The sequence below is a fragment of the Ambystoma mexicanum genome, chromosome 10, assembly GCF_040938575.1.
Source record: "Ambystoma mexicanum isolate Mex_15411 chromosome 10, UKY_AmexF1_1, whole genome shotgun sequence".
NCBI lineage: Eukaryota > Metazoa > Chordata > Amphibia > Caudata > Ambystomatidae > Ambystoma > Ambystoma mexicanum.
Window position 1 is genome coordinate 1,147,420,847 of NC_090932.1, and position 243,793 is coordinate 1,147,664,639.

The 243,793-nt window shown below is 46.9% G+C and overlaps 1 protein-coding gene across 1 annotated transcript; it reads left to right on the forward strand.

Moving 5' to 3' along the window:
* The first annotated feature begins 16,291 nt into the window (after nt 1–16,291).
* Nucleotides 16,292–229,098, forward strand: ANKRD23 (ankyrin repeat domain 23). The gene is made up of 9 exons (XM_069620262.1): nt 16,292–16,423; nt 159,407–159,562; nt 160,987–161,118; nt 162,166–162,273; nt 175,304–175,402; nt 201,967–202,065; nt 228,227–228,325; nt 228,412–228,510; nt 229,057–229,098. Exons 1-9 carry the CDS (start codon nt 16,397–16,399, stop codon nt 229,096–229,098), a joined length of 861 nt encoding a protein of 286 aa, XP_069476363.1. The 5' UTR covers nt 16,292–16,396.
* The last annotated feature ends 14,695 nt before the right edge of the window (nt 229,099–243,793 follow it).

A 243,793-nucleotide genomic window follows, 5' to 3' on the forward strand; every position in this document is an offset into this window, starting at 1 on the left:
GTAGGGCTCTGCCCAGTACCTATCAGAAGAACAACACCTATTGAAGTCCCAGTACCCAGAAAATCATGGACAGTGAGGTATCCATTAAGAAAGCCCTACCAGCATATGAGACGAAATGAAGATTGCTTAGGTACCGTCCCGGAAGAAGCCAAAAAAGCCTTAATGGAAGACGAATGGTGACGTCACGAGGGCTCGGACAGACTCACAGATGAAAGAAATGACAACCAAAAAAAATGACACACAGAGCCGAAACACCATGAATAAAGATATCGTGAACCTAAAAGGAAAGAACGATGTTGAAATATGAAGAAGCTTAAGCTGTGAGCAGGATGGAGACATTCAACCAGCTAACTCCTGTAAACATGCTTGGAACCGCAGGAAAGCTAGTTAAACAGTGTGGCTTGCTATGGTAAGTAGAAGAATAGCCCGGCAAGCGCCATTATACATAATGTACCTCAAAATGAAGCACAGTGTTATAAGCGCGGTTCAACTTTGCACGAAAAGCATAATCCACTCAGGTTACTAAAGGTCAAACAGGACAAGATTCATATTCTAAGCAAAACGAGACGAGACGGCTGAATCGAAACTCAGCAGATGCAACTCTTGCCAGGAGAGCCAAGGTCATACCAATAGAAGGAATGAACAGTAGCTACATTTAATTGAAACTTAAGAACAGACTATCCTGTCTTCGAAGGGTCAAGATAAGGAGGCGTAGGCAGGTGGCAAGTTGAATAAGAATTAAATGCACAAATTGAGAGAAACTAGACAAATTCACAGTGTGGGTAGCACGTGACCAGCCGAGCGAGAAGGAGCACGGGTTCACACCTACGCTTGGCATCCACCCAGGCAGAGATATCAGAACTTTTTCAGACAAAAGATGCAGTTTCGAGGCCAGCCGCAGTAAAATAATTGACACATAGTTGCTGAAGCAATGATTGATTGTAACCTTAATTGGAGGAAGGCCAGGTAACTAGGGGGCACCCTGCACCTGGCTGACCGTTCTGCGTTCTGCTAAGCAAAGTGGAAATGTATGCATGGGGTTGGTGCCAACCCAATCATAATGGACCAAATAATCTAGGGTCCTATAGTTAGTAGAGCCAATGGGATGTCGTAATTTTAGTGATGTCTACAGTATTATTATATGAAGGAAGGGCTTAAACGCCCACCTGACAGTGTTTACCCAATCCCCTCGCTCCGTTACCATATACAGATATAGTACCTATATTAAAGTTACCTTTTCCTAACCAATAGAATTTCATGTTAACCTTTGAGTGTTACACGTCAATTATGACAAGTTTTGAGTATAAATGTCACTGCTTGTATGAAGTTCATTGGAGTTGAAGCAAGACAGACTATTGCATCACTGCTGATTTCCATGACTCCCGGTTTTTGTACTTGTCATTAAACGGACTCCCTTTGCCAAACCATTGAGTTGTCCTTATTGATTGGTGTTGGAGTAATAAATCTGCACCCCCCATACATCACAAAGGTGCAGCTATATCATCTTAAAGTACTTTGGAGCAGACCTCGGCTCTATGGGCCGGCCGGGAGTCTCCGGAGTACACTTGGTAGCAGAGGATGGTTATCGATTATTGATTAGAATAAGACACCTATTGACCATCGACATAAAGTAACTCTAGGTCTTCATCAATATCCCGAGTCCTTTGCCATTCGGCTGAGTAGACCGTGAAGCTCCCCGTAGACAATGGTAGTATAAGAAAGACTGCAGACAGGGCCTGAAGGCACCCGTGTTCCCCACGTTATCCCTTCCCGTTGATATGGGCAGCTGAGCGGGTGAAAAGCCGAAGAAGGCGGTAACGAAGACGGTGATCCCGAGGGTCCAGAGAGGAACCATGCGAATGGTGAGTGAAAAAGACTAAATGTTCTGGCAAAAGTGCATGCTGTAGAACAAGTAAAGGGAAAAGGTAACGGAGGGAGGTGGGAAAAAATAAAATATAGTTAGAAGTAGAGAAGACTATATATATATATATATGGGATAGTGACTCGAGAACAATTAAGTAAATAACGGTTACCAGGGAGGACACCCGAGAAGTGAGATGTTACTGGGGAAGACACCCGAGAAGTGAGAGGATTCACCTTATTCCTATTCTTTTAATACAATAGATAGTGACCAGCTGGTGTTCGTCTAGTCTGTCAAGCATCCGTCTTACATATTCTTTGTTGTGACGTGATATATCGAACATTTTCTTTGAGAAAACGTATTTAAATTTTACGTGATTTAACAGCTGAGATAAAATCGCAAACAAATTGATGTTTTTTGAGTAAATTAGAAGGTATAACATTTAGTGAAAAATTTGGATTGGTGCTTGCAGTGTTTGGTGCTCGCTCATAGTGTTGGAACTGTTTAAGTCACACAAAAGTATTGACCAGTGTTATATCAGAGGAAAGGGAACAGATTTAAGTATGGAGGACATAACTCCATTAACACACTTATCCAAACAGTTGCCTAAACACGCACCCAAACTGAAGAAATACAGTACAGAATGGGTTAAGGGAACCGTCCACAAAATGTTTATGCCATGGCCACAAGGTGGGTCCTTATCTAAAGCCGTCTTGCAACACATGACGACATATTTGCATGCCACATACACAGGCAAGAAGCTAGACAAACGGCTCGCTGTTCTGGAGCTTTGGAAAATGTATGAACAGGGAAAGGAAGAGGAGCCGCCAACAGATTGGATACTTAATGTATGCACAGGGGGTAGAGACGCCTACCATGCCAACTGCCCCATCTGAAACGAAAGTTGAAGAAAGTAGGGACGAGGGATTATACCCGCTGAGAGAGCTTAAAGCAGCCACGGGGTACAGCAACCCTGCATATGAGTCACATACACATAGTAGTGACGAAAATCAAGGGAAAGATAATGATAAGAATATTACCTCCACAGTCCCACGAGATAAGGGGAGACGCGCTGACGAAAGAAGAGATCAGGCACAGACAAGTGCATCTCTCGACAAAGAGTGAGAAGGGAAGAGATGGAAGGGAAACGAAGACAGAACTGATGAGATAGCATTTGCAAAAATCGAATGGATGGGTGGACACATTTTATTAAAACTTGATGACAAAGGCATTGATGACTCGAACAAAAAGAAAGGATAGAGGATGTACAGGGAAAGGGAACCGAGAAGGAATTAAGAGACGAAAGAATAAGAAAGAAAGAAAGACAGACAAAAGCAAGAACAGCTATATCGCAAAGAACAAGAGAGACAGCTCGATCGCAAACCAAGAGCAGCCAAGGCAGGAACAGCAAAGGTTAGAGGAAGAGCAAAGGATACGTAAGAAAAGAATAAAGAGACGACGAGATGAGGAAATTCGAAGGCCAGATGAATGTAGAAATGAAAAGAAAAAGGAAGAAGAAAGAATAAGAGAAGAGGCGTGGAAGCGCAGAGAATTTGATGACGACATAGAAAGTAAGCGAAGACAGAGAGCACGCGATCTTGAATATCTGGGGAGAGAGGTTAGAAAACCTGCTCCAGTAGTAGATTGGGAAGATATAGAAGAATTCTTTCCTGCGTACGATTCAGTACCACGCACGTCTAGGGCAAATATGGAAGATGACTTTGACACCAAAAGCATCGGAGAAACCATCGATATAATATATGATGAAATGGGGTTTGAACAAACACCCCAAGTGGAGGGGAAAGACGAGCGCCTGGAGAACACTCAGCTGTATGACACTGAGGATGTCTCCCGAAGTAGTGGGAATAGAGACCTATCCCTGGATAGACTAGAAATAAGTAGGAGTAAGAAAGACACAAGAAGTGGCACTAGTTGGGGACAGACAATGTCCGACTCGGAAAGGGAGGAGCGTGAGGAAAATGAGGAAGAGAGACGGAGCAAAAGACGACTCCCCAGGGAAAAAGGAATAAGATGGTCAGACACTTGCGAGTCTGCACCGAGGGCATCAGAGTCAGCCACACAGTCTGACCGACATGAAGAAGTATCTCATGGTCAGAGGGGGGTGTCTTCACAACCCTATGTAGACAGACTCAGGACATTGCCAGGAAGATGGTGATGCAGGAATATTACCCCTGCAATAGACAGAACAATGAGAGAAAAGAGAGAGGGCTATGCATCCCAATTTCCGTTGCTCGAGAAAGGGGTTGTGAGACCGCAATATATTTCATGGTAACACATGGATTGAGAACATTTGAAAAACAAGCTTCCAATGCTGACATCGGGAGCCGGAAAGTGGATACATGAGTTAGAAAAAGTGACAGGAGGAAACATGTTAGCTATAGGGGACGTTAAGGGTGTCCTAATCGCCATACTTGGTGAGAGAGCAAATGATGTGTGGGCACGAGCAGGCTACCCTGGTGTAACCACAATTAATACCTTGCATGATGGAGCTCCATTTAACAATTGTATAGCTGCAGTATGGAAAGTGCTACGAGTGCTATACCCAGATACTTCTGAAATGGGAGCTATAATGACACGGAAAATGAAGGAGTCTGAGGATATGTTAATTTATATACAGAATTTCCAAGGCGCTTGGGTGCTCGAGACTCATGAATCTTGGACAAAATCTATACCTGTGTTTTACCATATATTGTGCCAAGGGCTGCCAGAGCCGGTGCAGAAACAACTCAGGAAATTGGTGGGAATTGAGGCCAAGCCTTGGGCTGAAATGTAGTTCACTGTTGCACATGATTGCAGACTGCTGCAAGAAAAGAATCGAAAAAAAAGAAGCTGCACGTAAAGGTGAGGAAGCGAAATTAGTGCAAAAGAAATGTCAAAATATGCTCTTGAGGGAGCCATGATAACGAGCGCAGCTGAATCAAGCAGAATAATCAGAACAATACTGGGTTTTATCCCAGGGGAAGAGGATTTAGGGGAAGAGGATGGCAGAGTAATCAGGGAGGTTTCTAGAGTAATCAAGGAGGTTTTCAAAATATGCAAAATGGTCATCAAGATATGTCAAACGGGCAAATGATCCGACTACCGCCAGTATGTTGGCTGTGTGGAATGACAGGGTACTTAGCTCGCACATGCAGAAACCAAGGCATGATGCAGAACGGCCAAGGGACAGGAGTAGGCATGGCGAATCCACCAGGAGTGCAACAAGGCGTGCAACCACAGAACATGGGGAATTTTCCACAAGGAGAATCCCAACAGGCACTGTTGCAACTATCGCAGACGATGAACACAGGGCAGACCCCGAATCTTGGAATGGGAGGTAACAATGGGAATGGGGGAAATCCATCAGCGCACAGTGGGCCAAGATTGTATATGGACTAGTACAGCTCACTGGGAACCCTGATGTGTTCTATCCTATCATTGACACCAGACCCTCATAGGGAACCTAGGGTGGATGTTGTTATAGGGGATAAAGAATATTCCTACCTAGTTGACACGGGTGCAACACGCTCATGCATACGCGAAGGCAAGTTTTCCTTGTCCGGCGAGGCCATAGATACTCAGAGTTTTACAGGAGCTACGAGTCGTGTTCCCTTCACAAATGCACTTCCAGTCTCCATAGGAGAATGTAAAATGAATGTGTCTTTACTATATTCACGTCAGATCCCAGTAAACAGTTTGGGTCGAGATTCAATGACAAAGTTAAACATGACAATCTCGTTTACAGAGGAGGGCATAATATGTTCAACTCCAGGAATGCACTATTCAAATGTATGCAAAATGATTAGAGCATACGCAGGACACACAACCATGAGGGCTATACCATTAGAGCCAGAGATATTCGCATATGGTATGCGTGTGCTTATGGCAGGATTGCCAGGCCTTGCAGACAGAATCATGAGAAGCTTATTTAGAACAAGAATATCGATGCACGAGGAGGAGTGATAAGTATTTCCCTTGATGATACACACAGCTGCAGTGCGAGGGAGAGTGGCCTTGATTGATGGTTATGACGACGAGGGCCGACAATGGTGCACGGTAATTGCCATTAAAGAAGGATATCGATTGACTGACGTCACTGATGACAATCTGTTTGAAGAACAAACAGATATGGGAGTGACAATCGTGGAAGTGAGTCTCACCTTTTGGGTAAAAAATATTAAAAGAGAAGTACCCCAGAGAATGATGTTGGCACGAAACCGTCCTGAATATTTTGATGACGACATGGCCCAAGTGCCTGTCTCAATATGGTCTACAGGACCCTATGACGTAGGCCTCTTGAAGGGGATTGGAGAAGTGAAGATTAAACTGAAACCAGGAGCAATCCTCCCAAGAGCACAGCAATATCCCATGTCCAGAGATGCAGATGAGGAGAATTTTAAGACAATTTCGGCTATGATAGAGCAAGGTATCTTAGTGATGTCAGAGTCGTCATGCAATACGTCAGTTTACCCTGTGAAAAAAAGTAAAGGGGCTCTTGGAGGCTAATCCAGGATTTACACCCAATAAATGATATTGTTGAGGCCGAGTTCCCTCTAGTCCCTAACCCGTCTACAATTCTATATAACATCCCCGTTGAGGCAAAATATTTCACGGTATTTGACTTGAAAAATGAATTTTTCTCAATCCCGTTGCACCGTGACTCAAAGGATCTGACATCATTCACGTTCAGACAAATGCGTCTGAAAAGCACGAGGCTGCCACAGGGGCACTGTGTGTCTCCTTCTATTTTCAACCGAGTCCTGCAGATGTACTTGAGCAATATTGCGTGGATGACATCTTAATTTGCAGCACCACAGAAGAGCAATGCCGGCACGATTCTGTCCAGCTATTGACTATACTGGCTGAGAAAGGATATAAAGTTGACAAGGAAAAGTTACAATATTGTCAACAAGAAATGCTGTACATAGACCAGCTGATCTCACATGAGGGAAAGAGAGTGACCCCAGAAAGGGCTGAAGCCATACTTAAAACGGCTAAGCCACACACGATAAAGCAGATGCAGAGCTTTTTAGGCCTATGCAACTATGTCAGGGCATGGGTCTTCGACTATAGCTCTTACACTAAGCCTTTACTTCAGGCCCTAAAGAAGGGCCAAGTGATGAAAGAAAAGATTGAATGGTCTGAGACCATGGAGAAAAGGATTTGCTGAACTCAAAAAAGCCATTTGCACAGCACCATTTCTAGGAATCCCTAATTATGCTGAGGAATTGTACCTGTTTTTACACACAAATGACAGGTTTATGACAGCAGTACTCACACAGAGAACCACGTTGGGGTACAATCCCCTGGCATACTACAGTGGGAATTTGGACCCAGTAATGAGAGGTCATTTTCCTTGCGAACAAAGTTTAGCTGCTGCAGTGTTCGCCATAGAGAAGCCTACAACCATTGTGATGGGATGCTCAATGAGGTTGTACGTCCTGAACTCACTATTTGCCATTCTAGAGAAACCAAAAGGCACAATGACATCTCAGAGGGCTTTTGCTTATGAAGTGATCATATCAAATCCATTGATTGAAATAGTCTGATGTAAAATAGTGAACCCAGCTATGTTTATAGCAGAGCCGGTCACTGAAGGAGAGCCAGCACATGACTGTGCAAATTATGAAGAATTATATGATGAAATTCCCAGGGTGAAAGAAAATGCCTTGGCAGAAAAAGAGATCGTCTTCATTGACGGGTCTTCAAGAACCGATCAAGGTGACGGAGAAAGATATACTGGCGTTGCTGTGATGAAACACACAGCAAATGGAGAATTTCGAGTGCTTCTTAGTGCACGAATACCATCTCATTATTCAGCACAGGCTGCAGAATTATTGGCGTTGATACTCGCTATCGAGAATCACGCAGACCAGGAAGTAACGGTGTACAGTGACTCCGCCTATGTGATGTCAACAGTGCACGTGGGCTTAGCGTGCTGGAAAAGGAGGGGCTACCTCTGAGCAGACGGCACGCCAGTGCAGCACGCAGCCTTATTGGACAGGCTCATTAAGGCACTACAGCTCCCAGTGGGCATAGCGGTTTTGAAATGCGCCACCCACACGTAAGGGACAGATTGTATCTCACGCGGAAATCAAGCTGCAGACACGGAAGCCAAGGGTATGGCATCCATAAGTGAGACGATCATGGCAGTGGAAGTTATCCATGCCAATGAGAGATTGATGGTTAAACGAACTGCACCTGAAAGTTACAGTAATTTGGGGAAAACACAGCTAATGGAACTCCAAGTTGAGGCACCACAGGAAGAAAAGAATATTTGGAAACATTGAGGGTGTTCTTTAAACCCCTCTGACAGCTTGTGGTGACAAGACAGCACTGGTAAACCAGTGATGCCTGTAGCCCTATTAAAGATAGAGCTGGAGCAGTTACATTACCCGGCGCACATGACAAAAGAGAATCTAGTAAACTGTATAATTTGCCAGCAATTCACAGCTGGCCACACATTAAAAGTAATGAGAGGAGTCATCCTAAAACCAAATGGGCCTTTTCAGCACTTGCATGTCGATTACGTCGACATGATTCAAGTATACAACGGGTACAGATACTTAATTGTTGTGGTGTGTCCATTCTCTAGATGGATTGAGGCAGGTCCATGTACACACCCAGACTCTACCTGTGCGGCCACATTTTTTGTGAGGGAAGTGTTCCGCAGGTGGGGGGTGTGCAAGTTCATGAGAGCAGATCATGGCCCTCACTTTGTTAATTCGATGTTTGAACAGATTAGCTTGCTGCTTGATATAAAACACAAGTTCTTGTCGGCGTATCATCCACAAGGTAATGGGACCTGTGAGAAGCTCAACGGCTTGTTAAAGGAAAGGATAGCCAAGTTGAAGCTTACGCTAAAGAAGGGATGGTTGCACTGCCTTCCTTTGGCACTGTATGCACTTCGGAACCAACCCGGTTCCGACCATCATCTTACGCCACACGAGATAGCCACAGGAAGAAGAATGAGAACTCCTCTGACACCCCGAGATAGAGCTAGATGTGATGCCCAGTCAACAGGAGAAATTTTAGTGTCTGAAATGCAAAACTATTTGAATTGCATGACATCTTGCCTTACTGTAACTTCAGACCAGCTGCAGCGGCGACAAAAAGGGTGCAGTGCAGCACAGAACACAGAAGGAGATACTACAACAGACCAAGTTCAAGGTTTACGTGTTCCATCCGTCTTCCCTGGAGACGTCGTCCTTGTGAGGAATCCCACAAGGAAAAAGTGGGACGAGCCAAGATTCAACAGTCCTTTTACAGTGGAGGACTGCACTTCATCTGCAGTGAAACTAAAAGGCAGGAGAGCGTGGATTTTTCTCGGCGATATCAAATCCTACATCGGAGAAGGCCCCCTGCCTGCACCCCAATGAGAGCAATCGACGAACGACAGCGAAGAACCACAGCACGTGCAGACGAGATCCATGACGAGGAAGGATGCATGACCAGCCAGACAAAGACAAATAACTTTTTTTTTTTTTTTTTTTTTTTATTTATTTGATATGGATAATATCATCATCCTTTCAAATTTCCTCTTTATCTCCTTTTTCGTTTCCTTCCCTCCCCTCTCTTTTTTTTTTTTTTTTTTTTTCCCTTTTCTTTCCTTTCTTTCATTGTATACAAGTGAAATACTACAAATTGTTTACAATTTACACAGAAATGAAGTTTACACATTTGACAAAACTGAACCAAATTAATAAATAAAAATTAATGAAAGGTTGATAGTAGCTCAGAGCAATTAAACAATGTCGCAATTAGAAAGGCACAGAGAACAACCAACTTAGGATACTCAAGTTTGACCGTCAGAATAAGTGCTCGGAAAGATGGTTTCTAAGTAGTGTACAATGGCCACTCTCATTCCCAAATCTGGGTAATTGGTTATGTGGGACCAGATGGCATCCAGAGACATAAATTCATATTTGCTTAGGCTACATTTTGTAAAATGAACTGTCCTGTGACTTGCGAGCATTGGACAGAATAAAATGCAGTGTTTTAACTTTTTGCAAGTTCTGGCTTAAATTGGACACGTCCTCTTAGCAAAAACGGAGATAAGGACATAAAAAACGGACACTCTGTGCATCCTAGTTGCAGGGTGAAGAAGAAAAATTGCACATATGAGCCACAACACAGTCTGCTGACTGCTGAACTTTGGACTGAGGCCCAATTACGCCTTGATGAGAAAAGAATATGCCAAATTTTGACCGAGGACACTTACATTGGAAGCAAATACAGTATCCCAACTCATTCCATACCGAGACCCTATTCGGAATCACTTATGGTGTCCCACAGTAGCGACATCGTCAAGGATGTGGTCACCTATTTTGATCTAGTGCTAAGATCATACCCGTCTTTGGGAGGGAGGCTCACCAATGTCACTGACTTTCTTCAAGATCCTGAAAACAAAAAGACAATAAAACAACTGCTCACTGTCATTGCCGAACAATTTCTCCTACTTCCTAAGTACAGTGAGAAAGAACCAAATGTCTCAAACACAGACGGAAATAAATGAGCTTATCAACACCTTGTTCTTTCGTATAATCGAAGATTGTCCAACTCTTATCGGAAGAACAACAGATACACTCATGTTTCTTCGAGACCCAGCAAATACAGAACATCTAAGCCAACTTTTAAATAAAATAGTGATCCTAGTCGCACTCCACGCGACCGGACAGTGCAGACATTGTTTACATTAAAGAGAAAGCATACAATCCTGAATCTCAGCAAGACAGGACGGATGCCCCTGTCACTAGAAGACAGCAGATTGGCTCACAATGTCCTTTTTCGTCTAGTTACTGACTTTCCAGAGCTAGTGGGGAGACCGATCAATGTTGACGTCCTCACATTCATCAGAGATCCAGCTAATGTTGCTCAGATCTGCATTTTTTTGCATGGAATCGTGTTGCAGATAGATCTCTCGAACCATCAACAGAACTATCTAGGAGATTCTAAAAACCTTCTGCCGAGGGAGAGATCGAGGAAGCAGTGTCAATAATTTCACTTATTACATTTGTTATTATTTTGTCATTATTTCTTCATACTGATCACCAGACAATATGTCCTCGGGACTGAAGAAAATCCAAGGAGTGGACTGGGAGCTTACTTACTTTGAACATGCACAGTAAAAGGACTTACTGAAGAATTATTTAATTTGATTTTTTGCATAGTCTAGCAAAGGAACTGTATCCTGGAATAAGAGACAATCCATCACCCGCAAGAGGGGGGGACACTTGTGGAGCACCTGACACTCTTAAACACAGAACTCGAAAGACGATATTGGTTAAGGGAATATAATAACATTGATGTTTGGCGAATGATTGAGATGGGGGTCCAGAGCAGCAATCTGGTCCTCCCGCAGGAGGAGAGACGACCACGTTTCTCTGGAAGTAAATGCTGCCGCTTGACATACAGGGGAATAATGTATCTATGCATCATAGTCATTATTGTTTTACTGTCATTAACAATCAGAACTGCATTTTTCATTGGTGCACAAAGTGTTCCAATTCCAGTGCACCCACCTAATGATGCACGCATGAAACCCACAAAAGCACCCAGACCTTATGTAGTCATTCCAGTCCCTAGAAGATCTGATGGAGGAATGAATTAACTTGAAATGGATGTGATTAGCAATGACACACACACTTGTGGTCACAAACAAACAAAAAAGCCGGAGACAGGGTTGGCACAGAATGAATGAAGTAAAATCACTGACAAACACATGCATGCAAACACTGAATGCACATGAAACAGGCCTAGTGTCAATGACTGCAGAACCACAAACCAAAACCGTAGAAAAGAAGAGACTGTCTGCCATAAGAAACTCCACAGCAGATGTTGTGAGAAAACAAGAAGAGTTCAAATGAAAGTCAACAGAAGCAGGTGTATCTGAAACCCTCAAGAAATTAAGAAACAACTCAGAGAAACCCTCTGCACGGACACAACTGATAATAGACTCATTATTTCTGTTCATCGCCAAAGCAAAGAAAATACAAGAGGAAATGAAGAATAAAACTGCACAGACTGCATTGCCCAGCATATATATTCCAACACAAGGAACAAGTACCAGTTCCACAGGACAACCATATACTAGACCAATGTCAGTATGGATATGAACATACCTAGCCAGAAAAAAGGAACTAAATGAGGAACAAGAGAGAGCTGCCAGAATTCGGTCAGCTAAATGGCACAGATGTGGAGGCCTGCACCATGGACCGGGTTACCTGAGAACCCTCCAGCAAGAAAGAGCCATACAGATGCATTCAGACATGTAGTAATAGCAAACTACATGAAAACCTTAAGGAGCAAGAGAAGCATGCATGGAGATGACAATGAACTGAACGACTACCTGGACAGCACAGCACATCTGGGAAACAACATTTGGTACCAGCACATGAAAGAAGTTGGAAGATGGAATTCAGAATGGGAATGCTTTGTTTGTGCACTCCTACCATGCAGCATGGGGAAATCTAAGATCTTTGTAGCTGTAGAAATGGATGTCCAGACAGCACACTGTCTTTCAAACGTAGCCATGTGCAAAGCTCGAGGCCAGTTCATGGCAAGTGACGCATCCCTAATATGGGCAACCGAAACAGCTTATTCCGATGAAGATGATTATGTTCAAGACATTAAGACCAGAAACATAGCTCATACAAGGAATCATGTGATCAGGTACGAGAAGCCTGGAGTTAAAGGAGCAGGAATAAGATGGGAAGTGAACCCAAGACTAAATATCCAAGGAAAAACTCCAAAAACAGAGGCCAAATGCAGATTTGGGGAACCGTGCTTTCACCAGATGATTGGGAGAAAGGAGTAGTGATCTGCAGAGCATGGATAGTCTCTGGAGCCTGCAAGGAGGCAATTGAAAATTCACAAAGGATATGCAAGCAGGCCAAAACATGCAAAGCTGATGACATGGATCGAAGACAGAGGAGGACCCTTGCAGATAGTGCTGCTAGAAAGCCCTAAATTGTGCTTCAGGAATAATGGCACAAGAAAAATGGTAGAGAATCAGAACTGTGGACGAATTTTTGATGCTCCGGGAATGGTACATGGAACTGCAGTAATTATGGATCATTATTGGGCATGCGTATCCAAAGCATACATCAGACTGCCAAAGAACTGGGGAGGCATATGCACAATAGTGAGCATCCACGTTCCAGCATTGGTGATCCTGAGGAAGAAAAGATCTGTGGAACTACTGACCCGAATGAAGAGAGAAAATTATTTCTCTGCTAAATCAGAAGAAGCATTTCATGCAATCCCATATGAATACGGGCTGTTCAGCCTCACCTCATCAGTGTTCACAACGATTTTTGTGCCATGAATCCAAGTTGGAGTAAACACTAAATGGTTGCAGATAACCAGATGGGAGTTACTGCAGACGATCAACATGACCATAAAAGGATTCAATGTGATTAAGGAAGAGTTAAGAGCCATCCGACTGATGACTCTCCATAACAGATATGTCCTTGACATGATCACAGCTATGGATGGAGGAGTTTGTGCAAAAATTGGAGAATCATGTTGCACATTTACACCTTCTCACGACGAGGAAAATTGAACTTTAACAGAAGCTATAGGTATGCTGACAAACCTGCAGAACCAGATGATCAATGAGCCCGACAAAGTTGATGATGACAGCTGGTTTGGATCACTGTTTTCATGGTTTCCACAATGGATGGCAGATGCATTCAAGTTCTTGGGAGCCCTGCTAGTGATGATGTTACTAGGATTTAGTGTTATCAAGATAATAATCTCGCAATGCCAGAAAACTGCAAAAAAAAAACATAGGGATGAAGATCATGATTGATGTCAAGCCAGGATGGAATCCCATAGACCTGACTGATGAAGAAATAAGAGACTTTGTGAAGGCCATCATTCACGCACCAGAAGGAACAAAGTTTCTCTATCCCAGGAAGCACAGAAATGATGTGGGAAGATAGGTTTACTGTAGCCCAAATGGACAATGTCAATTAATGACATGGAATAAAGACGAACATGTAAGAACGGCAGGAAGCCTGAAAGGAGTAATAAAGATATGGACTCATAAGAGACACTTGTTCAAACCATCATGTATAGATCCAGAGGATGAAGAAGGAACGAACCCAGGCAATGGAGTAAAAATAAACACAGAAGAATTGAATACGAAGATGGAGGTGAAAGTGGTTGATGAATCATCCAGAGGGGGGAGTGTAGAGGTGGTCCCGAATAAAGCCTGCACTCCAGTCTCCCATTTTGAAGTACCAGGAACATTCACACCAAGATATGTGACGTATGATGAGCAAATAAACTAGCAGGGAGCCGCAGTAGGGCTCTGCCCAGTACCTATCAGAAGAACAACGCCTATTGAAGTCCCAGTACCCGGAAAACCATGGAGAGTAAGGTATCCATTAAGAAAACTCTACCAGCATATGAGACGAAACGAAGATTGCTTAAGTACCGTCCCGGAAGAAACCAAAAAAGCCTTAATGGAAGACGAATGGTGACGTCACGAGGGTCCGGACAGACTCACAGATGAAAGAAATGACAACCAAAAAAAATGACACAGAGAGACGAAATGCCATGAATAAAGATATTGTGAACCTAAACGGAAAGAACGATGTTGCAATACAAAGAAGCTTAAGCTGTGAGCAGGATGGAGATATTCAACCAGCTAACTCCTGTAAATATGCTTGGAACTGCAAGAAAGCTAGGAAAACAGTGTGGCTTGCTATGCTAAGTAGAAGAATAGCGCGGCAAACATCATTATACTTGATCTACCTCAAAACGAAGCACAGTGTTATAAGTGCGATTCTACTTTGCACAAAAAGCAGAATCAACTCAGGTTACTAGAGGCCAAACAAGACAAGATTCATATTCTAAGCAAAACGAGAAGAGACGGCTGAATCGAAACTCAGCAGATGCAACTCGTGCCAGGAGAGCCAAGGTCATACCAGTAGAAGGACCGAACAGTAGCTACACATAATTGAAACTTAAGAACAGAATATCCTGTCTTCGAAGGGTCGAGATAAGGAGGCGTAGGCATGTGGCAAGTTGAATGAGAATTAAATGCACAAATTGATAGAAACTAGACAAATTCACGGTGTGGGTAGCACGTGACCAGCCGAGCGAGAAGGAGCACGGGTTCACACCTATGCTTGGCATCCACCCAGGCAGAGATATCAGAACTTTTCCAGACAGAAGATGCAGTTTCGGGGCCAACCGCAGTAAAATAATTGATGCATAGTTGCTGAAGCAATGATTAATTGTAACCTTAATTGGAGGAAGGCCAGGTAACTAGGGGGCACCGTGCACCTGGCTGACCGTTCTGCGTGCTGCTAAGCAAAGTGGAAATGTATGCATGGAGTTGGTGCCAACCCATTCATAATGGACCAAATAATCTAGGGTCCTATAGTTAATAGAACCAATGGGATGTTGTACTTTTAGTGACGTCTACAGTATAAATGTTTGAAGGAAGGGCTTAGACGCCCACCTGACAGTGTTTACCCAATCCCGTCACTCCGTTACCATATACAGATATAGTACCTATATTAAAGTTACCTTTTCCTAACCAATAGAATTGCATGTTAGCTTTTGAGTGTTACACTTCAATTATGACGAGTTTTGATTATAAATGTCACTGCTTGTATGAAGATCGTTGGAGTTGAAGCGAGACGGACTATCACATCACTGCTGATTTCTATGACTCCCCGTTTTTTGTACTTGTCATTAAACTGACTCCCTTTGCCAAACCATTGAGTTGTCCTTATTGATTGGTGTTGGAGTAATAAATCTGCACCCTCATCCATCTCAAAGGTGCAGCTATCTCATCTTAAAGTACTTGGGAGCAGACCTCGGCTCTATGGGCCGGCCGGGGGTCTCCAGAGTACACACATGTTTCGGCCTAGTCGGCCCTCATCAGTGAGGTGGAGCTGTGCCTCTCTAAGAACAGTGAGCAAGGGGCCCACGTCTGGATTCCCTTAGTAACTTAGGGTGAGACACAAAGCTACTTAATATGCAAAACAAAGACTTGGTTGAGACTCTGCCAGGGGCCATCCACCCAAGAACAGGTCAATGGCCTGTGTTCGTGCTGGTAGAGAGACTCCCAGGCCCCCCCTTTGTTTTGCATGCTAAGGAATACATTTGTACTTATGAGCGCAAGGTTAGGATATGTGTCTGATAAAGGTACAAGGAATGGGTGCCTGTGCAAGACTTCAGGTTGCAAATGTTAGCGCCTAATTCAGGGCGTCTGTTTTCTGTGGTGAGCGATGAAACGTCCGTCTCAGGGAACGCTTTGGGATTTTCGCTGGGGAGGAGAACGGGGGGCGTCATTGAGTGTGCCTGTAATGGTTGGGGAGTCAGTGAATCTCTATGCTGGGAAGGCATAGAAGGCGTGCCTCGGCTTGGCTGTTGTTGTGCCAGGCGCAAGAGTGTCCTGGAAGAGGGCCATGGCTCGATTATAAAAGTAGGCTCGGCGAAGCGCGGGCCGCAGTGTCCACTCGGCGGTGCCCACCGTCCACACTTACCTGCGGGTGGTAGAAGGACCCGGGGGCAATGGAGTTACTGAGCATCCAGCAGCTGGTGAGTTCACCTCCCCGCGCCGGACATGTATTTTTTAATGTAGTGTGTGATGAGGGATTTATAGAGCGCGTGTTTCACCGCGGTCCATGGTCGGGGTTTGGGATTGGGGTTGGAGGGGGTGGGAAGAGGGGGGGCGGCGGCGGGCGCTGTGCCCAGGTTATCGAGGATGACTCAGGAATGGTTTATTCATTTGTTCTGCAGCGTGTAGTGTTACCTCACTGTGTTAACTCCCCCTTAGTCTACTTCTGTCACAGTGCATCTGTGTAGCTCTCGTTCATTTACCCCACCTCCCTTCTACCGCCATCCTCCCCGCGCCCCACACACACACTTTTTAATCAAGCGAGCTGCGGATAAGCCAACACAGGGCCTGCTGCAGAGTCGCCACGTTGCAAGAAAAATACGATGGTGTGTGTTTGTCCAATTCTGGAGCCCCATCTGGAGTATTAGGTCCAGATCTCAACACCGCATCTGATGTCAATGTGGCCTGTTCTGGAGGCCGCGTTAGAGTACACATAGCAGCACAGTGTTTACTTCTGAAGGACGCACGTGGACAATTACGCCTTCTTCTGGAGGCCTCCTCTGGAGTATTGTGCCCAGTCTGGATCCCACTTTCGGAGTAGTGTGCCAGGGCAGGGGGACTCGCCTGGAACATTTACTTCCGGGTGGCCCCGTCGAGTTTTGAGCCCAGTTCTGGATGCCGCATCTCAAGAAGCATGAAGGCAGGCTAGTGACCGGCGACTTAAGTGAACTGGGGGTTCAACAATCGAAGCCGCTGTGTGCACACTGGATGGGATGGCAGCAGTTTGGGTGGTCGGGGGAGGGAGGGGGGCAGCAACACCAGGGCCTGAAAGGCGCAGGAGGGGTCATATTTCTTCACCCAAAAGTCAAATAAAATATGGAACAGCCTCTCGCAGAAGGGATGGAATCGTACACTGTCGATAAATGATAAAAGCCTGTGTCGCAGCGCGCTGGCGAGTATTAGCAAGGGTAAAGCTGGAAACCGCATAGGGTCTGTGCGCAAAGAGCAGGTAGTGTATGGCCTTGCCACACTCTTTATGTTGGGTAGAGACAGAATGGGACACCCGACATACACACACCTTCAAAGACACAGACACAGACACAGACACGCATCCCGCACACTCGCCCATACACCGGCACCCCTAACCAAGACAGACACACTCTAATCAGACGCCCTCATAAAGAGACATCCCTTGATAATCACTGATACATTACTACAAAACGAGATGCATACACTTCTGGTAAGGCAGGCACTCCCATAAGCACAGAAACACCCCTAACCAAAACACACATACTTCATTCCCAGAAATACCTTTGCGCACAGGCTCCCACTCCATACAGCCACCCCTACACGCACACGCATACACACCCCTATACACACCCTGTACCCTCCCATATACACGCGCCTTTGTACACACACTCCTTCCACCTGTACTGGTAGCTACACCTTTTATACGTATCTATATACAGACACACACTCTGCAGTTGGCGCACGACACACTCTTCCGCTCAGACACTCACAGACACGGGTATGCTCGGACACAAGTCCCCCACCTCGAGTGTGCATGTTGTCGTGGAGCTGTGTTTGCTGTTGGCCACACGGACCTTTACTCGTTCGGAGGTCCGGCAGACCGCTACCCGCCCCACCCCCCACCGCTTCCCCCCGGTGGGGGGAAATCCAGATTATAAATAGGGTGAGTTTTATATTGGGAGGTGGCAGGCGCCATCGACAGGTGCCGGCGCACAGAGGCACGCTGGGCACGCAGACACACACCAGTGCATCCTCTGAGCGCACGCCAGGTCCCCAGGGGAGCCGTGGATAGTGGGGGCGGGGAGAATCACCCACTGCCGAGATCTCTGCACCGCCTGCTGGCCGCAGGTCTTAATTACAGAACGATAGCTCAATAGACAAGGCGTCTGCTGCAGATGTCTGTTTGAAATATACACTGCCTAGTGAGGTCAGGGGGCAGTGCTCAGCCCTTGCTCCTGCTTTCTCTCCTCCTCTCCCCGGCTGAACTCCTGTCTGAAACGGACACTGCACTGGTCACCTGGCCACCACCCTCTGATCTGGGCCCAGGTCCCCTCCGCCGCCAGTTGCACACCTGCACTGCCTCCCTGGCAATCCCCGCACTTGGGGACTGTTTCTGTAGTCCTACAGTTCCCTACCAACACCTGATATCTGCACCTACCCTTGCACTTTCCACCAGCAGGCCACACTTTTTACTTATTGCTTTTATTTATTCTATTTATTTTACTGTCCATCGCATGTACTGCACTGTCCCCTCCCCCTAAACCCCCGCACTTTTCCCCATCCCCTGCACTTGCGCGATCTCAAATGACACCTGGCCTAGTAAGATCACTGTCTCTGTCTTCCCTTGTGTATAGGCGCGTTATAAATGCCATGAGTGGTTCACGCGTGCCACACGTTGTTATCTCGGTAATTTAGCTCAGTGGGTTAATGTGCCAGACCTGTATGGGGATCATTGAGTAACTTGCAGGCCATAGGTTCCAATTCTAGTATGATAGCTCATTAGCATTCAATCTACATTTTGCAGGTAGGTGCCTGTGTATGTGTGTGGAAGGGGGAGGAGCGAGAGGTGTCGATCTGGGCAAAGAGGCTTGTTCCAGTGAAATGTTATAGAGGACACTGTTTACATACAAAGAAGCTGATTTTCTTTGGGGTATAACGTTACATCCCATTTTCATTCATTTGTATGGTGGAGAGGAGGGGCGGTAAGTAACTTGCGTTTCCGCTGCCTTCCTTCCTCTCCGCCATACGAATGCCCCAGCAAGCGACTCCATAGGGATCCATTGTAAACGCGCGAGCATGGTAGGCAGCGTTTACTCATTTGCACTGCAGAGTGAAAATGAGCAGGGAAAAACAGCGCAAAGTGAGCCCCAAACCCCTCTTTGTTGTATCAATGGATTTAAATATTTAAATAAAGTCACCAGTCAATAGTGCTAATTTATGACAGACGTTTAGCTTGCTAATATACATGTGGTTAAGAAAATGGTTAAGAAAATGCGATTTTCTACAAAAAAGGCACCCCTTTTTTTGGTGTGTGTCCAACACAGCTCCAATCACCTAATCATGCACAAGCCACGGACGTCATTCGTTTTTTAATTGTATTTTTGAATGTAAGTTCCTGGCCTGTGGCCAGCACCATGTGGCTCTTTGTTTCTGGAGTGACTGGCTTTCTTGTCCAGGCCACTTAAAGAAAACATGGGGTTCCACAAGTGTAACACTTCGAGCAGTGACCCTACACAAATAATTTGTCTTTCTGGAATTCTATACAATAATTGCTAGACTCATTCAAGTTTTATTTTAAGCACCTTTCAGGGGGTGAGTCACTGATTTAGTCTGTTCTAAAACACCTCAACTCAGCCTTTCATCCTTCTGAGGTCAATAAATGAGCTCCAACACAAGTTCGGTGATAGTGTATGTATATCTGTTCTATATAAGGCGCTTAGGCGCAAGTGCTATATAATAACACATCATCATCATTTGGCCTTGGACGTCTGCTTGCATTCACAGTAATTTGGTAATATGGGCCTATACACATTGATATTAAGGTTACATATGGTCATCCATTCTTGTATGAAATGTATATCACGTTATAGTGATGTCGTAACCATATGTTGCGTAGTGTACTTGGGAACAATGCTATGTGATGCCACTTCATGTTTTGTGGAAGTGGTGAAACATTGTGTCCCATCGCTTCCCGTGATGTCACTTCAGGGTGGGGTCAAATGACATCACATCCTGTGACGTCATCAGCGGTCACGGGTCGTGTGACACAAATAAACATATTTTGGCAATCATGCCTTCCCTGGTGGGCCGTACCGGGTTGTTACAGCCCATTTTACCGGTGTCCTTTCCTAGGATTCCTTCTCTTGTAATGTGTCATTTCCTTTGATGCCTTTGAGTGTCCGAGAGTAAGGTCACTTTCAGTGATGTCAATTACGGCATCCCTTTTATTGTTTGCTTCAGGGTGAGACTCCCAAATCCTAGGACCAGCCCTAATAAAATAGCCAGTGCACTTTCTCCTGTATTATGCCGCCTAACTTTTCGGATTCGCCTGCCTGCCTGATTGAGGCACTGCGAATTCATGGAGTGCCTGCATTTGGAATTGCACACGCGTCAGGGAGAAACTCTAATCTTTTCTCTCTCTCTGATTCGTTGGGCATATTGACCAATCGCATTTAAGAGGACAGGGTTTTTATTTGTAAATAAAACATCTTTCCAGGACCAGCCCTTTCTTTCTTCTCAGGTGGTGCCGGATCTACCCTGGCGATCGCTTTCTGCTTGCTACTACCGCCGGCGGCCTGCCTGCGTCTTTCCATTCACTGAGCAGTGCCGCCGATCCAGCGCATTCTCTCTTCTCTTCTCTATCTGTTTCGCTCTGCTGTTCAAAAACGTGAAGGGAGGGACTCTGGGGCTTCAGCATTTTGGAGGAAGAGCAAGCACTGCTGGCTCCTAAGGCTTCCCAGCGAGGGGCCCTAGCTGAAACATTTCTGGGGATGCTTGTGGTATTGTGCAGAAGGGATGTGACCCAGCAGTTCGAGCTGGACTGCCCCTTTGGGTGTGGACCCAAGCCTTATTTGCATATTGTCTTTCCCCTTTCTGCAGTGGCTTGGCTGGTGAAGAACGATGGCCTGGAGGGTTGCCCAGAGCAATTGCCAGAGGTTTAAGATTAATTCTAAACCTTCCAACCATCACCTCTTTGTTTTTGCTGGGTTCCCATGGCCAAGCGTGCGTTGCCTGGCTGATAGGCAGGCTACACCAGGTTGGAACTCCAAGCCGCCACACTTACATGGCTTGATATGATCTACATGTGTGTTCTGGCTCGGCTGCACAACAAGCAGCAGCATTCTCAGCTCTGTAAGCTGTTGGGGCATAGCTACCAATCAGACCACATGCAGAAGGCAGGCCCCTGTTGGCAGAATGCTGCCTGCCAACCCTGCTAGTACAGCAACTCTGGAAAACCCCAATGCCTGCATCACTAGCTAGCAGAGAAGGTAGCCACGCCCGTTCTTGCACAATGATGCACTATTTTCTGCATCTCCCCACCATGTCGCTGTTCTGTCTCCTCATCATTCCTTTGCATGCTTGTCTGTCTTGTCCAGACCACTTTAGATCACCTACCTGGACTACGGTCCCCGAGGGCTTTCCTACCACAAAGCGCTTCGAGGCCATAAAAATGGGACAAGGGGCTATATGAATGATTACTACAATAGAATACAATACAAAACAATACATTACCATGGATTCAGGTCTGCTTACCTTATATAGTATGTTCCCATGTCCGTTAGGCGATCAGTTCTATGTCTAAATTCCACCCGTTGAAGGCCACATACCAACATGGTAAGGTTTATTATGCTTGTTTGTTGCAGCCTTCAACGGGTGAGAAAATTGCCATTTTGAGGGGAGACAACCCCCCCATCCCGAGACCCCAACCTTTCCCCAACTTCTCCTGCATTGGCAGGATTTAACTTTAATCGTGGGGTTTCACCACTCGAGCCCTCATTTTGCTCGCCCTGCATCCTTCCTTCCCTGCCACACACATAGCACCCCCGCCCTCACATACACACAGTGGTGGAAATGGAAAAAATGTGGTGGGGATCCCACAAGGTCCAGGGTGGGGGAGGAGTTTGGGGGGCACTGTGCCTGAGGAGCGTGGTCTAGAGGGGGCGGAGCTGGTAGTGGACATCCGATCAAATTAATCTTTGGGCCTAATTCACAGAGCGTTTCCCACGGGGGTTTTGTCATTATAAAACGCTTCTGTGAATTGGGGCATATATTTGGTTCATAAATGTTTTTGCATCCAGCAATGCTGGAATACAAAAAAATAAATAAATATAAAAATAAGAAAGAAGTGCCCGCGACGGCTGCATTGCCTTTTACCGCCGGCTTTGGTACTGGTGTGTACTGCACAATGCTTGCTACATGTACAGCTGATTCCTTTCAGTTGTACATGTAGCGAGCATTGTGCATTACACACTGGTGCCAAAGCCGGCGGTAAAAGGCAATGCTGCCGTCGCAGACGCTTTTCTTTTTTTTTTTTTTTTAGTATTCCAGAATGGTTCATGGGCTTGGGCAGCTGACTCTGGCCAGATCCCGAGATCCGGCTACACATCTGGTGCTGGATCTTGGATCCGCCGAGAGCCGGCCCAATGACCAGCACTGCATACACACACATAGAGGTGGGCGAGCCTGGTGTGGCCCGGCTCAAACGGGGACTCCAGCCCGACCCTCGTTTCGGGCCGGTGTTAGCATGCCCACATCATTATGTGGGTTGGCCGCCGTTGCGGCCAGGGCACGAGACGCGCCGGACATGACGCAGGGGATGGGGAGGGGCAGGTCCGGGGTTGCGGCAGTTGCCGCTTGTTAACGATTAAAGAAGATTGCAAAAATACATCACGGCTCCGGCGTGTCATTGGGAGTGGGCTTCGACCGTACCCCGCATCTGGGCACCCTTATAGTAATGGCGACGAGGGCTCACGGACCCCGTCCGTGTTGGTGCGAGGTCTGCCGGCGGGCAGTTTAACACATCGGCGCACCTCGATTGCACGGCCCACCAGCCCCACACCCTCCCAGGCACAGGTGCACACAGGAGGTCCTGCAGCGACAGCGACTCAACATAGTCCCATACTCACTCTACACGTGAATAACACCCCGCTCAAATTTTTTATAGATACAGGAGTGACGGTCAATATCATCAGCGAGCAAGCCTACGAATCGCTCACACCCCCACCTAAAGTCAAAAAAGCGGTTGTGGACATATATCCCTATGGCGCCACAACACCCCTACCGTGCAAAGGCACGATCACGGCATGGTGCACCCACAAGGAACACGCAGCGAAAATACCCTTGCACATTCTGACAACAGAGGCTAACAGCGGGTGCATTCTAAGTTTTCGAACCGCCGTGGACAGGGGCATCGTACACATTTTATACCAGCTGATGGCCCATAAATACTTTGCCAAACCAGAGGCAATTGAATTAACCTTCCCAAAACTATTTGCCGGACTCGGCAAACTGAAAAATCGTAAAGTACACCTCCACATTAACCCGGCTGTCCAGCCCGTGGCTCAACACTATCGCGGCATTCCCATCAATATCCAAAGACAGGTGGAGGAGGAACTCGACAAACTTATCAAAATGAACGTCATTGAACCAGTATCAGTCCCCAGACCCTGGGTATCACCCATCATCCCCGTGCCCAAGAAGTCACCAGATGAGTCCATACGCCTGTGTGTCGACATGCGCAGAGCCAACATGGCCATCGAGAGAGAGCGGCATCAAGCACCCAGAATCACTGACATGATTCACCTGCTGCACTGGGCAAAGATCTTCTCGAAGCTTGATTTGACAAAGGGATATCATCAGATCGAAATAGCACCAGAATCCTGATACATCACCACGTTTGTGACCCACCTCGGCCTGTTTCAATATAAACGCCTACGTTTCGGCATCTCATCAGCCGCGGCAATCTTTCAAGAGGAAATTCGGAGAGTGATTAGACATGTCCCAAACTATTTAAATTATTCCGACGATGTTCTAGTGTATGGCAAAACGCAACAGGAGCACCGCATGGCACTTCACAGGGTGTGTCAGGCACTAGAGGAAGCGGGATTGACGCTAAACAAATCAAAGTGCAAATTCTCAAAACGATCCCTGAGGTTCTTTGGCCACATTTTCTCGGACAAAGGGATGAGACCGGATCCGGACAAAGTAACAGCACTCAATGTGGCCACCCTACCCGAGAACACGACAGACCTGCGCTCGTTCTATGGTTTGGCTAGTTACTGCTCTAGATACCTGAAGGACTACGCCTCGCTGAGCAATCCCCTACGACTACTCACATGCAAAGACACACCATTCGTATGGCCCAAAGACTGCCAAAAGGCATATGAGGCGATCCGCAACGCCATATCCCAGGCGGAAGACATGGCATACTTTGATGCCCGACGGGACACCGAGATAATTGTGGATGCCAGTCCCGTAGGTCTCGGCGCAATACTGACACAAATAGACCCGACGGAGCCACGTAACATGTACATCGTGGCCTATGCCAACAGGAGTTTGACCACCACGGAACAGGCGTACTCGCAGGCGGAAAAAGAAAGCCTAGCGGTGGTGTGGGCTTGCGAGTACTTTCATCTATTTCTATTCGGGAAGGAATTCACCGTAATCACCGACCACCAGGCCCTGCTCACCATCTACGGTGACCCCAAAGCGAGGATGCCACCGAGAATCGCCAGATGGGGTCTACAGCTACAGGACTATAAATTCACAATAAAACACTGCCCCGGTAAGGGAGGGAACCCGGCGGACTACCTGTCCCGTCACCCCACAGCCTCAACCGCATCCCAACCATCCATCGCAGATGCATACATAAACTATGTGATCTACCACCTCCAACCACTGCCGGTGGAATGGGCGGAACTGTCTGCCCAGTCGGAAGCGGACCCAGCCCTCCGAATAGTAAGACACTGCCTACAGATAGACTGCCTACAGACAGACAGAAAACCTCTCATGAGGCAGCAGGCTAAATCAGAAACAGAAGTGACACGTGAAGACGTCAGGTGGCTGGACCAAGTCCGAGATGAACTAACAGTGGTGGAAGACCACTTACTGCTAAAGGGATGCAAGGTTGTCATCCCACGAACTCTCAGTGAATGAATAGTACACCTGGCTCATGAAGCTCATCGCGGGGTGGTGGCAACAAAGCGTCTGCTGCGACAGAAGGTGTGGTTCCCACAACTGGACCGCATAGTAGAAACCATCGTGGGAGGCTGCCACATATGTGCACAGGTGGCTCCACCACCACACCCAAACCCACTACAGACATCACCTCTCCCAAAACAGGTGTGGGAAGAACTCGCAGTGGATTTATTTGGACTGCTGAGCGATGGCTCTAACGTAGTAGTGCTCATGGACGAACACTCAAGATTCCCAGATGCACAAATTGTTGAAAGCAGTGCAACCTCAAGCGTCATCCCAGCACTCGACAGGATGCTGTCAGCATATGGCATTCCCAAAGTTATAAAATCGGACAACAGTCCCACGTTCGTCAGCCATGACTTTCAAAGGTTTGCCAAATACATGGGTTTCCAACATCGCAAGATAACACCTCGATGGCCACAGGCAAACGGCATGGTCGAGAGGTTCATGGCCAGTATCAAGAGGACTCTACAAATCGCCCACATTCAAAACAAGCCGTTCGAGCAGGCCCTCAACCAACTGCTCAGGGAATACAGGCATACGCCCCACAGCACGACAGGGATATGCCCTGCGGACTAAGTGTTCAGAAGAGCAATTACCACATGACTACCGGAAGATCCCCGGCCAAAGGAACCCACAGCCCTAGAGCATGAGGCCAGAGTCAACGACGAAGCGAGCAAGGCAAAGTCAAAAGAAAGCACTGATAGGAAGAGGCGTGCCCGTGAAAACATCATGCAACCGGGTGACGAAGTCTGGCTCAAACAACCCGAGAGGAAAGAGGAAGCCACCTTCACACCCACACCCCTCATCGTAACGCACACCAAAGGCACAATGGTCACAGCTCAGAGAAATGACTGTTCGTCTGTGACAAGAAACAGCTCGCATTTCAAACGAGTGATACCCCACCAGGGAGACCGCTGGGAAGGAGACTGAGACAGCGAAGAGGACAGAGTTCACGAAGAGTCATACCACAGAGACGGGGAAGAGTCCGAAAGAGAGGAAGACGCTGCTACAACAGTGTCTGAGAGGGCTACCCCGTGCAGGTCAAGGTGCCCCCAGAGGAGCCGTATAAAGCCACTTCGCCTCATAGAAGAAATGGGGTAAGGACTTGTGATGATGAACTTGCATGTTAAAAAGGGGGGAGATGTTAGCACGCCCACATCGTTATGTGGGTTGGCTGCCGTTGCGGCCAGGGTGCGAGACGTGCCGGACATGACGCAGGGGATGGAGAGGGACGGGTCCGGGGTTGTGGCAGTTGCCGCTTGTTAACGATTAAAGAAGGTTGCAAAAATACATCACGGCTCCGGCGTGTCATTGGGAGTGGGCTCCGACGGTACCCCGCATCTGGGCACCCTTATAACAGCCGGTAAACCCAGACGCCACAGGCCTACCATCCACACGACTGGCGCTGATAAAAAAAAAGCAGCTCATCTCACGCTGCATGCTGCAGGCCCGCCCACACACCGCCCTCCAATCCATGACTTCCTGTCCCGACCCCAGACAACATGATTGGCTGGGGGCAGAACAGGAAGTCACTTGATACAGGAGACAGGCGTGCAGCAGGCAAGCAGCAAGAAAGTAATGTAGGCCCCACCCTATCTGACTTTTTTCAGCATTAATTTCCATTTAGACCGCGCTGCACAGGCAAAATGGAAAGAAATGCCCAAATATGAAAAACAAAACTTTCTGGCCCTGATGCCGGCTCGGGGTGCCGAGAGGCCACCAGGGCCCCGTTTATTTGTTTCATGTATGGATATTTATATCGATTTAATGGAAAGAAATGCCCAGCTACGAAGAAAACAAATCTGGCCCTGATGGCAGTTCGGGTGCCCGAGAAGGCACCAGGGCCGCGTTTATATTTTAACATTTTTCAGGAGGAGAGAGGGATTTCATGGGTCAGCCTGTGGTGGGCTCCTAGAGCCAGGCCTGACCCCCAGGCTCGGCCCTACCCATGAAATCCCCGGCTCCCACAGCTCTACACACACAAACATCCACACACACTTACCTGCTGTCCGCGCCCTCTTCTTCCCTCTTCAGCCCCTGCATGCACTCCTGTGTGGCGTGGGGTGGTGCTTGGCCGGCCTCAGCCAGTGCTGGGCTGGCCTACAGGGAACTCTATTGGTTTTCCCGGTGAGCCTCTGCACCCTGGGCCTTTTTAGTGTTGATGACCCGGTTTTGTGCTCTTTTGGCACTCCTTCCCAGTTACCACAGGCACTGCCTCTGTATCTCTATTCATCTTCCATAGGCCTGTAGTAGATTATTTGTTATACAAATGTATTATGTCCGTTTATTGTTATGTCGAACTACTTTTTAATCTCTATTATTGAGAAATGTTCATATAAATGCACTGTTTGGCCCCATCTTTCCAAAATCCATGGGGCGGAAAACCACCCAAATCCCTACATAGAGGAGTTTGGTTTGCTTGCTAGATTCACTTGAGTTTTTTTTTACTGGGGGCCACTTTGAAAACATTTCCAGGGCCACTTTTGGTTCCTAGTCGTAGGCAAAAGGCGGTATACCTGTTGATCACCCTCTGTATTCTGCATCTACAATCCTCATCCATAAAGAACTTTGTCCCAGCTTGGCTGGTCAGAAGGAATGTATGTCCAACACTGCGGCAGAAGGAGAATCGAATGTTGCCTGTAATCTCGGTGGCCAAAAGGAATGTCCAACACTGCGACAGAAGGTAGACCGAATGCTGCCTGTAATCTCGGTGGTCAGAAGTAATGTCCAACACTGCGGCAGAGATGGACCGAATGCTGCCTGTAATGTCGGTGGTCAGAAGTAATGTCCAACACTGCGGCAGAAGGTGGACTGAATGTTGCGTGTAATCTCGGTGGTCAGAAACAATGCCAAACTCTGTGGCAGAAGGTGAATCGAATGTTGCCTGTAATCTCGGTGGTCAGAAAGAATGTCCAACACTGTGGCAGAAGGTGAACCGAATGTTGCCTGTAATCTCTGTGGCCAGAAGGAATGTCCAACACTGCGGCAGAAGGTGGACCGAATGTTGCCTGTAATCTCATGGTCAGAAGCAATGACCAACACTGCAGTAGAAGGTGGATCGAATGTTGCCTATAATCGCGGTGGTCAGAAGGAATGTCCAACACTACGGCAGAAGGTGGACCGAATGTTGCCTGTAATCTCAGTGGCCAGTAAGAATGTCTAACACTGCGGCAGAAGGTGGACTGACTGTTACCTGTAATCTCAGTGGCCAGTAAGAATGTCCAACACTGCGGCAGAAGGTGGACTGACTGTTGCCTGTAATCTCGGTGGTCAGAAGCAATGGCCAACACTGCAGCAGAAAGTGGAACAAATGTTGGCTGTAATCTCGGTGGTCAGAAGCAATGCCCAACACTGTGGCAGAAGGTGGACCGAATGGTGCCTGTAATCTCGGTGGACAGAAGGAATGTCCAACACTGCGGCAGAAGGTGGACCGAATGTTGCCTGTAATCTCGGTGGTCAGAAGCAATGCCCAACACTGCGGCAGAAGGTGGACGGAATGTTGCCTGTAATCTCAGTGACCAGAAGCAATGGACAACGCTGCGGCAGAAAGTGGACCGAATGTTGCCTGTAATTTTGGTGGCCAGAACGAATGTGCAACACTGTGGCAGAAGGTGGACCGAATGTGTCCTGTAATCTCGGTGGCCAGAAGGAATGTCCAACACTGCGGCAGAAGGTGGACTGAATGTTGCCTGTAATCTCAATGGTCAGAAGGAATGTCCAACACTGCGTCAGAATGTGGACCAAATGTTGCCTGTAATCTCGGTGGCCAGAAGGAATGCCCATCACTGCAGCAGAAGGTGGACCGAATGTTGCCTGTAATCTCGGTGGTCAGAAAAAATACCGAACTCTGTGGCAGAAGGTGAATCAAATGTTGTCTGTAATCTCTGTGGTCAGAAAAAATGTCCAACACTGTGGCAGAAGGTGGATCGAATGTTGCCTGTAATGTCTGTGGCCAGAAGGAATGTCCAACACTGCGGCAGAAGGTGCACCGAATGTGGCCTGTAATCTTGGTGGTCAGAAGCAATAACCAACACTGCGGCAGGTGCATCGAATGTTGCCTTTAATCTCTGTGGTCAGAAGGAATGTCCAACACTGCGGCAGACGGTGGACGGAATGTTGCCTGTAATCTCGGTGGTCAGAAGGAATGGCCAACACTGCGGCAGAAAGTGGACTGAATGTTGCCTGTAATCTTGGTGGCCAGAAGGAATGTCCAACACTGCGGCAGAAGGTGGACTGAATGTTGCCTGTAATCTCAATGGTCAGAAGGAATGTCCAACACTGAGTCAGAAGGTGGACCAAATGTTGCCTGTAATCTCGGTGGCAAGAAGGAATGCCCAACACTGCCGCAGAAGGTGGACCGAATGTTGCCTGTAATATCCGTGGTCAGAAACCATACCGAACTCTGTGGCAGAAGGTGACTCGAATGTTGTCTGTAATCTCTGTGGTCAGAAGGAATGTCCGACACTGTGGCAGAAGGTGGAGCGAATGTTGCCTGTAATCTCAGTGGCCAGAAGGAATGTCCTACACTGCGGCGGAAGGTGGACTGAATGTTGCCTGTAATCTCTGTGGTCAGAAGTAATGTCCAACACTGCGGCAGAAGGTGGACCAAATGTTGCATGTAATCTCAGTGGCCAGAAGGAATGTCCAACACTGCGGCAGAAGGTGGACCGAATGTTGCCTGTAATCTCGGTGGTCAAAAGGAATGTCCGACACTGCTTCAGAAGGTGGACCGAATGTTGCCTGTAATCTCGGTGGTCAGAAGCAATGACCGACACTGCAGCAGAAGGTGGACCGAATGTTGCCTGTAATCTCGGTGGTCAGAAGCAATGCCCAACACTGCGGCAGAAGGTGAATAGAATGTTGCCTGTAATCTTGGTGGTCAGAAGGAATGCCCAACACTGTGGCCGAAGGTGGACCCAATGTTGCCTGTAATCTCGGTGGTCAGAAGGAATGCCCAACATTGCGGCACAAGGTGGACCGAATGTTGGCTTTAATTTTGGTGGTCAGAAGAAACGCCCAACACTGAGGCAGAAGGTGGGCTGAATGTAATCTCAGTGGTCAGAAGGAATGTCCAACACAGCGGCAGAGGGTGTACCAAATGTTGCCTGTAATCTCGGTGGTCGCTAGGAATGTCCAACACTGCGGCAGAAGGTTGACGGAATGTTGCCTGTAATCTCGTTCCACTCAGTTGCACAGAAGGGCTATGTCCTGTTTTCTCATTTTGATGCATCATAATGGGTTGACGGGAATATAGCTGCTTATTCAGCTGTTTGCAGGACACTTGATCGGACCTAGTGAAAGGATTAACAGTGCCCCAAGCACCCATTTTGATGGTTATGGGGCCTAAATGAAGTCTTACCGTTTCTCCTGTTGTTTGCCCCGTAGACGGTGAACACTCGTGGCACCGGCCCAGCCTCCATCTCAGATCACTTTATTTGACAGGAGGATATGTGTTCTGCCCAGCCAGTTTGGCCACCAGAGATTGAAGTGTAAAGTACTGACGAGAGCCAAAAGAATATGAATTTCCAAGATGGCTGCCGCCGATCACCAGAGAGCCTTGTGTACCGCAGATTTCTGCTCAACAAGAAAAGGAGCACATCTCTTTCCTTTGCCCTGTGATGCTATACTGAGTGATGTTAGGCCAAGTCATGCTATTGCAGGGTACTCCCTGCCAAGGTGCAAACTGAGGGCCTTAGATGTGTAGTTCACTCCCCAGGGGCTCCCGTCAGACTCCCACCGACCCCTCACAGTCCCCCCAACCATAGCAACTTTCAGGTTTAGTTAGGACTGATTAGCTGCTCACCTCCCGCAGGGGCTCAGACAGGCTGAAAACAAGGATGTGGAAGGTTTCCTCAGCATTGCCGGTGGTTCATACTAATTCAAAACCTTTCACCCATCATCTTTTTGTTAATCCAAGGGATCATGACACAACGCAGCTGGACACAGACCACACACTAGCAAGTGGCAATGCCAGCTTCACACCACATTGCAGATGTGAGACCAGGCTGACCAGTACCAATAAACATGCGCACGTTGTCTTTAAATTCCGTAATATTGTGGGCAAGGCAAGTAGCCCAAGCTGCTTTAAAATGCACGATTTACTGCTCATTTGACATTCGTTGCCACAAACACAGGGGAAACACTGGCACCGCAAGGCCACTGGAGGTAGCCCCTCGCCACTATTTGAATGGTTAGCCCACCCCCCCAAAGTGTGTGGCTAGTTGCACCCCTGGTACGAGTAACAAAGTTGAAACATGTGCGCTTTAAAAAAAAAAATAACATGGACTGGTGCCCGCACTTGGGTGGCTCTGTTCATGATCTTTCCTTTTTAAAAGCAGAAGCCCTTTCTCTTAGAGTTATGAATGGGCACCAAGTGTTGCTGATTTTGTGCAATTCAGATGTATGCCTAAAAGTGGCTGATTGTCCAAAGCAACGCGAGGAATTGGACCTTTTCTATTGTCCATTTGATGATTCGCAGTTTTTTAAAATACATTTTACATATGTTTGTTATTTATTCATTTTAATGAGGAATATCCTAAAAAAACGTCAGGATCCGGGCCCTCGAGGCCTGGAGTGGGACACACTGATCCTTTCTTTCATCTCTCCCCTCTTCTGTTCCCTGCCTCCATGTGTCATGTCAGCTTCTTCCTTAGTGTCTGTTTCTTCCTTCCCCCTGTTATTTTCTTTATGCTTGCATCCTTTTCCATGTCTACCGTGCCCTCCTTTCCTCTCCTTTTTTGTCATTCTCTTTCATCTCAACTCTGCTTGCCTCACTTCTGCATACTTGCCAACATTCTGTGACCAAAAAGATGTAGGATTTTTCAAGTTTCAAAAATAATAATTTGCATAACAATGACATAACAAGAAAATACAAAACATACATTGTTGGCACCATTGAAGTATTCTAAAATACACAACCCATCAAACATCACAACATGGAAAGATGTTCAAATGTTAAAAATGTATAATTCTAAATGGTAAGTTAACACCAAATGCAATTACACAGAAGGTAATCACACAGAACTGGTAGGCAACGTTTGCCACTGCTCTCTAGCAGCAGCAGCTTGGGGAATAGATATGTATTCCTGCAGTGCAAGTTGAACACTGAATGCCATGGAGACAGATACCCCTTTTAGTCTGATAGGCAGATGCTATATGATGGTGTTATGCTCTGCCACTTGCCTTCACTGGTGGTTCACGTAAGGGTTGTACTGGCAAGAGTACAGGACAGAATCACGTAGCTGTCAGGTCAGTGTATTTGTCCTGCAGCCTGCTTTAAAGTCACATAAATTACCTCCCACTGTGAAAAGCAGTAGGATCTGTCACACAAATCTGTAGGTGGTAGGACTGCTTAAAAAGCTGTAGCCTACTGCCTAAATCTGTAGGGTTGGCACGTATGCTTCTGTTTCCTTCTTACTCTGGTCCCTACTTCCATATGTTTCCATCTTCCATCTCGCCTCTTCTTTCCTTCCGGCCCTGGTCGTTCTTCTCAGTTCATTTTTTCGGTCCTTACTTCTCTCCATTTCTATGTTCCCTTCTTCCCCCTCCTGGGACCACCTACCCTCTCAGCGATCCCCCTTGCCTCTCGCCAATCTATTTCTCTGATCCTTCTTCTTCGCTCCTCCTCTCTTTCCTTCCTTCTTTTTCCTTTCCCCCTTCCGGTCTGTCCCTTCCTCCGCCTCTGGTCTGTCCTCCCCTGTGACCCATTTCTTTCTGTTCAACCCCTTCTCGTTCTCCTATCTGCTCCTTCCATCTATCTTGTACCTTCGGTCTTCTGTTCCTCCCGTTTGCTGTGTTCCCTCCTTCCTTCTCTGTTGTTCCCTTCTTCCCTTTCCTGCCCTCACACCCCGCTACTTCCTTCCGCTTTCCCTCTTTATTGTTCCTTTTCTTTCTCATCAATCTATTCCTCTGTATTTCTCCTCTCTTGTTGATCCTCTTGCTTGCTCCCTCCCCTCCCTCCCTCCCCCGTTGGCCCCCCTCTCCTCTTTCGCCCATCTCCCCCCTTCTTTTTCTTTGCCTACCCCTCGTTCTTTCATTCCCTTTCTCATGCTCTTCTCTCCGGTTAGTATATTCCCTCTGTCAGGTTCCTAGTTTCTCGCTCTCTCCTCTTTACCCTTTCCTCTCTTGTTCCCCCTTCCTTCTCTTCTACTGTCCCCCCCCTATCTCCTGCCAAGCTGAAACATTGGCTTCTTCCAAACATTTTCCAGAACTAAGTGCAACTCTCTAACTATATGCCCTCTATCTACTCACCCAGGACGATATAAACATCTGGCGACCGTGATATCCAAAATAGCACAATTGTCTCAACCACAACTACTACCCTCACCTCTCAGAACTTAGCCAAGGCGTCGCCACACCCACGCACCCGGCAGGACACTCCCTTCTCCAAATCCAGCCAACATCTTTCTAGACCGTAAACTGCAAGGACCGCACCCTGTCTAAGGCCAGTTACCAATTACCCGGCCTTCCCCCCTACACATCACTTGGTACATTCACGCATGCCCTCCTCCGGGGCCCTGCTCGTTAAACCTCGCCTTCCTACTAACCAAGTGCCTGGAAGAGCAGGCTGTAGCCTTTAGCCCCGGCCTGCTCTTCCACCGAGCCAGCTACTGGCTGCTCTTCCACTGTGAAACAGGGATCGAAGTGAGCAGGAACGGTCGGGAGAGGTGTTCCACTACTTTCATTTTCTTCAGTTTACCATTCCTCCACTTTACGATCATATTCACCATTCTATTTAGAGGATTTGTCAATCATGTCCCTGTGCAAGTGTAAAGTTGTAATAGGAGCCTTAGTTACCAGTCACTTATATTGCAATGCCCCGGCTGCAACACCTTATCACATGTTGCACTGTGCTTCCGCCTACCCTCTCCCCTGCCGAGACCACAGTTCCACTACTTTTTTCGGTACACTTCTACCGCTGTTGTGAAAGCCAAAAATGTCAGCAAAGTGATGATGGCCAGGATGTGGGTACTCGTGAATACATTTGTTTTCGGTGTGATTCAAGAGTAAGTGGTATATTTAGCATGTTCTTGATTGGTTAAAGAATAAGTGAGCAAACACTTTTTTTTATATCGTGTACTAACAAAACATCTGAATGTAATGTATATTATCTTGTATATTGTAATTCGGATAGCCTTCTTGCACGTGTATCTGCAAGAAAAAGTGGGATTTGGTGAGGGTGAGGAGGGTAGAGGAAAACGCAGGGTGTAACATATACCTTTGATGAGTGCAGTTTGCAAGTACCCGAGTCCGGAGTTTGGCGTGGTTCTAAATGCTGGTGACACTTAGGTATACGTTTTGTCTAAAGGGGAAACCCCAATATGTATTACATGACAGCACTGGGGCACTGGAAGAGCGACTGGGGGTGAGCAGGTTGTAGGCCTAAAGATGAGGCAGGCTGTGCAATAATGAGCTCTGAGTGCACCTGCCAGGTTAATATGGTGGGGGTGGTGCTGCTACTCTGTGTACCCATTTGTGTGATGTAAGTGTGCTTGTTGCTTGCTCTGGCTTAGCCCTCTTATTGGAGGTTAGGGCTCCTTGAACCAGTTGAGTTCCAGTATGCCACTGAGCCAAGAGGGGAGGTTCGGTCATATTGTTATACATTGAAATTAGGTGTTCTTACTATTCTGCTTTACATTTCATGATGATTGTTGGTGAGTTTGGGTGTTTTATATCTGCTTGGGGGAAAGCATTGGGAGACTGCCCTGACTGTATGATTCCCGCGTGCGTCAGCGAGGCTGGCCCAAATGGGTCCCATCTCTATTAAGTCCTGATTTGTGAGATTGATGCTCTGATCGGTCGTTGAGTCCACTGTAGATGGGAGGCCAAACATGACCCTCATGCCCCCACACGACTCGCAACCCAAAGGCAGAGGAATGACATGTGCCTCACTCTTAGGCCCATCAACGCATGCCTCGATGTACAGCAGATGTGAGAAACTTTACTCGATTAGACAGCCGTTCAGACCATACCCAATTGATGATTTGGACGATATGGAAATTGTATCGATCGAGCAAGTCGACTGACTGCAAATCCAGAAATCAATGACATCATCACTGACATCACGAGGTAGCCGCACTTATACAAGAAGTACATATTCATACATTCATGAAGTTACACAAACATGTACACATTTTTTGCATATAGGCACAAAGCACATGCTTATGACCCACGTGGGTGGAGGACAGATACACGTAAATATCTTTATACTCATATCCTTCCTCAAAGCTGAAACCGCAAGATCAAAATAGTCATATGTTCAGCTTGCACATGCTTGACTGCTGCTAACATTGAGAGGCCATAAGGAACAATATGGAAGTTATAGGCCTCTGAAATGAATGACAGATGAGAGACAGGCCTCAGGAAAGGCTATCATGATCGCGGCAGCCAGATGCAAGGCACCCAGCCAAGGACAAGTAGAGACGGAAAGTTCCAGTTACCAAGACAATGAGCCACCTGCATAAAATCAGGCTAAAATCCTCGTAACTATAAACAAGACAGCTTCATTCTGTGGTCTCAACACACGTAACCCAGCTGAACAGGACAAAAACCATTTGATCGAGGTAGACAAAGAGGACTGTTCTCATCGAACAAGAGGGGAAAAGTTACAAGTGTTGACCACAAGCTCCTAACTGAATGCACTCTCCCAGACTTAGGTGATCAAAGTTGGCAGCATTAGGTAACACTTTGCACCTCCATGTTCATTCCCATTGCCTTGAGAAGGTACACTCAGGGCCTCATCACGAGTTGGCGGTAGCCCTTAAATGCGGCGTTAATGCTATTACTGCCACATTTAAGGGCTGGCCCTATTATGGGTTGGCCGGAAAATGTGGAGAAATCCTGCTTTCCGCCCATTTTGGGAGCTATTAGCACCATGAAAACCCCCATTGGTTCCAATCGCTACTCGTGATGCAGCTCTAATGGCACCAGACCGAGTGGTGATAGTATTGTTTGCGCTGGGGTTTGCCGGCGGTATTACCGCTGGGAAACCGACAGACTCCTGATGAGGCCATCAGTCTGGTAAAGGTCCAGGGCCCCACGGATGGGAGGACACATTCTGCCCAATGCAGATTCACCTTTCACATGGGGATATAATTTGTTGCAAGGGTCAGTGGTCTCTCTGCGACCCTGCACCATTGTAGACTGATACTAGTAGAGGTGGTCCCTGGAGGAGCCACTAGATATGGCTGTCCAATTGCAGAACTAACCTGTATATTTTCTATATGTAGCTCATCCAAACTTACTAATGTAAATGTGTGATAGGTTTCTGGGATGGAACCTAAACTTGTGATGTCACACCAGGATAAAAGTGGGTCACACATGCTTAGAAGACAAGAGCTCTGAAGGATACTTGTTTTTCTGGTGTGATACCTGTCATTTTGTTTGCTAATAAAAGACGCAATTTTGCCCCATGGCTGAGTCTTCTGTTCTTGTGGCGGGGAGTCTTTGATGGGCCGAAGTGTTCTCTGCTGATAATTGGGGTGACTGCTAGATTGCCCTGGCCACACCTATACAAAGTGGTAGCAGAGGACCGTTAATAGGATTTTTCAACAAGAAACCGTCTCGTCCTGCCGCATGCCCAAGGGGCTGTGTGGCCACCAGTGGAAATCGATATCTAAAAGGATGCGTATATGAAGAAGAGGTTGACAGGAGCTGCCTTTGGAGGAAAATTCTCGCCCGCTTTCTGTGGGACGCCTATCAGACTGGACGGCATAGTGGCAGGTTGTGGGACAGTCAGTGTCCGAAAGACCTCAACGGATCACAGATTGTAAGTATAGATTCAGCTATATGGCAAATTGGGGGGGTCACTTGGCATCTTTTGTTGATGTTTTTGTTTGATCGAAGGATATCTGTTTGTTATGCGGACAATTTGGGCGGTCAGCTTAGACAGCTTAGACAGTCGGTTTAGCTTGCGGATAAAAAAAAATTGAAAAAAATATATATAATAGTTTCCCTGCGAGTTAGGCAACTTAGCTTGGTTCATGGATGAATATATAATGGTTTACCTGGGTATACTGGTTAGCGGAAGAAGCTACCTTATATCGTGGAAGGTGGTTTCCTGATTTATCTCTCTGAGGTGCATTTCTATGGTTTATAGTCATAATGTCGAAAAAAAAATGTCGACAGACAAAAATGTCAAAAAAAAAATGTCGAAAATAATAATGTCGACATCCTATACTTATAATGTAAAAAGTCATTTTTTCGAAAAAAAAATGTCGACATTTTTTTTTTTGACATTATGACTATAAACCCTTAAAACTATCAACACCTCACCCAACACCCCCCTGCCACCCCCCCCCCCACACCCCACAACCACCCTTTCACCCCTCATACTCAACACATACCAATTATTTATTTATTTATTTATTTATTTATTTATTTATTCAATAATTAAATAAATAAAAATTGTATTTACTATGGGGGGGTCCCCCCCCAACCCCCCCTCACCCAACACCCCCCTGCCGCCCCCCCACACCCCCCCAACCACCCTTTCACCCCTCATACTCAACACATACCAATTATTTATTTATTTATTTATTTATTTATTTATTTATTCAATAATTAAATAAATAAAAATTGTATTTACTATGGGGGGGTCCCCCCCCAACCCCCCCTCACCCAACACCCCCCTGCCACCCCCCCATACCCCCCCAACCACCCCTCATACTCAACACATCATATATATATTTATTTATTTATTTATGCATACACTAAATTAATGTCGAAAAAATATCGAATAATGTCGACATTTTTGTTTGTCGACATTATTGTTTTTCGACATTAATTTGTCGACATTTTGACTGTCGACATTATTGATGTCGACATTATGACTGCACACCCATTTCTATAAGGCGACGCTATGGAAAAGGGACCACAAGATTCATTGGTTTACCCAGTTAGGAGACAGGAAGGCGGTCGTGTATATGTTATGTTGTGTTTGTCATTGGGTTTGGACAGTTCATAAGCAGACATGGTTTATAGTGATAATTTCGACAACAAAAATGTCGAAAGTCAAAATTTCGAAAAAAAAATGTCGAAAAAAAAAATGTCGAGTTTTTTTTCAATGCATTTTTTTTTTGAAATGGGGGGGTTCCCACCCAACCCCCCTTTTTTAATTTTTTTTTTAATTTTTCCCTTTTTTTTTAACTCCCGAACCCCTAAAATAAATATATAATTAAAAAAAACGAAAGTCGACATTTTTTTTTCGACATTTTTTTGTCGACATTTTTGTCTGTCGACATTTTTTTTTTGAAATTATGACTGCCCACCAGCAGACATATCTATGGAAAGATAGAGCATTGAACATTCTTCCTCTATAGTAGTAGTGACGTCACAGTGAGGTTGTTCAATAGGACTTGAGATGTACAAGAACGCTGTAGAACTTATTGGGTAGTTTGCTGATAGTGATTGAAAATCAGTGTTGTGCCATTTGGGTGAAGCTTGAGAAGCTTGTGAGTGGAGTTGTGATTTGAGCCCTCAGAGTGGAGAGCCGCAGAGGGCGGTATGCAGAGCACGCCTGGTTGTATGGTGGTGATCCGGAGAGGCTAAGAAAAGATTTTTCATGTTGTGTTGATTCAAATTGGATGTGTCAAAATCCTGATTTGAGGTCAAGTAAGTATTTATAAAGTGGTTTATAAAAGTAACGAAATGAGGAATACACCTCTTCAACCTATGTAGATGTCCCTCCCGCGGTATCAAGACAAAATATGCAAGTATAGCGCAGAAATGGACTTGTGACACGGAGGGCAAGTTAGCAAAGCCATGGTCCAAAGACGGAGGCTGTTCCAAATGTGTGCAGGAACAAATGACCACTTATTTGGAGGCAACTTACAAGGGGAGAAAACTAAGAAAACAATTGGCCATATTAGAGTTATTGAAAATGTTTCAGGACGAGGAAGGGGACTCAGTTTGCTGGCATTGGATGCTGAGCCGATGGGACATGGGGTACAAACAGTCCTCAGCTCCCCCTCCCCTCCTCCTCAAACAGCGGATGTAGACACAAATGTAGGGAGCTCAGTGAGAGGCAAGCAAAGCTAAAAGAGAATGACTTGGGGGGAAAAGAGTAGGCCAAGAATCGGTAGTGTCAAACGACTGGCAAGGCGGACAGATATTGCTCAAACTGGACGGGAAAACAGAAAGCAAGACAGGGCACGTGGGGAAGGAATTACAGAGCAGCAAAGACGCAGAGGAGGAAGCTAAAGAATAGGCAGAGATAATGGACGAAGTACATAGCAGGGAAAGGGAAGAAAAGGAGGAAAGTGAAAGACTGCAAAAAGAAAGGGAGCGTGTAGAAGAATGAGAAAAAGAGAAAAGGGAGAAAGAAAACGGAGAGAGCTAGAAGACACAACGAGGAGGAAAGGAGGTTAAAGATGAGTGGCTTGTATAAGAAAGCTGACTCAGAGAAAGAGAGGAGCACAGAAGCGAGCAAGACAGAGACGAGAGCCGAAAAAGGTGCTCTTTGAAAGTGATAGAGATTAAGTTGGAATTGCCACATTTAAATGGTGAGAATGGGGATGGTATATGAAGAAGCATAGGGGAACTCCATAGGAGCAGGAGAAACAGCACGACTGCCCCCGGGCAGACAGTAGTGCTGAACCCTCAGTGAGGGGGGAGCCATGGAGTTACAGATAGAACAAAGGGCAAACAATGGGAAGACACAACATTATGGAGACTTAGCTTCAGGGACGACAGAGAAGGGGACAGTGACAGTAGTATTGGGACCATGGTGTCAGACAAGGATTCACAGGGGAGTGAGGATGATGAGGAGAGAAGATACTCTCGCCGCTCCAGGGAAGCAAGCCCATATAGCGACACAATATGGGGAGGTGAAGAAAATATGGGTAGAGGAGAGGAGGACATTGAAGGGCGACTACTGCATCCCGGGGCTGGCTCACGGAGCGCAGACAATATCATTCCATATGCACAGAGGCTCAGGGCCCTGCCAGGACAGAAAGGCAGAGATGACACCAAAGACATGGGTAGACAGGACAGAGGGACGATACTGACACAGTTCCAATTATTGGAGAAGGGTGGTGGGTGACCTCAATATATGGCAGCAAATTGACAAAGACAATTTAAGATGCAAGCTACTTTCGTTAACTGCTGGGGCAGGCAAGTGGATTTATGAGATCAAAAGACTAACAGCAGAGACGGCATTAGCAGTAGGGAACATGACGAGTCTACTCTCAGCCATTCTTCTGGAGGTATCTGATGATGTATGGAAAAGAGCAGGGTATCTAGGAGTGACAGCACACAACATGACACATGATAGTGTGCCATTCAATAACTGCCAAGCAGCAAATGGCAAGCTCTAAGGGTACAATATCCAGACACTTCGGATATAAGCGCAATTATGGCATGCAAAATGCGTGAGGACGAAGACCCAATTCAATATGTTCAACAAATTCAAGAGAGATGGCATTTTGAGATGAGAGAACCGTGGGACAAAACAGTGGGGTTATTTTTTCACATTTTATGTGAAGGATTACCTGAGCAAGTACAAAAGCAGCTTAAGAAGCTAGTGGGGTTGGAGGCGAAACTATGGTCAGAAATTCATCTAACCACAGTGCACTATTGCAGGCTAATGAAAGAGAACGTGAGATAGAAGCATGAGCAGAGGAAACAAGAAGAAGTGAAGTTAGTGCATAAGAAATAATCTAAGTATACAATGCAAGGGACAATGTTAATGAGCGGAGGAGTAGTTGCTCAGCATGTGCAGAACTGACCACATATGATAGGGGAGGTTCTGCAGGATGAGGGGATATGAATCAGTGGCTGAGGGGACAAGGATGGATTCCTCTGGGAAGAGGGTTTGGACACCCAATGCAGCAGAACGTGTGGGGGTTTCATGGGGGACAGCAAAAACCAATGGGGGTCCCGCACAATGCTGGGTGTGCGGACAAATTGTCCACATATCACGAGTGTGCAGATACAGGGGTGGAATTCAACAGAATGGGGGAATACAGCAACAGCCCACATACCAGACAAAGCAGACTGATTATTATGCTCAAGAATACACAGAAGCGCAGATGTACGCACCACAACAGACACATACCCAGGATTTGCAAACGCAGCAGTACCAGCCCATGACACATGCATTATAAATACAGGAACACATACAACCAGCACAGCAGACACCGGCCCAACAGAGCATCATGAACACAACGCATGCAGGCTCCACAATGCTGACTCCCGGCCAAAAGCTGGAAGGGGTGACTGTTGTAAGGGGCAATCCATTCACTGGGATAGGAATCTCATTATATCCTCAATTGGACATCCCACAGACAGACATGATGTGTTCAATCCTATCTGTTACACCAAATCCAGCTGAGGCCCCACGTATAGGGTTGACTATAGGTGACAAGACCTTTTCCTTTCTACTGGATACAAGGGTGACTAGGTCCTGTATTAAGGAGAGGAGATACCCACTGTCAGGCATTGCCATGAATGCACAGGGATTCTCTGGGGCCACACATTTGGTTCCTTTTATTGATGAATTACCACTTTCTGTGGGAGAACACGACTTGACCATGCCACTGTTATTTTCCCGACAGACACCAGTGAATTTAATTGGTAGATGAGCCGACTTAACCTGACCATTTCATTCACAGACCAAGGGATAGTGTGCTCAATGCCAGGGATTCATTACATGAATGTATGGGAACTCATCCAAGCTTATTGTGTCCAGATAGCACAGAGGGGGGTGCCAGTACACATTGAACTGTTTTCATATGGGGTGGAAGTATTAATCATATGGCTCCCTGGGATACAGAGTAGGCTGTTACATATACCCAATGAGTTCCTATTTAGACCAGAGATACCATTAGATGAGAAAAAAAGAAAAGTGATCCCAATAGAACTCAAGGCAGTTATAGTGAGAGACCAGAGAATAGGATTGCACAGGACTGACAATAAAGGACAATAATGGAGGACTGTAATTGCAGTGGGCGAAGGATACAGGTTGACTGATGTGACAGATGAGGAGTTATTCCAAGATGATCGATCAGACAGCGAGGTGGTATTTGACATAAGCATTACACACTGGGTGGAAATACATTACAGGGACGTGCCGCAGAGAATGGCTGTGTTGTGGTAAAAGGAGATTGCTTATTGATATTGAAACTACTCACAATTGTGCTGAATAATAACTTCTTCATGTTTGAGGATTGATACTTCGTGCAGATATCTGATACTTCAATGGGGGTAGCAATGGCCCCCAGCTACGCGAATATTTACATGTAATACTTAGAAGAAACCCAGGTAGTGCAGAACCCAAGATGGAAGAAACATTTGAAATGTTTTGTGAGATACATAGATGATCTATTTGGCGTATGGAGTGGCACCATAGAGGAGCTAGAGGAATTCTTTCAATTTATGGACACACTGGCCCCAAAGATCAAATTCACCCACAACTGGAGTAAACCATCCATCCATCACATTTTTGGATGTATTAGTCTATTTTAAAACAAACAAACTTGAAACAACAGTTTTCACAAAAGCAACTGATAAAAACAGCCTTTTACTGGCAACGAGCTTCCACCCGAAAATAACTATAGAGAGTATCCCCTTAAGTGAATTCCTGAGGTACAGACACATTATATCAGTGGATCAAGAAGACACAACCATAGCTGCACAACTCACAGAGACATTTTTGGAATGGGGTTACAAGGAGTCAGTACAAGGCCAAGCAACCAAAGTAATGAACATATCCAGATCTGAAGCACTGAAACCAAGAGTTAATACCATAAAGAGTTACCTGGTATATGTTACCACTCCTTCGCAACAGAGCAATTAGCTAAAGAAAAATCATAAAAAAGAATTGGAACATGCTATCATTGGATCCCACACTAGCGAACCTATTTCCCAATCTGCCACTTTTTACATACAGTAAACTTTGAACACAAAAGAACAAAGAAAAAAAACGTCAGTGGAACCATGCCATGTAACATCTGCAATTATTGTCTTAATGTAATTCGATGTAACACCATCAATCATCCATACAAAGGGCACCACATTCCTTTACTACACACATCAACATGTGACACGAAAAACATAATCTATGGAATTAAATGCCCATGTGGATTGTATTACGTGGGCCTCACAAACAGGAAAGCCAAAACACGGTGGTGTGAACACAAGTCCAATATCAGATTATCATCACAGAAGTCGCCTGTAGGACAACATTTCAACCAACAAAGACATACAGTCGCACAGATTATGTTTATAATTTTAGAACATGTCAATTTGCCTAGAAAAGGGGGTAACCTCAACAGACTCATGCAACAAAGAGAAATTTACTGGATTGAACAACTAGACTTCATGCATCCACGAGGGATGAACGTAGACTGGGACCTGGACTGCTATCTATAATCACATACTTAATTTTAACCATGTGATCTCCATGAACCAATGCAGCAACAGACACATGAGAGGATGAAAATCTACCACATCATCCACTGGGTGCAACATCTCCCTGTCCAGCATATCACTCAATCAAGTTAAACCTCTGATATATAGAGAGAAACGAATGTACATCACTCAAGTAAAAAGTTCACTGCAGGACATACTTTACATGGGGTGAGAGGAGCCATACCCCACCCAATCAGCCTTTCCACATCAACTATGTCGATATGATCGAGGTGTGCCACAGCTACCGCACCATGATGGTGGTCGTATTGCCGTTTTTCCCGAGGGATCAAAGCTGGTTCTGCAAAATTCCTCGTTAGAGAGGTATTCCCATGATGGGGGTGTGTGAGGTCCTGTGGTTTAGACAATGGGCCTCTTTTGTGAATGAGACTTTTGAGCACATCACAACCCTATTGGGGATACAGCACAAATTCTCCTGTGACAAGCGAAGAGGATGTCTGAGATCCGATTTCTCAAATCAGATCATACAGCCAAGATGCAAAACATCAAAGGCGGAAAAGGGATCATCCAAGGTGAAGGCCCCCTCTCTGTGGAACAATCTTCCTACAAGTTTGAGGAGCCACTCCTCCCTCTTACCTTTTAAGAAGGAACTGAAGACCTTTCTGTTTATCTGACCCACCGGAAAATATGGATTTCTCCAATAGTGCTGTATCATACTATCGGGGATAGCGGAATAACCTCTGTGGAGCCTTATGATCTTTTATTTCTAAGGACGTCGCTTTTGGTGCTGTATGTTTTTCTGTTGTCTGCGCCTTTATGCCCAAGGGTCAATAGCGCGCATAACAAATGCAATGTAATGTAATGTAATGTCTCAGCACCTAAACGGCCTGCTCCAAGAAAAGATTGCAAAAATAAAGCCACGTTGAAAAAGGATGGCTACATTGCTTACCATTATTACTGTTGCGCAATCAGCTTGGATCCCACCAACACATAACGCCCCATGAGGTGGTAACAGGACGATGCATGCAATTACCCCTGGCTCCTCCCACTAGGGCATTGACAGATACAGATACAACCTCTGATGTTCTTGGAAACTAAATGTACGAATATGTGGCTTCTTTGATGGCTAGTGCGTCTTTAACTTTTTGCCAACTGCAGACACAGGGTGAGAGCTCGAAGAACATTGAGGAAGATAATCAGCCCAGCCACAAGTGAAAGACTCCTCAAGCAACCACTACTCTAACCGGGGGGCACAGTCCTACTGCAGAGTTTTGTAAGACCCTGCTTCAAACCCAGATTTGAGGGGCCCTTTGAAGTAGAGGAAGCCACAGAACATGCAGTTAAGTTGAATGGGAAAAAAGCATGGAATTACATTGGAGATGTTAAGCCCAGTTGAGGTGTGACCTCTTCCCATCTAAAAGAAGACGATTTGATGCAAGAAGCAGATAAAGACAAAGAAGAAGAGCAACACCCACAGATAACATCGTCCAGAGTCAGAGAGGTAGGGAAGGACAATACGCACACCTAGACTAGGCACACATTCTTTTTTCTTACAATAGGTATTCATCAAGAAAGTAAGAACTGTCCAGGCCATATGGTTTTCAATAGATGTAACTCATTTCAGGAATGCTTTATCCGCTTTGTGATACAGACAAAGACTGAACGAACGATTCCGCCAAGGATATTTTTTCATTCTTTTCTGTTATATGTTGCCCACATCTACCCACAATTTACCCATGGAAATCCATCCATCATTACTCTGATTAGTGACTCGAGAATCTGTATACTGCATGAGCGATTGCTGTTCGCTGCACTCAACCAATACTATAGGCTTAGAGCTTAACCTAACATACACTAAGACGACAACAATGCATTTCTCAGGCTTTTCAGGTGAGTTGCACTAACCCTTGGACCAACCCAAAGAAACAGTCAAGAATAACAACATGGGAAATGTAATTCATAATATTGTGATGATGTGTTGTGCCTTTTACCTCTTTACACTCCTTGTTCTATGAAGATTGTTGTTTTCCCAAGCACAAGCTCTGATCCTTACTAACGTAAACCCGATCCATGCTGTTATGGGAGCCATTTCTGGGCAAGTAGTAAGCTCTGCTAAGGAATTAAAAAGAGTTAGGCGCAGTCCAGAAGTAGATTTTAACCAGGTAAATTCCTATATAGCTGATTCGGCCCATATATCAAACAACATATAGCAATGGTCAAAGTTGGGGCACAAATGACAAAAGAGAGTTATTATGTCTGCTCTCTCATCCCCTATGCCATGAGTGCATCCAGAACATTTGTGACAGCTGAAATGACAGTGGCAAGAGCACAATACCTCATGCATTTATCGCTGTGCACTACAAGAGGACGATTTCAAGGGATGCGTACCACACTAAGGTGAATGTCCAAGAAGACATTCCCGTATGAAGATAACAACATAAAGACTCAGGAAATGTTGGACGATTACTGGAATACAGATACAAGTATAGAATATATCACAGAGGGGCCGCGTAAGGGGAAAGTACAGACAGTGACATAGAAGGAGTTACAGTTTTCCAATACAGGACCCAGGGAAATAGGAGGAATGCTGGGATGACAGCAGATGATGGCTTATGGACAATTATACACAACAGACGGATGAAAAGAAGGAGTGGTTGGGAGAAAAGCACATGCTTTCCTAACGGTTCCAGTGGAAATAGTACAGCAAGAAAATTACAAGTGCCTCAAGGAATGGGAAGAAGTGCCAAACTGCTCACATTGGTAGAAAACGAAGCAGGGCCCATGCCCATTGTACCGCTCAAAGGAGCCACTTTATGTTTCCAGAATGGTGGCGAAGTAGAGGTTGGGGAAAATAAAGGATGTAAGCAGATTTCAAAGATACCAGGCATGAAGGTCGGAACAGCAGTGCTCATGGACCACTATTGAACTGCGGGTCAAAGGCATACTTGTAGCTGCCATCCAAGTGGGGAGGAATATGTTCACTTGCACATCTGAACATCCGGGCATTGGTAATGCCTAAGAAAGTCATACAAATAGAAGGGTTCCCAAAGCTGGATGCGAGCAAAAGAAAGAGGAGATCTGTAGGGCTGACCAGAGTGAAAACAAGGAACTTTGTGTCATCAGATATGGAGAAGGCATTGGATGCAATACCACTGGAGCACAGGCTGTTCAGCAGAACTGAGATGGTCTTTGCATTTATCGTTCCAGCAGTACAAGCAAGCACAAATGCCAAATGGCTCCAGATTAAGCGTTGGGAGCTGATGCAGACAATAAACCCAACTGCCAAGGGGTTCAACACCACCTAGGAAGAGCTGCAAGCATTTAGACTAATGATCCTCCAGAATAGATATGTTCTAGATCTCCTCACAGCCATGGTGGAAGGCATTTGCACCAAGATCGGGTCCTCTTGCTGTACATTCCTTTCTGCCAATGACAAAGACAATGGGATGCTAACATAGACCATCAGCCGGCTCTCTGAACTCCACACGAAGATTGAAGCAGACATGAAAATGCAGGAAAGGACAAAGGTTTGGCTGTCGTATGTATTCTCATGGGTACCAACATGGATGGCCAATGGACTGAAAGTACTAACACCAGCTTGATATTAGTGCTGCTGACATTTTGCATCATCAAGAAAATCATCACACAGTGTAGAAAGACAACCAAAAAGACTTTAAGGATGAAAGTTCTGATAGACGTAGAGACTGAAGAAGATGAGGAAACAAAAACACAGAATGCACTGAATTCACAAATGACACAGTGTCCTCTGTTCCTGATAGGAACAGTGTTCCAGTACCCATACAACACCCGTGATTATTGGGGGAAGCGGGTTTGGTGCAACCCTGATGGGGTCTGCAGTTATGTAACATGGAGCTAGGATGATCATTCAAAATATTATGGACATCTTGGAGGGATAACGAAGGTTTGGCTCCCGAAATTGCAGATGAAGCAAGAGAGTTGTGCAGGTAGTGTGGTCGACAGGTCGATCAGAGGGGAGATTGTGGAGGGAGGCTAACATGACCCTCATGCTCCCCACAGGACTCTCAACTGAAGGCAGAGAAACAACAGATGTGTCTCACTCTTAGGCTCATCACCATGATCCTCGATGTATCACAGGTGTAAGAAACGTCACTCGCTCAGACAGTCGTTCAGACCATACCCAATCGATGATTTGGATGGTATGGAAATGACATCGATCGAGCAAGTCGATTGACTGAAAAGTCAGAAATCAATTACATCATCACTGACATCACGATGTAGCCACACTTATACATGAAATACATATTCATTAATTCATGAAGTTCCATGAACTTGCGCTAGTTTATTGCATATAGGCGTGAAGCACATTCTTATGACCCATGTAGGTAGAGGACAGATACACGTACATATCTTTATACTCATATCCTTTGCCAAAGCTGAAACCGTAAGATGCAAAGTATTCATATATTAAGCTTGCACATGATTGACTGCTACTAACATGGTGAATCAAACAATATGGAAGTTATAGGCCTCTGAAATGAATGACAGAGGAGAGACAGGCTACGGGTACATGGAAAGGCTGACATGATAGCCGTAGTCAGGGGCGTGCAGAGGCAAAGCACCCAGTCAAGGACAAGTAGAGATGGAAAGTTCCAGTTTCCAAGACAATGAGCCACCTGCAGAAATTCAGGTTAAAATCCTCATAACTACAAGCAGGACAGCTTCATTTCATGGTCTCAACACACATGGCCCAACCGAACAGGACAATGTCCATTCGATCGAGGTAGACAAAGAGGACAGTTCCCATCGAACAAGAGGGGAAAAGTTACAAGTGCTGCCCACAAGCTCCTAACTGAATGTACTCGCCCAGGCTTAGGTGGTCCGAGATGGCAACATTAGGGAACACTTTGCACCTCCATGTCCATTCCCATTGCCTTGAGAAGGTACACTCAGGTCCTCATCACGAGTTGGCGGTAGCCCTTAAATGCAGCGTTAACGCAACTACCGCTGCATTTAAAGGCTTGCCTTATTAGGGGTTGGACAGAAAGTGTTGAGCAAAAAGCTGGAGGTAAAAATCCTGCTTTCTGCCCGTTTTGGATGCTACTAGCACAATGAAAACCCCACTGGGTCCAATGGACCCAATGCGAAATGTGCAATAACCGCCCAACCGCTACTCGTGATCCGGCGCTAATAGCGCCGGACCGAGTAGCGGTAGCGCTATTTGCGTTGGCCGTATCCCGGCAGTATTACTGCTGGGATACCGCCAGACTCCTGATGAGGCCCTCAGTCTGGTAACGGTCCAGGGCCCCAGGGATAGAAAGACCCATTCTGCCTAATCCAGATTCACCTTTCAACCTTTCAAGTGGGGGTATAATTTGTTGCAAGGGCCAATGGTCTCTCTGCGACCCTGCAACATTGTAGACTGAGACTAGTATAGGTTGCCCCAGGAGGAGGCCCTAGATATGGCCATCCAATTGTAGAACTAACCTATATATCTTCTATATGTAGCTCACCCAAACTGACCAATATAAATGTGTGATAGGTTTCTGGGATGGAACCTGAACTTGTGACGTCCCACCACGATAACACCGGGTGACACATGTTTAGAAGACGAGCCCTCCGGAGGATACTTGTTTTCCTGGTATGATCCCTTTAATTTTGTTTGCTAATAAAAGACATTGGGCCTCATTACGAGGTAGGAGGTAGCCATGGTGCTGCTAGCACCATGGCTACCCCCTTACCGCATACCGGGTCCCGGTTCTCGGACTAGGTACTTACCGGGTCATTCCAACCTTGGAGGACCTGGTAAGTCCCCATTCTGAGAACCATTCCCCATTCCCATTTGAGACCCCATATGGCTCAATGGGAATGGGGAAGTAGCTAATAACGGTACCGCAATTTGCAGTACCGTTATTAGGCCTGAAGTCCCTTAGCGGGTCCGGTCCTTAACACCTGGTCAGACCAGGCGTTAAGGAAGGGACCCGCTAAGGGACCTCGGAATATGGAGGTAAGGGATTACCGGCACTTGCACTCTTACCGGTGCCGGTAATCCCTTACCTCCTACCTTGTAATGAGGCCCATTAACGTTGCCCCATGGCTGAGTCTTCTGTTCTTGTGGCGGCGAGTCTTTGATGGGCCCAAGTGTTCTCTGCTGATAATTGTGGTGACTACTAGATAGACCGAGCCACACCTATTCACATGTTTGTGATGGCTACAATGTTGTTAAAGTCACCTTTTGGGAGTTGCAGACCTGCACTGGATTGTCTAAGTGGTTTTGGTGGGACTCTGGTTATTAGGTTGAAAAATTCCAGTTAGTCCTGTTTTTGGAGTGTGCTGTATTGGTTTTATTTTTGCCGTCTTGTGAACAGCCAGGTCTTCAGAGATTGTCCAAATACCTGGTGATCTTCCTCTGTGCGGCGATACCTGGGTATAACATGCAATAGATTGGCTCACAGGAATGAGAAGGATGACCATCGTTGGCATTACCGGTTGGTAAAATCCTTGCACTGCTTGTAAGGCCATGTTGCTGGAGGGAAGTAGTTTTAATGGCTTGTAAGGGATGAGCCTCTTCAGATTCAATGTGATGCAGAGGGCATTGAATAATGTCCTTTGTTTGACCGAGAGCCAATGACGTGTCCAAAGAGCCTGGATGATGTGCTCCGATCTCTGGAGTCTCAGAAGCAGACTAGCTTCAGCTTTTTGAGCTCTTTGTAGCTTGTTTAGAAAATATTCTGGGAGGCTGAGGTAGGGGCTGTTGGCCTACTCGAGCATAGAGAGTACTAGGATGATAGCTCCTTTGTTTGTGTTAGGGGGAAGTCTGGTATATCATAATGCCCGGGATTGTTCAAACTTGGAAGAAGCAGCTTTTTATAAGGGGCTTTACCTTGGTGTTAGAGTGTGGGGCACGGTCTATGAAAAGTCAGAGGTTTTTGATTGTCACTGCAATTAAATGAAGCAGAGTTTGCACGTCTAGTCCATGTGTGCTTAGCTGATGTTTTTGGCTAGACACCTCTTTGCCCTCGCACAAGCCGATGTTCTACCTTTGGCTTACACTGTCAAAAAAAATGGAACGGTACCCTGAGCTCAATATGCAAAATGTGTGAAGCAGGGGTGGAAGACATGCCACATTATATGCTCACACGCCGAGTTTACGATCCCTGAAAGCCATCTTTTAAAAAAAAATGTATTTGATTTAGTTGCAAGACAACTTTCCAAATATTCATTTATATTACATGAGTTAAAAATAACAATACAAAACATACTAAAATAGAACAACGTTTTTGTAACTACTTACGTGTTTTTGACAAAATGTTGTCAGCTCGCATACAATTTTGATTCATAGTCCTGTATAAACCCATTTTTAAAATATTAGATACATAATAGAAAGAAGCTAGTTATATATAAGGCCATATTGCATGACTCTTCTCTCACCCCGCCCCCCACCCCCGTTAAGGAGAGAAGGGCTTTTGGAAAATTAAAATGCAGCTCTCGCATTTCTCTTGGGGGACTTTGATCAAGATATTACTAAATCAATTGCAGGTTTTATCTGTGGTGCCTGGCGATAGAGAATGAACAGCATTTTTTAGACCTTGAGGGTATGGGTCCTATGGTCTCTAGGGAAGTAGAGCAGAGACGTTTCTTTCACCTCACCTCCCTGCTCTCCCCAGACAGTACTCGGAGACCCTTTATAGAAGGATAAGTCTGGGGCTATTTTGTTTAGTTTTAAGAGTTTTAGGGGGTAATTCATAGAATTTAGCTCACAAGTGGCGCACGCGGCTGGCGCACAGTGTATTCATGGTTTTTAGCTACCAAAACCAGCCGTGGCGCACAGTGGCGCAGCGAATCTGCAGCAGCACCAGTTACGCCCCCAAGAACGCCCCTCGCACAGGGAAAAGCCATCAAAATCCCCAATCCAGCGCAAAGGGCTGAGCTAACCCTGTACCAGCACGGCAAGCGGGGTACGTGTATTACTGGGGTTCTCGGGAAGTTTCACACGTGATTGGCCCTGTGCGAGCGGGGTACGTGTATTACTGGGGTTCGCGTGAAGTTTCACACGCGATTTCAGCAGGGTATGTGTATTTCAGGGGTGCGCGGGAAGTTTTACACGCGATTTCAGCAGGGTGCGTGTATTTCAGGGGTGCGGGAAGTTTAACACGCGATTGGCCTGGGTACGTGTATTTCGGGGCTGCGCAGGAAGTTTCACATGCGATTTCAGCAGGGTACGTGTATTTCAGGGGTGCGCGGGAAGTTTTACACGTGATTGGCCTGGGTACGTGTATTTCAGGGGTGCGCGGGAAGTTTTACACGCGATTGGCCTGGGTATGTGTATTTCGGGGGTGCGCGGGAAGTTTCACACGAGATTTTAGCAGGGTACATGTATTTCAGGGGTGCGTGGGAAGTTTTACACACGATTGGCCTGGGTACGTGTATTTCAGGGGTGCGCGGGAAGTTTTACACGCGATTGTCCTGGGTACGTGTATTTCGGGGGTACGCGGGAAGTTTCACACGCGATTACAGCAGGGTACGTGTATTTCAGAGGTGCGCAGGAAGTTTTACACGCTATTTCAGCAGGGTACGTGTACTTCAGGTGTGCGCGGGAAGTTTCACACGTGATAGGCCCTGTGTGAGTGGGTTGCATGTATTTCAGGGGTGCGCGGGAAGTTTTACATGCGATTTTGCTGTCAGAGCGGGGAACGCATATTTCGGGGGTGCATGGGGAGTCCTACACGTGAATTGGCAGTGTGGGTCCTCCCAGGTGTCCCCTCTACCCCCTCCACAGCCCCTGCAGGCAGCCCACACCACAGGGGACTACCCTGCACCCCTGGTCATGTCCCCCAGCACCCCCACCAGTGAGGGGCACCTGCCAGCAGGCCCCGACACATGTCCCCCTGCATCCCCACCCCCCTAGCATTGACAGGCACCTGCCAGCAGGCCTCGACACATGTCCCCCAGCCAACACGTCATCACAATCTAGATCCCTGGCTCTTATGGCCACCCAAATCCCACCCCACGCCACCCCAGTCCAAACACCCAACCAAGCTTTACATCCACTCCAAATTGAAATCCCCATTACATGATAGATCACAAATAAGCAGTATGCGCATGAGTACAAGTCTGTCAGACCCACACAATGGCAACACATGACTGAGAAAACCCACATTGTGACATGCATGAAACCAATGAGAGAAGACCACACATTGAAGTAAGAAACAAAAATCTATTCAAGTCAAAATGAAGGGAATGAAATCAAAACACACAAAAATGCCAATAATAATCAAAATGCAGAATGTCCCAAAAAATGATAAATAAATAAAATGAGAATCCAAATTAATCCAAATGAAAATGTGTCCAAAGTCACCGTCCAACAAAGCAAATCCAAAGGGAAAGAAAAGCGTAATATCCATTGCTCCATGGTGAAGAAAAAAAAGAGATGAATGAGAAAAATCCACTGTAAAACTATGTACAAATAGCAAATCCAGGGTCCATGAGCCCAACGACATAAATGAAACCTACAATGAAAGCTACCTAATTACTAACTATATACAAAAATGTGGGGCATAGTCCATGCACCCCAAATGAAAGAAAAAAGAAATGAAACTTAACACTAATGAACTATATACAATGGCGGCGGGCAAGTCCAACGGCTCACTTGTTGATGTCATGGGCCAGGGCATCATCGAACTCCTGTTCAATGTCTTGGAGGCGGGACTGTTTTCTGGCCCGAGGTCTCGCAGGGATAACGCCATGTCCACCTCCAACTCCCTGCGAATTCCCTCGAGGCACTCAGTCCGCCTCAGCGCCCTGCGCATGGAGTTCTCCGCCCTGACCATTGTGAGCTGTGCCTCCTCCGCCCGCCGCCGCTCCGCACCTATCTGCTGGCCCAACAGCTGCCACACGGAAGACACTCCCATTCCAGGGTCCTCCTGCCATCCGGCCGATGCCTGCCCCTCTGATGTAGATGGCCCCGAGCAATGATGCCTCCCACGTTGAGCCAGCTGCTGCCTCCGACGCAACTGCCTCTGCCAGCACGACGGCATCCAGGCTGATGGAATCCACTGACGCCGTCGTGCACGTGCCCTGCCCGATGATGCCGGCACATCCTCCATCTGCTGGGGTCCAGTTGCTGTGGTGTCCACCCCTGCTGGACCTCCGACTCCCAACTGTGGCAGGGATGGGATCCCCACCGAGCTGGATGCGTTGGTCAGGGCAGGTCCACAGGGGGCCCTGGTGGCATCTGGGCCGGAAGACGGCATGGAGAACGACTGGCGCATAGTCTCCACAGAGGAGGAGAGGGCTGCCAGAGTGGCCGACACATGTCCAAAACCCCCGACCATGGACACTCCCAACTGGGCCACGTTGGCACGCTGCTCTTTGTGATGACGTGCGTGCTCCCCCCGGGAAGCACGCACTTCATCACGAATGTCACACATGCGGACCGCGACACGAATCAGGACCTTCTCCATACGGCCAGGGGTCCCCTCGTCCGCAGGTAGAGGAGTGTCAGATGACATGGACATCCTCCCTACCTGCGGACGGGCCTGGGATGGGGCATCCCTGCTGGTGCATGGTGGTGCAGTCACAGTGTCAGGGACAGTGACATGCACAGGCCCCTCGGGGACCTGTGCTGCCTCCTGCCCCTGCCCCTGGACTGCACCACGTGTACCACCCCCACCAGGCCCCATGTGCAGCTCAGTTGCGGCCTCCTCCTCCTCTGTGGAAACCACCAACCTGGCCGCCTCCACACCGTCTTCTGCCGTTGCAAGCCCCTGTGGGGGCTCACCCACCCCTTCCACTGCAGCCGTAGTGGCAGACACAGCACCAGTCCCCTCACTCCCGGACGATGGTAAATTTTGGGAGGGTGACTGGGCCTTGCGTCGCCGGCCGGTGGGGGCATCCCCGCCGCTTTCCTCCACAGCCCCGTTTCCGCCCTCTTCATCACTTGCCGAGGTGTAGAGGGAGACATAGAACACAAGCATCAGGGTACTGTACAATGGTCCCCTAGACAGGAAGCAATAGCAGATGAGTGGCACTGTCAAACATCAATTCCATCATGTCCCTCCACAACACATGTGTCAGTGCAGGCAAAACACATGCAGCAACAGGCATGGTGCATGCAATGAACATTAGCATACATGTCCAAGGGACTCTTGAAACATGCAATGCTGGTTTGAAACTCACATGCATCATGCCTATTCCATGCACACACTTCACCGTAGTTTCATCCATCTGGCCTTGTACACCCCAGACACAGTGGATACAAGGATGAGTAGGCTGCATCAGTGAATCTGAACATTGTCACAGACATGTGTCATGCATCCATGGCATTTACAAGTCACAGACACGCAAGTCAGACACACAGACATGGACACCGCACATGTCCATGACCGCAGCACCCATCTCTCACACCCCATCCATGTCCAATAACAGAGACAGGTATGCATTAATGTGTGCATTCCGCATGCTGCTCCACATGTTGCATTGTAACACATGCATCTACCATGTAGTTCACACATTACTGGACTCACATGCATGACCATGATGTCCCTGCACACACACATACGTACATGGCCTATGTCAGACATACAGGCAAGTATCAGACAACCAGCACCCTGCAACATGCCCTGTCTCACACAGCAATGCTTGGCCACTTACCGCTCAACTCCAGACGGATCTGCCTCTGAAGGATCTGGGCGTGGAGCGCTGGGGCTACGCGTTCCAGGACCATCATCTGGATGGTACTCATGCTGCCCCGGCCCCCCTCCACGAGGCGCCATACTTTACGAGGGTCCTAGACCTCCCAGTGCTTCTTAACTTGCTTGATGCCACCCCCTCCGCATTGATGGCAACCACAAAGTCGTCCCAGATCCTATCCCATCCTTCCTTGTTGGCGCGTGATGTTCCGAAGAGGGCATCATAATGCCCCAGGACATGCTCCACCAGGACACCAACTTCCTTCTGACTGAAGCTGGTGGCCCTCTGCCCCTCTGGCTGGGGGTCGCCAGTGGTCTCAGATGGTGTTTGCCCCGACATGGCGACCCCCGAAGCAGGCGTGGGTGGGCACCTGGGTCCTGGGGCTGGGCTGTGGAGCGATGGTATCCCAGTCGGGAGTCTTCTGTTCCAGCAGGGGTGGACACAGCAACTGGACCCCTGCAGATGGCTGATGTGCAGGCACCAAATAGCAGGGCACGTGGGCAGCAGGAAGTCAGGCAGCAGCAGATGGCAGGTGGGAGCGTGCGTTGGGGCTCTGGGGGGGCAGGAAAATGGACTTCAGGGCAGGAGCGTGGTCTTCCTTGTGTTTTCACGTGGCCAGCTTGATACTGAGTGATTTGGCACGTGAAAAAATTGCATGTCAGGGTGTAATTCGAGGAAAGGCCCTTAGCGCATAAGCGCGTCAACACACGTATGCGATTTGATTGGACCAAAGGCCCTTAGCGCGTAAGCGCGTCTGTGACGTATCGCGCACGGGCGTTGCCCTTTCTCATGTAAAACTTCCTGCGCACCCTTGAAATACACCTACCCAGGCCACTCGCGTGTAAAACTTCCCGCGCACCCCTGAAATACACGTACCCAGGCCAATCGCGTGTAAAACTTCCCACGCACCCCTGAAACACACGTACCCAGGCCAATCGCGTGTAAAACTTCCTGCGCACCCCTGAAATACACGTATCCTACTGAAATCGTGTGTGAAACTTCCCGCGCACCCCTGAAATATATGTACCCTGCTGAAATCGCATGTGAAACTTCCCGCGCACCCCTGAAATACACGTACCCAGGCCAATCGCGTGTAAAACTTCCCGCGCACCCCTGAAATACACGTATCCTGCTGAAATCGCGTGTGAAACTTCCTGCGCACCCCTGAAATACACATACCCAGGCCAATCGCGTGTAAAACTTCCCGCGCACCCCTGAAATACACGTACCCAGGCCAATCACGTGTAAAACTTCCTGCGCACCCCTGAAATACACATACTCTGCTGAAATCGCATGTGAAACTTCCCGCCCACCCCTGAAATACACGTACCCAGGCCAATCGCGTGTAAAACTTCCCGCGCACCTCTGAAATACACATACCCAGGCCAATTGCGTGTAAAACTTCCCGTGCACCCCTGAAATACACGTACCCTGCTGAAATCGCGTGTGAAACTTCCCACGCACCCCTGAAATATACGTACCCATGCCAATCGCGTGTAAAACTTCCCGCACACCCCCAAAGTACACGTACCCCACTCACACAGGGCCTATCGCGTGTGAAACTTCACGCAAACCCCAGGAATACATGTACCCCACTCTTTATTTGCGTGCTTTTTATTTGTGCACACTTTTGTAATGCGCAGGGACGCTCACGCCTGCCTTCGTGTGGCGGACGTGTTTATGCCTGTGCGTGTCTGTGCCCGTGCATGGGTTTGCCCTATTTGATTCCATGAATACGTGTGGTTCGTGTGCGCGTTCCGTGTACTTCCCAGCAGTACTTTCCCCGTTTCGCCTTCTTTTTCACGCGTTATTCCTCATTCCGCGTGTTACGCCCCGTGTTCGGCCTACTTTTGTTGTGTGCGCTGCGCAATGTGCGCTTTCGCTGTGCGCTTAGTGCACGCTGTTTGGAGACGTGTGCGCCAGCGTGCGCCATGCACGGATTTGGCGCACAACCAGTGGGAAAGTAGCGCAGCGCCTTCCTTGAATCGCACACATGCACGTGCACTTGCTTTCTCACGCTTGCGCCTCCTTGCGCCTGCTTGCGCTGGGATTTTCGGCGCACGTTTGTTCCATGAATCGGCCTCTTAGAGTTTTACTCTTTGACTTATTATGTATTTTATTCATGTCTCTTTTGGCTGTTGCCACTAATTACTTAATTATTTATACTTTGTTTCTTAAGGCGTGCAATTGATTTTAAACTGAAATTGGGTTTTATATTATGTACATATGTTTCTTTTTTTATCTTGTATTTTTGCTGTCATGAAAGGCCTAAGAGCCGAAGTGTAAATAAAATCAATCAGTCGTCACTGTCAGCTACGTGCAGGTTGCCATTTTTCAGGCCAGGGGATTGAGATGAGGTTGATTGTTTTGCTGCCACATATCATAAATTACATTTTGGTTGGGTTTAGTTTTAATCTATTTGTTGTCAACCAAAATGAATCTGCAAGAGGCAGGTGCCATGGTCCGGCTGATTGGCTTTTGAAGTGTGGTTGTGTTTGTAGATGATTGGAGTATTGTGTGTGTAGCTGAAAATGAGTTCTGAGTTATTGGTGATTTCCAAGACTGGGTCAACAGATGTTAAAGTGTAGTAGAGAGAATCTGGATCCTTGGTGAACCCCACAGGTGATGTTGCTGGGTGTGACCTGAAAGGGGACATGTGGGGTAGTCTCTATCCAGACCGATTGCAAAGATTTGATCCAACACAGCACAGCTTCATCTAATTTGATGTAATAAGTCTTTTTTGCAGGATCTTATGGCTGATCATGTCGAGTGCAGCAGAAATGTCGAGAAGGATAAGTGCACTTGGCATGCTTGTGTCAGCCTTGTTAATTTGTGCTATATATAGAAGAGAGGGCATATTCCGTTCCCTTGTGGTGGACTAACACAATGTATGAAACATGTTTCAGATAGACAAACTTCTTAGGATGGATAATGGATTAACATCTATGGGGTCTAAGGGTTTCTCTTTGAAGGGAATGACTGTTCTTCTCTCTGCACCATCTAAGCAAAAGATGCAGGGAATGGATAAACTATTGCACATCAGGGTTTTCCTGTCTAGTAAGTATACATGCTTCCCTCCAGTTCTCTGATCCAATTACAGCGTCTCTGTTATAATGCTCAGCTTGCTTCTTGACTGTCTCAGGTACAGATTGCCTAGGACACTTCTTCACACCTTAAACATAGCCTCTGGGATATAGTGCCCTGTATGCTTCTTGCAACCTTAAACATAGTCTCAGGGGTTTAGCACCCAGCTCACTATTTGTAAAACCAAGGGATGTAGTGCCCGGCTCACTTGACCCTCCCATATACAGTATCCTGAATGCAGCACCCAGTGTGCTATTTGTAACTCCCAGGAATATAGTACCCAGCCGACTTCTATATATGCTCCCAGGGGTACCATGTCTTGCCCATGAACCGAAAAATAAGGCGTCCTGCTAGCTGTGGCATGCACCTATGAAGCTAGTGCCCAGCTTTCTCTACCAGCCATCCCCAGATACTTTCACTCTGATTGGGTCACTTCCTTGAGCATGGCTCAGTTTCCCAGCTCTTCGTGACTTCCCAGATCTTTCTGTCCTCTCAAATCGCTTGGGCCACCTAACCTCTCTTGGGCCACCTCACCTCTCTTGTGCCACTCAGTTTTGAGTGTCCTCGGATTCTGCTTCTTCTTTCAGCCTTTTGTGTTCTTCCTCTGCCAGTCCCTATCAACTGCCACACTTGGTCTGGTTTCCCAAAACTTTATCTGGATATGTATGGTCATGATTTTCATACCAGACTTTGCTTTGGTGAAGCCTTCTTCAGCTTTGTTTCAGCTCTTCTAATTGGGCAGTCCAGGTTGAGAAAGATTGCCGGCCGGTGACAACTTGGGCAGGCAGCAGTGAGCTAGGTTCGGTAGGTGGGGGTAGGCCATGGTGAGCTAGGATAGGAGGGTTGGGGCAGGCATGGGTGATGGTATGTAGTTGGAGGTCGGGTGAAGTGAGGGTGGGAGTAAGGTTGGGTGGGGTGAGTTTGAGGTGTGGCTGGGTTGAGGTGTGGTTTGGGTAGAGGGATGGTGATATGGGGTGAGATAAGGTGGTAGCATGAAGTTGGGGAGGTGGGGGAGGGCATGGGGAGAGGTGTTGTGAGATTAGGGTTGGGTGGTGTAGTTGGTTTGTGTTGGTAGTGTGAAGACCGCGGATGGTGTGGATGGGATGACTGAGTGAAGGGATGGGTGAATGGCGAGTGTGGATGAGTGGATGATGTGAGGGTGGGTGTATGGGTGAGATGATTGTGAGAGTTTGGGTAAGTGATGTGATGAGGTTCAGTCGTGGAGATGGTGGACTGGTGTTGGGGGTTGGTGAAGTGATGAGGTAGTGAGGTGAGGATTTATAGATGTGAAAGGGTGGGTGGGTTGAGGTGCTAAGGTTGGCTGGGTGGCGCAGGTTGTGGGGTGGCGAGGTTGAGGAGAAGCTGGGGAGAGCTATGATGTCTGAAGTGATAGTGAGAGGTTTCTGGGGGGGTTAAGGTATGGTGGTAATGTAGGGGTGGACCTTTAATCACCTCAACCCAAGACAGGCCCACCACTTAGGAAGCAGGTACACGGCTGTACATAACGCAGGTTGATTGTACAAAAGCTCCGGGAGCGGTTAGATGGTGTTGCAGGACCAAGCTAACCCAAGTCTCAACAATACAACATCAGTTGGCAGTTTATATACTTTTTGCAACAATTTAAAACACTCCCAGATGCATTTATTACCCTCCACCCCTCACTGACCCAAATATGATTGGACAAAACCTCTTCAAGGAAATCCCATCTTTCCCCAATCCTTCCATTTTTATTGGTCAGGCGTACCTTCATTATTATCTTCAGATCATATTCAAAACACACCTCTTCTTGGGATTCATTGTAGTAGGTCCTGACATCAGTACATGATTAAACATTGGTATTGAAAACATAATTCATTGCTAGCAATAACTGGCCTAAGACCTTTAACTTTAAGTATGATTGCACATGGTTCTACTGACATATTTTGGCAAATAAAGAGAGGTCTGCTTAAACAGGATCTTTCTTTGAACCACAGATAGCCAACTAATCCCAATAATAGGGGTGTTTTGAATATGATCTAAAGATAATAATGAAGATACGCCTGTCCAATCATATTTGGCTGGTGGAGGGTAATAAATGTATCTGGGAGTGTTTAAAATTGTTGCAAAAATTATATAAACTGCCAACTGATGTTGTATTGTTGAGGCTTTGGGTTATCTTAGTCCTGCGAAACAGGGTGTGTACCTTTACTCTTTTGTAGTAACCACAAAGTTTCAAAAGAAACAGGCCAACCGGAGTGTTTGGCCTGTTCGCTTGGGTTGTTTAAAGAAGACGAGACGTGTGTTGCCTAATTTTAGCAATCACGGAATGAATCAACCATTAGGTATATATTACCATAATCTCAAAACAAAACTTTTATACAATTTGTAAAGAAATAAGATGTACGAGCAATACATAAAATATATTTTACTGCTTTGTGAAGTGAGTGGCTAGAATATGTAGGTACAGAAAATACAATAACATAAATCTGTTCTGAATGACTGTTTACATTCGAGAAAGGGATATTCAACACATTGTGAGGGCAAATTGAGAACAATTAACATGTGAAAACAAATTAAGAACAGTTAGCATGTGCAAACAACATAATATGAGATAATTAAGTCCAAAATTTCTAGAGGAGTAGTGCTTCAAAGTTTGTCCGCAAGTAGGGAACAAGTTATAGATGCATGTGTAGTTTTACTAGTGATTTGAATGCATCATAAGTTCCCATATTTAGAGTTCAAAAGTTGTTTAATTAAGAGTTATTTCCTTATTAAAAAGTCAATGAATGATGCAGGGTCTTTTGACACAAGATATCCGATCATTAGCCAACATGATCAGAAGTTGGTTTGTAGCAGAGGTTTCAACTTGGCTATTGTACAGGTATATCACTGTTCCCTGTAGTTGTCATGTTTCGGCGGTAGTGGGTTGAGGTAGAGTCCGCCTTCATCAGGGCTGAAAATCAGGGACCCTGTAAGGGGTGACATAAGTGTTGTTGAGAGTGGCTATAATACCAGAGGAGTCCAAATCAATGGGGCTAAGGTTACAGCTAAGTTTGTTCTCATGGCGACCGGTGCGTGCTTGCTCAAGCGCATTGGTGTGACCACAGTTTGTGGAAAGGAGGAGACCGTCTTATGCCGGGACCATGAATGCAGGTACCCGGTCCAGATTTGCAAGCTTCCCAAAAATGGCAGAATGTTCACAAGTGGTCTCGAGGCTGTATGAGGCTGTATGAAATGAACAGGTATGGTTAGGCCGTTGTAGATACTGTTCCAGGGGTTACTGGTTGAGTCATGCAAAGAAGCCGCTATTAAGCTTTAGAATTAGGCGGCAAATGGGATATGGTGCAGTTGGAAACATATCTTTTTTATTTTTATGTTAATATTTTGGATTATTTATTTATTTGCAAGTCGGGTGCCACGTGGCATACCCGTATATTTAGGTGCAGCTTGCAAACTGTGAGCAGTTGGAGACTGTGTGACCCTATGAAGAAAATCTGATTACGGTGTGAAAGGATTGGTGAAGAACAAAGCGTCCTATATACCAGCATTTAATAAGAAGAGTCGACATGTTAGTGTTGAAGGCATATTGCCCGCATGTTAGTTTGGTGCTGGTGTGTTCATGGTTAGATGTTGGGCTAAAGAGTTAGTACGGTGTGCCGGGAATCGCTCTTAGGTCAGCGCGCACACGTGTCGTTAGCTGGAGGGTCGGACAGGCACGCAAATGCATACGAGTCAGCGGCCCCAGGCTCACCTTGTTGTTCCAGCGCTGAGTCATGCTGCGTCGCTGCTACAGTCTGCGAGGTCTCTGCCGCGGATGAGTCGGCGAGACATGTGATGCCAGGAATGCGGAAGGAGAGGTCCGTCCGCAGGGAAAGCGAACCGGTCATTGCTAGGAACGCCAGCGCATGCGCACTAGGAACTTTGTCATTATTGACCAGGAAAGTGTTTCCACGGTGCGCATGCCCCCTCACTTGCTGGCGTTTGACTATGGAATTCCATTTCGTTATGAATACTGGACATTCCTTACAATTGTTAACCACTATAGTGGTAGGTCAAAAACAGATACTTCATCAATGCGTGTTCGCAAGTTTGGTTTGTGTTGGAAAGTAAATGGATGGTCAGAATAAGAGAAGCTTACACGCATAATTCAGTGCAGCAATATTTGCTTAATTGCAAGTCTTAATGACTCGTGTGTATGTAAGGCATATCGCAGTTCGATTCGTATTTCAGGTTAGGGAATTAATTAGGAAATTAAATCACTGATGTCCGACCCGAAGGGCCATAGACACATTGCCTAAGACATATTGCGATTATGCATATTATATAAGGTTGAGAGAGTATTCCGCCAGCATTATGAGTCGTTAGGTAATGGGTTGGAAGACTTCATTTAGGCCGTGATGATAAGTGTCCAGCCTGTGAATCCATCGTGCTTCCTTTTTCATGAGGCTCTGGTGGATATCAGGTCCTCCCTTGACTTTTTCAATCACCCACCACAGAATGTTGTTGGGGGTATGGTTAAAGTCCAGAAAATGTTCAACCAGGGGTGCAGTTATATTTTTGCACCTAATTTTTGATCTGTGTTCCGATATTCTAGTTGAAATGGCTTGTGTTGTTTGGCCAATATATCGAAGGCCACATGGGCACTCTATGCAATAGACTACATTTTGGCTCTTTCAGTTAGTCAGGTCTCTGAGTATCCAGTTGCGTGTACCAATTTGGAAGGAACTCATATTTTTGGTAAATTTACAGGCAACACAGTTACCACACGGGTGGTGTCCTTGCAGAGGTCGAAGGGTGTGGGTGGTGTTTGAAACAGGTTGAAACAATGAATGTACGAGGTGCTCTTTTAGGTTTTTTTCCTCGTTTATATGCAAATCTAGGAGCAGGGTCCTCAGGCATGTTCAAGCTGGTGATGTGCCAATGTTTGTTGATAATCTGTTTGATTTTTGAAGTGTGGGCTCCAAAGGTGACTACACATGTTAGCTGTTTATCCGAAGGATCTGCGTTGTCTCGTTGTAATTGGAGAACGGCCTCACGGTTGCAGTTCCGGGCTCTCTTATTAGCTAGATCTAGCTGTTTCTTGGGATAGCCCCTCGCTTTGAGGCGTGTGGTCAAGCTCTGAGCATGGTTCTTGTCGTCATCTAGGGAAGAGCAATTCCGGCGTATTCTTAGGTACTGTCCATATGGTAAAATGTTTCTGGTATGTGCCGGGTGGTTACTGGTGTAGTGAAGGAGAGTGTTGCGGGCAGTTGTTTTTCGATACAGATCACATACTAGCTTTCCATTTTTGAAGTGGATCGTTAGGTCCAGAAATTTTATTTCATGGTTGCTTTGTTTAATCGTGAACTGGATATGTGAATTGCAGGAATTTAGCCAGTTCCAGAAGTTGGTGAGTTCGGCTAGGCTGCCGGTCCAGATGAAGATAACATCGCCGATATAGCGGTGCCAATGGCTGATGTTAGTTTGCCAGTTGTTGTGGTGGGAGAATACAAAGTCTTTCTCAAATTTAGCCAGGAACAAAATAGCTAGACTAGGTGCAAACGCAGCACCCATGGCCGTTCCCTTTGTTTGCAGGTATATGGTATTATCAAAAGTGAAGAAGTTTCGTTGAAGTGCAATCGTCATGATTTCAACAATAAAGTTCACTGGGGTGGGGGCGTGGCTACGAGGGCCATGTAGGAGGACGTGTTCTGGAGGAGCTCCCGAGATCCTGCAATGATCCGGGCAAAAAAGTGCGTGAAGACGGGCCGTCGATCGCTGAAAATACACATGCTGGTGTGTGAATGATTGGGCTATGCGTGGTGAACTTCTGGATGGTGCAGGAGGGACAGCGGCAGAGATCGGTGCGGAAGAGATAAGGAGCACCGGAGACGAAAGACGTCACAAAATGGCCGACTAAGGTCCGGAACAAAGGAAGAAGCAGGCCGCACAGTGACCCAGCGAAAGGGGCGCACTGAATGCACATTTATCACTTGTGCAAACTACAGGTCCCCTGGGTCATGTCGAATAGAACGGTGAGGCCGAAGGCGAAATAGCCCACCTTAGACGACTTCGCTAAGACGTCCCCGGGTCAAGACATTACCAAGAGCAGGGACAAGCTGCCTGCAAGCGGCATGACGACTTCGGGCGCCAACCAAGAAATCCTGGCTGCGATTGCGGACCTAAGGGCGGCCTGGGAATCTAAGCTCGAACTAGCCGTCACTGAACTAAAAACGGCACTGGACCTCAAGGTCGGAGAGGTGCAGGAGGACGTTAACCTACTCCGACAGGATGTCAGGGCCTTGGCGGAGCGCACGGAGTCCCTTGAGAAGGAAGTCAGCCCGAACACTGCGGATTGCGCCTCCCATAAAGCCGAACTGCACGCCCTGATACAAAGAGTGGGCAACTTGGAGAGCAGAGCGGAGGAGGCAGAAGGACGAGCTCGACGAAACAACATCCGCATCGTGGGCCTGCCGGAGGGATTGGAGGGCCACGATCCCACGGAATTCATTGAATCCATGCTACTGCAAGAGATACCCGGAGGAGCCCTATCCCAAGGATTTGCAGTGGAAAGGGCACACAGAGCCCTAACAAGGAGGCCGCCACCGGGGGACCCGCCTAGGCCTGTGATAGCCGAAATTCAAAATTACCGTGACCGGGAGAGGATATTGGAACACTTTCGTAAGGGAGGAACGATCACACGAGGAGCGGCAAACATCACGGCTTACCCGGACTTCACCCTGTCTGTGCAGCATAGCCGCATGAACTTTGGGACGGTAAAGCGGAGATTGAGAGAGGCGGGCCACAAATATATGTTACTGTATCCGGCAAAATTGAAAGTCATTCATAAACATAAAACCTTGTTTTTTGAGACCCCGGAGGATGCCATGGGATGGCTCGATGCGCAAGGATGTCCCCAGGAGTCAGAAGTTCGTACGGAGAAAGAGCTCGGAAGAGATAAGTGATGCATGATGAAGGTGCCGCAAGATGGCGCGGCACGTGGGACTTGAATATAGTCGCTTGCGCATCCTTCAGTAGAGAAGGTCAGACTATTGCACTATTTGTCATAAGCACTGTGGTTAATGTTGACTTAACGGGAGCCTTACGGAGTGATTCTCTCTACCCCACAACAGTTTTAGTTAAGTGGCCATTAGGGCGACTTCACCCTACTGAGCTCTGTGCATCGTTCGGTGCTTGCAGGGCTAGATGTGGGGGTGCCTGAGCTCCGAGGATGGAGCTGGGCAGCAGTTGGGGTGTGTGATGTTGGGGAAGGGACGGGTGGGGGGAGGCGAGGGGAGGGAAGTTGGGGATTTATTGTGTACATAGTTATGGGGAGTTTGAGCTGGTACGAGAAGCTACAAGCAAAAATGGAGGGCTGTATCTGTATCACGTGGGCAAAGGGGAGTCGCTACATGAGAGGCAGGAAGACACTCATGAGCCATGGGAGACCTTAAGATCGTAACATGGAATGTCAGGGGACTTAACAGCTACTTAAAAAGGAACAAAGTCATGATGTACCTAAAAAGACAGAGGATTGATATTGCGCTGTTGCAGGAAACACATCTGACCCAGCAAAAATTGGAACTGGTGGGGAAGAAGTGGAGAGGCACTGTAGTGGGCTCTCCGTACTCTGCCTACGCTAGGGGAGTGCTGGTCTGGGTGGCACCGCACGTTCCGCTCCAACTCACACAAGAGGTGGTGGACACGGAGGGTAGGTTGGTCATATTGAAGGCCTTGGTAGAGAATAAAGAGGTGTGCATTATAAATACATATGCCCCCAACCAAAACACTGCTACCTATTTTAGAACCCTATGTACTCATCTGGTCGCGTGTGTGGGGGGAGCGGTTATCTGGGGAGGGGACTTTAACTGTGTGATCGACCCAAAGGCAGACAGATATGATGGGAAGATTGATCGGCCCACCCCGGCGGCCAGGGTATTACAGACATTACTAGATGACTTTGGGCTGGCGGATGTTTGGAGACTGAAACACCCTAATGAAACACAGTACTCGCACTACTCAGCTCCGCAGCACCTGCACACGAGGCTGGATTATTTTTTTGCCACGCCAGATGTGATGATAGAGACCACCCAAATAGAATATAGAGCGAGGGTCCTGTCGGACCACTCGCCTCTGGTGCTGACCTGGCAGCACTGCCGCCCCAGGGCGCGGATACCGACGTGGCGCCTCCGGGCGGAGGCGCTCTGAGACCCAGTCTTCAGGGAAGACATCAGGGATGCGATCTCACAGTACTTTGAGGTGAACACAGGCAGCGTAGATTCAGCGTGCACACTCTGGGAGGCCTTTAAGGTGGTGTTGCGGGGTGCTGCTATTGCTAAGTCAAAAGGCCTGCAGGGTGGGGTCCTAACAGAACTAGAGGAAGCGGAAGAGAAACTGGAGCGCGAAAGCGACAGGGGAGGAGGGGACGCGGAACTTGTACTCGAGTTGCAGCAGAGGTGTGCGGAGCTTTGGGAAAGGCTCTGCAACCTTAACTACAAAAAGTATGTCGAGAGGCAACATGCAGGTGGGGATAAAACTGGCCGCTTGTTGGCGTGGTTATATAAGAGCGAAACCCCCAGCCCTCCGATTAGGATAATAACCAGAGAGGACGGGGAGGTGGTTGACACCCGGGAAGGAGTCAACAAGGCATTCTTGGACTATTATAGAACATTATATGAGGACAGGGGAGGGGACAATCAGGAGGAGATTAGAGAAACACTAAAAGACATGGAATTACCTAAGATTAGTGATGAAGAAAGGGAGGAACTAGACGCACCGATTACCCTGGAGGAATTAGAAAAGGTGGTAAAACAGCTGCCCACCTGCAAGACCCCGGGTACGGACGGATTCCCGGGCAAGTTTTACAAAATATATAAAGCGGAAGTACTCCCCCCTATGCTAGAGATGCTCAATGAGTCTTTTGAGAAGGGTCGGCTACCGGACACGCTCAGAGAAGCACTAATCGTGCCGCTCCCCAAGCCCAACAAGCCAGGGCATTGCTGCGGCTCCTATAGGCCGTTGTCAATGTTGAACCAGGACAGCAAGATCTTGATGGTGGTCCTGGCTAAAAGGCTACGAAGGGTCATCAGTAAACTGATACACCCGGATCAGACAGGTTATGTCCCCAACAGAAATATAACCCACAACCACAGGCGACTCCACCGGGTGATTGAAGAGGGAAACAGAAGCGATGGGGAAATGGCGGTGGTGTCCCTAGATGCAGTCAAGGCTTTTGATTCAGTGAGGTGGCCATGGTTGCTGGCGGCCCTGGAAGAATACGGGATGGGGCCGGGTTATGTTAGGTGGGCGAAATTGTTGTACAGTGAACCACTGGCCAGAGTACGCACAGGATCGGTGATATCTGAGAGGTGGCAACTCAGTAGAGGCACCAGACAAGGGTGCCCCTGGTCCCCGATGTTATACATTCTGGCCCTAGACCCCGTGGCAGTGTACCTCAGACAACAATATGACATGGTCGGTATTGAAGTAGGGGGAGAGAAACACCTAATATCCTTATATGCTGACGATTTGCTAATGTATTTGAAATATCTGGAAGAAAATCTTCAGTATATTCTAGAGGCCATGGAAAAGTATGCAGAACTGTCCAGCATAGCGGTGAACCCCCAAAAATCGAGCATGTTCCCATTGGGGAGCTACATAGGAGTCCCTCTGGAACGGCTGCCAGTGTTGTCCGTACCTTGGGCGGCTGATTCCTTCCGCTACCTCGGAATAGATGTGTATCATACTGTGGAGGGGGAACACTTGCATAACACCGAGGAGGCTGTGAAAGAAATCCGCACAAATATGAAGTTTTGGGAGAAGCTGCCGCTGGCGATGATGGGACGGGGGGCGATGCTCAAAATGGTGGTCCTGCCTAGGCTGCTACATTTCTTCAATAATATACCATACCTGATACCCAAAAAGTTTTTTGTCAAACTGAACAGCATGTGTAGGGACTTCCTGTGGCACGGCACTCGCAATAGAGTGGCGCTATGGAAGCTACAGAACTTCCATGATAGAGGGGGCATTAAGCTGCCAAACTTTGAGGCCTATTATGTAGCCAGTCAGTTGCAATATGTAACCAAATGGCTCTCTGATGAAGAAACTCCTGAATCTAGGCTGTTTGGGCAGGACTGCACCAAGTTTTACCTAAAAGAGATTATCTGGGTTCCTAGACTTGAAATGAAAGAACGCCCGGGTATGCTGTTGCTTGGGTGGAAGATGTGGCACAGAGTATGCCAACTGATGGAGAACCCGTGCCTGTGTTCCCCACAGGTGCCACTGGTTGCCTTGGCTAGGGGAGACAACCAGCTCAGGATGATAATCAGGACCTATTGGGAATCGGTTGGGCTGGCCACATTGGGAAACATATGGCAAGAAGGGGCTATTAAAGATTTCAAAGACCTGGGAGAAGAGACAGGCTTGCATGGAGGCCAATATGTCACATATCTTAGGCTAGTGCAGACTATTCGCAAAACCTGGCCAGAGACTGTACTGGCCGAAGAGCCAGACGTTCTAATGGGAACAATATATGACATATCGGAGGGAGGGCACGAGATCTCTAGACTATATGAGATGGTGATGACCTGGGGGGGAAGGATTTGATTGATCTGAGGCTGGACTGGGAAGCGGAAGTGGGGGCACAGATGACCGATGGAATGTGGGAACGTGCCATAGGATACCACAAGAAAGTGTCCAGAAATGCTATATTGCAGCAGATACAGTTATACATAACGCATAGACCCTATATGACCCCGAAGAGAATATCTAAGCTTGCAAACGCAGGAAGACAAGCATGCCCAAAATGCGATGAGGAAGACGCTGATATGACACACATGTTCTCGTCTTGCCCAGTGCTTGAAGCTTTTTGGGGTGAAGTGGCACGGAAACTAGCGGATAAAGGAGTCCCGCTCAACATAGATACGGCCTGGGCCTGCCTGTTGGGAGGGTTTCCCAGACCACGGAACACTAAACACCTTGGGAGACTGAGGGACCTGGCATATGTGCTTGCCAAAAGAAGGATAGCCATGGGCTGGAAGCAATGCCACAAGCCACGGGTAGAGGTATGATGGCGGGACTTGCAAAAATGGGCGGAGGCTGAAACGGTGGTGTGGCAGGAGGCATGTAGCAATTGCGGGGAGGAAGATGTAGGTAACCTGATGGCTTGGAGAATGTTAATAACAGGACTGTTTGGCACAGTAGTGGATCCTGCAGCTTCGGAAGGAAGCGATACCCAGCCACACGCAGCGGATACAGAACTAGAAATGCAAATAAGCTCTTGAGGGGGGGGATTTGGGGAGCAGTAATGAGCGTTAATTGATATTCACGAGTTTATTGTAAATAATGCTGCAAGTTTGGTTTGTATTGTTTATTTTTCAAAATAAAAAATTCTTTAAAAAAAAAAAAAGTTCACTGGGGTCCTGGTCCCGGGAGGATTGAGGGTAAGCCATTCCCTGATACATTCAATTGCATCTTCTTGGGGAATGCTGGTGTACAGCGATTTAATGTCCATACTTACCAGCAGTTGTTCCAAAGGGTTGAATTCCAAGTCTTCAAAGATGGTTATTGTATGGGTGGTGTCCCGGAGGTAGGTTGGAGTATGGATGCTGATTGGTTGCAGAAAAGTGTCTACAAATTTGGATAGTGGTTCAATGATTGAGCCGCATCCTGAAACTATAGGTCGTCCTGGTGGGTTTATAGAGTCTTTGTGTATTTTGGGTAATGAATAAAAGCATGGTGTCCTTCCAGCTGGTTTGATTAGATATTCTGCTTCCTTTTGTGAGATCCACTCGTGTTGTAATGTGAAATTTACAGCTTCCGAGATTTCTTGTAATATTTCTCGCGTAGGGTCTTTTCGAAGTATTGAGTAGCTTCCTCGGTCATCAAGTAGTGCTAGAGCCATGTTTTTGTATTGGTCTGTAGTCATGATCACTAGGCTTCCCCCTTTCTCTGCTGGTTTGATGATAATATTTTTGTTGGTCTGTAGTGATGTTAACGCCTGTTTCTCAGCTGGGGACATGTTGTGTTTAGTTTTACTGGTTTTCTTTCGTAGGCGATCAAAAGCTTCCACAATATCTTAGTCCTGCAACACCATCTAACCACTCCCCGGAGCTTTTGTACAATAAACCTGCTTTATGTACAGCTGTGTACTTGCTTCCTAAGTGGTGGGCCTGTCTTGGGTTGAGGTGATTAAAGGTTACCCCCACATTACCACCTCTCCCTTCAGCCTTGGTAATTTGTGCTATATATGGAAGAGAGGGCATATTCTGTTCCCTTGTGGTGGTGGACTAACAGAACGTATGAAACATGTTTCAGATGGACAAACTTCTTAGAATGGGTAATGGATTAACATCTATAGGGTCTAAGGGTTTCTCATTGAAGGGAATTGACCTGGAAAAATACTTAACTGTCAGACCCTGGCCTCGGGCGTTAGGTTTACTACCACCGACCAAATGACTAATCCCCTCTAAAGATTTTAATACAAAGGGCTAGATAACATCTGTCCCATTGCAAGGACTGTGAATCTTGCCCTGTTGGTATGGCCTTATTACTAAGTAACTAGTTCTCTTTCCCATCAAGAATGTTTCTGCCACTTTAGAATGCCTGTGTAAAAAAATGAGTTTGTGTGTGTTGTGTTGCATTTGCTTTTTTAATATTGCATCTTCCTACGTGATTCATGTGGATTCGCTACACTATCCCAGTTTTGCTGTTATCCCCCTCCTGCCATCAGTATGGTGTGAGCAACATGAATCCCTCACAATAGAGGGGACCTTCATTGACCAACCCGACAGTAAGATGAGAGTGGCAAGGGTGACGTAGTGGGGTGGTGTTGGAGTTTGGTGAGGAGTGGTGGGTAGCTGAAGAGTGGGTTGTGTTGGTGGCAGATGGGTACGGTAAGGTGAGTTGGTGGACGAGGGTGGGAATGGTGAGGTGGTGTTAGATACTGATTTGTTGTTGCAGTGGTTTTGGGGTTTGGTGAGATGTGGTGGGTGAGGAGTGGCTGGTGTTGGTGGCAGATGGGTAAGGTGAATTGTGGATGAGGGTGGGAATGGAGAGGGTGTGAGGTTCTGATTTTTTGTTGCAGTGGTGGATGGCAACTTCTGTGGTGGTGAGTGGTGTGAGTGTCTTGCGTGAGGTTGTGGGGTTGTATGGTAAGGTTTGGTGAAGTGAAGTGGTGGGCTGTGGGGGCAAGTGTGATAGTAGGAGGTTAAGAAGATGAGTGGTGTTGGGAAAGGCAGTGAGGTGAGTTTTTATGGTTACGGTGAAGTGCTGAGGATTTTATGTTGGGTGGTGAGGTAATATGAAGGGTGAGATTGGAGTGTGATTAAGGGTGGGTGAGATGAGGAAGTGGAATGAGGAAACCCAGCCTTACCTCCTCCTCTCCCCATTCCACCACATCACTACAACCTGGCACCACTGCTTACCCCAACTTCCCCCCTCAGTCCCAACATCACCCAACCATCTCACCAGCACACATCCATGAACACATGCAGCCTATTCAACCTTTCCTACTACCTCACTTGACAGAACATCATGCTACCATGCTACCACACCCACATTCACATACCACCACAACCATAAAACCTCACTCCAACACCTCACCTACCCTGACCTCACACCATAGACTCACTGTGCCCACACCCTACCACCACATCCAAACACTCATCCCTCCCAATCTCACATCTCATCCTACCCATCCCTACAACCCATCCCACCAATCCAACCTTCATCCCACCAAATAATACTCCACCCACAGCACATTCCACCCCCAAACTCAGTCCATTGAATCCCAATAACACATTATTGAATGACCTAATGCCCCCAACTTTACATAACCACTTCAGCCATTCTCCTCACAGCCATCAACTGACCCACCTCAGACACATAAACACAGGCCACCACCTCTCCTCTGCTCCACCTCATACCACCACTTCACACCAGACATCGTGCATCACCTCATGGAACTACTTCACCCCACCCACAGCAAAATGTTGCCACCTAACCCTACCCAGCCCTCACCACCAACAAATCCCAGCACACACGTATCATCCCTGACATGCTTCCCCACACTATATCATCCACTACAGGGACCTCCCACACAAAACAGGTGGTAGCATTGCCCACATTTACAAAGACTCACTCACACTAAGCAACCGACCCACCCACTGTACACATCCTTTGAAGCTGACTTTCTCAGTTGCTCTCCTCCATCACACCTACACCTTACATTCACCCACCTCCTTTACTACCCCCAACTCCACAACCACCACCACAAACCATGGTTCAAGCAGTCTCTCCTTGCATCAAAAAGGAAGCCAGGTGCTTTGAAAGAGGCTGGCAAAAGAACGCATTCCCCATCTCCACTGAAACACACCCACAACAAATACAAGATGGCCAAACACAGCTTAACAGCCCACTACCTCAAGGAACTCCAATCCACCACCTAAACAGATACTTTTCAACATTCTCACAGCAAAGACAAAACCAGCACAGTTCCTGGACAATTCCTGCCCACCCCAAGCTGCATCCTGCTGTAGACCCACCCTGGCTACACATTAGCTCATCCCCCTGTCTCAAACATAGTACAATCACCTCCACACTCAAAGCAGGACGAATCGCCCCATCCTAAAGAAACCATCCTCAACCCCACTTTCCCTGAAAACTACTGTCCCTTCATTATCCTCCCATACCTCACACAAATCATGGAAGACTTTGTCACAAGCCATCTCCAACAATACCACCCCACATGACCCCCTCAACCCATTCCAGTATGGCTTCTGACACAGCTGAAGCATGCAGACACTTCACATACTCTATGATACCCACAACATCCCAAACAAAGGACACACCACAACCCTCCTCGACCTCTCTGGAGCCTTTGATACCATCGACCTTCTAATTTTCGTAAACTTCCTGTCGCACAGGATGAAGCTCTTGTGCACTGTCCGCAAATGGTTTACATACTTTCTCACTGACAGGACACATTTTGTCTCCATGCCCCCCGTCCCCCTGCTGATCCATTCCCACCTCAGTCAAGTATGAGGTTCCCCAAGGATCCTCCCGATCTGCCCTCTACAACCTACATGTGTAATCCCTTGGATAGACCCTTGTAAAACACAATGTCCATTTACACCAACACACTGACGACACAAATATACTTCCAAATATCAACTTTCTCACAACTCCACATCCTCAAAAGCTGTCTCTCCACTATCACCACTTGGCTGGCCACCCACTTCCTCAAACCAAACTCAACCCCTCCAAAATGGAATACCTCTTCATCTGTTCCTCCCCACCAGGCACAAACCTGACCTCACACCCTGGATCAAAGAACTTGCCATGGACAGCTCACTCATATCCCGCTCCGCACCTGTCAAATCCCTAAACTGTTCGATTGACCTCCACTTTACCTTCACACACCACAACATGCAACCTAAACCACCTATGCAAGAAAAGATGCATCCTTCCCCCTCAAAACGTACACACTGTAGTCCATAGTTCTTTCCAAGCTAGACTTCGGGAACACTCTCTTAACCAGACTCCCCAACAGCACCTTTGCCCACTGCAAGCCATACAGAATGCAGTGGAAAGAATCATCCTGCACTGACCCAAACTCGTCATCCCAGCTCCTTCCCACCTCCACTGGCTCCCTATACCACAGAGAATTATATTCAAAGGACTCTGCAATATATAGAAAGCCACTGGAACAGAAGAAGATGACCAGCGACGCCTGCCGCATCTTCAAGCGACCCGAGAAGCATACTGAAGTGACTGCTGCTGTCCTGACCCCGTTTTCAATTCGACAGGACCTCGCAGGACAAGGCCGCAGTGTTGAGCGACGCAGGTGCGCAGGAGACAGTGCCCGATTATACGTAGCATGCTTTGCTATGTCCACGCTCCCGTGCCTATAACAACCGAGGTTCAGACCCTCTGCGGCAAAGCCCTCGCAGGACCAGGCTGCGGTATTGAGCAACGCAAGTGTTTGGTGGCAATGGGGTAGCAGTGCAGATTGTGAGCACGGACAACCTCACCCTCATGTCTGCGGCCGCAAGTAAGAAGGTGCTGGGAGAGTTAGCTGCGCTACACTCAACGCAACCCCCCTGACCTTGTGCCCCTTCTCACTCTTACATATACATTCTCCCCCTGCATCTGACTCTCGCACCCACCCACGTGCTCATGTCTCCCTGTCTTACATTTGCTCCCTCGCAACTTCAGGCCACGTGCGCGCCCTTGTTTCTATAGCCGCGTGTGTCCCTCGCATCGTAGGTCCCCACATCCTGCTTGTGTGCATGCGCTCCTTCGCAACTGGCTGCGTGCGCTCCTTTGCTTCTTTAGCCTCCTGCGCTCCCTTGCATCATTGTTCCCTGCACCCGCCTTTGTGCGCTCTCTCGCAACTTGGTCGCGTGCGCTCCCTCGCATCATAGGTTCTGCCTCCTCTGCATTCCCTTCCTTCTGCATCTTATCCCCTCCCTTCTTCAATCTATTGGGTACTGTTTTCAACATTGTGTTGTGCTCCATTGCATTCCTTCTTCTAGGCTCCGTTGTGCTCTGGGCCTTGTCTATGGTATTGACTTTGTGTTGTTCTCTATGGTTTTGATATTGTGTTGTTCTCGATGGCCTGTGGCAAAACATTGCACTGCCTGCATTCTTCATTTCCAGGTTCCTGTTGAGCTCTGTGTTTTGCTTTTGGTTCTGTATTACAACTGATTTCTTAATTCTAGGTTACCTGTTGTGCTATGCCCTTGTTTCTGGTTCTGTATTACATCTGGTTTCTCACTTCCAGGTTCCCTGTTGTGCTCTGTGCTTTGTTTCTGGTAATGTATCTCATTTGTATTCTCTTCTTCTAGGTTCCCTGCTGCGCTCTGTGCTGTGCTGTTGTTTCTGTAATGCATCTGATTGTTAGATCTGTTGTTCTTGCTCTTTGTTGTGCTCCCCTCCCTCTTGTGTTACCCCCTTTTTGCCTACCTCCTGTGTACCCCCCTGTGAGTCCCCCACCTCCCAAGTTGGGCCCCCCCATCTTTCCTCCCTGCACCCCCTATGGTGCTCTTTGTCTCACCTATCTTCTCTAACTGCTTTTCTATCCACTATCCTATCCCTCTCACTAGGTCTGGCAGGAAGAAGCTCAAAGGGACATCCTGGTCTCCAACCCAGGCCTCCCTATTGCTGATTCCTACACCAGTGCTTCTGCCAGACAGACCCTTACCGACATACTCTTTGCCGTTCCATCTCCAGGCCTATGAACCCCCCCATATGGTCTCTCTTCTCTATCCTTTTTCCTCTTCTCCCATTAATGGTGGCAGCCGGTGGGAGGTCCTCCTGGCTCAGTTCCACTACTCTAAGACCATCATTAATGTCTACTTAAATAGCACCGTCTTGGTCCAGGGCTCTCAGGCCAATCTCTTCCTTTTTGATAGATGCTTCCTGTGCCTTATCAACTTCCTTTCCTCTTCTGCTATCCCTTCTTACCCCTCCTCTGCCGCCTCCTTCCTCAGCCACCTCACCAGCACCTCCCGCTGCTTCACTGGACACCCTGTTGCCTCCGTCCTCCGTCACCTCTGTGGCACTTTCGTCTTCCTCTCTGACTACCCTGCCTTCTCTTCCTTCCTCCTGTGCCCATCCTTGGGCACCTGCAACACATCCATAGGGCGCACCTCTGGCCTCTACCCCTCCCCTGAAGTCCTTCAAATGCGGCAACCTGCTCCACAACGCTACTCTCCACTCTCGTTCAGCTATCAAACATTCCTCTGACATCTGCCGTCTCCTGGAAGAGCTTGATTTGGATGTACTCGGTCTCACCGAGACTTGGTTCATGGCCAGCTCTGTCACGAGTTTTGACGCTCTCCTTCCCGACGGCTACATGATCCTCTCCGAACCCAGAACCAACCGCCCCTGTGGGGGTTTAGCCTTGATTTTCCATGAGTGGATCCCTGCTTCTATCATTCCAATGCAGAACTACTCCGGCTTTGTATGTCTGGTCTGCAGGCTCTATATCTCTCCTGGCCTCTCTCTCACTGTGGACATTATCTACAGGCCACCTGGCCAGGTCACCTTCTCCCTCTCTGAGTGGGCTGACCTCTCCTCCTCCTTCCTTGCTTCTTCCTCTCAACTTCTTCTCCCTTAAGACCTGAACATCCACCTGGTTGCTACAACCGTTCTTCAGGACTCTTTCGCAACCTCTGCAACTCTCTCTCTCTCTCTCTCTCTCTCTCTCTCTCTCTATTCTTCCCTCTGGCTCGATTCACTCTGCAGGGCACACTCAGGATGTTCTGATCTCCTCAGACCTCCCCTTTTCTAAGCCTCTCACCACTCCTCTCTCTTGGAGTGATCACTTTCTCCTTTCTTCCCACCTCTCTCTCTCTACCCCTCAGGACAAGCTGACTCCAGCACTGCCACTTACCTTCTAGGTCATCCGACCCATGAAGTGTGTGTCAGTTGAGGTTTTCGCTGCTACTTTCTCTCCTCCTCCTGCACCTTTGGCTGACTCATACCTTGGCACAGCCCTCTCTAACTTTGACCTCTCTGTCTCTAACACTCTGGATGACCTTGCCCCTGTCACGAGGATCCACCTGAAGCCCAAATCCAAGTGCAACTCTTGGTACGACTCCGACCTTGCCACCCTTAAATGCAAGTGCAGGGCGGTGGAGAGGAAGTGGAGGGCATCAGCCGCACTCCCTGACAAACTGGCCTGCCGTCTGCTCCAAAGGCAGTTCAAGACTCTCTGTCCTCTCTGAGAAGAGAGCCTTCATCCAAGCCTGCATCTCTGTGGCATCTAACAACTCAGCCAAACTTTTCAAAATTTGCAAGGAGCTGGACAATCCTGCTGCAGTCTCTATCTCTTCTGTTCCCTCCCAGACCCTCTGCACGGCCTTGGCTTCTCATTTCACCACTAAAACTCAGGACATCCTGTCCGCCCTATCTTCCTCTACCTCTTCTTCTTCCTCCTCTACCACTCCTGGCCCGTCTGAGGCTGTCTCTCTGCCTCCTTTCTCCTCCTTTCCCCTGTTCACCCCTGACAATGTTTCTTGACAAGTCCGATCTATGAAAATCTCATCAAATCAGGTTCTCCCCTGCTCATCCAGAACCAGCAAGGACCACATTGATACCCTTGCTCCAGCCTTGGCTGATTTCTCCAATCACTCTTTGGCCACTGGAACTTTCCCCTTCCCCCTTCCGCACTCCCTTGTGCACCCCCATCTAAATAAGCCCTCTGCCGATCCTTCCTCTCTGGATAACTATAGCCCTATTTCCATCACTCCTTTCCTGGGAAAACTCTTGGAAAAGCTGCCCATCTCCCAGCTTAATCTGCATATTGAATCTGTTGGTTGCCTCCACAACAACCAGTCTGGCTTCAGAGCTGCCAGAAGTACAGAAACTGCTGTCCTGAACACCTGTGAAGACCTGCTCTCCAATCTTGAATCTAATCTCCCTTCTGTTCTCATCCTCTGCTTTTGACGTGGTCAACCATGCCACCCTGCTCAAAATGCCTGTGTGACAACCTGGGTACCACTGATCAGGCCCTAGCCTGGTTGACCTCCTTTCTCACCGACCGACCCTCTCAGGGCCAACTGTGGTCTTTCCTCTCTTCTATCCCTCTCTCTACTTGTGGTGTTCCCCAGGGGTCTAACCTCTCTCCCTGGCTGTTCAACTAATGCCTGACACCTCTTGCCTACTGCATCGCTACATTCTGCTCCAATTTTCACTGTTATGCAGTTAACACCTCAGCCACCTCTGATCCTTCTCTCATCCCAGATTGTCTGCCCGCAATTCAGGAATGGTGTGCCGCCAACGATCTCTGCCTTAATGGCAGTAAGACTGAGATCCTCTTTATTGGGACACCTGCTCCCTCCTCTCCTCTCTCTCTATCTCTGGCCGCCCACTCTGGGCCCTCTTACTGCTCCTTTCTGTGAGGCTAAGACCTTGGTGTCACCTTCAACTCCACCCTCTCCTTCTCTCCTCACATTTCTGATGTTTCTAAGAAGTCAAACTAGCAGCTACACCTTCTCAGAGGTATTCTTCCTTTTCTCACTTCCCCCAGAAGCTGACTGTCTCCAGAGCTCTGGTCCGCTCTAGGTTGGACTACTGCAATAGCCTCTTTCTAAATCTGCCTGCCTCTACTTTTCGACCTTTACAACTTATCCAGAACAGGACCGCAAGACTTTTCCTTAGCCTCAAGCCCAGGGATTGTATGTCTCCAGCACTGAAATCTCTTCACTGGTTCCTCAAGGATCAAGTTCAAGACCCTCTGCATTGTTCACAAGGCTTTCTGGGGCCGGGGACCACTCTACCTACAATTTTCTCTTCCAAAACATCTTCCTTCTTAAGCTCTCCGCTCATCCACCTCCAACTCTCTGAGGGCCAGACGCTTCTCCAAGCAGTGATTTGGGAGAAGATCGCTCTCCTCGGCTGGGGCCTCCTTCTGGAACAGCCTCCCTGCCTTTCAAACTTGAACAGAACCACCTCTGGTTCAGAAAGCAACTCAACACCTTTCTTTTTCGCTTCAGCTTTCTCTCTTCCTCTCCCCTGCTGATGTACCTGACTGCTACGAGCACAGGTCACCTGGATACCCTCTGAACTCGGGCCCAGGCTCCTGCATGTCCAGTTGCCCTTGCACTGTCTCTGGGTTCCCCCAGCACTTACGGGTCTGTTCCTGCATCCCTGCAGCCCCTTCTCTCTGCACCTATGAGCCACCTGCTAGCTGCACTTATTGATTTACCTGCACTTCTCCCTTCCCCTCCCCCCAGGCACTTCTCCCTTCCCCTGTTCCCCACACTTGCGCGATCTGAATGACACAAGGCCTAGTAAGATTATTGTTTTGTCCTTCCCCCTCCGTGTCTAGTCGCGCCTAGAAACACTTGTGTGCAGGCGTGTTATAAATGCCATATCATATCATATATTCACCTCAAATCTCCACCCTACCTCCACAACAAACTGAAACCCATCGTCCACACAAACACCAGACAAAGTAGCCAACATCTCCTAGCATTCCACACACACAAAAACAAGCATCACCAAGTGGGCACCCAGAGCCTGGAACACCCTACCATTCCACATCCGTATCACTCCCTCCATCACCACTTTCCAAAAAGCCTCAAAACATACCTCTTTTCCCACACCTAATCCAGCCACACCACCTCGCCTGCATTTGTCTGTCTCTTCTTTCTTCCTGTCCTGTCCTGGAAAATGTAACTTCTGTTTCATCTCACACCTTCTGAACCTTTGAACCTTGTAAGGCACTCCAAGCTCCTCTACCCCAGACAAAAATTTAAATGAAAATAAATAATAAAACAACACCACCTCCACTCATCCCACCCACCCATCACACAATCTCACTCCACCCACCACACACTACCTGTCCTCATCACCCCTGCTAGCCCCACTCTACCTTCACCCTTACCCCGCCCTCTCTCATCACCACAACCTCACATCTTTCTCACCTCATGCTACTTCTTCACTCACCATCATCCCACCACCTTAGAACACCCACTCAACCTCGTCTACTACCTCATCCTCTCACACCACCTCACACCACCCTCCCTCAACCCACTTTATCTTCACTCTACCACCAATCCATAACTTTTTAATTTCTTTTTTTAATTTAAGTGTTGTCATTTAATAATTTACACATGATTGTTCATAAAACATTTCACTCAAAATATCTATTGCATAATTAACAATAGAAATGTTTCTGTTAGTAATTGAATATATATTGTGGTTGGAAAAACAGCTTCTCTATTTCTAACCATATACAATAAACATTATAATTCATAGCCAAACTAGTACTAGAGAATATAAAAGCCCAAGTTTGGTTGCTATGCAGGTTGTCGAGAGGAAAGCGCAAACAGAGATATCCTTTATCCAAGATGTGGCATATCTTTGAGCATTGCGTTAACAGATGTCTATCAGTTTCCACCTCTAGTTTGTGCAACCTACAAATACAGTAATCCAAAGCAAGGTTCTTCCAGGCTCCTGTTCTGGGTAGAGAAGGTAGTAAACCTAGGCGTAAGAGTAGTATAAAGCGCCTAGTTTTTTCATCTCTGATAGTTTGAAGATATCGGAAAGGGGCATTAATCGGGAAAGATTGAAAAACATATCTCTTATAAAGTATTCTAGTTGAGAGTTTTCTAAAATTCTTGTCCCCATCCCATATCCCTGCTGTTAGGCTTGGTCTTCCTACCTGCTTGGATGCAGTGTGCATGGACTGATGTCACCTGTGGAATGTATGATGTTGAGGTTTGAATGTTTGTGGATGAATGTGTTCCAGCCCAGGCAGTTGATATGTGAGCCTGGGTGGTGGGAGCTAGTCGGCTCCTGTTCTGATTTCTTCTTAATCTCCTGATGGACCTGCTTACAACTGATGAACTTGTACACTGGAATAAACCTACTGAAGAACACCTACTACTTGACAGTGTATCCTTTTATGTATAAAAGCTTAACCGCCTGTCATAACACCTGCCTTTTCTTTTCCTTCTTTAATCGCAACCCCAATATTATCACCCCTTGAAACACTTGTGTATAGGTGCGTTATAAATGCCATATCATATCATATCATATCATATCATATCATATCATATCGAAGGTCTTTAGATCGCAGCCAATTAATTCCAGAAACTCAAGTTCTTCTTTCAACCAGTTTTTTAGGGCAGTTTTAGGGTAAGCTTCATGTAGTAAGAGGTTGAAATTACTATCCATTGTGTTCAGGTTGTTTCCTTCTCTCATTTTTATAAATAACACTGCACTGTTGATTTTCTTGAGAGTACTACGAGCCACGGTGCCAAATTTGCAGCGTATTACTTCTAAAGGTGTACAATTCGGTAAGCCCAGTGATCTTCGCCATAGATTCCCCTCTAGCGGGGAATTTTTGTTTTCTTATGGTTTATTTCGAGACCATTGTCTCGGGAATAATTCTGCAAAGCTGTTTTGTTCTTTGGAGTCGGATCGGAGTTTGATTTAAAATAAGAGTGTCATCGGCGTATGAGAGCCAAGAGACCGATTGCTGTCGAATTCGTGGGGGGAAATTATGGCATTTCGCTACGTTTTCTTGGAGGTCTGCGACATAGAGGTTATAGAGGAGGGGGGGCAACGCACAGTCCTGTTTAAGTCTGTGGTTACTAGGTATGGATTCACCAAGGAATCCTTCCTGGTTTATTTGATCTCTCATAGAAGTATTAGAATACATTTCTCTCACAAGATGCAACAAGGCTGGGTTAAGGCCCCAGTTCTCTAATGTTTCCCATAGGCTGGCTCTAATAACCGATTCAAAGGCGGCCTTAATGTCTATAAAACAGACATAGAACATCCGCTCTGTGTTTGATTTTACCTCATTAATCAAGTAAGACAGAGTCCAAAGGTTAGAGAGTGTGCTGAAGCCTTTTCTAAAGCCCGCTTGCTGATTTCTGAGGATTTTCTCGTGTTTTATCCACAGGTTTATGTGCTCCATAATGATTTGTGCGAAGAATTTAGAGCTGGCATCAACCATTGCTACTAGTCGGTAGTTGTAAGGGTCTAGCCTGTCTCCCTTCTTATGGATAGGAATGACAATGGATTCTTTCCAGCTCTGTGGAACCTTCCCAGTAGTGAGCATATTTCAATAGAGCATTTGGATCACAGTCGCCTATACTTCAGGTTCTGCTTTGAGTATAGCGTTCGGGATTCCATCAGGGCCGGGAGCTCTAGATGGCTTCAGCTTCACAATCTAACCCTTGATGTCCTCGTGAGTAAACATAAAATCTCTATTCATAGAATCCGGTACTCGAAGATGTTTATGATCTGTGTTTTCTTTTGGACAGTTATACAGGCTCTCTATGTGCCCAACCCAGGCAGTTGCTTCAATAGGGTTAAGTTCTTTTTCACTATCAGTAATTTCCATCCAAGAATTATAGAGAGACCAAAATCTCAGAGAATCAGAATCTCATAAGGCTCTAAAACATTTTGCCATTGTATTTCTTATATAGAGGCTTTATGGTCTCTCGCCCAAATTTTTGTATTTAGTCTTTAGTTTCTTAAGCAGTTCTCTCCAATCCAGAGCGTTTAATTTGGTACGTTCTTTGAGATAAGAAATCTTTTTATTTCTTATGGTTATATCAAAAGTTTTGCTTGAGCGCACATTCCAATTGGAATACATCCTTTTCCCATACTATAGCGTATATGAGTCTGCGTCTTTTATCGCAGTTTCAATACCTCTGTCATAATGTCTGAGCCTATGCTTCTTGGTCATATCTTTTGTTAGGTATGATAGGTTCTACATATTTTATGAATTCATAGCCCAGCTCAGCGAAGTGAGTGGCATGAAACGTAATTCATTCCAGAATTAAGGGGGATAGAATATGAAGCCAGGCCCAATTAGCTTCCGTCATGGCTTTGGGAATTTCCACCAGTAAAAGATTGTGTGTGGAAATTGCTCTCAATTGAGGGGCTCAATGTATGAGTTCCAGAGCATTGGAACTGTTAAGGAATGGGCTGTGGTATGTAGGGTATGTGTCCACTATCTTTATCTTTCCAATTTTTTTTTCTGCTGGGAACTATCTGTTCCAGGAAAATCTGACATATTAGGCTTTGTTTCTACAAGATTCTCAGTGTGGGTCCTTTGTAAGGCGGATGGAATAGCGAGAGGGTTTAGTCCAGTGCCATCACTAGTACTAATAAAGTTATCTTCATTGTTATGGATGTTTGGCTCCAGGTTTCTGATGGTATCTACAATAGTGTGTGTTTTGCTTTGGTTCCTAATCCACTTATCTACTGAGCCGGGAAGTGGGTTTTTTTTCTTGTCTTTCCAAGAGACTTTTGACGGCTTAATTATTATTAGTTTGTATCCTTGATCGATCGCAGTGCAAGTTATGTTATCACTCGAGGATAGTGCCAAAGACTGGGATGCATTGTTGCAGTTTTGTATTTGTAATTTTAACAGTTATAAAAAGTCAATGGGCTTCATTATGAGTCCGGCGGTAGCCGTGCCGGAATAACCGGCAGGCTGCCGCCGGAACGGTAATACCATTCCACCTCTGTGATTGCCGGAATCACCGGGGCATTACAACCCCAGTGACCCGATAATTCTGGAGGCAGAATTCTGTAAATTCCCATGGAGTCACATAGGACTCTATGGGGGTGGGGACCATGGAAACACTGGTTCCTTCTATGACAGAGCCGGTGTTTTCATGTCCACCTGCAGGCGGGTGGTGTTAATACCGCCAGGTCAGACCTGGCGGGAGTGACACCTCCCGCCTGCAGGACTCGGAATCAGCTGGTCTGGAAACAACGGTGGCGGCGGATTTACCACCACCGTTGTTTCCGGACCGGCTGACTTGTAATGAGGCCCAATGTTTCGAACAAGACCTTGTTCCGAGCAGGGCATAAGATTAAAAGTTATCTCGACTTTTGCTAGCATAAAAAGTGAGCAGGGCATAAAATAAAAAAAGTTTTCTTGACTTTTGATAGCATAAAAAGAGCTCAAGAACGTGCCCCGAAGTCACTCCTCCATTGGAGTACCAGGGGGCTTAATATAAGCTGGTCTGGTGCAGATGGAATTTATTTCAAAGTGATCACGTATGAGGGAGCTCAAAGATGGATACCTGCAGGCACTCCTCCTACGATGTGTCAAACAAATGGAGATAAATTGGTGGCAGCGAGGTGTAAACGAGGAGTCATTTTTACAATTAGCATCAAATCAGCTCAAAGGGATCACATGTGGGGGAGCGCCAAGGAGTCACTCCCCCAACAGCATACCGAGCAAAAGAGTTTAGGCTGCTGTCATCAAGATGACATTAGAAGAAAACATTGAATTAATGGGAAGAGAGTTCAAAGGTCAGGCCCGTCGCTCTCATATCAGTAGTCATGCTGCAGAGGAAACCTCTGATAAATATTTTGTGGAGCCCCGACAGCAGAGCATACAGTAACGTGAATCAAATCAATTTAAAAGGTATCGCACACAAGACGCGATTATTACCTCTGCAGTTGCGCGTCAAGATGAAGGAAAGACACAGAGATTCTGAGTTTTGATAATGGGCTCGTTCGAACTTACGGAACATACAACATTCCGGTGGTCGCTGTCAGTGAGCTAGTGTTAGAGCAGTTGTTCAGCCTCAATCATCAGCCATTAGACACAAGACACACTGTGCCATACACTGCGCCCCACCGCCGGCGTTTGGATTATGTAGGATGGCTCCTCCTCCATTTTCAAATGGTAAGTGAAAGCAGACTTCCAGGCAGCAGCACAGCAGAAAGACCAGCGAGTAACACAAGACACACTTTGCCACACACCACATCCATAACTCACCCACAGCAACCACACCACCATCTCACCCACTCACCCTCAGCCCACCTTTTCCTCCCTCATCCACATCACACACCCCCTCAACCACCCACACCTCACCATTTCACCTACTATCTACTGAGACCACACAGACAACTCTACCCACAACCTCACACACTGTGATCCTTCTTCACCTTAACCTCAAAACATGATCCCAACACGTCACCAACGACACCTTACACCTCACCTTAAACTAACCACACCACCTACAACTCACCCTAACATTTCACCACACACCAGTCACCCATCCCCAGCCCAATACCCTCATCCCCAGCCCAAGACCTTCATCTGCCCACCTCACTACCTCACCTACCCTCACCACCACAAGCATCCCATCAAATCACACTTCCGACTAAACTTACCGACTAACCTTACCACCTCAATCCACCCCCACTACCCACCCAACTTCACCCACGGCCCCTTACCTTCACCTCATCAATCCACTCTAAGACCTCACCTGAACACCTCATACGCCACCTCACCCACGCCTCATCCCAACCTCACCCCACTAATCCCCAATATCAGCCAACCAACTGCACCCACTAGCTCACCCACCCTCACCTCATGCCAACCACAAAACATCACCCAACACCTCGCCTATACCCAAACTCACCCCACATCCCCATCCCATGCACACAGCCTTTCCAAGCTAACTCACACCACCCACATCCTAACCTTGACATCTCAACCCATCCAACCACACCCCAACATCTCCTGTGACTCCACTACCTACTATCCAACCAACTATCCACAACCATACACAACCACCCCACCTCACACCGACCCCATCCTACTATACATACTGACCTCCAACCTCCCACCACTACCTCAGTCACCCCAAGGTGCTGAGGGTGTGTGAGGTACATGGCCAAAGTTGAGGATGATGTGGTTGGGTATATGGGGTGAGGTTGCAGAGGTGGATGGCTGAAGATCATTTAGTGGGAAGGGGGGGAGCAAGGACGTAACGTGGTAGGGTAATGTTGGTTTGTGGTGATGATGTGTGAGATGGCGGGCTGGCATTTTGTGGGTGAGGCTCTGTGGTATGAGTAGGTGGAGGGTGAGGTAAGGTGTTCAATTAATGGTGTTGGTGGGATATGGCGGTAGGCAGGTGTTAGGGAGAATTCTCCTTCTAGGGCTAATTTCCCTCACCTCGTGAGTCCCCCAGCAGCTTTGCTGGATTTCTGGAGTTTATTTTTTCCACCTGGTAAGAGTGTACATCCTTTTTCCACTCTTACATGTGTTTTGGCCTATGTGTTTTTACTCATTGTGTAATCTTGGGCACTGGAGCACACCACTCCAGGTGCCCCTGTTCTTGTATGGGTTAGACCGCACCCTCAGTGTAGTAACCCAGGGTTGCCTTTAAGACTTCCCTCTGACTCCATTTCGCGCGGGCTGACTACTGTCCCCCAGAGAAAGGTAAAGTTGCCATTTACTTTACATAGTCACTTTTACCACAGACCCAGTACACCCCATCTTACATGGAGTACTTGAAAGGGCTAATCTGTACCCCTTTTCTGTCTGTACCTCCCTGAGCATTGTTTCGCTCTTTTAACATTTAGACTTGGCTGGTGGCAGTGGTATCTACCCTAACTTTTCTACTGCGATTATATTAGATAAACGTGGTACTGTTCTTGGCTATTATATTAGCCTCGAACATAAATCCGCATGAGCAAATCGTCTTTCTTTTGGCTCCGGTTGGGTTTATTCGCCATTTCTTTTTGTTAAAGTCCTTCTTGTGTTTTACTTTGTGCGGCAAACTAGGTTCGCCTTCTTTGTTCACTGTCTTTTGGCGGGCTTCTGCTCAGAAGCCCTCCTCAAGGCGCCTGGGTGTCTAGGTGGGCTGAATGTGAAGGAGGGGTGTAGTCACCCCCTGCACAGGGTATCCTAGGAAACCCAAGTCGCACTTTGCCATGATTGGCTGAGATGGTTGTCCCGGCTGGACAACCCCCCTGCTGCGTGATTGACAGCCAGGCTGTGTGAATGGGGTTTTTGCGCATAAAAGGCAGGTCTCTTGGGCAGAAGTCAGAGTCGCCTCTGGAACTACAAGGAACCGAAGAGAAGCGGAGAGAACGACGGCTGCTGCAACTACTACTAAGAGGAGATCCAGTCCGGAGTCTTCTTCCCTTGAGGCTTGTGGGGATAACCAGCTCATCTTCTTAAGCCAGAGATCTCTGCCGTGGTCGAAATCGCTGCACACTGCTGTAGTGGTCCGGATAGCCATCTGCCGAGTCTCTCCTGTTTTTGTTTAAGGAGCGCACCTTTTATTCGTTGTCGCTGCTGCCGGCTTCATCCCTGTGTGGTGCAGACCCCCTCACAACGAAGCTCCAGGAATCGTGGGTCTGCGGGAAACCAACAGGAACAACTGCCAGGGCACCAGCTGCATCATTGGAATAAGGTACTGTGCTCTACTCGAGGAAACTGGGTGAATCTCTTTTCTTCATCCTCAAGGCTCGCCATTGTCTTCCCTCCTTCTTATAACTTTTGCTTCCGAACATTGACAATATTCAAGTACTTTTGGGCTACGCTGAATCATGAACTGTCTAACGGTGTGATCTTCGGCAACAGGTCTCCGGTGTCACTTAACCGTGGCTCCGACCCTTTGACTTTTGAACTCCTGTTTCTGAGTGTTTCTCGATGCTGTCTGCCTAACCTAAATATTGTCTGTGATTTTTGCCTTCAACTCCCTCTGGGTATCTCAGGTGCTAATTGTGTTTTTGCCCCGGTAGCATTTCATGTCACGGATACGCGTTTATTGAGTAGACCGAACTGTCAAAACGTGATCGCAACCGTATCTGCGGTATTGTGTTTTGTTCATAACACCGGTTCATTCAAACACAGGGTACTTACCTTGAGACATACTGTACAAAGCGAATTGGTTAGTTATAGTATATTTAACGTGTGGTTTTGTTTAAAGTTTAATAGAAGTGTTGTGTTTCTAACTGATGGTTTAAAAATAAATGTACTTATATTTTTTACCTTAAACCTTGAGTCAGTGTTTGCTTGAGCCACAGTAATTGTGGTCCCTTTGTGTAATCTCTGCTACTGCTCATATACTCTTGAGATAAACCTGGCTGCTCTGCTACTGCTACCACTATAACTTAGTAGTACAGGCTTGTACCAAAGGTAAAACTTGTATTGCCACCTTTGGTCTGTATTGTGTGTAGTGGTCCCTAAGGGCACTGCACAGGATTCTGCCTAACAGCAGGAGATTGTATGGGGTTAGAGCATGGTGAACACAGAAAACTGTTCCAGCTACGTAAAATGGAAGCTGAAGAAACATGTTTTTTATTTGCCCATCAGTTTTTTAGAATTTGGAAAAGTTCTTTTTTGCCTTCATAGGAATACACGAGGATAAAAATAGATTTAAGAATGGGCAGGGCGAATGAAGTTCTCGGCGCAGATCACGATCGTGGCTCCCACCCTTTTGGGGTGGAAAAGGGAAGTGAGCGCAGATCGTGATTCGCACTGCGACCGTGTTTGTGAGTTCACTGGTTCTTTTTAGCAGATAGGGAGACACGAGAGTTCCAAACAAACTCTGGTAGCAGGCACGCTCAAGGGTAGTACTATCACAGCCTTAGAGTCGTAATATTAGGGGCATCTGATTCCAAAATGGTGGACCCGGCTCCCCCCACCAACCCTAATTTTCAATCCTCAGCCAGCAGAGCCGTGGGCCAGCAGTTAGTAATGCAAACACTGGGGAGGAGGTGGGACACGTGACCCTCACCCAATCCCCTGGCAAGACCAATAATGGATCCATAAAAATGATGGGATCGCAATAAAATGATTTCCAATGGACCTCAGGCGGCCCACGTCGGCAACGAACAGCTAATTTAGGATGACCAGACCTCCGTCCCGGTGTTGCCGGGAATGTCCCAGTTTTTGGTGCTCTGCTCCCCTTTCTCAAGATTATTTTTCCATTGGAATCTGCAGTGGTACCGGTTTTTGGTAGACGGTCTTCATAGCTGACAGGCATAAATTTGCAATCTTACACATAAGAAGTGCTGCATTTTACAACTTAAGATAGTGTTTGTTTGTGATCAATTAATTATAATATGTGTTTATTTGAACAGTAGCACTTAAACCCCCTTCTCCTCCACCCGCTACTGAAGTGTAGAGTCTTGACAGGCACTTTCAAGAGTTTGTCCTACTTTTATGTTAGATACCCTGTCCCGGTTTTCTACTTTTCAAATCTGGTCACCCTAGCTAATTGCTCAATAGGTTCCTATGTGATGACTCTGTCCACGCACTTACGAGTTGAGAAAGTGACCGAGTAAGTCGTAATTCTTGAAAGCGGGCTACAGTATTCAAAATAAACTTGCTTTAATAGTATCCATTTTTAATAATGTGATTCCTCATGTTTCTTCACATGTAATCAGTGGTGGCAATGGCAAAAATGTAAAGGGGGATCCCACAAGGGCCTGGGTGGGGGTTGAGTTCCGGGGGGGGCGGAGTTTGGAGGAGGGGGAGCTGGACTCTGCTCAAATGAAATGTTCAAAATAATAGTTTTAAAATGATGCAATTTCTTTCATGCTGCATCTTTCCAAACTCCACACTGTACATAAATTCCACTTTAAATCACTACTATGAAAGTGGTGCACTCAAAGTAATGTTGGTAATGCAGTGATTTTTAGTACATTAAGTGATTCATAGGCACGCTCTACAGTAGAAGGTTACCAGGGTAGCTCAGCAGGTTGAGAGCCCGTTGCTGGGATGTTATATATTCAAAACGTGTTGTTAATCGTGTGATTTTTTGCAATTCCTTATAAAAAAAACAATTGCTATCAAATTGTAAAATGTGTTTGGCCAGGGGATGGGTTGGGCTGGTCGATGGGTTGAACACAGGATGGGATGCTTATATTTAGGGCGGAGGTGGTGGGTATTTCTGCCCCTGAAGTGAACAAAAAAAAGTTGGCACCTATGAACGCACAGTTTAATTGCCTAATAACTGTCAGCACAACAGAAGCATTTAATTGTGATTAACCAGTTTAACAAGCATAGAACATCTTTATAAATATAATCTAAAAATATAAAACACAAAGCACTGGGCACATACATTACAGAGTATTGTTGTGGTAGCCTGACAAACATTTTTGAGTTTGGAAATGGTTTGTTTCCTATGAAAGTGTAAAATACACATTTGATAAACAAAAGTGTGCCCAAAATGAAGAATGCCTGCTTTCAACAGTGATGCCACCCCCCCAGTGATTTTCATGGCCCATTGATTCCCGTGTGTCCCTTTCAGGACAGAAGAAAAAAAGACGGGCTGAGCGAACGAGGCCAGAAAACGCGCGAGTGAGGTCTGAAAGAAGGAGGACAGTGCAGATTAGGTCACCGAGCCCCCAGCTTCCCTCGGCAAAGCTGGGTGCTCGGTAAAAGCCTGGTCAGGGCTGAGGCAGGGCGGGTCCCGAGACCCAGGAGATGGCCCTGCCGCAGGTGGTTCTGGTGGATGAGATTATTCCCAGTCTGTTGGGAAGGTCGTCCTTGACCTCGGGCTATTCTATTCGGGACCCCACGGATTGTAAAGTGGATGCCTCCTTGAGGAAGGTTTATGGAGGGGCTCATGTGGCTTTGCGGGGTGCCACTTATGCCTCATACACTGGGGAAGCTGCCCTTGGGAGTCTGAAGTCTGCCCTAAGGGCGGCAGGGCAGGGCTCAGATCCTGCGCCCCTTCTACAGGCCATCAAGTCACAGGTGGAGTTTTTGTCTGACTTGGTGTATGATGGTGTGAAAGCGGCCGCCATGTTCATGGGTCCCATCATGGGGGGGGTCGTCGGCCGAGTTCTTACCAGGGAAAGGAAGACGGACACCCGACAGAAGTCTACTGCCATGAAAATTCCCTTTGAAGGATGCTGTTTGGGGAGTCCATGGAGGACAAGGTCCATAAGGTCTTTAAGGTGGACAAACGTGCTGGCCAGCTGCGTAGGAAGTCTGCCCCGGCTCCTAGGGGCTCTCCTGAGCTGGCTGCCCCTCCTCAGCGGGCTCCCCTCCACACTATGGGTCGGGCTCGGCCTGTGCCTGGGCAGAGGTGGCGTTCGGGTCCGGTCTCCTCCACTTGCCAGCATAAGTCCTGACGCCGGGCCTGTCGGGGGCCGCCTGCCGTTCTTTTGGAAGCAATGGTCCCAGCTCTCAGGGGATGCCTGGGTCAATCGTCTGGTGAGATGGGGCTACAAGTTGGAATTGGTCTCCCCTCCTGTTCCGTCTGGACTGGTCCGGACGTCCCTGCCCAGGTTCCTTGTCAAGAGGTTGGCCATGCTGTGGGCGCTCCGGGAACTTTGCTCAAAGAGGGTCTTTCAGTGGGTGCCTCGATCGGAGAGGGGGATGGGGGTTTACTCCATTGTCTTCCTGGTGCCCAAACCTACAGGGTCTTTCCGTCTGAATATAGACCCCAAATTCTTGAACCAGCACATTCTGACTCAGAGGTTCAAAATGGAGTGTCTTCAGTGGGTCATTCCTCGGGTGAAGAACTCGGATTTCCTGGTTTCCCTGGATGTTCGGGACGCCTACCTGTACGTTCCTATTTGGACTGCCCATCAGATGTTTCTCAGGTTTGCGGTGGACAAGGATCATTTCTAGTTCCTGTCCTTGCCCTTCCGTCTGAAGTCGGCTCCCCCGATCTTCACCAAAGTTCTGGGGCCGTTTTTCGCACTATGCTCCTACGGGGGATTCAGGTGTTCCCATACCTCGATGACTGGCTCCTGAAGGCTTGGTCGAGAGTTCTTCTGCTGCGATACCTGTAGTCTATTTGTGCTCTGCTGACCTCGCTGGGGTTTCTCATAAACCGGACGAAGTCTCATCTGCAGCCCTCGCAGGATCTTCAGTACATTCGGGCCAGGTTTTAGACTGCTCGAGGCGTGTTCTTCTTACCCTTGTCAGAGCTCAGAGACTGCAGGATTGCCTGGTGCATCTTCTGGCTCAGGAGTCGGCCCCGGCCAGGGACTTTCTTCAGGCTCAGCGATACATGGCGGCATGCGTCTTCCTTGTTACCTGGGCGAGACTTCACCTACGTCCCCTGTTGCTCCATATCCTCAGGTTCTGGGAGGAGTCGTCTCTGGACTTCGAGGTTCCTATCCCTGTGGGTCCCTCCCTCAGGGACCAGCTTCATTGGTGGCTGCACCTGCCCAATCTGTTGGTGGGGTTCCTGCTTTGTCCGCCCTCTCTGATCATTGTTACCACAGACGCCAGCCTAGTGGGGTGGAGGGCAGTGGCCCTGGGTCATGAGCTGCAGGAGATGTGGTGCCAGGAGGGACGCGGCCATGTACTCCAACTGTAGGGAGCTCTTAGCGGCCTTCAAGGCTCTGAAGTCCTTTTGCCTGGTCTTGGTGGGATGGGCTGCTCTCCTCTGCTCGGACAATACTGCCACTGTGGCGTGTATCAACTGCCAGGGGAGCTCTCGGTCTCAGTCTTTGGGGTCTCTTGCTCTTCTCCGTGCTTGGGAGGAGTCTCATCTTATGTCGCTGTCTGCTTGTCACATCAGGCGCCAGGACAATGTGGTGGCAGATCGTCCCAGCTGTGTGTTCCCCTCGGGGGAGTGGTTGTTGGGGGATGTGGTCTTTCAGAGAGTCTGCAGGGTTCTGGGGACTCAATGGGTGGATTTGTTTGCCTCTCCCCTGTCTGCAAAGGTCCCCTGGTTTTTCCCTGTTTCCCCTCTCAGGCAGTGTGGGGGGTGGATGCTCTGACCTCTCCGTGGCTGCCGGGGCTCCTGTATGCCTTTCCGCCTCTCCATCTCATTCAGAAGGTGTTGCTACGCATCCGGGGCTCTCGGGCAGTGGTGATCTTTGTTGCTCTGCTTTGGCCTTGCAGGTGCTGGTTTCCTCTTCTCCTGGACTTGGAGGTCTCCCCCATGTTACCTCTCGCTGGGAGTCTGGATCCGGTGGTGGGCTCCTTAGAGGGTCCCAAGAACTTGGTCTGGGGGGCTTGGAAACTGAAAGGGTGTGCCTAGATTCTGGGGGGCTCTCTGACGAGGTGGATTCTCACATTCAGAGGGACCTATGAGAGGCACTGGGGGTTCTTCATGTCCTGGTGTCTGGCTCATGGTGGTTCTTCCTCCTTGGGTTCTGGGGCTCATGTGCTGCAGTTTCTTCAGGATGGGTTTAACTTGGGTCTCGGTTTCTCCACCCTGAGGGCTCAGTGGGCGGCAATTCGTGCCTTTGTGGGTGGTCACTCTTTGGTGGGTCACCTTCTCCAGGGTTTTTGCTCGGTCTGTCCTTGTTTCTAGGTTGCCCTCATGGGATCTCCCGCTGGTCCTTCAGGCTCTGCTGTCTTCTCCCTTTGAGCCTTTGTCTGAGGTTTCCCTTCGTGTCCTCATGTTGAAAGTGGCTGTCACTTCGGCATGGCGGTTGGGGGAGCTATGTGTCCTCTCCTGTTATGCTCCCTACCTGGCGGTTACCCCTGATGCGTTGTTTCTTAAGTGCCACCCGTCCTTTCTTCCTAATGTGGTTTCTAAGTTTCATCTTGCCCAAGAGATTGTTCTTCCTTCCTTTTTCCCCTCTCCCTCCTCCCCGGAGGGGGTTCGTTGGGCTGCTCTTGATGTGCAGTGGGTGGTTCTGCTCTATTTGGAACACACTAGGGCTTTTTGTTCCTCTCCTAGTCTCTTTGTTACCTTTGGAGGGGCGGTCCCCAAGCGGAAGGCATCTCTGCCCACCATCAGCCGCTGGCTCCAGGATGCTATCGATTTGGCTTACTCATCTGTGGTGTCTCCCTTTCCATCTGGTGTGCATGGCAGGTCCACAAGGGAGATGGCTGAGTCCTGGGCTGAGTCCCGAAGTGTTGCTATCCAGGACATTTGCTGCGCTGCCACCTGGTCTGATCCACACACTTTCATTACCCACTATCATTTGAATCTTCACCGCCGGGAGGCAGGGGCCTTTGGGGCGGGTGTGTTGAGTGTGATGTTCTTGTGAAATACCTTGTTGCTGCTGTCTAGATATGTGTATTTCAGTAAATTGGTGTTTGTCGGGTTGCATTTTCCATTTGCCTTATGGTGTTTTTCTTTGCGCTCTCTGTAATTGACACTCCTCATTGATAAGTGCTAGGACGAGGAAGAGGGGACATGGAGGTAATGCTGAGGGTACTTACCGGTAATTTTCATTACTCCTAGTCCTTCTCATCCTCGTCCCAGCATGGATTTCTCGCCTCACTCTTCCCTGTGTTGAATGGGCCTATTGGGCAGTGTTACGTACTGTTGGCTCTTGCTATTATGCCCGAAGTGGGAGGTGGAGGGGGTGTGGCCTGAGGAAATTGTAAGTAGAAAGAGGCTTCCTCTGTGAAGGTGGGACACTTCATTGATAAGTACTGGGACGAGGAAGAGACAGACTAGGAGTAATGAAGATTACCAGTAAGTAATCTGAGCAAACCTCAAAAAGCACCTTGGTTAATATAAAATTATTCGAACAACATTCCATGTGATCTCCATGATCCCAAATAGAAACGGGAAAGCAGATGCCACTTCCACCAAGTATGTTATTACTGCGGTAGATGTGATGCTGCCCCTTTAAGGGCCGCATGCACGCGGCGGAGTGACATTGCACTCCGCCATGTGCACTATAAATAAAGGGGTAGTTCCCGGCCGCGCTAGAGCGACCAGGGAGCCCGAACTGCAAAGATGTGTCACTGGTACAGTCTGTAGCGGGAGGGGGCTCACGGGCATCGGTGTGCACTTCGAGTGCCCCACAACAGTGGCGACTAGTAGCGGATGCATCCCGGACTGGGCGGTGATAATCGATAGCGAGTTTGTTTATTTTGAAACATATTCACTGTTCGATAATGCGGCAGGGCAGGAAGCAGTCCACGCGGTCGGCGGTCATTTTGTGACCGGGCCTAGGAAGGCCGCAGCAGTGATTTCTTTCACTTCTGAAGGCCATCCAAGGCCAATTTTTGGAACACTTAGCAGCTGAGAGCTGCTACTACCACATACTGTGGTTTTGGACAGAAATTTTCCTAATTTTTGTCTGTTTTCACTGAGTGAATGGTGGTTCCTAGAGAGGCCTGCTAAGCCAGTAGTACAGTCTCTAGGCCCCACCTAGCTCAATTTTTGGGACTCCTACCCACAGGAAGATATTGGGTGACATCTGCCCCTGGCAAGTTCGCTGGCTCTTCACAGGATCAAGCTTGTGGAAGGACTGGTGTGTCATTGGCCTGCCTGCAGGGAGAAGAAGCCTGTTGACCCACATTCTGCCTGCCAACCTGAGGAGAGAGCCTGAGTTGCGGCCTTTGGGGTCTCATTCAAAGGTGCCTCTGCGCTCTAGGCAATGGACGGCGGTGGACAAGCAGCAGCCCAACAGCAACCAGATCAAGGGCAGCCTCAAGCCCCTGTCCAACCTCCAGTGCAGCCTCCTGTGGCAACTGTCCAACCTCCTGTGCAGCTTCCTGTGGCACCGGTCCAGCCTCCAGCTTTACTTCTTGGTGCAGCTGTTCTACCTCCAGCGCAGCCCCCGGTCATGGCGGCACCACAACTACCAAGTGCAAGACCCCCAGGTGCGTTACCCCCAATGCCTGAGTTTGATATCTCGGGGATGCCTTCGAGCCTGGGGCCACGTTGGAAGATGTGGATGGACAGGCTGGAGATGTACTTTCGTGCCACCATGGAGACTAATGATGACAGCAAGTTAGCCACCTTGCTGTATTGTGCAGGTCCAGCGGTGCATGAGGTATTCCTGTCGCTTCAGCCACGTGATGTCTCCTATGCCGTGGCGAAAAATGCCCTCCATGATTATTTCTTACCCCTTGCCAACCCGTACTATGAAGGATTTCTCATGGGGGCCGCACACCAAAAGGACGATGGGACACTTGACACGTTATATGGAAGGCTAAGAAGGTTGGCGGTGCCATGTGCATGGGTGGATCCTGACACAATGATCAGAAACCAGTTAATCCAGGGCTGCACATCTGGCAAACTAAGAAGACAAGTTCTGAGGGAGCCCGGCATCACCCTGCCATGCATTCTGGAACTGGGGAGGTGCCAGGAGGTTTCCGACCAGCGAGCGTCCAGAATGGAAGCAGGGGTATGCCCCAGCAAGACTGAAGAGATCTGTGCATTCGGATGCGGCAGAGGTGCCAGACGTGGGGGAATGAATCAGCGAGAGAGGGGGTCGGGCCCTGCCAACTCGTGCCCAAAGTGTGGATATGACATTCCCCACCCAGTGGAATGCCCGGCGATCGGAAAGACATGTGGTAGGAGTGGGGGTCCAGACCACTTCACCAGGATGTGCAGGGCCACCGCTCCCGTGGTGGTCTCCAGAGGCCCGTTGCAGCAGCGCCCCGCAAACGTCACACAGCTTGATCAGGCAGAGGACAACTCAGCCCTCGATGAGGAAGAGGAGGAGGAAGAAGAAAACGTGTTCTTCGTATCCAGCATTGGTGTATCTAAAGCAAAGACTAGGAGGCAGCCTCGATGTCTGGTGATGTTGAACTAGTCCTCAATCCCAGTATTGGTAGACATGGGGGCCTCCGTCAATGTGATGGCTCATGAGCACTATGATGCCATGACATGCCCACCCGCCCTGACTAAGCTGAAGGCCCGGATCTTCACCTTTGGGGGAGCAGACCCAATACAGCTGGACGGTGCATTCATCGCGGATGTCGAACATGGTGGGTCAACCATAAGGGCCCGATTCTATGTGATGCCGGTCAGCAGCAACACCCGGCTGAGCTGTGCGGCGGCGGAGGTACTGGGTATCATGACATTTGCATATTCCATGTACGTGGATGACATCCAGACCCTCCTGGAGAAACACACAGCCCTGTTTGAAGGCATTGGACAGATGGTGGGTGATCCGGTCAAACTGCACATAGACGACTCGGTGCAGACCTTTGCTATGAAGCATTTACGGGTCCTGTTCCACCTAAGAGATCTGGTGGACAAAGAGCTCGACAACCTGGTCAAGTTGGACATCATAGAAAGGGTTGAAGGCCCGACACCGTGGGTGTCCCCATCGTTGTCACTCGAAAGCCGAAACACCCAGACTCAGTTCGCATTTGTGTGGACATGCGCCTGCCCAACAAGGCCATCAATAAGGAGCGACACCTCACGCCCATCATTGATGATATCATCACTGAACTGCTGGGTGCCCGGTTTTTCTCAAATCTCGACCTACGGGCCGGATACCATCAGGTGGTACTACACCCCAAGTCCAGGTACATTACAACATTTACCACTCACAAGGGCCTCTACAGGTACAAGAGGCTGAGCTTCGGGGTGTCCTCCGCACCAGAGGTATTTCAGAATATCATTCGGGGGCACTGGCAGACCTGGATGGTGTTTTGAATATTAGTGATGACATCCTAGTATTCGCCAAGTCGGAGGCGGACCACCTGGTGGACGCCAGCCTGTTTGGTTTGGGGGCAGTGCTGACACAGATAGGGGTAAACCAGGAGGTCCGTCCCATTCCGTATGCCAGCAAAGCACTATCGGAGATGGAGCAAAGATACTCCCAGATCGAACAGGAGGCCCTGGCTGTCCTGTGGGGTTGCTTCCATTTTCAACTGTATGTTTTGGGAGGACCAGTGACAGTGGTCATGGACCAAAAACCCCTGCTGCCCATCTTGGCGGGGTCTTCGTCCAAACCGCCAGCCTGAATTGAAATGTGGATGCTGGCCCTGTTAGAGTATGGCGTGTCATTGGTCTACCGCCCTGGAAGCAACAATGCGGCGGACCATCTGTCGAGACACCCACGACAGGGAACTGGTGGGGTTCCGTCTACGTGCGCAGAGGAGGCAGATGAACCTGTGCAGTTCATGGTGGAGGCCTCAACCCCCAACTCGGTGCGCATACAGGTCCTTGAACAAGCATCTGCTGAGGACGATTGCTTCAGAATACTCAAGTCTGCCATCCAACAGGACTTGTGGCGTATCGTAATTGAAGCACTGGCGGCCAGGACGCAGGAAGCCAAATCCACCTTGGAGCAGCTATGGAAAGTAAAGGGGGAGTTAACATTCTCAGACAACGGACTCCTGCTGAGGGGGGATCGCATTGTCGTACCTCAGAGTCAGACACAACAAATGATATTGATGGCACACCAGGGCCATCAAGATGCGGCCAAGACTAAGGCACGTCTGCGCCAGAAGGTCTGGTTTCCTGACCTGGAACGGAGGGTGGAGGAGTTCATGGCATCATGTGTGTGGTGCCAAGCAGCGTCCCCTGCCCAGAGAGAGCCCGAGATTGAGACCATGCCGAGGGGGACCCAACCGTGGCAGGTCGTCCATGCTGACTTTGGATCCACATCGAGGGACACCCACTACTTGGTGGTGGTCGATGAGTGGTCCCGCTACCGGGAGGTGGAGTTCATCGAGTCGGTGGCTTTCGACAAGGTGGCGGTGGTCATTGAAACGATCTTTGCCACCCATGGACTGCCCACGGTGCTCTTCTCCGACAATGGCTCACCATTCCAAGGGGACAGTTTTGCATGTCTGATGGAGGAGCACGGTGTCCATCATTGCAAGGTAATGCTGCTGTGGCCTCGGGCCAATGGGGAGGCTGAAAGTATGATGAAGACCCTCAACAAGGTCTTTTGCATCGCTCAAGGGGAAGGGAAGTGCCCTCGAGACTTAATACCGGAGCTTGGCGAGAGGGAGCCCGCTGTCATCAACAGCGAAGAGGTGGAGCGGGAGCGCCAAGAAAGGACAGCAACTGAGAACATCCAGAGAGGCCTGAAGCCACAGAGATTTGAGCCAGGAGATGAGGTACTGGTAAGGAACCGGCACCCCCAAGGAAAACTGTCGCTGACCTATGAGCCGGCTCCGCTGGATGTGGTGGCGGTAAAAGGGTCCATGGTGATTGCGTCTGACGGAAGCACCTCTGTAACATGCAATGCGAGCTTCTTCAAGCACCTGGGAGAATCAAAGACTGACCCAAGGACTGACCCTACGCCCTGTGGGCCGGCTGTGGAAGTTCCGGATGAGGGGGATGGCCCCCCATGCCTCCCATGCTCCCCAGCTCGGGATCCGGGAGGCGAAGGAACTCCGAGCAGAGATTTTGGCAGGAGGTACCCCCAGAGGACTGGGCGAGAGAAACCTGCCTGTCTCACTCACTTTGTGTTGGAGTAAGACTGTGAGTGGGACTGTCCCGGGAGCCCTGAATGTCCCGGGGACCTGGCTGGCTGCTATGAAAGGGGCCCTGGGTTTTGTGTGCAGTGAATGTAGTGATTAGAACTGTTAAGCTTCCTTTGTTCAGTGTTTTGTTTTATATGAAAAAGGAGGAGTGTGATGCACTAAAAATAAAGGGGGCGTTCCCGGCCACGTTAGAGCGACCGGGGATCCCAAACTGCAAAGGCGTGTCCCTGGTACAGTCTGTAGCGAGAGGGGGCTCACGTGCATTGGTGTGCACTTCGAGTGCACTGCAACAGCAGACACAGAACACGTATTTGACCAAATACTATTACGCACAAAAAAAAAAGTTTGCCAATGCCATAGAGTTCTTGTAGGTTGAAACTGTTCAGTTAATCAAATAATGCATACTTTATCAGAATAAATCAACGGAAATCTACTAATTCCAACCAAATGTAGTCTGTCTTTTAAATAAAATAGCAACACATTTCTTAGTTGCCAGCGTTTGTCCTGATCTATTCTTCTTGGCTGAGATGTGTGACTGGATGCAGCGATGGAGTTGTGCTCTCGCGCTGCCAGCCGATTTGAAATGCACGACCATAGTTTATTTCATATGTTGATTCCTGGGCTGGCGAGAGCCTCGTGTTCAGTGATGTGAGTTTTTGTGGCGCGAGCAGTCCCTCCAGTGGACACTGGCTTCCATTGTAAGTGCTGTTGGAGGCCTGGTGACTTGACTCATTGCACGTGCTTGTCAGGCTTTTAAAGGTTCTGTAATCACATTATTGCACGCAGACAAGAAATGCAAGGCAATGTTCCCAAAGATGTTGTTGAAGAAATATCTCCTTTAATGAGCATAGAATGCGTTTTTGCCTGTATGCAAAACGCGGTGGTTGAGGAGTAAAAGTCCAAGTTCGTTGTTTGTAGCATTTTGTTATAATGATGTGTTTAAAGTAGGTACTCCCTGTTCTTTTTTGATTAGATGCACTGTCAAGTTCGATGCGCTGTAAGGCTTGTTGCCTCGGAATAGAGGCGATTCAGATGACTGACTGTTCTGATATCTTGCATTTACATATCGCCTCGCCTCCTGCCATATGTTATAGCGTTGAGGCGCTGGAGCTAGAATCAGGGCCGGTCTTACACCAGATTGCACCCCTGGCGGAAAGCTTTGTTGGCGCTCCCCACCCCGACTGGCTGACGTCACTTGCAAACTACACCTCTGTCGTGCGACAAAACCTCTCCTCAATATGAATAAATAATTGCTATATAAATGAAGCTATAGTTTCATTACATTGTAATTCAAGTACTTTACAGTCTAATGTGAAAACACAGCTATTGCTGCCCAAGTTAATGGTTTTTCTGTCACCTGTTCTTAGGGAAGGCCTTGCCTGAATGCAGTTTCAAACTGTCCGTACTGGCACAGTGCGGTGTGACCAGGCTGCAGGGGTCTGCGGGCCCACTGACCACTGGCCCTGTGTTGCAGCCAGGTGTACTCACATGTATTTCACAAGGGGCAATACTAGACTAACCATATGAATAATTTTCTGGTAGTAGGTTATCATTCCAAGATGGAAAGTCTGGTACACTCTCAGGGACGTCATTTGGGGGTCGCCAGATGTTGCAACCGCGACCGCTGTGGTCTAGCTTGCGACCCCTGTATTTTCTTTTTTAAAGTACATTATTTTTTTTCCTGAAGCTCCAACTGCTTCCGTGATTCAGCACAGAGGATGGGGAGCTTCACTGCTGGCTGGAAGTGGCACTGGCAGACCCAGACCCCTGTTGCCAAATTCCATTAGCAGGATGCAGGCAATAAGTGGCTGCTTCTGCCCCGGCTACAAAGTGTGGAGAGCATTTTTGCAGCTGTTTATCTCAGCCAGCATTCTGCTCCAGCCGCCCGTAGTCTGCTGGCGAGATAGCTTTGCAGTTTCAGGTACCGAGAAAAAGATCTGCTGCTTAACCAAAAAGGGTCTTTGACAAAACAATGGAACATAATATTGTGTGTGCTGAGTGTCTATTTTTGAAAAGAAAATGCCAATACACGTAAGGCCCTCTTGATAGTTAAAGGAATGTCTAAAGTTCGTTTTTAATATAAGCCTATCAAGTAAGGTAGTAATGCTAGTGTTAAGCCCATTTGAAATTCTTAATTATTTACACCAGGGCAGTGTTAAAATCATCTCTTTGAAAACAACAGCAATTGACATTATAAGATTTAATGAAAAACACAGCGAAGACAGGCTGCCCTTTCTTCATCTTCGAAAGGAAAAATGAAGAAAATGCCTATTCTCCCGCATGGTGTTTATCTACAAGTGTCGGCCTGGCGGCTGGCGCCACTGAATAAGTAAACATCCCTGCCCTTCCGTGCGCCTGCAACAATTAAAACTCCTGAGAGGGGAGATGTGAATCCTGGTCTGTGGGTGGCTCGAGTACATAGCAAGTTAGATATTCACACAAGGGTAATTTAATCAAGCAGGGACACACTTGCAATTCATTTCCTTTGCATTATGTGTGTACATAACATCCAGGCAGCAGAGGACACACGGCATGCTGCAGCAGGGTCTCCCATGAAAATCGTCAGGTTAGTGAGCCAAAACGAACTCCACCTATGCAGGACCGCACAACAGTGCACAGCTTCCAGCATGGAGCACAGTCCTCCCCTTGCCACGCCGCCAAACTGCTCTCCCAGACACCCTCCATAGAAGACCTGCACCACTTACTGCAGGTGCAGTATCAGAGCTGCCAGGCGTGTGCCTTTGCCGCCCTCTCACATCATCTGTTCAGGGTTACCCATAGTCTTAACTGCTGCCTGCCCAGTGCCCATCTGGCTGACTTTGAGCAAACAGGTCAAAAAGCCACAGCGGCTGAGTGGCCTTCCCCTCCTGGAGCTATTCTTTCTCAGGAAAAGTATTTCAATGTTAGGGCTTGTAAAGGAGGTTGAATTACAAGCACCAGGTGGACCAGAGGCTGCCAGGTGATGAAAGTAATAGTGTTTCTTGCCACTCACTGCCAGCATTAAAAAAAAAAAGTATCCTTGCTTCAACAGTTCAGTGGGTTAAGCGCCTGCAGCAGAGATCATTGTCTGATCTGCGATCACAGGTAAGGTTTGGAAGTTGACTGGATAAGTGGGTACTCATTTTATCTACTTCACAAGAGTACATGGATGCCAACATCTATTCCATGCGGGAGGCACTTCTGCAATCCTGTTTTTAGCTTTGCATTCTGGGAGTGGTACTCTTGGATTGCCCCATTATAAACCCATGACTAAGCATCCCAGAATGTAAAGTTAAAAGCAGGAATTGACTAGTGGCCCAAGAATCGATACTTTTGCATGTATAATGGGCGAAAAAGAGATTTGTGTAAAAACGTGAGTCAATGTGTTTAGTAAATGAGAAAAAGAGACAAGTAAATAGAAAAACAACAGATAAAATGGTGCTATGCGAACAAGGTAATATGCCTGCTGAGCGAAGTAGACAGCGTCAGCAGGGCAGACAGTACTACATGTCTATGTGCACGGGTCGCAAGGGCAGGGCAGCACTTTGGAAAGCGATTGTTCCCTAATATACACCAATCGCAGAATTTCTCACTTCTACATTTTCTACGATGGGTAGGTTACATTAAATAAGCGGGAGTTCTACAAGTTAGTGCCTGTTTGAAGTTGCCGTATTTGAATTTGTGTTACATGATGACGGTCTCACTCACTCGAGAGTTAAATTGCTTTTTGTGGTGCAGCCAGCAGCGGGTGCCACTCCTTTTCATTTGTATGTGGTGGCATGATTTATTTGCATGTTTCAATTATAAAAGGCAAGCAAACTGAGCCAAACCGCATACAGCCCTAGCAGCAAAGCGTCTAAATTTAACTTGTGTAAGAGTAGCCCTTCATTCATCCGTGCATCACGGCAATCAAGGTTGTTGTGTTTCCCCTGTTGGGGCGTTGTTGCCTATCCGAGGGAATTTACCTGTGCTGTGCAATTTATTGTGGGTGTTTGGTAGCTTGCACTGGCCTTGCCCCAGGCGCGCTTATACTCTCCTTCTAAGGGGACACGTCAGTAGGGCGGACCATGCAGTGCATACATTCTTCATGTTTTTAGTAAGCCTATAGGTGACATGGCACTGTCATACCTTCTCAATCACGTACAGTGCGGGATCATGGGCACGACTGATTTATAAAAACACGGAACATATGGCACAGCTCACACAATGCATGCCATGCAGCGCAGCGACGGGGACCGGCAGACCCTCCCTCCCCCCACCTGCCCCAGCCCTCACCGCAGCCCGGGAGAACACAAAGCGCACCCCCACCCGCCCGCCTGCCACCACCAACCAACCATTACATGGCCAGTAGCAGCAGCCAAAGGAGCTACCAAGATGGATTGACGGGCCATCACCACATGCCTGGCAGTGCCCCCAAACACTTACCTGCGCACCCACTCCTCTTATCTCGCAAAGGTGGGGAGGGGGCCTGCCCGGCAACGCCAGCCCCAATCAATCCTGTGTCACTGTCAGTAGACTGTGTGCGCGTGTATAGCCTGGAGGAGGGCACGTGCGCCCATGGGCCTGGACTGACTGGCACCAGTGGTGCTGGCGCCACCGGGGGAGGGGTGAGAGGAGAGTGCAATAAAGCAACAAAAGTTGCTAATTTGACACTTGCTGCCCTGCCTGAGGACCGAGGCTGCAGTGTGCTACTAGGCTAGCATTGCTAGCCTAGTAATACGTAACATTATAAAAATGATGAATGTGGCTGGCTGGTGCATGTGGCCTGGCCTGGCTTTGCAGGAGCACTCAAGGCGAGCTATAACAAATGCAGGACTAGCACCGCAGACTGCTGGTGTGACGCCCCCTAAAGACTGACTGACGTCAGGCAGCCGCTTGAGCTGCCTGTCGCCAAGACCGGCCCTGGCTAGAATGGTCCTTCGGGCACACCGTAGCCTGAGGAGACGGGAAGAGGAGCTTAGCAGGGCATGCAGCAGTAGATTGTGGTGTAGGACCTGCACAGAGCAGTTCTGAACTTTTCACTGGTGCAAAATTACTTTGCACTGACAACAAACACCCTGATTCCTGGAACAGTGAAAAGTGTCTTTTGCTATGGAAAAATACACTTTGCACTGCTCCACCCTGATTCATGTTGCACTGTTCCATGAATCAGGGTGTTTGTTGGCAGTGCAACGTCACCTTGCATCAGTGAAAAGTACTTTGCACTGTGCAAAATATTCCATGATCAGGCCCTATGTGACCAGATGGATCCCATTTTTAGTGGGACTCAGCCGTATGTTGAGGGTGCAGTGCCTAGGAGGAAAGGTAGCAGGAATGAAAGTGTATGCGCCCCTACAACAACTGTCTACAGTTGAGTGCTCTGCTATACCCCAGGCATGCACAGAGCACAATGTACAGCTACATGTGCGTTAAAGGACAATAGTAGACCGCCGTGTCTCCATATAAGGCAAGTTCAATTGCCAGTCATGTAGGATGCAAGGGGCAAACTGGCGCCTTGTGTCTGCTGCGAGGCACAGAGTCACTGTATGATAGGGAGATGCCTTTATAAGAGAATGCAGTGAAATAGCCTTACATTGTGGGTCAGCTCTTCTGCATCGCTTCACTTGAAGCAAACATGAGCTGGGCCCCTTGAGACAAAGGAGAATAAGCAGCAGCAGCGAGAAGTCATGGAAGAGGGTCAAGGACCCTTAAGATTATCTCCTTGAAGACCCCTAGATCCCAGAAGGATGTGAAAAGAGGGATCAGAGTAGATGCTTCCCTGTTCATTTCTCCAGACATTGGGCCTCAATACAGGTTTGGCGGTATCTCTGTGGTAAATCTGACTAGATAACTCCAAACAGATTTACTGTTACCGCCACTCAGTGCGGCGGAATTACTGCCTGATTACAAGTGGCAGAATGGCGGTGATAATAGCAGTCCTATGGTGATTTTGGCGGTAAAGGTGCTGGAGGTTTTTCCTCAACCTTACCTCCAAACTCATAGTTCATTAGTGCAGTAATGCGGTGGTAATGCAGTGGTACCATTACCACTGTTTTTGGACACACTGCCAAACCCATAATGGGGCCCATAGTGTTCTCCTAGGAAAAGAGTGATCCCGTGAGCAGAGTTACTGATACAATGCCGATAATCGGGACTCAAACTCTTATGATATAGGAGATGGTCATAAACCTGAGTTTTGCCAGTTTATGAGTGTGCACAAGCTAGTATCTACCTGTTGGTAGGAGGTAGGACAAGCAGCCTGCACTAATTCCACAGCAAGGCCAATAACCAATCAAAGGTGTCTCCTCTGCAGCCCTTAGTACCCTGTTTACCAGCAGGACAGAGATAGAAAGGGGTCTGGAATTAAGCAAGGGTGTGGAAGTTTAAAGACGAAGAGACAGCGTGGAGTCATAAGCAGAGATCGAGGAGTATAGTGGTCAAAGGAGAAAGAGAAGGTACAGTAAGAAATTGGAGAAGGGAGAGATGAGGACAGTGGAGGAAGTGTGGGAGAAGAGGAAAAATAAGGCGCTGGAGGTGGTACAAAGAAGCCTATGGAGGAGGAAAGGGAAGAGGAGGAGCAAGTCACCATATGAGGGTTGAAGGAGGTGAAGGAGGACAAGAACTTTCAGTGAAATCTGCCTACATTGGCCAAGTCCAGAGGGCCAACAACTGAGAAGGTGACTAATTAGTATAAGGCCAGAACCGGTGGGGACTGGCACGGATTTCTTCAATAATTCCAAGGCTTGGAAGGATGGTTCAATGTTTTTTATTTCGTAAACAGTAAAAACAGTGTTTTTTATTCTGGGTAAAGTGCGGGCAGGTTACACTAATGGGCTTCCATCTTTTGGGCTCACCCACGCATACTTAAACCCTAGGTTTTCCATCTATGGATCAATAACACAGACTATCTGGTACTCTTACTCCTAGTAAATGTGCTATTTCACCAGATCCCTTAGTTTCGAAGGATATTCGCCTTAGAAAGTCATCTATGGCAAGAATTACAGATCCCACTCTAAGGAGTTTCGCTATGAACCCCAGAAACATTATCATCACCAATGTGGACAAGCCGAGGGAATATGAATCAAGGGAGGCGCTTAGGAATAAAATCTTAGCCTGGCTCAATCAAAAAGTGGGTTTTAACTGTGTCAGAACGCAAGACCTGAGAGTTCTTCGTAGGATACAGATTAATAACTGATGTTCCTCTGACAACACAGATTGTATTGTTATTGGATGTGGTTTAAACAGTTTACCCTTGTTTTTGAACAAAATCATACAATTGCGGAATTCGTCTTCTTTTACTAAGTTAAGAATGATTGTGAATTGATCTTGTCTCATATGATTATGTATGCCTTGCGTAATTCTTTTCTACCCTTTCCTTTTTTGATGTATTCTAACATGCCTGATCTTTTTGTGTATTTCTATGGTATGGTTCTGTATTTTTTGTCTTGATGTTTTTTGTCAGCGCACTGAGGCCTACGGTCATGTTGCGCTATATAAGAAAAAAAAAAAACCAAATCAATCTAAGGCTAGCTATAGGTGAGGACCTAAAGACAAACACCTTATCTAGCTGGCTCCCTCTGGGGTTCTTCTAGGGGTGTCACAACCTAATAATCCCCAAGTTGCACAGCAGGAATGACCTTTCTATTATGCCAATGTCAGGCACTCTGGTTCGCTCTCTCCCTCAATCCCTCCTTTTGTCTCCACTCCCTGATCATACAAATTCCTCGATTCTGCACTCACTGTCCCCTTCTGCTGTCTTTTCTCACTCCCTCTGTTTGTCTTCCTCTCATCTTTTTCTCCCTTTCCCTCCCGCTGATGTTCGCATTCTCTCCTGTCTTCTCTCCTCTCCCCTCTCAGCTCTCCCCACCCTCTCTTCTCCTCTCTCCACACCCTCTTCTCACCTCTCCTCACTTCTCTCCTTTCCACACCCCTTTCCTCACCTGTCGGCTAGACACAATCCCGTATCTATGCCCCTTTGCCCTAATTTTACCACACTCTCTGCCTATCTCTTCCAACTACCCCCACTTCACTCCGCACTCACCACTACACCAACTACCGACTTGCACTCTCTCCACACACTCCTACCATGCACACACACTCTATAATTCCCCTTGGTGGTGGCAGTGGGGGAGAAAGGGAGGGGGGGCAGAGAGAAAACAGGAAGTCTGTGTGTACACCGCCTGGACATTACATATATTGTGGTGAGAACCTAGTGGTCAGTAATGATTATGAATGGCTTAGGCCCATGCCACTGCTTCTTTCTCAGCCTGTGACTAGGCTTGTAGGTCTTCTGCTAGCATACAACACAACATGACCGTGAGAAGTTGCTCCTGGCCTGTACTGATCAAGAATATTGCCTAGTCCCACCAGAGCCGCTTCTACAGTGATTTAAGCTCAAAGGTTTGGGTCAAAATAATCCATACAGATGGCCCTAGAAATGCATTGTATCTGTTCAGATGCAGCTTTGACACCTTCTGGTCCATCGGAACTCCTCTTGCTTTTGTTTCGTGAAATGGCCCGACGGGGCGCTTATGGTGGTATGGTCCTGGACGCATCTACTACAACACTTAGCACTCCATAAAATATAAGGCAAGCCATACAGGCTATGGGAGCTAGTAGTGGGGGTTAGCACTAACACCTTTTCAGGATTTGGTTCAATCCCCTCCCTAGAGAAAATGTGTCGAACAAATTTGAAAGTGTGCTTGTTGAACTTAGGTCCATACATAGCGTGCACAGTGCGGCATCATGTCCTTCTTGGGATGCTCCACCTGATGGCTTTCCCTCTGAATTGACGCTTGGGTGTTATCATGTCTACAGAGATGCGAATGTGATTATCGGATCTCTTTTTGAGAACTGGTAGGATGGGTGACTCCCACGTTGTTGGTTCCGTGGCATGTTTTGATGATGTCCTGGTCAAGTAACTCTGAAACTGATCTTCTATTTGCCATTGCACGTTAAATGATGCACCCCTAAAATGCTGTGCAGTGGGCCTACAAGTCCCATCAATGTGCAATTTTATTTGGTGATTCTTTAGTGCCTTTTTTCTTGAAACAATACCTGTATTGCCAATAACATTGTGGTGTTGGCGTGTGATAACATGATATGAAAGGTTCACGTAAGCCATTTGAATAGCTGTTTTAAAACTGAGAATGCACCCACTGTTTACCTCAGTCTGAATCACATTTATGTCAGTATTTGTTTCTTGTAAGTGCATGTGGCCAAGAACCATCCCAGATATAGTAATGAAAACTGGGAGTCATGTAAACATGTCAGTGTCACATCGATGAAGTGTGCATGCCCTGTCATGGAGAGTTATTCCATTTCACCTAATACACTCACTGGGCTCATTTTACTCCTAAGCATAATTTGTCGGAGGAAGTTGTTACAGTGTACTGAGGAGACCCCCGGCTGGCCCATAGAATCGGGGTTTGCTCCAAAAGTACTTTAAGACGAGATAGCTGCACCTTGAGATGGATGGGCGTGCAGGTTTATTACTCCAACACCAATCAATAAGGACAACTCAATGGTTTAGCAAATGGAGTCCGTTTATTGACAAGTACAAAAAACGGGGAGTCATGGCAATCAGCAGTGATGCGATAGTCCGTCTCGCTTCAACTCCAATGAACTTCATAAAAAACACATCATTTATACTGAAAATTCGTCATAAGTGACGTGTAACACTCAAAAGTTAATAAGCATTTCTATTGGTTAGGAAAAGGTAACTTTAATATAGGTGCTATACCTGTATATGGTAACGGAGTGAGGGATTGGTAAAACACTGTCAGGTGGGCGTCTAAGCCCTTCCTTCAAAATGACTACTGTGGACGTCACCAAAAGCATGACGTCCCATTGGTTCTACTAACTATAGGACCCTAGATTATTTGGTCCATTGTGATTGAGTTGGCATCAACCCCGTGCATACATTTCCACTTTACTTAGCAGCACGCAGAATGGTCAGCCAGGTGCAGGGTGCCCCCTCAGCTACCCGGCCTTCCTCCAATTAAGGTTACAATCAATCATCACTTCAACAACAATGTGTCAATTATGTTACTGTGGTTGGCCTCGAAACTGCATCTTCTGCCTGAGAAAGTTTCACTATCTTCTCCTGGGCGGATGCCACGCGTATGTGTGAACTCGTGCTTCTCCTCGCTCGGATGGTCACGTGATGCAGACACCGTGAATTTGCCTAGTTTCTCTAGATTTGTGCTTTTAATTCTTATTCGGCTTGCCACCTCCCTATGCTTCCTTATCTTGACCTTTCAGAGGCAGGATATTCTGTTCTTAAGTTTCAATTAGACGTAGCTTCTGTTTGTTCCTTCTATTGGTATGACCTTGGCTCCACTGGCATGGGTTGCATCTGCTGAGTTTCGATTCAGCTGTCTCTTCTAATTTTGCTGGAATATGAATCTTGTCTTGTTTGGCCTCTAGTAACCTAAGTTGATTCTGCTTTTCGTGTAAAGTGGACTCACACTTATAATACTGTGCTTCGTTTTGAGGTAGATTATGTAAACATGGCGCTTGCCGCGCTATTCTTCTACTAAGCATAGCAAGCCGTACTGTTTTCTTAGCTTTCTTGTGTTTCAAGCATATGTACAGGTGTTAACTTGCACAATATCTTCATCCTGCTTACAGATTAAATCTCTTACATTTTAACATCGTCCCTTCATTCCTTGTTCATGATATCTCTATTCATGGCGTTTCGTCTCTTTGTGTAATTCTCGGGTCGTCACTTCTTCTATCTGTCAGTCTGTCCGGGCTCTCATGACGTCACCATTCGTCTTCCATTCAGACCTTTTTGGTTTCTTCCGGGACGGTACTTAGGCAATCTTCATTTCGTCTCATTTATTGGTAGGGTTTTCCCAATGGATATCTAACTGCCCATGCTTGTCTGGTTATTGGTACTTCAATGGGTGTTGCTCTCCTGATGGGTACTGGGCAGAGCCCTACTGCGGCTCTCTGCTGGTTTATTTGCTCATCATACGTCACACATTTTGGTGTGAATGTTCCTGGTACTTCAAATGGGCGATGGGAGTGCAGGCTTTATTTGGGACCTCCTCTACACTATTATCACTGCAACGTAAACAAGTTGTGCTGCCGAATTTTCTTCATTTGCCAGGCGGAGTGCAAAAGTGCAGAGCAAAAGTCGGCATACACATGTGTTCGCAGATTTTTCCCCTGCACTTTTGCACTCTGCGATGCAAGCTGAGTAAAGCCTGCCTGGCATGCGAGGATGCCATGCAGCATTTACTTTTAATTGTAAGCACTGCGTGCCATACTCGCATGGCCAAAGGGGCTCACAATTACAATAAACACGGTCCCACATGCTCGCATGTCAGGCAGCGTTTAATTTTCATTGTGAATACTGTTTACCATGTACTCATGGTAAATAGTGTTCACAATTACAAATAAACGCTGTCTGACATGCAAGTATGTTGGGCATCATTTAATTGTAATTGTACATGCTGCCTGCCATGCTTGCATGGCAGGCAGCATGTACATTAGATCCCTATGGGGTCCATCTGCTTTATGAATCAGCATTGAACAGACAGATCCCATAATGATTTCCAGCATTTGCGCCGGCATGAAAATCGATGTTGGTGCAAATGTTGGAGCATTTGTATAGTGTAGAGGAAGGAAGCCAGTGGAAATGCAAGTTGTGTCCTTCCGTCTCTCCACCATACAAATGATTGAAGATGTGGCGTGACATGAATGGAAAGCGTTAAAGACTTATTCAAGGCTTGTATGCCTTCAATTCAAATTACGCCACAACTAAAATGATTTCCCGTGTGTTCATTTATGTTCAACAACAGGGTTGGGCAGTGTTCTGTGAACATTGTGTTGCCAAGAGCGAAAACATATATTTGCCTCCATTTGTTGTAGAATGAAGATTCCGAGTCTCTATGGGCCTCATTACGAGTGTGGCGGCCCGGAAACAAGGATGCCGGTAAGCTTACCAGCACCCTTCTTTCTGGACCGCCACACTAAGAGTCTTCCAGCCGGGGCCGCTGCACCCGACAGGTTTGACCCTGCCGGGTGCCGCGGCCCCGGTAGGCGGAATCTTTACGGAAGCACCGCCTCCTTTTGGACTATATGGGAATGAGGAGTTACAAAATATGGCGCCTGACTACTCACACAGCCAGGACTTGTAATGTCTTGGTGGCACCAGGAAGTCAGGTGCCGGACTCGGTGTTACGGGATTAACTTCAACACGCCCGTCACACCTGCAGGTTACCACTAACCTTGTAATGAGGCCCTATGTGTTTGGGCTTTAGACGTAAGGCAGTTGACTTTTTGATGCAAATTGCAGGCAAATTTGCAATTTTGTGGGTGATATTTGCATTGTGGTGAATGCCTGCATCATTGAGGCATGGATTGTCTTTCCCTTTCCCGCTGTGGTGACCTTATTTGGGTGTGAGTAGAGGAGGGGAAGTACACATTTGTGGACTCCTGACAGCCTGCTTGAAAATGGGTTTTCACAGCCATGTAGGGATTGTGCCATGGCTGGGAATGTGAAACGTCATATCCACAGTGGAATCAGATTTTGTCGATTGTCTTTTTTCACCTTTGGTGCATCACTTACTTGATAAATTGGTGCAGGGGTCGTTTGCACTATTTTTGAGTTTGGCCCTGGCTTCATACCAAATATTAACTGCCATGGCGGTCGGGATCATACTCAGAATTTCATCCGCTGTGCGTAGCATCTATTTCCTGAAGGCAGAGGACTGACAGCCCTGCAATCACGTGTGATTTGAAGGGCTCTTTGTTGGAGTAGTGAGGAAAATAGCAGTGTTTCACACTCATTCATAACAAAGCTGACCATTGGTCTCCTTTATCTTGTCTTTTGGAATGAAATGCATGTTGTTCGTAGTCCACATTTGTGTGAGGTGTAAAATAATCATTCAAGCTTGCTTTGAGATCATTCCATGTATTGGTGGGGTGGGTGTTGGGCATCTCATAAATAATAGCATGCACTGCTGGCCTCCTGACAGCCTAAGCGTCCCTCTCATGCGTCTTGTGAGTCGGTCATGTCAAGATGGACCATCAAAATCACGCACCAGAGTGCCAATCTGTGACCAAAGTTGCTGGATCCCGAAATGTCAAAAGGCAAGGGTGCTTCTAGAGTACCAGCATGAGATGGAGTGCTAGGGGTGTCGCTGGAGGCCTGGCATTGCGACACAGTGTGCTTGGAGGTAGATGGAGGTATTTGCAGCCATGACAGGATGAGGGCTTGTAAGGAAAACAGTGTGCAGGGAAATGAACAAAGGACTGCTTCAGAAGAGTGCAAGGGGGCTCCAGCGTGCAATCTACGGCCCGGAAGAGCACGGAATCATGCTCTTTGCTGACTACAGTATGAATGTTGCTGAAAGGAGAAGGCTATTTAAAAAAAAGCGAAAGGCCTTGCCAAGGAGCATAACCTTTCCTACTACATGGTGTACTCCACAGTACTTAAAATGGTCCGGGATAAGGTTACGCATGCCTGCCCATTACCTTTGATGGCTGAGGAATTTTCTAAAGGGCCGATGGAGTTGCCTGGTCCAGCGTTACCTGTATCACCCACGAGACATGAAAGACCCAACACCTGGAAAGGTGCGATGGATGCCAGGTTAGAAACACCGCAAAGGAGCTGGGTCGGGGTTCTCCTCTCCACGCACTGGAGCCTGCTGCTAGTCTCTAATCTCGGGGCTTGGTAATAGTTATATATGTTCGTTATTTTGCTTGATTTGCTTGCCGTCTGCATAGTAATTTGCTAGACAATAGTAGTGGATTATCGTGCATTTTTTACGGGGGCAGTAGAGGGCACTGTTGCGCTGTGTGTGGATCTCTTTTTTGTCCAATTTCTTGTTATTTATATGTAATATGTAGATATTCCTACCATTTTATGTAGAAAGCCATGAGTTGAACAAGTTGGCCAACGGGCTCATAAATGGAATACGCACTGGTGTCCATGAAAAGTACAATACCCACGCAGCCCACAGCAGTTCTACCAGTCATGCCGCATTTACTTTACAATAGTTTGTTACAATACATTCTGTATGATTTTATTTTTTTCAGTTTCTGGCTTCTGAACTGTATCTTGGTGTCTTGATGACAGAAAATGGCGGCGGGAGTCCAAGGTGATTTTTTAGTTTCGGCTATTAGGTGTCGACACCTATAAAGCCCAAACTGGTGCATTCATGTACAGATTCAAGTACACATAGGGAGGGATGGCATGTGAGAGGGGAACAGGCGGAATGGATTTGAGGAGGGATACACTGTTGTTTGGTTATGAGCTCACCCATGTCTTGCCCGTAGCCATGCTGATCCCACCCATTCCTGCATTTCCCCTCCCAAAAGTGGTCCGCCTGGGAACTCTTTGAACTGTCCGTCGAGTGGTGCAGGTGCAGAGGGCGGCCATATTTAACTTACGCCATCTACATACCATCAAAGAGGGATATTTCCAATTGCCGGTTATTTTCTAGAAAAATTGAAGAGTAATTTAAATCATTTCCATGTTTTGATCTTCCTTAATTTAAGTGGGGTGGTATTTACCTAAAGTTGTATGACTTTGGAAATACGATGCCCAGCACTCCTTTTATTCTACTCTAATAATAGACCTATTGACTCTCCACTTGTCGGCATGACATTCATGGCTCTCCTGCTGGAATATAACGCTGTCTGTCCTTAGTTTCGTCAGTTGTTGACAGTCCTGTAGACGTGTCTCCTGTGTCAACGCGTGTGCCTGCACTGTAGGCGAGCTGCCTTCGCTCCCAGTCTGTGCTTGTATTGGGCACGACTGCCTTTTCTTTCCCTGTGCCTAGCCATGAAGGCACTGGCGGCAGGGACATCATTTGGGGATTACCAGGGGTCGCAGCTGCGACCCCTGGGATCTCCCTTGCTACCCTGGTGGTCTCCCTTGATACCCCTAAAAATAATTACAAAACCTCCTGGGTTGTGGCCAGCACCTTGTGGCTCTTTGTTTCTGGAGTGGCTGGCGTTCTTGTTCAGACCTCTTCGAAAAACAGGGGGGTTCCACAAATGTAACACTTTGAGCAGTGACCCTAAATAAGAAAGAATAGGAATAACAAATAACTTGTCTTTCTGACATTCTATACAATAATTGCTATACTCACTAAAGCTTTATTTCAGGCACGCTTCAGGCGGTGTCACTGATTTAGTCTGTTCTTAAACATTTTAAATTCACAGTGCATACAAAAACGTCCAAAAAGCATTTATATTAGAATACGCATCCATTTTGGACTATGTATTTAGCTTTTTGCAAGTTGCAGTTATAGCATGTTTTTTTCTGCCGTTGTCTCTGTTACGAGCACCACAAGACATTCCATCTTGGTGTCCTGGGTCACTTGACAAAATCCTTGTGCCTAAAAGTTTGTGTACAGTGTATACATGTTTGACCATTGCACGTAAAGTGACCCTTGATCTAATTGTGCTACAATCAATGCTTTATTGTAATGTGTCTATCTGTCTCTCGGTGGCATGCTGTTCAGGATGTTTGTTTGCATGTAGGAGGTAACGAGTGCCCAGAGTATGGGATGCCGTGTGAGTGCGCTGCTTTCCCTGCGCTACTCTAAATTCTTTGATACACAGTTATAGACCCTCACAATGGTATGTATTTTGCCAACCTCTGAAGCCTGAAAAGTAGATCCACGCAGGTTTGACATGTAGCCAACATTGCACCAGACCTGCAGATTAACTGGTCTGCTGTTAAATCTGTTACCAGTTTAATGGTATCCATTACAGAGTGTAATTTGCTTTCTGACTTTGAGAACATTCATATATGTAATTGCTCATTTTACTATATCCGATAAGATACCTCTAGCTGCTAGGAAAGCTCAGTGGGTTCAGCTCTTGCTGCTGCGATGTGTGATTGATCTGCAGGTTGCAGGTTTGAATCCTGGCAAGGCCAACTCAGCCGTTCATCCTTCTGAGATTGATAAATGAGTACCAACACAGGTTGGGTGATATTGTATGTTTGTTTGTTTCATATAAAGCGCTTAAGCGGAAGGGTTATATAATAACAGGTGAGGCAGGGAACTAGAATTACTAGATCACAGCTCTGATCATTGGTGAATATAGGGGACCCTGCTGCCCGTTATAGGGTTCTTAGGAGACGATGCCCTTCCGTCTCGAAATTGGTTTGGACAGAATTCGGTAAGAATCTAGGTCAAACAGATGAGCGGTTTCGGCGATCACTGAAAGATCGCGGAGACTGCTCATCTGTTTGCAGAGGCTCTTCCAGACCTACACTGTTATAGGCCTGGAGGATATCTATCCAGAGCTCGCCATCCACACAGATGTTTACCATTAACCTACACATGCCTTGAAAAAGACCCAGGAGGGCCGAAAAACGTGAACTGTGTAACAAAATCACAATGATACCAACTGTCAAGACTCTACTGAAATTCTTTCAGAAATGGGTGGCAATATCCATTAGATATATTCACTGACCCAGAGCCTCTGTGACCTAGGTTCTTACCAAATTCTTGCTATATAATAACGCGTCATTATCATTTGGCCTTGAACGTCCGCTTGCATTCACAGTAATTTGGTAATATGGGCCTATACACACTTATATTGATGATACATATGGTGATCCATTCTTGTATGAAATGTATATCACATTACAGTGATATCGTCACCAAATTTTTCATAGTGTACTTAGGAACAATACTATGTGATGCCACTTCCTGTTTTGTCAAGGGGTGAAAGGTCGTCTTCCGTTGCTTCCCATGATGTCACTTCAGGGCGGGGTCAAATGACATCACCTCTGTGATGTCATCAGAAGAAAGGGTTGTGTGAGGTCACTTCCACTACCCCTGGCATTTTGGTGAAATTATGTCCCTGACTGCCAGGGCCCCAGTCAGTCCTTTTCTGAGAAACTCAGAGGAAGAGGGTCATGGCGGAGGGTGCAGCAGTGCTGGGGGAAACCTACCCGGTACGACGGCACAGCTCTCAGGGCCAAGCTAGACCACCATGCCTCGGCTTTGGCTTGGCAATAGCAGCTCTCTGACTCCCGGTGCTGCTACACTCTCGCATGGCTGGACCCTACATCGCCCCCTCCCCAGTAAGGCTCGCCTGAGCCCAGAGCATCCCAGCACACCGCTACTTTTTCCTGACAGTGCACAAAGAGGAGCTGTTTAGAGTTGATGAATTTTATTTCTTGTGGCAGAGGAAAGAATTATATCTCCTCCTCAATTCATAGACTGTTACACTATGTATATAACTACGTATAAGCTAGACCCTCAATACAAGACTTTCAACATTGACAATACACTTATTACTGTGTCACCAGCAATCAAAACTCTTGAGGTTTTTATTGACTCCTCTCTGTCCATGACGCACCAAGTCAGTGCCATTGCATCCTCTGCAGCACTCACCACAAAAATCATCGAGGCGGTAATCCCTACTTGTCAACTACAAACTGCCTCGCAATAGCCAGAGCTACATTTGGGGCAAAACTTTGTAATGCCCTACTCCTGGGAACCTGCTCTGAAAACCTCCATAGGTTACAAGTCACTCAAAACAATGCCATCAGAGCTGCACTGAGCATCCCTAAAAGGGAACGTCTATCACAGGGGCGAAGAGATGTACACTGGCTGCCAGTTAAAGAGCACATTCTTTTCAAAACCATGGCCATCACACACAAGTGCCTCTCCTGCACTGCCCCCCCACTTGTCAGAAAGAATTATTTCTGTCACATCTGCCAGACCCATATGATCACAACACTCCAACCAGATGTACGTCCCCAACTTCAAAAGAGCTAAAGCTGAAGGCTCCAACTTCCAACATCTAGCACCCCAAAACTGGAATGCCTTGCCCATAGCACTCAGAAATGAAGCATCTTACAGTTTTCCGTAAAGCTCTTAAAACCAAACTGTTTAACTAATATATTTGTGACAGACCCTCCGGCACTTCTCTGTAACTGTCATTAGCTTATCTCCAAGAACCGCCTGTGCGGCTGAATCGACTTCCCTGTAACCACACACCCGTCATGATCTACACCATCTACCGTCGCTGTACCTTTAATTCCCTGTGACCAATTCTTCCCCTATTACATGACAGTTTCTCCCCCACATAACACACCACAATCTTGTTCCACTGTAACCAAGGAACGCACTGCCAACCCAATCATTTAACTTATAATTCTATTGTAGTTTCTATCCTTTATTGTCTTTATTGTTATTTTTCTGTACTACTCTTGCCACTAAGTAAGCCTACTGTATCAGCGCCACGATGCCCAAGGGCCGTTTTTGTGCGCTTTATAAATGTGAATAAATACATGAAATATGCCTTAACCCGCTATTTGCCGAGCTCCCTATGAAACCTGGATTTGTGTTGCTGGCTTTTTGTCGGTTTGTCGTTTATATGGACATACTGGAATCACAATGAATTAATCTCGCTATCCATTGGATATACCCTTGAAAGATTTGTTTTAATTTAGCTCTGCAATGTATATATCAATGGCACAGTGACAAGTTCAAGCTATGCAAAACACAGACCGGTCGCTCAATGAATTAATCTAGTTTTGCTATGGTTTCACTAGTAATACAGCCTGCTAATCTGGCTGTGCAATGTGTGTACTTGTGGTACAAGGAATTAATGTTTCTAAGCAATGGCCACATTAGCTGCAAAATCAATAAGGATATCAACATATGCAAAAGACACATTGGTAACACCCCAAAATTCACCTAGCTATGCAATTGGTACACTAGAAGGGAATCAGTGGGGAAATTAATTATTTCATAGCCTTTGCAGTGAACACACTGGAACCCCAATGGAAAAATTTAGGTAGTTATGCCATTGGTATAGGTGGTTTTAACATTTTTAACTTGTCTATGCAATGGACATATTGGTAACACGCTACATTACTCTTGCTATGCTGAAATAAATACTGGTATTACTATACTAATGTTGCTATTCACTGGATACACTTGTGGTAGATTGCTAATAAGGCTTTGCAATTACTATATTGATGGCACTGTGAAATGGTCAAGCTATGCAAGGATACACAGGTGGCACAATTAATTAATCTAGATAAGCTATTATGCTTTCACGGGTGACAAAATTAGTTAATTTGGCTATGCAATGGGTGTACTGGTGGTAAAATAGTTAATCGAGCTGTGTAATCTATAAACTAGCAGAAAAATCAATGTGAACCATGAATAGATGAAACTTTGCAATGGACACAGCTGGCCGTACAGTTTATATTGAGCTAGCTCTGCAATGGGTCGAACGGAAGTGAATCAGTGGGAATTAATTCATCAAATTTTGTATTGACCCACTGGCAACACACTGGAAATTAAGCTAGCTATGAAGTGGGTATGACCGATGGTAAATCGGTTAGACTGGCTATGCAATGGGTGTACTGGTGGTAAAATAGTTAATCGAGCTGTGTAATGTATAAACTAGCAGAAAAATCAATGTGAACCATGAATAGATGAAACTTTGCAATGGACACAGCTGGCCGTACAGTTTATATTGAGCTAGCTCTGCAATGGGTCGAACGGAAGTGAATCAGTGGGAATTAATTCATCAAATTTTGTATTGACCCACTGGCAACACACTGGAAATTAAGCTAGCTATGAAGTGGGTATGACCGATGGTAAATCGGTTAGACTGGCTATGCAATGGGCACACTAATAATACACTGAGTTAATCTCGGTGTGCAACAGCTCTACTGCTGGCACAAGGAATTAATCTAGTTATGCAGTGGGGACACAAGCAACGTAACCAATTGAAAATGAATTAGTCAAGGTTTGCAATGGACACTTTGGTTACACACTCAATGGGTCTTGTTGTGTAATGAGTAAATTAGCTGCACAAATCAGTGGGAAATGAAAGCCCTGAATTGCATGCATGGTTGGCCCAATGGTTTACTCTGGTTATGCAATGAAATCGCTGCTTATCTCTGGGGTGTTGGAGATTAACTAATCTAGCTAAGCAATAGACTGTCAAGATTCTCTGTTGCCATGATCATCAAATATCGCAGGGCAGTGTGAGAGAGTGAGAAGGCTTGAATCTTATGGAGCAAGGTCAGGAAATGTCCCCGCCCGCACAGGGTCTCTCTGGGATTGGAGATACAACATATTAAATTGAGACAGTCTCACAAAATACGGGACAGTTGTCCACCCTAGTTGGCCACCCTAAGTATGAAATTGAGCTGCTAGATTAGAGGAAATTGATTTGTATTTCTAACCTTTTATAAAGCGCTCCATGACTTTGCATGCAGTTGAGTGCTAAACAGCATAGAAAATGAAACTAAACAACTGTGCAGATTATAAAACACACTGATAAGCGCAAAGGAAAGGAAGGAATGAAAACACAATTGTTAAAACGTCATGGTCGGGTCAGGGAGGCAGAAAGACGGATGCTCACTCGAAAGTAGTTCCAGACCTTCAGGGGGTGGCAGCGAACAGCTGAGCCAAGAACCTGGAGAGTGTGAATATAGATATTTCCCCTGGGGGTTCAGCCTCATGGGTTTATGGGTGGAAGGGAGGCAGGCTCAGGAGGGTGGGGGATCAGCATGCTGTCTGCGGGGTACTAGCAAGATAATATCATCACACCAGAACCCTGCAATATTGCTTGGGATGGAAGAATCCCCCCCTTAAGGGGTGCCACCCCCACAGTAATGAGCTTTTCCTTCCCCATTGGCCGTCGACCGCTAAGGTCAGCGTGTGAGGGTTGATGGGGGACCAGCAGCCTATGACCATTGCTGAGGCAGCACCAGACCGGTTACTGGGTAACACCAACTGTATGGAATCGACCTGTTCATAGGGAGAAGCCAGGAAGAAGACTCTGGTATGGATTTTACTGCACAGGGAGCTGGCAGGATTTCTTGGTAAGAACTTGTAGAGTCCAACTGGTGTGGGACTTTACAAGACTTATCTCTTGGTATAAGTAACCCACCTTTTAATATAGGCCTGTACTACACAAGTTGGTAGTGTGACTGGCTTATCTTAAGAGGGGTAATGTGAGCTGTAGAGTTGTACAAAGAAATCAGTAAATACAGGTATGATTATGATTGGTCATTTATAATGCGCTTAATACCCAGAGGTTTCTAAGGGTGGACCCAGGGATCGAACCTGTGTTGCTCCGCATCGTCTTGCTTCCAAGGCGAGCACATTGCCCCTGAGCTATCCTCCCGAGACGTATCCAAGTAAACACTTATACACTTAAAGTTATATTCTAAATATGTATTTATATATACACAAGGATAATTAGGCAATCTTTAAAAAGCAGCAGCTAATAGTAACATTAATCCCAAGGTTAGGATTTAATTTTAACAAGAGCAATAAAGCACACAAGTAAACTTTTCATATGTTATATATATTCCAGCACATTCAGTGATGCCATTTGAGATCAGTGATAACACTTATTTGTGATCACCATTTCAATATTGAGTTATAAGGAGGGTAAAGTTATAGTTAGATCAGAACATACTTTGTACTTAGAAACACAGTTAGATTCTCCCAGAGGGATTTAGGCAGTCTTTTATCCCAGCAATAATAATGTTCAACAATTAAAACCTGAAAGGGAATACGCAATGCCAAAGCCAATAGGTTCAGAAGGGGGCCCTTAGGTGAACAAGATCAGCCAAAGTCAATGGGCTAGTTCAAAGTTTTGATACTCTTTTCTTAAATGTGTTTTTTTAAAAGTCAGTAGTGGAAATATAAAATCACAGAAGTTCAAGAGGAGCCACCTTGAAGAAGCGCAAGCTGCAAGGCCAGTGCACGTGAGTTGAGGTCAACTCAAAAGAGTGTAAATTGTACTCCCCAAGCTAGGAAACACCACAATTGGCAAGAGGTAGCTGTACCCCAACCCCCACAGTACCTGTGAACTGAAAAATGTGTTCCAGCTGTATGTCTTCCTATTGCAGTGTAGCAGACCCCTGTTCCTGGTCTTTGGTTGTGGTGACAAAAGAGAGCACATCTGATGGGCTTCTGCAGCATTAATCGAGAGAGGGGCTCTGCAGCAATAGATTCTCCTTGATTCAATGGCCTTTTGTGGTGGTTTTGGCACCTTTTTCTCAGCACCAAAGAAGAACAAACAGCTCCAGTTAGAAGTTACTTGATCCCTCGGTCCTGGACTCTGGTGAGGGGACACTGGATGAAGATTTCCTGCTTCTGTAGGTTCTTCTGGATGCCCACAAAGTTTTTGATGGATTCGCAATTCCAAAGATAATGCACTCGATGATGGTCAGGGGAACCACGGGCATTGAGATTTTGCAGCCTTGGAAAGTTACAGCAAGTCGGGGCTTATGCCAAAATGAAGCTTGTCGCAAGGCTAGTTGGGCCCACTAGCCCAAGGGAGGAAGTCACCCCATATGGGTCTTCCCAGACAAAACAAAAACGTGGTCAGCATATCTGCAGGGCTTCACAGGGTACTTAGCGGTCCAGGAGGGTGCTACTGTCATCTCTTTGTTTCTTCTTCATCGGATGTTGTCCTCCAGTAGTCGACTCTGCCTCTAGTCCCAAAAGCCTTGCCTTTTAAGCAAGTTCCCATTCAGTCACAGCCCCAGGCTGTCAATTACCCAGAACTGGTTTCACTTGGGCACACCTAGAGACAAAGAACAGGGAATTTTCTGGACCCTCCCTCACTTCCTGTCTTTCCAGGCACACTGGAGTCTGGGCCGGCTTCAGGGCTTAAGCCCGCCAAAGACAAAATGCACAAAGGACTGAAACCCAATTCAAACAACAGAGTAAAAGCGCAGAAGGAACTAAGTGACAAGAAATGGTGTAAAAGAAGACAAGGGCCATTTTGGGAAATTGGTCACCCTTTGGTGCTGTACTGCAGCTGGGAAATCAGCCTGCAGATACATGGCACAAGGTAGTAAAAAGAAACCACTGCCACCAGCCATTCAAGTTAGTTAGTGTAACCGAATGTTACATGAGAAGAGGGATAAATGAGTTACTATGTAACTACCTAGCACTCAACATAGGGTGGTTTGTGCTGGACCCACAAAAGAAAAGGTAAGTAAGGCAGGAGTCATCTTACTATTCTTGGGAACAGTAGTTCACCCAAGAAAATGTAGTTAAACATTAAGAGAGGTCCAATGGACTCCTCAGTGGCACTGCACAAAGGGTGCAGTGTGTCACAATGAAAAAGGCAGATGTCTATGGAGTTTACCAGACTCCATTAAACAGTAAGAAACATAAGAAACATAAAATCCTGCCCAGAAAAACACTTGAGAGAGTGAGAAAAAAGTCCCTCTCAGGAGTTAAAATTAAAAAGACCAGAGTCCAGCAAAAGAGCTAGGGGTATCTAAGGGTAAAGGGAATCAGCATATAAATGAACATTCTCCCTAACACTCGTCCCCCCAGACTAAGGGACAGGAGAACTTAATCCACTCCTGGATGAATCTCTTGTTCCAGTCGTTCATAATTTCTGGAGAGACCATCAGCATTTTGGTGATAGCATTCTGACCTATGCTCAATGGTAAAATCAAACCATTGGAGGCTGATAGACCATCTAAGTAATTTAGGATGTTCCCCCTTCATTTGCATTAACCATCTCAAGGGTTGGTGGTCTGTTTGAATACTGAAAGTAGAACCATACAAGCATGGCCTAGACTTCTTCGAAGACCACACAATGGCAACAAATTCACACTCTATAGTTGCCCACCTTGTTTCACGGTCCTTCAGTTTTCTACTGATGAAGCAAATATGGTGTTCCCTGCCTTGCTCATCCAGTTGGCTTAAGACTGCACCTATTCCTGTCTTTGAAGCATCTGTCTGTACAATAAAGGATTGGGTGTAACCAGGAGCTCTTAAGACTGGAGCTTTGCAGAGGTCCTGTTTCAGCCCTTCAAATGCCTTGGTACACTCCTCATTCCATCGGGCCATCTTAGGAAATTTGGGAGAGGACATGACATACAGGGGAGAAGCTATGCTCCCATCATTTTCAGTGAAATTCTGGTAGTACCCAGTCGGACCTAGAAAGGCTCTCACTTGGGTTTGAGTAGTGGGGGGTGGACCAGTCCTGTGCAGCCTGTACTTTACTAGGCAAGGGCCTAATATCACCTCCTCCTACCTCATATCCAAGGTAGACCACTTTGCTCTGACCAATATGACATTTGCTTGCCTTTATGGTCAGATGGGCCTTTTCAAGAGCCTGCAATATATATCCTAGGTGACAAATATGGTGTTCCCAAGTGGGGCTGAACACTGCAATGTCATCCAAGTATGCCATGCTGAAGTCCTCTAACCCATTTAGAACCTGGTTCACCATCCTTTGGAATGTAGCAGGTGCATTCTTTAGTTCAGTGGCACAACCCTAAACTGGTATAAGCCTCCTGGGATGGAAAATTCAGTTTTCTCCTTGGCCTGGTCTGTCAGTGCTATTTGCCAATAGCCTGAGGTCATGTCAAATGTACTGAGGAACCTGTCAGGTGCATGTTTATCCACCAGCTCACCTATCCTTGGTAAAGGATGGACATCAGTCTTTGTGACTACATTCAGAGCCCTATAGTCCACACATAATTTCAATTCATTGGCTCCTGCTTTTGGTACTAGTACAACTGGACTAGCCCATGGACTGGTAGGCTGCTCTATAACCCCAAGGTCAAGAATCTTGTTGACCTCTTCCTTTTTGTGAGTTCCGAAATGATCAGACATTCTGTAGCCCCTGCTTTCGACAGAGAGACTGTCACGAGTGAGTACATCATGCTGGCCCCAAGGGGTCAAGCCTGGTGTCAGAGAAAACAGGAAGGCAAACTGAGTGAATAGAGCTTTGCACTCCTCCTGTTGCTGCAGAGTCAGATCTGAAGAGAGTTTAACTCCTTCAGTTGTCTCATCTGAAGGGTGTCCCCCGAGGAGATCAGGGAGAGGCTTACTCTCCTCCTCCTCCTCTCGATCAGATGCTAGAAGCAAAGCTCCTAGTTCTGGTCTAGAGACATATGTCTTCAGACGGTTAGTGTGAAAGACCCTAGGGGCCTTCTGGGGTTGCCCAAGTCTATTAAATATTCAACCTCTCCAGGTTTGCCTACAACCTTGAAGAGTCCAATCCATTTGTTCTGTAAGGCCCTCTGGCTTTTATGAACAATAGCTAGTACTAACTGATCTGGAGTAAACTCCACCATGCCAATGCTTGAGCCTGGTCAGCTTTCAAGTTTTCATTTGCTTCTGTCATCAAGAGTACCATCCTCTTCCTGAGGACTAGTACATAGTCAGTGACACGGACTGGCTTTCGGGATAGAGCATTCTCCAAACATTCTTTGATCAGGGCCAAAGGGCTTCTGGCAGAATGCTGTAGAGGAGCTCAAAGGGGTTGAAACACACTCCAGCTTGAGGGACCTCTCTATAAGCAAATAGAAGGCATTGCGGGGGAAGGTCCCACTTTCTTCTCAGGGGTTCCTCTAAGGCACCTATCATGCTATTCGTCGTGCGGATAAACCTCTCCACCAGGCAATTTGTTTGTGGATGGAAGGAGGTTGAGAACTTGTAAGTTACTCCACAGTTTTTCCACATGGTCTGCATATAGTGGGACATACAATGTGACCCCCTGTCAGAGATAACTTCCTTAGGAAACCCAGCCCTGGTAAAAATACCAAAGAGGGCCTTAGCCACTTCTTGGGCGGTAACAGTTCTCATAGGTATTGTCTCAGGATATCTGGTAGCATGTTCTACAACAACCAATATATCTCTCAAAAGGAACTCCCACCACTGAGAGGGTCACTGAATGTGCCACATTCTTGGAACCACTTTGGCCAGAGGTCTGGCAGGTATGGCAGCTCCTACAATGTTTCTCAGCATCTCCACACATCTTTTATTTTATTTGTATTTATTTTATTTGTATCTTTATATAGCGCCGAAAGCCCGCAAGAATCAGGACGCATAGTCATCTTGGACCAATAAAAGTACTCGGAAGGCCTCTCTTTGGTATTCTTGGAACTGAAGTGACCAGCCAGAGGGATCTCGTGTGCTAGATGTAGGAGCTTGAATCTCACCTCCTGGGGTACTAGCAGTCACCTGAAGTCGCCTTGGGTAGATTCTGTAGGCTCACTGTAGAGGAGGCCATCCATCCAGCTCGGAAGCTGTCTGTTGTCTCAGACCTTCTAGAGAGGAACACTCTCTTTGTCCTCTGCTGAAATCTGTCCTAGAGGGTCCACCTTATGCAAGCAAAGTCTTCAGCTCAGGGTGGTCTCTAGGATCCATATCTTCGAAGTAGGGATGGACCTCCTCCAGCTCTGTTTCACCACCAACTGGGTTTTCAGGAGTTGGTTCGTCCACCCACTCAGCCTCAACTGGGGATGGGGTCACTGGGGTGGCCTGGGACTGTCCTCTGGAGGAAGTCCTTATTTTCAGAGCAGGTTTGGGTTTGAGACCCTTTTTCTTACCAGATGCTCTGGATTTCTCCTTGGTCTCTCTCTTTCTTCTTTCTTGATGTGGAAGGTTGGCCTGCCTGCTGGTTTGAGATGGTGGATTTCTCCTTGATCTCAAACTGAGAGCCTTTCAAGGTTGCCTCTCTGGCCAATCTTGTCAGCTCCTGGTTCTTTCTTCTGGAAGGCCTGGTGGTACTGGAGACTACTCCAAGAGATTTCAAATCATTACCCAACAGGACTCTCCCAGGTACTTCAGATTGCACACTAACAGGAATTTGTACAGTCATGTTATTGCACTGGATAAGGGCTGGCAAAATGAGAACCATTTGGATAGGGCCTCCAGCAAGTTTAGTGGGACTTTTGGGTGCCTTAGCTACATCCTCAGGTTTGACGTAACTCTCATCAACCACTGTAATGCTGGCCCCAGTGTCTCTGATGGCAGGAGTCTCCTGGTCATCTACAAGTACACTGTTCTTTTACTAGTCCTTTGTGTTGTGAGGTTTGGTATTATACACATCTATATTCTGTTGTTCCCACAGACCCAAGGACCCCAATGTAACACTAGCTTGAATTCCAATGGGTTCTTCAGCTAGTAGGCGAAAATGAGCACTTGCCATTGTAGTTTCATCCTCAGGAATTAAGGCTAAGGAGACAGTGTGGCCCCCTGAAGGTTTACCCTTGCATCTGGGATCCCCTTTCACATGGTCACCAGACCCACAAACCACACATTTATCAAAGCTTTTCTGGAATGGGGGTTTCTGGTAACCTCCCTCTGGTTTGTCTCCAGAGGCTTCACTAGATCTGTATGGCTTCTCTTGGTTTTTACCCTTATGGTCATGGGTTTTGTGGCCCTCTTTAGGTCGTGGAGGATTAGAACTTTTTTAAAATTATATTTCTTGTGCTTTTTCCCCTCATCCTTTTTCTGAGTTGCCAGGGAATCCTTATGAGTGGTCTTGTTGGCTACCCATAAGTCTGCAGCTTGAGCTAGCCTCTTAGGATCACGTTCCTTGGAGTCAGCCACGTGCTGTCTCAGCTCAGGAGAGCAGGCATCAAAAATATTCTCTAGCAAAAATAAATTTCTCATTCCTTCAGAGGAGTTCACTTTGTAACCCTTAACCGAACCATCTACATTTTTCAATCACTCACAAACCCAGGTAGCCCAAGGGGTACGATTGTTCTTTTTATGGTCTCTAAATATTTTAAGGTATTGAGAAGGAGTCTTCCCAAACCTGGCAATAAGAGCCTGTTTGACTAGTTCATAATATTTCCTGTCATTAGCATTCAACTCCACAATAGCATCACAGCAATTCTGGGGGAGCCTAGAAATGATCCATGCAACTATATCATTCCCACAAATATTCTGCAAACCATAAGTGAATTCAAAGGTGCTCAGCCAATCCAACAAATCAAGTTTACGATCATGCATACTTACAACCTCTTTTGGTAACCAAAGTCTCTTGGGACTAGCAGACTGAGAAGACCCTGTGAAGGAAGAAGAATCAAGTGACAACTTTTTCATGTCATACACATGCTGCATTTCCCTCTCTCTGAGCCTTCTCTCCTCCTCTTTCTCCTCAGACTGTACTGCAAGTTTCTTGAATTCTAGTTCCATTCTCATTCTTTCAAATGAGAGATATACTGGGCTTACATTGTGACCCACGGGGGTCGTGATAGGAGGTTGTTGAGATACAGGAGAAGGATGTGCAGGGAGGTGGCTAACCCCTTGAGAATCCCCCTCACCTTCTGAACCATTTGGCAGATTGGAGACAAGCTCTGTACTATCCTTTTCATCAATGTCCTCCATAGCAGTGTTGGAAGTAGGGGTTATGGGCCTACATCTAGGATTTTGGTGATTTAACAACTTTGTAATCAACTAATATTTTCTTCCCTTTAAACTCCCCTTGTTCTACATACATATTTCAAATTGTTTCATTGTAAGTGCAGCAAGGCACTGTTTATTAAAATTAACAATTTCTGGCATTATTTTGTAATAATGTAACTTTACATTTGGTGGAGCTAGTCTTGTGGATGGTTTATTTGGGCACAAGTTCAACCAATAGTCACTGTAATCCACTCTAAACCAATCCCACCGCCTGCGACCAGTGTTAGTTAAGAATTTGTAGAGTCCAACTGGTGTGGGACTTTACAAGACTAATCTCTTGGCATTAGGTAACCCACCGTTTAATATAAGCCTGTACTACACAGGTTGGTAGTGTGACTGAGCAACCAGGCTTATTTTAAGAGGGACAATGTGAGCTGTAGAGCTGTACAATGAAATCAGTAAATGCAGGTATCCAAGTAAACCCTTACACACTTAAAGTTATAGTATAAATATGTATTTATATATACACAAGGAGAACAACGGAACAATAACTGACTATCACGTCTGACCTGTAGTTCCCCTTCACACTCACCTGCTGAGGAATTTGAGTTGGAGAGGTCGGAGTTCCATTCAGATGAGGTGGATGTTTGGTCTTCTGGTGCTCCCTTCTTCTGGAAGAAAAAGGGTGTGCTCCGGGGGGTCGCCACAATTTCCGTTCGATGAACAACCAGGAAAGAATGGCATCACCTCCGGAATCATCCCAGATCCGAGGAAAAAGCCCAAAGGCAGAAAAAAACCAGGAGGATGTGTAGATGGCACTATCAGCCAAAGATAGAAGAATCCGTCAAAACCAAGGATGAATACAGGTCTTGCAATGATGAAGGCTTGGAAAAGTTTTCCAATGGCAAAATAGCAGAAGGGCACTGTAGAGTGTCCAAGAGCTGGAGAGGAAGGATCCAAAAACCAAAGTCCAGGAGTCACATAGAATCAGGATAGGAGCAGGTAAGCGAGTAGAAAATAACAACACAGCAGTGAGAAGGAAGGGAGAGGGAGGAGCAGAGGCAGGGGTGGACTGGCCTGTAGGGAACTCTGGAGATTTCCCGGTAGGCCTGTGCACCCTGGGCCTCTTTTGTGTGGTATTTCCAAATGTTCCCATAGCAAAAGGGTTGTACTTGCTGAAAATGTGTAACATGGGGCCACTTTGAAAATTATTTCCAGGGCCTCTTTTGGCTCCCAGTCCACCCCTAAGTGGAGGGGAACGAGCCGCGGAGCGACAAAGCAGCAGCAATAAAGGCAGACTGAGGAAAAGCAGAAACAAGTGAAGGAATACCAAACATGCACGGCAGAAGGAAAGGAAGGTACCCGATGAGGAAACTTCAGCGTTGGAACTGAAGCGACAGCAAGTTGCAATGCAGCGAGTAGGCGGGGCTTGGAGGAATAAATCCCCAGAGTGGTGCACGAGAAACTAGACTGCGGGTGTGCATTGAAGCGTGGAGGGAAAATCAATATTGGATCTTTCACTTACTCCACAGCTTCCAGGAATGAAAGTCTCTGACACTGACAAAGCCAATAGGTTCAGAAGGGGGCCTTTCGGGAGCCAACACAGCCAAAGTCAATGAGCTAGTTCAAGGTTTTGATGCTCTCTTCTTGGAAAATGTTTTTAAAAAATCAGTAGTTCTAATAGAAAATCACAGAAGCTGAAGAGGAGCCACCTTGAAGACGCACAAGCTGGAAGACCAGTGCAAGTGAGTTAAGGTCAACTCAGAAGAGTGTAAAATTGTACTCCCCAAGCTAGGAAGCACCACAATTGGCAAAACGTAGATGTACCCCAACCCCCACAGTACCTGTGAACTGAAGAATTTGTTCCAGCTGGATGCCTTCCTGTTGCAGTGTAGCAGACCCTTGTTCCTGGTCCATGGTCATGGTGACGAAAGGGAGGACGTCTGGCGGGCTTCTGTGGCAGCTCTCCTTAGAGAGGGGCTCTGCAGCAATGTATTCTCTTTGATTCAGCTGCCTTTTGTGGCTCTGCTCAGTGGTATCTACTTCGTTACTGCAACCAGGTAGAGAAGGGGCAGTACCAGATGGGCCACTTCACTACACCAACTTGTCCAGCCCCAGTGTGGAGTCTGGAGTCTGCTTGCCCATCGTCTGGGAGGACAATCTGGTATTAGGTTTACTGCACAGGAAGCGGACAGCTGGGAAGGCACATGGCTAGTACAGCCAGGTTGAGGAGGGGGGCAGCTCTCTCCCAGAGGACACAACCTCCTGGACACTTTCAGAAGTGGCAACCAGTTTGGTGACCAGTGCAAGCAGGAGACTGATCAAGGAGCATTCCCCATGTCAGTTATCCCTCTCACCAATAAATAAGGTCCCAGCCTTATTACAGCAACAACGTTGTGCTGTGTTTTTATTGTCTCTGAATCTTTTATTTCATGTCTCCAGTTTTTAAGTGGGTGTTTGTTACTTGTATGAGTGATGCATACCCTACCCCTACCCTACATGCACAATTCCAGTTTACTAACACTGGCACTGCATGCAAAGCTCTGAGTCCCAGGTGCACACAGCTTAGTAGCCAGGTACTTGAGGTTACCCCGAATAATGATCTTGTGCGTGGCACAGCAACGCTTAAAAAGAATTTTAAAAAATAGGTAGCTTGTGAATTGACATAAGGAGAGAAGTGATGTGTTTAAATTTCCCTGAGCCGCTAAACAGCTAGGCTGCGGAATGGAGTACTTGGAAGGGAATCATCCAAAAAGACAGAGATTAAAAGACTGAATGGGAGATTTGGCCGAATTTCAGCAGCTCAAAAATTCCGAACTGCAGACAAGTTCGACCAAATCCCCCATCCCAGGGTGGGGACTGCGGGAGTGTTCCCCGCACCCATGCTCACTATATTGTGAATGGGGGTTGCGGGGGTATCCCCCGCTGCCGGTCCCGAAAAAAAAAAAGAAACAGCAAAGAACTCTGCAGCGCCAGCTCCCAATCACAGAAGTGAAAAGGAACAGGCGGTGGTGCATGGACACAGCGAGTTGGCGGCACACAGCGAAGTGTGCCGCTGCAAGGTAAGCGGGGGGTTGGGGCTGGTGGTGTGGGTGGCATTGGAAGCCTGTGGCTGCAATGTTCAGGGGAGAAAAGACTGAAAATGTTCAGAAAAATAATTTTCTGTCTTTTCTTCCTCGAACATTTCCGTCACCGTCTTCCAACCACGATCCCTTGGAAGAAGAAGTAGGGTGCCAATCAAGATAGCATTGCCATCATTCAGCCGCCAATCAAGATAGCATTGCTATCTTTCAGCCACCAATCAAGATAGCATTGCCATCATTTAGCTACCAATCAAGATAGCATTGCCATCATTCAACCATGGGAGCACTTGCCATTCAACAGCCAACCAGAAATCCCAAGCAGAGATGGATATTTAGATTTTGCAAAGGAGATTGAAGTTAAGACTATTTCCCAGCCTAAAACCGAGAGTGGGAGTGATGGATCAAGACCAAGGAGGGAAGAGAGTCTGTTATGGGGCTCAGTTTTATCCCATCTTCTAATGCTCCCTGGCCAGGGAGAGGACCTCGGGTGAGTTGGGTATCATCGGCCTTCTGATGCATTAGAGGAATTGACCCTAGATGCCAACAACATTCCAGACCATAGTTCCTAGCAGAAAAATAATAATTGGCAGTGGAGCAAGATGTATGTGTCTTTAATACACGGTTGTACAATTTACAACCGCATGCAATGTGTGGGGCGCCATATTGTGCTTGCCAGCCCCTCACGGGTTAAGACTGTCATGCCAAAGGGCAGCTCCCTTCAGGTACCAGAAAATAAAGTGGGACACATCTCATTATGAAAGTCTTTGTTGCCAGGGAACAATGCTAGCCATGTGTTAGTTCAGCGCATATACTGCGCTGCTGCACGTCATACAAGGCACGCAGTGGATGTGCTGAGCCAATAGAAGACCACAATTGGGACCGCAGACATTGGCTCTTCTAGGCTGAATGTTGCCGAAAGACCCTCACTAGCCTCGCCTCAGCCGCCGTTATCTGCCTTTCGTGTCTTCGCGCCCACCACCTTAACTAGCCTCGCCTGCCCCTACTCGTCTGCCATCACCAGCCGCCTCTCTCAATGCTGGAGACTATTGCTGGATCCTTGCCGGTGCCCATGGTAAGCATGTTACTGCAGCTGGGGGGAGGGAGAGGGGCACAGGGATGTGCTATGCTGCGCCGCCATGCCCTCATCTGTTGTGAGCATCACAGGGCGTGGGAGGGAGGTGGATGACTGTGGTGTCCCTGCCTTAGGTTGTCTCCCCCTTTACGTGCTCAGGTTGGGCGTTCACCTGGATGGGGTGCTAGGGCCGGTCCCTTGATATTTTGGGGCTTCCTACCTGTATGTGGGCGGCTTGTGATATGTGTGTATTATCATTAAGGCTGCATAACATCAAACCCACCTTAAACTTCATTAATCTCAAAATATATCTGCTGACTCACCCCAAGGGGCAGAAAGCAGATTAAAAGATGTCTGCGATTATTGAGCTAATAAATGTAAATATACACAAGAAAATAATAACCAATCCCTGATATGATTACATAAGACAAAAGATAAACATATTGTATATTGTTTTAGCGTCACTGGAGTCACCAAAGTCCCCAAAATCATCAAGGGTGGGATGGGGTTGTCCATTGGGGATAATTCAAGTGCCAGCTTTACAACTACAACTGTAGACAAAGGGCCTGTGCCTAAAACGCAAATAATTTGTTGTAACCTCAAGTTGTAACCACAAGTTGTAACCACCGCTGGATCGATCAATAATCAGCCCCCCTTCTCCTGCTGCAGAATGCTACCTTGCGGGTTGACAGGGTGCCCAGGCCCAAACCCATATGTGATAATTCCAAAAGCAGTATGGATTATGCCTGCATTACCCCCAGTGTTCAAACCAGAAGGCAAATATCATCTTCAGTAGGGGAGGGGGGCACTATATTTGCATAGGGTTCCCAAATTGGCACCAAATGATTATGAACCCAGAAAAGCACTGGTTAATAAATGTACACATTGGATCTGGGTAGTGAGGGGGTGTCTTTTTGCAACACAAGAGCAAATTCAGAGCTGCACAAGGGTCCTCCAGCAGGGGAGTAGTACCCTTGATTCTATTAGTATTGACTTCAGGGACCCAAGCACTGCCAGGGGCATACTGAGATTTCTGGGGAGATATCAGCCCTCGGGGAACAGTGTTATTGAACCCAGTGGCTATGGCTTTGAAAATGCTCTAAAAATACTGATTACACTATCCAGAACAGCGAACCTACTACTATGAAAGGTAACCAGTTAGATTGGGTTGTAACTCAGAATATCACCATTCAGAATATAACAGCCCAGCCCTGCATTTTGTCTGACCATTTCAAAGTTATGTTTGAAATATGTCTGCAATACGCACCCAAACCTAAACATAGTGCCCACATCAGGACTCGGGGTAGAAATTTCAAAGGCATAGGTCCAGAACAACTGGAACCCTGCCTTTGTCAAATTTTAGAGAGCTTCCAAACGGGGGACTCCTGTGAACAACTGCTCAGGCACTACTCGAACCACATACTGGAGATGGTTGACCAGCACGCCCCTCTTAAATCTAAAACAGTCAGAAAAACCAATAACCATCAGAGCTGGTTCAATAACACACTTCACGATCTCAAGATTGAGAAAAGGCGATTGGAAAGAATTTGGCAAAAAGACCACTCACCAGAGACCAAAGAACAATGGATCCTGGCAAACTCCAAATACAGAAAGGGCATTAGAAAGGCTGAAGCAGAACACTACAACATGCTGATCGAAGCTGCTCTCAACTCAGCCAGCAAGCTCTTCGACATCCTCAAGTCGCTCAAGAAACCCAAATCCCTGCCACACCCCCTTCATACCCACCACAGCGAAAATGTGAAAAACGCTTTTACAGACAAAACACAAAAAGCTAGAGAAGCTATTATCCAGGCTAGAGAAACTGCTAAAGAGATCCATCTCCCAACGCGGCCAGATTACAGCCATATAAGTCAGACAATTTTAACTTCCATCCCATCTCCGAAGCTGAGTTTGTGAAGGTGCTAGCCAAGATGAAACTGTCCTCCTGTGCAAAGAATGTAATCCCTCTAAATTCTCTATTTTAGAGGGATTACATTCTTAATTGAAATACATTTCTAAATTAATTCTAGAAAATAAGGAATTGTTTGCCCCATTGTTGTCTTAAGTAATCAATGCCTCCTTTCACGATGGCGTGATTACTCAAGCCATAAAGAAGGTGATCATTGCTAAAAAAAATGGGGCTGGATCCTAAGAACCCTGGCAATATGCCCCCAATCACTAACACTAATTTTATCCTGAAAATTATGGATAACATTGCCACAGAACAACTGCAGGCACATGTTGAAGCCAACAACATTCTGCACAAGCAGCAGTCGGGTTTCCGTGCTGCTCACAGCACGGAAACTGCAATGCTAGACTTGCAATCACAAATGCTTTCTATTGTGGACAAGGGTAAGACAGGGATAGTAATACTTAAGGACCTAAGTGCTGCTTTTGATCTTGTGGATCACCCATTACTACAACAGGTTCCGGAGAAAACAGCTGGATGCTCCAAAGCGGCCATGGCCTGGCTGGCATCATTCCTCACAGATCGAGTTGCCAGAGTACAATGGGAAGAGAAGTTCTCAACTCCTACCCACATTAGTGCAGGGGTCCCTCAAGCAGCTAGTATATCCCCCTCCTTTTCAACCTCTATGAAATATCTGTGAGTTCTCTTAGAATTCATTGGCGTTTATTTTACCAGTTATGCCGATGACACACAGTTAGTGTTAGAACTGGAGGGCGATTACCTAACCGACAAGAATAAGATCACGACTTTGTATGACCTGATTGATAAATGGATGGAAGAAAACTGGATGTGCTTAAGTAGCAAAAAAACTGAGCTAATGATTTTTGGCTCCAGCCAAGCGAGGGACAAGCTTGGAACAGAACATGAGGAGTTTCTGGTCAAAGACTCATGTATTAAAGTAGTCTCCCATGTAAAAGCGCTCGGGATGATAATGGAGTCCACCCTAGGGACTGAGGCTCAGACAAACTACAGCTATAAAAATAATGCTTATTACACAAGGCTCCTGAGAGCCATGCGCCCACTCCTCAATGAGAACAACGCGGCCACGATAGCCAGGGCCATTATTCTGGCGCGTCTTGATTACGACAATTCATTATTGCTGGGAGCATCTAAAAAATGTATCAAGAAATGCCAGATAATGGAAAATACTGCGGTCCGGGCCATAAAAGGGATTAACAGAAGAGACCATGTTACAGAGCACAGAAGAGCTCTTCATTGGCTCAGGGTCGAGGAGAGAATCCTCTTTAAAACTATGACGCTGGTGCATAGATGTCTCTACGGAGCAGCACTGTCGTACCTCAGATCCAAGTGTATTCGCTACATCCCCAACAGGGTCCTGAGATCTCAAGCATCTGGTACCATCTGCAAAGCGAGCTCAGGGTGCTGGGAAATCTTTCCCGGGCCAGGCAGCCCGGCAATGGAATAACCTCCAAGTGACATTGCGAGTAGAACTCAATCACAACATTTTTAGGAAAAACTTGAATACACACTTTTTCAAGTAATTCCCTGATGTAATTGCCTCCCATCCTCCATCTGAGTGTCTACCCGTTTTTTGGCTGTGTCTCTCTGCGCCCTGATGCCCGCGGGTTGTCAGCGCAGTACAAATACAAAACACAAATACAAATGCCCCAAGGAGGCCAGTGCTTTCGGGACCGAACACCATTCCACTTGGCAAAAGGCCCATAGCTGATATTCTCCGGCTGAGACCCCCCTTAGAAAATGATAAAAGAAGGCTACCATGAGTTCACCCCTGGCCACTTTAGTTAGGAATTTTATTCTGTCCTCACATTTCAATATTCTGGCCACTGGGATTGATGTATTTAACTCGTCTGGATTGCTTTAGTTTAAATTATTGTTGTTTTATACTCTCTGAGCAAAACCTTTATGGCTTAATGTCGTAATAAAGTTATTGACTGACTGATATTGTTTTACCGCTAAATATTTAAAAATTGTTAAAAAACAAAACGTGAACTGTACAATATTAGGCAAGAAGAAAACATAATCCGTCTATATTCTCATTGTAAAAATAACCCAAAATCCCCCTTGTGGGCTACGCGCTGGATGTGCAGAAGTCTAGATAAAGGTAGAAAAAAAATTGAATCGTATAATGTTCGACAAAAACATAACATAATCCAACTTTATTCTCATTATAAGACTACCCCAAATGTCACTTTTAGGCTCTGCTGTGCGTATGCTGCGACCTAGAGTACTAAGGTAGGATCCTGCTTTCTTTGCATTATGAAAAAGACGTCTAATTTTGATTTTGAGCTCCACTAGATATGCGTGGTAACCTTGGCTCCCTGTATGTGCCCGTGTCCGTTCTTCATGCTCATAAGTGCTGGACCTTCTTCAGGGGACCTTCTCAATCTTCTTATCACTTACATTTCAGAAATCACTCTTCCTTACAAGGTTTTCCGCCTGTTGGTCTTAGAACCACACTCCAGGAAACATCATTGTCTTACTGTCCCAAATAACGAGGCATGGAGACTAAAATAATGATGTTTTTATGAGTGTGGTTCCAAGACCCTCAGGCGAGACACCTCACAAGAAAGAGCGATTTCCGAAATAACACTAATCCGAAAATATAAAGAAATTAAATAGTACCCCTGAAGAAGGTCCAGCACTTATGAGAATGAAGGACTGAAACATGTACATATAGGGAGCCAAGGATACCAACCACCCACATAGTGAAACCCAAAATTGAAATTGGGGGGCTTTTTCATAATGTAAAGGAAGATGCATCATCCTTTAGTAAACTAGGTCACTACATATGCACAGCATAGCCTATACTTGAGATTTGGGGTCCTCTTATAATGAGAATACAGTACTGTACCCCATCCATCCCACCTCGGCAACCCCACATTAATGTTTCCTCCCATTACAGGCAGCTTGTAAGACATATTCGGCCTCCAGCAAAACTAGTTGCGCACCCCCTGCCTTAATAGGAACTTAGTGGTGCAGACTAAATCAGATTGTTCTAGTAGTTTCTGTTTTCTATGACTTTTAGAAGCGGGCATCTGTTTGATTCTTTAGGTGTTTTAAGTAGTGCTAACATGCTGACATCTGTACGCTCTGGAGAGCTTGTGTAAACATGCTGAAATGCCTAAACATGTTAGCATTCTGACAGAAACAGTAAGCAGAGTGAGCAATGGAGCGGGTCTGCACTTGCGCCCTTGAGGGCCTTCAAGTTCCCAGACATCCACAACTGCTCGATTCATTCGATGCATCACTGACTGACACAGAAGGCAGTCTTGGGTGTGACCTCAGCGCGCTTAGTTCAGTGCCCTGAACCTATCCTCCTGGCATCCTCCAGTGTCCTGCATACGTTTAGGGTGCCAGTTGCATTGTGGAGGTGGGCCCGCATGAAGCCGGTCCTAGGCTCTTCTGTGAGTCATCTGCGTATACCACCCCTCTTTCCAATCTCTCTCCTTGCGCTGCAGTGGTCGCTTTGTGTTCCTAGGGGGCAGCATGGTGAACCCAGAATCTTAAACAGCTATCTGGAAATCTGCACCCTACATAGCACTCAATGTGGGTGAGGTGAGACCCCCTGAGATCCCGCCATTCCCAAACCCCCAGTTTCAAGCCAGCATCCTTCCCTCTGCCGCCTAGCCCCCACACCATCATTTCTTAGTCCCACACTAAACGACACTCTAATTTGAAGTCAAAGTCCCTTATGTGTGCAAACCGGAGGCTGCTATTTAGAGAAACAGTCCCCGCCTCCCTCCTGCCCTGGGAAATATTTGGGAGCTTAACGGATACCTGCCATAGAAGGCTGCTCCTTTTAACACTGCGGTTTCCATTACATTGAATTATTTTCGTTTCTCTTTGTAGCAATAGCCTCTGCGTCCCCCTTCCTACAGCAGCAGAATCACGCAGTGAGAATGGACGGGGTACCATCACACAGATGAACAAACGCCCAGCCCTCGCCACCCCCTGGGCAAGCAGAGCTTCCTAAGGAGGCATAGCTACAAGAGAGGGGCTCAGAACAGAAACCAATAGTAGCACAAAGCATCCCAGGACACACATGCAGAGCAGAGGTACCACTGGATAGCATGGGACAAAGTGATGCTGATTGACCCCAGTCCAAGTTACTGGATGGAGGCAATAAGCCAGGACATGTCCCATGGCCGAACAGTGAAAAGATATCATATCCAAAACAGACCATTATCCACACAGGAACAAGCGGTCTAAGCATTCAGGAGAGCACGACCATCAAAGCCACGCGGACCTTGCAAGAAAAACAAGCATCCACCACACGGCAGCACATATGACTCCTTCCACCCTTGTTGCAACATAGCATAAACCCCAAGAGGAGGCTGATGGTGGGACCAAAAATGATGCAGAGGCTTGCTCCCAAATCACCAATATGCGAATAGCGCAGCTTCCACTCGTGAACATCGAGAAACATCTCCCAGACTTGGACCACCTCAGTGATACAGGGCTGAGATCATTCATAAAACACCCTAAGCTGCAAGTCAAACAAGCACCTTACATCCTCAGAGATGGGGAACAGCAGAAGGTGACCCAATCGGAGGGACACAAGAGATAGCTCCATCACACAAACATCAACCGGACCCGCCTCAAGAAAAGGACAAGTCTAATCAACTCCCACTGGACAGGCAAAGCCAACAGACACATGAGAAGCTGGACCTAAGAAAACAATGAGAGCCTACAAGAGAAAACGAAGAGACTCTCCACCATGCAACAAAATGTCATGTTTAGCACTGCTGGTCTCATCACTCGTGTTGCTGCTGAGGTCAGCACACATAACAAAGCTTGGATTCAGAATACCCTTTTTATCCTCCTCTGTACCCCTACCAAAAACCATAAAAATCCAGCGCATGACAAGGCTGTGGTGTTGTGCACCGCAGGTCAGCAGGAGACGCTGACTGTCTGATAAGTCACACAATGCGCAACGTCCATGCAGCGTATCCTTTAAGAACAGTGGATCGGACCCTCTGCAGCAAAGCCTGTGCAGGACAAGGCCGCAGTGCTGTGCGCTGCAGGTCTGCAGGAGAACCTGGATGTCTGATACGTTGCACATTGCTTTATGTCCACGCAGCGTATCCTTTAAGAACCGAGGATTGGACCCTCTGCGGCAAAGCATGCGAAGGACAAGGCAGCGGTATTGTGCACTGCAAGTCCACAGAAGATGCTGGCCATCTGATACATCGCACATTATGTTACATCCACTCAGCGTATCCTTTAAGAACTGAGGATCGGACTCTCTGTGGCAAAGCCTGCACAGGACAAGGCTGCAGTGTTGTGCGCTGCAGGCCTGCAGGAGAACCTGGATGTCCGATACGTTGCACATTGCGCTATGTCCACACAGCGTAACCTTTAAGAACCGAGGATCAGATCCTCTGTGGCAAAGCCCGCGCAGGACAAGGCCACAGTATTGTGTGCTGCAGGTCCGCAGGAGACACTGGGCGTCTGATACATTGCACATTGCGCTACGTCCACACAGCTTATCCTTTAAGAACTGAGGATTGGACCCTCTGTGGCAAAGCCTGCACAAGACAAGGCCACTGTGTTGTGCAACAAAGGGGAAGCGGCGCAGAGTGTGAGTACGCTGCACAGTCGTCAACCAGCAGCAACTGGAAAGTAAGAAAGGTGAGGGTAGTGGGAGCAGCCAATACTGCTCTATATTAAACTGCCCGGCCTCGCACGTACTTCTATTAAACACCTTGCTTAACATACTCTGTCTCTGTGCCACCTTAGGCTTTTCCCTCTTGCAGTTAGCCAGACTTTCTGCTTGGTGAGTGCCTGCTGTGTCCTGAGGCTGCTGTGCCTCCTCATGTCTAACTGCTGTGTTCTAGGTACGTTCCCCCTCTAGGTTTCCTGCCCACCGTTCACTGTTGGTTAACTGTTGTACTCTGTAGGTCTGTTTCCCCTTCTAGGTTTCTATTCCACTGTTGGTATCCGGTGGTAACTGTTTTTGCTGTATCCACTCGGCTCTCTCCAACTCTCTAGGTTCCCACGCCACTGTGGTTACTGTTGGTACTGTGTTGTTCAACTGCCTTGCTTCTACTGGTTGTGTTCCCTACTGTGGGATCCCCCCTCCTTTTTCTGCGCATCTTGCGTTGTGCTGGGCTGTGCTCTTCTCCCTCTTTCTCTCTCTCTCTCTCTTTCTCTCACTCTTTCTCTTTCTCTCTCTTCCTCCAACTTTCCTATTCGCACCCTCTATGGTACTCACGATTTCCCCCATCTTCTCTAACTGCTACTCTACCTCCTATCCTATCCCTCTCACTAAGTCTGGAAGAAATAAGTTCAAGAGGGATATCCTGATCTCCAAACCAGGCCTTCCTATCACTGATACCTACATCAGCGCTTCCTCCAGACAGACTCTCACCGACATCCTCTTTGTCATTCCCTCGCTGGACCTATGGACCCCTCATATGGTCTCAGTTCTCTCTCCTTTCTCCTCCCCCCATTAATGGTGGCGCCCAGTCAGAGGTCCTCTTGGCATCCTTCCATTTCGCCACAGCCTTCATCAATGTCTATTCAAATGGTACCGTCATAGTCCAGGGCTGTAAGTCCAATCTTCTCCTTCTGGATAGGTGTCTCTCGCATTTTATCAACTTCCTCCTTTCTCCTGCTACGCCTCCTACCACCTCCCTGGCTCCTCTGCCACCTCCTCCCTCCACCACCACCTCTCTGGCACCACATCCTCCTCCTCATTAAGCCTATGCCACCTCCATCTACTGCCTCTGCTGGGTGTACTTCACTCGTGTACCCCACCCCGAAGTCTTTCAAATGGGGCAACCTGCTCCATGTCGCCACCCTCAACTCTTGCTCTGCTATCAAACACTCCTCTGAGATCTGCCACCTCCTCGAAGACCTTGACCTGGATGTCCTTACTCTCACTGAGACATGGTTCATGGCCAGCTCTGTCATGAGTTTTGACACTGTCCTCCCAGAGGGCTACACGATCCTCCCCAAGCCCAGAAACAACTGGCCCGGAGGTGGAGTGGCCTTGATCTTTCCAGAATGGGTGCCTGCTCTGTCCTTCCTATGCAGGCTCTACTCCTCCTTTGAACGTCTGGTCTTCAGGCTCTCTATCTCTCGTGGCCACTCTATGACTGTGGCCATCATCTACAAGCCACCTGTAGAGGTCACCCTCTTCCTCTCAGAATGGGCTGACCTCTCCTCTTCTCGCCTTGCCTCTACCTCTTAACCTCTCCTCAGAGACCTCAACATCAACCTGGATGCTTCTAATCCTGCCTCTGGGCTCTTATGCAACTGTTGAGACACTCTCTCCCTTTCCATTCTACCCTCTGGTCCGACACACTCTGCTGGACGGTATCAGGTAATATTTTCACCACCAAAAATATCGCCGTACATATGGTCGTTGGGAAGGGCCATAGGCGATATTTTTGGTGTCGAAAATGTTAGGTGCAGGGGTTGCGGGGGTGTCCCCCGCAGGGTCCAGGTGTTATTTCCGCCGCAAAAATATGGTGATATTTTTGCATCGCGATATTTTTGCGGCGAAAATATCACAAGGAACCTGCTGGACACACCCTGGATGTTCTCATCTCCTCTGACATCTCCCCTTTATAACCCTCTCCCCTCTCCTTTCTCTTGGACTAACCACTTTCTGCTCTCCTCCCACCTGAAACTTCTTGTTCCCCATGCAAAGCTTACCCCAGCACTGCCACCTTCCTTCTCAGTCATTCGGCCCATGCAGCGAGTGTCAGTGAATGCCTTTGCCTCTTCTTTCTCTGTTCCTCCTACTCTGGTGGCTGACTCACACTCTGACACAGTCCTCTCTAACCTGCATCTTTCTATCTCCAACACTTTCGACATCCTTGCCTCTTGCATGAGAATCCATCTGAAGCCTACCTCCAAGAGCAACACTTGGTATGACTCTGACCTCACCACTTTGAAACGCAAGTGCAGGTTGACTGAGAGGAAGTGGAGGGCTTTGGGCGCATCCTCTGACAAACTGGCCTGCCGCTTGCTCCAAAGGCAATACAGACTCTGTCCTCTCCAAGAAGAGGTTCCATATTCAAGCCTGCATCCCTGCTGCCTCTAATAAGACGGCCAAACGCTTTACAATCTGCAAGGAGCTGGCCACTCCTGCTGCAGTCTCTACCTCTCCTGTTCCTCCCAGGCCCTCTGTACAGCTCTGGCCTCTCATTTCACCACTAAAACTCAGGACATCTTATCCTCGCTTTCCTCTTGCTCTCCCTCTACCTCTCTCAGGCCCTCTTTGGCCACCTCTCCTCTCCCCGTCCTTTTTTCTTCTTCTCCCTGATAACACCTGATGCTGTTTCTAGACCAGTCTGATCTACAAAATTGTCGTCCAAACAGTTGCTCCCCAGCTCTTCCTAAACCATCAAGGACAACAGTGCCACCCTCGCTCCAGCCTTGGCTGATTGCTGCAATCACTCTTTCGCCACTGGTTCTTTCCCTTCTCCCCTCAAGCACGCCCTTGTGCACCGCCTCCTTATAAAACCTTCTGCCGATCCTACCCTTCCGACTAACCAGCGCCAGATTTCTATCACTCCTTTCCTGGGCAAACTCCTAGAAAAGCTGGCCATCTCCCAGCTTATTCTAAACACTGAATCTGGTGGTTGTCTCCATGATCATCAGTCTGGCTTCAGCCAGTGGTATGGAAACTGCTCTCCTGAACGCCTGTGAAGATCTGCTCTCTAATCTTGACTCCAGCTCTCCCTCCGTCCTCATCCTCCTTTACATTCCTCTGATTTTGACACAGTCAATCACACTACCCTGATAAATCATCTCCTCGAGAACCAGGGCATCACAGATCAGGCTCTGGCATGGCTGACCTTCTTCCTACTGAACCGACCCTCCCAGGTCCAACTTGGGCCCTTTCTCCCGGCAACCTCTCTCTCCTTGCCAAGAAGGCCCACTTCCAGTGTCACCTCCTCAGAGCTATTCTACCATTTCTCACTTTCTCGGAGAAGCTCACTGTCTCCAGAGCCCTGGTTCTCTCCAGGCTGGACTTCTGCAACAGCTCTTTCTCAGTCTGTCGAACTCTACTCTTCGCACCCTGCAACTAATCCAGAACAAGACAGCAAGACTTATCATTGGTCTTAAGCCTAGGGACCATATCTCTCCAGCCCTGAAATCTCTCTGCTGGCTACTGGTGGCTGCAAGGATCAAGTTCAAGACCCTCTGCATCATCCACAAGGCTTTCTCGGGTCTGGACCCACACTACATCCAACTCTCTCTACCAAAATACCTTCCTCCAGCTCTCCCTCTGTCCTCATCCTCCTTTACATTCCTCTGATTTTGACACAGTCAATCACACCACCCTGATAAATCGTCTCCTCGAGAACCAGGGCATCACGGAAGGCTCTGGCATGGCTGACCTTCTTCCTACTGGGCGGACCGTCCCAGGTCCAACTCGGGCCCTTTTTCTCTGTAACCTCTCTCTCCACTTGTGGTGTCCCCCAGGGCTCTATACTCTCACACTGGCTCTTCAATGTCTACATGGCCCCTCGGCCTACCTGATTTCCACCTTCTCTTCTACCTTTCAATGTTATGCGGATGAAACTTAGTTCTCTTTTAGGCTTCCCTCAGCCTCCTCCCTCGCTCATTCCTGACTGTCTATCTGCAATTCAGGATTGGTGTGCCTCCAGCAATCTCTGTCTTAATGTCAGTAAGACAGAGATCCTTCTCATTTGGACCCCTGCTCCTGTTTTCTCTTCTCACTCTGGCCAAACTCCTTGGGCCCTCTACCCTTACCTTCCTGTGAGGCAAAAAGCCTTGGTGTCATCTTCTACCCCATGTTCTCTTTCTCTCCTCAAATCACGAACCTTGCCAAGAAGACCCACTTCCAGCGTCACCTTCTCAGAGCTTTTCCCCATTTTCACTTTCTCCGAGAAGCTCACTGTCTCCAGAGCCCTGGTTCTCTCCAGGCTGGACTTCTGCAACAGCTCTTTCTCAATCTGTCTAAATCTAGTCTTCACCCCCTGCAACTAATCCAGAACAAGACAGCAAGACTTATCGTTGGCCTTAAGCCTAGGGACCGTATCTCTCCAGCCCTGAAATCTCTCTGATGGCTCCTGGTGGCTGCAAGGATCAATTTCAAGACCCTCTGCATCATCCAAAAGGCTTTCTCGGGTCTGGGCCCACACTACAATCAACTCTCTCTACTTTCCTTCTAGAGCCCTTCGCTCAGCTACCTCCAACTCTCTGCGGGTCAGACGCTTCTCCAAACAGAGAGGGGGGGTAGATCTCTCTCCTGTTCCGGCACCTCCCTCTGGCATGGCCTCCCTGCCCCTCTCAGACTTGACCACCTGAAGTCCCGGAAGAGGCTCAATGCCTTCCTTATCTCCTCTGCCTTCTCTCTCTTGCTTCCTTGCTAACCTACCTGTCTGCTACGCCGACTGGTCTATTGGTGCCGTCAGAGTCTCACTGGGTACCAGGCTCCTCCATGACCAGACCTCCTTGCACTGCTTCTTGGCCTACAGCGCACGTAGGGGGTGTAATTGTAACCCCTACTCTTTCATTGGCATGCTCGTCAGAGTATCATATACAAAACATTCCAGTGTGCTCGTGTATGGACATCACGCATTTCGCAGCCATCGCTATAAAAAAATAACACCAACACAGCGGGGTGGGGCAGGGGAGTCCCGAACAGTTTATTTTTTCTCAGGGGGGCCTTGGCATAAAAAGTTTGATGACCTCTGCTCTAGAAGAAATATGTCTCTCTAATGGCTTATCTTAAAATGTCCACTAGGTGGCAGCAGCGACCATGCTACCGATGGATCCTGTATTTAAATTGGGAGCAGGACGATTAGGCGCGGCCAGATCGGCGTGGGCCGATTCGCTGCGACCATTTTGGCGCGCCCAATTCGGCGCTGCGACGTTTGGCCGCGGGGATGTTTTGGCGCGGGGTGGGGGTTAGAGTATTTTTTTATGTGATTTGCGCAAATGATGTTTTGGCGCGGGGAGGGGGTTACAGTTTTTTTTTACAGTATTTATTTTAAAGCACATGCTTTAGAGTATTTTTTTATTGTGAATTGCCCGAATACTTTGTCATTTTCTTTCTTTATCAATTGTTCAATCATGGGACTTAAATATAAAACTTTTGCTGTCTAGGCACAAGGCCAGTTTGGTCTTGTGGTTAAGTTCAAAGCCTCAAAATCTTGCAAGCCATGGTTCGTGGCTGGGCTAAAGCTTTTAATTTTATTCTATTTGCAAAATATCATATTATTTTTATTTAAAAGGGGGAATTAACGAAAGGTTCTGTTTATCCACAAACCATGGCCTGCAAGACTCTGGGGTAGAGAACTTAACGCAAGGCCACTACCTTCGAGGTGGTAGCTGGGAGGTGGTAGTAGGCAGGGGGTGGAGGAGCGAGGTGGTAGCTGCCAGGTGGTGGGAGGGGGGAGGTGGTAGTGGGCAGGGGGTGGAGGAGAGGTGGTAGCTGACAGGTGGTGGGAGGCGGTAGTGGGCAGGGGGTGGAGGAGAGAGGTGGTAGCTGGCAGGGGGTTAGAGGTGGTAGCTGGCAGGGGGTGGGAGAGGGAGGTGGTAGTGGACAGGTGGTGGGAGGGGGGAAGTGGTAGTGGACAGGGGATTGGAGGGGGAGGTGGTAGTGGGCAGGTGGTGGGAGGGGGAGGTGGTAGTGGGCAGTGGGTGGGAGGGGGAGTGGGTATTGGGCAGGGGTTGGGGGAACGAGGTGGTAGCTGGCAGGTGGTGGGAGGGGGGAGGTGGTAGTGGGCAGGGGGTGGAGGAGAGGTGGTAGCTGACAGGTGGTGGGAGGTGGTAGTGGGCAGGTGGTGGGAGGAGAGGGGTGGTAGTGGGCAGAGGGTTCTTTTTTATTGTGAATTGCCCAAATGCTTTATTATTTTTTTTTTTATTAGACTGTTCAATCATGGGGGTTAAATATGTAACTTTTGCAGCACCAGGCAGAAGGCCAGTTTGGTCTTGTGGATAAGTTCCAAACCTCACAATCTTGCAGGCTGTGGTGTCGTGGCTGGGCGAAAGCTTTTAATTTTATTCTATTTGCAAAATATCACATTATTATTTTTTTTCAAATAGAATAAAATTAAAAGCTTTAGCATTATCCAATAATCTTCTTAGCGTTACTTGCCTTCATTTTACAGAGCTGTTTCAGGAGACCAAGGATATTGATCTCAAATTCCTCCTATCTAATAGGGATGCTGGATGCATGTATCTTAACTGACCAGAAATGAAGGAAATTCACAGTTAGTGTGGTTGGGGATGTCTCATTGAGCTCTTTGCTCTTTTCTTGAAAGTTACTGTAATCTCGGGTGCTTAAACACCAGCAATATAAACATCAATGTGATGGTTCTCTACAGAATGGCAACAAACCAATACCACTTCAAGATAAATGAAAAGTTCACCGAACACACACCGCAATTCACCTGCTAAACAGCCATGCGGGCATTCTATGCCATAAAGGCCATCATTAAAGGCATGAACAAACCAGTGAAACTCTGGATGTAGCTTTCGGAACCTGTGATCTAACCTATACTCTTATACTGTAGAGACATGTGCGGCTCGCGCTACACCTTTCACTACACGGAAGGAGAGGACCGACCAGCAGTATGTTTCCACCTGCTGTGCTATAAACAAGAGCTCAGGATCGATGGAAACAGGGGAGGCATTGTATGAATTTCCTGAGGGATACTCCTGCCAAGAATTAGGGCAGTGTCACTGAAAGGGTATTAACATACCGCTAGACAGAAATACCCTTTAACAAGCTTTTCTGAGCAGAAGCAGGGTGGCATCCGTTACTGCTAGACAGAGAAACTGGGCACACACTTTGAGGTACATCTCCGGAAAAGCATCAACGAATACTTCCTGGCCAAAGGCCCAGCAGAAAGAGCCAACACACCCTGCAATGACCAAGGAAAGCCAATGCATACATAAATCCAAGACCCACACCTCCCAGAGAAACATAAGAAACTTGAAGCACACCACTTTCACCTGCATGCTGAAAGGGTGAAGCAAAGGGCTTCAACTAGGGTGACCAGACGTCCCGGTTTTGCCGAGACTGTCCCAGAATTTGGTGCTCTGTCCCCCTTTCAGAAGATTAGGTTTCCATTGGAAACTGCAGTGGTCCCGTGTTTTTGTAGTACGTCTTCGTAGTAGGTCTTGTAGTAGGGCTTCACTGAAATGCTGCATGTTACAACTTAAGATAGTGTTGGTTTGTGATAAATTAATTACAATATGTGTTTATTTGAACAGTAACACTTAAGCCCCCTTCTCCTCCAACGCTACTGAAGTATAGAGCCTTGACAGCCACTTGTAAGAGTTAGTCCTACTTTTATGTTAGTTGCCCTGTGCCGGGTTTTTACTTTTTAAATCTGGTCACCCTAGCTTCAACTCACTAGGAAACTCAAATGTAGGCACAAAGCAGAATGACAATCTACAGCCATACAGGAGTTACCTCCTAGCAGACTGATCACAGTAATGAATACCAATCAGATGACCAAATACAGGGTCCGTGAAGACAGACTAAAAATAGAAACAGGACAGCACCTACAGACCTGGAAAACGGAAAAGGACCGGGTTTTTCAGCAATATGACCTAAGATGAGTGAACAACCCGATTCACTTCTTCTTACAATATCTCAATAGTGAAGAACTAGCCAAGCACAACAATAAATAATTTTCAAGCAGCGAGGTTAACAGCTCCAAGAGGCACAGAAGATCTGACTTCAGCTGGGGAGTGGGAGTGAGAGACAGAAAAAGCAGCCTGGTTCCAATCAGCTTGCAAATCCATGAGAAACTCAGGGCTCGTATTGAAAGTATTTTTGTACTTCACAAGTAAATCTGCAAATATTCCGCGATCCTTGCGAATCCATGAGCCTTGCCAATAAAGTGGTATTGTATTGAGCAGTGTTGGAAATGGAAAACATTTACTGGGGGAACCCTCTCATGCTTGGAGGGGCGGGGCCGAGCGGAGGAGGGGGGTGTGGTCGAGGGCCATGCCCCCAGGCTAGGTCAAGCAATACAGTATCTCTTCATAGAACCCAATCCTGGCGATTTGCATAAAAGCAGCAAAGAGCATTATGACAACATAAGAATGCCCACAGTTTTAGATTTGAAGCATGTCTGATAGTGATTGAGTAAGAAACCTTTTTGAGCGAATAATGGAAGTTGGGCTTTGCAGTTTTGATTGGTCACACTACTCACTCTAAGAAAAGATTTCTGTACATTGCAGTACAGTTAGACCAGTTTGGAAAGCTGCAACAAGTATGTGAGGCTTTGGCTGTTTCTGTATTCTGTGTGCCAAGTGTCTGTTTGTTGAAAGGTGGGTTGCTCATGCAGCTGAGTTATCACACCCACAAGCAACCCGCGATTCAACGAGCAGAGGGCTTTCAGAAGACTTGGCAGCGCTGCAGAGTCTTTTAATAGTGGGTTGCACATCCATGCAATAACGGTACGACGTTCTTTCGTTGCAGGATGTTTTTTCGTGGGGTTTTTTACGGCAATTTTTTTTTCTAAAAAACACATTTCATTTTTTAGAAAATGGGGTGTTTGGGGGGAGCCCCCCCAAAAAATTCGATGGGGTTTTTCAGAAAAAAAAAATCGCAGAAAAAAACCACACGAAAAAACATCCCGCGATGAAATGACAAGGAACCGCAATAACGCAGCTTCAGAGAAGATCTGTGATTGACATGGGCAAGCCCCTGGGTTTGGGGGGCAAACCCCTTGGTCTGGGGATTGAGCGGCACTCTGGAAAGACTTATGATGTTCCAGCATATTTCCTCTGCTGGTATGGAGGTATTTTACTGCTTTGACGCATGCCATTTTTCCGCGGCTACTTTAGCACAGATGTCTGTCGGCACGCACATGTTGGCCGCGCCCAGCAAGGCGCAGGGATCTGTCAGCGCCGGCCAAATGGGTGAATAATCCTGGGATATAGGTAAAAAAAAAGAAAATTACAGCTGGACTTGCTGAGATTCCGAACCCAGGTCCTTCTTCAGGGCACGGCACTTAGTCACACGACCAAATGAAGCTCCTAGTTTGGAGGTGCACAACTTTTATACTTACCCTGCAACCATACATATACACATATATGTATAATTGCAGGTTAAGTATGAAAGTTGTGCCCTTCACTTATAAGTCCTGTTTGGTCATGTAGATAATTGCTGTGTCTTGAAAACTGGTGTACCGGGACATGGTGCAGCTATACATTTGATTTTTATTTATGCCAGAATTATGTGCCCATTTGGAGCGAGGGTGATTTAGGCACAGCTGCTAAATGTCAGCGGTTGCGTCTAAATCGCCCTTGTGCTAAATTGGCTGTCATGCCACTGTGGCCATGCTGAAAGGGGCTCTGCGGCCACAGTGGTGCAGCAAAATGGTCCACGTTAAAAGGCTTGTGCCGAAACAGGGAGCACCGGTTATTTTATAGGTGTATTATATAGTGCTAACACCCCACCTTCTGGCCACAGGAACACTAAGTATACTGAAATGCCAGGATCTCATTTAATATTCATCTCAAAGGAATCTACTTGTCTGATACATGCTTTTTAATTATGTTGATTTATACTGTGCACGTCTACCACCCAAGGGCAGTCTCCAGTCGCTCACATGGCTCTGCAAGAGAAGAGGGTAGGGTGTGGTAGTGGGGATAGGATGATTGGATAGGTTCTAAACCACGAGGAACTTGCATCTGTGAGCGGTGTCTTTCATGTGGGAGTTGGTTCTGCAGGACCTCTGTGTTGTAACCATATGGGTAGGACTCAGTGCCTCGGTGTGCTAGTGATCGTGTTGGGTGTGTGTATTGTGTGTTGTTAGGGTGGGGTTTGTAGTCGTGCGCACGGGTTAGGTGTATCCATAAGGGTTCCAGAGTAGCGCATGGCTGTTAGATGTTTGAGTATATAATGTTGGTGTGCATGCATGTAGTTGATGGATTCATGGACTATGTGCAGGGGTGTTCCCTCTAGTGTTGTTTACAGAGTCTCAGAGAGTTGTTAGGGTGTGAGCATTGGATTAATTCTCGGTGTGTTTATGTGTAGAGTGGCTAGCCCCTAGTCATGTGCAGTGGCATTGATTATGTTGTACGAGCAGGAAGGGGGAAATGGGTTAGTAAGTTGGTCGGTTTGACGATACCTCTGGCGTGAGTCTTTGGTTGCCGTTCAATGGTATCTACCAATGTTCTGGATTGTGGTTCGTCAGTCAATCTTGCCTCCTCTCTTGGCCTGGAGGCTTAATTCCCCTGTGGGCTTGGTGGCTGAGTTCCCCTGCAGGTTTGGTGGCAGAGGCTAGGGTGTACTTTAGTGTGTTCCTGTTCACTCGTTCGGGATAGTCATGGCAGTTGGGCGTGGACCCTTTGTGTGGTCGGCTGCTGAATGGGTGCCAAGTGGTGTTAAATAATTAGAGGAAGTGGTGCTCAACAGGGCGGCCCTAGTTGTGCGTGTGGGGAAGTTGGCCAAAGTACAATTTGTTATCGCCTGTGTTTTATACCACAAAAACCCACGAACACTTGTTTTACTAATTTTGAGCTAATTAGGAGTTTAGGGTGGGTCTTTTCCACTGTGAAAGTCATACTGCACGTTGCTCAGCAGGCTCCGGTGCCTGGATGCGTGCACCATGCCCCTTTATGACATGCCCTGCCTGAGAGGGAAGAAAAATACTACTCTTATTTTTAATCAGATTTATTTTTTATAATGTGCCCCAAACAACCCTGTTTCCCCTCGGATACGTTTTTGATGTTTCACCCATATTGTACATGGCCAAGGTCAACGGCTACTTTCTACCCGAACCACCATGAAGAAAATCACCAGTAATGTCAACAATACCACTGCTGCTCTTGCCAGTGGTGAAGGAGCCGAAGACTTCACAAAAGGATCCTGTATCAAGGCTAGGAAAAACCAACTGGATGAAGGGTAGGCATATGCACAGAATATGTTACCATTATTTATTGCTACTGATATCACCCCCCCCCCCTTCACCTCTGTATTGAACCATGCACACAATGTCTGCTGTGATGCACGTAGCAAAGGGAGGGGTGGAAAGGAGTTTGAGCTGGGGGCTTGGGGGATCCTTCAGGCAGTGATGTCAGTAGCAGCCAATGAAACACCAGGGAGCAGACTCCCTTTTTTCTCTGACAGTTCTCCTTTGTGCCCCTCTTAGTCTTACTTTTCAATTATAAATTCTTTCAAGATTTCAAGTCGCATATATGTACTTTTATATTTGCAATGTATCTTTTGTGGATAGTGGGATCGCCATCGCAGCTACTCAATGAACGAAGAAGCTGTTAGACCACCGGCAAGGTCTATAAAAAGAAAAACTCCAGGCTTCCAGAAACTACAGTGCATAGCTCGGACAGCTCCACGTTTGGCCTAAGGTAAGCTAGGACAAGTGAATCTTTTTCTAGCTTGGTGAGGCGCACTTCCCAACGGGGCACGCGACTCCAGGGTTCATGAATTCTAAGTTAACAAAACTCCCAACCGAGGTAGCATAGAGCAGATGCGCAGACAACCATGTCTGACTAGTCGTTTGGCTTGTCGTTCAGAAATCTAAAACCCAACCAGCAAAAAACGGGTTAGGGGCGGAGCATAAGGGACATCTGATCTGTTATGATGTAAACCTCTTCACCATAGATCACATTTCTTGATCTATGAGTTCTTGATATTGATATTTTATTTATATAGTGCCTATACAAAACGTGTTTCAAAGTGCTTCAAGGCGGAGAAGGGAGCAAGAGAAAAATACAATGAACATTTTTACAAGGCCTTGAAGCCTTAAAAATGGGCAAATAAAACTACCATACTAGGCCTGACGACATTTCAGATAGTGCAAGAGCATTGACACAAAATGGGGGGAGTACAAGGGGGGAGGAACAAGCAATAGACTTTCGTACTAGGCCTGATGACATTTCTGATAGTGCAGGAGAAATGATCCCAAAAGGGGAGCAGAAACGGGGTGGGGAGGACAAACAGTAGACTATCGTACTAGGCATGACAACATTTCTAAGAGGATTGAACGGAAAAAAAGGGAGCAAGGGGGTTGGGGGTGGAAGGAGAGGAACAAAACAATGGACTATCATTCTAGGCCTGATGACATTTCTGATAGTTTAAGAGCATTGACTAAGGTGGGGGGAGGGGGAGAAGAGAAGTAGGCAGCCAACATGTGTTGAGGTGGAGAGGGGGTGCAGACCCCAAACTATCTTGAATATCAGGCGTATGAAAGTCATTAAATAGCCTCTTTTGAGGAGGAATCTGAACTTCTTATCGTTCCTCTAACCTTCTTAAAATCGACTTTTTACCAAGTAACGTATGACCTATTAAGATTTTGTAGAGGAAGAGCCAAATACCCCTACCAGAAGCTTCTCCCCCATGTTGCCCGTATGTTGGGAACCAGAAATTGTGAAATGCGCAATACCAGTGAGGATGCCTATACAGCAGAAAATCCTTAACACAAGGTATCCTTTGAGAAAACCCTATATGCATTCACAAAGAAATAGTGGTCTTCTGGAAAGAGTCCCAGAAGAAGTGTGAAAATGAATGGAAAAGGAGACTGGTGACATCATATGAAGCAGAACTGACAAACCTATAAAAGACACAAATGAAGAAGGACTATGGACATTCTATAGGATCTGAGGATGAGGTATGAAAGAAAAGCAACATTTTGGGATCGAAATGAAGATTGCTCGTGCGAAGAAACACTGAAGAAAATGCAAAGTCATTTTACAAATGTACCGATGCTGTAACGCAAGTAGACGAAGTAATCCTGAGGCTGGCTACGTAGTAAATATATTGTGGAGATGCACCAATGTATATTCATAGGAATGTATAGAATCTGGATGTTCCACAATGCACTTTAGCAAATTTGAACCCCATGAACGGAAAGGGCTTGAAGTGTGGGTTAGTTGAAAACAGCTGGTGGCGAAGGAGAATTCAAGAAAGGCTGGCTGCCCCAATATCAAGAGTCGGGGACGCCGTGAGCCTGATTATCTGTCAAGAACCTACATGAACGTGAGAAAGAAGCAAACTCCTGTTGAGGTGTAATGGAAAAACACTGAAGGTACCAATAGTTCATCATTTAATAGTATTATTTGCAACAAAGAGCTCAAAAATTTGGTCTCCAGTCACATGGTCAGATGGAAATAAACTGTGGGTCGAGCTACACCGAAACCAGAAGATAAGACCATGCCACACTCCCTTTTATTCTCAGGCACAGTGAGCTTCTACAAGGCCGAGTTCAAAGCCTTAATTGAATGGCAGACCGCAGGAGTGATGATGGATAAGTGCTAATTGGGTGGGGAGGCATGACCAGGCCGACCCTCCTCCCCACCCACCAGCACCTGGGGTAACCAGCTTGCGAACCGCTAGCAAGTGGAATATTCCCAAAGGGTACAAGCTTGCCAACCAATTATAGAGGGCCGTGTATTTAGGAGCCCTATGGTTTGTAAACCCAATAGGGTGTTGTTTATTAGTATGACACGGAAGATGACTTGCCCTTGGGGTGGGTTTAGTTGCCCACCTGATCTTAGAGACCCAATCACAACTGCCGTCAGTATGGAGCGTATACCTAGATGTTCCCTTTAAGCCTATCACATCCCCTAGTAGGTTTTCTTAGTTTGCCACGTAGAATGATGTCAGTAGTGATGCATTTTTAATATAAGAATGCTGTTTTTCATGTGATGCTTTGGGAGAGATTGAGCGAACGTCCGTTGATGTCTGTTGTAACTCCCTGTCTTAGATAATTGTTAATAAAACAGTAGAGTGTTTTGCCACCTTCCTGAGTCTGTCTGATTATTGATGTATGAGTACGTTCTACATCCACATCCATCTCTAAGTATTGCTACCTCGTCTTAAAGGGCCCCAGGACCCGGGGTTCAGTTTTAACACAAACTGGTGTTGTATTCTGTATCTTTCCTAAATAAACATTTTAGAATGTTTTTCTTCTTCTTGTACTTCGGTCTTGGCACACTGTACCTTTTGATCGGCCAGAATGAAATTCCTAAATTTGGGGTTGTAATCTTTACAATGTTGGCATTACTGACCATTCTCATCAAGGTGGGCTAGGCCAGAAAGTACCCCTTGACCTTGGTCACATACCATGTGGGTGAAACACCTGAAGCGAGTCTGAGGGAAAACAGAGTGGTTGGGGCAGTTTATACAAAATAACAGTACAGACCAGGAGACAGCAGAGTTGAAGACTGCGTTCAACCAGAGGTAATACCGCCAAACTCTTAATGAGGACCCAAGTGTCATGATGGGCTACATCTCAGTACAACATGTTTGATACATAGTAACAATTCTTACCTCTTCAAGCACCACATAAACGTACTCGGAGCAGGCCGCCTGCTGCATCTTGAGTCTGCGCGTCTGTGGAGTTGTACACTACACCAATTGTAAATGTTCACTTGGACAGGTTAAGGAGTACAGACCACAATCTGTGTGAAACCACAGAACTGGTGACTGCATATTCCATGCACAAAAATGAGAGGCATGTGTCGGCTTGGGAGCAATCCATGCAAACAAGGGACTACACATGATTATTTGGCCAAAGCCTGGTGGGTAAGATGTAGGGCCTGAGCCAAACCTTCTTTTAGTATTGTGTTTTAATCTTGTTATGTGATTCTCCGATATACTCCATTTTCTTTTGTATGATATTGCGCTTGCACTTTTATGGACTGAAATCCAAAAGAAAGTATTGGATTGATTGAGTACAGCTGGAGTCTGTAAATACCTTGGGTACACAGTCGGCAAATACAGACGCTGGGGTTGGTTTCGCTCGAGTCTAGCGTCATCTCTTTTGTTATAAATTTGAAGACGTCGAGGTGTTTGTTGGCTTTTAAGGTTCTACTCCTCGATTTTGTGAGCAAAAACCTATTTTGGAAGACGAACAAGCTAATAAACAATAACCTGCCCTCCTAGGGCTGCCCTTGCAGAGCACAGAGCAGCAAAGCGCGCTGGAATTCCATGCCCATCACAGCAGGGCTGGCATCTGGATGGCGTTTCAAAATGTGCTTCAAGCCATGCCAAAATCTGCCTTCTGTTCTAAAAAGCGGCTGGATTTAGGTCAAGAACATTTGATGTTATTTCCCCAATTCTGTCCAGCTGGCATGCCCTTCCGTTTAAGGGCATAGGAAGCTGTCGTTCTCCCTTAATCACTTCATCTGGCCGCAAAGCTCCAGATTGCAGCGGTTGCCAAGGCAACGAGGAAAGGCATCTCTCCCTCGCCCTGACATTTCCAGAGTGATGTCATTTCAGACATGCCCTCATGCTTTCTCCCATGCATTCCTGGTGGCGCTTATCCTCCAGGCGCCTCTTTGGCGTGTGTGCCTTCCTACCATATCCATGCCTACACCCACCCACTCATGGTACCATACCCCTGCCTTCACATATAGCTTGCCCCTGCCTGTAACCCAACCACCATCCCACTCTATCTTTGCCCTACCTATTCTGAACCCGCCACCCTGCCCCTGCCTCCACTAACCCACCTACACTACCTTGCCCTGCCCTAGACCCACCCACCCTGCAATCCCCTGCCTACACCGACCCACTGTACCTCATCCTGTCTACGCCGACCGACTGTACCTCACCCTGTCTACGCCGACCCACTTCACCGCTTAACTACATTACCTCGCCGCTGCCTGAACCCAACCAGCATAGCTGACCCCTACCTGCCTTGTCTACCTTGCGCCATAGCCATCAAGATGCTCACCTTGAAAGTTATAAACATGCCTGCAAGTTAGTGTTTGCTGTCACATAACATTAGTGACAGACAAGGTAAAAAGATTTCTGTACGCTGCAGTGAGCTGAAGTCTTTTACTAAGTCTACTACTAATGTTATGTGTCTGCAAACGGTGACAAATCCAAGGAGATCGTCACCTCTCCCCAAAAGGGAGCCACCCCCTTTGGGACTATGGAGGTGAACCTAGGAGACAGGATAAGCCGGATTCCTCTGGAGGGGAGTTCTCTTTAGGAGACAGGAAAACCCCAAAGAGTGACTTAAATCACCATTCTCCCACCCTCCTTAATGGGTTATCTAGGAGCTAAGGTGTATTAAAGCCCTGTGACCCTTTTTACAAGGGCTGACTCAGCTTCCAACTGAAACCTTACCCAGTGTTAATGGAAGACAGCGGACAGACGAAAATACCAGTCTCCAGGAGGAGCATCATTTGAAGAGCAAATCCAGGAGAGGGATTCCGCGAAGCCTGTTGAGTCGCAGTGCGCAGAGGGTGTATGACCGGTAACGCAGAGAGAACTCCAGAAGCAGCATCCTGGCTGGCAGGTTACGCTAGACGAGTGCAACCAGCCCCCATGGACTAGTAAGAGGGACTGTCTGGTGCAACCACGAGAATCGAGTACAACGGCCAAGGTAAAGCCCCCAGGAGAAGCCACCTACAGACTCCCGCACTGAGCGAGTGGGAGATACAATGGCGGTCTTTGCGGAGTCCAGTTGACAGGTCGCAAAAGCAGCTCTGTGGTGAGAGGAGGACCAGGCAGACTGCAAACCCCTCCCGCGGAGCATCACTCAGAAGCAGGTATGCGGTGGCTCCAGAGGAACTGGAGGTGGACGTCAAGGAGAGAAACCCTTGAGCCAGGAAAGAACAGAAGGTTAGAAACAGAGGAACGATCCCCTTAGTTGGGAGAGAATGGAGCAGTCCCAGATTGGGAAGGAAGAGAGAGAGAGAGAGAAACTCCAGAGTGGGGTAAGAACAGAAGAACCCCGGAGTGGGAAGAAAGAAAGGGACGATCCCCAAAGTGAGCACAGAAACGAGAAACCCCAGTGTGGAGACTATGACAGAGAGAAATCCCAGACTGGGGAGGGAGCAGAAAAGCCCCAGAGTGGGGCGAGGAAAACAGACAAGCCCGGAGAAGGGAGGAAGGGAGGAAACAGCAGAGCCCCGGGGGGTGGGGGGGAGAAAGAAAGAGGCAAGCCCCAGGGTGGGGAGTGAGAAAGAACAGAGTCCCAGCGTGGGGAACGGGGGAAAGAACCGCAGAGTGGGATATGGGAAGGAGTGGAGCCCCAGAGTAGAAGGAATAGACTGAGAAGACCCTAGACTAGGGGGATCCAGAAAGACAGAAGAAAGACAAAAGTCTCCCTAAAGGGCGAAGGGCTGTGAGATGCATAAAAGTGAGAGAGAGAGAGAGAGAGAGAGAGAGAGAGAGAGAGAGAGAGAGAGAGAGAGAGAGAGAGAGAGAGAGAGAGAGACCGACCGACCGACCGACCTGGTGGGAGTCCGGGGAAGGCACTCCAGCACAACGATATAAACCGGAACTGTGAGCATAGGCAAGGGCCTATGGTAAATAGACAAAGGGGTGGGGATCAGAAGCCATCAGCCACCCTTTCATTGGGCAGTGTTCCAAATATATCTTGGTTGTATTTCTGTTTTACCTTTTTAGAGGTAGGGATAAAATCGAGGTTACAACAGAATTCTGTACCCCGGATTTCATTTATGTAAGACATCCTGACAAGCACCCTTTTTCAAAAGTGTTCCTTTGTTTAGTGTTGGGCTTAGACTCTTAGGCTAAGGGAGACGTTCGCCCTTTGTTTACATTGAAGAAAGAGTGCAATAATTCAGAGAGCATTCCTGCCTGTCCGTCGCCTCATTCTGATCTACCACAAAACACTACCTTGCAAACATGGTTGAGATTACTCGATAGGCAGGGGCAAAATATGTACTGCCGTCTTGCCTATTAATGTAAGATGCAAAAGAACCGCAAATGCCAAAACTATTGGCTCCGCCAATGATGGTTTAAGCCGGGGTTAGATCTAGGGTGGAGCTTGGGGTACTTATGAGTAGATTAGATGCGCACGCGGTAGGCAGCAGAAATGCTAGAGTTCTGGATGATCAACTGTGGTCAGGTTTGCCTTGAGTTATACATTGGGGGGGCAACCACTTATGAATGGGTTTCCCTGAATGTATGCAGAGATCCGAGAATCTCTATGTACATTGGACTAAGGGTCATTGTTGGTATACTCCCCAGTGTCCATTTCGGCATTATTTTCTTTGTTGCCGATTTTTATCTGATTCTAACATTAGGAATGCTGGATCCCCTAAACACGTGATTGTCTCGCACGTCTCACATGATCAAGCTCTGCCCATTTAAACTCGTCGTCCGAGAAGCTAGTGATCCAGCCCTCCCGAAGCAACACCTGCTAACATGTGCCAAATACACCTTCACAAACAAATGCTACGCCTACCCCAACTTTAAGGAACTTTATAACATCTCAGCAGATAGTCATGAGCCCCCCCCACTTACAATTCAGCCTCGAGGGATGTAGGACACTCGGTCTGATTTTTATAGATGTTAATGTTAAATGTTAAAGGTATTTGTACCGTGCAACGTCACCAACGGAATTGGACCCCAGGCGCTCAGACGGATCTGCAAACAAGAAGGCGGGTGGGGTTAGTCGGGCGAAGAGGGAGAGTAGGAAAGTGAGAAAGGTGATGTCCTGTTGGCGGCTTCAGTTCGGTTTTCACTGTGCGCTGAGCTTGGGTGTGAATATCGGATCGATCTGAGTCCTTGTGTGCTGTTGGTGCGATGTATGTGTTTGTTTGTTGTTGCGGTGTGGTGAAGTGCATGCGGCTTGCTGAGCGAGAAGGTGGTTGTGTGGATTTTTGTGTCAGTTAACTTTGCAGAAATGTGAGCTTTTGGGTTTGTGGGTTATATGCCTCTTAGTCCTTGTAATTCTTGTTCTATGTGTCTGGTTGTCCTATGGAGTAGGCATAGATCCCTTTCTGTATTTTTTGTAGTGGTGTAGGCAGGCTGTGACATGAGGGGCAAGGCCCACCCACATTGCCTGCTAAGCTGTGTAAAGAACAGTGCCTGATAGCTGATGAGGGTGCATATTTGCTTGATTGATGCACCAGTACATTTTAAACTTTTTTTCAGGACGGCAAATAATGTTTATGTTTTTCAGATCAACAAGCTACTGGACTATGTCAAACAATGACTAGAAGCACGTGGCTTTATCACATAGGCTCTTCAAAGGGGTGCCTAAATATTGAAAATAGTATATTCCACCACGTAGGGTCTCAAGTTGTCTCCGGCCAGGTCTGAAATAATCAACCAGTCTTTGCTTTCAGGATCACATTATATTTGCATCCTGGTACTTGTAGGCATATATGTTGACATCTGTTATCAATTCCAGTGCAGACAGAGCATGAGTTTGACAGCCCCAGTGGTGTGTGTGTACATTCTGCCAGTGCCCTTTCTGCCCGGTCAAATGAGTACCATTTAGTTGGGTGACGGCGGCATCTATTCTTCCCATGTAACGAAGGTAGCCAATGAAAGCTAAACCTCCTGCCCGGTTCCGAGAGCGTGGAAAAGAAAACATCTCTTATGGGAACCCCTACCCTTGGTGCTGGCCCAGCCTGTGTGGAAAATCGGAACACACAGCGCTTCCCTCCTTGGTTTACAGCCTGGGCGACAGTGGAACTGGGTAATTGCGTCGTTAAGGGTTGGGTTAACATCAAACTGGCCCCATGTTCACGCTCCGGCGCATCTCCCTGTTGTGCGAGCATTGCAGCGGTGCCGAGCGACAGTGTGGTGTGGGTGTGTGTGGCATAGCTGAGCGGCTCCCATAGCTGCTGTATCAATCATCCGAGTGCTGTGCGGATGGGGTTTAGCGTTAGGCCATCAAGTCCAGTCGGACAGTTTTCTGCGGCCATGCCAGCCTCTAGGGCTTTCAGCAGCATGAGAATGACGGCTCTGCTCTACGGCTTACGTGCTGTGCATGGCCTAAAGGTGCCGGTGTGGTGTACACGGTGGTGGAGGCAAGAGCCCCCTGCCCCTAACCACGCATCATGACAACCTACAAACATCTGTTTTGGGGTAACTCGGCATGGTTCCAGGCGACCTTGCTTGCATCCGGCCGCATTGCAGACGCATCTCTCTCTGGCGCCATTTGTAAATAAGTAGCTGTCTAAAAATAATTTACTGTCTCAGTATATTACGAATGCGACGGGAATAGCTCAAGCACAAGGGCAACGTGCTGGGGTGGAAGCACGACCACCAGAGCAACAGAGGTTCGAATCCCGGATCTGCACTTAGAAACTGAACTCGGGTATTAAGCACGTTAAAAAATACCAATAAAATCAAACCTCATTCTGCAAATAAATCAGCTATAAGAAAGGGGAGGCGGAGCATTACTCAAAGTCGCAGAGCATTTTGGGAACATAAGGATGCCACAGATTTGTATATGCTACATAATGGTCTGGGATAATGTGTCAAGTGTGCAGCCCTTCTGAACAGTAATACACAATGGGCTTAAACTGCTCATTTTATTTGTCACAAAACTTGGCCTAATATTGAAATGTCTCAAAACCATGACCCATATATACTTATTTGGACAACCTTCACATCTAAGGTGAGAGACTGGGGCTGTCCTCCTTCAGCAGAGGACAACTTTTCATTTTCCTAAATGCATTTCTCTCACAGTAGCTGCTTGCAATGCCTGGCTAGTGTTAGTGGAGCGCACGTTCAGACTCAGGATGCACACACATCTGAGAGAGCCCTGGGAGAACCCTTTGTGGGCTGCTGGGCCCTGTTCTGGCTAGCCCCAGGCCACTTAAAGCCCTGCCAGCCTTACACATGACCTTGTCATCTCAGGCTGCTCTGTTGAGTGTTTATAAAGTTCACGTCATCTCTTGCCATTTATCCACCTAGGTGAGCGGCCATGAATTTCAAGGGAAGGGTCGAGGCATTCGACAGCTGGCTGGAGATGCGGCCCAGGATCTGGAAGGTTCGACACTGCCGACAGCAGGAGCCCGATGGACCATCCTGGACGAAAAGCAGGAGGCGAAGGAAGAGAAGCAGAGAAAGGTGATTTTATGCAAGACAAGTGTTGCCCTTTACTTGTTCAGCCAGTCCACCTCAATTCTGACCTGAAGCATCCTCTTGTATTTCCGTTTCATAGATAGATACAGACACCCCCTCCCCAATGCGCCCCTCTCCTAATCAGCAGCACCACCCACTGTTCCAGCGCTCAGAGGCACAGAAGCTTGTGTGATGCATTTCAGTACTGATCTGCCTCGCGCAGAGCTCTGCCAATGCATCTGTCATGACTTGCTACTTCTCCGGTACTGAACCCCACTCACTGGTCTGCCAATGCACCTCACACATGACCTGCACTATCCTCTGCTATTCCAGAACTTGAACCCACTCCCAGCTCTGCCAATCCTGACCAGCAGAGCCCCATGGTATTACTTTACTAAGGGCCAAACATAGCTCTACCAATGCAACTCAGTCCTGATGTGTAGCACCCTCTGCTATTGTGTCACCACCAAGACCAATGCACCTTATTCCTAACCTGCAACATCTGCTGGCGTTCTTGTACTGAGTCTCCAACACACATCTGTCAATGCACATCAGTCTCCCAGTCCTTACAGAAGCTCTCCCAGGCTGGTCCTGCACTCTGACCCACACACAACTCGTGACAATACGCTTGGTGTTGGGTCCAGAGTTCCTGTGGCTGGTTGAACAATAGGTAGACGAGTGAGCGTGAAGAGCAGAGTTCCCTATGGGAAGGTGGCTATCGGCGTGTTGTCTAGAGCTGGGTAAGTAGGTTATCATTCATACTGCATCCTCTATCACCATAGTCCCTTGATGGGTTGACCCCTGGGAAGGTGAGTGAGTGCTGGGGTGCAGAGTCCCCGTGATGATCAGTGGCTGTGCAGAGTTCCCTGTGCTTCATCCAGCTGTGTCAGGACACATGATGGGCTGGAACGCTCCCTGTGGTTGCTTGGTCTGAGGTTGGGTGAGTTGCAGTGATCCCTGTAGAGAGTCGACTTGGGGGATGCGGGCAATGTGGGGGTTCTGAGCCCCTATTGGTTAGTTGGGCCAGGGATGGGTGGGTGATTGAGTGCTGTGATGCACAATGCATTAGTTGATTGTGACCTGGTGACCAGGGTAGAGTACATTTGGCTGGCCCATAAGGGAGTGAGTGAGCGCTGAGGTATACGTTCACTGTGGTTCATTTCGTAGTAGGTGGGTGGGTGCGGATTTCCCTTTGGTTCATTAGCCCATGGGTATGTGAGCAGGGGGTTCAAGGAGGTCCCTGCACTTTGTTAGTGCTTGGGTGGGTGAACAGGTACTGGGGTGCAGAGATCAATCTGATTGTCCTGTGTATGGGTTAGGGAGCAGATGCTGGGTTGTTGATTTCCAAGTGGTTGGTTGACACACGAGTTGGTGCGCAGACTCCATTTGTGAACCTATTGAGTCCCGTCTTCCCTCGTTGTTGTCCACAGATTGAAACGCAGAGTGACTCCCGGATCCGTCTGGAGAGCTTGGAAGATCTGCAAACCATTGTGGCCCTGAGGAAGCGCAAGAAGAGAACAAAACGTGCCTCACGACCCGTACAACCACCACCCGCAGAGATTGTAAGGAGGGTGTATGAACAAGCCTGTTGGGATTGGCTGCTGTCGAGTCTCTTGACTAGTTACTGGCCTAAAACATGTGCAATGTCTAACCACTAACCTCAATCATTTGCCATGACTATTCACGTTATTCAAGGACCTAATACCTGCATCTTGTTTAGTCACTGATCTAAAGCCCATGTATTGAATGCTTAATGACATCAAACCATTGTCACAATTGGTCAATTAAGTCAAGCATGTATTATAATTGCCCACTGGTTTTGAGTGATAGACAGTCATTTTATCTCGAACATTACAGAGTGGTACATAACAGAGCAGACAATAACACTGAAACACCGAAAAGATTACATAAATATATAAAGGGTAGTGGGGTAAGCAGTTAAAATGGGTCAGGATGGGGTTGGAGTGGTGTTATAAGGGTGGAAAATCAGGGGGTTCAGGTGGACCCCCCCCAAAAGAAAACACAATGAAATGTATCACTCTGTAATGTCCGTCTGTAAAATCACATATAACTGTTTTGAGTATGTTTTACCATTGGTAAATAATCTTGACCATAACGATTTAATACCCTCAAGCATGTTCCTTGGTTGGCCACTGACTAGGAATCAGTGTCATGATTGGTAGTAGACGTAAACCCAGTCTCATGAGTAGTCACCGATCTGAAGACTGTATCATGATTGGCCACTGACCCAAAGCCAACGCCATGATTGCTCACTGACCCCCAGGAAGCATCATGATTGCTCATTGTCATCAAGCATGTGCCATGCCGCACCGACTACTTCCCTGTTCACCACTGTGTTATGAGATTGTGAGTGTGGCTATCTCTGATGACTCACGCTAAACCCGGGATCTGAGCATATCATTATTGCAAGTCCAAGGAAATTGCCTCCAGTTTGTGTTTTGAGCTTTTGAAAGTGCTGCAAGGTTCAAACTCACTGTGTTGCATGTCCTAGCGTCTTATCCCTACAACGTGTTCTGTAGTTGGAGAGTTCTGATTGCATTGCACGGCCTACAGACTCCTCTCCTAACCTCTGCTCTGAATGTCGCCAGACAGGTCCAGTGGACACTGCACAGTTCCTGCAGGCAGCTGTACAACACCAGCGACTTGTGGTGGACAAGTACCTGGCCGACGGAGGAGACCCTAACGCCTCGGACCAGGTAGGCCATTTTGGCAGGTTTTCTGTACCAGAGCCCATGAAGTTCTTTCTGAGCACTTAACTAGTCAGTGTGTGGCTTTGTTGATAACAGCCCCTTGGAGATGTAGTTCAAGATGCTGAGTTTGGTCTGGGTAATAGTAAGGAAGCATTTGCACGTTTGTGGCAGTTTCATTGACGAAAAGGTGGAGCTGGTCTTGTGACTTTAGAAAAATATCAATGGATGAATAATTTTCATGGTGTCACTTTATGGCATGTGACATGTGAATTGATGATGCCATCAAGCTGGTTGCCAATGAAGTTCATACAATCTTCAACATCTGTTATTTATGGACTGACTTTAATTTCTAAGTCTCATTATGTAAAGATATTGCTGGGCTAAAAAATATGGCAGTAGCAATGTTTTCTGTTAAGTCAATGGATCTATTTTTTTTTTATAAACCCACATTTGTACTTTTAATTGAATGTTCCAAAATAAATAAAACCCAACAATACGAAATTTGAGCAATCACTATTGTAAATTGAGAAATAAGATAATATACTTGGGCGGAACTGTTGAAATGACTAAACTTAAGATAACATAATTCTATAATGTCCTTTAATAGGTCACTAACTGATCAACATCACCTTCGCTGAAATCTTCTTCACTGTCCGATCCGGATAAGTTTGCTAAAGTGTGAGGATTATTATCACATAGTTGATCATTTCATCCACGCTCACACATGTCTCTACATTATAATTCGTTTGCTGAACATTTACACAGTGTACTGCATCTGTTCTTCACACACAAGCATCTTATCAAGTGGGGAATGGAGTCTGGCGCAGTGGCATTTCACTGTGAACTGGAGCTATTTCTCTATCCTCCATCTTCCATCCACTCTCAATGGGAGAGTGTTGGGTGTGATTGATCATCTTGGTTCCATATTACCTGCTAGTGGACTTTTTTTTATTGCAGATACAAAAGCATTTCTTGTAGGTGGTACATCTTCCTGGCCAATCTGTTTATTGTACAACATAGTCCAGCGCAACTCTACAAATGGTTCTGAGCTGATAGACTTGGCATATGAATGCTTCCAGTTTATCCAGAACTTGTTCAGGATTCTTTTCATGTGTTCCTAGCAAAAGGGTGTCTTCAGTCGCTGTAGTGAATGCTTGCCAGTGTGAACTTTGACTTTACCTGACAAGGTGCCTGTGCAATGAGATCCAGACGAAGTGTGATTGCACAAGCATTACAGGAGTCAAGTGATAGGAATATCTGTGCAAATGAATTCATGTGTTTTGAAGTAGGCACATCGTGAGACTTAGCGGGGCAGTTCTGAATACATTCTTAGAGCAAACATGATAACATATGTTTCTGGTGCAAATATATATAGTTTACAAAGATGCATCATTGTGTCTGCCTCTTCTTGTGTATTACTAAGGCAGTCCTAAGAACAACTGGAGGAAGCCACCTATATACATCACTAATCTCACAGCACATTTGGAATCTGTTCCACAAATATGTTTTGCTGAATTTATTTATCTATGTCAAGAAAGTCAAGTGAATTGAATGATCTTTAGGAGTATCTGGCAGAAGTGGCAGAACATATATGCAAGTTATTTGCTTGGGCATTTCTTGCAAAGTTGCATTTGAAATAGTCTAGGTTCGAACACATTCAGAATAAGAACTTGTTTTCCAGGTTCATTTTGGGAGTCTGCAACCAGTACATCATCACCCCTCCTCCCTGCAGATTCCATATTTTCAACATTCAAAGTAGTAGAATGTGCTGTACGTACAGTTTTCCAAAGAAAACATGCCACGTCTATCTATTGAAAACATGTAAACTCCTTGGTCCTTCTTTTAACATCAGATTGCTTAAAACTGTACTCTGACTTTAGGAGCTTTGGACCATGGTAGGACATAAAGTCTTTCATGTAACACGATAGTTTCTGTAGAGAATGATTCAGTTTGCTTGTATCAAACAATGTTATGGAGTGTGATTTATCTTTGTCATGACCTTCTTGATAACGCGTAATCCCAGTTGAATGGAGGGTTCCCTTTTCATCAGTTGTGTCCTCAAGTCCAAATTGTCTGCAACACAGTACATTTATCTTCCTTTCAGAAGGAACAGTGGTACAGATGCTCCTCCATCATCTTCCATGTGGTGTAGAACCTTGTTAGCTAAAGTGGTCTCAAGCCGAAGATCTTTATTATAGTTGATTGAAAAAGCCAAGCCATGCACAAGCTGCATCAAGAATTTGATGCAAGTTTTTGGAATGTATTGTTAGACCAACATCAACGTGAAATGGAAATCCACATGTGTCTTAACTTTACTGAAGCTAAAGTACCATAGGAGGCCCGCCTTTCCGCCTGCTCATCTGAATTGAAAGACTTCAATCTCTGCTCTTAAGTACCTCAAGGACACAGTGGACGGACAAGCCATGTGGTCCTAATAATATTTAATCTGAAGTCATTGGTGTCTCAACAATGTCTACATTCATAGTACAGATATGCATTCACAGTACTAGTGCTATGCATTCAGTTAGTCATTTTTTTCAATGATCAATTTTTATTTACTGTTTAGGGTACAACAGTTTGACTGAAGTTATGAAAGGTGTAACACAGGTAGATCCACCATTGTTGTCCAAATACAAGAGCTTGAGTGGCATAGACATTTCTGTTTATTGTATCAATGACAACAAAACAAGGCTTCATTCAAAAACTCAAAATCTACTGAAAAACGGCTTGCTGCTGTTTGAAATCGAAATGAGCGTGAAGACAGGGCGTTCCGCGGAACGCTGCTCAATGAAATTGCAGGAATGGAACAGGATTGATGAGACAGAATGATATCTCCATGAAATAATCTGAATTTATGAAAACGATTATATGTTTGAGGCGCTGAGCAATTAGGTGTTCAGAAGTGGGAACTTTTGTGAAGATTGCTGTCATACACAATGGTGTTCTGAAATTGGAAACATTAGAATGGAAATCTGACACAAGACGAACTAGGAAGATAAATTAAATAAACCACTTGCAAAGAAAGACAGAAAAACGCCCTGAAGAAGACCCTTGTATTTGGGGTCAAAAAACACATGGCGGCCATGTCCATATGCTAATAGGAAATTAAATAAGATTTACAGTATCAATAAGTGACTGTATTAAATTTGATTTTGCAAATATTTAACGGGTACTGGTGCAGAGGTCAGAACACAGTAGACGTTTACATTTTAGGCTTCTTTGTGCTTGAAGCTCTGTCTCCCTGCAGCCTAGAAGTGCCAGGTATAAACGACCCAACTGAGAATAAATTGGAGGAAGAAATGGTATAGGTGGTCAGTGCAGTGGAGTTCAAGCCAACAGGGAGATTATAAATATGAGGTTAGACTGACTTTAACTTTATTATAGGTAGTACCATTAATTTAAAAGAAATAATAATAATGACTACTGATGTAATTGATTGCTTGATTGAGGCTTTTTCATTGCGCATCAGGGACAAACCAAATCATCGGTAGGTGCAAATGTTATATAAATGAATCAGTGAAGCGTTTATAGGCCGTGAACTTTGCTAAGTGGCGTTAGGCCAGAGTCCATCTAACCTATTTAGACAGATATAGTTTTAACTTTTTTCAGAACTGGGAGACGGACTCTACTTTCCTAATCACCAATTGGAGGCTGTTCCATAGTTTATGTCCAGATACAGAGAATCTGCAATAACCTCTAGACAAACAGGAAGAGGGCGATGGTCAGAAGGAACAAGTTACTTACCTGTAACTGTTGTTCTCCAGCATGGATCTGGCATGGATTCACATGCTCATGAATATCCCCTGTCGTCAGGCTGGGAATCCTCGGTAAAGAAAAAATCAGTATCAGTTTTGTTTCTGATCTGTCTTTCTTAGTAGTAACCAATCACTGATCCCTGGGTCATACTGCCCCTAGCCAATGACTGCCCTCTCCCTAAGCCCCGCCTCTGGCAGCCATCCTCAGATTTGGTAGCACGCCAAGTGGCAGTATGACCAAGTGAAGAGCCGCAGAGGGGTAGGTGGGAGGGTTTGCATGTGAATCCATGCCAGACCCATGCTGGAGAACAACAGTTACAGGTAAGTAACTTGTTCCTTCTCCAGCATGGGGTCTGGCATGGATTCACATGCTCATGAATAAAGGAATACATAGCAGTATACACATGCACAACCACGGGAGGTGGCAACAGGGTCAACATTAAGCATCTCTTACCTCCTCACCAGGCTCACCTTAAGCGAACAGGTTGCGCAGCACTGCTTGGCTGACCCTGGACTCCTCCCTGGAGTCCCGATCGACGCAGTAGAATCTTGTGAAGGTGTGTGTCGACCTCCACACGTAGCAGCCCTGCAGATGTCCAGCAGGGGCACACCAGACAGGAACACCGTGGTAGCAGCGATCGCTCTGGTCGAATGGGCTCTGGGACGGCCGGCCAGCGGTCGGTTTGCCAACCGGTGACAATGCATGATGCAGCCGGAGAGCCATCTGGAAATGGAAGTCTTAGAGAGAGCCTTCCCTTGATTCACAGACCCAAAGTTCACAAACAGTTGTGACGTCTTCCGAAAACTCTTTGTGCGGTCCATGTAGACTTCAGCACTCTAGCTACATCCAGCGAGTGCAAAGTCCTCTCGGCCGGCGTCGAAGGCGACGGAAAGAAAACTGGTAACACCAAGGGCTCGTTGAGGTGGAAGTCCGACGGCACCTTGGGCATGAAGGAGGGGTGCATCCTCAGCACCACACTTGTATCATGAAAAGGCAAGTATGGAGGCTTGCAAGATAGGGCCTGAATCTCTCCCACTCGTCGTGCAGAGGTGATGGCCACGAGGAACGCTGTCTTCCATGACAGGAACTTCAAAGGCGCCGAATGCATAGGCTCGAATGGGGCCCCAATGAGCCTGGTCAGCACCACATTAAGCTCCCACGCCGGGGCAGGAGCCTTCACCGGCGGGAATGATCGGAATAGTCCCTTCATAAATTCCTTTACCAGGCGATGAGACCACAAGAACGCCCGTCCCGTCGTCCTGGTATATCGGGAGATGGCAGCCACATGTATTTTTATGGAGGCGTGAGCCAGTCCAGCCTTGGCCAGCGACAACAGGTACGGCAGCACTTGAAGGGCCATAATTCGCAGAGGGTTAATCTTCTGTGCACGGCACCAGACAGAGAACCTCTTCCATATAAGACCATAACACTTGAGAGTTGAGGACGCCCTGGCCTTTGCAAGAACCTCTCTGCAATCAGCCGGGATATCGTACCCTCCAAACTCTAGTGCTGCAGGAGCCAGGCCTGCAAGTTCAGCGACTGTGGGTCGTGGTGGAGAATGGCGCCGCCTTCTCTGGAGAGAAGATCCGCGTCCGCCGGCAGCCTGACTGGCGGGGACGTTGACAAGTCCAGAAGGTCTGGGAACCAGACCTGCCTCGGCCACGCCGGTGCGACGAGGATCATCCTGCACCTGGACTTCTTGAGCTGGTTGATGAGGTGGAGCAGCAACAGCAATGGAGGGAACGCGTATAGAAAAAGGTCGTCCCAAGGGAACGAGAAAGCATCGCCCTTGCTCCTCGGCTGTGGGAACCTGCTGGCGAACCTTTGGCACTTGGAGTTCGTCGCCGTTGCGAACAGGTCGATCTGGGGTTTGCCCCATTGTTGGAAGAGTCGATCCACTTGATCCTGGCGCAGTTCCCACTCGTGGCACAAGCGCAGCTCCCTGCTGAGTGAGTCGGCAATGGTGTTTTTTATTCCTGCCAGGTGGAAGGGAACCAGAAACATCCCCTGGGCGACGGCCCAGTGCCACAGATCCTGGGCCTCCTTGGATAGGGCTGGGGATCTGGTGACCCCCTGCTTCCGTATGTAGAACATCGTGGTGGTGTTGTCTGTGAAGATCCTCACCACTTTGTCCTTGAGGGATGGGAGGAACGACTTGAGCGCCCAGAACACTGCTCGGAGCTCCAAGATGTTGATGTGAAGAGACCTCTCCTCCGGGAGCCAAAGGCCTCTTGCGTGGAGATCTCCGGTGTGGGCCCCCCAACCCTCCAGAGAGGCGTCCGTAGTCACCGTCTCTTGAAACACCGGGGTTTGAAAGTCCGTGCCCGTCGTGAGGTGAGCCCGGGTGCCCCACCATAGGATCACCCGACGGAACTCCTCGTCGAGGGGGATCCTGTCCTCGAAGCAGCCCCTCGCCTGAAACCAGTGGGCGTCGAGGAACTCCTGTAGCGGACGCATCCGAAGTCTGCACAGGGGCACAAGGTAGATGCATGAGGACATCATCCAGAGAAGGGACTTGATGGACCTCACCCTGGCCACGTCCGTGGCTAACAGGCGCCACACCTTGCCCAGGATGGTCTTGGTCCTCTCCTCTGAAGGGGAGGCCAATTGCTCCATTGTATCGAGCTTTGCCCCCAAAAACAGTGCTACTTGTGATGGAACCAGGTGGGATTTGGGGTAGTTGATGGCGAACCCCAGCTCCGTGAGCAACCGGACGGTCCTCGCCGAATGATCGACGGCGAGTTCACTTGACCTTGCCCGGATTAGCCAGTCGTCCAGGTAGGGGTAGACGTGGATCCTCTGCAGGCGCAGCCGCGCCGCCACTGGTGCCAGGCACTTGGTGAAAACCCTGGGTGCCGACTTTAATCCGAACGGTAGGGCTCTGAATTGGTAGTGCCGTCCCTGAACCACGAACCTGAGGAACTTCCTGTGCCTTTTTAGAATGGGGATGTGGAAGTAAGCATCCTCCAGGTCCAACGACGATAGGAAGTTGCCTTCCTCCAGCTGTCCCAGCACGTGCTGGAGGGTGACCATCCTGAATTTCTGCGCCTTGATGTATTTGTTTAACCGACGCAGGTCCAGGATGGGGCGCCAACCGCCTGTCTTCTTTCTGATGAGGAAGTACCTTGAGTACACTCCGGAGCCCCGTAGCCTCCTGGGGACGAGCTCAATGGCACCTTTCTTGAGCATCGCCTTTACTTCCAACAGCAGTTGAGGATGTGATTCTCCTTCCTGGCCCCGGGAGGAATGCAAGGGCACTTCTCTTGGAATTCCAGCGAGTGCCCATTGGCCAGGGTGTCCAGGACCCAACGGTCAGTGGAGATGGACTCCCACACACGGACGAACTTCGTCAGCCGGCCTCCCACCGGGGTGCTTCAGTGGGGACCCGACGGCACAGCCGGGTCAGTCTTGTTTGGAGGAGGCCTTGCCGCCTTGGCCTCCTTGACGACGACGGCGGGATCCCCCTTGCTTGCCGCGACTTCTGTAGGCCTCCTGGGAAGAGGAGCGGGCCACCTGGCGGTAAGCAGAGGAGCCACCGCTGGCTCCTTTGGAGGCACCCTTTCTGCCTCTGGGGCTCCGAAAGGGCCGTTGCTGCTGAAGCACCCCAAGGGCCCGGGCCGTCTCCGAGTCAGTCTTGATGGCCTGTAGAGACTCATCCACCGCCTTACCAAAGAGGTTGTTGTCATCAAACGGCATGTCCAACACTCTGGTCTGGACGTCCTGGCGAAAGTCTGTCGCCTTGAGCCATCCCCATCGTCGGAGGCAAACTCTGTTGCCCAGTTGGCGAAATCCAGTATCGGCGATGTCCGTCGCCACCGTTATGGCGTGATCTGATGCCGCCTTGCCCTCCTGCAGAATTTCTAGGGCCTCCGCCCTTTTGTCATCAGGCAGGAAATCTAACAGGGGAGCTATCTTGAACCAGAGCTCCCTGTCGTAGCGGGCCACGATCGCTAAGGCATTGGCCGCCTTAATCGTCGTTGCCGCCGACGTGATGACTCGTCGTCCCATAGCGTCCAACTTCTTGCCCTCGCTGTCCGGCGGGGAAGTGGAAGTTGAAGCCGCCGTGCCCGCTGCCTTCTTCTTAGCCGCTGCAGAGACGACCGAGTCCGGAGTGGGCTGGGCCCTGAGGCACAAGGGGGAGGCATCGGGGACTCGGTACTTCTTCTCGTACCTGTCCCTCTTGGCGGGTGTCGTGGCAGGGTTCTTGAGGACAGCAAGCCCCTGGTCCCAGATGTCGTCAAGTAAAGGCACTGCGAGGACCGTCTTCCTCTTAGCCTCTCGTCGTTGGTACAGAAACCCCTCCTTTTTCTGTTCTTCAGGGCAGAGCTGGAAGAGCTCGGATGCCCTGGTTATCATGGCGTGGAAAGAGCCAACCTCGTCGGCTGGGGATGCCCGCGGGAGGGGTGACGACGGGATGTCTGCTGTGTCATCGCCACCGTCATCGTCCGTCCCCGTATCCGTCTCTGTATCCTCTCCCGGCGAGGGGGATGAGGGGTCCACCGGTCTCGCAGGCACGAAGGGCGGAGCGGGGTGGACTCTCCTCCACTTGTTCGGAGGGCTTTCTGACGGGCTTGGTTCTGGCTCCTCCGTCGGGGTGCGTGGTAATCTCATCCTTATCTCGGTACATAAGGATTGGATTGCCAACAAAATGGCCGCCGAGCTATCCTGGGGCTCGGGCAATGGCTGCGACGGACGGGATGGCCGCTCCATTGGGCCCTGTTCGTCGTCGCTATCTTCGATCATGTCAGCAGGACCGACCCCTGGGATCGAACCTTCTTGAACCTCTCATTGAGGTTTCTGAACCTCTTGTTGAGGCCTATGGACCTTTCGTTGAGGCCCTTCTCGGTCTCCACCAGTTCCTCCTCAGAAGCTGATTCCGAGTCTGTAATGGCCACCGCCCCCCCCCCCTCTATTTCAGCCGGGGGCTTCACGGGGGTCTTAGCGATGGGCGGGAAAGAGGATTCCCTCCGCGGCGGCAGGGATACTCTGGGCCCAGAGGCCGTTTCCATTGGCGTAGTTTCAGCCAGCTCCGCCAGGGTCGCAGCGACCACTTCGGTAGAGGCCTTAGCCGGGTGGATCAGAGCCCTCACCACCTTAGGTGCGTCCTGTTCCTTCGCCTTGGGGGGAGGGTCAGCGCCCCGCTCCCCCTTCGAAATCGACCGGGACCGCTCCCGCGGCCTACCCGGGTTCTCAGACTTCCTCTTCCCTGAACCAGAGCGCTGGCTGGTGGCCGAACGTGCCGGGGAAGTAGCGCCCTGCTTGGCAACCGAAGAGCCTGACCTTTTGGCGCTTCCGGAGCCCGCAGACTCGCGGTGCTTGGCCTTCTGTTGGGCCCCCGTCGCCGGGGCGCCCTCAAAGGACTTAGAAGCCTGCTCAGACTTCTTCTTCGCCTTCTCACTTGCTGTGCCCTTCTCCAGCCAAGTGGCGAGGCGGGAACGACGATCTTGTTTGGTCCGTTCCGAAAGGTTCTTGTAGAACGCACAGTCCTTCTCCACGTGCGTCATGTCCCCATGGAGGCAGTAGAGGCATCGCGAATGCTCGTCCTCCTTGAAAACGTTATATAATCCGCATCCAGTGCAGTTCCTGAACAGCTTGGATCCGGGCATCGAGCTCCCCTTGTCCTGGGCCATGTCCGTTGAGGTAGGCCGCAGATCTTCTGGAATCCTCCAAGTGTAAACTCGACGAAAACTTCACCCTTGAGGGGCGTAGAAGAATTCCGAAACGGGTCCCCCTTATCGGAAGTAGAAACGGTGGAGCTTGAGGCTCGATTAAACTGAAAAAGCATGAAAACGCAGTAAAAAACTCAAGAGCTAAACACGAGGACTCCCAACACTTGAGCGTGCAGTAAAAATCTGAGGATGGCTGCCAGAGGCGGGGCTTATGGAGAGGGCAGTCATTGGCTGGGGGCAGTATGACCCAGTGATCAGTGATTGGTTACTACTAAGAAAGACAGATCAGAAACGAAACTGATACTGATTTTTTTCTTTACCGAGGATTCCCAGCCTGACGACGGGGAATATTCATGAGCATGTGAATCCATGCCAGACCCCATGCTGGAGAAGTAGCTCATCCCGTGATCTAAAGGTCCATGTTGGTTGGTAAAGGCTTAATTTACATTTAGATATCATGCACCCAATCTTGAACTTGATCCTGTCCTCCATGGATAACCTGTGGATGGAGCGACACAGCCCTATGATAGGGGAGGACTTACTCACGCCAAACACCAGTCTGACTGCCACATGTTGCGCCTTCTGCAGCCAATGTTTTTGTTTGGCTAAAAGCCAATTGTGAATTTATCAGGTCTCCCACCACTGCCGCATGGTCCTTCTCGGGTACGAAGGGGAGGGTGTGCCATAGCAGCCGCAACTGTAAAATACGGCCTGTACTTTGGCCCCGATTTAACATTCTCAGCTAAGATCGTTCTGCCATATTCAGCCAAGGTTACTAATCCTGGAGGAATACTTCAGTTCTGATCCCACGAGAAAGGAAGGAGAGGGACATTGAAGTGATGTGGTCATGGGGATGTTCAGTTGTGAGGTGTTGAATCAACGGGGGGAGAAGTGTAGTAATGTTCTGGTGTACATTACTTGATGGTGTGGTGGATGTCAGTGGAATGTTATGGTGTCAGTGGAATGTGATGTGCCTTGTGGAATGTTGGTGTCTTTAAATGATGATGCGTGAGGTCTCTCTCTAACTGTCTTCCTCACGCATCCTCATTCAAAGACACCCACATTCCACTGACACCATGACATTCCACTGACATCCACCACACTATCAAGTAATGTACATTAGAACATTACTACACTTCTCCCCCTGTTGATTCAACGCCAGACCACGGAACAACCCCATGACCACATCACTACACATCTCCCGTTCACTCACTACAACCAGGACTGGCACCAGAACATTACTTGATAGTGTGGTAAATGTCAGTGGGATTTTTATGGTGTCAGTGGAATGTGATGTGCCTTGTGGAATGTTGGTGTCTTTAAATGATGATGGATGAGGAGGACAGTTAAAGAGAGACCTTAGCAGGAGGTGGATGGACCAGTGATTTCTTCCCATGTACTTGATGAACTTACCTGTACAACTGGGCCCAATAAACTATATGTAACTTTCCAGGTTCCTTTGTGCTGTGTGGAGGAAGGACCCAACCCTGGTTACTTCAGACATATATCCTCACCTAGCAGATTTTTTGGTCCAACCAGAAGGACCTTGGTTTTGTTTGGATTACGTTGGAGCCAGTTGGTGGACAACCAATTGCTGACTTCCTCCAGGTAGCGACTCACCTGTGAGAAGGACTCCTCTATATCGTTCAACCTGATGAACACCTGTGTGTTGTGTGAATATGACTGAAAAGCAGACCTTATGACTCCTCAGGATGTCCATAAGAGGACGTAGGTATAGATTAAATAGTAATATCTGCTGCTAACCGCTTTGCCATACATGCAGGTGGATGAAACAATGAGTCGTTCATGGGTTTAATAGTAGTTAAGAAAGCACAAATGGTTTATTCTGCGACTGGTTTAAAGTGAAACGGCATGGTGCTTCAGGTATACTCTCCCTGTAAATGTAAGCACCCCACCCGCCAAAGTTACATGTGCTAGTTTTTAGAGGTTACTGTCTGGAGAAGAAGAGATATTTGAAAGGGTTTGAAAAGAACGCTAGCATCTCCTATCTAGTATGATAACTTACAGGGTAAGCGCTCCCCACTGTCATGGGGCCAGCCTCCATTGCTCAAGTTCCAGCCACAGGAAGTCAGGCTCAGCCCTTCATCTTTTCAAGGTGGATAAATTGAGTACCATTGCTTTGGGTAAGAATTAAAAGTATTATTACAGCACTTAGAAGGAGGGGCCATTTGGCATGAAACAAGATACACAAACCTTATAGTATTCCCTTTACGTGTGTGTCAACATTAATCCCTCTTCTCATAAGGTTCTTTAATCCTGCCACCTTAAACATTAAGGAGGAGCCTGATCTGAGCTTCATCTGAGATTGGGAGAAAGCCTGGGCATGTATTTGATACATTTCTCAGACATTCCTGATGGTCAAGTTCTACAATAGAACTGATGTGCCTTACACAGTGTTGTAAAGAAGATCCTGCTGATGACACGGGCAATAAAGGCACTGCAAGATGCAAGAAGTAAGTTCAGATCGTCTCTAGTCTGACAGAAGCGAGGCCCCCACGTTCTGCATGCCCTGAAGCTACCACAATAGATAAGCTAGACACCCTAAACACAGGGAGGTGCAAAATGTCCATTTACTGGATGTGGTTGAAGTTACCACAAGGTGCTAATCTCAAGCGAGAGGAAAGGCAGAAGTTTAGGAAAAAGTTGAAACTGATAAAACATGAACCTGACAACAGACTTAATTTGAGGGTCAGCAATACGATTTGATCCAGTTAAACCCAAAGACTCTTCACAGATAGAGGAGTAGGTATGTGGGAGAAGAGCCATAGAAGGTGGTTAGAAAGCATTGTCCCAGAAGTCATCAGAATCCACCACCAGTAGATCCTTAAGAGTCCAGCCTAAGCCAGTGCTCATCGACCCCTCAACAGCCATCAAACTCTTTTTAAAGGAAGTGGCGGACGATCCTGTAGTGCCACCCAGCCAGACAGCAATTTGAGTACTGTCGTTGTAAGAGTAGAATCTAAAGCCAAAGTAGTGGGCGAGGGTCCAGTGGCTGGACATAGATGATGAATTATACAGGGAAGAGGGATGACCCAGATTCACACTGCAAGTGACACCAAAAGAGTTGGAGAAGAAAGGGGCAAGCATTACTGCCTGAACCTGATCGAACAGTAAAGACTTGATCAAGGGAAGCATGCAACCCGGCATTCCTGAGCTCTTTACTTTGTGTAGTAACAGAGAATAATCAGCAATATCAGATGTCATTGGCAGATTGAAGATGATTATTACCATGATCAAAGGTAAAACACAAATTGTGCAAAAGTTCAGGCAACTGTAGTGCTTCACACTTCATGACTTTCTGTCTCACAAATTTCACCTCTCACACTCAGGAGTGAGAGTTGGAGGTCATGTGTTTAATGGAGGCTGGAGTATAACTTTTCAGACACTGTCCGGTTGGTGGAGATACAGTATGGTTGATTGGTGATGAAATCTCCCTTCTAAGCCTCTTTGCAGGGAAGAAGACAATGCGATTGTATGTGGCCAAGATCACTCTCCACAAGGTTTGATGCAGTGGGAGGGTTGTCTCATGGGGTGGTCAAGTGACAAATCTCAACAGGTAAAAACTGGTTGTTTCTTCTCTTTGTGTGCAGTTTCTGTGTACCGCACTGCACCGGGCCTGTCTCCATGGACATCTGGACCTGGTGGAGAGACTGCTGGAGGCTGGAGCTACCCTGGAACCAAGAGACATGGTGAGTGAGAGGCCTAGACATAGTCAGAGCGCACAGGCATGGTAAGTGAGGGGCCAAGACATACTGAAATCAGACAGCCATGTTAACTGAAGGGCAAAGATGGGTGAGGGAGGGAGGGTCAAGACATGGCTTAAGCCAACAGGCATGACGAGTGAGGGTCCAGACATAGGAAAGGTGAACGCATGGTGAGTAATGTACGTGACATGGGGAGTAATGGCCGAGGCATGACAAGTTAGGGTTATGCATGGTGAGTGAAGGCAGAGGTATGGTGAATAATATTACAGATATGGAGAGAGTGGACTCATGGCGAATAATGAACAAGGCATGTTGACGAGTGTGAAAGCTGGGGTATGGTGAGTAGGGCTTAAGATGTGGCGTGTGAAGGCCAAAACATGGTGCAAATTTCCAGGCATAGGGAACGATGGCCAACTCAGTCAAACGATGGTGAGTGACGGCAGACTCCTAGAAAGTGAAGGCCGGCATGTGGTCAGGCATGGCCTATGATGGGGTGGAGTCAGGTATGATGAGTGGGAGCCAAAGCATCAGTTGTGAAGTCAGTGAATGGTAAGTGAGGGCCAACACATCCTGTCTTCATTCATCAAGCACATAACTACAGCCAATTGCTATCTTCCATCCAGACCCATGCAACACCCCCTGCCGCAAGTGTGAAACATACCATGAAAGAGAAATATAGGGGGGGTTTACCAATAGAGCTCTGAAAAAACATTCACATACAAATCCACTTTCACCATCACTCTACATTGACCATTAGTAAATAGTAATCAGTAACCATTAGTAATCAGTAATCAGGCGTTAAGGGATTACCGGTACCCTTACCGGTACCAGTAATCCCTTAACGCCAGGGTCGTAATGAGGGCCATAGACATCTCCCAATTTTATACATTTAGTCAAAACATGTCTAGGGGTTTCGAGTATATGAGCGAGTTTACAGATCCTACAAGATCTTATGCTTGGAGATAGGCCCAACCTAGGGCCAATAATTGAGAGGACCTGGAATTGCTTTGTGTGTAATTTTAGCATTAGCCTTCTGACTTTTGAATCCAGACATTCCAACAGGTATTTTTGGAGGGATAAATATGAATAGGAAAGCCGTCCCACCATCGAGTAAGAAGTTACATTTTCTAGGTGGCTAAAATTAAGATTCCAGTCCCACAATAGATTTCTTCTACTGAAGAATCCTCCTTTGGCTCTGCACAGCAGGTCTCTGCGGACCAATGAATTACTTCAAATAAGGCAGCATTAACTGAGACAAAGTTTGCACCCCTAATTTTAGCTTCTTTTTCCTGGTAACCTAACAAGGTTACTAGGGCTGGGCTCGAGGGGAAAAAGCTGTGATTTTAAAAATAAATCTCCTCAACGTTTCAGGGCCATAGACTTTAGAGATGTTAAGCCCAACCCTAGTCTCAGGTATTCCATTGGGATCGACTGGGGAGACCGAGTATATGCTTCCAAAGGCGTCCCTCCAACACATTAAGCCAGTCGTAATCTGGGAGTACTAATGCTTCTAGGCCATATAACCTGCGATATGCCCAGCAAAGTTGGTGAAAAGGCCTGTCAACTGCCCTGCTTTCCTTGTCTTATTAGAGAGCAGGTCACTATAACGGCCGGTACCACCCAATTCCAACCCAGAGGTAGCAGTAACTTGGAACATATTCAACGACATGTTGTTTTAACACCAGCAGGCGCTTTCAAACTTTCTGAGAGGTGTATAACGTTGCTTTGGATTTAGAATAATTTATCTCTAGAAAGTTCTTGCTAGCGTATTTGCCCAGTGCTTTCAATGAGCTGAGCATACATGTAAAAGTGTGACCAAATATGACCAGGCCATCAGCATATATAATAGAGGATACATGGAGCTTCCCTACCTTAGGTGGATGATGGGCAGCTAACCTCAGTCTTTGTGGGAGATCGGCCATGTACAGATTGAATAAGAGGGGTGCAAACAGGCAGCCCTGTTTCACCCCCTGAGTGGTCTGAGTCCAATTGGTACAGTGGCCGACGCCGTCCAGGCTCACCTGCACCATGGTACCAGAGTGCAGCAATCTAACGATCTGTAGGAGATAAGGGGACAACCCAAGAACTCCAGTTTACGCCAGAGCCCAGAGCGATGGACACTATCAAAAGCTGCGTGGAAATCAATGTAGCAAGCATAAAGAGCCACACCTCTCCCAATAGTGGCTCTTCTTATAAGACAGTCCACTAGCCTCAAGTTGTAAGATGTAGAACTATCATGAAAGCCAGTTTGGGAATCGCCCAATATATGGGCCAAATCTACTCACTGCCGAAGGGGGCAAAGACCATAAGAGGCAAATATCTTCCGTGTCACGCCCAGCAATGACAGGAGATGATAATTCGAAGAGAGAGTCCACAAACCCTTCTTATAGACTGGGATCAAGATTCTTATAGACTGGGATCAAGATAACGTTGCATAAATGTTTCGGAATGGCATGGGAACTGCAGGCCTTTGGCAAAAAGAATCTCCAGGATAGTGGCCCACATGTCTGAGTCCTGCTTTAAAACAATATTTGCAAGTCCGGAGCTCTAGAGCTTTTTAGTATCCCAATAGCCATCGCAATATTATCACAATCCCAGTCGAAACTGAACGCGACTGCACTGCTCAACGTATCTTCCTCACCGGTGTAAGTGGTGCAGATATGGTCCAGCCAACAAGCTAAACTAATTGGGTTAAGGATCTGCCCATCTTTCGGGCCTTTTGCAGTCCTGAGAGCCTGCTAAATAGAGTTCGAGGGGCCAGTCTTTAAGATTTTATACATATTTGCCACTGTCTAGTCTTTCAGAACGGCCCACCACCCAATTTCTATAGCGCAATTTGAGCTTTTTAATTAGGGTTGCCACTAGGGTCTTATTTAAATTACTAAATCTTGCCCTACAAAGTTTGCTATACTTTTGTCTCTTAGTGTCCAGTATAGCTTTATCAGAGACTTTACCCTTACAGATTGTAGGGGGGACCACATAAGAGCCCGGAATCGAGCCAAACTTTGCAGACAATAAGTACAGCCACATCTCTAAGGCATCCGCCATCAGAGGGAGTACCTTGCAGTGATTTTTGCCAGATTAGACTCTGTCCAAGAGATACGACTTTCTGTGTTATTACCATCAAGATCACCAATCTATGGGGGGTCCAGAGAGTCAGTGCACTATGAGATGGTAAGTGATAATCTTGCATGGTCACTCCAATCAATAATACTCGCAGAGAGAGGCTCTATCAATTGCAACATAGCTTCTGATGCAAACCAATAGTCCAGGATAGCCCACACCTTCCCACTGGACCAAGTAGACGCCCATGGAATGTCACCCACAGTTCTACCGTTCAACATTCGTAGATCCCAGTCCTTACAGAATTTCAGCAGCAGATTCCCTGGGAGTTAGAGTCAGAGTAGGGCATTAAGAATGTATTGGACACCTGGGGAAATTAGCTGATAGCCTTCTATCCACACATATGGCGTTAAAATTACCCCCACCAATACCCATTCACTGTCATTTGCATCAGACCATTTAATTATTAGGCTAGACAGTTGGTCGAAGATGCACTCTGTGGACAGATCAACAGGAGGGTAATAGACATTGATACTGAGGACACGTTTAATAGACTTGGTAGAAAAAACAACATCCACGGCAAGAATAAAGTCGCTGTCAGTCTCCACTAATCTTGCCTGGCATGTATTTATCATACCCATAAGTAATCCACTCTAAGGCCTTCCCGTAGGTCCTCTTTTTGCCAGTGTCTGATACATTACGTAGCCATCCACCTGAAATGGAACGCTCAGCCACGTCTCTTGAAGAATAAACAAATCATTGGCCAGCAGTTCACAGGCAGAGCTCGATTTGCTTAGAAAATGACTGAACCCACACGTATTCCAAGAAGTCAATCTAAAGGATCAAGCCTTATTAGATGTTCTAACCAGGAGATAACTCATCAACCATTCCCAGCCCCAAAATGTATCACTGTCTCCTGCTGGAGGCGGAGTTGGAACTGTTTTTTTTTGTACCAGATTTTCTCAAAGGTACTTCAGTACAGGTACAACAAGGCCTTATTGCGGGGTCATAAGTACCATCTGGAACAAAACCCAGCATATCAATAGCTGTTGTCTGTGCACAGATGAGTGTACAGGTCTCTGGCATGTGACCATGACAATGAGTAAGGAAGTAGTCCCCTCCTGTTGAGAGTGGCGCTAGAAAGTCAAAATCGTCAGAAGTGAGCACCCTTAATGGCAGTATCTGATGCATGAGCTTTAATTAAATCGGACCGATTGAACCATTTGGCCTTTATATGGTTTTACGAGCTATTGTAAAGCTCTTAGTTGCCAGTGGCGCCTCCCTTTCCTGCGCCGACTCAGGCGCTGACAAAGGTAGAATTCGAGGAACCGAGCATCTAATGGAATTTCTGGATGGGGTTTCCAAAGAGAGAGATATATCCTGGTCGATTTCAGCAATTGGCGCAGACTCTGTAGGATTTTTGTTTTTATTTTTTATTTTGCTACTAGGGGCAACATTGGTTACTCTACGGTGTTACTATCCTTAATTAGCCAGCTGGTCAGTGCTCCGTTTGTCTTTTGTGCAAGCATCTGGCAGTAATTTTCACATTGCCTACTTTTTTGGGACATTTTTATGGTTTCCAAGATCCCACTAGCATTTAAAGGGTCTGCTTAAGACACCAAAGCAGCTTTCTTTTTCTTAGCCTCCCGAATTCTTTTCCGTTTCGCCAATCTCCTCTGCTTAAGTGTGAGGTACATAATGGAGCTATTTATCGAGTCACTAATATCTATACTCTGGCACAAAGCTTCTGCCAGCATATGAATAGTCTGTACCTCTTGTGGAGGAGTAGATGGAGTCGGCGGGGAGCTGAGAGTAGAGGCTTCATGACTGAGTCAGTAAGATCATTAATCGACTTCTCAAAGTGCAGGAGAGTCTCCTCGTGACCCTGCTGTGCTTCATGCATTAGCCCACAAAGGTTTAACAATATCTTTACAGCGAATTGAAGGGTAGCAATAATAGAAGTCAAATCAACCAAGTTAGTGTACATAGAGTTTATACCCTCTGTAGGTGCTGAATTGGGGTATAGATCTGCATTGGTTGATAGCTTTCCTTAGGGTGCTTGCCAGATTTTGCTGTCTCCTTTGCCATTTCCGGGGCTTGAGGCCCATGCGTGATGGTTGGCTACCTCTCCTAATTATCGCCGAGCTCTGTAATGAACAGCAGCGCTCTCGTAAAGAATTATTATCAATGGCCAGTAATTGATATTTGCTCCCCGGGGCTCCCTCCAGGTCAGACAGAGGTGCCACTTTAACTTGCAATGGTGGTGGTGCATACAGTTCGACAAATATTTGGTCTGTCGTAAAAAAAATATATATTTTTTCCCTTGCTCAGAGAACTTACACTGCACCATAGCAGGATGCAGTGGAGACCTTTCTTCTAAGGTTATATCAGGTCCCAGTTCCTTCCACAGAAGCAGACGATGGACTCTTAGACCCCCTAGCCTAGCCCATTCTACAATCGTTTAAATTAAAATTGCAGGGATGGCAACCCCGAAGGGAAAGGGGAAGTGGATAAAATACAAAACCTCTGACCTGTGAAATAACACACAGCTGATTAATTCCTTTCAAAGAAAACTTCCTAACATTTAATTAAAGAGCCTTCCCAAGTCTCTCTCGCATACCTCTATGCCTTTGCCATAAGCTGAAAGGCTTCTCAGTAGCTTACTTTGGATCTCCTCTTCTTTAGTCTGAAAACCCAACTGACATCTGTCTTTACACAATAAAGTTTCTCAGTCTTAGTCTCTCACTGAAGTTGCTCTGATAATGCTGAATTCTTCTTCTTTTGGTTAACTAACTTTTACAGATTGCAGAACTCAAACTGCTTTCACCGTGTAACATATACTAAAAGTCTTTAATAATAGATTGTCTTTAAGATGCATAAAATGCTAAGCGAACAAAGTCTCTCAAGAATTTCCTTAGTAACAATAAACACTTCTGCCAGCTGCTTACTGGACTGGACTGGCACAGTTCAGCGCTTCTTCAATTGTATCTGCTTACCACTGCGCTGCTTCAAACGCACTGTGCAACCGAGAACACCTCTTGCGAGGTACGCAGCACTTCTGAGGAAAAGAGACTCTGTTGCGCTGTCAACCGACTCACTCAATCGGGCAAAAACATAATGCGCATGTCTTAACTATCAGTTCTTACGTCCTTTAATCTAGGCCTCATGGACTTGCTTGTGTACAGAGACCGGGTCGCCGGGACTGAGAATGTTATTTAAGTTAGTGCACGTGCAGACAACAACGAAACACTGTTAACAGTTAGTAATCGTAGCTACAATATCGCGCACCTGGATTATTGAATTAGTTTGCGCGCACAAAAACATTTGCAGTACATATTTTTCTAAAACAAACTGAACCTAACATTTAACAGTAACTTGGATTTCCGAATGTAGATAAAAATACTTTCTCTTCATAGAAGCTTTGAAACAATTCTTTCACTTAGCTTATGTTGATGCTGTAGTCTACACAATCTTCTATACTCGGCTCACTCCTTCCAATGTGTTTGTATTCCTTTTATAATTTATTTTTTATTTAATGTATACAAACATTTTCATTATCAACTCCAAGTTCATCAAGTTAATCACATAAAACTCATTCTGGAGACAGGAAGAAGAAAAAAAGCACAGAAACAAAGGAAGAGAAGAAAAGAAGAAAAAGATTAAAATACTTTCTCTTCATAGAACCTTTGAAACAATTCTTTCACTTAGCTTATGTTGATGCTGTAGTCTGCACAATCTTCTATACTCGGCTCACTCCTTCCAATGAGTATGTATTCGTTTTTTTATCTTTTTATTTAAATGAGTTTGTTTGTATACACACTTTTTCATTATCAACTCCAAGGTCATCAAGATAATCACATAAAAGTTATCCTAGAGACAGGGAGAAGAAAAGAAGCCCAACTACTCACCTAATGAAACTGAAAAACACATCCTAGAAAAAGGATTTAGCTTTGTACCTACCACTGGATATGATAAATTTAAGAATAGAACCGACTTTGAGATGCTATTTAGGGAAATCCATCTACGGCAATGTTTTGCAACTAATGCCTATGTCGGTGAAACAAATGAAACAGGACTCAGACGGCCATAAGATTTCAACCCTCCAGCTAGCAGCCACACGCCTGAATCTATAGTATTCGAGAGGAGAGTATTGAGTGACCTTAAAACTTTGGAAAATAAGAATAGCCAACGTAAATTCCAAAACACAAGTAAAGCTGAAAGAGAAGCTATAAAGTCTTTGAAATCCAACCAGAATATAGTAATCAGAAAAGCTGATAAAGGAGGCGCTATAGTCATCCTCAACAGAAAGGATTACATAGAAGGTGCAAACGACAATTGAGCGACACCTCTTTCTATCAACTCCTTACTATAGACCCTACCAAAAGATTACAATCATTGATCAACTGCAAAGTCACGAAAGCAGCAGAAAGAAAGTGGATTTCCAAACAGGAGGCTGATTATTTGATGCCTCCCTCTGTGGGCACCCCAAACTTCTACACTTTACCAAAGATACATAAAACACTTGTTAACCCCCCTGGTAGACCAATTGTGTCTGGTTGTGGCTCGCTCTTAGAACCTCTGTCTAAATTTGCAGATCGCTTCCTGAGCCCTTATGTTAAACAAATGGCATCCTATATACAAGATACCACCGAGGTAATTAAACTAGTGGAAGGTATGAAAATCAACACAACGGATTTACTAGTAACCCTAGATGTGGTATCTTTGCACACTAAAATTCCACAAATGGCAACACTCAGTGTAATAGAAGAGAAGTTGTTAACTCTAAGAAAGACAGGTAAAACACCTAACTCATTTATTCTCTGGTGTACAGAAATGGCCTTATGTGAGAACTACTTTTCTTTCAATGGACAATTCTATAAGCAAATACATGGCACCGCTATGGGTTCTGCAGTAGCACCCACCTTAGCAAACCTATATGTTGAAACCATCGAGATACATGTGATTATGACAGATTTGAACCCGTACAAGAAGTACATCAAATTGTGGAAACGATTTATTGATGATATTTTATTGATTTGGTCAGGAGATATGTTAAATTTTGATTCTTGTGTTATATGGCTGAACTCAAAAAATCCCTTTTTGCAATTCACTAAAACCGTGAGCAATGATTCAATCAATTTCCTGGATTTGACTATTTATGTAAACAAAGAGCAATCGTTACTTCAAGTTAAGCCTTTCCACAAAGATACTGATAGGAACTCCTTGTTATTGTTCTCAAGCTTTCACCCCAAACATACAAGACAAAACTTACCATTTGGTCAATTTATACGCATGAAGAGAAATAGTAGTACAAAAGGTGATTTTGTGAGTGAAGCCGATGTGTTGAAACGTAATCTACTGCACAGAGGATACCCGAAGAAAGTTGTAAGAACTGCATACAAGAGAGCATCCAATAACAATAGAGATGCATTACTGGAATATAAGCAGAAAAAAGATGACGATGGGAAGATTGTATTTGTCAGCACTTATAGCACAGTGTCCAATGAAATCACTGAGATCGTGAGAAAGAACTGGCATGTTTTAGAAAAAGGAGAAAGTCCCTTACCAACACCAAAATGTGCCTTCCTGAGAAGTAAAAACCTAAAAGAACTCACCACTAGAAATGACATAACCTTACAACACAGTACACAAGCCACCCTGACTGAGAGCTGGGGCCTCATGAGACCCACTGGCCATAGCCCATGTGGTCAGTGTACATGCTGTGCCCAAACCAGCAAGACTAAATAGATTGATCTAGGCCTACACAAAAAATGGGAACAAAGAACTCCACCCAATTGTAACTCTACAATGGTGCTGTACGCTATTTGGTGTCCCTGCAATAGACTATATATTGGCAAAACTGAAAGAAAGGTCAACGTAAGAATTGGAGAACATAAAAGTTGTATAAGGAACCAGACCCTAAATGCCCCCCTAGTGGGTCATTTTAATAGCCTAGGACACAAGCCCGAAGAACTAAAGTGGACAGTGATACTAAAATTGTACAGACTAACTCTCTGAGTCATGACAAACACACACTGAGTGTACAAGAACAGAACATGATTTTTTTGACCAAAAGTTACCCCGAGGGACTGAATGAAAGTATAGATTGGAGCGTTTTTATTAATTGAGATTATATGCACACCTTTTTTTTGGTGGCTGATAATCAATACACTTTACGTCCAGTCTAGGACCCCACCCCAGGGGAGCCTTAGACCATTTGATTGCCCCTTATTAACCTTTTGGCCACTTCATTTCACCCTATTCTACACCAACCCCATCTGTTGAAATTTGTACCTTATTTGCGCTGGGTTTGTGCGTTGACAGCAAAGCTACAACTATTCTCTCCCATCAACACTGCGTATTTATCACTATAGGTACATATATTTGGATGGTTTTAGTTTCAGGCACTAGACTTACAATTTCTTTTGCCCTATTCATAATGAATATGGAACCCTAGATGTGGGTTCTTCCTCAATTTTTGCCCGTTCTGCGTGAGAACTGTTTTTACTCACACGCATGCGCAGTACATACATTTTTATTGATCTCGCTATGACGGACTGTTATTACTTCTATAACTACCTTCATTACTACACTATTACGATCGTGGACACATCAGTCTCCATTATATCTATAATAATATCATGAAACCCAGTTCAACACTATTACCTTGTTGTACGGGTTTCAGCAATTCTTCCTGATCATATGTGCCACATCTTGAAACTACTATACCCTCCCACGCACGCGCAGGTTCGGGAGTCCAAACTACAGGTTTTCTCGTTTCGCTGCGCATTAGACTAGCGCTACTACTTTAACGCATGCGCTCTCTTACACTTATACCTTCAGGCTATCGACTAAAACTCGCTACCATGGCAACGGCTTCTTCTGTACGGCAGTACGAAGAGAGAGGCAACAGCCACTCTCAGGCAGACGCTGGACTCGAATGAGCCACTTAGGTATGCCAGTACATTCCTTATGACCGCTCTTTTCATTCATTTTTTCATTTTTTTGTCTTGGTCATTATGCCTTAACCCTGTGCCTTTAGTGCACTCTTATATATACATTTTTTTGCCATTTTCTACCATATTTGGCTGCTGCATTGCAACCTCGAGTACTTTATCATTCATTTGAAATGCGCTCCTACTGATACACAAGTGTGCATTTTCCCATTGTACCCCACTGCCGCTTAATTCTATCAATATGATTCCTAGCGGGTATTGCTCATTTTGAGGCATGCCCACAGCTTTAATCTAGGGTCGTTGCTATGCGGTAGCCACCTTTTGTGTGATTAATATCTATACACGTTCGTAACGGCTCCCTTTAGACTATTGACTATTGAATTAGGCATTACTCCTCTTTCAGGATTTCAACCACACCCAGGGTGACAGCCTTCTATGTACATCTCTACTTTTCAGAAGAGAAGATGACTAGATTACACATCCTTTAACCGCTCGCCACGTAAGTGTCCTCGTAGATTTACGCTTTCCACCATTGAACATTATCAACGTTTCTGCACACCTGTTGGGCTTATAGTGCTATGTGTCTTTGTGTCTTGTATGCCCTTAGGAACGACGAGACTGCCTTTTTGAAAATATTTGCAGCCTCTTTAAGATCCGCTACCGCCATTAAGAGACGGTAAGCCCATCTATGTACATCGAACTATTCCTAATGATGAATGATGTACCCATGTAATGACCCTCTATTAACGAGTATGTGGTCTGTATTTTAAACTTAGGTTTGGCTTGGAATTTACCCTTTGTACTCGACACAAAGCTGCAAGAATATTCACTTTACTTTGCCGACTGTCCTTTTGGGACTTTACTTTCAAAGACCCTTCCCAGCAACGCCAGCATCAACGTGTCAAGTTTCTCTTGTCTCCTCCACCACGTACTGGGTTTTGAGTGCCCCTTGGCACCAACCCCCTAGTTTCCCTGAAGAAGTTCCTATCAACATTTCCATAGAATTTAGGAAACGAAACATGTAGGGTATCAATAGGTACTACCTTTAAGTATCTAGGAGAGTATAAGGACTCTAAAAGGAATGCACCATAGGTACTTTTGAACCTAGGTACCAATAATAGAGAAAAACTTGACTACCCTTTTATCAACATTCTCTGTTTATGTAGGTTATGTGGTTTTTATGTACTCAATAATTCAAGGTCAGATTAAACCTGTAATAATTTAATATGTATGTGATTGAACAATCTATGTGACTGTAGTATCTAGGAGAGATACAATTTGTATTATTCTTGCACATTGTCAGTTTATCAGTGATTAGCTCTTAGCACTTTATTGATGCACTGGTCACTTTTGTATGCGTTTTTTAAAAGTGTGTTTTTAATGATTAGTTCTTTCCTTGTCCCCCTTTTTCCAATTAAACTGTAATTATTTTAATATGAATTACCATAGAAGTCTGGTTATATCTTCCATGTACTTCAATTTGACATTGTTTGACCTGGTTTGACAGTGTGATATACCTTTAATGATTCAGGGTATTGTGAATTCCAAACCGTGTGTAGGCAAAGGAGCCTTTTATGTTTATTGTTTAAGTAGTAACAGGTTTGCTCCCGAAGTGCCTCTTCTTTATATACCTGTTTTCCCTCCAGTTGTCTAGAGCATCTATGGGCCAACCAGTGAAAAAAATAATATGTGGAAATAATGTATACCGCTCTGGTGTGCTTTCATAATTTTGTATGTGTGTACATCATTATGATGAATACCTGTGACCCATTGTAGATGCCCACAATGAGGGACTATCATCGGCACATGTTTTATCGAATACAGTGCAACTGACTCGATTGCGAATAACCCACACTATGTAGCATGTACGTATTGCTAATTCAAATGATCAACCCCCACAGTGTGTGATTACACGTAGTGATCAATAAATCCAATTTAGCTGGGCTAATACTATAAGGTTCACGTTGCAAGAACTGTCTAACATGGCAGCTGAGCTCACATTCATCTGGACTCATCTGGTTCCCTAGATACCATTATAAACATGAACGGCCTGGCGCGCATGCCCGAGCTCAGTCAGTGGGTTCCAGCGTCGTTGGGCGGCAATCTTGTATACATTAGGTAAGAGAGCTCAATATTGCTTGTACACAGAGCCGGCCTTAGGGGGGCGCAGGCTGGGCGACACCCCAGGGCACCATGCTCCCCCCAGGGTGCCATTAGCCCCCATGCAATCCCAGGTTGGGTGAGTCTTTTAAGTGCTCCCCCGAGCTGGCGTAGTGAGAAAAGGTGCGGCAGGCGCCCTTTTGTTATTAAATGCGCCTGCGGCGGTGGGGCACATTTAATAACAATAGGGTGCTGATGCAGAGTATCAGCACCCTATTCACATGATGATTACCTCCCTGCTCCGACGTGGGAGCCAGGAGGTTTTGATTGGAATAGGGCACTCATGCATTAGCATGGGTGAGCATCCTATTCCAGTGGTTAACCTGCTGCGAGGCGCCGGAGCAGGGAGGGACAAAACAAATGTGGCGCTCCTGCCCCCCCGGGGGCAAATATTATATACCGGGCAACGAGACAGCTAATTGATATATACCCTCGCATTTTGGTGAGAGAGAGAACTAAGCTAAATACCACTTGTACACTATGTAACAATGCAACGGCACACTGTTGATACAGCGCAGGGTGGGGCTGAGCAGTTTTATGTGGTACAGACACTCGCTCACTGCGATCGGGACTGCCATACACTGTGAATCTATTAAAAGTACAAATTAGACACTGTGTAATGAGGCAACCAATTTACTTACAGCATTGATTTGTGCAGCACACGGGCACACCAACATGGAGTTTCCAGGCTATAATTTACACCAGTAAAAAAGCGGTAAGCATTTCACACTACTGTTTAATAACCACTGCCTATGTGCAATAACAAAAGGCAGATAACCCCATGGCTACCAACAATATGAACACAATTCATATAATCACTCCACATAGTAAAAGCCCAGCTGGAACCACTGATCACAAATCAGGAACTCGATTAACACGTTACGCAAAAAGGAAACTAAGATACATTTCTACCCCATTTTACTACATGGGATGCAAAATAAGAATGTTGAAGAGCACAGCCGTCTACAGCCCAGACATTATGCGCCTAATTCACAGATGCATTTTATAATGGCAAAACCCCATTGGAAAATGTTCTGTGAATCAGGGCCTATGTGTTGTTTTCCAGATGCAACACAGCCAAGCACAGACTAGCCCCACAAGCCGGGAGGATAGTTCAGGAGCAACGTATTTGTCTTGGAAGAAAGACAACACATAGCAACACAGGTTCGGTTTGAAACCTGGGCTCACACTTAGAAACTGGTCCCCGGCATTAACCGTGTTATAAAAGAACAATTATAATAATTATTATAATACCACATATCCAGACGTGCACAAGGCTAAATGAAACGGCACGGTACGTGCAAGTGCAGAGAGAGAGGGGAAATGTGGGGGGGGGGGGGGGGAGATAAGTGCTAGGAGTGCCACAAAGGGAAGTGCTAGGGAATAAGTTGCAAGCAACTGTTAAGTGCCAGGCAGAGCTCACTTGGTAAAAGTGGTCAACTGACAAAAAACAATAAGTGCAGGCCCGTGAGATAGCACAGTATCTGCAGAAGTGAACAAATACAAAAATACCTATTGAGAAATGTCCAAATTGTTTGGTCTAATTCACTAGGTATTTTTGTTCATTTTAGAGGTGTGGTGGGGTAAGTGGATAAGGTAGGGGGAAGTAGGGAGCAGCGGGGGGTCTTCCCACGCATTGTTAAGAAGAATTCAATAAAAAAAAAAACTCGGTCATTTCTCAGTAGGTATTTCTTTTCTGATCATTTCACAGTAATCCAGATAGCACAGGCCAGTGGGAGCCAAACAGCAAGTGCTGGCACTGGCCGTAAACCGAAGGCTATTGGGTGGGGGGGCAGGACCCAGAAAGACACATAATGGCCCTGATCACCAATATCAGTGACTGAGGAGTTTAGCAAGGGAGGGAGAGATGGAAAGGAGGAGGTGAAAAGGGAAGTCTTGAGGAGCTTCCGAAATTTGAGGAGATCCGGCTCAAGACGGAGAGGAAGGGAGAGGCTGTTCTGGAGGAGGGAGCCAGCCGAGGAAAGAGATCAGCCACCAGTTTGCTGTTTAAAGAAGTGCTTGACAGTTGGCACCACCGTGTAAAGATCTGGAGGGAGAGTATTTGGTGAGAGACAGTTGTAGATGGTGTGGTCCCTGGCCCCAGACAGCCTTGTGGATGAGGTAGAGGTGTTCAAATTTGATCCTTGCAGCAACCAGGAGCCAGTGGAGAGATTTTAGGACTGGAGAGATGCGGTCCCTGGGCTTGAGGCCAAGGATACGTCTTGCAGCCCTATTTTGGACAAGCTGGAGGGATCGTAGAGAGGGTAGATTGAGGAAAAGGCTGTTGCGGTCGTCCAGCCTAGAGAGTACCAGACCTCTAGAGACATTGAGCTTCTGGGGGAAAGTGAGGAAAGGAAGGATTTCTTTGAGGAGGTAGAGTTAAAAGTGGGCCTTCTTGGCAAGGTCGTGGATGTGAGGTAGGAAGGAAAGAGAGGAGTCGAAGATTTCTGGCTTCAGATGAAGGAGAAGGGGGAGAGCCCATAGAGGGTGGCCAGAGTGAGGGGAAGAAAGAGGGAGCAGGCGTCTAGATGATAAATACATTCAGATAAGACCCTATTTGTAACTTTAGATCAATTTTTGTATTTGTATCATAGATATCTGCACACAGGAACCTACATGAGGGAGATAAGAACAAGCATCTATGTCCTGGTGAAGGCCATTGTAACAAGAGCACCATTCAGCAGCTCATGAATCTGAAACACCTGCTCTGTCGACAAACTCATTATATAGTAGTGATTTATATAGCCACTGCTCAACCAGCTGAGTTAAGAGGGCAGTTAGATTTAGGCTGCCCTAGTTTAGTAATAATCAAAAAATAGTCACAGGCGCCCCTCTGCGAGAACGAACACAGCTAAATGACCAGTTCTTTGGGAACCTGCCCACCCGAGAGTATGAAATCCCACTTTAGCTCACTGTACCTTTCACAGAAGGGAAATATCCATTTGAATATCAGTCTTTGTCCCGCCCACATGGTCAGTCCAGCACCAGAATGCTATGACAATTCTCTTCTGAACAAGACTACCAACAGCAACCCCAGACACGTGCTTCAGCCTTGTTGGGCCTCATCAGTGAGGTGGAGCTGTGCCTCTCTGAGCACAGTGAGCAAGGGGTCCACGTCTGGATGACTCTAGGAAACTTAGGGTCACTAAACCTAAGTCCCTTAAACAATAGAAAAAATAGTCATAGGCGCCCCTCTGAGAGAACGTACACGGCTAAATGACCTATTCTTTGGGAAGGTACCCACTCGAGAGTCCGCACCCACACTTTAGCTCACTGTACCTTTCACAGAAGGGAAATATCCACTTGCATATCTTCCCAACGAACAGGTCATTTAGCCGGGTTCCTTCTCGAAGAGGGGCGCCTATGACTATTTTTTGATTGCTAGTTTAGTAATAGGTGCTGTATGAATGCACAACTTTCTGAACTACAATTGAATGTACACGCAATGTACCGCATCCGCATCTTCACTCCTGTTTAACACTGTACTATTTATTGTTTTGTATGAATGTTTTTAATTACTTACTGTTTGATACATGAATTGCACTTAATTAAACGTAATTAACTGATAACATCTGTACAGAGAATAATTGTGCGAGTCGAGATTTATCCGGAATTGCCCTAGTCATTGTGTGTTTGACAAGTCCCTACTGTGCCAGGTTTATATAGTTTGTATGTCTGTAAAGGAAGCTTGCTTTGGGCATACCCAATTCTATGACAAGACAGGAGGCTTGCATTATGCTTTTCTTTCTTTAATACTGCCATAATAGCATTTAAAAAAACATGACTTTTTAAACTTTAGCATTTGTGCTTTTCTGTTACAACAAAGAAATAGCCAAACTGAGGTTTTAAAAGTCCAACTAAAGTGATCCTTCCTTCAAGATGACTATAAAACTAAAACTCCCATGATGCCTATGGGGTGTTGTAGTCCTGACCCTAACTCCTGCTCCAATCAGCTCATAGGTCAGTCTATAAGAACCTTGCTCCCCAGGTCCCTTCCTCTTTCTTTTTTGCTGCCAAAGATAAGTACCTCACATTATCTCTCTTTAGAATATTTGTGTGCGTATGTTCATAATCCCCAGCGCAGCGTATATAGAACGCTTATATATATGAGTGTGTCCTTCATTGACATTAGAGCGTATATATATATATATAAGGTAATATTTACAATTGAAGAGAATATAGTAAGTAATCCGTGTCGCTCGGACGTTCTGAATATTATTTCACTCGTTGTTGTTCCGCGGCGTTGCATTGTTCAGGTTCCGAGGAGGCGGGGCCGGCGCCGCGAGCGAACGCGCTCGCCTCAGGCACCCGGCCCAGCTTCCATCGGGGCCTTTCAGCACGCGCGCGCAAGTGATTTCATTGCGTTCACAGCGGACAGTGAGGAAACATCGACCTAATACCGGCTAAAAAAAAAAAAAAAAACTCGTATTTCACCGGAGTGCTATTTAGGGGACAGCTAGAGCAAGAAGTTCAGATACTTCTTTTCAGGCTCTGTGGAAGCAGCCCTGCACAACCCCGCAATACGCATATCTCTGTGGAACAGGGGCCTAGCTGCTGTTGTTCCCTGCTGACAGCCCAGAAGTTGGTATTACCAACACTAGAGATGGCACAATCCAACAGCCCCGGTGCTCCACCTTCCACCTCTCCGGAGTGGTCTGAGGAAGAGTGGGGAGAGACCCCGTACCAACAGGACGCGGATCTCTCACAGAGTTTTAAGATGGTATTAGGTGATTCATTGTCGAAAGCGGTATCGCAAGGTGTGCAGCCTATTGCGCAGAGGCTTGAAGTTCTAGAAGCCATGATTCAAGAACAGCAAGCCCAGCTTGCCAATAAGAGGAAAGCAGAAGAGTCAGTTCATCAGCTGTCAGCCAGACATCCCTCTGAAGGGATTGAACATAAGGGGCGGAAAGCAGCTTGGAAAACTAAACATATTTTGACCCCCCCGAGCAATCTCGATAGGGAGGATGAGGCTCCCCAAAGACCAGACGACCCTGTCGCTAGGCTGAAAAGAGCCTTCCTGGAAAAGAAGAAGCAAAGCCAGGATAGACCCCCTTCCCCGGGGGTGAACAATCTAGGGGACGATGATGAAGGCTATATGCCAGAGGACGAAGGTGGAGACGACGTTGACTCCGTGCAACATGCAGAGGAGATAGACAGTACCACCGATATGTTTGACCCAGAAGCGATCAGGCACCCCAAATCTTCAGATTGGGTCCCGTCACCCAGAGTAGCAGCCTATATGGCGCAGCATATTAGGAAACCTCTGGACAGGGAGGTAAGGTCCAGGATGCGGTCAGAATGCCCTCGACCAGAGTTGCCATTCAAACTGGCGGAGACACCGGAGCTTGACTCCAAGATGGTCACTTTTGTGACGAAAGCAGCGCGAGATATCCGGAAAGGAATAGACAGAGCCTGGCGAGGGTGCCAAGATAAGCTTCTGGACATTGCAGATCCCTTAGCTAAGATAATGGACCTGGTGGAAAAAGCCAAGGACACAGGAACACCAGTAGACGCTTCGGCTCTGGCGAACTGGGCGCAAAGAGCTGTCTGTCTCATGGGCAACGCTAACTGCGCTATGTCTTCGGAACGTAGGAGAGGTGTTCTTCTGAAAATAGACAATAAACTAAGTGACTTGGCCTCGTATGAGGCTGGTGAAGGAGCTAGAGGTCTATTGTTTGGCGAAGCCTTTGCGAAGGAAATGTCGCAATTTGTAGGCACGTATTCCGCGCTGGAAAGGGCGCAAAGCGCAATCAAGAAGATATTCCCTGGTCGAGTTTTTTCCGGGACCGGACATTACAGGGGTCGTACGTCCGGTCGCTTCAATTATTCTCGTAGACCCCAAGGGCCGCGCGCCCAATACTGGGAAGGGAAGCAGCAGGACACCTTCTTCCCGTCTAGAGCCAGGTTCCCCAGAGGCTGTAGAGGAAGAGGCTCTCACAGACAACCCAATGCCTCAGGAGGTGAGTGTAATAAGCGTGAAAGTAGGAGGGAGAACCCTTCAATTTCTGAGCGCATGGCAGGCGTTATCGTGCGATGCTTGGGTATTACAGGCAGTAGCGGGATTACAGCTAGAGTTCATACAGGACCCCATTCAGGGCTCAGAACCCCGTCCCATCCAGGTGTCCCGGGGAGAAGAAGAGTTGTTACACAGAGAGTTGCTCAGCCTAGCACACAAGAATGCAATAGAAGAAGATACGTAGGGGGGACCAGGATTCCTCGGCAATATATTTCTAGTTCACCGAGGGGACAAAACTCGTCCGGTGATAAATTTAAAACGTTTGAACGAATGGGTTGTTTACAACCATTTCAAGATGGAGGGCATCCATTTACTGCGAGACCTCCTCCGAACAGGGGACTGGTTAGCGAGATTAGATCTCAAAGACGCTTACCTCACGATTCCGATAGCCCAGGATCATCGGAAATATCTACGGTTCCGCTGGGGCGGGGAAATATGACGGTTCACATGTCTCCCGTTCGGCCTAGCATCAGCGCCCTGGGCCTTCACCAAAATCATGAGGCCCGTAGCAGCGGCTATTCGGGAAAGAGGAATTCATATTATCGTCTACCTGGACGACATTCTAGTTCTAGAGTCAGGCAAAACCTCGCTATCCAAGAACGTGCAATGGATATTCACGCTTTTGTCATCTCTGGGCTTCTTAGTGAACTTAGACAAATCCCAGCTGGTACCCGTGCAAAATATAGAGTTCCTAGGGTTCAACATAGACACAATCAGAGCTACACTCAAGCTTCCACATCACAAAGTAAGAGCGATAAAGAAGGAGATCAGAGTACTGATAGCAAAGGAGATGATCTCTCTTCGAGCTCTAGCGAGAGTAGTAGGCCTCCTAGCAGCCTCGATTCAAGCGATTTTTCCAGCCCCACTACATTATCGAGCATTACAGAGGCTCAAGATAAAGCATCTACAGGGAGGACTCGGTTATCACCAGCTGATAACCCTGGATCAGGAAGCGCTTTCGGAGCTTCAGTGGTGGCTTCTCAATATGGAAGCCTGGAATGGCAGAGCGATTTTCTGAGACATTCCAGACATCATTATAGAATCAAACGCAAGCAGATACGGATGGGGGACGAGATGCGAAAACGTAGAGACATGGGGAAAATGGTCAGGACAAGAGTTATAACTACACATAAACTGTCTCGAACTACTAGCGGGATCGTTCGCAGTGCGTGCCTTTACGAAGGACAAAGTGCAATGCTGCGTGCTGCTGAAGATGGACAACATCTCGGCAGTGCGTTACATAAACAAACTGGGAGGAACGAGATCCCGCATGCTGGCAGAGTTAGCAAAAGATTTCTGGCATTATTGCCTGCAGAATCAGATAACGGTTACAGCAGAATACCTACCAGGGAATCCGAACGAAGTAGCAGACTGGAACTCACGATATCTGGTGGATTCCAGCGATTGGAGACTGCATCCGAGGGTGTTCAGAGCGTTAACAGACCTTTGGGGTCCAGTACACATAGATCTGTTTGCGTCCAGACTGAACGCTCAGACACAGACATATTTCAGTTGGAGGATAGACCCGGGTGCAGCTGGCACAGACGTGTTTCTGCAATCATGCAAAGGGGCGCTTCATTATGCCTTCCCTCCGTTTCTGATGATCACGAGGACTCTAGCGAAGGTACGCAGAGACCAAGCAGACCTAATACTGGTGCTCCCTATAAGGAAATCTCAGCCATGCTTTCCAGTAGTGATGGAACTTTCTACGGATTTTCCGAGGATTGTTCCGCACCAGCTGGACCTTCTACTCGACACGACCGGGAGAGCGCATCCGCTAATCTTAGCGGGCACTCTACGACTAATGGCCTGTAGGGTTTCAGGAGAAAATGGGAATTGCCTGGCATTTCGCGACTCGCTGCAGACTGTATCAGAGATTCGTGGGCGCCTTCCACCATTAAGAGCTATAACGCCGCATGGAACAGTTGGGTGCACTGGTGTGCAGAGCAGAGTGTGGATCCCGTTTCTGCCCCTGTAGTGCAACTGCTAAACTTCTTAGCGATGAGATTTCAGGAAGGCAACGCCTTTAGAACAATAGGAGTATTACGGTCCGCAATATCAGCAGGGCACGATCAAGTAGAGGGTAACGCCATTGGCGAACACCCCACGGTGCTGCGACTCCTGAGAGGTATGAAGTTGAAAAAGCCTCCAGAACCGAGATACACAACCCTGTGGGATGTTAAAGAGGTCTTCTGACTTTTCCTGGAATGGCCAGATAACGGTAATTTATCCGGATCCCAGCTGTCATGCAAGCTAGCAATGTTATTGTGTCTTACGGCATGCCGAAGAGTATCGGACGTTAAGGCATTAGAAATAGATAGGAAAATATTCTATCCCGAAGGAGTGGCCTTTACAATAACCAAGCGAACGAAATCAGATTCACGTGTTATCTCATACCCCTATTTTACGGGAAACAAAAAATTATGTGTAGCGCAATGTATCAAAGATTACGAGACCGTCACAGCGCAGTACAGACCGCTAGGTGTCACACAGCTGCTAATAGCGCGTAGGAAGCCTTATCATGCAGTGGCGACAGCGACAATAGCTAGATGGGTGCGCGAGGTCATGCAGTGGGCAGGAATTGACTTATCCCAGTTTGGTGCGCATTCTCCGAGGGGCGCTATGGCTTCTAGAGCTTTCTCCGCCGGAGTGCCACTCCAAGACATAATGAAAGCAGCAGATTGGTCATCTGAATCGACCTTTAAGACATTTTATTTTAAACCTGTATCCGATATACCTGATAGGGTGGTAGCGAGCTTTGAATAAGCATAATGCGAGCATCCTGTCTTGTCATAGAATAAAGATTGCCCACGCTAACAGCTCAGGAAGTCTTCATTCTATTAAAGAAGAGGAGGCGAGCATTATATCCCACCCAAAGTGTAGACAACTGTTGAACTAATGTAAGATTTATTTAAGATGTTCAACTTGTCGTGATACCCACCCTCATAATTGGTTCTCCGTTTTTCCCTAGGAGACGACCAGGAAGCAGCATGATCACGAGCGCTGAGTCTTCAGAGCGGAGTCAAGTTATTCGCCCAGGGGTTGCAAAGAGTTACAGTTCATGGACCTGGGACACAGTTAGATTGGAAATCCTGAGTTGGTTGTTCATAAGACTGTTGAGTTCGTTACGGAGAGTTGGACTGCAAAAGAAAGAGGAAGGGACCTGGGGAGCAAGGTTCTTATAGACTGACCTATCAGCTGATTGGAGCAGGAGTTAGGGTCAGGACTACAACACCCCATAGGCATCATGGGAGTTTTAGTTTTATAGTCATCTTGAAGGAAGGATCACTTTAGTTGGACTTTTAAAACCTCCGTTTGGCTATTTCTTTGTTGTAACAGAAAAGCACAAATGCTAAAGTTTAAAAAGTCATGTTTTTTTAAATGCTATTATGGCAGTATTAAAGAAAGAAAAGCATAATGCTCGCCTCCTCGTCTTTAATAGAATGAAGACTTCCTGAGCTGTTAGCGTGGGCAATCTTTATTAGTACATGTACCTATGTTGGAAGGAAGCTTGTGCTCTCCCTGCCCGTGCTGTAGTTGTGCTCACATGTCAGATAAATGTGTACTGCCCTTTCTAATGCAGTGAGGGAAAGTGGTGAGGAAATCTTGGACTGACCCTGGCCATGCTCCGCCTCCACTTATTTGTGAAGGGATACCTGCACTCCTATTGGCCAGTACCTATCCATCTTTGTGAAGGGAGCTTGTCCTAGCCTTGCCCATGTTTGACCTGTGCAGTCTTTCTGAGGGAAGATTAGTCTAATCCTCTCCATGCTGTACTAGTTTGTGAGGAAGCTTGCATCCGCCCTGTCCCAGCTGTCCATGAATCACCCTGTGAGGGAAGCTAAAGCTGGCCGTACCCATGCTGCACCTCATTAGGAGGGAAGCTTTCCTCAGCCCCCTGTCCATGATATACCTATGTATGTTGACCTTCTCCATGTTTTATACATTCTAAATTCAAGGGAAGCTTGCACCGACATCAGCTATGCTGTACCTGTTTACAAGGGAAGCTGTCACTGCCCCTGACCATGGTGTGGTTCTTCTATTTGTGAGTGCAGTTAATTTGGGAGCAATGGTTGCAATTGTCCTGCCCGCGTAGTGCTTGTACCTATTTTATTCTGTGAGGAAGGATTTCACTGCAAGTGCCCATGCTATACTTGTCCAGTGGGGGATGGTAGCTTGCACTGCCACTCTCCATGCTGTGCCCATTCATTGCCTGGCGATGCTTGCTCTGCTTCCCCTCATACCACACCTTCCTACATGTAAGTGATGATGGTGGACAGGGAGTTTATTAATGCCGCGTCTAAAGGCTGGTGATGTACGTGGAAGGGCTGGGAGAACATTTGAGGCACACAATGCAATTACTGGAGACACATGTGGGTGACAAAATGACCTTTTGACTAGAGCAGCAACAATCCTTGCTCCGGCCCTGGCTACACAGAGAATGTTCCTGCTGGAGATATTAATCGTAAGCAACTGAGGAGAACTGGCTTACAGAAGACGCGCACACAGAGCTCCGTGCGTGCGTGAAGCGGGTTGATGGTCCGATATAATACCAAAAAACATGCTGGTTGTTCCCGTTTTCAAGCAGTCACTTAAAGTTAGGCTTATGTTTCCTTAAGATTGTTAGGACGGTCCTTAGGTTTTGGCAGGAGCCGCTGTCTGTAAACGAACGCCTCGTGGAGGGTTTTCCCCTCAGAGTGGGGCACACATACTGCGTCACATGCCTCGTTTCCTGTCAGCAACTGTTGTACAAACTCGCTCAAGGTCAATGGACACTGAGAGAAGGGGTTTTAGATGGTATACTGGGGAGAGGGATTCAGTTCACTGAGCCACCGTGCACTACCCCCTTGAGTTCAAGCCACCAGTCTGCAAGCACGATCCGCAATACCAAGATACACACCAGAATTATCAATAAAGCCAGGACCCACTGCATCAGAATGGGCACCAGAATAATGACTCCGACCACCTGCAGTGCCGCCATATACACAATGTTTGCCACCCACATCTTTACTAGAAGTGTGGCCAATCCACACACACCTTCATCACAACCATCACAATACCTAACAATACACTCAGGAGACCACAGTCTGCGGGCTCCGGCACATTATAAGTGCAAATAACAATAACTACCTAAGTCACCAGCACCTTCACCAAAGCCCCAATTCAAGATACCTGCACCTTCACCAAAGTCACTTCACCAGTATTGCCAGCAAAGTCTCCCCTCAGCCCTGTCACCAAAAGCACCACTGCTGCAAGACTTTCCAAAGCATTACAAAGTCCACCAATGCCATGATCCCACTCACCAGCACCATCCCCAAACCATGATGGAATCCACCAGTACTGCCATCAAAATCAACATCGAATCCAGCAGAACCATTAACAAAGCCACCACCCATGCCACCTACATTGTGACCTAAACCACAGCACAGCAGCGTAGCCACCAAAACCATATTTCAACCCACTGACACTACCGTGAAAACCAAAATCTGACCCAGCACAAGTCAACCCATCTGAACTATCATCAAAATCATGAAGCAGTTCCCTCACTCCCACAGAAAATGTAAAGCAAATGTCCAGTGATTCACAAGAATCACAATTCAACCCAACACAATAACAGTGTCACAAAAGTACACAACAATCCACCATTACTGGCATCAAAACCACAAACCCGGCCCACCAGCACTGTCACCAAAGCATGGCTCAGCCCAGCACCATCACAAAACATACAACCAGTCCCAATTAGCAGCACCATCACTAAAATCACTATCATTCCCATAATCACCAACAATGTAGCCTAACCCACCAGCAAAATCACCAAGCCATGATGCAGTCAACCGGGACTGTTACCAAACAACAGTACCAAAACCACAACCCACCCTGCCAACACTACCTTCAAAAATCCCAAATCTACTCACAAGCTCTGGCACCAAAATCATGACCCAGCCCACCAGCACCAGAACCAGGACACAATTCACTAGCATTGTGCCCACAATCGCAAACCATCCCACCAGTACCAATATTTAAAGTATATACCAACCTTCCAGTGCCACTACCAAAACCTTAATCTAGCCTTACATTACTATAACCAAATTCTCAACCAGAATCTTCATTAAAACCAACCTCAGCAGCATTGTCCCGAAAACCACAACTGTATTCCATTAGCACCTTCACCAAATCTGTCACCCAACCCACCAGCCTCATAAATAAAACCACACCATTAATATCAACACCAAAATCTTCATTGTCATCAAAATTGTTTATTCAGATAAAATAATCCATCAACAATGTTCTCCCTTGTCTTGACCCCTAATTGCACTGTTAGAAGATCGTCTGTCTGTTCTCCCTTGTTTTCACCCCTAAATTGCACTGTGAAAACTGCAGAATCGCCATCAGGCCTATTTACTGTCTCCCAAACTGTTAAATGTATTTTTTACGCACGTACTCTGCCTGTGCAGACTATTATCGTCTCAGAATTTCAAGGGCTCTGAGCGACTGCTTGTTTTTTGCCCTTGTTCCCACCCTCGTTGAGCACTTTGAAACACTTGCCTGCGTGTAGGCGCGATATAAATAAACAATACCATACCATACCATACCAATACAGCAAAAAGATAAAACATCGCAATACCTGCATTAGAACTGAGTAAAACGAAAAATAGAATAAAAAGCAATAAGCTAAGTTAAAAACTTTAGTGCACATGATTTACAAACATTTTCCTTGTTCTAATCGTACTCTTTAAAAATGCCTGCAAGGCCCAAGCAACATAACGGGAATCAGACATCATAAAAAAATATAAAGCCGGCAACATTGGACAAAAGAGTATTGTCAAAATAATGGTAAGGTTGTCCGATTTCTAATGTGCAAATAAGCTGGGCAGCAGGAAATACAATGTAACATATCTTCTGGGTCTGCATTGTACAAAGGGCAGCAAGAAGATCCAGAGGGAACATACCCCATTGCAGTGTTAGCATTCAGCCCCAAGCAATTGAAACGGGCCCTAGTGATCAGCCAGCGATCAAAAGAATTATGACTCACGGTTAAGTACAGTAAAGAGTCAACACAAGTGATAATGGCATTCAAAATCAATTCCTTGTGCTCACGCTGTTCTGTGAAATAGAATTGAACTTTTTTCATAAAAATGTTATTTTGAGCTATTGAAATCAAAGTGCTTGGTGCAAAAAGTGCTAATGGATTCATTTTTGACAAAATAGATGTGACATGATGAAACCACGGGATCCTCAAAGAACCATCTTTCTTTAAGGTCTCTGTGATTAAAAACTGTGTAATTGTCCCCATTGTATTAGCCCAAATACAGAGCCAGTGAGAAAGTGGGGCAAGACGCCATTGCTCTGGCAAAAAGCGAATTCCTAACTCAACATGAAGTGCAAAATTTGCAGCAGAGCCAGGAAGACCCAATGGGGCTTATCACAAGCATGGCGGTGTGGGGATAAATTGGTGTTAAAGGAATTACTGCCACTTTCCCCGCACTGCCATACCACAAGTATGGCCCTAGGGTGGGGGTTTACCTCCAGCATCATGCTGGAGATCAATCCTCCCACTTGCCACCAAAAAACAGCAAAATCAGTGGAATGACCACAGCTGTAAATTCCACTGATGGTAATTCCGCCCGAAACGTCCCAATTCCACTCAAAACTCCCATAGAATCCAATGGATTCTAAAAGAAATTGGGATTAACTCTGCCACCGCCACTTGAAATCTAGCAGTAATTCTGTTTGGCGGTATTCCAGTGGATTTACGTTAAAACAGGATGGCCCTATTGCCTAATCTGCTTTAGATTCTACAAGCACTTTCACAACACCATTGATATACAAGGTGAAGAGCACCGGGGCCTGTACACACCCTTGCCATACTCCTTGTGTTGTATCACAATATGGAGTACACTGGCCCCTCTCTCCATAGTGCACACACACCCTATTGTCACTCTCCTAAGATTGCAATACTGATAATATGTTGGCTGGACAGTGCATGGACCAGAGCACCCTCCACAATTTGACCGATTAACCTCATCAAACTTTATAAAAAGGCGGTGCTCAGGTCTCTGAAAGCCAAATCTATACTAAAATAACAATCAATCCCACCAGTATGGTTACCAGTACCACAGCCCAACCTCCAGTGCAGACTGCAAAACACTGCCCAGCATTACAGCCACAAAAAAGGAGCAGTGTCATCACAAAACTAATTGTGCATTGCCCCATCACCGTCACCACCTGTTCACTGAAGAAGCACCAAGAAGTAGTAACTCGTACAAACAGCCTTTATCTCTGTGCTCACACCAGCATCATCACACACTGGGACAGTCCTGATTCAGTCTTCTTCTTGTGTTTTGTTATGACAGCTCGGTGCCACGCCAATGTTCTGGGCCTGCCGAGGAGGACACCTCGAGATTCTCAAGATACTGCTGAGCAGAGGAGCTAAAATCTCCAGGAGGGACAAGGTGAGGCTGATCCCACAAGGTGGAGGGAGGGATCTGATGGGAGGAGGGAGTGAAAGAGGCAGAGAAGAAGAAAAGTGAGCCAAAGAGAGCGAGGCGGATGGGGAGAGATTGAGAAAGAGGCAAATGTAATAGGAGATGCAGAGAGAGAGAGAGAGAGAGGGAGGGAGAGAGAGAGAGAGAGAGAGAGAGAGAGAGAGAGAGAGAGAGAGAGAGAGAGAGAGAGAGAGAGAGAGAGAGATAGGCAAGGGCAAGCTAGAGAAAGGTGGGGCAAGAATAGAGAGGTGCAGTAAAGCAAAGAAACGGATAGAGAACAGGATAGGAGATGCAGAAAAAAGGAAGCAAAGGGAAATATTCATTAAAGCACTATACAATATTTGCTAATTTCTAGGGTAACTATCTCGGAATAGCCCAGCCCGTTGTTTGTTAATGTATACATGTTTCTGGTGAAACATAGGCCACTCCTAATCAATACAAGGGGTGTCCAGCCATTGGACAGTAGCTGAGGTGTAGGTGTGAATGGCTTCTCCCTTACCCAGGCTCCTTCTCTGTCGTCCCTACATGGCTAATCTCATCACAGTCGTCCCTTTTCCACCTGCTTGATTAGATATACTGTGGTAAGTGCACATTTGAGGGGATGCTGAGTGATAACTGAATGCTTGAGGTCTCTGCAACATCATTAGTCATTATCGAGATTATTGCAAGAGGCTGAAGGACCAGATATACAGAGAGTCCCAAATGGATTACGTGTTGCTTGCTCTTTCATCCACATCCCACTAGGTCCTACACATGCCATTGCAGACATACCATCTATGACGCCCAAAGGCAAGCATCAAAACGTGCTTTTTAGCATGTCTGGGTCAAGTGGGTGTCAGGCTTGTAACTAACACACAATGCTTAATGGATGTGACCTCACACTTATGGCCGCTTTGCAGGTGTTAAGCGGGACATGTCGCTAGCGATATGGTTGAAGGGGCCCATGATCCTTGCAACTCAAGAACACACATCCTAATCTTGAGAGATCCATAGAGGCTTGCTTGTTTTGATCTTCTTTTGCTGCGGTCTTGATCATGCTAGGAACATTTGAATCTGTCTAGTCAAGATGAAGAGGAGGATCACAAGGATTTAGGTTTCTGGTACAGCCATTTAAGATGACATTTAAACATCTTACATGACATTTAAGATTTGGTGGTGGCAGCTCCTTCTTTTACGCTGGTTTAAACCCTCACCTCTGAATGGAGGAAAACATCCATTCTTATAAGAGCCCCAAAGCTTTTTTTGAGCTTATTGCATTAAGAAAACCTCAACAAGGATTTTCTTCTCATTATGGATTGTCACAAAGCAGACTAGGATCCACATGATGCAGATGCAAGGTAGATAGTTTAAAAACGATTATTAGGGTTATTTACACTTTTGAACCAAACTAAATGAATTCAGCACCAAACTGTATGCTCACCAGTTCTAGTGTCAGCTTGGAAGCTCCAATTCAGGCCTCCTCCCTGGTGCAGATGATCAGCCCACTGCTGCTCACAGGCCTGTGCAGTTCTAAGTGTCCCTGAGGTTCTTTCTGGTCTCCTCGGTCAACGAACTCTGGTCCCCTACCTCTCGTTCTTGCTTTTGGGAAGACCCCTCCTTTTAGGTTTTGGGGGCCACTTGTGGTAAACGAAGAGTGGAGGATAGCAGAAGTGGGCACCACAACGTCCGTTTTATTTGTATCCATTCAATTAGATCCAATATTCTTCATTAGGTGTATATTCCTAGGAGCTAGCAGGCTAGACGATCCTTTGACACACGGATCCATATAAACCTCTTTTGATAATCGTGGTGGATTCTCACATGTCACATGGTGAGGAGCGCTGCTTGAGTCCAGTTAACAGAAAGGTATGTTTGTTATGGGAGACAACATAGTTGTGCAAATTGAGAAAGACTAAGTTAAGAGATTACCAACAGAAGCAAGCGAGATTACCATGGGAATGCAACAACAAATCCTGAGACTGAGTCCCGCCCACCCGTTGCCATGGGGGGGTGGGAAACGAGGCGCCGACGAGTCAGTTCACAGCTGACTCGTAGCGACGCCGGTGTAGGTCTCTATGGTAACGCTTAAATGCTTCCGCAAAGACACGCGTGCACGCGGTGACTTCGAGTTTTGCTGAGTCGGCATAGGTGAGTAATATGAAGAATTAAGGGGCCCGAAGTAGCTATACTTACTTGGGAGGGCAACACTCTAATGACAACTAATATTGCAGGTAATCAAGCACCATTAGGAATGACTCCAACGTCTCAAGTTGGAGCACGAAAGGTAAGTAACTTCAGATGAAGGGTAAGCGGGAGGGAAGCGTTCCGTTTATATCAAGTATCTGACTATGTGCATCATGTTGATTTATAGGGAGGAGACTCAAGTCATAAGGTATGGATCTTATGTTGATATACCTTTTGAGATGCATGTTGAATGTAGAATGTAAGAATACAAGAACTAGGGTGGGCGAAATATGCTCACAATGATGTTTTATCTTTTTCTTTCTTTACATAATATGGACAACTATGATGAACAATGGTATGTATATTACATTGAACATAATTTGACGTGTTGTGATTAAGGTGGTTACTATGTGAACATAGCCCTGATGATGGAGTAAAATACTCAGAAATGCATTGGCTTATAGTTACTTTTTGACTTAGGAGTCAGTTTTTCCATTTGCCAATTTGGCTTTGAAAGCATGGAATAAAATTATTTTACAAATTGGTGGATAATTGAATTTATGATACCACAGAACACAAGGACGTTACAGTGAAATACGAATTAATTATCTGAAATAGAAAAAAAGGAGGAGATTTGAGATACTTATGAAAATATTTGTAGCTCAATATAGATAGAGCTTGGTGAGAGCATCAGGCAATCCCCGGTGGCTTCACCTGGTTGTTTGTTTCTTTGAAACACAAGAGTGGAGCCTGGGTCCAAATAGTGTTGTGCGAAATCTCAAAGCTTCTGCCAAGAGGCTGTTGATCTGATTTTACCTAGAGGCTCAACCTCTGATTTCTCACCACCTCTGACTCGGAAGCCTGGCTTTACTTCCCAAAGTCCATCCTCGCTTTCCTCCTCAACAGTCTTCTCGTGTCGGAGGGAACTTCTGCACCTCCTGTCTTCTCCTCTCCAAGCACTCCCCCTGTACATCCTTGCTGCTTTGCCATGTGCTTGTACCTCCACAACGCCCAGGCTCACCATTGTCATACGTTGGCGTTGACATGTACTAACTCTTTTTACCACCTCTCTGTTTCACGTCCCTCTTATCTGCACTTCAGCATCCTCTGCAGTCTCCACTCTAGCCTTGATGCTCTCTCTCTTTTGTTTCTGCTCTCTGTCTCTAGCACCGCCTTCAACCTCCTCCTTCCCCATGTTTGCACTACTGGATTTCCTGTCTCCTCCTCCCACCTCCACTTGGATGCTGCCACTCCTACGGTCTGCACCTCTTTCCACGTCCTCTCCTCTCTTGCCAACCTCCTTTCTCCACCTCTCTTCCACCACCCCTCCCTGTCTCCAACATCCTTCAAAAGCTGCTCACCAACTCCCTATTCCCACACACCTATATGTCCAGCTGTGCTTCCTGTCATAGGGGCCAAGTCCCCCCAATTTAGCCATCCTCCTGGGGAGTGGTGACTCCTGCGGGTGTTCATGTAGGCTGTGATGTGATTGAAGCAGAGGTATAGCTGTAAATAATTCACCAGAATGTAATGTGCCAAGCCACAGCATGCAGTGACGCTAGCCAACCTGATTTCTGACTTGGACGCCATCTTGGATATCTTGCATGTGGTCAGGACACCACCCAGTGGACTGACAACACCAGCGCGGGCACTGAGGCAGCCTCAGGGCCCTCTGACATGCCGCCGGGAGAAACACTGGTGTCAGTAAGACTTTCAAAGGTTTTTCTCTACTTAGCCTGTGACAAAAGGGGATCATAATCTACAGCACAAACAGTGCAGTGGTTCCTGCGCAGCATAGCGGGACTCCTTGAAGGGGCAGAGGAAGGAAGGGAAGATGAATTGCTCGTGAGAGTCCTCTGCATTAGACCCGTGGCAAGGTGGGAGTGTCTGAGCCATCCCTGGCACCTTCTCTGGGCCCAGCAACACATAGTGGGTAGCAGCACTCAGCCCCTATGACCACCACCATGCAGAGGCAGGAGGAGACTTTCTTCGAGGATCTCAATAGCGTATGTTTAATGAGCGTCTCTTCTTGGTGGCAAGAGATGCATAGCCTTCCCATCAGCAACTCTTACACTGAATTCATCTCTGTCCAGTTAGACAAGCTTGATAGCTTATATGTAAGGTAGCCAATGAGCCAGTGCTGCGCGTAAATGCAATCTCTTTACTCATGAGTCTAAACCTCTTCCTTCTTTGTCTGAAGGACTAAAAGTGGTAGCAGAGGGAGCACAACCTTTGCAGAGCAGTGCAGAAAAATGTGTGACTGCTTGCATTTTATTTCCATCAACAAATGCAATCTCACCCAATAGCGTGCTGCCTTTACTGTCTGGTATTTTAGGAATATACTAGTGGTGGTCTTTTTCCATGTTTCATTCGCCAAGAACACTAATATCTCCACCGTCATACCATACAGGGCTTACTCTTTTATCATTCATGCAGAACCAATCTGAAAGGGCCAGACGATAGAGTGTTATCAGTGTAGAATGTCAGGCCAATCAGTACTCAGGGGCCGGAAACCTGATGTGTTTCCAGGATAGCCCTAATTAATATTCATGAGACAAAATGCGCATACATTTAGAATCATTGTATGAAAATTTATCTCATGAAAATTAATGAGGGTTATCCTGAAAATCCGACATGGATCTCACCCTTGAGGCGGGGAGTTGGACAACCGTGCGTCAATTGAATCACACATGTGGATCCTCTTTATCAGAATAGGCGTCCATATCTGTGCTTGCATCTGAATTCCCAGCATTCCTAAATTGTGGCTCAGGAGCAAGAACAGAAAGAGCATTAGGTTTCCTGTTAGGATTGCCTTGGAGCACATGAAAAAGAGGCACGTTTAGATCAGAAGGACATGGCACATTAAGGGAGGAAAGGGTACTTACTAGTAGGCACCAGGTCTGTATGCATCTGACATGGGGAACTGATAAACCCCCAGAGTCTGAGGCACGAGAGCAGGATTTAGAATATTAAGGACCTGTGATTGAAGCAGTACCGAAACATTTGACAGCCATGCCTCCTTTAAAGTAAAGATTCCAGCATGGTTCTTCATTTAACGAGTCTGTGGTGCTGGCAAATGGTTAGATATAATCTTAGATGACTAAGGGGGTGGTGTTGGAATCTGCAGAGGTAACTGTGGGGTAACAGGTGACTGCTTGTCATGTTTACACATTTTGAAATGAGAAGGTGCATTCTAGTGCTTTAGGTGGGCCCGGTCCAATGGGCACCAGATCCGTCCAAACTGCAACAAAAAAACCAGATCACTGAAGATCCCTCCTGTCACCTAGGATTGAATGGCAGCCCAGACCCCCACCCCTTTCAAACCAATCCCACAATCCCCTAATCTACTATTATCTTTCTGCTGTCCTCCCACCAGTGCCTGCCTCATGGCTGTGGCAGGGTTATCAATAAAGCCTGCAGCCTGGATCGCACATCATCCCTTACACATCGCTTTTATAAAGAGGGGTGGATCGCCTCCTTTTCCCCCAGGACCCGGGTTTGGCGGGATGGATTGCCCTTATATTTCCTTTCTTTTTTTACAGATGCCAGGATCGGCACGAAGTATTGCCCTTAAAGGGATGTTCTCTTTGTCGGGATTGTTTCCCTTCGTTGCTAGATGTTTTCTCCTCGTTCATTCAGGACCCACGGATACGATAAGTAGGGCGCAGACACTGGAACAGTGAACCTTCCTTTATTCCCCTGTACATCTCTGTGTCCCAGGCTCTAGAAGCCTCCCCTCTTCCTTCCTCATCCCCGTACCATGTCCTTCCTCTTCCACCTTTAAGGTCGTCCCTGGTTTAAGGAGGAATGTCCATATTTGCTCTACAACAAGTGGGTCAGCTGGGGGTGATATATTGATAGTGATTGTTAGATATGGGGAGATGGACTGACCCAGCGGGTGTTGGGGAGCACTTTGGTTAGCAGAGACATGCCTTCAGTTATTGACCTCTGCGGGAGCGACTAGTAGCGGTGGCTTCAAGCTTTGATGCATTCCTATACATCTTGAGTGCAGTTGAGAGACAGAAGTCGTGTTGGAGGTTCATTTCAGGCACAGCCTCTAGCTGTTCAGATGATCTCAATGGTGCTTTCTGTGTCTTCACAATAGGCACTTTTGTGTATAATACAAGCGCTGCATCTCCCCGGAAGTAGGGCTGTATAGCACTATCAAAGGCAGCATGCAGTGATTTTATCACCTTTGTGGTGATCAGCGTGCTCAGGAGATCAGCACTGTACACTGAAGTGGACAGTGTGAAACACACGTTAATGACTTCAGAAACTCTTGACAATGGACTTCACAATATCTTTGCAGGATTTACAGTGTTTCCACAGGACTGCATAATGTCTTGCAATGATTTCGCCAAATCTGCCTTCAGGCTATGCAAAAGCATCCCAGGATTTGGGCAAGTAGTAGTGTCTTTGCAGTGCATGGGAAGCAGAGGCAACACTTATTGTGGAGAGCTATGGTCCTTCTTGGACGCCATTTCATCATCTGATGGGAAACTCCTGGTATTTCGGATAAGATACATGTGGATTTGAGACAGAAACAGTGAATTTTGCAAGTCACAGTGTTTGAAAACACTTAAAATGGCAACTAAGTGTGACCAATCAAACAGCAGAGGAATCCAGTCCAGGAGATTCCCGGTCAATCGTGTAAGGCTAACTAAGAGAGCTGCCTTTCTTTAATGAACACCTGATCAGCCAGGGGATGGATGCCTGAGGAACTACCACCCTCAAGATTCTACGCTGGGGCACTTGCACCAGCCCTACTACAGGACCTAGCCATCAGAACTCAGAAGCAACTGGGACGCAAGGATGTGATTTGGGAAAGACTGCAACCATACGCAAGACCGGATAGCTTCTTCAACCTTCTTTGTATTTACATTTTCAATCAAAGTCTCAGCGAACATGGTGGTGGCGCGTTGTGTACAGTTCAGTTTTATGATTTATTTACACTGACTGCTATACATTAAATCAGCAAACAAAATAAAATATTAAGGAAATCACAAAAAGGGCAGTGAAATAGCCCTGAAGAAGCTTGGTCACATTTTGTGACCTGTGTCCATGAGTTGTAAAATAAAATGAATTTGGGGATAAGCTTTGCTTGAAATGGAACGTATTATATTGCGATCAGTTGGCCCTCCCGTTTCCTTCACTTTTCCATAGTTAAGTCGCTGCATCACTCACTTCTTTGCAACCTTCTTCTTCTTCTTAGGATGGCTCCTCAAGGGCATGAGCCAGCGATTTCCATCTGAAGAGATGATGTTCGCCGGTAGTCACTGACGCAACTATGCTAAAGCTCCTCCCACTTCCCAGTGCACCTAATTTATTGAAGGAGGAACCTGCACTGCTTATCCTGTGACCCCGTTTTGAGGTGAAGCAAGTCAGATATATGGGCAATATCATGCATCCACAAACTGATCAATTGTGAATCAACAAAGATTGGTATATAGAAAGGTGTTGCAAAAAACCAGATGGAATCAGATTTATGTATTTTTATGGTTGTGAAATATGTGTTTTGTATCAAAAATTAAAATATGTTATATTTTTTTATAATGGTGCACTTTTAGCCCAATTAATTTGATTTGCTAGTGGAGATGTAAGAAGGGAGATTTTCATAACAACATAGAGTGTTGGGATAGGAAGCTGTTGTTGTGGAAACCCAGTTTATTTAGATTTCCCAGTCCTCATCGACAAAGCCCCATAAAAAAGAGGACAAAGTTGGCTCTGTTGTAGCCTATCATGTGGTAATGCCCCCATTTTGGGCCTCCTCATTGGCTGGGAGGCTGACAGCCTCCCTCGCCGGGTACTAATAAGTTAGATATCCATTTAGCAAAAGGGTTTCATCAGGATAAAGCTTCTTTATAGATCAGATATCAGCATATGTATATTTCCTAACAACATGTTTGGAATCCATGATGAGGCGTGTTCCCGCAGGTTGTTCTGTGGTCTACAGATGATTTGAATGTGGTGCAGAGCTACGTATTGGCCAGGTTAAGGTTATTTCTTTTCATTTGCAATCAGAATCCTTCTGAATGGATTGTTCTACAACTACAAAATGTGTGTCCCTCTTACTTCCATAGATTTGAGATGTTAGCTCTCTTACACCCTTGCAGTTGAGTTGGTGTGTCCTTGTTTCTCTGAAGTGTGCTTTTTAGGCACAGACTCCTAAAAGTTCTGCTATTGTAGCCCTTATTTTATTGCTCTCCTCTCATTTTCAGTCACAGGCTGCGCATGGAGAGAAAATGATGGAAACTCCAATAGTACTGGCTGTGACGTCTACACTGGAAGCACTGCCTTGGAATGTGGGATCCGACAGACAGTGCCTCCTGTAAAGAGACAGACACATCTTTCTCTAATTAATGACCAAGAGAGAAATTATTTGGCAAAAAGGAAATAATGTGTGAGCTTCTCCGTTATGCTAGATAACCTATTCTGTGGGATTGCGCCGGGCAGGGATTGTTTTTCACAGCCGTCTGGTGAGGGGTGAGAAGAGGCCTATCCTTAGTGAAGTATCCGGGTGTCCACAAGGTTAAAGCGAACACTCCCAATGGGTGGCATCTTCACTCAATACACATACAAATACACCACATGTACAGGTCAGGACAATACAACTCTCTCCAAGTCTTTTTTTATTTATTTTATTTATTGGATACGGTTTACAAAGAAACCTTTACAGCACTAAAATCATTAGAAAACATCCAAGAAAGAAGCATATTACATAGCTTTACAAATTAGCACAAGAGATCACTCATAAACAACACATAAATATTACATTGTTTTACAACTTTCTTGCAGAATATATAATTTCATACGGCTTAAAGTTCATAGAGCCATATTATCACATTAGGTACCAAAATTCATAAGTATAATCAGTTTAAAAAACAAGGGAAAATCTGAATAATAAAATCAGGTAAACTCAGCTCATCTTAAGCAGCCTCATTATAGAGGATTTACCGCCTATGCACAATCTAACATATTAACAATCTAGGCTCATTACAACAAATTAGCAGTCAATATACACATTAGAATCTATAGAAAGAAGCTAACCGTAAGACTAATAAATTCATCCCCATTTGACCGAAACGCAAGCAAAAAGAGTCACTATATCTATCCCAGATGGGTTATATGGTAAGCAGCAACTGCATTATACCTATGTGTCCAGTTTATGGCCAGTGGAGGGAGGACCCACTCTACTGTATCCCGGTAGCTATACAGATACAAAGATCTAATAAACAACGCTATTGCCAAGCCCTCAGAAGTGTTCGGGATATTAATTCACCGGGACCATATATAGTTGTCATCCCCCTAACTCCCCATTTCACAAACTTGGCCATGTGGGAAGATCTCTTTTCACCTAAAACCGGACTTGAGTAATAGGTGCTTCATGGTTTCAATTTCCCCTACCTTCTCATAGGGGAGTTTTCTGAGCCTATCATTTTCCTTCTAAATAACACCTCATGGGTTGACAAAATGTTGCAGCGTAGTTTTAGAAGTATCATCCGATAGTAACGGTTAAGGAATTGCAGTAGAAGGGGGTGAAACAACCCCCATTTCCTATGCTCGCACTGTAGATGGCTCAAGGAAGGGTAGGAATGGAATTTGTCTACGATTACGATCCAATCCTTCTCATATAGTAAACGTTTCACCTTATCAGGGTTTGTTACGTGGGTCTCTCTATGTGAAACAAGATCACGCAAAGATTGATCACATATATCCGAAAGAGAAGGGGAAAGTGGGGGTGCACAGACCTGTATTGTCTCCTATGGGGGACCTCAAGGAGAATAATCCATGTCTTCAGAGGTTTTAGATTCGATACAAGAGTTAACATATCCCGTACATAATTCAGAAACTTTTCAGGTGCAGACGGGCTAGTGTCACAAGGCCACTTGGGACAAACAAGAACAGCAAAAAAACAAATCTGTGTATCGCTAGACAGTGGCCCAATTAAGCACTCCTAGGGGGACAACTGTCCCAATATCTGTTAATGTAGTTACCTAGGTTGTTCCCTCAATACAGTGAGGACAACTGTTCAATTCAACGTTCTACAGATTCAGCATACTCAAAGGCACATTAAATCATATATATCATGAACATTTACATCAATAAACATTCCTTATTGTGGTTTAAAAAGAAAATCACATTTATTGTTGTTCTGGCATAAAAATCAAACCAAAAAGTCTGCGTCGGAAGCCTTCTTTTTTTATATCAAATTATAGTCAAAGAAAATCATAGAAATCACGAACCATCGTCCTTATTCACATATAGGTGCAATAGTGATTAACACTTAAAAATGGTCAACATAGTTCGCAGATTAACAAAGTATGTACTTGAGTTCCAGTATTTACAACATTCACACTTGGACTTGTACACATGTCATGTAATATTCATAACAAAACCAAAATTGCTCCTTATTGATGTCTTTATAACCAACGTGTTTCCAGATTCAAAATCCATCTTCAGGGTGAGAGCTATATGTTCCTATTCGGTACACTTCTTGTGTAGGACCCTCCAGGGTTGCAAAAAATGAACATTCAGTGTGAAAATGTTTGAATACTAATCTAGATAGATGCAACAATATAAAATGGGATTGTACTAACCTCCATGTTCCTTCAAAAGAAACAAAACAAGCCTCATACCTGTAGAGATCAATGGGTATCATAGGTATTGTGTACCAATAAATATCTCTACTATTCCAATAACTGCTGTAATAAGGGCAAAGACAAAAACAACTCACCCAATCTTATGGATGAGGTCAAGAAATGCTGGGCAATGGTAGTAGTGCAGTCAAGAGGGCGATCTCTATACTGATTACAAAACGTAAAAGACGTAGGGATTAGTCTGGGCAGACCAACACAACGGCAAGACACTAGTAGGTCTATCAAGTTTGAAATCAATTGGTGCTAGAACAGTACTGTATCAAACATGGGATACAAACTCCCCATAACATAGCCAAACCAGGTCCCTCATTGTCAACATGTCGAAACCTAAAAGGTGAAAGAATGGCTACCAATCTATATGGAAAAAATCCCAGACAACTGGATGTGGTTAAATAGAACGCATCTCATAAAATACCACACACCCCGACAGTCGAGGCCGACTGTACAATGGTGCGCGTTGCAGTCTGTGCAGCATTTACCAAGACAACAACAAGTGAATCAAGGAATTCCCCCGTAACACGGAGAAGGATACTAGATTCAACATGTGAAGACTTCTCGGTCCCCTTAACTCTCTTCGCTTTATTCGCTGTGGACAGCAATATTTAAAACAATTAGGTGAGCATAGCGTCACAAACCGTCAGATGCAGACACTCGCAGCCCCGGGCTGCTGTGGACAGCGACTATCATACGTATCACAAGGATAACTCACACAGAGCACTGCTGCTCACCATTGAGTTGTAGATCTTACCTGCAGTGTAGATGCCGAGCCGAGCCGACGACCTACTCGCGAGCATCTCGGAACAGGCACTGTTTGTAAGGTCGCCATGACTCTAACGCGCACGTGCGGGGAGCCATGACAACAGTCCGCCATCTTGGTGTGGGCCCAAGCCGCGCATTGTCATCAGGACAACCGTTGCAGGCACGCCATGGGAAGATACTGTGGTGCCGTTAAACGTAGGATAATACAATAGTGTTACATTCCCAAACTAAGGGGGCCTGAAAGCTGCCATGTCACAGAGGGAGCCGGTCCTCTAGACAGGTACTATGGTGCCAGATGCGCTAGTTGAGACTCGGATATAACCCAAGCATGAAAACAAGACCGTTGTACTGAAAGAAACTGGCGGCTAGATTGCCTCACAACAGTCCTGTTAAATGTGGCGGAAGGCAGCTAAATTGGAGCTGCTAATCACCATTTCGGTTCACTCATGGTGTGATTTGTAAACATGGAGTGGCATCATGTTGCCATCCAATGGGACCAGAGGTCCACCATATTACGGCACGGAGGAAGGAGTGGGCACAGGGGCACTACCACAGACAAGAATATCTGCACTGTGCCCCCATGCCATAACTCTCCTCGGAGGTTCAAGTGTACATAGATAGGGACCGGCTGCAGGCTACCAAGGTTGCAAATGGTAGCATCCGAAGAGGGTATGTGTAACATAAGTAAAACCTATTTAGAATGTTTATCGCATGCTTCCCAGAGAAAAGGGTCAGTGATGGGACAAGTTCTATGTCTAACTGGAAATTACTCAAAATCCTAGTGAACTTGCACCCTTTCTGTTATCGCCTGGATGAAGACATGTGTTCACTATACATTTGCCTCGTTAATAGGGCACTTTATCATCATTCAAGGCATATCTATACAGAATCGGTAGATAGACTATACGCATTTTCATGGTACACTGAGTATACACACATAACAGGAAAGTTCCCATGGACTTCATGGGGGACATGCTCCATTTTCTAACAAATGTGTGGGAATTTGTAAAGGACACAGTCAGTAGATGGATAGACATATACAGATGTTCATGGTACACTGAGTATACACACATAACAACAGAAAGATTCCCATGGACTTAATGGGGGACATGCTCCATTTTTGAACAAATGTGTGGCAATTTGTAAAATAAACAGTCAGTGCACATACCACCTCAGATAAAGCACATCAAATCAAAGTCGTTATTCATGCCCCTAGGGCTCAGCGAACTAACAGATCCACCCACAAGATTCCTCTTTGCAATAGTTTGCGCTGAATGTCACCACCCCTGCTGCTCATCGCCACCTGCTCTAAGATCACACATTTGAGTTGTGCGATTGTGTGCCAGGCTTCTAGGAAATGCATGGCTACTGGAGATTTCTGGTTTTTGGTCCGGATGTTAGACCTATGCTCTGTTCATTTTGTCTTGCCCTTCCTGGTAGTCATACCCACGTAATAGTACCCACATGGGCACTTCAATGCATAGATCACATTACTCGAATCACAAGTGCACGAATGCTTCAACAGAATTGGTTTCCCTGAATGTGGATGTGTAATACTGTTTCCCAAGATAATATTCCCACAATGTTGGCAGTTGTGACATGGTACTGTGACCTTGAATTGAATTCCCATTGGAGGTGACAAAACTTCTGCTTTCACCAAGCTGTTGCGTAGAGACTTGCTGTTCCTATATGCAAATGTCAGAGGTTTTCGGAACAGTTGTTGAAGTTGGGGATCCATTCCCAGCATTAGCCAGTTTTTCTGTATAATCCTCTTGATCCTCCTAGTCTGTATTGAATGTTTAGTAACATAGACCAAGGATTCACTCGGCTTTGGTGGTTTCGGAGTAAGGATTGTCTCTCAGTCAGTGTGGCTCACTTTCTCCACCACCTCAAAAATAAGTGTAGGATTGTAGCCCCTTGACGTGAACTTTGTCTGTAGCAAAGAAGACTGTCGCTCATATTCGGAGTTCTCCGAGATGTTTCTTCGGTAACGTAACAACTGACTTAACGGGATGCTGTCAATTGTTCTCTGCAGATGAAAACTGGTCACCAGTAGTAGACTATCCCAATCAGTTTTTTTGGTGTAGATCCTTGTTTCCAGGTACTGTTCCCTTGTGTAGATCTCAACATCAAGGAAATGTATGATCATATCGCTGGTCTCAGTAGTAAATTTAATTCTGAGATGCATCCCGTCCATCATTATGAAGAAGTCCTGTAATTCTTCAGGTGGACTGGTCCAAATGCCAAAAATATCGTCAATTTACCTAACATAGATGGAAAGATGTCGCATCCATCTTGGTGAAGACAACGCATGCTCATATTACAGATAGTACATATAGGTTTTGGCATAACATGGTGCCATTGCGGCTCCCATGCTTGTGCCCGAGTCTGGAGGAAGAAATGATCTTGAAGCTTGAATAAATTGTTCATAAGCACTAATTTAAGGAGGGTAAGGACAAACAGTCTGTCACCTTGGCAATTATCGGATCTCAATAATAGCCATTCTGCTGCCTCCATGCCTGCCTCATGTACAATATTTGAATAAAGTGATGTCACATCCGTTGTGAAGTGTGTATCTCTTCGTTTCACAAATTGCACATTCCTGAGCTTCTGTAGGAAGTGCATAGTGTCTCTAATATATGTTGTGGTGTCTTTGATTAGAGGTTGCAGGATCTTGTCAAGATACTGGGCCAACGGTTCAAGGAGGCTCTCTGTGGCAGCGATGATAGGGCGCCCTGGTGGTTTGATGAGTTTCTTATGAATCTTGGGCAGTATGTACATAACCGGCATGATCAGATGTTTGTTCTCCAAAAAGCAGCACATTTTTTCAGATATAACTTCTCTCCCTTCCGCTTCATCCAGTACCTCCTGGATGAGGGCTCGAACCTTCTCTGTAGGATTAAAAGATATTTCTCTGTTTGTTTCCCCGTCTTACAACTGGTGTTCAATTTCATCCAAGTAATCTTGCTTGTCCATAATAACTAATGCTCCACCCTTATCGGCCGGTTTGAAGATAATCTCCTTGTTGTCAAGCAAGTTCTTCAGCGTCTGTCGTTCCCTGACAGTGAAGTTCCCATGTGCTTTGGATTTGAAGTGTAGTCTCTTAAAATCCTGCAGGACAGTTTTCTCAAACACTGCGAGTATGTGGTTTTGAAATGGCGGGTTGAAGGTGCTCTTAGGGTTCAGTTCATGGAACTTATGTGGTTCCTTTTCCATGGCATCTTCCTCCAAGGAGTTCAAGAAAACCTTCAGTCGCAGTTTCCTCATCAGTCTAAAGAAATCAATTTTTTCTCAAAGCAGTGTGCTGTTATTATATTACAAAGGAAAGACTCTTTGTCAAAACTTGTAGTTCCAATTTAGACAGAAGGTGGGATGAAATATTCACCACTATGTTTTCTTCGTTGTTTATTTTCTCTGAGGGATTTTTCTTCTTTCCTCTTCTAATAGGCCTTTTTTCTAAAAAATCAGATTTTTCAGCCAAGGGGTCACTCACTTTAGGTACAGAAGTTGTTTCAACGCTCGAACCGGGAGTAGCTTCAAGCTCAGTGCTGGATGCATCTGATGATGCACTTTCCGCCATTGAAGGTCCTGGTTTCGGAGTTCGGCCTTGATATGGTTATTTAGGACGTAATACGCCTGCCAACTATACACTATATCCAGCTTGTAATCCTGGGTGTCCGGTCTAAATTTTCAATTTTTTTTCACTTCTATCTCTTGTTTGTAGCTGGCCAATTTTTGGTTAGTGTCATCCAAAATTAGTTTCAGTTGGTCTGAGGTAAAGCCTTAACTCAGGGAGGTCTTAATCCCCTCAATATCCTCATTCAAGGTCGTCACGCGATGTGCCAATTCTTCGATCGTAATGAGTATGAGATCAAGCGAGCACTTGTTTAAAATTTTTCGCCACTTCTTGACAAATGTTGGGTTTTCCTTGCAGAGTGTCGGTTCAAAGTTCCCCCATAAACCTTGGGGGATCCTTCTCGTGGTATAATAATGAGCAATGCTAGAGGCATGTAATTTGAGGTTGATCTCACGACGTGTTTTCCACTCCGACTGCTTAATCAGGGCGTCTGGTTTGTCAGAAGAGGTAAGTTCAACCCCCGTTGTTTTGATAAGTCCCAGGATCCGTTGGGCTTCCTCTTAACTGAAGCCCAGTGTCTCCGCTCTGTTATTCATATTCTGATCAATCTTAGTAAAGGACATGTTAGTCTCTAACCTATAATGTATTTTTGCTTTTAATCACAGGTGTCTTATCGAAGGTCACTGGGCCTCATTACGACCCAGGCGGTAATCTTCAGTAAAGAGCGCCACATTACGACCCATCACGCACGAGCATTACGTCATGGCGGTAATGCAATTAACGCCATGGCGGAAAAGGCCCCTACCGGCATCGTAAAGCGAGCAAGGTGCACTTCCGCCACCGTAAGTAGCGGCCACCGTAATTAGCGGCCACCGTAATTTGCGGTGGCCGTAAAAAGCAGGACCGGAAATAGCATCATCGCGCTGGAATGGGAAACAGCATGTCGGCCATCTTTAAAAACACAATCCATTGCCATCCTACCGAACAACACCAGATCCAACCCTGACACCTGTCCCAACCAATCACCCACCCATCCAACTACCAAAAAATGCCTAAAGCTGTTAAGAAGGCATGTGACCGCCAGCGCCAGGAAAGATTCAGCCCGGAGGAACTCTGCATGCTTGCGGAGACCCTGCAAGACAACGCAGCTGTCGTTTTCTCCCCTGAAATGACCAGGACAGCGATAGGGAAAAAGAAGGCCATCTGGGTCCTGGTGGCCGAGCGCATCAGCGCGGTGGGGACCGTACCCCGCACCCCACAGCAGTGCAGGAAGTGCTGGGACGACCTCCGCATACGGGTCAGAGCCGTCATCTCTGCGAACCGCAACCTTGCAATGGGTACCGGTGGAGGGTCGGAATCCCCACTAAAACTCCAACCGTGGGAGGAGATTTATGCAACCACGATTGGCATGGAAGCCATTGAAGGCGTCGGAGGGATGGAAAGGGGAGCTCCGACATCAGGCGATGAAGCTAGGTGCCTCAAACAAGACATGCCATAGTCACTGCAGTCCATTCATGTGTAGCACAAGGTTGCCCTAGAGTGTAAATGCAACACATTTCCACACTGCCCATAGCCACATGCGAGCACCACCCTGTATACACTGCTGGCACCCGCATACCTGCATCCACATTCCACACTAAAAGGAGACAACCTGCATGGCCCTGCCTGAAATCTGCCTCATCTACTGACCAGAATAATGTCTATCATTGTCATTCCAAAGTCCGCAGACCCATCAATAACGCCCTCCCTCCTTTGCTCCACCACAGGCACAGATTCACACCCCGAGGACCAGGACACCCCTGCGACGAAGAGAGCCAAGAAGGCCAATTATACCGTCCCCGCACCCTCGACCTCAGCTGCAGTGAGGCAGACCCCACAACAAGCACCACCCACTGCAAGCATACCGGACGTCCCACCGGCAAGCACCCCTGTAGTCAGCAGGCCAGCAGCAGCTGCTCCACCTCTACCAAAATTACCTGCCACAGAAGGCACCGGGTCAGCAGCCAGCAGCAACATGGGTGAGACAGATGCAATAGCTGCATGTTCAGACTCAGACATTGAGGAGCACGAAGTCCGAAGCCCCACTGACCTACTACATTCCCCCTGTTTGTCAGACACCAGCCCCCATGAGGATCACACACAGGGGCACACAGAGGTAGAGGAGTGGCCTTCTACCCCATGCCCAGTCCTCAGTCCACAGGAGGGGAGCAGCCCCTCCATCACACCACCAGCACTGGCCATGGGCCAGCAGGGGCAGCAGTCCCTCGAGGACATCACAGAACGGCAGCAACAACTGTCCACGATGCTGGCTGAGCATGCCGCGGAATGTGTGGGGGCTAGGGCAACCATTGAAAAGGCCACGGAGACCCTAAGGGCCGAAGTTGCGCAGAGCACTGCCACCCTGAGGGATGCCATGCAGGCCATGTCCAGGGACATCTGTGCTGAACTTGCCGGCTTGCGTCGTGCGCTCACTGAGCTCACCCACACCCTACAGGACGGGCATGCACGGGGGCAGGCAGGGACATCCTCCACTGCCAGTTCTGCACAGAGCAGCCCCGTCAGACGTTCCGGACGTAACCTGCGCTCCACAGCCAGGGGTGCCCCGGGGGCCGGGAGAGGGGGCTTGTAACAGCCTGTGCCCACTGTCACAGGCATCTGTTGACACCTACATGGGGTGTGTTGGGGTGTGCAGGGGGGAGGGGGTGTGTTGGGGTGTGCAGGGGGGAGGGTGGAGGGGGTGTGTTGGGGTGTGCAGGGGGGAGGGGGTGTGTCACAACGTTTCATAGTTTAAATACACTTTTTTCTTTCCCAAAATGAAATGTGTGGACATTTTCATTGCGTATGTGTGCTTTATTGGTGTACAGTCCACAGTGTGCATGTCCCAGAGACACACAGTGCCCCAAGTGCAGTCTCCATGTGATTCACACCAGCCGTGTGTGCTAGAAGCAGTGGTCGATGATACTTAGGCGCATTGAACACCCCTCCTGTGCGTTGCCTCCTCCATGGGGTGCCGCCCCATCTGCACCCTCCTCATCCTCATCATCAGGTGGTTGCAGTTCTGCGTCAGGGGGCAGGGGCACATTCCGTCTGACGCACATATTGTGTAGTATGACACATGCCATGACGATCTTTGCCACCTTCTCATGGTGGTACAGGAGTGCCCCACCAGACCTGCTGAGGCTTCGGAACCGTGCCTTCAATAGGCCGAATGTCTGCTCTATGACCACACGAGTACGTGTATGTGCACGGTTGAAGTCCTCCTCGTGCTGGTTCTGCGGGTTACGGACTGGTGTAAGGAGCCACCTCTTCAGGGGATAGCCTGCATCACCTGTATGTAGGCGAGAATGTATGTGTCAGTCATGTCGTCTGATCAAGAACATGATGTGCCAACATGGCTTGCATCCAACTGTTACTTTGGCTCACTTCTACATGCACTAATTGATTCACACAATGCAACCAGTATATGCTCATGGCTTCCATGGCCTGTTTTGCATGCCATCACCCAATGTATGCAGAGGGGTTGAGTGCATTGTGAGTGCCCATCCTCTGTCTCCGTTCTCTGTGTTACTCACAGCCAGGTGGAGTATGCATCATCCCCCCCCTTTCAGCCAGGTGGAGTATGCATCATCCCCCCCCCTTTCAGCCAGGTGGAGCATGCATCATTCCCCCCCCTTTCAGCCAGGTGGAGTATGCATCATTCCCCCCCCCTATCAGCCAGGTGGAGTATGCATCATCCCCCCCTTTCAGCCAGGTGGAGTATGCATCATCCCCCCCCTTTCAGCCAGGTGGAGTATGCATCATTCCCCCCCTTTCAGCCAGGTGGAGTATGCATCATTCCCCCCCCATCAGCCAGGTGGAGTATGCATCATCCCCCCCCTTTCAGCCAGGTGGAGTATGCATCATCCCCCCCTTTCAGCCAGGTGGAGTATGCATCATCCCCCCCCCTTTCAGCCAGGTGGAGTATGCATCATTCCCCCCCCATCAGCCAGGTGGAGTATGCATCACCCCCCCCTTTCAGCCAGGTGGAGTATGCATCATCCCCCCCCCCTTTCAGCCAGGTGGAGTATGCATCATCCCCCCCCCCCTATCAGCCAGGTGGAGTATGCATCACCCCCCCCTTTCAGCCAGGTGGAGTATGCATCATTCCCCCCCTTTCAGCCAGGTGGAGTATGCATCACCCCCCCCCCCTTTCAGCCAGGTGGAGTATGCATCATCCCCCCCTATCAGCCAGGTGGAGTATGCATCATCCCCCCCTTTCAGCCAGGTGGAGTATGCATCATTCCCCCCCTCTTTCAGCCAGGTGGAGTATGCATCATTCCCCCCCCCCTATCAGCCAGGTGGAGTATGCATCATCCCCCCCCCCCTTTCAGCCAGGTGGAGTATGCATCGGTACGTCATACACCTGCCCACTTCCATGACATTGGACTCACCGAGTAGCCAGGATCTTGGGCCTGCATGTCGCTCCATGTAGCGTGGTATTGTGGAGTTCCTCAGGACCATAGAATCATGGGTTGATCCGGGGAATCGGGCACAACAATGTGTGATGATCTTGTTGGAGTCACAGACCATTTGCACGTTGATTGAGTGGAACTGTTTCCGGTTGCGGTACGGTACCTCCATGGCACGTGGAACCACCAATTCCACATGGGTGCAGTCGATGGCACCAATGCAACCGGGTATGCCGGCTAGTGCATGGAAACCCACTTTGGTGTTTGCAATGTCCTGCGCAGTCCGTGGTAATGAGATGTGGTCGTCTGTGTGCTTGAGGAGGGCATCGAGCACTTGGATGAGTGTTCGTGAGAATAATGGTTGTGAAATGCCATGCAAGTGCCCCACTGTGTGCTGGTAGGTGCCTGTGGCCAGGAAGTGGAGTACAGACACTACCTTCAGTAGGGGGGGATGGCAGTTGGAGTTTCTATCATGCTGACGATGTCGTTGTGTATCATGTTTACGATGGCGGTGATGGTGTCCCGGTCCAAACGGTACAGGGTGTGGATCTGCTCAGCAGTGAGGTTGAATGGATTGGCTCTGATGCGTGGGATTGGGGGCTGCCTGCGTGGTGGCACTGGCTGTGCTGGTGGGGCTTGCTGGGCCTGCCTTGCCCTCCTTCTCCTCCTGCGTCTCCTCTGTGCTGCCTGTTGTTGTTGTTGCTGTTGTAGCACATGCATTGCTATCAGGTCCTCCAGCCCCAACATTGCTAGTCGTATTGGTATCATTGTGGAGTGTGACTGGGTGTGGGAAGGGGTGGGGTGTGCTCTTTTTGTACTTCCTGAGTCTGTATTGCCTTCACCTGTGCTGTTTCTGTGCACCTGTGGCAGCTGCATTCACTTTACATGGCCCTTTACGGTTGGTTCGCGATGGCGTAATTAGCACCATGGCGGTAAGGTACTTAACGGGCTGGGTGATGGCGTTAGGTGCATGTCCGCTTGGGTCGGCATTTGCGTACCTTTCCGCCATGGCACTAAGTACGGTGTGGCCGGTCGCGTGCGCGCACCCTTAGCGCAGTTAGCGGCAGCGTTAACTACGATGCCGCTAATGGCATCGTAGTTAACGGTCACGGGTCATGATCGGACCTGGCGGAAAACGATGGCGGTAACCATTTACCGCCATCGTTTTTCACTTAGCGCCAGGGTCGTAATGAGGCCCACTGTGTGCGTGCTACCCCTCTGGTGTGGCCACTGGATATGCGAAAGAGAAGGGGAAAGTGGGGGTGCACAGACCTGTAATGTCTCATATCGGGGACCTCAAGGAGAATAATTCATATGTCTTCAGAGGTTTTAGATTCGAAACAAGAGTTAACATATCCCATACATAATTCAGAAACTTTTCAGGTGCAGACGGGCTGGTGTCACAAGGCCACTTGGGACTAACAAGAACAGCAAATAAATGAATCCGTCTATTGCTACACTGTGGCCCAATTATGCACTCCTAGGGGGACAGCTGTCCCAATATCTGTTAATGTAGTTACATACGTTGTTCCCTCATCCAAGTAATCTTGCTTGTCCATAAGAAATAATGCTCCGCCCTTATCGGCCGGTTTGAAGATAATCTCCTTGTTGTCGAGCAAGTTCTTCAACGTCTGTCGTTCCCCGACAGTGAAGTTCCCACGTTCAACAGTTTCAGCATACTCAAAGGCACATTAAATCATATATCATAAACATGTACATCAATAAAAATTCCTTATTGTGGTTTAAAATGAAAATCGTGATTTCTATGATTTTCTTTGACCATAATTTGATTTTAAAAAAGAATGGTTCCAACGCAGACATTTTGGTTTAATTTTTATGCCGTAACAACAATAAATGTGATTTTCTTTTTAAACCACAATAAGAAATGTTTATTGATGTCAATGTTTATGATATATGATTTAATGTGCCTTTGAGTATGCTGTGACGTCTTGGTTGTTGATCAGTGCCCAGAATGCACTTAAGTCTCTTTTCACTAGAGTACACAGCATAATTTCAGCATCCTTTTGCAGCATTGCTGCCTTTCTAGATCTACAATAATTTTTATACTTTTGTTTTACTGATTTAATTCTGATATTATTTTGTGGTTGGTCCCAGCCAGAGCCACGAATAGATCTCAAATTTCGATGCATGGGGGCTTTCTCGAAAGGCTAGCTGCTGATCAAAAATATGTCTGTGTTTGTGGCACCTAGTCTCAATTTATGGATGGCCTTATCAACCAGGTCGCCCAAGAAATGTTCTAATTCCGAGGGAGTGAACACATGGAGTTTCAATTCCAGGGAACTGGAGCTCATAACACTAGTTAATTCCTTATTCCCTCCAAGTCTAAGACATGAGTCGCATAAAGGTGAAATCACCTTTATTCCATAACTTGTGTCCACTTTAAGGGGAAGCAAAGGGATGTCTGTGCCTCCTGACATTTCAGCTGTTGTCATTTCCAAGGGAGGAAATGGGCCAGATTAAGACCATTTGTCTTGCCCCTGCGCTTCTCTGTACCGAGGACATGGTGCTAGCCCAGGAATCTCCCAAAAAATGTTTTCAAGCTGAGTGTTACACAAGCAGCCAATGCGTCAGAAGGCACGGTGTGGGAAATTGAATTTGGAAACAGCCAAAGACTCACCTACTCTTTAGCAGCTGTCCAACTTTGTATATATGTCTTACAATTTAAAGACTTTTATGTTAGGGTGAATATTGTGACCACTGGTAAGAGCAGAGTTCAACTTCCATTGCTCACTCAAAAGGGTTTCTAGCTGAATGACTATAGAGATGAGTAACATTTAAAATTGTGTGCATTCTTATGGTCCCATAATGTTCTTTGCTTTGATGCAAATTGCCAGGCTTGGTTCTATACAAAGATACTGTGTTGTATGCACTTGAATTACGGACAAAGGGTGAGCAGACCCTGCAATGTCCTTGTGACACCTTCCCAATCACTTCACACCAGCCACAACACACGCCCTCATCCCTTCATGCTGACTGTCAGGCACAGTTGAATAACAAAAGGCAGTCTTAGCACTCACTCACAGGCCCTCATCCCTCCATGCTGGCAGACAGGCACAGTGGTATAACAAAGGGCAGTTTTAGCACTAGCCCGGCTAAACATTTGTTATGGTTCATGGGGACCCATTTCAACATGATTGGGCTGCCCCCCCCTCCCTTGCCTACGATTAGGAGGAGTGGACACACTCTGTGGCACGCTTGGGTTGCTTAAATAAGAATGGATATAAATTAATGCTCTTTAATCTAAGGGGGGGAGTCAGCCAGATGGAAGCTGAAACACTAAACTGCCACTGATAAGTTACTAATTGCTCTGTCAGCAAGGTGCTAACGCAGATGAAGCCAGAGTAAAGGAGGTGATAACACTGCTGGATGCTATCAAAGCCAGTCTGTAACCTGCTGCAAAGCGCACATTTAAAGTCTTCAGTTAAGATAAGGTGACATCATCCAGCATCCAGCAAAGGGCAGCCTGCAACATGCACACAAGGCAAAGTGCACATTTAATGCCATGAAAGAAAGAAATATGTTGCGAAATAGGGACAGCTTCTTGTCCCCCAACCCCTTTCTTGAAGGTCTTGAACACATACACAGAACACAATCACAACATTGTGGGACTGTTAGGCATACAAGGCATTGATATTTTCTAATTTGTCTTCCGGTCCTATCCAGCAAAAGATATACAGAACCCTAATTTGCATGATATGGATTGACATGATCAGAAGCAACATCAAAGTATATAACATTACAAGCAGTGTCATCGGTCTTCAGTACTCCAGGACACCATTGGTAAGCACATTAAAATAAGTTTTCAGTTGCAAGCCAAGAGAATAATGTGCTGTGCAATATATACATATTCACTATTATTAATATACAACAACCCAATAGTTTAGTAATCCATGAGGGTATTTCTTCATAGTAAAAATTGCAAACTCAATCACTTCTAGTGACTTCCACTGTCAGCTAATCAGGCACAGTGAGATTAAATGATTTGCCCAGGTCCCACATTTAGTTAAAGTGGTGAAATCAGAATGTGGACACAGGCTGTGATTTAAGCACTTGACTAAATATATTCCTAGTTATAGGGCTCACATATATTTTGCAGTTGGGTTTCCAAAAACGAAATCATTTGTTTTTCTATCAATGAATTGAAAAGTGCACAAATCACGTAAGAAACCAACATGACATTATATACATTGTTATAGTAATTGGTCAAGCAAAAAGATATGTATAGCTTTATTTTCGCCACCCTGGATGTACGATTGCAGTAGCAGCCTGCAAAGGAATGTGGACATAAAAACAATATCATTTGGTTTTTAAAAAAAGGTAGTCACAATGAAAGAGAATTCAATATAAGGTAATATGCTTGAGCTATTATTTTACACAGCATGCAGCGTTATACACTCCTCCAATTTATTATCACCCTCCAATTGAACCTTGTAAGGGACAGCAGCCCTTACCCAGGCACCCCTGAGTCTGGGTCATCAACCTCTGATCGATTTATTGAAATGAGGTTGACACAAAGGTGAACCCACGTGTGCTGGGAGACTAGTGGGAAAGGTGCTGTGCATCCCAGGGCTTTTAACCGTCACACAAAAATTGTGAGCAGGGAAGACTTTGGGCAGCTGATGCTGCTTTAGAGGAGAAAAGTCAGGCCTTATTCCTATCCAGAGCTGGCTGTAGCGAGACACAGGAAACGTTTTATGAAACAGGGGCGGTCCCACAAAATACAGGATGGTTGGCCACCCACAGACACGCCCAGCCCTGTTCCTCGACCTTGGGTTTCATCTGAGCTTGTTTAGCTGCCAACTTGGTATAAGGTGAACATGGAGAACTCGCACAAAGGGGATTTTCATCAACCATGTGGATCCTTTTGGCCCATTTCAATACAACCTTATCTAAGTGGCTGCATTTGAATCGTTTTCCTGGTAATTTATCTATTGCAGCTGTGACTGCGTATATGTGGGCATCAAGGGCAAGTACCTGCTCACCTCGCATCACAAATATTCTCCCCTTTTACTCCTTTCCCTCCTGCTTCCTTTTTCTCCCATAGAGCATTCTTTTTGCTCCCTCTTTTTTCCTACCAGCAATTTCCTCTCTACTATCCTACTCTGTCCTGCTCTTCTTGAACACTATGTCACCCCCTATTCTTGCCTCCTTCCCTTAATCCTACTTTTTCTTTTTCCATTTCTGCCAAAGGTTCTTTGTTATAAAGATCCCGCTCTCTTCCTCATTTTGCTGCAATTCGCATACTCACCTGCCTTCCTTCACTCAATTGTTCCCTCCCTCGTTTACCCACATCACAAACGATTTGCCTACATTGCGATCCCACCACTCCCCATCCCTCACTCACTTGTCTTCGTTCTATCCCTTTCTCCTGCCTTCCCTCACTCTTCATTCCCCCCTCACCCTCTATACCTCCATTGTTCCCCCTTCTCCTTACACTCCTGAACCCCCTGCTCTCTATTTCCCCTCCCTTTAATCCATTTTACCCTGCATATCCCTTCACTCTTGTGCCTGATTAACTATTGCCTCATTTGCACGCCCTCATTCATTCTCTGTACTCATTCACCCTTTTACCCTCACCTGGCCCTGTTCAATCACCTCATCTCCTGCCTTCCCTCACTCTTGAACTCTCTTATCTGCTTCTGCACACCCGCATTCTCCACCCTCCAGTCCATGAGTGTTCATGTTACCTGCTCCTTTTCTTCTTTTCACCCTCACTATCCTGCCCTTATTCCTTCTCTATTCCCATTCAGTGCCCTGCAGCAGGGCCTGTGGAGCTTGAGGAGATATGGAGGTAGAGGGTTGGAGTTAAGGGTTCTTTCAAGTGCCACAAGTAACACCCACAAGAAAGGGTAACCCCTGGTATGTTTTGAGATTAAAAGGTGAACGCCTTAAAGTCTGTGCTGTTCAATGACATTTCAATTGTATGGGTTATGAACAATGTGAACATGCACAAAATGTTTCTATATGCCGTAGGAATTACTCTGTGTTATCACCTCCTGTAACGTCCCTTCTCATTGCCCATTGCCTTGAACCCTATCATTTCCAACATTAGTTTCAGGCTTGATTATTCAATATTACCACCATTGACAGCAACACCTGGCAAGGAGGCCCACTTGTCTCTAGCTAGAGCCAGACCCCCAAATATAGGAAATGGTATAAAGCACAACTTTAAAGTAAAATGAAGCATCATTGTACAACTATACCCACTCTAGCCTCCTCCCCCTCCATAACCCACCCACCTGGGGCCCTCTGTTATTTTTGCCCACTCGGCCCTTTACCTTATATCTGCCACAGCCACTGCACCCCCCCCCAGGCCCCAAAGAGGAAAGGGTCCCCCTCCAGCCCCCCCGAGTACATTTTCCCATTTCCGGCACTGGACATGTCCATGCTGTTACTGTTCTACTGCTCTGTTTCTTGGCACCTCTGTTTTGTTGCAGTCGGGCAGTTCTCAGCGCATTCCCTTTCCAGTTCAGAACCTGTCTTGTCTCCTTGTTTCCTTGCAGCTGTGGAGCTCCCCATTGCACGTCGCTGTTCGCACTGGCCACTGCAGCTGTGTGGAGCACCTCATCGCCTGTGGCGCAAGCCTCAGTTCACAGGATAAGGTATTGCCATTACACCTCCTCCACAGATCTTAACACCTTCAAAGCTAGTCTGACTACCTCTCTCACTGTCACCTCTGTCCTTGCAGGAAGGCGACACACCGATGCACGATGCCGTCCGGCTTGGCCGTTTCAAAGCTATGCAAACTCTGCTGCTTTACGGTGCAGACCTCACTATAAGGAATGAGGTGAGTTTCCACAGCATGTTCCTGCCCAGAGATTACCGCTGCCTGCGTCCTCTGTCGCACTTCAAATGAATGTCACTGTTGGCTGCCTGAGCGTGTGTTGGCCTCTATACTAGAACAGCAGGGAGTGGGTGCCTGGTAGGTAAGGACTGATTTGCGCCAGCAGAGCTAAGCATGTTCAAGGTAGGGTGTGGTTAAGGATCCTTGGCAAAGATGATTGTGGATCCCGTATTGAGTTAGGGTGCATAGGCATCCCTAGAGGGGAGCCAAAACACTTGCTGCTTTGCCCCTCCTAATTGGTGGTCTTGCCCTTCTCCCAGTCCCCTCTGCAGGGGAGGACTGGCAACATTTGGCCTGAGGGGCAAGTATATTTTTCTGGCCCATAGTGGCATGGCCCAAGCCTACAGCACAGGGACCCCAACTTCCAGAACAAGTAAACTCAGTACCAACCTCTCCCCACCACACATTCTCAACTATATATCGTTGACATTATTGACATTACTTTCCTTTTATGCAACATCATTTTCAGTTATGTTTGTGGTTTCTTAGAGGCAAGGACCAATGGACATTCTCCGATTTACCAAACAGTAAAATTATTTCACCAGGATAATATAATTGGTGGAATTCGAAAACTGAGATTTGAGCCCATGTTTCAATGTGTTACTGTTTGTAATTTGACAGCAGGATAAATCTCCTCCCATCCCAACTCATCTTTAGTTTTTGAATAATGTAAAGAGGTGGCGAAGCGAGAGTATTCATTGATTGAGCTTTGCCATTACTGAACCAGAGGGTCTGGGTTTGCTCTCAGAGTCAAACATGATCTGGCATGGCCAAATACCCACACCTGGCTTCCTGCCTCCTGAGACCACAACACAAAACCCATGTCTGCACCCTGTGTACCCACCCCACACAACATAAGACCCTCACTTGTCATCCTGCCCCCCCACCAGAACGCTTAACATAAATTGCTAAAATTATTTATAGAGAACACTCTAGAGTATAAACCCATATGAGTGATTTGTTCTCTACAGATAGTTAAGGAAAATAAGGCACAGTGATGAAAAGTGATTTGCTCAGGATCACTTCATGTTTGAAGTGTGGAAGGTGGGGATTTGAGGCCCGTCTTCCTGGTTCCAAAGTTTCCAATTCAGAAAGCAGGGGAGACTTCATATTCTCCTAATCCATTTTCAATATTAGTAAAAAAAAATGCTTTCTTCAATGTTGGTATTCAAGGGCTAAACTAGTATACTGTCCAATAAATGTGTCTTTCAAAGCACCAATGTATCTACAAGGGGGATGCCTATTAGTAATCTGTATCCACAGTCAAATACATCTGAAAAACAGGCTAAGATTATAATTATAATGAAAACTTAAAATAATTATAATCTTAGTCTGTACAATTGTGTGCACTTTCAAAGTACAAAGTCACATGATAAGCAATTTGAAAAATATAAGAGTAGTAATTGAAGCATATGTTCATAAAGCAAGTAAACATCACTTAATCAGAAAAAAGAAAGGGGGTCAAGAACAGTCCCACAATCAGTTCCAGTGGCATGCAGGTCACACATTGACCTCAGCAACAATCAACCTGCTGATCTACGTTGCAGATGTGTACCTCTATCTCATTTACCCTATTTCCTTACCCGTCATCCTCCGGTGTCCTTCCCTTGCACCACATTCTCAATGCTGCCCTGTTTCTGACAACATAACTTTCTGACCTCTGTGCCCCTTTTGCTCCATCCTTTACCTATTCCTTCAATCCCCCTTCCCTTACCTTGCATGCACCTCCTTCCCTTTCCCACATTGCTCAATCACCAATTCCTTGCCACTCACACCCTGTATTTGCCCATCACACCAAGTCCATTCATTTCCCCTCATCAACTTCCATTGCCCAGCTTTACAGTAGACCGCTGTGGTTTGCCATTCGGCCTCTGCCAGACACCCTGAGAAGCCGTGGCTGGGTCTTGCTGGTAACTGTGGTTATGAGGTTTTTACTTGGATAGTACAAAGCGAAAGACGAAGGGGGGAAGTCGCTTTTTTTTCTGCTCCCAAGTTGCACTTTCTTGGTAACTCGGCTGCATACGTCACCTCACAGAAGCAGAGACTACTGCAGGGGAATATGCCTTGGATCTGATAAGGAGAGGGAGCAAGAGTACACTGTCATGTTTATGTGTGGTTTTCAAATAGGGTGGGGGGCGGGGGGGGGGGGTGGTGTGTGTGTGTGTGTGTGTGTGTGTGTGTGTGTGTGTGTGTGTGTGTGTGTGTGTGTGTGTGTGTGTGTGTGTGTGTGTGTGTGTGTGTGTGTGCGTGCGTGCGTGCGTGCGTGCGTGCGTGCGTGCGTGCGTGCGTGTGTTTCAGTTTCTGTGACTGGGTTAATGTGTTTGAGAGTATCTGTGACTCTGTGAAGTATACATGTGACTTTAACTATATATCTGAATCTGGTTTGTCTTTTGTTGGTCACTTAAGAGAAGAGTGTTCTGGACAAGACAACGAAAATCGATCACAGACTTAGGGGGTTATTCAGGGATGGTGGTAACAGTAAAATCGTCAGTATTTGCCAAATACCATTGACTTTACTATTCACCCAATTCAGGGTTTGCTCAAATACCATCAGTGGTATTCTATGTAGGCCAGCAGTGGTATTTTAGGCAGGCTTTTTGCAGAAAAGCATTACTAGTTTTACCTCCACCTTGAAGGTAGAGGTAAATAATCCAAAATGGCCCCATATTTTTTTATCTTTCTTTTTACTGTAAAGAATGGAAGGACAGGGCATTCAATAGAGTGAAATACGTTTTTACAAATGGCCATTGAGAGGGTTAAAAGGTGAGCTTCTTTGCCTCCTCTCACCACCTTACCCATATAATGCACAAAAGGGCCAGAATTGACCATTTGTGCATAAGGAAAATCAACAGTAGTGATATGAGCCACTACTGTACATAATATTTTTCTCCCTTCACATTGATGCGGAAACGTTTGTAAAAAATATTTTTAAATCCTTTTTACTTTACCACCATCGGAGGTGGTATTTCTGAAATAGCACTATAGGCATTTTATGTAACAGGGGCACCTTAAGTTACCAGCCAGGAATACATAAGTAACTTAACAAGGTTGGTTTATTTCAAAGTTACAAAGTACGTGGTCGGTAACACTGGGACGTCCACCCGGCTAACAGCTGATCTCCATCTCCCGGCTCTAGAATGCCGCTCCCCACACGTACACAAACATTCTCAATCCTGATGCAAGAACCACGAGACCATGCAGGACCACGAGACCAGATTCCATGCCTACAAAAACATCACCGCACGCACACAGCACCCCAGGATATGACACACCGCCCTCCCTTGACACTCAAAAAGAACACCACCAAAAACAGGACCCAACCTTGAACCCTACACACCTGCATAACGACGAACGCAAAAGCGAACTTGCAATCTTCAATGCAAACATCCGTGCCCCAACATAGCACACCACAACATAACCGCAGCTGGCAAAACAAACGCCTCCAATACCATATATAAAGTTTATCTCTCCCATGAGGGCCACTCTAAGGCCTTGCACATTAGCATGAATACTCACCACATGACCCAATGCATACATTGTAACACCAGGACCAATTGTAATGGCTGTAACAACATTATGATGTTCTGTAGTATTCACAATGTATCAACGACCGCCACTATGCCTGTACCTGTGTATCTAAGTTGTTTGCAAGTAACAGCGCCTCAATGCCATTGGGCTGCTTGCACGCTATATAAATATTAAATAAATAAATAAATAAATGGGGGCTTGGCATCCGCTGAAAGGAGGTGCGCGTTGTCCTCTTCGAATGAGTGTGTAGGGCCAGGAGGTCTATACATCAGGTGCAGCATCATGGTGACAGTATGTGTGTACATTTCGTAGTTAGTACTGCACAAGATAGGTTGACTAGGCTATTGGTTTCCTTTATTTCTAGAGAATGTTTGGCGATAATGGCAGTTTCGCAGCTTCGCAGCATTGTAAAAAACAGGCTTAACAAACAACTAAATCAGTCTTACTCATTTTATCAACTGCGGAAGGATGATTGGAGGGGCCATCTCTGCCAACATTTAAACATATGCGTGCAGACTGCACACATATCTCTGCATATGTCCAGAGGTCTCTGGACATCTGCATGTATGTGAACCTGGTTTTATGGGATGAACCCACCTCATCGTCCCACAACAATAATCTGCATACGAATTAACATAACCGCTGAGCATAAATATCCCCCATATGCGAGTTCAGCCAAAAAGTCACTGCCTACTTTTCTCAAAATGATGGTGTGGGACGTTGCCCCGAGCAATGCCAGTGGTTAAAACCGATTCATAACTTTCCACCCAAAACATTTTTGTTTACAGTTTGTCTGCCTAAGTGAGAGACTGTATGGCCAGGCCTGGGTGCTTTGCTTATTGTGCCTTAGGTAACCAAGCTTCACCTCACTGAGGAGGCCCAACAAGGCGAAACATGACTGGGGATGCTTGCGTTTCCGTGCACAATGGACATGGCCTTGCAGATCGGCTGGAATGCTTACACTGGTGGCAGGGTCAAGACAGCATCACATATGGCTAATCCCCTTCTGCACTGGCACAGATAGGCAACACATGGCGTGTAAGATTGCCCCGAGACGTGGCAGGGATTAAAGATGATTCATAACCTCCACCCATCCCATTTGTGTTATACTTTTCTTATACTTTTCTCACCTAACATCTCACTTGTCAGAACACCATGCATGTCATATTCTGTAGCCATAGCTTTTGATAGCTCGTCTTTTTGCATTCTTGTGAAATACTTGTAGTTTGTTCACATTAGAAATGCTGGCCTAGTATCAGAATCCAACATGACGGGAGCCTAAAAGCCAGCACTGGTTTATTATCTTGCACCTGATAAAGGACACCTTGATATTGCTTTAAACTGCCTTATGGGCTATTCTACTTTTAAGATATACAGAAAATGCCCAGGGGAGCATGTGCGATAGTCACCTGCTTTGCTTTTAGTTCATGTTTGACAACGAATTGGATTAAAAGGGTGAATTGTACAGCGTGCTTTCTGTGAAAAATTGGGTAAAAAGCCATACAGTTTGCAATCAGTTGTGTAGGGTAACTCATGAAAACAAACAGTAGATGCTGGTCACCAACAGCCCACAGGAACTTTATTATGCCTTTCATGTCCAGGATGGCTGCACCGATATATTCCAATGTTTACTTTGACCCTGCTCTTTCCCTCGCTGTTGCAAATAAGTACATTATCATTCGCAAAGATAGACCAGACACAAGAGGGGGCGGGGGTGGTGGCCTTCATCAGGACAAAACAAATTATGATGGGAGGTACAGGGCGAGCAGGCAGCTGGAGACCCTGCAACGCTGCACTTTGGAGACACGCTACCATTAATCAGAAGCAGGAGTGATCCCGCTTTGACTATGCACTGCACCAACAATGGAGGCGCAAGCATCTAGGTTCGGTCCCGTATGGATTTCTCCGAATTTGGAAGAAAAGGATCGGATTGGCATGCTCCAACATATAAATGTCAATCCACCTTTCCGGACTACCTGGCAGTCCAGACGTTTTTAACTCTACGCAGTGATTCCAGCTTGCTGAACATGACCCTGCAGGAACCTCCCATCATAATTTGTTTTGTCCTGATGAAGGACGACATAACAGCAGCTACATAATACAGCTCCATATGGCCGAAACACAGTTGTGTTGACATTTTGACTCTAGGTCCCAGTGTCTAACCCATACACTATTTAGAATTGTACACTTGCCTCCCACTTGGGCGGCTCCCTGTTAGTGTCTGCATGGGTTCGCCAGCTGCCTGGCACCCTTCCTACCCCTTACCACCTGTTGATAGCCTTTCCACCGTGTGTTGATTTGCGATTGTCTAAGCTCCAAAAAATTGCACTGTACTACCTAGGCCTTCCTCCCACTATCTAGGATTCTCAAACTTAGGTGGCTTTTCTACCGTATGTTGATTTGCGATTGTCTAAGCTCGAAAAATTGCACTGTACTACCTAGGCCTTCCTCCCACTATCTAGGATTCTCAAACTTAGGTGGCTTTTCCACCGTGTGCTGATTTGCGACTGTCTAAGCTCCAAAAATTGCACTATACTACCCAGTCCTTCCTCCCACTATCTAGGATTCTCAAACTTAGGTGGCTTTTCCACCGTGTGTTGATTTGCGACTGTCTAAGCTCCAAAAACAATTGCACTGTACTACCTAGGCCTTCCTCCCACTGTCTAGGATTCTCAAACTTGGGTGGTTTTTTCCCACCGTGTGTTGATGTGTGTTGTCTATCTAAGTTACAGGTAGCACTGTACTATCTAGGCCTCCTCCACCGTATGTTCATATGTGCATTCTGGGATCCCTTCCTCCTGAGTGTCCCTTTGCGTAAGCTGCCTGCCTCTCGCTGTCCTGTCCACCTGCACTAGTGACCTTTCTAGTGTGTCCCCCCTCAATCTTCCCCCACCTAATCTATGGGGCTCTCTGTCTCGCCTATCTCTTCCAACTGCTTCTCTATAGATTATCCTGCTCTCCTCAGTAAATCTGGTAGGAAGAAGTTTAAAAAGGACATCCTGGTCTCCAAACCAGGACTCCCTATCGCTGACACCTACACCACTGCCTCCTCCAAGGAAACTCTCACCAACATTCTCTTTGTCGTGCCTTCACCTGACCTATGGACCCTCCACATGGTCTCTGTGCACTCCCCTTTCTCCTCTTCTCCCATTAATGGTGGTACCCGTTGGGATGCCCTCCTGGCATCCTTCCATTCCTCTAAGGTCATCATTAATGTTTACTCTAATGGGACCGTCCTGGTCCAAGTCCCTCAGGCCAACCTTCACCTCTTCAATAGACACTTCCCACGCCTCATCAACTTCCTTTCCTCCCCTGCTGTCCCCTCTCCCCTTTCCATGACTACCGCGCCTCCCTCTTCTACCTCCTCCTTGGCTACCTTGCCTTCCCCTTCCCTCTCTGCTCCTTCTATGCCACCTCTGCAGGGCGTATCTCTGATCTGTACCCCTCCCCGGAAGTCTTTCAAGGATAGCAACCTTCTCCATATTGCCATGCTAAACTCACGCTCTGCTGTCAAGCACTCCTCTGATATCTGCCGCCTTCTGGATGAATTTGACCTTGATGTCCTTGACCTCACCGAGACATGGTTCACGGCTAGCTCTGTCACAAGCTTTGATACACTCCTACCTGACGGTTACAAGATCCTCTCCACACCCAGAACCAACCGCTCGAGTGGGGGTGTAGCCCTGATCTTCCCTGAGTGGATTCCTGCCTCTGTCACTCCTACGCAGGCCTACTCCCATTTTGAATGCCTCGTCTGCAGGCTCTCTCTCTCTCTCTCCCAGCCATTCCCTTACTGTGGCTACTATCTATCAACCACCTGGTCAGATCTCATCCTTCCTCTCTGACTGGGCGGACCTCTCCTCCTCACTCCTGGCCTCAACTACTCAACTCCTCCTTCTTGGAGACTTCAACATCCACCTGGATACCTCCTGTCCTCCCTCAGGACTCTTTCGCGACCTTTGCTACTCTCTCTCACTCACTATTCTCCCCTCGGGCCCGACTCATTCTGCAGGGCACACTCTTGATGCTCTGATCTCCTCAGACCTTCCCCTCTCTGTCCCTCTCACCACTCCACTCTCCTGGAGTGATCACTCTCTCCTCTCCTCCCACCTCACCATCCCTACCCCACAGGCCAAGCCACCTCCATCACTGCCACCCACCTACTCGGTCATCCGACCCATTAAGCGTGTGTCAACTGAGGCTTTTGCCGCCACCTTCTCACCCTCCCCTCCCCCTTTGGCTGACTCTCATCCTGACACAGCCCTCCTCACTTTACATTCTGCTATATCTGATACTCTTGATATCCTTGCCCCTGTCATGAGAATCCTCCTGTAGGCCAAAGCCAAATGCAAATCCTGGTACGACTCAGACCTTGTCACCCTAAAACTAAGTGTAGGGTTGCTGAGAGGAAATGGCGTGCTTCATTTACATCCTCTGACAAACTGGCCTGCCGCTTGCTGCAAAGGCAATACCGGCTCTCTGTCCTTAGAAAGAAGAGTGCTCACATCCAAGCCCGCGTCTCTGCAGCATCTAACAACTTGGCTGAACTCTTTAAAATCTGCAAGGAACTGGCCAATCCTGCTGCAGTCTCTACCTCTCCTGTCCCCTCCCAGGCCCTCTGCACAGCACTGGCTTCTCACTTCATCTCTAAAACTCAGGACATCCTGTCCTCTCTTTCCTCCTATCCTCTCCCTCCCCCCACTCCCTGCTCTTCCTTTGGCCTTCCTGCAGCCACCCCTCATCCCTCTTTCTCTGCCTTTCCCCTGTTCTCCGCAGACAAGGTTTCTAGACAAGTCCGATCTATGAAAGTCTCGTCAAAACAGGTTCACCCCTGTTCCTCTAAAACTATAAAGGACCACATCGACTCCCTGGCTCCTGCCTGGGCCGATTTCTGCAATCACTCATTTGCCGCTTGAATCTTCCCATCCCCCCTGAAGCACGCCCTTGTGCACCCCCTGCTTAAGAAACCCTCTGCCGACCCCTCCTGCCCAGCTAACTATCGCCCAATCTCCATCACTCCTTTTCTGGGCAAGCTCCTGGAGAAACTAGCCATCTCCCAGCTTTATCTCCACACTGAATCTGTTGGTTGTCTTCATGATCATCAGTCTGGCTTCAGAGCTGCCAGAAGCACAGGAACTGCTCTCCTGAACATCCGTGAAGACCTGCTCTTCAACCTCGAATCTAACACCCCCTGCGTCCTCATCCTGCTTGATCTCTCTTCTGCCTTTGACACTGTCAACCATGCCATCCTGCTCAACTGTCTCCATGATAATCTGGGTATAACTGGTCAGGCTCTGGCGTGGCTGACTTCTTTCCTCGCCGACCGACCCTCCCAGGTCCAACTTGGGTCCTTCCTCTCTGAGATCTTTTTCTCTACCTGTGGTGTCCCCCAGGGATCTAACCTCTCTCCCTGGCTGTTCAACCAATACCTGGCACTCCTGGCTCACTGCATCACTGCTTTCTGCCCCAGTTTTCAGTGTTATGCGGATGATACCCAGCTCATTTTCAGGCTACCCTCGGCCTCCTCCTCTCCCTCTCTCATCTCTGAATGTCTGTCTGCTATCCAGGAGTGGTGTGCCGCGAATGACCTCTGCCTTAATGCCAGTAAGACTGAGATTCTACTCATCGGCACACCCACTCCCTCTTTCCCTGTTGCTCTCTGGCTGGCCTCTCTTGGCCCTCTTCCTGCTCCCACCTGCAAGGCTAAAAACCTCTGGGTCATCTTTGACTCCACACTCTCCTTCTCTCCTCACATCTCTGATGTCTCTAAGAAGTCACACTACCAGCTGCACCTCCTCAGAAGTATTCTTCCTTTCCTCTCCTTCCCCCAGTAGCTCACTGTCTCCAGAGCCCTGGTTCTCTCTAGGCTGGACTACTGTAACAGCCTCTATCTAAAACTGCCTGCCTGTACTCTCCGCCCTCTGCAACTTATCCTAAACAGGACTGCGAGACTTGTCCTTGGCCTCAAGCCCAGGGATTGTATCTCTCCAGGACTGAAATCTCTGCACTGGCTCCCAGTGGCTGCCAGGATTAAGTTCAAAACCCTCTGCATTGTCCACAAGGCCTTCTGGGGCCGAAATATCTTCAACTCTTTCTTCCTAAATATCTTCCTTCTCGAGCCCTTCGCTCATCCGCCTCCAACTCCCTCAGGGTCAGTCGCTTCTCCAAGCAACGAGTTGGTGGTAGATCTCTGTTGTCGGCAGGGGCCTCCCTCTGGAACAGCCTCCTGCCTCCCTTAAACTTGAGGAGGACCATCTCCGGTTCCGGAAGCACCTCAAAACCTTCCTCTTTGCTTCTGCTTTCTCTCCCCCTCTCCCCTGCTGAATTCCTGGCTGATACTGCACTGGTTACCTGGCCACCCTTCTGTTCTCTGGTCCAGGCCCCCCCAGCTGCACACCTGCACTGCCTCCCTGGCAACCCTTGCACCTGGGGACTGTTTTCTGTAGCCCTACAGTCCCCTACCAGCACTTATCTGCACTTACCCTGCACTTGGCGCCTTCTGGCCGTTACTATCTTGTTATTCTACTATCCTATGTACTGCACTTCCCCTCTCCCCTCCCCTCGCACTTTTCCCTTTCCCACCTCCCATGCACTTGCGCCATCTGAATGACACTGGGCCTAGTAAGATCGTTGTCTGTCTTCCCCTGTTCCCCTTCCCTTGCCTCGTCGCGCCTTGAAACACTTGTGTATAGGCACGTTATAAATGCCATATCATATCATACAATTAGGCACTCTGTATTGATGTTGTACATTTGTTCCCATGTGATCCTTCAAGGATTTAATATGTTCTGTATCATGATCCAAGGTATTTGTCTTGGGTGAGCACTTAATGTATCATATGTAGATACTGTCTGTGAATCATTGAGTTTCCTGAAATATGTTCTAAGTTGGATACAAATGTATGTTGTGTATTACATTTCTATAACAAAAAAAAGCAACCAGTTTGTAATTTGGTAACCAGAACTAGGAGTGTATGTATTGGGTTCTGTGACCCTGCTCATTCTTTTAATCTAATGTTCACCTAGTGGGTAGAGCAGGGCGGTAACCAGGAGCCCTTCTTGTTATAATTATATATAGAAGAAGAGAGAGCCAGAAAGACATTAGCCTGGTTGGCGAACAAGGCCAATGGTACAACCAAAAAAGTGATGGGTGGAAGGATTTGAATTAATCAGACCACTGGCACTGCTCTGGGCAATCTACCACACCACAATGTCTTTGCTATATGCAAAGCAGTCAGGCACTGTCACTAATGGGAGCAGCCCATCCTTAACTGCTAGGCCAGGTCCCCTCTGCACAAGCAACCCCAAACATGTTTCAGCCTTGTTGGGCCTCATCAGTGAGGTGCAGTTTGGTTGCATATGGCACAGCAAGCAAGGGACCCACGTCTGTCTGGGCATACCCTATCTCACATAGGGAGACACACTATAACCAAAAACATGATGGGTGGAAGGTTTTGAATTAATCTGAGCCACTGGCATTGCTCTGGCCAACCTTCCACACCACCATTTTCTAGCCCATCAGCTCCATTGCAAAAGGGGTTCAGCCATATGCAAATCAGTCAGGTACTGCGACCAACGGGGGCAGTCCAGCCGGAACTGCTAGGCCAGGTCCCCTCTTCACAGAAACACAGGCAAAGCCAGACATGTTTCAGCCTTGTTGGGCCTCACCAGTGAGGTGCTGGCAACCCCACCCCCTATGTGAGAGAGATTTGCCCAGACATGGGTCCCTTGCTTGCTGCGCCATAGGGAACCAAGCTGCAACTGCAAACATGACTGAGGTAATGCAATGTAAGGGATCTTTTAAAGCATCCCTTTGCTTCTATTAGCGGCGTTGCTGCACTTTGGTAGGGGTTGTTAGGTTGTGCAATTAGGGTCATGAGAGCAATACATGACTTTGGAAGGCCTATCACCAACGTACAGATTCCCTGGCAGAAATGCATACAGATATATTCCATTGCCCACCGTGCTCTCTGCAATCATTACAGACATCCCGGACAGATCTGGCCCATCTTGGTATTTTGTTATGGGGGGCAAGCACTCCATGCCCCATTTACACACCCCAACACCCTCTTTTTTAATTTTTTTTTTTATTGAATTGGTTGAAACAAATCAACCTTTCAAAGTGATACAGAAAGAAAACAAAAACACAAGAATGAATATTATACAAAATGTATAAATAAACAAAGTTAAGAAAAGAAATAAAAATTGTTGTGACGAACACATAATATAAAACAAAATACGACATCTAGTCGTATTTATAGAAAATAAATTAACAGCTAAATAAACACATAAACCAAGTTAAAACATGATGACAAATTATCTCCGAAGATACAATCATTAGTTCATAGCAAAATTAACAAGACACAATATCAAGAGGCTAGTAAGTAGACCTCGGAAAGTGTGACCTAAATGAAAATGCAACTGTATTTATGAATTAAACATCTAACTTTGTCAAGGACAAGCTTTCAATAAATTTAACAACTGCAATTTGGATAGGCAAGTACGCAGAATTCAAAATTGTGAGCCATGATGCCTCATAGTCTAGGAAACCTAAATGCCGGCAATGTCGACCCAAGAACTTGAGTCTATGAAGAGTGAGAGTAGGACACTCAATAATAAGATGCACCAAAGTCTCAGGTTGGCAATTGTTCTTACAAAAGCGACAAAAATGATCACGATTTGTTATTAGCTTGCGTCTGTGAAGAATGGCTGTGGTTGGCCAAATGTTAAAACGTAGACGCATGATTGCAGAGCGAATATTGGCTGCTGGGGCTTTGACTAGATAAGGATGGAGTGTTCTCATCTTTTTTGGAGGAAATCGGAGAGCATTGCCATCACAATAAGATAAGCACGATTCATTTGTCTTAATCCAGTCAAATTCATACAGCTGACGTTTAGCCTTAGCAGGATTATTAATTAATGTGTCAAGAGAAATATCAGCACTACTCAATGCAGAATAAGCCGTAGTCACCCATGAGACAAAACATTTTTGTGTAGTATGAAACATATGAAAAGCGAGTTCTGAGAGTAGTGTGTGATCTCTAGATGCTAGAAGGCATTTTCTGAAAAGCGCGCACAGACGCCAAATGTATAAGGTTTCAAGTGAAATTAGGCCCAATTCATATCTAATCCACGAGATGGGGATACAAGCTGGTAATTGTAGTATCTTTTTCCAAAACTGGCTTTCCCATTTGTGAAAGACAAGTTTAGACTGACACGAGTTTCAAGACCATACAATATTGATGGCACTGCTTTCTGATTCCAGTAGGCAAGGGCCGGTGTGATGGAAAATTTGCCATATCTAGACATAATCAGACTAGCTTGTGACGAGGCCGTTGTCACCTTTTTCAAAATCCCATCTACATGAGCATTGCAGGACACACGCAACTCAAATAGCATACCTAGGTAGGTGTACTGCGGAACAATCAGCAGATGTGCCTGGTTAATGTGCCAGATAAATGATTTATTTCTTTTGGTTGGTTGATACAACAATATCTGAGATTTATTAGAGTTAATTTTTAAATCATTGCGGGTAATATAGGAATCAAAAGCTGTCAACAACTTCTGCAAGCCAATTTGAGTTTTTGATAGCAATACCATATCATCAGCATACATTAGGGTCTGGACCTGCTGATTATTAATTTTTGGAGAATCTGAATCAAGATTTTGAAATATAAAAGCTATATCATGGATAAAATAATTAAAAATAGATGATGCCAGAAGACAGTCCTGTTTAAGTCCACGAGCAGTGGGGATGGAAGTAGACAGGGCTCCATCAAGGGTTAATCGTACATAGATACACGTGTCAGAATGGAGAGCCAAAATGATATCAAACAATGTTTGCGGACAATGGTCATGTTTTAATTTGGCAAAGAGCAGAGGGCGGGAAATAGAGTCGAATGCAGAATGTAAATCAATAAACGCGAGAAATAAGGGTTGTTTCAATTCTTGGCACTGAGCTCTGATAGAGTCCAGTGCGAAGAGGTTAACCTGGGTACCCATACCCGCAATAAAACCAGTCTGAAATGGGTCTCTGAATGAATTCTGGAGCGTCCACTTATTAAATTCAATCAGTACAAGTTTGGTGAAAATTGTACTCAGAGAGTCTAATAGTGCAATTGGCCGGTAGTTCTGAGGTAGACACCTTTCGCCTTTTTTAAAAATCGGGATAATAACGGAGGATTTCCAAGATAATGGGATGGTACCTGAGTGCAATATGTCTTGAAAAATGCAATACAGTATGCGAGCCCATGTGTCAGGATTTAGTTTCAACATGGCGTTGGAAATGCCATCTGGGCCAACAGCTCGAGAGGAACTAGCTTTTTTGATGATTGATACAATGTCCTCAGTTGTAAAAGCCAGATTCCAGTTGGAGGCTCCAACAGAGCGAAAAGTGTCAGGATCAAAGTTTTTTTTTAAACTTTTGTTTATTCAGCTTGGTACAACAGGCACAGGCAAGTTACAGTAAGGCATGTACAATCAACAGAAACGGAAAGGGGATCGTGTCCATCACAGATCAGTACGGTACAATTGAAGAAATCACATAAGGCAATACAGGGAACAACGTACACCCATGGGGGGAACATGCGAGGACAGAACAAAGACAGTTGGGAGAGAATCAAGAGTCATCTGGAGCTGAGGTTAGAGAAGGGACCGGGGATGCAGGGTCAGAGTCGGAGACGGTGGAGGACATGTATGAGCAGAATTTTTGCCATATATCCCTAGGTCTGGAGTGGGCGGGCTGTTGCATCGTCCAGGACTCCTCGGTGTCAGAGGCCCAAGTGGCTGCCCTGAGCCACTGTGTGTGAGTAGGAGCGTTTGGCCGAAGCCAGCAGAGTAGGATTGTACGCACAGCTAGTAGCATACAGAGGCTACCTAGTTTCCTGGAATCCAGGTGAAGTTCAGGGAAATCATGAAATAGACACTGCATTGGGAGTGGGGAGATGGGGCACTCGAGAATAGATGAGAGTGGAGCACACTGAGGTCCAAAATTGGGTGAGTCGGGGGCAAGACCAGATCATGTGTATATACCCCGCTTCTTCACCGCCACATCTAGGGCACCTAGGGGAGGAGTCACTTGACATACGGTGCAACCAAGCCGGGGTATAATGATATCTGTGGAGCACCTTAAATTGAATTAATTTGAATCGGGAGTTAAAGGAGATCAACTGGGTGCGTGCACACATATGGGTCCACAGCTCGTCAGATATTTCGGTGCCGAGATCTGACTCCCAGGCGTGCCTCAGTTTGGAGAATGCGGGGGGTGATCTGGTTTGAAGCAGGGTGTATAGCCTGGAGATTTTTCCCCTCATAGGAGAAGGCGAGGATAGTTCGGTAATTACAGGTTCATCTGGTGGCAATGCCGGAAAACTTATGTATTTGCGCTTGAGTACCCCCCGGAGAGATGAGTATTGGAGCCAAACGGAGGGTTTCCGCCTAAGGGAGGCCGGGAGGTCGGGCCATTCGATAAAGTTTCCCTGTTCGAATATGTCGCGTAGTAGTTCGTATCCCGCCTCAGCCCATGTGCGGACCACCGAGAGAGGGACATGTGGGACTTCTGGGAGGAAGTTCCAAATCGGAAAGTTGCCGTGAAAGGGATGAATGGTACCCAGTATTTGCCAAGATTTGTGTAAGGCTAGGGATGTGCAAGCCGTAGGATCCAGCGAGTCCGACACCACCAGCATGGGCGTGACCACTAG

Excerpts from the sequence above, each read along its gene's own strand:
- ANKRD23 (XM_069620262.1), top strand. The coding sequence starts at position 16,397 with ATGGAGTTACTGAGCATCCAGCAGCTG. Across the intron at positions 162,274-175,303 it reads ACCCTAACGCCTCGGACCAG|TTTCTGTGTACCGCACTGCA; the intron begins GTAGGCCATTTT and ends CTTTGTGTGCAG. Across the intron at positions 228,326-228,411 it reads GCCTCAGTTCACAGGATAAG|GAAGGCGACACACCGATGCA; the intron begins GTATTGCCATTA and ends CTGTCCTTGCAG.